The 266,196-nt window shown below is 39.6% G+C and overlaps 3 protein-coding genes across 4 annotated transcripts; 1 reads left to right on the top strand and 2 right to left on the bottom strand.

The window, feature by feature from the left end:
- Positions 1–32,611: 32,611 nt before the first annotated feature.
- Positions 32,612–207,510, bottom strand: ARMH3 (armadillo like helical domain containing 3). Its single transcript, XM_083364355.1, has 26 exons — positions 207,492–207,510; positions 199,092–199,203; positions 198,816–198,872; positions 198,551–198,697; positions 197,873–197,980; positions 196,977–197,069; positions 195,796–195,870; positions 194,992–195,078; positions 192,277–192,333; positions 191,199–191,242; positions 190,068–190,128; positions 189,788–189,834; positions 185,640–185,715; positions 183,377–183,470; positions 177,749–177,850; positions 174,652–174,710; positions 164,435–164,500; positions 162,895–162,964; positions 158,257–158,317; positions 153,877–153,965; positions 139,790–139,872; positions 137,237–137,363; positions 133,426–133,501; positions 85,483–85,561; positions 37,830–37,946; positions 32,612–34,028 (listed from the first exon to the last, which is right to left on the bottom strand). Exons 2-26 carry the CDS (start codon positions 199,191–199,193, stop codon positions 33,936–33,938), a joined length of 2,070 nt encoding a protein of 689 aa, XP_083220481.1. The 5' UTR covers positions 199,194–199,203; positions 207,492–207,510; the 3' UTR covers positions 32,612–33,935.
- A 3,150-nt stretch (positions 207,511–210,660) lies between these two features.
- HPS6 (HPS6 biogenesis of lysosomal organelles complex 2 subunit 3) lies at positions 210,661–216,264 on the top strand. Its single transcript, XM_083363207.1, has one exon. It carries the CDS (start codon positions 211,260–211,262, stop codon positions 213,705–213,707), a length of 2,448 nt encoding a protein of 815 aa, XP_083219333.1. The 5' UTR covers positions 210,661–211,259; the 3' UTR covers positions 213,708–216,264.
- Positions 216,265–216,497: 233 nt separating this feature from the next.
- LOC310640721 (prominin-1-A-like) lies at positions 216,498–264,988 on the bottom strand. Of its 2 annotated transcripts, XM_083363209.1 has the most exons (26): positions 264,969–264,988; positions 264,748–264,786; positions 261,941–262,235; positions 249,784–249,845; positions 243,814–244,019; positions 242,279–242,399; positions 239,018–239,081; positions 238,406–238,495; positions 237,206–237,396; positions 236,647–236,721; positions 236,218–236,281; positions 233,138–233,297; positions 232,349–232,507; positions 231,813–231,936; positions 231,352–231,443; positions 229,722–229,806; positions 229,344–229,493; positions 228,367–228,435; positions 226,788–226,880; positions 226,647–226,700; positions 226,039–226,119; positions 221,298–221,366; positions 220,724–220,813; positions 219,657–219,769; positions 219,269–219,295; positions 216,498–218,640 (listed from the first exon to the last, which is right to left on the bottom strand). In XM_083363209.1, the coding sequence occupies exons 3-26, from the start codon at positions 262,068–262,070 to the stop codon at positions 218,592–218,594; spliced, it is 2,418 nt and encodes an 805-aa protein (XP_083219335.1). In that variant the 5' UTR covers positions 262,071–262,235; positions 264,748–264,786; positions 264,969–264,988; the 3' UTR covers positions 216,498–218,591. The 2 variants fall into 2 exon arrangements, with proteins under 2 accessions (XP_083219335.1, XP_083219334.1); XM_083363208.1 differs by lacking the exons at positions 264,748–264,786; positions 264,969–264,988 and adding an exon at positions 263,978–264,251.
- Between the last annotated feature and the right edge of the window lie 1,208 nt (positions 264,989–266,196).

Below are 266,196 nucleotides of genomic sequence, written 5' to 3'. Positions count from 1 at the left end.
CAGGAAAAGAGAGTTTCCCTCAGACACGTGTCTTCAGGGCCTGGGAGACACGTGCACCTGTACACAAACGCGCACGCCGGCGTCGTTGGGAAATTGGCGCAAGAATAGACGTCCTCCCACACTTCTGGCGGAGCCAGAGGCTCGCGGGGGCAGGAGCCACCCCAGAGCTACCCACTCGGCCTGTCGCGGAGACCCCCGAGGACAAGATGGGGGAGGGAGGTGAGCGCTTCACCCGGGACTGAGCGAATCACGCCAACAAGTGCTCGCGCTTTCTTACACACCTCTCACGCTTCTGAAGGATCCGTGCCGGCCAACTGACACGCTCCGCCAAATCTTACTCTACCTTCAGAAGAGCAGGTTAGCACCAGCACCCCACCCCCACCCCCTGTGAACCAGGTCTTAGTTAAATAAAATGACAAACAGTCTCTTCTATCTGGCTACAACGGAGATACTGAGATGGAAACACTTCATCTGTTGAATTTCTGTCTCTCCAGCTACTAAAAACACAGGAAGTCTGTCAAGAGGGGGGGGGAAGGCAAGTCCTGGGTCCAGCTGAAAGGGGGAGGGGCGAGAGGGAAGAGAACTGTTGCTGTACTGGAAGAGGAGAATCTGACAAAGCCAGAAGGCAGGCAGAATTGGCCAGTGGCTACTAGAGCCTGTGGGTGTACAGGATAAGTACATCTCTGAAATCAGCTCCTTAGAATACAAACTAATCTGGCTGGGAATTAGTTCTACTCCAATGTATTTGGAGGGCAGCTGATCTGAGAGAGCTTTTTCTCAAGATGTTCTTCAGATGTCAGAGACCCAACCTCTAGAATGGGTTTTGTACTTATTGGACACATGAGCAGGATAAGGAATTAAGGAATTTACTGTGCAGAGGTCTCCTTGTGCTACCAAAGAGTTGCACAGACAAGGAAGGGTACTGAGAGTAGTAAAAGTCACACAAGAATACACTGAGTTATAAAAACAAAAAGTAGTTTACTTTTGAGGTGGTGTAAGAACAAAAAATGCACAGTCAAAAATAAACAGTCCAGGTCATAAACAATAGCAACAGTCCAGAGAGTAATCCAAATACAAAGTCTTCTTACCGGTCCAGAGGTCAATACACAGTTCAGGTTACAACAGTAGTAAACCAACAGCAGAGCAAAAAACAGTAACAGTAGAGATCAGTGAATTCAGAGAGAGAGAGAGAGAGAGAAGCTACGTTCCTAGCTTCCTCTTATGGCCATGAGAACACTTACACACCCATTGGCCAATTAACATCTTAAAGCCATAGCATTATGGTTAATATATTTTTCAACCCAACATTGTAGGCTAACACCATATGCCTAACATTCTCCCCTTTGGGTAGAATAATATATAACTCTTACAATCTTATGCACATTCTTTCACAATTAGCATTGTGTTTCACAGCACTTTGTACCTTTGTAAAGTGATCTGCAATATTTACATCAGATGAACAATACTCTAGCTGTATTAATTTATCTTTGACACATTGTCTGACATTTAAATAACGAAGATCAGTATGTTTAGATCTTGTTCTTACTGCAGCATTATTAGCCATCTTTATTGCAGCTTGATTGTCCTCATACACAATGAATGGATCATTTACATTTAAACCCATATCTAACAATAATTGTTTGTACACTAGCAGTTCTGTACATAACACTGATAGACATGAAAATTCAGCCTCCATTGTAGATAAGCTTATGTGCTTTTGCCTAATGGACTTCCATCCAATCAAAGAATCACCCAACATTATAGCCAACCCTGAAGTAGATTTACGAGTGTTTGTATCAGAGGCAAAACTTGCATCTGCATATGCTGTGAGGATTAACTCACGATTTGGCTCTAAATATAACGAGTAGTGAATAGTTTGCTTCAAATACCTTAATACTCGTTTAGCTGATTGCCAGTGTCTAACAGTTGGATTATTGTTGTACCTAGCTAATTGATTTACACAGTAAGAAATATCAGGTCTAGACCAATTACTCAGATACATAAGACTTCCTATCAAAGATTGGTACATAGTCTTATCAAATATAGGACTCTCAACATTAGTGTCCTTAAAATCCATAGCCATCGGAGTTTTTGCTGGTTTACACATTTTCATATTGTATCTCTTTAATAACTGAGATATTTTACTGGCTTGCGAAATCTTAAAACCCCTATTTGTTTTCACAATATCTAACCCCAAATAGTGGCTTATTTGCCCAAGATTTCTAATTGTGAATTTATTTTCCAATCTTGAAATGATAGTTTGTGCTTCTAACTCAGTTTTTGTTATTATTGCAATATCATCTGTGAATAATAAAAGAAAAGATAATGCTCCGTTGTGTTCTCTTCTAAACAAACAAGCATCAGCATTACTGGCTACAAAACCTATTGCAATCAACTCATTAACTATACATTTGTTCCACTCATAGCCTGATTGTTTCAATCCATAGAGGCTTTTCTTTAATTCCCAACAATCATGGTTTCTATCATTGGTCAATCCTGGTGGTAGTCTTAAATAAATAGTATGTTGCAATGAAGCATGTAAATATGCAGTTTCAACATCTACATGGTTAACCATATATTGGTTTTTAGCCACCCATACTAAAGCTGCTCTTAAAGTAGTTGCCCTTAGACTGGGTGCAAACACATAATCCTCAGTAGTTTGGGCAAAACCTTGTGCAACCAAACGTGCCTTATGGGTTATAGTTCCATCTACACCCTTCTTTATCTTATATATCCATTTGCAACCTATAGCTTGCTCACCAGGTGGCAGTTTTGCTTTCACATAAACTTTAAGATCCTGCAAAGACTTCAACTCCCTGTTCATTGCAGCTTTCCATGATGCCTGTTCCTTTTCAGGATACATCCTGATCTCATCATAGTTAGAAGGCACTGAACTAACTTGACATATTATACTAGCTTCATAGCGATCAGGTGGACGTCTGATGCGCGTTGAACGCCAAGGAATTACAGGGCTTTGAATTTCTGACTCCTTTCCTTCCTCTGATTCATTTTTAATCTCCCCTATCTCCTCTTCATCTTTTATATTTACAGGAGATGTATTATCATTACTACTTACATTATCAGAGGAGTCCTCAAACACTAGAGGATCAGTATTAACGGTTTCTTGCTCTAACCTATCCCAACCAACGTGCTCCAGGAATTTTGCATACGCACTGTTATATACATTAGTTGTGCCTCGTTCCCAGAAACGATAGGATCTATGGTTAGCTTCATAACCTACAAAGTATAATTGCCTAGCCCTATGTTGGCCTTTACTCCTGAGTTGTGCAGGAATGTGTACCCAAGCTGGGGTGCCAAACGTGTGCAGGTAATCAAGGTTTGGTCTTCTACCATGCCATATTGTATATGGTATTTTACCAGTAGAAGTATTAACAACTAAATTCAGAACATGGTTTGCACATTTTGCTGCCTCCCCCCACAGTCTATCTGTTAAGCCAGAATCTCTTAACATGGTTCTCATCATGGCTTGTAACGTTTGCCCACGTCTCTCAACAAAAGCATTATGTTGAGGCCTATAGGGGGCTGAACGTTTATGCTCAATGCCAGCTGATTGTAACATATCAACAAAATGCTTATTTGTAAATTCAGTACCATTATCAGTAATTATGCACTGAACCTTTCTCTTTGTTTTTCTCTCTACGAACTTCAGCCAGTTTGCAAATTGTTGGAAAGTGTCTGCCTTTGACTTAAGCAGATAACAAAAACCATAACGAGAGTAGTGGTCCAATGTACTTAAAATATAACATGACCCTCCTAAACTTGGCTTCATGGGTCCAATTAAATCAGTAAACACAACTTCCAAAGGAACAGTTGTTTTGAAGCCGTTTATCCTGTTTGCAGGAGTTGCCTTACTCTTTTCCTGATTACAGGCATTGCAATTCAAATACTTACTACATGGCTTCAGTTTAATTCCTTCTACTAACTGAACTGTTTCACGTAGTGAGTTAAAGTTTACATGCCCTAACCGCCTATGCAATAAATGTATACATTCATCATGTGGCTTCTTGTTCTCACATATTGAGTTAGCTTTAACTGTACTAACCTGGTTACTTGTGAGAACGAATAAACCATTTTTCAAATTAGCAGTTACACAGGTTCCATTCCTCTCAATAGTGCATTGCTCCCCTCTGAATGTTACCACAAACCCAACCTTAACCAATTCCTTTACAGATAACAGGTTGAATCTTAGCTTAGGTATATATAACATAGGTAACTGTTCATCAATGCATGGACAATAGGAATTACCTTCACCAGAGGCCTTCATCCTCCAACCGTTGGCTAGTGAAACTTATTGGTTGCTGTTTTTCATATTAACAAACCTATCCTTCACTTTAGTAATGCATTGTGAAGCCCCACTATCAACAACCCACAATTCATTATTTCTGGATGTTGATTCATCAGAAATAGCCAAACCAATGCCCTTCTTAGCCTTCCCACTGCTATTCACATTCTGTTTTCTACCCTTCCTACAGAATTTGGCTATATGCCCTCTAGCCACACAAGAAAAACATTTCTTGAGATTGTAAGCAGTGGTGAATGGCTGCTCCTCTTGTGACTGTGTCTCTCTCAGCTGGTCTCTGTCACGCCTCCTTCTGGACTCTTCCAGCAGTCTCCCAGTAATGTTAGTCAATGTCAGTTCCTCTCTGGTCAGGACTTCCAAAGAAGAAACATACTCATCATAACTCTCATCCAAAGATGACAGAATAACGTAGACCTGATGCAACTCTGAAAAAATCAGCTCCTTTTCATGAAGCTCTTGAAAAGTTGCCTTCATGTAATTTAAATGGGTCAGCATATCTCCATTCTTCTGCAGACGAGCCCTAAACAGCTTACGTGTAAGGTGTATATGTGCACCCACACTGTCACGAACATAAAGCCTTCGCAAAACATCCCAACACCTAGCAGCAGACTCCTCACCACGAATATGGACAAGCTGCTGGTCATTCAGTGTTAGTCCAATAATGCAAAGAGCTTTCTCATTTCTACGTTTAAAGTTGTCTAACTTCTTTGCATCCTCTTCATCATCTGGATCCCAAGCAGTAGTATCTGGTGGGTTATTTACAACAGTCCATAGTCCTTCCTTGCGCAAAAGCAAGCAGCATTTCGTGGACCAGGAAACATAGTTTGTCCCATCCAACCGGGTTATCCAGGAGATGCCTGACAACAGTTCTTGTGCCATTTTACACCAACTTGGCTAACACAAACTCAGCTAGGAATACTGTGTGTACTAACTCTCAGTACAGGCCTGGGCCCATAACCAGTGTTAAGGAATTTACTGTGCAGAGGTCTCCTTGTGCTACCAAAGAGTTGCACAGACAAGGAAGGGTACTGAGAGTAGTAAAAGTCACACAAGAATACACTGAGTTATAAAAACAAAAAGTAGTTTACTTTTGAAGTGGTGTAAGAACAAAAAATGCACAGTCAAAAATAAACAGTCCAGGTCATAAACAATAGCAACAGTCCAGAGAGTAATCCAAATACAAAGTCTTCTTACCGGTCCAGAGGTCAATACACAGTTCAGGTTACAACAGTAGTAAACCAACAGCAGAGCAAAAAACAGTAACAGTAGAGATCAGTGAATTCAGAGAGAGAGAGAAGCTACGTTCCTAGCTTCCTCTTATGGCCATGAGAACACTTACACACCCATTGGCCAATTAACATCTTAAAGCCATAGCATTATGGTTAATATATTTTTCAACCCAACATTGTAGGCTAACACCATATGCCTAACAACTACTTCCTCTGAGCTCATGCCCGCTACCTCCAATAATGAAGACTAATTGGTGCTGTTATCCTCTGCAGAATTCTTACCAAAAAGAGCATGTTTGGATAGGATTCCTACAAGAAGTATCCCAAAGGCCCATTAATAGCTTGTTGACACCCCCCCCCTTCCATAATTAGAAAAAGAGGTGGAGGTGACTTGCCTGCTATATCACAGAACCAATCTACTTTTTTCTTCTTTATCATTCTGGCAATTTTACTTTTTTTAAATCACCAAAGCATGGCTTGAAAATGCAGCCATAGCACCTTACTTTCCCTTAATTCAAATGATGAATCTCAGTGCATAAATACTGTTTGTTCTCTGGTCTTCGCTGTTCCATTTAAAATTTCAGCCCATTGATTTGCAGCACTAAGCCACTATGTGACATTATCGTGGGTAAAAGTGCTGAGATATTTTTTCCTAGCAGTGGAAAACTAGCAAAAGGATGGTAGATATGGTAGAAAGCCACATCTTCTGTGGCTGAATAAATGCCAGAGTAGCAGTATATTCCCTGGCCAAACTCCAGTGCTTTTGCATTGACCTTTGTTTGCTCCAACCATGTCTTCATTATGATCATATTCAGCATTGATAAATCTAGATGAGATTGACAGGGACTGCCTTGAACAATATGTCCTTGTTTAGCAATTGCCTCAGTTAGCAATCATTCAGAGTTAGAATGGTGATAAAAAAGAATTTTGTGGCCAAACCTTGCCTTTATGACTTTCATAAAGCAAAAGAAAGCTGAAGTAGGAACATAAGCAGAGTCACAGTTTTGCTTAGCAGACACTTCACTTAAGAACTGAATTGTTAGTACCAATTATGGTAACTAAATGAGGATTACCTATATCTGTTTTCTTGATAGTGGAAAATAATTGTACAAACTTCTAAACAGAACTTGGGTGAAAACTACAAACCATTTCACAAATATCTGGCAAATAAACATTTCTCAGATACCAAGCGACACTCATCGGAGGAAATCACACTTCACATTATTGAGCATTTGTTTGTGAAATGCTGTAATAGAGATAATTCATATAATTAATTTTGTTCCCACTCTTTCCTAAGGTGACCAACACCATAGTTCAATGTATGAATATAAAGAGGAGACAGTAAGCTTTAAGGGTCTTATTCCACATAAGTGGGACTAAATGACCTCAACTAATGACATTTTTCAACTGCTTTGACACTGAAATGGCCTCTAATGTAAAGGGAAGGGAAGGGAAGGGAGATTCAGCTGCTTGAGGCATATCTGAAATCCACTCAGTATAGAATTATAAGAGCCATGGTGGCGCAGTGGTTAGAATGCAGTATTGCATATGGCCAGGAGTTCAATCCTGACCAGCTCAAGTTCGACTCAGCCTCGATCCTTCTGAGGTCGCTAAAATAAGGACCCAGTACTTGAGGGCAATATGCTGACTCTGTGAATTGCTTAGAGATTGCTGTAAAAGTATAAAGCACTATGAAGCAGTATAGAAGTAAAAATAGTGCATAGAAAAAGGGATGGCTCAAGACTTGCTGACTGCTGCTTATAGATAATTCAGAAACCATGACAATTAATATTTTATTCAGTTATAAACTTTGTTTTTATGTTTGGATAAGCACTCGAGGTGTCTTATATTAATTAAAATACAATAAAATCTAAATTTAAATCACTAGCTATAGTTCAGTCATTAACTATAATTTGGTTGTTTTTATCCAGTTTTTAATTGTTAGCTGCCCAGAGTAACATACTAGAGATGACCAGCCAAAGAAAATAAATAAATGCTAAATATTGCCTGCATATGATCTGAGAACATGATTTTAATATCATTCTTATCCTGGTAGCCACTTTGCCTTAATTTCCCCTGGCCATTCAGCAAGCTGTCTTTTTGCAAATGCTTTGCCATTGAGTGGATAGATACTAAACAGCTGATGCATTCAACCCTAAAGAGAAAGATAACTGCATTTAGGCAAAGAAAGAAGCCTTTTTCCTGGGGCAAATTTAAGGGTATGATTTATGAGCAAGAAATCATCAATTATGTTTTATTATACATTTTTATCATCCTGGTTCAGAGAATAAGTCTAATGGTATCCTTCCTTTGGGATTAAATTGTTTCTGGAGAGAAAGGAAACGGGCAGCAATTCTGCTCAGACCTTTGGGACAGAGTACCAGCTGCTAAGAGCTAAGGTTTCATCAGTTCTCCATAAACTCTTAAGCAAATTTAATAGAACAGGAAAAAAGGAAACTTAGTGTGAGTATATGTGTTACCCTGTACCATTCTCCTACTATTACAAAGAAACTTAGAGAGAAGAGATTTAATAGAATCTTATAAATAGCAATGAGAAATATTTTTTTCCCAGAAAGAAAGCTGTATTCCCTCTGAAAAGTGAAAATGCAAGTAGCTGCTAAGTACTGCTAAGCTTTTGAAATGTCACTCTTAATTTCATTTGATGGACTGAGTGTCACAGAGGGAGTTACAGCTATCAGACTGACAGCTGTCTGTCTGAAGGGCACATACATTAGAGGCTGTAAAGAGTGATATTTATCAGATCCACTGTTTGATTGAGATTATGGCATTTATTTCCTCTAATGAATTCAGTAGTTGAATGACAATTCATTCCACTTGAGAGATTCAGTCTATATCAGTTCATCAATTCAGCTAATCTGTGATTATAATTGAATGTGACAGATTCTACTTTATATAATCCACAGCCTGCCAACTTACAAACAAGTTACTGACTACCTGACAAAGACATTCACATGCCTTCTGGGGTCAAAAGCAGGAAATTACTATCATCGCAAAGCTACAATGTACTCTAAATCGTTTACTGAAAAATGCAAGTCCAAAGGAAAAGCTAAATTTAGATTTTTTGGTGGGGGGGAAAACCCTCCAGCCTATCCTGAATGCATAGGAGGAAACCAAGCTAGAAAGATCAGCAACATTGAACAAGACTTCCCTACTAATATTAAATGTTCCCATCCTTGTCGTGTTTATTGTAGATACCAATGGCAAGCCCAAGGGTTTCGGGCTGCCTTGGCGATCCTGAATCTCCAGTAAAAGGGAAATTAATAATTTGGGGTGGGGAGCAAGGAAGGATAAAGACTTCTAAGATGTGCACTGAATTGGCCTTAGCAAATATCAGTCTCCTACCCACCCAGTCAACAACCTTTCTGTACTTTCCGTGTTCAAGAGAAGGAAGAAGTAAACTTGTAATTTTCATCCTCACATCTCACCATCTAAATAGATCAGATGTCTCTTCCACATTTCCTTGTTCAGAAAGCCAGGATGGAAAGGACTCCTTCTTCAGATCCATGCATGTTAGAAGAGGTTGGGAAATCAGGCCCCCAAGCCAGAATGCAGTCCCTGCTTCTTTAGCTCTACTTGTTTTTCTTCTGGCTTTCTGTTCTCTTTCTCAGATTCTTGCATTTCTTATAGAAACTTATTTCTGATCTTGCATGAAAACGATTACGCTGAGGTTTTCCCTGCTTGCATTTTAAATCCTGAGCAAGGAATTCAGCAGTTTCGCTACGCATTTGACACTTTGCTCCCCTCCTTTCAGAAGGGGTCTGATACTGAACTCGTGCAGTGGACAGAGGTCTATGAAATAACGTGCCAGTAGCCTTTAAAAGGGAGCAAAGGATCACAGGAGCAAAACCGCAAAGGCAGGAGAAAGATGGGTCAGCTGGATTCAGCTGAGATATTTGGGAGGCAAAGCAAGACTAGAGAAGAAAATGTCAGGAAAAGAAATGAATTTTCAATCAATCAATCGATTTTTATTACGGTCACAAACCAGCATTAAAAATGAATCTTACATATTTGATGAGAGGGAATGGAGATGGTGGGCTAGAAAACCAAATCATTTATCAGGAAAGGCTGAAACTGAGGACCGTGAATGCAGATAGAGCCAGCTTACTGGGTGTAGGTTTAGGGACCTACACCCAAGAAGTTCCTCAAACTGCCAAAATCAGCAGAAATGCTGCTGTCTAATATGCAGGGAGGGAATAAGAAAAAGTGCATCAGGAGGAGGAGAAGAGCAGGAGCTGTTGGAGTTCTTGTAAGTTTTTTTTTTAAATCCCATTTATATCCCGCCCTTCTCATTATTATTATTAAGTTCATTACTGCAGGTTTGCAGAACTCAGACTAATCATTTGGGGGGGGGGGGAACCAGCTCTTAAAAATTAAATTTATGGTAAAACAATTGAACACCTTGTTAAGGACAAAATAAGGAAGAAATGCAAATTCTAGCTAATGAAGTACATTGTATTGTACCCCCAAACTTCCTTTTCTACGAACAAATCTATCTCAGCTATCTCTATTTGTAACAGGGTGGAATAACCTCATGTTAAACTAATTAGCAATTAATAAGTATTTTTTTCTTAGAATAAATGTTTCTATAGATTTACACTTCATGTTTTTATTAATGCAAGAATGGGCAGATTTCAATTTGTGTAATATTTGTTTTGTACTAAATGTCCAAGATCCACTAACCAGAAACAGAGACAGAGTTGTACTAATAAGAATGAAAGTGACTCTGAGCATTTGCTAAGTTCAAGAAAACATGATAAATACCATTACCAAGCATATCACCCTGGAAAATTGACATATTACTGGATTTTCTCCAAGCATTCTTTTAGAGCAAGGTAAGTTCAGAGGAAAACAGTTTTAATTATTATTCTTAAGTGATTGAAAATCAACAACACTGACTATATATTCAAAATCATCTAGATAACTGAAAATGTTAATTATTTATATTACACATTATTATCTCAAGATACTATATATTCCAGATCTTGGAATTTATGCAAATCAAATCAAGTCAAATTTATTATTCCTAAATGCACATTAGATAAAATTTTAATGATACTGAGTAATAATAATAATAATAATAATAATAATAATAATAATAATAATAATAATAATAATAATAATAATAATAATAATTTTATTTGTATACCGCCCTTCTCCCGAAGGACTCAGGGCGGTGACCAGGGCAAATGTATAAAATACAAAAATACAAAAGTTAAAAGGAATTAAACATAATGCCCAAGGTAAAAACAATAAATACAAATATTAAGAACAATAAAAAACCCAACCCATCCCCCATCAGGCCAAGCCGGCTTGTTCGAATAAAAATGTTTTCAGATCGCGTCAGAAGGAGCGGAGGTCGGGCGCCATCCGGAGCTCGACCGGCAACCGATTCCATAATTCCGGGGCGCCCACAGAGAAGGACCTCCCCCTGGGGGCCACCAAACGACATTCTCTGATCAGTGGCACCCTGAGGAGGCCCTCTCTGTGGGAATGCACAGGGTGGAGGGAAGTTGATGCCGGCAGCAGGTGCTCCCTAAGGTACTCTGGACCCATCCATGCTTTGTATGGACTTGAACATCAAATAATAGAAAACCATGTTGGGTGGTTATCAGGCCAAACAAGTCAGCTGATCTATTTTCTCCATTCAGTACATACACATGGGGCTCTATACATCTCACTTAGAGTAGGCATGTTCAAGGTTTGCCCCCCCCAAATAATCTAGTTCTGTTCTAAGCATGGTTACAATATTCTTTTCCCATCCTTCTTCACAAATTAGTTGGATGGGGTATGGCTCTCTTAGGAATGTCAGAAAAATAAAACCAGATGTTGGTGGGAACTATTCATCACTACCTTCAAATTTCTTTCCTTTTCAGGTTCTGGCATCCACAGTTTCACCTTATATATTGAATGCATTTACACAACAGACTAGGCAAGAGTACACTGGGCTGGGTAGTTTGTGGTTCACTATGTTTTGGGAACACAACCATTGTCTTATGCAAAGTAGCCATCAAATTTTGAAAGATGGTTAACTTTTTGACCTTTGCAAGTTACATGAACATGGCATTAACCCAATTGTGTTTAGCATAAGCTTTAAAAGGAGGTTGCTTTAGTGCACATCACTTTATTAACAGGCTATCCTGGATGTGGAATTGAAACTGCATATTTCTGCTTTCAGACACCTTTTTTTATTTTAATTCCATTTATATCCCACCCTTCTCCGAAGACTCAGGGCGGCTTACAAGCTTAGCAGTAGCCTTCATTCTATGTATATGCCTGCTTATTAGGGCTTTCACACACACCCAAGCGGCATTATTACAAAGTCAGCTTAATTGCCCCCAACAATCTGGGTCCTCATTGCCATACAAATAGGTTCTGTTGAAATAAGAATATGGATAGAACTGAAATATCTCAATAGTAGCAACTGTGAGAGGGATCTTGGAGTCCTAGTGGGATAGAATCCCCTAGAGGGATAGAATCAAGATCATGTGAAGTATTAATACCACTTTACAGTGCCTTGGTAAGGCCACACTTGGAATACTGCATCCAGTTTTGGTCACCACAATGTAAAAAAGATGTTGAGACTCTAGAAAGAATACAGAGAAGAGCAACAAAGATGATCAGGGGACTGGAGGCTAAAACATATTAGGAACGGTTGCTGGAATTGGGAATGTCTAGTCTAATGAAGAGAAGGACGAGGGTGACATGATAGCAGTGTTCCAATATCTCAGGGGCTGCCACAAAGATGAGAGAGTCAAGCTATTCTCCAAAGCACCAAAGCAGGACAAGAAGCAACGGATGGAAACTAACCAAAGAGAGAAGCAACCTAGAACTGAGAAATTTCTTGACAATTAGAACAATTAATCAGTGGAACAGCCTGCCTCTAAAAGCTGTGAATGCTCCAACACTGGAAGTTTTTGAGAAGAGACTGGACAACCATTTGTCTGAAATGGTATAGGCCTTCCTGCCTCAGCAGGGGGTTGGACTAGATGACCTCCAAGGTCCCTTCCAATATTATTATTATTGTTGTTGTTATCTCTAGCCATAGCAGTTGGTAAAAAATTCTGTCATGCTGTATCACTTAAAACAACCATACGGTCATTATGTTTGCTATGGACATGATTTCTTTTTTATTTTCATCTGGGATGTTTATGGACTTCAATCTTGTCTACAGCCCTGGATTTCCTAGTAGTCTCTTATCCAATTCTAAACAGGTCAGATCCTGCTTAGCCCTATCAAGATCAACCCAGGTTGGCAACATATTGTCAACTGCCTTGAGTCAGTGCAAATATAAACAGTATAATTTATTATGCTGCTGACACTTGTGTTAAGATATTTTTTCACACTTTTCTACTTCAATACCACTTGCCATGACTAACTAATTAAAAATAGGAATAAACTGGAATTTAAGACATGAATACCAAATCCAGCACCATGTTTGCTGATTGGTCTTTTGCCCTTCATTGCCTGTTCTGTTTTTCCTGGCAATAAGAGATGCATGTACCCATTTAAAGCCACCTTCCATCTGGTTTGCTGGAGAAGCTAATTTTATTTTCCTGGTGATGACATGACCAGCATCCCCCTGCATTTTCTTCTATGAGTTCCAGTGCCGGAAATTTGGCAAACCACTAACGGGGTGTTATAACTCATGTTTCTTTTTAAATTCCAAGACAATTTCTAGAAGCCAAAGTAATTTCTGTCCAGGGACTTGGAGGACAGAAACTTGTTTTGAGTCATACTTTAATATCCAAAATAACTTTTCACATAATAAATCTCCAATGGCTTCTTGATTTACCCTCAGGTGGAGAATTTTATAAAGATTAATTATATGTTAATCTGATAAAGCCAAACAAGTGTACAGTTATGTGCATTTTGGATCCATGGGATATCAGAGAAAGATTTGGAACATTATTAACAGAACAATGCTGGGAATAACTGCTGTGCCCCTTAACTGTTCCTTGCACTAGGAACACTCAATCTAATGAATGAGCTGGCTCTTTGGCTTTGAAACGGAGATGAGCACTGGCCCCTAGAGTCGGAAACGACTAGCATGCATGTGCAGGGGAACCTTTACCTTTAATTTTAAAATAGTGAGCAAGGAAAAAGTCCAGCAGATACTGTACATATCAGAAAAGAGTCAGTCTCTCAACAGAGAATAAAACCACATGCTTACAAAAACATTATGCTCAGAGTTTGCTTCTGAAAGTCTAAAGCTGTGATTTTCAAATGTGACAGCTTTAAGATATGTGGACTTCAACTCGTAAAATTCCTCAGCCAGCATGCTAGCTGAGGATTTCTGGGAGTTAAATATATATTTTAACTTGATAGGTTTGAAAATTACTGGTCTAAAGCAACCCAAGGTGGAAATGAATGGGATTCTTTATTACAAATTACAAAATCTATGATTTGAGTATAAAAAATTGGGGTGACGGGGCAGCAGAAATTATGGTGCACCAACTATTGAGTCTCATCTGTATAAGTTTCATGTTCAAGTTGCAGTAACTTTGTAAAGTAAAAGTCAACCAAAGAATAACAATATGGATACTGTATTGACTGATTAATTGACTAATTGATTTATCACATATAATAATATTGGTCATAACTAAAGCAAAACATGCCAATTTAGCACTATAAAATTTCTCTTTCCAGCCACAATATAGCGTTGGAGGGATACAAATTAGCAGCTCATTAGGCAAATACAGATCACTGATCTCTTTTATTGTTGATTAATTGCATATTCCCATGGTTATGACTGAATTCTATTGGACAAGTCATTCTAAATGTCAGCACTGAAATTTAATTCTACATCCCCTCAAGATTTGTGCTAACTGCAGATTTGATAATTATATTTTCTAACCCCTCATTCAAATCATTTATGAAGAGGATCTAGAAATCAGCCTAATCTTACGCCACTCCATACCTAACTTCCAGTCTGTCATGGACTCACTGATCTATGCTTATTGAGTATGACTGCTCTATCAACTCTGTATCCTCTGTATAATTGAGCCTGCATTTTGCTGTCTCCCATAGTAGGACCTCTTGGGAAGCTTTGTCATTTCCTTTACTGGCCATATGCCCATTGCGTTTCTGAGGACGGGAAGCAGAAATGAACACCAAATAAAGAGATCAGGTTGGTTTGGACATACAGCCAGGTCATGATGAATCTATGTTGCTTGCTGCCAAACAATGTATTTTCTAAATTTTCTTAATAATTGGTTCCAAAGTTTTGCCTGGATGTCAGGATGACTGATCTATAATAATAGATGCTCCCCCACCCCAGCCTTTTTTGTGATAGGAACATCATTTGCTTTTCTCCAGTTATCTGTCACATCTACGTAAGTTCTCAAAGGCCACAGAAAGGAGCCATTTACAAGCTTCTTCAAACTCAGGAGTAATTGATCTGGTTCTGCTGATTTACTCCTTCATGGTAGTGGGACCCTTCCTGACTACAGCATCTCTTCACTTACCTTGTGTTACCATTTCCTTGTTTCAATTCTGCTTAGGTCCAGTTGAATTTCCTTTAGGGGAAAACACTGGAAAAAAAGTAGGAGTAAAGGAATTGAGGAGCTCCACTCTCTCTCTCCATTACTTATTATTGTCTTTGAGCAATGGAAGCTTTTTCTGTACTACTGATATAGTCTCCAAACCCCTTTTTGTTTTTTGTTTTTTTATTGAAAATTTTTACAATACATTTTATCTTTAACAATCCCTCCCCCCTCCCTTCCCCCAACCCTTCCCAACCCTCCCTAACCCTCCCCCCACCCCTTCCCCCCTCCCCCCTCCCCGACTTCCCAGAGCTAAATACAAGGTATAAAGGTAAAAACAATCATAAACAACCATATGTTAACAACAATAAACTATTAAGTCTATCGCACTCTAGCTCATATAAAATGACTACAAGCAGTACTAATATCACATAAAACTTATACAAATGCTAAATGAAACTTTTTAGTCCCATATTTATTCTGGATATAATCAATCCACTTTTTCCACTCCATAATATAACGTTGTTGCGAATGGTCTTTCAAATAAGCCGAAATCTTTGCCATTTCCGCCAGGTCAGAAACTTTTAAAGTCCATTCTTCTATAGTCGGCAGTTCCTCCTTCTTCCAATATTGACCTACTAAAAGTCTTGCTGCCGTAATTAAGTTCAACATCAACTTAGTGTCCACAACAGTGATATCCGTAGTTATGCCCAATAAAAACAATTGTGGACAAAACTTTATCCTTTGCTTGAATATCTTCTGCATATTCCACCAGATTTTAATCCAAAAAGCTTTAACCTTTTTACAGGTCCACCATATATGAAAATACGTTGCGTCTTCGCCACCACATCTCCAGCATTTAGGTTGATAGTTCGGATACATACTTGCAAGCTTTTTAGGATCTAAATGCCACCTATAAAACATTTTGTAAAAGTTCTCTCTTAAGTTTTGAGCTTGCGTAAATTTTACGTTCCTCACCCAAATCTTTTCCCAATTGTCCATTGTGATAACTTCTTGAATATTCTGAGCCCACTTTATCATACAATCTTTAACAAGTTCTGTTTCTGAATCAATTCCTATCAATGCAAGATATATCCGTTTGAAATGTGCTGGACCCTGATTTCTAATTTGCTAAACCCCTTTTTGTTGTGTTTAGCTTTTCTTGTAAGCTGAAATTCCTTTTGCACTTAAATATTTCTGACTTGACAACATCCCTCTTTCATTATATATATATATGCTCCTTTTAACTCTTGGCTCAGTCAAAAGCACCCTAGGCAGCAGTAATGATTTCTTAACTGGTCCTCATTTTTCTTCATATTGGAATAATGTGCAATTGTATTTCCAGATTTATTTATTTATTAGAAAATTTCAAGTCTCCAGCACTCACATCAGACTGAGGATTTCTGCCTACCTTAGTCCATCTATTATTTATTTAAACTTATTAAAATTGGGTCTTCTGAAATCTAATGTATAGAACCATTCTCCTTTTCTCTTTCTGCAGTATCTTAAAAACCAATTTGATGATTCCTCCATTCTTCCCAAAGTCATTGCTGCTTTTCTCTTTTTAACTAGCAATTTCCTATGGTAAGAATCAGTTGTAGGATAATCAAAACTCTGGTTTCATTTCCAATTCTCTGGAAAATGAAACAGCCAGCAAGACCACTAGGTTTTTGGAACCTGCAGTCTGGACGAACTGGTTTTCATGAACACCATTTCACCTTTGAGTATGTTTGTGAATAAAAAATACACACTTTTTGGAATATATTGTAACCTATCGAGTACTGGATAAGATAACAAGCTTAGCTGGGTAGTTTAGTCCTGCACGTGTAGTTTTGAGACAAATCTTTGAAGGAAGATTTAAGATTTCAGTACTATTTCTTTAAGAGTTAACATCAACTGGATGGCACTACACACAGAGAGGGAGAGAAGAACTGATCCACATGACTATGTGTAGCAGCCATATGGATCATGAGGTTAGAAAGCTCTCCACTAAGTCAGAAAGTGGTTTGCTTGGTTTTTTTTGTGTATCTTGCCATTGCAGTTCATTAAGCATTATTTATGACTAAGTATAATGTGTGAATGCAATCAGTTGTGGCTTATTTAATCATTACTATCACAATTTAACCACTCGATACATTTCCCCACTCTTTTTTAAAACATGAGTATTGAGGCTGATTGCCTCACTGCTGAGCAAATTAAGTTTGTCTTGTACTAGAATTACCACATCTGAGCTGCAAAGTCTTCCACAACTCTTTGCGGTTGTCTAGAGATTATCCAGATCATCTAGAGTTCAGAAATCTGTTTGTAGCAGATGAGACAGTTAGGCATTCCCTAAAGCTGTTGTAATGGAGAAGGAACCATACCGGGAATAACAGCATAGGAGAGAAGGGTAGGTTACAAGCTGCTGAATCCAAGGATAATGGTTATAGCAAAGTAACTACTTCTTATGAATGCAACCTAAAACACCACTGGTTGAAATCTTCAAGTCCCAAGTGCAGTTAAGAGTTTCAGTGCCATGGTGCTTGCAGTTGATGCTGCAGAGATTTAATGTAAGAGGTGACTTGGCTGCCCCAAGGTTTCAGTTCATTACAAATTCAGAAAACTGAAGCACAGTACAAAAATGAGCTTTTGGCTCACAAGGGGTGCATCCTTTGGGGTAGCAGGGTCGTAGTCCCCAGTTCACTCAGGCCCAGAGTTCTCCTGTCTCTGCACGAAGGCAATTCGGGCATTGTCCGGATGGAGGCACTGGCAAGGAGCTACCTCTGGTGGCTAGAGCTAGATAAAGCTATCGAGGCAAGTACACGGGTGTTACACATGTCAACAGTCCAGACCAGAGATGCCACAGGCCCCTGTCCACCAATGGAAGGAAAGGCACACACCGTGGTCAAGGATCCATGTAGATTTTGCCGGGCCCTTTCAGGGATAATTGTTTTTAATAGTGGCTGATAGCCATTCTAAATGGTTGGAGGTGGTTCCAATTCCCAATATGACTACTGCAAGGACCATCCAAGTGTTGTGGTCACTATTTGCAACACATGGGCTTCTGGACATCTTAGTCTACGACAACGCAGCCCAGTTCACCACATCACAATTCCAAGCCTTCCTCAGGGCTAATCTCATTAGGCATGCCACATCAGCTCTCTTTCACCCGTCGTCAAACGGGCAAGCAGAATGGATGATTCCTACGGGAGCACCTTCTGCCAATGTCAACACCCCACCGTCCTGTGCGCTCCCACAGAGAGGGCCTCCTCAGGGTGCCACCGCTCAAGGAATGTCGGCTGGTGGCCCCCAGGGGGAGGGCATTCTCAGTGGGTGCGCCAGCCCTCTGGAACTGCTTACCAACTGAAATCCGGATGGCCCCCGACCTCCGCACCTTCCGGCGCGACTTAAAAACTTACCTGTTCCAGCAGTCCGGACTGGCCTGATAGCTCTAATTGGGGTCCCAGTTTGTTTTGACTATTGTTTTTCAGTATTGTTTCATCATGTTTACCTACCTTACTCTGTACACCGCCCCGAGTCCCTCAGGAGAAGGGCGGTTTATAAAAACAAACAAACAAATAAATAAATAAATAAATGATTCGCACAACCAAAGAGTCCCTCAAACGCATTACTACAGGCTTCTTGTTATGCCAGCATACAATGCCTTGTACGGCTACTGGCAAGAGCCCCACAGAGCTGCGCTGGGGCAAGAGACTAACAACAAAACTGGACAGACTGCACCCAGATAGAGTAGCCTCCGACACAGCATGCCCAAAGGCACCTAGGCATTTACAGGTGGGGCCCGGGTTTGGACTTGGAACTATGGGCAGTTGTGGTTACCAGCGAAAGTTGTTAAAGTGTCAGGACCACTCTCCTACGAGGTGGTCCTGGAAGATGGGCGAGTCATTCACCGACATGTTGATCAGTTGTGCCAGCGACTAGCGGAACAGTCATTGGCTCAGGACTTCCAAGGGGAACACACTGGGAGCCCACAACCTCACACTTCAGCAGAGCAGTTTGGACGCTCTGAGACATTTTGCGTGACAGAGAACGGGACGGGGCTGTAAAAGCGCTTCCCCTGACCAGACTGCAGGGGTTGGGCAGTCACCAAACACCCAGCAGCAGCCATGCCGATTTAGCGGCACCGTTAGACTTTGGGCTAGGCCAACTGGGACAGGCCAGCCAAAGGGACTTGAGTTGTTTTGACTCCACCAAACCACAGAGCCCGGGTCTACCAAGCACGGCAGACGAATCGGTAGACCAGGAGATTCCGGCAACCCCTCAATGCTCTGAACGAGCCTGAAGACACCCAAAATATCTTCAAGATTTTGTAACCAAATAATTGTGTGTTCCACCCAGGGGGAAAGGGTGTAATGTATTGGCATTTTGTATATGTTGTAAGTGGTTAGACTTGCACAACACACTGAGCCCCAATCAACCAACTGTATTTCAACCTAGTGAGTTGTGCAAACTCAACCACGTAAATCATGGTTAATATCTTAGTATGTTGTACAAACTGATAAACTTACAAATTTACAAACTATAGTTCAATGAACAATGGTTTAATTGTATGTATTAACAGACCACAGCATAGTTTGATTTGGTGCTGACATTTTCTCATTCTAAATGATGTTGCTGACCACAGTATGAAAGATGCTTACTGGGAATCTACTGGTTAAACAAATGATGCCAATTACCCAAAGTCCAACATTTAAAGGCAATATAACAGTTTTGAGCCAAGTTCAGAAACTCTGTTTCTGTGCCAATAGAATGAAATATGTTATGCCACATGGTGGCTTACAATTAGACAAGAAAAAAATGAGAATAAACATTTGCCAAGCTGATCTCAAATAGATAGCAATGTGCTGTATTATTGGTCCATCACTAAGTATTACCGTATATACTTGAGTATAAGCCGAATTTTTCAGCCCACTTTTCGGGCTGAAAAACTCCACTTCGGCTTATACTCCAGTCAACAAAAAAAAAGAACTGTCCCTTCGTTCGGAACAGGCTGCTGAGAGAAGGGAGCGGCAGAACCTTGCAGAGCTGGCGGCAGTCCAGCGTTGTTTCTCCCCCTCGTGCGTGCGTGTGTGTGTCAGACCCATGGGAATGGCTGGTAGGGAAGCGGCATTCCGGCATTCCCCCCCTTCCTGTGTGTCGAGCCCACGGGGCTTGACACACAGAGAAACGCAAATGCCGGACTGCCGCCACCTTTACTAGCCACACACACACACACACACACAAACACACACACACACGCACGAGGGGGAGCACGAGGGGGAGAAACAACGCTGGACTGCCGCCAGCCCTGCAAGCCTCTGCCGCCCCGGCGTTGGTGGTCGAGCTCTTCGGAGCCGGCAGAGAATCTCCCGCAGGAGGAGGTCGCGGCTTTCTCTCTTGCTTTGGACTGCAAGGATTTAAACTCCAGGAACAAATCCCGATGGAAGTTTTTTTTAAAAAAAATACTCCTCCGGGTCGGACAGGGGACCGAGGCTGAGGTCTAGGGGTAGTGGGGGGGGGGGTCGCGGACATAGATGGGCTCAAGTGGAAGCCAAGCAGCCCTCCCGAATCTGGGCTTCTGGACGGAGCAGCCGGTGGTGCGTTTCAAAAAGCAGAAAAGTTGGATTTTGAACATTTCAGAGGCCGTGGGTCAAGCAGGCTACGCTTCCCCGGGCGCTGCAACGGCACCCGTTTTCCCCGGCGAGTTTTCCCTACCTGGCCCCTGCAGAATCGCGGCGGCGCCCCTGGAGAAGCCTACCCCGAGGCTGCGGCCGATTTTTCCTTCTCCAGGCCTCTGCCGCCTGTTTCTGTCTGACACACACACACACACGCACGCACGAGGGGGAGAAACAACGCTCTGGGCGGCAGAGGCCTGGAGAAGGAAAAATCAGATTACCCCTTCCACACGTAAAACTTCCAGTTTAATTACAAAGGAAGAAGAGAGAAACTTAGATCAACAGCTCACCTTCCTTTTCCTCTAGGTTGCAAGGGGAAAAATAAAAATCAAAGATCCTTGGAAGTAATGGTTGGAAAAGTTTGCAAGTCTTTGGGAAAGTTCAAGAAGTGAAAGGAATACCCTCCTCTTGAAAGACCAGATAAGACAGACAGGGAGATGAAGAGTTCAACCGAGTTTCCTCTTTTGTTCAGGCTCCCCGATCAGACAAAGAACTAGCCAGCGGCAGGTTTCTCCCCTTTCCCTCCCATCTCTCTTCCCCCAACCCTTGGGTCCCACAGCAACTCACGAACTCCAGCCGCCCCTTCTCCTTCGAAAGGTCTAGATCCCGAGATAAGATATATACAGAAATATACATAAAGAGAGAGACGGACGCAGGCTGTTGCTTTTTCGCCTCATCCCTGGCTTCCAGTTCAAAACTTCCCTCTAAGTGAGCCTCCCAGAAAAACAAATCTTCATGGAGGCGGAGGAGGCAAGGAGAATCCCTCCGATCGTTGTTTCCGGCAAATGCACCTCTTTGTTTGGGTCCCCTTTGACAGGCGCGGAGAACGATCTCCCCTCGCAATTCGGCCGGGTGGGCGCCGGGAGTCCTCTTCCCGTACCCAAGGACGAAAACCGGGGCTTTCAAGAACCCGGGATGGGAGCCGGGGAGTGGAAGGGCTACTACTCAAAGCGCCGCGCTGGGAGGAGGGAGAAAGGGAAAAGGGGGGAGGGGGAGGAAAACGGGAAGCAAGTTTTGGGTGAAGCCTCTTTCCTTTCACTTTTGGAAGCGCATCCAGGCGAGGAGAACAAAAGCGTCGCCTTGGCCGGGACTCGGCGCGCTGCTTTAGACAGAGAGGAAGGAGGGAGGGAGGGAGGGCGCACGCAGGCAGAGAGGGTTTGGTCAGGGTGGCGGCGGCGGCGGCGGTGGACACGGGGAGCTGAGGCGCCATCCGGTAGGTAGAGGCCGTTATGGGAAGGAGGCGGGAGAAGGGATGTGTGGGGGAAGTACAGGGGCCATGTAAACGGAGTACGTGCGGCGCCGCGCGGGTCTGATAGAACTGGGCCGGCAACGGGTGCTTGTGAAGCGGCTGAGGGCTGGCTAGGAAGGGGGCGGCGGCGGCGGCGCTGGCGTTTTGCGGGTGGGACAAGGCTCTCGAGAGAGAACATGGTGGAGGCGGAACCGACCCCGCCGCTCCCTGCAGGGGAGAGAAGCCGGGCAAGCGCTGCTCCAGTCCTCGCTCTTCTTCCCTCTCCCGATTTTGCCTTCCTCTCCAAGATAAGTTCGAGCGGTAGGGGAAAGTTAGAGCCCCTTTCTGAGGCCGCCCCTTACTTGGGATTGTTGGGCGAGAAGGCGACGTGGGCATGGAGGAGGAAGTAAGTCGCGCTTTACTCGTCACTGCGGGGCGGGGAGAAAAAAAGTTCTTGCCGGCCGGACTTGGATGGCGGCAGCGGCATCAGCTGGGAGCCGCAGCCCCGCCTAGTCCGGCTGAGCTGAACCAGCTCAACACAAAGCGATCGGGCCTTTCCTCCCCCCCCTTTCCCTCCCCCCTCCCACTCTAGGGCAGAGATCCCCTTCCTATCGCTTGGGGCCTTTCGTCTCTTTGGCTCGCCAGGGCTGGAGCGGCGAGAGCGAGCGGCAGAGGAGAGATGGTGGCCTTTCCTTTCCTTTCCTTTCCTTTCCTTTCCTTTCCTTTAATTTCCTTCCCTTCCCTTTCCTTTCCTTTCCTTTCCTTTCCTTTCCTTTCCTTCCCTTCCCTTCCCTTCCCTTTCCTTTCCGTTAGAGAGCTACCTTCGTGATTACAATGTGGAGTGGCCGACTGAGGCTGAAAGCACATTAGGTAGCACTTGAGACATGCAGGCAAATCCTGCTAAAGGGCTTTCCCCCCCCCACTGGATCCGTGCTCCGCAAGCCTCTGCCGGCGGCAGGGCGCGGATCCAGCCGGCGGCAGAGGCTTTTGGAGCACGGATCCAGCCTCCGCCGGCATGCAGGCAAATCCTGGTAAAGGGCTTTTTCCCCCCCACTGGATCCGCGCTCCGCAAGCCTCTGCCGGCGGCAGGGCGCGGATCCAGCCGGCGGCAGAGGCTTTTGGAGCACGGATCCAGCCTCCGCCGGCATGCAGGCAAATCCTGGTAAAGGGCTTTTCCCCCCCCCACTGGATCCGCGCTCCGCAAGCCTCTGCCGGCGGCAGGGCGCGGATCCAGCCGGCGGCAGAGGCTTTTGGAGCACGGATCCAGCCTCCGCCGGCATGCAGGCAAATCCTGGTAAAGGGCTTTTTCCCCCCCACACTGGATCCGCGCTCCGCAAGCCTCTGCCGGCGGCAGGGTGCGGATCCAGCTGGCGGCAGAGGCTTTTGGAGCACGGATCCAGCCTCCGCCGACATGCAGGCAAATCCTGGTAAAGGGCTTTCCCCCCCCCACTGGATCCGCGCTCCGCAAGGCTCTGCCGGCGGCAGGGCGCGGATCCAGCCGGCGGCAGAGGCTTTTGGAGCACGGATCCAGCCTCCGCCGGCATGCAGGCAAATCCTGGTAAAGGGCTTTTTCCCCCCCCACTGGATCCGCGCTCCGCAAGCCTCTGCCGGCGGCAGGGCGCGGATCCAGCCGGCGGCAGAGGCTTTTGGAGCACGGATCCAGCCTCCGCCGGCATGCAGGCAAATCCTGGTAAAGGGCTTTTTCCCCCCCACTGGATCCGCGCTCCGCAAGCCTCTGCCGGCAGCAAGGCGCGGATCCAGCCGGCGGCAGAGGCTTGTGGAGCACGGATCCAGCCTCCGCCGGCATGCAGGCAAATCCTGCTAAAGGGCTTTTCCCCCCCACTGGATCCGCGCTCCGCAAGCCTCTGCTGGCGGCAGGGCGCGGATCCAGCCGGCGGCAGAGGCTTGTGGAGCACGGATCCAACCGCCGGCGACAGATGCTCGATCCGCCATTCTGCAAGCCTCCGCCGCCGGTTAATACCCTGTATTCAGCTCTGGGAAGTGGGGGGAAGGGGGAGAGAGGGGGAGTTTGAGAGGAGGGGGAGGGGGAGCTCCACGGTGCAAAAATAAAGCCCTGCCGCTCTTCGCGTTGCTTGCCCCGTTGCTTGCCCGACTGGCTGTCACGGGACCGCACGGATCGCCTCGCTCCCACCGGCAGCTGATTCCTTCGAGTTTGGTCTCGAGCGATTTTGCATTTTCTCCAGTGCTGAAAGCCACTCGGCGGATCCCACCCTCGGCTTATACTTGAGTCAAGAACTTTTCCCAGTTTTTGGGGGTAAAATTAGGGGTCTCGGCTTATACTCGAGTCGGCTTATACTCAAGTATATACGGGTAAGCTTATCCACTAATTATTGTTCTATCGAGGATATACAGCATACTTTCCTACAGCCAAACAAGAACCGTAAGTTCTTTTATGTAAAGCAGAAACAATATTCTCCAGGTTTTTTTATAATAGCGTTTGAATCACTATTTAGTTGATCACCCTCTTCAAAGCTTGTTAGGTTCATAAGGCAGAACAAGAGCAAAAACAAGAAAGCAGCAAAAACAGATTAAGTTCTGTGGAAGACAGGCCAAAAACTGCTCAAAAGTCCCAGCTTATCCTGAAAAAAAAAATTCCAAGTACTGTTTTTGTTGTTTTTTTTGTATATCTCAGCAATCAAGGAACACACATTTTTGGAAACTGATTGGCTCACATCATTCTAGGTCAGCACTTATGTAACACTGAGCAAAAAGTAAACTTCCATTGTTAGGGGTATAACAAATACAAGGTTGAATCAAAAGTATTTCATCCAAATACGATCTAACTGTAGTTCTCACCACAGGTAGACCTCAATGTCCGACTGGTTTTAGCAACTGTTCAAAATTATGATAGCTCTGAAAAAAATGATTTACAACTGATCCTCATACTTACGACTGTTGCAGTGTCCCTGCAGCCATGTGATCCAAAATTTTGGCACTTGGGAATTGATAGGGTCACATGAAAATTTTCAGTCTTCCCAGTCAGTTTCCAACAAGCAAAGCGAGGGAGAAGCTTGATTTGATTAACAACCACATGATTTAGTTATTGACTGCAAAGGTTTATCTTCTGTTACATGTAACATCTATAAAAAAAATCTGCCTTTAAAGGTTTGAAATAGGTTAAAATCACATATTGTTTCCTTGATCTTTCAACTCTTTGACATTAAGACTAACTTAATTATTTTAGTCTACGAATATACAGTATATCACTCAAATATCAATATTTTATGGGACTAAAACACATGTTTGTGTGTATACATATAAAGTATTCTTAAAGTATAAAAATAAATCTTGCTTTCAAAGTTGTGCATTAACAGCTGAAATTCACCTGAATACAAAGTAGGCATACAATATGTATATATGTATATACACACATACACACACATACAGAGCAATATACATTATTATTACAATAGAACATTATTACAATAATATTCTAGGACAAAATGTTATTTCTTCCTTTAACTGGAGTGGCCTGTTTTGCCATATCTAATTAAACTAGTAGCCATTTGTCACATTGTGTAACTAAAATCAGATGTGTCTTTAATGGAATTCTCTTTCTTGGCATGTCATATGGATTGATGATAAATTTGTACAAACCTGTCATAATGTCAGTCATGTGTCCAGTAGGCATATAAAGTAGCACTTCTTCAAGAACAAAGTGTTGAGATCCGCAACCAACAAACATAAAAGAAGCAACACACAGTGCAAATTATGGCAATCCCCTATATATGTAGTTTGCTCCATGTTTTCTTCATCCCGCCCCCATCCCCAAACTATGAAGGAGGAACCCTAGCTTCAATCTTGTACTATACTGCAAATATTTTGTAGAGTAGGACCAACTTAGAGTTGTGTTTAATAAATTGCTAATTATTTAATGCATTCACTTTTATTTGAACAACTCTTGACTTTACACTGTTCACACTAGGCACTAGCAAGAGCTGCTATTTAATTGGCTATTATGGTCTGCTTTTCCCTTCTTTGGGCTCAAAAGGATGATGGAAAACAAGAAGCCTCCTCCTTAGTAGTATGATTCCATGGGAGCCAAGGAATAAGAGTGTACAGTGGTGGCCTCTATTTACATATCCAAATCCCAAACTGCAGTGTGTGACAGCAGCTCTTGGACTCAATTGCTATCACCATTTGTGCCCAATGAAAATGAAGAAGTAACGCAGAATAATATAGGGCAGGATTACACCAAAATTGCTATAATATAGCAATGCCATGTACAAGTTGTAGCAAAATTTAGATTGGCGAGGTCCAGGAAGAGAGCCTTCTCTGTCATCACTCCTACCCTTTGAATATTCTCCCCCCCTCCCCAAGGTGAGGCGGGCCCCACTCTCCTGGCCTTTGGCAGGTATCTGAAGAACTGGCTCTACTGACTTGCTTGAGGTTCACAAAGGAGCATGCAAGCTTGGGGTTGATAGCACATTGAAAACCCTCTGCCCACCTTTTTAATTTAAATTATTCTATTCTTGTTTTAACTACTTCCTATTGATATATATTTATATGTTTTTTATGTTTTAATCAAGATGAGATGGGTGACACGCAAATCCAATAAATAAGCAAGCAAGCAAGCAAGCAAGCTTCTTGGATGAGAAGCAAAACATCTACAAGGAAAAACAAAGTCCCGTTGCCTTTTGAAAAAGCACCTTTGGGATGTACACTGCAAAAGTAGCTCTATGAGTGAGATGGGTGATTTCTAAGTTTGATAAATAAATAATAGCAAAATGCATCCTTTCTCGCACCCCAAATGTTAATGTGGTATAGGTAAAGGTAAAGGTTCCCCCGCACATGCGTGCCAGTCGTTTCCATCTCTAGGGGCCGGTGCTCATCTCCGTTTCAAAGCCAAAGAGCCAGCGCTTGTCCGAGGACGTCTCCGTGGTCATATGGCCGGCATGACTAGACACCAAAGGCGCACAGAACGCTGTTACCTTCCCACCGTAGTGGTCCCTATTTTTCTACTTGCATTTTTACGTGCTTTCGAACTGCTAGGTTGGCAGAAGCTGGGACGAGTAACAGGCGCTTACTCTGTTACGCAGCACTTGGGATTCGACCCGCCAAACTGCCGACCTTCTGATCGACAAGCTCAGCGTCCTAACCCACTGAGCCACCGCGTCCCTAATGTGATATATTTGTCTGCAAATGTTCATATTTGCTTAAAAGGAGTACCAAGCCTATATGTGTCACCTTTATGCATGGGCAAAGGGCCATTTGAAATAATGGCAGCTAAGCAAGCAGATCAAAACATGGCCACAACCACCCATCTTATACTGAGCACAACATCTGCAAAATCAGAGATGATGCATTTCTCCTTAAAGCAGTGATTTCCAAATCTGGGTAAATTATCCAAAACTGGGCAAAAGTGGTTTTCGTAACAACATACAAACCCATTACCCAATGACAACAGGGACATCAAAATTGACTAAAGGGTTTGACCTATATTGGATAAAAAGCATTTTCTGATAAGCAGTTTTGGGTAATGGGAGGAAAATCTTTGGGAAGTGCTGCCTTAAAGTATGGATAGTAAATAATATTTTGGGCTAGCTGGTATATTTTACTACCAGATCCAGTATTTGTAGAAGTGCTACTGCACAGCAAAGAGGATGAAACTTTGATTTTTATCCAACCTTTATTACTTTATTGTCAAGGCGGCAGGCATACCTAATATTCTTCCCCCTTATTTTCCCTACAACAACCCTGTGAGCCGAGTTTGGGCTAAGAGTGATTGGCCAAAAGTCACTTTCAAACCCAAGGCTTTGGGAGTAGAGTATCTAGGCCAGGGGTCTGCAACCTTGACAACTTTAAGACTTGTGGACTTCAGCATAGCTGGCTGAGGAATTCTGGGAGCTGAAGTCCACAAGTCTTAAAGTTGTCAAGGTTGTAGAACCCTGATCTAGGCCAACACTTTCACTATTACACCAAACTGGCTCTTCTTCATTCTTATTCTTCACTGTGAAACATGCTCTCCTCTCCAGTGTGAATCATGTACCAAATTTGTGTTTCGTAATAAGTTTAGGGAGGTGTAGTGAGTATTGCAACAGTGGTACTGTGTTAGGCAAGTTTCCATCAGAGGAAACAGTGTTTAAATTCTGCTCTTGAGGGAAAGTTATTGAGCAGATAAATATGCAGAAGACTATAAGCAAAATGCTAATCGCTATCATAAAGGCAGCCAAGAAAAGCACATTCAGGCTTATAATGAGAATTGGTCTAACGCCTTACGGTTCACAGAGACAGCTTATTTTCTGAGTACTTAAGTGGAAATTCTGTCCAGTTTTGCAGGGAAATTTGGCCACATTCACATTCTACAAAAGTTGAAGACAAGACAGCGTTTTACATTTCTTGTCACTTCCTCACCTGGAGACTTACAATATGAAAGGAACCCATCATACTGAAAGAAAGAGGAAAGAAAAAAAGAATGCAGACCCAGAAAATATGCTAATCAATTTGGCTCCACCACCTTCACTCTAAGCAGTTACATGGATGCTTCAACTGGATTATCAAACTAATTGTTGTAGGTTAAGAAAATGATGAAGCCTATTGGATTCCTGCTCCCAAATGCTTCTGACTTTAGCTAGACTTGAATATCCTTCAATATACTACCAGGTTACAGGATTGCAAGTAACCCATTGACTGAAAAATCTCCTGATAAATATACTGTATGTAGGAAGGCATGAATCCTGGTAATCACTATGCTGAGAGTTATGCGGCCTCCAAAACTGCCTTACCTAATGGATTTTATATCCAACAAAAAGGTTTTAAAAAAAAGTTAGAAAAAGAAGCATACACACAGATTTGTACATCATCATATAGGTACACCAACTATAGAAGAGTGATTCTTGCAAGCAGCGTAGATTCTTTTTTTCTTTGGGTCACCTCTATAGTTTGGACTCCAATTAATACTTTTGTAGTTTACTAGAATACTCCAAACCTCAAATTTTGCTCTAGAAATTTCTAGAACTATAGATGAATAACCCAATTTTAGCAGTTAAAAAACATTTTTCATCTGCTTCTATTTTTTGGAAGGTAAAATTAGATAACAAAATAATCTAGTTTCTATGTTAACATCTCTGCAATGAAATCAATAAAGGTAACAGGAAAGAAATGAGAAACATTTTTCTCAATGTAATATGTCTAATTTAGCTGATACTAGGAAAAAAATAGTATCTTTTGTACATACTCTTGAAAACTATTTTGAATCTAACCATTTATTACAATTTAAACAATTCTTAAGAATGAAATATTCTTAATTTGGATTTTACTTTTACTGTTTGGACTGTTGTGTGTTTTGAAAAATAGATTATTAAGAATCTAGTTATGTTTTACTTCAGTCTTTAAATAATTAACTTTGTCTATACATAACAATATATGATGTTTTCCATGGTGAGCTTAACATCGATAACAACATTTATTAAAAAGGCTAAAATAATTTCTGGTGATTATTATCTGTACATTAAAATTTTGTTTAGTCACAATCTTTCACTTTTCACATTCTGGAAAAGCAGTGGTCATGTATCCTAGCAAAAGATGTTACATATGTGCATAAGCGTAGTCAGTAGCATATGCCTTTTTTAAAAATATCAAACATGCAAAGGAACAAAAATGTCCAAAATATCTGTATTACATCCAGAAATGCCAACTTAGCAACCAATATTTCTCATCCATAACTATGGCCCCTAGGGATACCTGCATACATGCAAATGCTTCTCTAGGATCAGTAATGCAGCAGGGATTGCTTTTTCCTTCCAGTAACAGATTGCTTGGAAATACCAAACATGGCATTGAGAATTCTAATGTTTGTTACAAATTTTTCTGGATGTGGTTGGAAAGAGGCCTAGAAATGCCAGCACAAATACATCACACTTGCTGTATGTGCACACACAACTAATTACAATCTTCAATTATATGTGATATATCCAGGGCTTTTTTTCCCCCATAGAACGCTCAGAACGGCATTCTGGCACCTTTTTTTGCGCACACACACACACACACACAAAAACCCTGAAGGAAACTGTTCCGGAGAGCCAAATTCTCCTCAGGCAGCCAGGTTGCAGAGCAGCAGAATGCATTGCAGCGACAGGCCTTCAGATGGCTCAAATCGAAGGAAATGCAATCCGTACAGGCTAATTTAAAAGTGGGAGGGTAAGAAGGGCCGAGTGTGAACAGGTTGCTTAGCAACCTGCTTAAACAGTCTCTGTAACTTTCAGCTCCCGGTGCCTTGCCTTTTTTAAGCTGGGAAGTTGAAAAAAAGGCTAAAAAGAAGGCAATAGAGTGCTATCAAGGAAAATGTATAGATATAGCCAGCACACGTTTAGGTAACCTTTATTTTTCATACACTGTTCAAATTCTGTTTTAATGCCATGGTGATATACAATCAAATGTAGTCAGTCTTTTTTTTTTAATCCCAAAGCATCTGTTCGTTAAATACAGTATAACGAAGTTTTGGATGATGGAATTATTTTTTATCTAAGGATAACTAATGATAATAGCTCTTAAATCTGTTATTTTGTTTTATTTTTGCAGAAAAAAAATGTAAAATTTGCATTTGCATTCATTTACAAATAGAATATGTTGTTAAAATGTATTGGTGTTGAAATAATTAGTGCACACATATACCTAAAACCAGTTTATTGCATTTGGCAATTGTACTAAAAAAATCTCATTGTCAACCAATATAATTCATTTAATTTGAAATCAAGTGAAAAATTGATTTAAATTATATTATTAAAACAAATTAATGGCAATTCTTTTATAAGAAGTTGCCTCAAACAAAATGAGTTTGACATGCCTGCTCTAGATAGTTGAATGCTCCAAAATAAATTCTAGACCAGGCCTGTACAGGCAGCCTACCAAGCACCCTTGGACAGAGCACAGACTTTTTTTTTAAAAAAAGTAATAAAATCACCACCACTGCCCTGAAAGTCATGTTGCCTAGTGCTTCCATGGCTTACCATGACCACGAACTCCAACACTGTAGATGCTCCTCTAGTCACCAAATCATTGATTAGCCCACCAGCGTTCCTTTGCAGACAACAAAGATTTTTAATTTATCAGTGTGGACCTTTCCCTTCTACAAGTTGCACAGACTTCTTCTAGATTTTCCTCTTGCCTTTCCGAGTTAACTCCTTGGTCTGTCATTGAGCAAGAACTGACTTTGTAGGGAAGCATATTATCATTTGATGTATAGTTAACATATGGTCTACCTTTATTTACCGATTATATAATATATGTATGCAATCCACATGGCAAGGTTTGAGGCAATTTACAATATTTTTAAAATCATAAGATTAAAACATAGAAGCAGGGCTTTTTTTCTCATAGAATGCTTAGAATGGCGTTCCGGCACCCTTTTTTTCACACACAGAAAAAAAGCTTTTGCACAAGCTATGCTATTCCCTTTATTGGCTTTCAAAAGCCTATTGGCTTTCAAAAGCCAATAGGAATTGCTGCTGAGCAAGTCAAAAGACCTGGCCGGCAAACGTTGCACCGGCAAGTTGTCTGCAGCGAAGGTGAGTTGGCAGGAACTTTGCATCCCTCCCTGCTCCCCAACTACACCATCTCAACTAGGTAAGTAAGAGAGGACAAGGAGTGGGAGGTGGGTTCTGCAAAGTCCATGTGCACTCCTTCCTTGTGCTCACCCGTGTCAGCCAGGCTGGTGGCCTACCTGGTGCTGGACCTGTGCCACCGTCACCTCGCCCTGCATGCCTAAGTGGCCGCCCTGCACCACCTGCCCCACGCAGCCCCGCCATATAAAGCAGGCCCCGCTGCTCCCACAGCACCAGCCGTGCCGGCTCTGGTCCCTGGGGGGCAGCCTGCCACCAATACCCCTCACACCCGTGACCACAGCAGCACCGCCCCCACCCCCGCCTCCTGCACCCGCAGAGTTCCGGCACCTTTTTTTTTTTTTTTTTTAGAAAAAAAGCACTGGTGGTAGACATACCCTGTTAAAGTCAGAGGATACTGGTATTACTCTTCCAAGCCAGCTAAGGCCCAGTCCAAGTCACCTGGGAGAAAATGGATGCAATAGCAATTTATACAGAAATCTTGAATTAAATGAAAAATTGCCACATTTTCAACTCCATTTTCTCTCCAACACAAATGTTCAAGTCTAGGCTTTAATTAGATATTAAGGATCCTAAAATAAAGATCTGTGTACTTTTATCAACTATGATATACCAGATATACCAGCTATGTACCAAGGAAATACAACTAGTAGTGGTAATAATATTACTCCCCAAATGATTCACAAAAAATACATTGTCTGCAAAAAGCCATGGACATTGTAATCCCTTCCAACCCTTTATTGAGTTCTAATGATAGCTTCTTGAAGGTGCTGTTGGGCAGCACAACTTGTCCCTTGCATCTCTAAACTCATAGTTCAGTACTAGGAGTAGGTGAGTAGGTGAGTTCATCCGTAGGTAAGAGAAGAGCCCAGGGTTTTCTCCAATCTGTTCAAAATAGCAAGAATTTACCCCAAATTACAGTCATCTCTGAATTGAAATCTCTCTGGTTATCATTGTGTTAGTAAGAATGCCCAAAGTGGTTTGGGAAGAAAAAAAATAATATGAATTCGGGGAATACTGAATACATCTTGAATCAAAAATTAAGATTACCGTAAGTTATAGATTCAAGAACACACCTATATAAGGAGCACAGAATGCCAGAATCACAACTTTTAATTTTCCAACAAAGTGCAGTTGTGTGAATTCTTTACATACAATGCAAAAAATTGTGTCTTAGTTATCATTTTCATTAAAAATGCCTGGAAAATAAATCCTGCAAATGATGAGAAAAAAATTGACAGAATTAATTGTACAACGCTAGTTCACATGAGTTATTTCATTTGATGGGACAGGAGTAAAGAATTAATACAAATATATTTCCCCTCCCAAATAAATATTTCTTTTTAAAAAAGTAAGACCTGATAAAGTAGACAAATTATTATTTTAATTCTGAATTTCCAATGAAGTACTTTATTGGAATGCATAAATTGTGAACTGACTTAAACATCTGCAATCACTGTGGAATTCACAGAGGTTATTTTTGATAGAAAGGACAGTGACAAGCCTGATGGGAGCACTTGATTACCCTACCAGTATGTAGAGAACCTAAGGCTACAAGGCCAGAAAAAAGTTAAGGACTCTAGGGCAAGCCCTCAGTCATTCTTCTGGGTACAGGAAGAACTAGCTTCTTTTGATGCACAACAATGGTAGAAGTAAAACCATACAATGTTTTTCCTTATTGCTCCTTTGGGGAGAAAAATCACTGATCCATCTTAATATCTTCATTCCCAAGGTTTTAAAGCATGGCACAGTGGAATAGTAAGAATATACTCATAGAGGTAATCTCTCAACTAAGAAACTCCAAACAGCGAGAACTTTAGGTTGGGCACCAAGACCATCCTGAGGTGGAGTTCTGTCAAGACCATTAGAATAGTAGGAGGCCTTGTGCAGAATGAAGACAGAGCCCGTAGCTGTTAATTTCAGCACCAACTAAAATGGACCTAACAATATACATGAAGTACAGATTCAAAGCATCCAAGTACAAATTTACATAAAATAAGTGTCCAACCAGACTGTTCCATATTATCAAGATCTTGGTTCCTGTTTCCCTTTCTTGCTTCAGGCTTCAGCAGTCTTCAGAGAACCATTAACTATGCACTCTCTAAGCAACACCCTTCTGCTCTATTCTTGCTCACTCAGTAAACAATTCTTATCTCTACACAACAGTTGTCACAAAGAAATTAAAAAAGAGAAATAACCCCGTGCCCCTTCTTTCCCACTCCCAATGCAGTCTATATTGTTAATTCTCTATGCTCAAGAGCATGGGGTAAGTCTAGGCCTTCCCTTCATCTTCTCTGTAAAAACAAAAGAAAACAAAAACAAAACCACACAGTAGAGTTAGACTGTTCCACATCCAGGAGCTATTCTGCAGGAAGTGATACGGTAATACCAGGACTAGTTATGAAGCAAGTAGATAACTTCAGGAGATAGTTGAAAATTCTTTTAGCAGGGCTTCCTGGCTAAGAGTGTTGAATGCCAGATTTCGCCGTACATTGATGCTGATGGACCGAACCTGTAGGAGACAGAACATTCATTATAATATTCCTTTCATCATACATTTGGCCCAGTACTCCAGCATTAAGGAGGCCTTGAATAGGCCAGTGTTCAATGCAGTAGACTGTTTTGCGTGGAAGTCCATATTTGTTAGATGCAGTTTGCATTACTACTAGATGAGAAAAATGAGCTTTTGTGATTATACTGTAGCGTTAGCTGCATAAAAATATCTATATGAAAAAAAGAAACATAACCCAGTGTCAAGGCTTAGTCTACAAGCCCAGACATGATAAGAAGGCATTCCTATCCTGAGCAACGATGAATTTATCAAATTTTTCCTATACTTTATTTAAGAACAGACACGTATTTTCATTCCTTCCACCAGGTACTTTCCATATAGAGATATTAATTTTTTTCTTCAATCAATTAGTTCCACATGCCTGCCCCTAAATAAAGACATAGATACTGTATGTACCTACAAAGCTATCTAAGAGCAAGCATATTATGGTTCCATTAACAAGGAAAATTCTTATTTGATAGGGATCCTGGAACAAGCAGTGCATACCAATCAAACAACCAGTTTGAATATCTAATAAGTCACTTCATTTGTTAACTCTAAACCATGTCTATCAGTGGTTCATTCATTCAAGAAGTTAATAGACCCTTCAAGAGAAAATAGACTAGAACATAAGTTTTTTTTAAGTGGTCAAATTCTTAAAAGTTTTGTAAGTTACAGGGTCTGACCTACTTTAAAAGTTAGTTTTGTACAAATGTTTGTATCAATCTTAGTCGTCTCCCAATTTTCATGACTGCAGGACTTTTACAAGCTGTGGGTCAGACTCTTAGTATATGATTATTTCCTGAATTTACCTCCATGTGATTCTGCTCATTTCCCCAAAACTCTGCTTCATCATGCTTAAATGAGAGAATAGAAGGGGAACTCATCAAATTTGCAGATGACACTAAAGTGGCAGGAATAGCCAACACCCCTGAAGACAAGCTCAGGATCCAAAAAAATCTCGACAAACATGAACAATGGGCTCTATCCAACAAAATGAATTTTAATGTGGAGAAAAGCAAAGTTTTACATTTAGGCAGGAAAAATCAAAGATACAAGTACAGATTGGGCGAGACCTGGCTCAAAAACAGTAACTCTGAAAGGGACCTTGGAGTTCTAGTGGACAATCACTTAACCATGAGCCAGCAGTGTGCAGCAGCAGTCAAAACAGCTAATACAATCCTGGGTTGTATAAACAGAGGCATAGAATCAAGATCACACAAAGTATTAGTACTGCTTCATAAAACCCTAGTAAGACCATACCTGGAATATTGAAACCAATTTTGGTCACCATACTACAAAAAAGATGTTGAGACCTTGGAAAAAGTTCAGAGAAGAGCAACTAAAATGATCAATGGGCTGGAGACTAAAACATACGAAGAACTGCTGCAGGACTTGGGTTTGGCTAGTCTAAAGAAAAGAAAAAACAGGCAACATGATAGCAGTATTCCAGTATTTGAGGAGCTGCCACAAAGAAGGGGGGGGGTGTCAAACTATTCTCCAAAGCACCAGAGGGCAAGACAAGAAACAATGGTTGGAAACTGACCAAAGAGAGAAGCAACCTGGAATTAAGAAGAAACTTTCTAACAGTGAGGACAATTAACCAGTGGAACAGCTTGCCTTCAGAAATCGTGGGCACTCCATCACTGAAGGTTTTTAAGAAGAGACTAGACAGTCACTTGTCTGAAATGGTATATGTTCTTCTGCTTGAGCAGGGGGCTGGACTAGAAGACTTCCAAGGTTCTGTTCTGTTCTGTTCCTATTCCCATTCATACTGTAGGTTCCCTGAAATGTGTGACCAAGCAGAGTTTTGGGGAAATGAGCAGAATCACATGGAGGTAAATTCAGGATGAAACCATATACCAAGAGTCTGGCCCACAGCTTGGAAAAGTCCTGCAATCATGGAAATTGGGAGATGACTACGATTGATACAAACATCTGTAAATTGTAAGGAAGAGTGAGGAGGCAGCTTTTGCATTTGTCTATTAGGCTGTCATTCTGCACAGTTTTTATTTATGCTGTTTCTACATTGGTTTTCCTCCTGGGGAGCTCAGAGTGCTTCACGAGAGAACAATTAAAAACAATCTTAAATAAAATCATCACAATAAATGAATAAATTACAAAAGTACACTTTGTACAAAAAGGTAAACAGCTTTGACCTTATACAGCAACCTATGTGACAAAATCTCACAGAAATATATATTCTGGAGATTGTGAACTTAAAAGGAAAAAAAACACTGTAATGGTAAAAAGAGAAGTAAGGTATTTTGTCAGCAGAGGATTACACCGGATCAGCTTGATTCCTTTCTTCTACTCTGAAATTGAACTCAGGAAATGCAATATCAGGAGGTTGTAGCTTTCAGTAAAGGGTTGGCTTGGATGAGGCTAAATTAGTCTCTAGGTAAATAGAGATAAATATTCCTCTATAAATAAATTAAACTGGTTGATGTTTAATCACCAACTGAAAAATAATGAAAAAGGCTTCCCGGTCCCTCATTTGGGCATACCACACATTGAGAACGAGAGAGAAACATTTGTTGGCAGTGACATGAATTATTCTCAGTGATAAAGAATTGAACTCTTAAGTGTTTATCAGAATAGTTTATTCAAAGAAACAAAATTTCCATGAATTAGGAAAAACAATGTCCTCATTTTAATCAAAACAAAGGTAAAGCTCTTCATCTAATGAATAAAAGGATATTTAAAAAGTGACAGTGGCCAAAGGGGAAAAAAAGAGAACAGAAGCAGCATATTTGCTCCCTCCTATCCTCAAACACAGCACTTGAGGATAAGAGATGCTTCCCCCCACCTTCTCTTCAGCTTCTTGGATGACAAGTGAAACATCTTCAAAGAAAAACAAGGAAGTCCAATTGCTTCTTGAAAAAAAACACCTTTGGGACAACCATGACCTGGATGACTGAGAATCTCCATAATTTAGGAACAGGTTACTATCATGATACAGTATTTTACAAATGAAAAGCATTAATGGTAGCTAGCAGCCACTGTTTTATATTTGCAATGAGGAATATAGGAATAACCTGGGAAGGAATGCCCAATAAAGCACAGGAATAAGTTTGAGTGGAAAAAACATTTTGAAGCGGTGGGGGAATAGGAAACTAAGCTGTGCCTATCAATGAAGGTTTAGTGACGTATCCCCTTGAAGCTGTTTCCCAAAGCAGCACAATTCCTCCTGACTAAAGTGGCTTTTGCAAATGTCAAAAGATATAAGGGCATCATGCCCAGGCAATTCCTATTGCCACTTCATCTCAGTGAGGTAAATGGCCTCATTTTCATAGTGCAAAGCATCTCGTCAAAATGAATCAAGGCTGCTTGCACAAGTCCAATAAGCAGTCAGTTCTTGGTATGCACAACTTGTGAGAATTGGATATCCTAACAGAGCATTTCAAATTACAGCATAAAGTCTGCTTGGGGAGAAAACATTTTTATTTTTCCTTCATCAATAGATCTATTGTAAAATGCTGATCTAGTAAGCACGGGATATCTCTGCTTTGGAGAAAAGTCTTCATGAGGGCTCTCCAAGACTTATCTCCAACTTTCTTCAAGACTTCAAACCAAGCAGAGATAAAACATGTATTTAAATATACTTGCCCACCATCCAACTGAAATCAATAAGGCCTCTACAGTGATATAATTCATACATTTTGTGAATATACACGACAGTTTTTGTTGCATTATTGCTGTAACTGTAAGCTGGATCATGAGCCAATTATATGACCCTTTTATGACAAAATTAAAACTCACCAGCTCTTTAAAGAAAGAGGCTTCTTTGTGTTGCTCTGAGTAGCGCTCATATTGGTCAAGCCCATCCTGTAATTTTAAGGTAAGTGTATCATAGTTGGAGCGTACCACTTCCAAAACCTGCAACCCAAAAACACAATGGAAATTAAATGTCAACATGCTAAATACCATTATATCTGAAATACATAACCCCAACATCATACAGTTCTCTACAGGGAACTCAACTCCAAGATTACAAAAGTCTCAAATCTGCTGGGAAAAAGATTTTTTATTTAATTATTAATGAATTAATTAAATTATTTTAGTTCAAATAAATAATTCAATTAGATATACAGTCTGTGTAAAAGATGCATTATGTTTTTTATTTCCAATTTGATTTGTGGTCCATGGCATTAGAAATGCCCCCATCCTCATCAATAAGTCTATTGGACACTAAATTGAGAGGTTAAGGACTCCCAAATTCAGTTTAGTAGATTAAAAGACTGAAATCCTATGAAGCATCCAACACAACAGAACAAGAATATTTAGAAAAGACAGATCGGAAGATGGAAACTTGGTAAAATGTACTTTTATATTGTCTTTCAAAGGTATGTGGAGATATCCCTACAACTGTTCTTTCTCGTTTATGTTCTCCAAGTGCATAATTTCACAAAGGTCTTCTCCAGATGAACCTTTTATCAGAGGCATTGTGAAAGAAAAGCTCAATTGCAGGAGAAAGAGCATTTTAGCACGGTTTCTTGGCATCTATGCTACAATCTTTCAATGCCAGACTGAGAATTGTTTTTAATTGCATTTTTAAAATTGTTCTTTTACTTAATTTTAAGCATATTTTCTGTTTTGTCTGTGTTAATTGCATATTGCTTTGAAATGTCAAAAAACCTGATGCATAAATATATAATTAACCCCATTTCTAAAATTGCAGAAGTAATTATTTTGCAAAATAATAACCTATCAGTACTCTGATTCAAACATAGTTTGCAAATACCCAGCCCTCTGGCAAAGGCTCTGATCCTGGGAAAGGAGGGGAAAAAAGGATGTTCAAGCGGCAAGGTGGATGGACTCAGTTACAATGGCAATAAGCACAGAAATGGAACAGCTGAAGGTCCAGGTTCAGGACAGATTATCATGGAGAAAATCTATCTATATGGACACTAAGATTTGGCACTACACTGACAGCATATATGCAATCAATTAATCTCATGAAGAGCAACATACAGTAACAGCAGATAGCACCACTATATCTCAGAATGATAGAAATTTATATCTGCTTTCCCTAAGAGATAAGCACAAGAGAAAATGAGACTTCTCAAATTTGGTCACGTAACCTTAAAGCCTGCTCAAGTGAATGCAAATGTCTGCCTCTATTCCATGTATTCATGTAGAAAGAAATATTTTTTATAATTTAGGAACCAGCATACTTTAATTATTTTGAAAGAGCTGCTAAATGTCAGCTCCTCCAGGCCCGTAGGTCCTTATTTGCTGACATGAATGCCAAGGAAGTACACGCCTGACCTGAAAAAGAAAGTTTAGCCATTTAAGCATCTTCCAGTTTCCTACCATGCCATTCTCTGTCGAGCAGCAGTTACTGATAAAAGGAATACATTTACAAATATATTTATTATTTGGATTTATTATTTGGAAATATATCCAGACTCCTCTACTCTTGCCATAGAATTCAACAGGATATTGCCAAATAGAATTTGCTGCCTAATCCCCACACAGCACACCATTTCCAAAACAATGCACAGACACAAAGAAATGAATAAAAGTTGATACACTGCAAGATTACTTTTGAATAGTTTGTCAACAATCCTGCTGCAGGAGAATGTGCTGCCCGCTTTGCAAGCAGGCTCATTTAATTCGGTTGTCAGTTTTATTGGCAATGAAAAAATTACCCAGCAAAAACCACTATGCCTAAATTCAATTGACCATTTTCTTGCATATCTGCTGAGACTGTGATAGGAATAGGAATAGTAACTTACAGTGAAATGCAACTACCCATGAGAGACTAAGCATAATAAATAACAATTCTCCACCAAACAATAAAATAGCAGGCTATCACCAGAAGTTCCATGAATCACATCTCTGTCCATTTGTCAAAGAGAGGGCTTTGGATAATAAGCAATAAGCCAGAGAGCAGAGGGAAAATAGATCTAAAAGGTCAGGGAAACTCTGGCAGAACTCTTCTGGAGTTATCCTTTAAGGCTACAAACTGGCATGGCATGGCAGGCATATGGATGGTACCGTATTTTCTGGCATATAAGACGACTGGGCGTATAAGACGACCCCCCAACTTTTGAGATGATTTTCAAGATTTTTCGTCTTATACGCCGGAAAATCAGCAAGCCCAGGAAGGCACAGCCTCCCCTCTCACTGTGGAGGAAGCAGGGCAGGCTGGCGTCTGGCGGGAGCCGGCAGGGCAGTCCTGCGCACGCGCGTGCTCCCCGGCTGTTAAGGAGCGTGTGCAGGACTGTCCTGCCGGCTCCCGCCAGACGCTCTTCCCTCTTGAGGCAGCATCGCTCCCCGGCTCCTAAGGAGTCCTCGGGGCTGCTGCCTCAAGAGGGAAGAGCGTCGGGCGGGAGCCAGCAGGGCAGTCCTGCACACGCACGCACTCCCCAGCTGCTAAGGAGTGCTACAAACTGGCATGGCATGGCAGGCATATGGATGGTACCGTATTTTCCGGTGTATAAGACAACTGGTCGTATAAGACGACCCCCCAACTTTTGAGGTGATTTTCATGGGTTAAAAAGTCATCTTATACGCCGGAAAATACGGTACATAAGGTTAAAGTTTAATGTTGATTTTAGAAACCACTTTATTAGGTCAGCCATTTTGAGAATTTGGAATACTGTAAACATGAGACTATGCCCAAAAATGCCTTTTGGGTTTTCCCTCCACAAAACATATTATAGAAAAGGGTCAGACAAAAATAGTTACGGTACGCAGATTTATTGGAATACTCCACAGATGATACTAAATTAAAACCCAGAGAATACCCAGAACTAGGTTTCAATGGCCAATGGTTTTCGTATTTGCAACTCACAGAGAGGTGTAAAGTTGGTAAGAAATTGTACAATTTCAAACATGATAAAACTATCTTTGACTTGAAAACGTGTACAAATGATGACCACCTTATCACTAAAATATATAAACTTTTGTTAAAATCAGAAACAGAAGATGAATTATTTAAAAACTGTATGACAAGCTGGGCAAAAAAAATTCAATATAACATACCAATTGATCAATGGGAAAATATGTAGATAAAGTAACTGAAATTTACCTTATGCTTTAACCTCAAAGAGAATTGCTATAAAATGATATATAGATGGTATTTATCCCCAGATACAATGGCTAAAATGTACCCCCAAATTAGTTGCTGGAAATGTCAGAAAATGTTGGTGGAATCTTTCATCACCTTTGGTGGATTTGTAAAAGTGCTAAACAATTTTGGATGGAAATTAGTAAGGTAATTTTAAAAAAAGAACATTAATATACAATTTAGATTACAAACCTTTTTGTTAGGGTTTATGGAGAAAACAGGAAAAAAATTGCATGTGATTGGTGTTTTATTGTTATATATGATAACAGCAGCATAACTTTTATATGCTTAGGGATAAGCATATAAAAGGATCCTACGACACCCACAACAGGGGAATAGTTAATAAAGGTGACAGAACTGGCAATGGAGGCCAAGTTAATAGCCCTTGTGAGAGAAAAGTCACTGAAGAAATTCATCTAAAATTAGAAGCCCTCAGTGGACATTTTGCAGGAGACGGAAAAACATAAAACTGACATATGGATTTGATGATTCTTAAATTTAAAAAAGAGAAAAGAGGTTTTTTAATTTCCCTTTTCTTTTTTGTGGAAAATAGACATTTTAGTATAGTCTTAAACTAAGAATTGAATGTAAGTGTTCCTTTATATTCTTGAAGGAAGACATCAGTAGTCATTCTTTGTGTTTACATTTGTGTTATCTTTTTCTCTATACCTTTTTCTTTTTCTCTATACCTTGTCACACTTCTCTCCATATTCTCCTTTTACCACTTCTCTGGTTTATATTGTTTTTAGATGTATTCTTTGTAAAATGGAAATGACTGGTCATACAGGAAAGCAGCAAATGACTAAATGTTATAATAAATGCCATAACAAAAGACTATAAAGTGTTCCTAAGCGCTAAGCTCCTTCTCACCTGGTCAAACTGAAAATATTCCGATCATCTGGTTTTAAAGTTTGAACCTAAGAGATGGTAAGAATTAAATTTGAATGCAGAGTTTTCTAGTTACATTTTAATTGCTTTCTCACGCTGTTCTAGTTTAAAGTTCCTGATATCATCCTCAGCAGAAGTACACGCTAGCCACCTCTACCAGCTTGGAATGAGTCTTGGAAAATGGGGGAGGGAAATAGAGAGACTGAACAATACAAAGATGAAGAGACTAAACTTGTTTCTTTCTTTTATAAACTGATTTTCAAGGTGAAAAATGTCTCAATTCGTAGGTAGCATTTTAAAAAAACATAGAATTTTGGCAACAAGATAGAGCAGGTTGGAGAATAGCGAATCATTTTTTAGACAACAATTTTACAAGGAATACTTCTTTATTTATTTAAAATCCCCATTCTCAGCTGAAGATCATCATTTGAACCAGTATTATTAAAACTGTTATTTTCCATGGTTTTGCTGCACTCTGCCTAAATGAGCATCACTTTAACTCAACAAGAGTCCCAACAAGCAAAACAAGTAACATCTGAAGCATTATACATCCCTTGCCCAATGAAGTTCTATAGCTTTCATGTCCTATAGCCGATTTTCCCTTATTTAACAAGACTTGCACTACCTGAATACCTGTGAATAGGTGGTCTCTAATTAGAAGAGTATGGCATATGAAGAGAATAATTGAATTGGTTTTGTGATAAATTCTTGCCCTAAGAAGGAATTTACTCCTTAGCTTTCACCATGATACCACTGAACAGACCTTAATTCCTTGATCTCTTTATAGATTTAGTTGAAGAAAAAAATTAATGCACCTCACTGCAAGAAAATAATTGTAACTCTAGGGACTGTGAAACAGCATATATAGAAATACAAGCTATTACACTTTAGTTGCTATGTTGGAAATAAAAACATTATTTCATTCCAATTTTGCTTTTCCTAATATCTCCCAGTTTGTGCATGCATAGAAAGTCACATGAACTAGCAATTATCCTTCCAGATAATTTTAGTTATCTTGCTTTACCTCTTGTCATAACTGTTATGATGTTATTCCCTATTATCTGCAAAGAGGAGAGGAAATTAACATTAATTAATTATGAGCTGCCCAGAGTTATTTCTGGACAAGATGGACAAAATGAATGAATGAATGAATTAATTAATTTTGCCCATCTTGTCCAGAGACAACTCAGGGCAGCTTACAAATTAATTAGTTTAGTTTCTTCTGAAACTGACAATATATTGCTAAGCACATTGGTTTGTGCTTAAATTGTAAGCCGCCCTGAGTCTTCGGAGAAGGGCGGGATATAAATGGGATTAAAAATATATATATATATATATATATATATATACAAGCTTCCACAAAAGCAAGTGTCGTGGTGTGGAATGTTTGGTCTCACTAGTACTGAGATTTGGCTCCAGGTGCTAAGCTTCTGATTCAGATCTCCAGTAGGTGGATGAGTCAGTTCTGAACAGCATTCACACATTTGCTAATTTCAACTGTTCTACTGAAGGAGATAGTTGTGATAAATAAAGACATCTCTGACATGCAGAGAAATCTGGAAGAAAAAAGGAATTTTGATCAGGTGACCATCGGGATACTGCAATGGTCATAAGTGTGAAAAACAGTCATAAGTCACTTTTTTCAATGCTGTTGTAACTTTGAATAGCCATTAAACTGTTGTAAGTCGAGGACTACCTGTAAGTAGTGTCTATGGTAGACCATTATATAAGCAAAAATGCAAAATAATAATAATAATAATAATAATAATAATAATCCCATTACAGTTTATTTGAATCACATCAAGAAACCCCATATTTACCATGTCAATCTATTGTTCACAAAGATATCCTTTGTGGATAATATTAGCTGCTTATGGAATTACTTTTATCTGAAAGACTTATTCATTTTTTTAATATAAAGAAAAAACTAATTAAGAGACTATCATAATATATGTTACCATTAAAATGGAAAAGGGTAAAAATTGCACCAGGGTCTGCAAATCACTTCTTGAGGTTTTGCTGATGTAGCTGGAACACTTATTTGAATCAATTCCCAGTAGCAGCAAGGACAAAGTAGGTGTCAAGGTAATTGGTTGTTAAATAAAAACAAAATACTGGGCACATTTTAGTAACCTTTATTAGAATTCTGGCCAAAATATTCCTTATTGTTTGATATCCTCAGCATATTTCCATTCATTCCATTCCATTTGTATTTAAATCCCATTTTTAAACAAAAAACAAAAGATATATTTGTGTATTTCTTGTCTACTTGAAGTATTTACTATTCACTTATATAAAGGTAAAGGTTCCCCCGCATATGCGTGCTAGTCATTTCCAACTCTAGGGGCCGGTGCTCATCTCCGTTTCAAAGCCGAAGAGCCAGCGCTTGTCCAAAGACGTCTCCATGGTCATGTGGCCGGCATGACTAGACGTCAAAAGAGCACAGAACGCTGTTACCTTCCCACCGTAGTGGTCCCTATTTTTCTACTTGCATTTTTACGTGCTTTTGAACTGCTAGGTTGGCAGAAGCTGGGACGAGTAACAGACGCTCACTCTGCTACGCGGCACTCGGGATTCGACCCGCCAAACTGCCGACCTTCTGATCGACAAGCTCAGCGTCCTAACCCACTGAGCCACCGCGTCCCCATTCACTTATATACAAAGTATTTAAATAAATCTGACAAAAGGAAGAAAGCAAGGCTGGACATGAAGAATGAATAACAGTGGTTGTACAAAGTTTACAATTCTACAAAGAAAAAGAAAATATATAGCACAGAATCATAGGATTTGAAGGGACTTGGGAGGTCTTTTAGTCCAACTCCTGCCCAAGACAGGAGACCTTATACCACCCCAAACAATTCTCCAACCTTTGTCTAATCAATTCTATAAAGAAGTGACTTCTCCATTCATCACAGCTGTTCACATAGTCCTTGATTTATGACCATAATGGAGCCTGTCCATTAAGGTTGTAAGTCATGATGGTCATAAAGCGGGTCATCATGTGACCAACCCTATTTTACTGCCTTTTTTTGCAGCAGTCAAGCAAATCATCATAGTCATTAAGTGAATCCATGGTTAAGCGAATATCACAGTCATTAAGCAAACTCATTGTTTGGTATGCGGTGCTTTTGTCAAAACTGGAAATAAAAGCTGGTTTTCACCAGAACATTATAAATTGCAGTCATGTGACTACAGTTGCCAAGAGCCAAAAATAATGTGATCAAATGACAATGGAGGGGGGGGGTTGTGTGGCCTTTGGAATCAGATTGCAAGTACATTTGAGGACAAATGTCAAAATGTCAAACAATCTGATCGTAAGTGGAGGATTTTCTGTAAACAATTTTAGTAAGATAGCACCTTCTCTTGCAGTACAACACAAGGTCTCTTATTTCCATATCCTATCTATTATGTATAAACAAATCCACAAAAACCTCATCATTTCAGTCCTGATATCAGCAAAAGTCCATTAGGGGTTACTGGAGGAGATAAAAACTATTTAGAATCCTGACCAATAAACCAACTTTATATTCTTTCCTTTTACTTCTAATGATATCGATGTTTAATCTCTTTAAATAATGTTCTGAAATTTGATTTTTGAAATCATTTTTTTCTTTGTCCTTTCTCACAAAATTCTTCAAAGCTTTATCAGGCCTTTTTTGTAAATCTAATATTTAAAAAATCATCCAGATGCACTCTCTTCGTTTCAGAAAGTGATTACAAAAGGAAGTGTGCAAACCCAGTGTAGTTTTAAAGGTGCTAAGTACAGTTTCCCCTTCATGGATTACTGCCTTGTTGTGGCGAAGGGGCTTGCGTAATTCAATGAAGCTATGAACTATGCCGTGCAGGGCCACCCAAGACGGAAAGTTCATAGCAGAGAGTTCTGACAAAACTGACAAAACTGGAGAAGGAAATGGCAACCCACTCCAGTATCTTTGCCATGAAAACCCTATGGACAGTACCAAAAGGCAAAACGATATGACGCTGGAAGATGAGCCCCTCAGGTCGGAAGGTGTCCAATATGCTACTGGGGAAGAGCAGAGGGCTAGTACTAGTAGCACCAGAAAGATTGAAGTGACTGGGCCAAAGCCGAAAGGACGCTCAGCTGTGGACGTGTCTGGTGGTGAAAGGGAAGTCCGATGATGTAAAGATTTTCTCTCCATAGGAACCTGGAATGTAAGATCCATGAATCAAGGAAAGCTAGACGTGGTCAAACAAGAGATGACAAGACTGAACATCGACATCTTAGGTATCAGCAAACTAAAATGGACAGGAATGGGTGAATTTAATTCAGATGACCATCAGGTATACTACTGCGGGCAAGAATCCCTCAGAAGAAATGGAGTAGCCTTCATAGTCAATAAAAGAGTAGGAAGAGCAATACTGGGATACAATCCGCAAAATGACAGAATGATCTCAGTTCGAATCCAAGGCAAACCATTCAATATCACAGTAGTTCAAGTCTATGCCCCAACCACCAGTGCTGAAGAGGATGAAATTGACCGGTTCTATGAAGCCCTACAGCACCTTATAGAACTAACACCAAAAAATGATGTTCTTATCATCATGGGGGATTGGAATGCTAAAGTAGGAAGCCAAAAGATAACCGGAATAACAGGCAAGTTTGGCCTTGGAGTACAAAATGAAGCAGGGCACAGACTGATAGAATTTTGTCAAGAGAATACGATGGTCATAGCAAACACTCTTTTCCAACAACCCAAGAGACCGCTCTACACATGGGTATCACCAGACGGTCAACACAGAAATCAGATTGATTATGTGCTCTGCAGCCAAAGATGGAGAAGCGCTATACAGTCAGTAAAAACAAGACCAGGAGCTGACTGTGGCTCAGATCATGAGCTTCTAGTTGCAAAGTTTAGGCTTAAACTGAAGAAAGTAGGAGAAAGCGCTAGGCCACTCAGGTATGAATTGAATTATATCCCTGTTGAATTTACAGTAGAGGTGACAAATAGATTTAAGGAATTAGATCTGATAGACAGAGTGCCTGAAGAACTATGGACAGAGGTTCGCAACATTGTTACAACAGGTAGCAACCAAAACCATCCCAAAGAAAAAGAAATGCAAGAAAGCAAAATGGCTGTCTGAGGAAGCTTTGCAAATAGCTGAGGAAAGGAGGGAAGCGAAAGGCAAGGGAGAAAAAGAAAGATACACCCAATTGAATACAGAATTCCAGAGAATAGCTAGAAGAGATAAGAATGCCTTCTTAAATAAACAGTGCAAAGAAATAGAAGAAAACAATAGAATAGGGAGGACCAGAGATCTCTTCAAGAAAATTGGAGAGATGAAGGGAACGTTTTATGCAAAAATGGGCATGATAAAGGACCAAAATGGCAGGGACCTAACAGAGGCAGAAGAGATTAAGAAGAGGTGGCAAAATTACACAGAAGAACTATACAAGAATGAGCTTAACATCCCTGATAACCACGATGAGGTGGTCACTGACCTCGAGCCAGACATCCTAGAATGTGAAGTGAAGTGGGCCTTAGAAAAGCTGAGCAACAACAAAGCTAGTGGAGGTGACAGTATTCCAGCTGAGCTATTCAAAATCTTAAAAGACAATGCAGTAAAAGTACTACACTCAATTTGCCAGCAAATTTGGAAAACTCAACAGTGGCCACAGGATTGGAAAAGATCAGTTTATATTCCAATTCCAAAGAAAGGCAGTGCCAAAGAATGTTCAAACTATCGCACCATTGCACTCATTTCTCATGCTAGTAAAGTTATGCTTAAAATCCTACAAGCTAGACTCCAGCAGTATGTGGATCGAGAACTACCAGAAGTACAGGCAGGATATCGAAGAGGCAGAGGAACTAGAGATCAAATTGCCAACATACGCTGGAGAAAGCTAGGGAGTTCCAGAAAAACATCTACTTCTGCTTCATTGACTATGCCAAAGCCTTTGATTGTGTGGATCATAATAAACTGTGGCAAGTTCTTAAAGAGATGGGCGTACCAGACCATCTTATTTGTCTCTTGAGAAACCTATATGTGGGCCAAGAAGCAACCGTGAGAACTGGACACGGAACCACTGATTGGTTCAAAATTGGGAAAAGAGTCTGGCAAGGCTGTATACTGTCGCCCTGCCTATTTAACTTATATGCAGAGCACATCATGAGAAAGGCAGGGCTAGATGAATCAAAAGTTGGAATTAAGATTGCCGGAAGAAATATCAACAACCTAAGATATGCAGATGATACCACTCTAATGGCAGAAAGTGAAGAAGAACTAAAGAGCCTCTTGTTGCGGGTGAAGAAGGAGAGTGCAAAAGTTGGGTTGAAATTTAACATTAAGAAAACCAAGATCATGGCATCTGGCCCTCTCAATTCCTGGCAAATAGATGGAGAAGAAATGGAGGTAGTGACAGATTTTATTTTCCTGGGCTCCAAGATCACTGCAGATGGGGCCTGTAGCCAAGAAATTAAAAGACGCTTGCTCCTGGGGAGGAAAGCAATGGCGAATTTAGACAGAACACTAAAAAGCAGAGACATCACCCTGTCAACAAAAGTGTGTATAGTCAAGGCTATGGTCTTCCCAGTTGCAATGTATGGCAGTGAAAGCTGGACCATAAAAAAGGCTGAGCGCCAAAGAATTGAGGCCTTTGAACTGTGGTGCTGGAGAAGACTCCTGCGAGTCCCTTGGACTGCCAGGCAATCAAACCGGTCAGTCCTAGCGGAGATCAACACTGACTGCTCTTTAGAAGGTCAGATCCTGAAGCTAAAACTCAAATACTTTGGCCACCTAATGAGAAGGAAGGACTCACTGGAGAAGAGCCTAATGCTGGGAAAGATTGAGGGCAATAGAAGAAGGGGACGACAGAGAATGAGGTGGCTGGATGGAGTCACTGAAGCAGTAGGCGTGAGCTTAAATGGACTCCAGAAGATGGTAGAGGACAGGAAGGCCTGGAGGAACGTTGTCCATAGGGTCGTGATGGGTCGGACACGACTTCGCAGCTAACAACAACAAAGTACAGTTTGAGCAAGATGGGTGTTTTCTTGTGACCAAGAGCTCTGAACCTGCGAAAGATCACTTGCCTTGCTTGTAGGTTGCTTATAAAGTGCAATGGTCTGGAGCACTTGTGAGCAATCTGAAGTCCTCTCCTTGTCTCGAGAGGAATTATGAAGAGCAGGTCTACTCACCAGCTTTTCATTCCACTAAATTGTCAGTTCACCATTTCTTCCCCAGAAGTTCAGGCTATGCAAACTGTTCAGAAGGCCATTTTGAATTGCTACTTATACAGCCTGATGCCCTTTCTCAGTTTTTAGAGCATGCATTCCATGCATAAAAGACATTTCTGTAGGAGATATGCCAAGAAGCACACCAATTCCCATGCTCCAAGTCATGCCCCTCTGATGGCTTACACAGCTCTAGTAAATATGAATATTGGACAGGAAAAGTGTGTGTGTGTGTGTGTGTGTACACACGCATGCATGCATTTGTGTGTCTGTATGTGTGTTTCTTTTTACGATCCTATAATCCCTTTTATCAGGGTGGAGTCTGGGTGACTGAATGAAGCTGAGCATTTATTGGCCAGATGTCCTTTCTGAGGCCTACACAGAGATTGCAGCAGACAATTACTGATTGTACTCAGACAGAGAAACATCTGCCGCTGTCTAGGATTGAACTCTCAACCTCCTGAGTATGAGGGGAGCATCTGCATCTCTAGGCCACCATGCCATGTATGTGTGTCTGTGTATAATATCTATATTTAGATATTCAGCCTTTCTGTTCAGATTATTTTAATTTCCAAATCTTTAATTTGTTCCAATTTTCTTCAGTTTGGTCAATTTAGTTTTTATTGTTATTGTATTTAATTTAAATTGCCAGCCACATTGCTCTTCTAGTGAATGACATTGGGCAGTATATCAATTAGGAGCAATAAAAAAGTACAAACAGAGAAAGAATGGCACCAAGAATAATCTATCAGTAATAAACTATCAATCCTTCATGGGCTCATCTAACTTCCTGACCCTCACAAGTGGAAGAACAACCCAGTCTTAAGTGTTTTTTGAAAGGCCAGCAGGACCTGATGACAAACGCACACATACTACAAAATCCTCATTCCTATAACCTTTAACTGGGTGAAATATTTGAACCAAAGTATTTGAACTGGCAACAATATTTGAACCAAAGTATCTCAGACAGGCCAACTTATAAAAACACACCCGAAGTTCTGAACCCAAGTTTCCCATGAGGTTGAAATTTGGCAAATTTTAAAAAATATTTTATGACATCAGAATTATCATAAAACAGTTTAGAAAACATTTGTGCTGATGTTGAACTATGCTGTACAGTTTAACATGAATATGATATATCTCTGAATATCTCCCTGAATTTTTAAGTACTTCTGAAGCATAACAGAAGTTTGGTTTTTTATAGGCATTGGGGAATCTGGTAAGGAAATATCTCTGAAACAATGACCCAGAAGGTCACTGGTTGTCTAGTAAATTCCTATAATCTAATTACCCAAAGTAAAATCTATCAAATATCATCAATCCAATCTTCTGTCATGCACTATTCATTGCAGAATGCAATTTCAAGAATAGGTCTGCATGCTTGAACTTTGCACAATTCCTTGAGGTCAGATCTGGACATTTCTTTTAAAATACTGTTAACACATGTCATTTAAAGTCAGAATAGAGGTGGAAGGGACCTTAGAGGTCTTCTAGTCCAACCCCCTGCTCAAGCAAGAGACCCTACACCATTTCAGACAGGTGGCTGTCTAGTCTTTTCTTAAAAGTCTGAGGCTGTGCAGCCATAAAACATATTATTCAAAGATGAAGTGCAGTCTTTGGCTTGAAAAAGGTACTACACTTCTTTCCTTATGGGAGGTAGTAATGATACAGGCCAATTACTAAACATCCTTTAAAATAAGTATCTGTAAATTGATCTCTTTTTTAAATTGATTACTACTTTATTCTCTGTTTTTACTATGTACACTATTGCATGATTCAAATATATTGTTTAGCTTTATATTGCATACAAAGAGAGGATATACATTTTAAAAAGAAGAGTACCATAGTGATCCCAACTGGACTAAATTCAATGTGCACAGTAGTTGCTTAGTTACAACCTGATCACTCAGACATGATGTACTGAAGAGAGACTCTGAGCTGCAATTTTCATCAGAGTACATGTTTTAAGACCAGGATCTCAACTGGGAGATCCCTTCTCCATACTCAGAGGAACCCAACCAAGAACTATACACAACTTCATTAAATGTGCTGTGGTTCATTAATAAGCCTCCCTTTATTTGTATAGCAATGCCACTTCTAACAAATAACAAATCGGTTGTTATTTCAAGATAAACCTCAAAATCAAACCAGATAGGATCATTGAAACATATGGTGCTCTCTTTTGGGACAGTCATCACATTTAAAGCTCTTCAAATACAGATTCTCATGCGGAATTGAAACTAGGCTCAATTAATACAGCCCCCCCCACCAAAAAAGCTGGAGAAATCAGTAAAACGACAACAGTTATAAAACAGGATGGCATAACCTGAGTAAATATCAATTCATGTAGCTCCCTTTAGCTGGAATGAGGGCAATACCTATATTAAAATTTCATGATGACCGTGGCACATGGAAGATTGCATAAATAAAGAAATAATTTAAAAAATTAACTAATAGAATTAATGAAAGCAAATAGGTATCTTCTGTTTCTATGAAATTAAGAGGAAGAATGTGATAAAGCTAAATCCTGTATCATATACAAGTAGTTGTCAACTTATGAGAACAATTGGGATCATAATTTCCAACACTAAGCAATAGGGTTCTAAAGTGCAACCTCATCCCTTAGCAATAGCAATCTCTGTAGTCCTGCTTGTCATTGTTAACCAAATCCCAGTCTTTAGATCCCACAGTCCTCAGGTCGGGCAGCTTCCTGCTGGCTACTCACAGTTGTAGTCACTGGGCAAGCCAGCAGAACATAATTGGCTTCTGTCAGATGGGGGAGGGAGGAAGGGGTATTTGAGAGTAAGAACAGGCATAGCAAATGTCTGAGGGAATGCACGAGAGGTACAGTGAGAGTTGGGGAAGGGGTACAAAGAATGCATGAGAGATGTGATGCTGTGATTGAATGTTGTCTGATTTTCAAGAGGGGAGGGGCTACATTTCAAAGGGCAAAGAGGCAGCAAAGCTTAGATAATTTGGTACAGAGTACAGAGTACAGAGGAGAGCAACAAAGATGATTAGGGAACTGGAGGCTAAAACATATAAAGAACGGTTTCTAGAATTTGGTATGTCTAGTTTAATGAAGAGAAGGACTAGGCGTGACAAGATAGCAGTGTTCCAATATCTCAGGGGTTGCCACAAAGAAGAGGGAGTCAAGCTATTCTCCAAAGCACCTGAAGACAGGACAAGAAGCAACAGATGGAAACTAATCAAAGAGAGAAGCAACCTAGAATTAAGGAGAAATTTCCTGACAATTAGAACAATTAACCAGTGGAACAACCTGCCTCCAGAAGTTGTGAATGCTCCAACACTTGAAATTTTTAAGAAGAGACTGGACAGCCATTTGTCTGAAATGGTAGGGTTTCCTGCCTGAGAAGGGGGTTGGACTAGAAGACCTCAAATGTCTCTTCCAACTCTACTATTGTTATTGTTATTGGCTGGAAAAAAGACAATTAAAAAGGCTCCTCCCTAGCAATTATTTAAGTTATTTGGAAAAATAATAAAGGTAGGACACAAACAAACAAATAATCTGAATTTGCTTGCAGTCTGGCATGCAATCTACAGTGATAATAACAGGTAATTCTGCTTTTATTCTATTGATTGAAATAAACTCACTGACCTAAAAAATTAATGATGTGAAGTGGAAATGTTTTTTCTTTTCTAATTTGTACATTTTTGCAGACATCTATTTTTAGCAATATATTGCTGCATGCAATTTGTTATAACACAATGCATAAAATGTAAATAAAGCCAAGCAAGTGGGACAGACAAAATACTTGTCAAATATAAAATTTTGATTGCAATTATTTTTTTCCGATTGACCATTCCCAATTCCTCTTCATGGGGTATTACTTGTAATGATAAAGAGATTACGCACCCTATACTGTATACTATAAGAAAGTGCACACTCTAAAAACATCACCCATGAAGGCAGATTACAGTTTAGGGGTCGTACAAAATAAAACCTACTGGTAAAGAAAATGGCATTCCACTGAAGTATTGTGCTAAAAAACACAAAACAAATAGAAATTAATAATAGGATAATGAAAACATTATACAGTACTGAAATAGAATCCTCTAAGTTGGAAGATATTGGAACTGGACAACAGCAAATGGCAAAAGAAAGGTTTGATAATGCAAAGATTGCAATATGGAATGTAAAAATCATGAATCAAGACAAACTTAATAATGTCAGAACAGAAATATCAAGATCGAATATTAATATTCTGCAAATCAGTAAACTCAAATGGCTTGTGATGAGTCACTTCACATTAGAAGAGCATCAGATCTTCTAGCATAGACACATAACTATCATTAACAGAATGTTGTCAAAGTCACCCCTTCGAGACAACTCAGGCAACAACAGAATGGTCTCAATTTGAGTCCAAGGCAAGCCATAAAATTACAGCTCTCTAACCACAGGAGATAAAGCAGAAGTTATTATGGCAACCTGAAGTATCTTATCAAGACACAAAAAACAGTGATACAGTAATTATAGGATAATGGAATGAATGCTAAAGTAGCATTCATCTGGACTAATCAGAATATTTGGCCTCAGTATATAAAATGAAGCAGGACACAGATGAACAGTCCCACCAAAAATATCAACGTTTATAAGAAATATGTCCTTCCAATAACATAAAGGACAATTCTACATATGGAAAATGATCAAATCAATTGGCTATGCACTCTGCAAGCAAAGACACAGAAACTGTTATAGTCAGCAAAAAAAAACAGCCTTGGTGCTAATTGTACCTCAGGTCAAATTCCTCCTTGCAAAATTACAACTAAAGAAAATTAAAGAAAACTTCATGATATATCATTAAAGCTGAAGCAAACAAAATATGCCAAAATGAAAAAAAGAAAACAAAAAATGGAATGGCTGTCTGCTAAAATAGTAAAAATAGCAGGAGAGAAGTAGAAATAAAAAAAACAATAGATACACAGAAGATTTCCCTAGTTAAGCAATAAATTCCAGAGTAGAGTACAAACTGACAAAGAGTTATATCTAAATAAGCAATGCAAAGAATAACAATTGAACAGGAAGATAAAGACAAGAAATTCTGCAAGTTACAGAAACAAAAAGGGGCAAAAGACAAGGCAAAGATCTAATGAAGAAAGACGTAAGGAACAGATACTAGGAATATAGGGAAGAGCTGCATCAAATATTTGTTTGTTTAATCAATTTATATAGCTGCCCATCTCAGTACATGATTCTGGGCAGCTCACAACATTTTAAAAAATCGAAAGATAATGAAGGTTTGATTGTTGAATTAGAGTGGGACATCATTGTGCAAAGTGAAGGGGGCCCTATCAGCACTGCTATTTAAAATTTTACAAAGTGATGCAATTAAAGTACTATTTAATGTTTCTTAGCAGATATGCAAAATAAAAGAGCCAAAGCAAAGAAAAATGTCATTTTATATTTCAATACCAAAAAAGATAATGCCATGGAATGCTCAAACCACCGAACAATGTACCTACCTCACACACTATAAGTTAATGCTTACGTTTATCAACAACTGGAAGGAGAACTAACAAATATACAAACTAGATTCAGAAGAGGAAATGGCTTCCAAGATCACATTGCTGATTTCTAGTGACTAATGGAGAAAGCAAGGAAGCTCTAGAAAAATATCTATTTTTGTTTTATTATATACTTTTCCACTTAATCCACAATCGGTTAAAAACATGAACATATTAGGTCACCATCTATGCTTACCGAAGATGTTTATGATGATACTAAGCAACGGTTAGAATAGAATTTGGAACAATGAAATGGTTCAAAATTGGGAAAGGAGTGTGCCAAGATTATGTAACATCTTCTTTATTTAATTTATATGCAGAATATTTCACAAAAAGTGCTGGATTGGAAGAAATGCAAATCTGACTTCTACTTGCTAAGAGAAACATTGACCACCTCAAATATGCTGATGGCTGTGATGACTGAAGATGAGAATGACTTCAAGTACTATGACCCTGCAAAGGGATGTCTTCAGATGAAGAAGAAATGGAGCCAGCAATACCAGTAGCAGCAGCAGCCTTGTCACTGAAGATTTCATGAGTCTTGCAGCCAGTAACTCCACTCTGACTCTGACAGGCCCTACTGAGGATAACTCAGACTCAGAAGTTCAGATATTTGAGCCTAGGTAGAAGTATTGAATGAAGATCCCGGATCATCATTTCAACTCCGTCTCTTGCTTCTCCCTTTGGGTTTGTCACCTGATTGATAGTTTCCCAGTCTCAATCTGTAACTTGCTTATGGAACCATGAATGCAGTCTGTCCTCAAAGATATTGTGAAAGGACGTCTGAAAGACTGCTTTACTTCTGCTAGTTCTGATGGAGCCTGAGCTTGCTTACCTCTGGCTTGCAGAAATTTACTGCCTTCTTATTTACTCTTTGGCAGGCAGCCAAACATGGAATCTCTTGTTGAGGATAAAGACGCAAGTGCTAAAGTCAGTCTGCTGCTCCATTTAAAAAAAGAAAGAAAGAAAATAAACCCTAAGAATATATCAACAGGCGATCCTAATCTAACATAAATAGAGAGAGATGAACCTGAAGCAGTAAGAGACTTTTATCTTCCTAAGATCAAAAATTAATATGGATGATTAATGTAGATATCTACTGGCTGGGAAAAAGACTGTTGCATATCTAGACAAAATATCAAAGTGCAGAGACATCAGACTGACAATAAAAATATGTACTCTATTGATTTCCCAAAAACTAGACTGCTCACTGGAAGCACCAATAATGAATCTAATGCCTAATTATCCTATATACACAATGTAAAGCAATAGTCACTGGAGAAGACATGATGCTTGGAAAAATGTAAGATTACTTGGAGGTTTACAAGGAATCAAATATATAATTACTGACATACTCAAAGAAATGGTGTCTGTTGCGTTGAAAAAGACTGGCAAATCACAATGAACAACGGAGAAGCAAAAATCCCTTAAAATAAATATATTTATGTACATGTTTCAGGACTTTTAAAAATAAGATTAACAGTTTTCAGTATTATAATGTAGAAACTTTGCTTTGAATTGTGGTATTACAACTAAAGCTACACTGATCAATTATTTTTGTTTCTAAAAAGCTTCTAATATGATGTTTGCGTGTTGGTTTTGTTTAATGCTAAGAATGATTTTGAAAATCTGGAGGAAACTGAAGGCTGCAGAAAGGCAGTAGAAGGCTGGGACCCTCGATATCAGCCCATAGCCTGTGGAGGGGGAGGAAATCAAATCCTTCATTTTAAGAAAAATGAGCCTTGGTGGAGCAGTGGGCTAATGCCTCCTTAAGTAACACCAGCTGCCTGCAATTAGTGCAGGTTCGCATCCCACCAGGCTCAAGGTCGACTCAGCCTTCCATCCTTCCCAGGTAGGTAAAATGAGGACCCAGATTGTTGGGGCAATTAAGCTGACTTTGTAATAATGCCGCTTGGGGTGTGTGTGAAAGCCCTAACAAGCAGGCATATACATAGAATGAAGGCTACTGCTAAGCTTGTAAGCCGCCCTGAGTCTTCGGAGAAGGGCGGGATATAAATGGAATTAAAATAAAATAAATAAATAAATAAGAGATTTCAGGAAAGCATGAGTGAGGTTGTCCCTCTAACCTAGGGCCTTTCAACTTCAATAAAAAGCAAAAGCTATTGACTGACTGACTGATGAAAATTTATTATGGCTGCCCACCTCACTCTCACTGATTCTGGGCAGCTTGCTATATAAAAACAATTTTAAAAAAACAACTCCTCCCACCAAATAAGCCATTTGATGGGTTCCATCCCAGTCTGGAGTCCCCGGGCCTGTTAGCATCCAATATTGACCTCCTCTATCAGTCCATAAATAGTCTTGTAGTCCCTGGATGAAATGTTGTCATCATCCTGGTCTCACCAAAGTGCACCACCACCACCAAAAGATGACTTTGGGTAGTTTATCTACAGATTTAGTTGGATGCCTCTCTTAGAAAGTCAGCCCACATCTTTCATAAGTATTAGTGATGGAGATGCTGCTGTCTACTTTATTCTTAGTACTTGCTCTTCCATTGGGCACACTGACCAAGTAAAACATTGTAAGTCTCAGTTGGCAGTATGGAGCTATGAGTGAGTGAAAGTGGGTTATAAGATTTAGATAAAATTGTAAATTTCTATTTTTAAAAAAAGATTGTAGTTTTTTAAAGTCAGCACACAAATAACTGATTATGGTGTAATTTTGTAGAATAACTCTCAAACAAAATTGGCTCTTTGTTGTTTGAATATGCTTTTTACTACTTACTAAACATGCATTAATTAGTTCAGCCGGACAGAATATATATGAATAGAAAATTTGTAACTTTTAAAAAATATGCCTCAGGCAAGAGAAGAATTTGCACTAGGATGAACACTTTAAAATACAGGTAGCCCTTGACTTACAACCATTCTTTTAGTGACTGTTGGAAGTTACAACAGCACTGCAAAAAGTGACTTATGACCATTTTTCACATTTATGACCATTGCAGTATCCCGTCATGTGATCAAAATTCAAATGCTTGGTAACTGCATGCATTTATGATTGTAGTGTCCCAGGATCTGACAAGCAAAGTCAATGGGGAAGCCATATTCACTTAACAACCATGTTAGCAACCTAACTACAATGATTTACTTAACAACTGTGACAAAAAAGTTTGTATAATGGAGCAAAACTCAATAACTGACTTGCTTAGCAACAGAAATTTTGGGCTCAATTGTGGTCATAAATTGAGGACTACCTGTAAATGAATTCTACCCTATTTCATTAAGACAGAACAGCACTGACATATGGGAATAGTATGTATTTTTAATATAGCAGTAAAGGAATTAAGCAGAAAAGAAATTTCATACCCTTTTCTAGTTTTCCAAGTCTACCTATAGCTGTCAAGTGCTTTCTATAGGTACAAAGAAACATAGCACCAAAGAGACTGGCATGTCTCCTCTCATCAGATGAACTGTGTTAAGACTATAATTTTTTTATTAATATTGTAATAGACTAGTTTACTGCAACCTATAACTTTTTTCTTTGTTTACTCATTGTTTACCATTTAATTATAGAACATTTTCACTTTCTGTATGGAAGTTGGCAGCAAGAGTTGTAAGATATTATTGTTGCAATATATTTGTCAGTGCTCAACTAGGGGGGATAATATGTGTTTCTATTTTTTGTCTTTTTAATTCACGTTTTTAATGTCTTTATTTAGCTTCTTTTGTTCTTGTAAAATCTCCATTTCCCTCCCCTCTTGGAATTTGTGTTTTAATTTTCTGTATTAAAATGAAAAAATTAAAAATATAATAGAAATTAAATATTTGAAGAGTTTGGTTTGGAAAATGTTCTGGAACACTGATTTTGTAGTAAATTAAGGGAAAAATCTAAGGTGATTGTCAGAACCCACTGAATCCTGAGGGGAAAAAAGGAGCTGCAAGTAGAACACAGGACAAGTAGTAATATGAGCTTTCCCTGAGGAAGACGGCAAATAGAATAGTACTAAAATGGTGAACTTGAACAGCCAATCCAGGACCCTGCAGACACATAGTTGTCAACGACTTGGGCAGTTATCTTCTATCAGTAGACACTACTTCATACAACTGTTGTAGAGATAGGTTTAGGGAAACTTCCATATATATCACCTACAGCTTTCATAGAAGAACTGAAATATAAATACAGTCAATCAGACATTACTGAATTGTTCAACAAAATAGTATGAACTCACCATTAAATAAATGGGAATTTAGTAGTTCAAGAGTAGGAGGATTTCTGGTCACTAGCTAGGACCCCACTTTCCAAATGTACTCAGCTATATACTTCTACTAATGTTAATTTTCTAAATAACAAGAAATAAGCTAATACTGTATATAAATCCAAAATAGCTATCATTTTTCTTTTTCTGTGTGATATACTTTAAAAACCAGAGATGCAGACACTGATTTTTACTTTTATTTTTTATTTTTTGTTAATCACATCCAGGACTACTCTTCAGTCCAATTCTGGTCAATTTCCATCACAATAATTGATGTCAAATTCCTAAAGTGTTCCCTGCAGATTCAATCAGGGGAGCAATTTGTTACTATTTCTACGAATTTCTACTATTTCTCGTATTTTGATATCATTGCCATACCAATATAGAACATCTGCAATACTCCACTCAAGAGGCTGCTGAAGGCCACACATGCAGATGATATTCACCAATAAATTTTATTGAAGAAATTTATCATTTTTTTAAAAAAAAATAAATCAGTATAAACCTTAGTTCTAAATAGTACAATAAAAAACAAGTATTTGGCTGTTTGAGATCCGGGAGCTGCTGATTCACTTCTAACTGGTGCTATTTTTTAATGTTTGTACTCAGAACTAGATACATAGTAGCACTGGCAATCCTGCTTGATAGTAATGAAAAAGCACACAGTTCAAACTATTAGGGATTATTTTATTTTATTTTATTTTATTTAAAATAACTGTTTCCTATTTGCAATCAAGGATAAAGTATAGGTAGTCCTCAAGTTACAACTATAATGGAGCCTGCCCATTTCGGTTATAACCAGTGGTTTGATTCAAATATGTGAGCAACCGTTTCTCCGTGTAGATGCCGCTTCCAGAAGTCCATTCTGGGCCTGGGCAACAAAAAATTAGCTACCAGTTCTGCCGAAGTAGTGCGAACCAACTGAATCCCATCACTGGTTGTAACGTTAAATGAATGAGTCCCTATTCCTGCTCTCCCCAATGTATTCGTTAATTGGATGTGCTGGTTGTTAAATGTGCACAGGGTATCTCAGGCATGGGGAAGATTAGGGGGCGGGCCCTAGTGCAGGAAGACCACCTGTCGCCAGCCACCCAAGGCCTCCCCCCACTCACTGATATATTTCATGCTTGGGGTCCCCACAGCTGCTTGGGATTTCTCTGCACCAACCCCCTGCATCATTGATCACTCATTTACATTTCAAAGCTCTCTAGAGTTCAAGATGTCGGAGTAGGAAAGGAGAACAGGCTGGGCCGCATGGCAAAAAAGCTGCCATTTTTTTCCTCAGACATTGGTGAAACTGCTTTCCTTTCGTGGTCACTAGTTCTGCTAATCTTACACTAGCAGAGTTAATGGTGGAGGAAGGAAGGGGATGCAGCCAACAGCAAACCTCTCCTTCCTACAGGTTTGTGTGTGTGTATCCTTACATATGCTTGCCCCTTTTGCAAAAATGCTTTTCTGGAGAGGGGAAGCGTGCATGCACAATGATGCATACACACACACACATTTCCCCTTATTGTGGGTTGGCACTGTAAGTGCAGGAATAGATCATTATTTTGTTAAAGAAGACATGGTCCACAGAGGATATTGAGCTTGATAACTCTGTAGTACATTGTCTCAAGTCCATTTAATTAAGGAAAATGGGGAGGCCAAGTGGTGGTCTATGCACTGGTGTCTCAGATAAGATCCACCCTGTTGTGCCCAATGAAACTCTGTAGTTCAGTAGCTATAACACTTTGGGTTGGCCACCTCAACCTTGTTATAAACACCTATGTCCCCCCAAAAATATACAAAAACAAGTGAAAGAAAACATGTTACAATTATATTAACAGAATACATTCAAAGGAGACTCCTCAACATGCCTGCTGAGAACTCCTCTCTGACATGGCTGCTGAAGGGTAAGGAATTTTTCTGCTCTCTTGCTGCTGATCTGCTATTTTTGCTGCCAAAGTTGGCTGTCTAGCAGTACTGCTCCCTGGATTTAAATGGTAACACTTAGAAATGACCCAAGATGACTTTCAAATGGCCATGGATCCACCTGGGCAGTCTTGAAGATTCGAGTTCCCTGTGGGAGTGGTTGGAGTCACTGGTCATCCATCTTCCTCTCAACAGTTTTTTTTCTTAAGCCTGCCTGGGTTTTAACTTCACTTTTTGAATGTTCTGTTTTACTCTGCTTTTTATCTTTAAAAGTTGACTGGTTAGTTAAATGCTGACGTATTTTAACCCACTGCTGGACTCTAGTTGTTCTTTTTTCCTTTTTCCCATTATTTTGGAAAACTGTTGCCATTCCGTAAGAAAACAGCATGCTCTTGGATTCTGAAAATGCTTTACAATAATACTGGACTCTCATCACAGAGCAATGTAATGTAACAGATTATACACAAGCAAGGGTGGTTGATATCTGGAAAAAAATTGTTTGGTAATATACAATTTTTAGCTGAAAGTATTTTTAAAAAGTTTGATGAAATGATAATGGCTGTGGAAAATATTCAGATGCATGTAGCTCTGGATAAATTAGATTCACAAAAGGAATGTGATTTGAAAGTTGCAGGCTCGTTAGAAAGATTTAGAACTAACATGAGTTGACTATATAGGCTTCTTTGAAGTTCAAGCCTGCATTCTTTTACAACAGCAGAAGCCTGATTGAATGGAGGTGATAAATTGGCTTTCACTTGGAGGACTGAAGATTGGGGAATGGATTTATCACAATCAGAAACCATTTTCATATGGACTTTATTGGGAAGACGGACCATTTGTGGAGACTGAATTTATTATATTTAACCAGACAACAACTGATGAGATGATATTTGGAAACAAACATGGATATTTGATCCAGGATAAATTACTCTTAATTCTTGTAATGATTTGGGATAGATAAAATCCCTTGGTAAATTTTCTATGAGATGATTACAATAATATTTTGTTAACAGAGGTTTTGAAATTTTAACCTTGCCTTTCTTTTATTATTGTTGTTCTTATTTTATCACACACACACATACACATATGAGAGATGAATAATCTGCAAATAGACTTAATAGTTTAATTTTTTTTTTTGCAAGGATGGGAAACTAATATTGTAGTAATGTATTCATCAGTATTCAATTGGGGGGATAATATGTATATATGTATTGGGGGTTTTTTAATGCACTTTTTTGTTTCAATGTCTTGTTTGCTTTTGATTTTTTTCCTTCTTTTAAAAAATTTTTTGGAGTTTCATATTTCAACATTTTTTAAATAAAATAAAAATAGATTACAAAAAGAATATAGACAAAAGGACTTAGTACTACTAGCTGGATACTTTCATGCCAGGATTAGCAAAAATGATTATATTTTTAATGAGCAATATTGCGTCCTTCTTGATCCAATCCAGAAGCCAGTTTTCCCATTAATGAGCAACTCTAGAGACAGAATAAATTTTGCAGGATGTTGTCTCTTCAACATGGTTAATAATTTAGATCTGCTAATCTTAAATGTTAGTTGAGAGCAATGCCTCTGGAGATCTCACTTATTTGGTTCCCCTTGGAGCAAACGTAATTGAGTACTTCATAGTCTTCCATTGGATGATAAATGTGATCTATAATTTTAGAGAATAATGGGAATATCCTTGAGCATGATCACTTTCTTCTAAACCTGTGTTTAGCTTTAAAAGAAAAATATAAATACAAAAAAGTTACTAGCCATAATTTCCCTCAAACTACAAATTATATTCATGTAAAATGGGCAGAAGAGATGGATAGAATACAGTTTATACATAAATCTGGTAAAGTTCATAGTTTATATATTTCCTTAGCTAATGAAACATCCCCAGAAAGGATCTATAATTTGTATCATAGCCTAATCTAAATATAAAGATCAAAAGTGGAAAAGGGGTATATAACTAAGGTAGAATATCAGCAAATAGCCCAAACCTGCAAAGATGAGGTCAGGAAAACTAAGACTTAAAATGAACTGAAGCTCGCAACAAATGTTAAAAATAAGAATGAAAAAAAAAAACCAAGAAAAAATGTCAAGGAAGCAATTGGTCCATTAATAGAAGAAAATGGCAAGAAGATACAGTAACTAGCAGCAGGGAGAAAGCGGAACTGCTTAACTCATTTTTTGCATCTGTCTTTACACAAAAGGGAAAAAAACCAGTCCAGCCTATAAAAAAAACGCCATCAAATGCAGATTACGAATGCAAGTCAAAATAAGTAAGAAAATGATAACAGAACACCTATCTACTCTAGACAAGTTCAAATCACCAGTACCAGATGGATTACACCTCAAGGTTCAGAAGCAGCTGGCAGATGTGATCTCAAAATCACTGAACTATATCTTTCAAACATCCTGGAGCACTGGGGAACTAGCAGATGACTGGAAAATGGTTGCTATGGTTCCCATCTTCAAAAGAGGAAAAGGATCCAGGAAACTATAGACCTATCATCAACACCTAGGAAGATTGGGAAAGATAATCAAGCAACGAATCTGCGAACACCTAGAGGCAAGCAAAAGAATACCCAGAAGCCAACATGTGTTTGTGACAAACAGATCATGCCAGACAAATCTTATTGCATTCTTTGACAATGTGACAAAATTAGTCGATCAGTGAAATACTGTGGACCTAATTTATTTGGATTTCAGTAAGGCATTTGATAAAGTAGATCACAGTCTATTACTTGATAACATAGAAAAATGTGGCTTGGACAGCATCACCACCAGATAGATTCATAGCTGGTTGACCAGCTGCACTTAGCGTGTAGTCCTTGATGGAACTGCATCTACATGGAAGGAAGTATGCAGTGGGGTATCTCAGCCTCTGCCTTAGGCTCAGTACTCTTCAATATCTTCATAGACAATTTTAGATGGTGGGATAGAAGGGGAACTCATCAAATTTGCAGATGACTCCAAGCTGGCAGGAATAGCAGGAATAGCTTATGATACAGAAGGATCTCGGCAGACTTGAATACTGGGCCATATCTAACAAATTAAACTCAAAGGTAAAAAAAGTAAGGTTCTACATTTAGGCAAGAAAAACCAAATGCACACATAGGTGGTATTTGGCTCAACAGTAGTAATGTCGGCTGGCGACCACCAGGGGGAGGGCCTTCTCTGTTGGGGCACCTGCTTGGTGGAATCAACTTCCCCGGGAGCTCCAGATGGCCCCAGACCTTCGGTCCTTTCCCCGTGACCTTAAGACATATCTTTTTCAACAGGCCGACCTGGACTGATGATAATGGGGTTTTTAATTATGATTTTAAATGTTTTATTGGTTTTAGTGGGACTTTGACACAATTTAATTCTTTTTTAATATTTGTATTTATTTGTATTTTATTGTTGTTAGCCGCCCTGAATCCTTCGGGAGATAGGGCAGCATATAAGTCTCATTATAAATAAATAAATAAACTGTGAGAGGGATCTTGGAGTCCTACTGGACAATCACTTAAATATGAGCCAGGGGTGTGTCGCAGCAGCCAAAAAAGCCAACACAGTGCTAGGCTGCAATAACAGAGGGACAGAATCAAGATCACGTAAAGTGTTAACATCATTTTATAATGCCTTGGTAAGACCACACTTGGAATGCTGTATCCAGTTTTGGTTGCATAGATATAAGAGAGATTTTGAGACTCTAGAAAGAGTGCAGAGAAGATGAATAGGGGACTCGAAGCTAAAACATAAGAACAATGGTTGCAGGAATTGGGTATGTCTAGTTTAATGAAAAGAAGGACTGGGGTGATATGATAACAGTGTTCCAATATATAAGAGGCTGCTAGAAAGAAGAGGTGGTCAACTCCCTTAATTCACTAAAACACCTAAAGCAGACATGTCAAACTCATGCTGTCACATGACATCGTGCAACATATCGGGATGGTTTTGCCATTGCCGGCAATGGGGTGGGCGCAGCTTACGAATGACGCATCCGGCCCGCAGGCCAGCAGTTTGACACCCCTGACCTAAAGGGAGAACAAGAAGCAATGGATGGAAACTAATCAAGGAGAAAACCAATCAAGAAAAAATTTCCTGACAGAACAATTAATTAGTAGAATAGCTTGCCTTCAGAAGTTATGACTGCTCCATCACTGGAGGTTTTTAAGAGGAGATCTAGTTTTTTAAAATGGTATAGGGTCATCTGATCGAGTGGGGGGGGGGTTGGACTAGAAGACCTTCAAGGTTCCTTCCGACTCTGTTATTCTGCTATCTACTAGTCAGTAAAACTAAACAAGGAATAAGTAAAAGAATTTCCCTGCGCCGGTGCGATGAAGAATATATAAAAGCTAAGAGCTTCCTAGCTGAATGTTTTAAATTATATAAGAGTAAAGGTTTTTTGTAATTCCTGAAATCTCTTCAGAAGCAAAAAAGGGAGTATAAAACTCTATGGAAAAAAAAGAGATATGCAGAAAGCTATTTGGGAAAAATTTATTCAGGTCACCAACATCAGGGATAAGACATTTTGGTATATCATCTCTGACCATGTGAGTGAAACCAGCCCTAAATTGGAGGGTTCAATTACAGTTTCCACATGGGAGGTTTAATACTGATCATTTTAAGGTTTTTAAAGTTGTAACCCTATAATCACAAGGTTCAGGAGAAGCTAAAATATTAGGCTCCTGTCACTCCAAATAAAATCTCCAAACTAGTTACACAACTGAAAAATGGCAAACCCCTTTGGAGAGACATCATCTCTGCAGACCTGATTGAACTGAGCATTGACTGGTAGGCATGAATTCTAAAAGTTCAGTTTAAAGCTGTAACTTCTACATTAAAAGTGTCCCTGAATGGAATACCTCTATTGTCCCTATATTTAAAAGTCAAAGACATTGGGTCCATTCAATTAGCCTACTCAGCATTGCCAGAAAAGTCTATACCAGATATCTTTATTGAAATAAATGAACTGGTTGTAAGAAACTATTCTTGTGGAGGAGCACACTGGGTTCAGGATAGGGAACAAAATTAGAACATCATCCTCCAAACCTGGCTGATTAACCTATTGCATGTTTCATGTATGCAGATAATACAGTCATCATTTCTACTTCATCCACAAATTTGAAGAGGACGCTAAAATAAAATTGCCTTCTATTGCACAGAGAATGATTTTATTAATTATGAAAAAAAGAAAAATTATGGTCTTTTTAAAAAAAGCTTTCTAGACTCAATCATTAGTGACAAATACCTGTGAATGATATTGCATAGGTTCAATTTTTCAAATACCTCAGAATTGTTTTTCATATTATCAACTTCAAACAGTTGCTAAGTCAAGGTCATAAGTCAAGGATGAGCTGTAAATAAATTCTCATGCAGGAGTTGAGATTACAGGAATACCTCATTTTATTGCATTTTGCTGTATTCTGCTTAACAAATACTACTACTTTTTTTTTAACAAATTGAAGATTTCTGGTAATCTCAAGCAAGTCTTTTTTCCAGCAGCATTTGCTCACTTTGTATCTCTGTGTCACATTCTGGTAACTCTTGCAGTATTTCATTTTTTCATTATTATTAAGATGATGATTAGCAATTTTAGCAATAAAGTATTTTTAATAAAAACTGTGTACATTTTTAAAAGAAATAATGCTATTGCACACTTGCTAGGCTATTGGATAGCGTAAACATAACTTTTATAGGCACTGAGAAACCCCAAAATTCATATGACTCACTGTGATATTTGTTTTATTGCAGTAACCTGGAACCACGCCTTCAATATATCTGAGGTATGCCTGTATAGAATTTCAGCATTTATATGAGAAGCCATTCATTTTTAAAAAAACATCTTAGAGAGATGGCCAAGGATTCAGAACTGATTAATAAATGAAAAGGTGGATCTGACCTGGCAGTGTGTGAAAACAGTTAATGGAAAGGCAATGAGAAAAGCCTACTTTTCACACACTAGGAAATTAGATATGATCCATTATGTGACATTGACGTTCGTTCAGTTTCCATTATGAATTTCCTCTACATAAATTCAACTCAGAAGCAAAAAGTCTCCGTTAAAATGTATCTAGAGCAATGAACAATGATATATATGTACAGTGATGTATGCATAGGGTTAGCATACAGTACAATATTTCAGTGTATGCAGTTAGCTCCCACTCCTCAAACAGAAGTCAGACAAATACAATCAGATATACTGTACAGCATGCTCAGTCTTAATCAGTTATTTATTCATGACAAGTTCTCTGGGCTGTCTGGTTAATTTCTACTGATTACAGAGCAATGTACACTGCAGCAAATCTGTACACTACAGTAAAGCTGTTCTCTAGTTTCTTGAGAAAGAACAGCTCAATTCCTCTACGTATACCAATGAGGGTTTCCTGTGTAGGGGACCCCACATTATGCAACTTGCTTCTTCTGAAGGGTGCAAGTGGTCTCTACCTTTCTTGCATCCAGGAAACTCCTTGAGATCATTTTAGTTCAGTGAGCTTTGGGCTTTCTGACTTACACTACACATGTTTATTATTATTTTCTTCTACTGTTATACTGAATACAATTTTGATTTAAATTATTTAAATATTCTGTAGTTGGTTTGCCAGGTATACGCCCAGGAGTTGGCCAAATGGTTGTGCTTTAGTTATTTATTGTCAAATAAAGAAATAGGGCACTAGTGCATAGCTTCAAGCAATAAGCAGCATCTAGCCAATCAACATCTTGGCTGATCTTCGAAACTAAGCAGAGTTGGCTGTAGTTGGTACTTGGTTATAGGGCCAGCTGGGAATTCCACATTTGTTAGCTATGCTATGATGTTTTAAAAAATCCTGAAAGATGGCAATGATGAAGTACTTTCCCAATGCTGCCAAGAAAACAGTGTGCATGCTGCTAATCATCAAGAGTCAAACTTGAGGATGTCCTTATTGTTTTATCTTATTGGCATGTAGCAATAGCATGATGCAGCTGAAAGCATCGAACAAGCCAAAGGAAGAGCTGCTTACAAAGACAGTACTGATGGTTTCTACATGAGTGACAAAGCGAGAAGTGAACACAATTTTTTTTGAGCTGTCCTAACATCCTTCTCCAAATCTGTTGCAATGGTGGTTGGGCGGAGGAAAAAAAAATATCACAGGGAAAAACTTCACAGAAATAACAAATGAAGAGACTCTGTGTGCAACAGTTCATTTATATGATCAAAAATAGGGAGGGAACAAGCTATTTTCACCTTTTACATAGGAAATGGTATAGCATGCAGGTAGAGGGGAGAGACAGCAATCAACTTTACAGAAGGCCCCATCTGCAGAAAGCACATTTCTATATCTCATGTTTGTGTATCCCCCAATAAAGCAGGATGATCTATATAATTTTAAAATCATGCATTATTTAATTGTTTTATTGCAGATACTGTTTGATATTGTATATAATGTTTGATTTACCTGTGGTGTCCTTAGTTAATAAAATTATTACTCCTACATCTATCATTTTCATATACGATTTTGCTCAACATACATATAAGTATAGCAATTGTAACAGCAAAAGCAGTATGATTTTTTTCATTTTCAGGGAAGAAATATCAGACTGTCTCCTCTATACCACTTTACACTAATATCTTATGTATGGATTTGAAAAAGGCAAAGGCAGAGATGAAGGTTGGATTTCCAGATCTCATTGAATTACAGCTCCTAATACTGGTTTCTTTCCATTACCAACACTAGTAGGGATAACTGGTAGTTGTAGTTTAGCAACACTTGGAGAACATAAGCTCCCCAATCTTGCTTTTTGGAAAAACAATCTGACTAGCAACTTAATCAACTGCCAGTCATAGTACACAATGGATAGTTCAAGGCAGTTCAATAATTAAATGAAGTAATTAATGATAAGATCCAGTATGTACAACATGGAGGTACTCTGTATGAAATTACAGCTGTTTACGATAAAACCATTAAATGTATGTTGAATTACAGATGCTAAAAATATATGCATCCAGCAGTTTTATGTTGTTTGCAACTGAACTATAATAAAAGCAAAATATTGGGAAGTTCTCATACAGGAATGTTTTTAATAAACCTGTTTTGGCACATAGGTTCGTGTGGTTCCTGTTTTTTATTCTAAATGCTATGCCCCTTCAGTAACATCAGCTTCTTAACACCATCAATTTAAGTTTACAGTAAATTTTGTCCCATTAAGCCCTATAAGTATAGATCTGAGGAATACAGAAAATTGATAGTGGAGGTTCTCTTTAGAAAAATTAATTAATCTTTATTCTGCCTTCCAGCCCAGGGTTAGAATGATTCTATGCCTAAAGGTTGCACTAAACCACGGGTCGGCAACCCGCGGCTCCGGAGCCGCATGCGGCTCTTTGAGCCGTCTCCTGCGGCTCCCAGTCGCCTGGTGCGCGCGCACCTCTCCGAACGGGTGGAGGTGCGCGCGCAGCTCTCCAAACCTTCAAGGCGGCGCTTGGCCCAAAGAAGCGGGAACTGGAGGGGCCACGATTTCCCCTCCAGAGGAAGAAGGCGCTGGATGCGGCCGGCTCCGCGGGGAAGGGGGAGCGGCGGCGGGGGCGACGGAAAAGCTGCAGAAACGGTAGGAGAGATGCTGACTGGCGGCGGCCTCGGAGGAGGCGGAGGGGGAGGAGGGAAGGGTGACCCGGCGGGGGGGGTGATCCAGAAGGAAAAGGGAAACTCATCCCGCAGAGCGGTTGCGAAAAGAGGGAGGAGATAAGCCAGCCCGGTACCTGGATCCGCTTCCTGTGTCTCCTCCGCTCTGCCATGATGTCCCCGTTTTGGTCTCCTTGTGAAGTGGGGCTGAGCCGGAAAAGGGGGATGGGGAGACCGAGGGAGGGAGGAAGGAAGAGAGAGAGAGAGACGGAGCCAGCGGGCTCACGAGGGGCAGCAACCTTGCGAGAGGCCGCGCGCAAGCCATTAGGACGCGCACGAGCCCTTGGGGAGGCAGGGCGGGAGCGCGGTCCAGCCGCTGGGCTTCCTTTCCCTCTTGTCCGCATCGCTGCAAGGAATTGCGTTGTTTGGGGAATTTGTTGAATTGGAGCCATGGGCTAGTCGTGGTTAAGGCACTTGTAGGTGAAGCAAATCACAAAAGCCCCCAAATCCTTCTAAATGCAGCCCACGGGCGAGCTTCCCAAGTTGTTTTAATTTAGTTTGCACGTGGCAATAGAAATAAGCTTTTTTCCTCCTCAGCGGATCGGTGCGGTGAAGAGGCTGGGCTTCCTTCGGGGGGCCTTTCATTCCTGTACAAGGGGAAGGGGAACTCTCTGTGCTTTTGTGTGTGTGTGTGTGTGTGTGTGTGTGTGTGGCCCATCTGCAAAGCTGCCGAGGAAGGAGAAGCGGGATACTGGTTGGGTGGGGGAGCGGCAAAAGCGGGGGGGGAGAGAGAGAAACGGCTCCGCCTTTGGTTCCCCCTCCTAAAGCACAGGGGCGCTAGAGAAAGTTTGGAGTTGGGTAAGGAAGCGCAAAATTCAGGAAGGAAAGCGGGGCGGCGGGCGAACGGGAGACCTGCCAACGTTTGGGGAGGTTTGGGGAGGTGCACGCCGGGGAAAAGGCTGGGAGAGGAGGGGGTCCGGGCTGGGGGGGAGGGATGGGGTGGGGGAGAAGGAGGCTTCCCGGGCTGGGGGGGAAGCAGAAGCGAGGGATAAGGACTCCTCCCGCTTGGCTGCTGCCGCCGCCGCCACCACTCCTACGGCCGCCGCCACCTGCTCTCTCGGCTGGTTGCTTTCTGCTTCTCTCACCTGCCCTGCCCCCCCCGCCTGCCCTCCTTCCTGCCTTCCTTCCCTCCGCCTCGCCTTCCCTGCTCCCGCGTTTTCCCTCTCCCCGCCTCGGATTCGGGGTGATTCCCCGGGAGAGGGCGATGGGATTCCAGCAAGCTTTCAAGCCTTCTCGGCGGTCTCCGGCACGGCTCAGGAAGCGTTTCTGTGCCGCCCGGCCGGAGCCTTTGCCTCCTTCCCTCCCCCAAGCGAGGCGTCCTTTTTCAAGTTGCAAAACCAAGCGGGGTGAAGCGGGCTGTCGGGAAAGACATTGCCGCCTCCTCCTCCTCCAGCGGCGACACCTCCGGTCGGGCCCTGGTGGCGGAGGAGGCAGTGGCAGAGGCGGCCGCAGCACCGGCAGCCTTCCTAGCAGCGGCAGAGACAGAGGCGGCGGAGGAGGAGGAGGAGGAGGAGGAGGAGGAGGCGGCTGCAGAGGCAGCTTCCTGGCGGTCTTCTTCCTCTTGGCTTCCTGCCTCTCCGCCCGCGGTGCAAGCTCGGATGTTATGGGGCTGGCCGGCCCGGACTGGGTCGGGCGAGTCGATCACCTCCTCCTCCTCCTTCTCCCGCTCCCTCTCCTCTCCAGGATGACCCTCCTGAATGTCTTTCCCGACAGCCCGCTTCACCCCGCTTGGTTTTGCAACTTGAAAAAGGACGCCTCGCTTGGGGGAGGGAAGGAGGCAAAGGCTCCGGCCGGGCGGCACAGAAACGCTTCCTGAGCCGTGCCGGAGACCGCCGAGAAGGCTTGAAAGCTTGCTGGAATCCCATCGCCCTCTCCCGGGGAATCACCCCGAATCCGAGGCGGGGAGAGGGAAAACGCGGGAGCGGGGAAGGCGAGGCGGAGGGAAGGAAGGCAGGAAGGAGGGCAGGCGGGGGGGCAGAGCAGGTGAGAGAAGCAGAAAGCAACCAGCCGAGAGAGCAGGTGGCGGCGGCCGTAGGAGTGGTGGCGGCGGCGGCAGCAGCCAAGCGGGAGGAGTCCTGATCCCTCGCTTCTGCCTCCCCCCCAGCCCGGACCCCCTCCTCTCCCAGCCTTTTCCCCGGCGTGCACCTCCCCAAACCTCCCCAAACGTCGGCAGGTCTCCCGTTCGCCCGCCGCCCCGCTTTCCTTCCTGAATTTTGCGCTTCCTTACCCAACTCCAAACTCCGCCGGCAGAGGCTCGATCTGCCGTTCTGCAAGCCTCCGCCGCCGGTTAATACCCTGTATTCAGCTCTGGGAAGTGGGAGGGAGGGGGAGTTTGGGGGAGGGGGAGCTCCACGGTGCAAAAATAAAGCCCTGCCGCTCTTCGCGTTGCTTGCCCGACTGGCTGTCACGGGACCAGCCCTGCCCCCATCCACCTCCAGTATGGATGGCTCTGCCAAAAGAAAAGCAGCCGAAGCAAGTCTCCCATTGAGAGAATGGGGCGGCGGCGGCTTGCAAAACGGCGGATCCAACCTCTGCCGGCGGCAGAGGCTGGATCCGCGCTCTGCAAGCCTCTGCCGCCAGCAGAGGCTCGATCCGCCATTCTGCAAGCTGCAAGCGTGTCTGCCGGCAGAGGCTGGATCCGCCTTTTGCAAGCCTCCGCCGCCCCATTCTCTCAATGGGAGGCTTGCTTCGGCTGCTTTTCTTTTGGCAGAGCCATCCATACTGGAGGTGGATGGGGGCAGGGCTGGTGCACGTTTTGCCTTGTTTTGCGCATGCGCGTGCGTGCATGCACGCGCGTGCACATTTTGCGGCTCCCACTTTTTTGTGTTTGTGACGGAACCGGTTCTGAGTGGCTCTTTGCCTTTTTCCGGTTGCCGACCCCTGCACTAAACGAAAGAGGGATAAAAAATTATCTTGAGTGCTGCCTACAGACAACAAATGTGAAGCTAACTTTATGGAGACTACAACAGGGAAGGGAAGAAATTAGTCCCAGATGCTATACCTAGGTACTTTAAGGGTGCTCCTGTGTCCTTAAAGGAACCTTTCTAAAATTGAATCTGAAAGCCCTACTATTTGTAACTTTATATAAAGAAACAAAATTGTTTACATTTGTTCATTAAACACTTATGGAATGGTGGAGGCAAAAAGCTTTTGCTCAGGCAATGTAGAGTGTTAAACAAAAGTACTATAGAAGTAGAAAAGCAATTACATTTGTTGGATTTCCCTAAAGATTTTTTTAAAAAATAGCCCAGGTTCTTTGTTTAGATCAGCAGTACATTTAACCTGAATAGGGCACTAACTCTAACATTTTAAAAAAAATCAAAGAGCTATTCTTGGGGGGGGGGGGAATCACGAAAACCCTTCATTCTTTGAGACTCTCTCCTTCTAGCAAAAAAGCTGTTGAAAATACAATTCATGTACAGTTGCATTAACTATTTTATATAAAAAAACACAGCTAAATTTTATATTCTCCTTATTAAGTAAATTTCTAGGTTTTTCAGATTTATTTTATTTACAGTTGTTATTAGATGGTCAGTATGACTGAGTTGTTGAAATACTGAGATTCTAGAAAGACTGAAGAACAGCAACAAGATGATTAAGGGGAGTGGAAGCTAAAACATATGAAAAATGGTTGCAGGAACTCGGTATGTCTCGTCTAATGAAGAGAAGGATTAGGGATGATATGATAGCAGTCTTCCAATAAATAAGGGGCTGCCACAAAGAAGAGGGGGTATATCTATTCTCCAAAGCATCTGAAAGCAGGAAAAAAACAATGGATGGGGGACTTCTGGTTTTGCGTCATGGTGAGACGGATGCAGGAAGGCAAGGCTCTGCCTTCTGCGCCCAATTTCAGCCTGATGGGGGCCCTGAAAAGGGCCTAAAGTCGCCCTGAAGAGGCAATGAAGAAGGAAGGGTGCCTTGTCGATCACGGAGAGACGGTGGTCTTTCCATCTGATCCAAGGAAAGCCCTCCAAACCAGCAGGGGAAAGACTGGCTACATCTCTGTGGCCGACCATTAGCTGCTGACAACTGAAGAACAAAAGCACCAATTAGCACATCATAAACAGCAAGTTTGGAACTGGGTGAGAACATCGATCCTTTCTTTACTATTTTACAACTGAATTTCCTGGGAAACGCTCCCAAGAAGCTAAAAATCTCTGGATGTGAAAGGAAGTGGTGTTTCAAATTTTTTATGGGGGACAGAAATACACAATACTGAAGTGGAAGTAATACAAAGCTACAGTATTGATGAATTTGAGATAATTGTTAAGATTTTTCTCTTTGGAAAAACAAACAAACCATTGAGGTAAAATATAAGAAATCAACCCTTTGATTTAAGAATGGAAAATGGATTTTGAATATCCATGGATACTGTCAGGCTCTTGAACGGGAAATAACTTTATGTATGACTGACTTGCAAGGCCGGTGTGTTGTGTGCAATTAGCTCACATGGTGTAATAAGATGGTGGATTTGTTGCCACTGTGAGTTTTGATGGGGGCACGAAGGGAGGCTCAGCCAATCTCAATGTATACATGGTTGTACTTTGACAATAAAGGTTCATTTGTTCGTTAATTTGAGTATAGCACTACAACTAGCTCCTTGGCTGCTTGGTGATTTTTGGCTTAAGGGAGAACAGGTAGCAATAAAGGAAAATATTTTGGCATACTTATCATCTTGACCTTCTTGGACTATAAATACCTACTGAGTTTGGACTCAGTAGTGGGAGAGAAAGAAAAAAAATGACTTTTGAATATGTCTGGCTGGGAGAGACTTTTGAGCTGTTTTCAGGGAGGCTGAACTTTTTGAACACTTTGAACATTGTGGATTACAATCTTGCCTGACTGACAATTTTCAGGATACTTGAGACAAAGGATTAATACTATAAAATATTGCCATTAGGACTGGATCATAAAGGTTACATATAAAGACCAGAAAACTAGAGGAAACTTTGTTCCACTCTTACTGAGACTGGTGATACTAGAGGATTTCTAGGAATGATGCCTCAAGAAAAAACAAACACCCTTCAGAAGGAAATATACTCGATGCTACAGCTAATTCATCAAACAATTGTTGCACACAAAGAGAACATAAAAAGAAAACATGAGACTAAAAATAACCTAGATGATAAAAATGACGAAATCTCCAAATTAAAGCTACAAGTGGAAAGTCCCCAGACAACGACTACAAAGTATGAACAAATAAACCAGAAATCAGAGGATGAAGCAGAAGAAATGGACCTAGAGATGGAGGAGATAGGAGAAGAGAAATATGGACTGCCATATGCAAATAAAATACTGCAAGACCTACCTATATTAATGAAAATGCAAAAGACCCTTTACTTCTTAGGTCTTCAAAATACACCTGATGACAAAGAAGAAAATTTTAAAAAATGGAATATAGAGTTGTCAGGGGAAAGGTTAGAACTTGGGAGACAAAAAATAAAAAGAGAAATTGAGGGAGAAGGAAAGTGGGAGTTGCTTAGGGAATGTGGATGGGCGGAGTTCCCCTCCCAAAAATATCCTATCTAAATTGTCTTCCTCATGCCAAGCAGCTTTCACAAAAGTAGAAAGAAAAATCCTGGGTGATTTAATTGCCTTGGCTTGGAAAGCTACTTGGCAAAGAAAGAGTTAGATTTTAAAAAACAGAGGATCTGATCTATTAGAAGGGGCATTATTTGTTTAAATACCTGTTTGATATGAGTAAAAGAATGGATGACCCTTAGATATAACTAGATTTTTTAATGAAAGATATGATTTAGAATTAAAATAGCATTTTTTCTCTTTTTTGATATGGGAAATATGAAAATAAGAGGATTGATATGAATAAAACCTTTAGCTATATAAATGTAATTAATATTGAGAAAATCATAACTGACAAGGATACTTCAAATATTGATGGGAAATCAATAAAAGCACGAAAAACAAGATACTGATATATGAATTGACATTATTTGTATAATATTAGTAAAATATGATGAAGATGTTTAACTATGTATACATCAATGTACTAAGAATTATAACTGTGTAATGAGAGGAAAAGGGAAAAAATTGGGGGAAGGAAGGAGAGCCAGAGAAAAATACTGGATTGTGCAATACTGAACAGATTTATATTGAAAAAGCTAATGTTAAATATGTGAACCCAGACAACATGCTGTTTACTAAGCACTAAAGGTTGTAATGTTTAAAAAATCAATAAAACTTAAAAAAAGAAAGAAAGAAAGAAACAATGGATGGAAACTTATCAAACAGAGATTCAACCCAAAACTAAGGAGAAAACTTCCTGGCAGTGGGAACAATTAACCAGAGGAATGGCTTGTCTTCAGAAGTCGTGGGTGCTCCATCTTTGGAGGTTTTAAGGAAGACATTGGCAGCCATATGTCTTACATGGCATATGGTCACCTGCTTGAGCAGGCTGTTGGACTAGAACAGGGGTGTCAAACTCAATTTCATTGAGGGCCGCATCAGCATTGCGGTTGCCCTCAGGGGGCCGGGTGGGTATGGCAAGGGTGGGCGTGGCCTACTGGGTGGGCGTGGCTAGAGTGCGTATGGCCTACTGGGTGGGCGTGGCCAGCTCTACATCGTTCGCATCAAGGGTGCCTATGGGGGCCTGGGCAGGAGTGGGACAGATCTGAGGGTCTCTGGCAGAAGGAGGGTCTCTGGGCCAGGGCCAAGGCAGTGGGGGCCGTTCCCTCACTGTTTCCAGGATGGCTTCGCGGGCCACATGAAACCACTTTGCGGGCCGGATCCGGCCCCCGGGCCTTGTGTTTGACATGTCTGGACTAGAAGATCTCCAAGGTCCTTTCCAACTCTGTTATTCTGTTATTCTGAGTTTCTTTAAAGGTGGCCAAATTTTGTTTTATTGTCTGTCAAAATCATTATATTGTTGTTATTTTATCTTTTACTTTGTAAGTTTTAATTTTTATCTTATTTTAAGTGGAATTTTGTTATTGAGCATAATAAAGGACTGACTGACAGAAGGAATTAATGGTGGAAACAGAAAAGCGTCTTGCTCATTTCAGTGCAACCATAGTCCATCCTAATTTATACACTCAAATAAAAAAAACAAATAATACATTCATAATCAGATCTAGTAATCCTTCATGACTTTGAAAAATCATACTTTGCAAGTCGAAGTATATTTAAATATATTTTAGGCTATTTTCAAGAGTCCAATTCTCAAAATATCGTATATGTAGTTAAACAGAAAAAGAAAACAACCACCACCTTTTTTTAAAAAAAGAAAATAAATGCTTCAAAGCACAATATTTATTTATTCATTTATTTGGCATTCACATAAAACAGATTATGATTAATGTTCACAAACAAGAAAGGATTCTGAACTTCAGTTTTATTAGCCCGAGGATAAAAATAATTACCAAGCCACTTTTTAATAATATAACTGATACTTTACCATTAAGTTTTTAATTCCTAGCTATTTCAGTTAGAGAACAGCACTGTATTACAAGATTCAAGACTGGGGCTTTTAATTCTTATTGGGCACATAACCATTGCTTCTGAGAACTAAAGTAAGAGATTCAAATAATTGAATCTGGCAAAGCTTTGTCTGCTCATATCCTCTACAGTAAGTTTATTTCTATCAACCAGTGGACCAAAGTAGCAAGCCACTTTAGAGTAATAGAAACCAGGAGAACAGGAGTTCTTTGGCACAAAGCCAGCTAGGTGACCTTGGGCCAGTCACTCTTTCTCAGCCCTAGGCAGCAGGCAATGGCAAGCCACTAAAATCTTCCCAAGAAAACATGTCACCAGGAGTCAATGCTGACTTGAAGGCATAGGGAAAAAAGTGAGCTGACATGCCCACTTCAACATGTTATTTCTGGATTCTAACCCATCTACTTCTAATAGAAATTTAAATCTTCCCTTTTCAATATAGAATTATTACACCAGTTCTTGTTTGCTAACTGCAAAAAGTTTTATTGTGTATTCAAATTGCTGAACCTGCCAGTGATAATTGTCAGGTCTTGAAATGAAAACTTCCATGGAAAAGAGAGCCCATCAAAATGGTCTCTGCCTTTTTCTCTCTCTTGGGCCTGTTAGGCTTTGCTGATAACACCTTACACTTCAATTTGTAGCATTGGAAAATCAGAGGGAAATTAACCTCAAGGGCAGCACTCATAGTTTAGCTTTCATGCAATTTTACTACAGACAGTGCACCTTTTTGAAAGACAACTAGATGACACGTTGATGGATTTGCTAAATTACCATTTTACAGAGAACGGGGGGGGGGGGAATAACAGATGCCCTAGTTTATCACTTCAGAAAAAGATTGTCACCCACGCAGGCTGAATAATCTAGGACAAAGCAATGAGGCAAAGAACCAGTCTCTATTGAAATGTCCCAAATGTAGTCAAAAAAATATTATAATCACAATGTATTTAAGCCTTGGTAATGAAGGCTTATCTCCAAACATGGAGCTTGGAAGCATCTGGTATCTACTGCTGCCTTAACTTCAGGGAACATTTAAAAGAGTAAAAATACACTGAAAAGGCAAATAATTAAAGGTTTTAATCTTAAATCTAATAAATTGTAAAATAATCTCTCTTAAATGTAGATTATTTTGATCTTATTTCACTAATCCACAGAGGCACAATAGCTCAGTGCATGAGACAGTTAATGGCAAGGTTGACCAACAGCATGCTTTCGAACTTGAGAATATTCTGTTTTAAGAAGAAGTCTCAATATATACCACAAATTCCACAATATTAACTTACGATACTAGGGAAGTTAATTTCTCATGAAGAAATGAAGTTTAGGAGATTATTAGGATTTTTTTTAATGAGCAGTCACTGACCATCTCAAAAAACAATAACAACTCAACTTGGTGTGTGGGAACCACTGGCCCACAACCTAGTGCTTCTTTTACTTAAAACCGCTAAGGAATTCTTAACTTTCTATTTTGGCAATAGCAATTTTATTGGTGCTGGATCTTCCCTCAGAAATTACCAAATGTATTCTTTAGATATAAATATTAAAAGTAATATTTAGCAAGGGAAATGAAGAAGTAGCTAGTACTTGGATCTATGCTCTACTTCTCTGATTATCAGTACTTTTTAAAAAATTAGTACACTAACATTGTTACTATTCTAAAAGAGCCAGACTGGTCTAGTGACTAGGAAGGCTAGAAATCAGAAGTCTGTGAGTCCCGTCTTAGGTGTGAAAGCTGGCTGGGTGATATTGGCCAGGTTCTCTCTCTCTCAACCCAATTCACTTCGTAGGGTTGTTGTTGTGGGGCAAACAGGAAGAGAAAGGATGTTTCCTGCCTTGAGTAAATTTATAAAAATAATAAAGGTGGGATTAAAAAAGCTTCTATATGCTTTCTAATTAGCAAAAATAAGTCCTATCCTTTTTTCTTATATATATGTAAATCACCCTGATAAATTTTTTTTAAAAAATGTTACCATAAATAGCCACAATGTTTTTATGTAGTTAATACACAGCTGAAACAATTAAGAGAGCAGTGGCATGGTTGGGATTATTTCTTCATAGCAAATAAAAATGAAATTCCTCTTGGTACACCATAAACAATCTTAGCTCAGGAAAGGTTCTTTTGTCCATTTCATTCTGTTTCGCTGACATTTGTTTTAATGCATATGGCACATTAAATTTAATGGAAATCACTAAAATGCACTAAAACAATTATCCTGAGGCTTAATTCTCCCTCTCCTGTTAAAGAAGTATATTTTCTGGATACAATTAGTGCTGTCATAAGGATGCTCTAAAGCAATCAAAAGATATTATTGAATTTGAATGTGTAACCACCGCTGTAAATGAGCACTATGCATACTAAAAATAAATATATATGCAAAACTGCTACTTCAGCAGTTCAACACAATCAGTTTGTCTGGTATTTAAACCCTGATGACAAAGGTTAAGATTCTAATAATGTTTTCATACTTCATGAAAGCCATGAAATTTTGATAGATGTAAGTATAGGATATTGTTAATGAGGGCCAGCTTACTTCCTGCATCTGTTTTTGAGTACAGTACTGAATATATCTGAATAATACAATTTATTAATGGATTCAATACATATTTTTATAAAGAGACATAGATACATACATACATACATACATACATACATACATACATACATAGTGTACCTAGAGATTCAATCAAAATACTATTAAACACATCAGATCTATAAGTGTACCAAAAGAAATTAAAAATTGCTATTAGATAGCCTGGGAAGGAAAAATCTTATGATGCAAAGTTAACCATTTCTGGACATCTTTCAATTACTTTATCTTCAGTTACTTTAGTTGTACTGCTGTAAAAATGGTATACGGACAAATATGCTTTGTATGCATATTTAAAAGCTATCAGAATATCTAGTACTCTGGTATTATACAATTACATGATTTCACCATCCTCTGAGAAAGGAAAACTGATCAACAAACTCAGCAAGCCATTCTTAGAATCAAACTCAATTACTCTGCCATGAGCATTCTTGCCAGAATGCAGAAGGTAGGAAGAGGCAACCAAAGATACACAAAGATACACCCATATATTATGTAAGTGAAAAAGTCTGCAATGGGTCAGAAGCAATTCTTCCTGCTTAATATGAAGTTCAGAAGCTTAATATAATTTAGGACAAATTTCCTAGCCAGAGAAAATAGACTATTTCAGTGATGAGTAACTGTATGGAATATGAAAAAAGGCTGTTTAACTGTTCCCACAATGGCACATCTGTGGTAAATCAAATAGAACTACAAATGATTACCTAGGCTTAACTGAATAGACAGCATGCAATAACTGCAAACAAATAAATAAATATTGATGTAGATTTCACTTGCAGGAAGTAGATAGATCAGTGTGTAAACGCAAGGGTTCTCGCAGCATGCATGAAGTGTTGAAGTTGACTTTTTATCTGAACCTTTCCTTTTAAGCCTCAAGGTCAAAGTTTATCTACAGGGAGTGCAGAATTATTAGGCAAATGAGTATTTTGACCACATCATCCTCTTTATGCATGTTGTCTTACTCCAAGCTGTATAGGCTCGAAAGCCTACTACCAATTAAGCATATTAGGTGATGTGCATCTCTGTAATGAGAAGGGGTGTGGTCTAATGACATCAACACCCTGTATCAGGTGTGCATAATTATTAGGCAACTTCCTTTCCTTTGGCAAAATGGGTCAAAAGAAGGACTTGACAGGCTCAGAAAAGTCAAAAATAGTGAGATATCTTGCAGAGGGATGCAGCACTCTTAAAATTGCAAAGCTTCTGAAGCGTGATCATCGAACAATCAAGCGTTTCATTCAAAATAGTCAACAGGGTCGCAAGAAGCGTGTGGAGAAACCAAGGCGCAAAATAACTGCCCATGAACTGAGAAAAGTCAAGCGTGCAGCTGCCAAGATGCCACTTGCCACCAGTTTGGCCATATTTCAGAGCTGCAACATCACTGGAGTGCCCAAAAGCACAAGGTGTGCAATACTCAGAGACATGGCCAAGGTAAGAAAGGCTGAAAGACGACCACCACTGAACAAGACACACAAGCTGAAACATCAAGACTGGGCCAAGAAATATCTCAAGACTGATTTTTCTAAGGTTTTATGGACTGATGAAATGAGAGTGAGTCTTGATGGGCCAGATGGATGGGCCCGTGGCTGGATTGGTAAAGGGCAGAGAGCTCCAGTCCGACTCAGACGCCAGCAAGGTGGAGGTGGAGTACTGGTTTGGGCTGGTATCATCAAAGATGAGCTTGTGGGGCCTTTTCGGGTTGAGGATGGAGTCAAGCTCAATTCCCAGTCCTACTGCCAGTTTCTGGAAGACACCTTCTTCAAGCAGTGGTACAGGAAGAAGTCTGCATCCTTCAAGAAAAACATGATTTTCATGCAGGACAATGCTCCATCACACGCGTCCAAGTACTCCACAGCGTGGCTGGCAAGAAAGGGTATAAAAGCAGGAAATCTAATGACATGGCCTCCTTGTTCACCTGATCTGAACCCCATTGAGAACCTGTGGTCCATCATCAAATGTGAGATTTACAAGGAGGGAAAACAGTACACCTCTCTGAACAGTGTCTGGGAGGCTGTGGTTGCTGCTGCACGCAATGTTGATGGTGAACAGATCAAAACACTGACAAAATCCATGGATGGCAGGCTTTTGAGTGTCCTTGCAAAGAAAGGTGGCTATATTGGTCACTGATTTGTTTTTGTTATGTTTTTGAATGTCAGAAATGTATATTTGTGAATGTTGAGATGTTATATTGGTTTCACTGGTAAAAATAAATAATTGAAATGGGTATATATTTGTTTTTTGTTAAGTTGCCTAATAATTATGCACAGTAATAGTCACCTGCACACACAGATATCCCCCTAAAATAGCTATAACTAAAAACAAACTAAAAACTACTTCCAAAAATATTCAGCTTTGATATTAATGAGTTTTTTGGGTTCATTGAGAACATGGTTGTTGTTCAATAATAAAATTAATCCTCAAAAATACAACTTGCCTAATAATTCTGCACTCCCTGTAGAACAAGCTAGTTCCTTGTAAAAGTTTTGGTTTTGTAACCAACAAACAGGATGCTAAAGGGGAGTAGGAAGGATAAAACAAAGAACAGCTCAAGTATAAGGCTTCAAAATCTTTTTATAACAGAATTCTGCAGGTTGTCTTCTAACTGATAAACGTGATACACTGATCCCAACTAGGAAGCTTCAATGTCCAACTGAAGGTCAGTATTTGATAATTTTATAACACAAAATAGGAAAATCCTGGAGGAGTTTGACGAAAGGCAGATTAGAATTCTTTTTTTTTTCTACACTGAATACAGGCGGAGGATTTTTCAACTACTGCATAGTGTCAAGTTCTTTCTGTGAAATCTGATTTCTCTATGCCTGTCCTTCCTTCTTAATTAGATGCTCTATCAAGTACCAAAATCCACTTTCTCTTTGATGGTTTACAGTATTATTATCAATTTGTTTCCAAATTGCCCAAAGTATGCTAAAACCTGTATGAAACAGGTTAAAGAGAATCCACACCTCATGAGTAAAGTGGTGCTTTACTTCATCACAATTAACTATTTTGTTAGAACTGATGCAGTAACATAAATTACAAACTGTTCACTTAGTCAACCTATAGCTCAAAATACCATGATATATATTTTAATGCAATTTAAATCAAGTGGCTGGTTAAAGTTTAATCATTACTCAAAATACAGATTGGTCCTATATCCAGCATTATAGTGCCAAATACAGATCTCAGGCTATTGTAAGATGTTTATCTAGATTAGAGTTAGGGGTGGGTGGGAGAGGTTAGGTCTCTCAAAACTATCCAATAACTGCAAAATATAGCCATTCTTCTTTCAGTGATTTTTGTGATGACTCTGGAAAGGAGCTTCAAAATTTAAGTACGTAGTATCTTCCAACGAATCTTCCAGGTAGTTTGGCTAACTCAGCACCAGGGTTAAATTCCTTCTTTCTTCATCCGAGTTTGCTGAGCAAGGAATATAGTTGAATAAATCTATCCTAACATCCATATCATCTATATACAATTAAAATTCTTGTGTCTTTTTGTAATTTTCACTCGGGCAAAACAATGCATCATAGGAAATCAGTTATTGAGCTACGGTGCCTCAAATGGGTTAACTTACAGAATGTGTCCGAAATGAGAGACCCATCACTTTGAAATTGGAAATTGAAATTTGGCAAAGTTGCAATTGTTCAACACCGCTGTGCCTTTCAACTACGCTTCCTATAAACCTGTAGACTGAATGATGCAAGGTTACATGGGACGGGAGTGTCCCTGCCCTGTTTCTTGCCTCCCTTTGTCTCCTGTTGGTGATGGAGGCTGATGGGTGAACAGTTGGCTGCTTTGGAACTGTGGCCCAAATCTGAAACCTCTTAACAGTGGTGGGCAGTAAGGGAAGGGTAAGACAACGATTTGGATGTCTGCCAGAGCAAACCCTCTTCCTCCTGGGAGGGAGGGGTCCTTGGGGGACACACCAGAATGGGGACAGTGGGTTCAGTTTCCCTTGCAGTACACAATTCCCTTTGTTCTCCTCCACCCAGCAAAGTTGCAGGCAGTTGCTTGGCATAGCCATGGAGGCAGATGAGTGATTTTCACACTCCCTACCACCTTCCCAGAAGTAACATCAATAGGGAGGCCGGCAGGAAAATGGAAGTCATTCCCATTCCCACTACTTCTTTGCTTGTCTGGGGTCATTCCGTTTCTCTGTTTAGGTAAGGATTTCTGAAAGGATGACCCAATGGGTCACAGGTTATCTAGTTTATTCTGTAACAGTCTGCTTGCCAGTTTTTAGAAAGGTAGTTCAAAACAAATACGTTCCAAGTCAGGAGTCAAATTACGCAACACATAAAATGGAAGATAACTTAAGAAAAGTAGACATTTCTACATTTGGTTAAAATGTGGCACCTAAGCCAAAGCTTTAATTTGGAAAACCAAAGCTGGCTACCACTTAACGCTGCTCTAGCTTAATTCCTCTCTTCCTTGGTTATTGTTTTATGGATTTTTTTACTTCTTTGGGCATTTCTGCCAATTTACGATAATACTTCTCTTTGAAATAGGAAGCCAAACTGTTTCTCTGCTTCCTAATATTCTCCTCCTCAAACTGTTCTATGTAGCAAAGCCGATTTCGTTACCTGCCACCTGCTGCTGTTGCTACTGCTGATGGTTTTATTTAAAGCACAGGCATATGGTGAAGAAAGAACTCATCATGACCCCCCGAACTACTGCAGATGAATGCTGTACTGTAGTGACAGAGAGAAGCTGCTGATGCTGCTTGCTCTTTCTTATGACTCGGTGTCAAAACCAAATAATGGGAAGGAACCTCCCACGTTCAGTCCTTGCCACCCTTCCTCTCAGCCATTTTTAAATACTATAAATGATTAAAGGATTTTTTTTTCAAGGCTTCTCTAATCAGGAGTAAACAGATACAATATAGGAGGAGGTTCTGCAAAACATAACATCATTGAAAACAGTAGTATGACCAGCAAATTTTGACCAGGAAAATTGAGTTGGCAAATTAAATATCTTAAATGTTCATGAAAAAGCACGCTGGAGGCTAACCTACAAAGTTGGGGAAAAAAATCCAGAAGATGACAATCATGCTCATATTATTACAAAAAACCTCTATGTGTACTTTTCCACAAAGCCAGGAGGAGTAAAGTTTGGCTCAAAAAAGATCTTCCCTTTTTATTCTTTCTGAATATCAGCCCCATAAACCGAACCCATCAAGAATGAGAATCTGCCATCAGCTGCCTTTTACTTTACTCACTTCTTGTAGAACATCTCAATCATTAACTACAGTAGAGAAAAATGGATCCAGGCTATGACAAGTAGCTGCCTTAGTCTGAAATTCACAAAACCCCATTTCTTTTCTACAGATGGTATTTCAACACAGTTGACAATTTTTTCTTCCCTCAACTTATTACTTTCTTCCATTGGGCAGGGAGAAACCAGGCCAAATTATGGGGGAAAAAATCCAATTATTCTTATGAAAAATATTTTTATCCAGAGATGTACTTAAAATAGATATTTAAGATTTACTGAATCATTAATCATGAAAACACTACATTTACTACTATATATGTCTTAACTTTGTTTACCACAATAAAGCAGCATCCCATCTCTATTGCTCTAATAGTACCTGTCAATACCTTATTACATATTTCCAAATCCATTAGTAATGAGGAGTGCACTTTTAAAAAGGAGAACATTTTGATTCCGTTGCCACCCTTATGCAATTCTAAATCATTCTTGAGGAAGTCTTTCTTACTTGTCATGCTGCTTTCCAGGATTATAATTGTCTAAGATCTGAAGTTCCATTTCCTGCTATAGGAACTGCTATAATAAAAGTTTGGTTAAGTATGTGCTTTGCTACAAAACTCCTTTTGTCTTAGCTAAATGGGAGAATAATTCTTTCCAGACTACAGTGTATAATCAAGAATGATCTAGGTATCACTAGCAAAAAGAAGTATGCAACTTACCTGTTCTTCAGAGAGCTGTGAGATGTGATTAACAGCAGCATAGGACTCTATCTTTGGATTGAAGTGGTTGATGATAGCTCTGAAAGGGAGAAGAATATTATGCTATACGTGAAGGTTAGAAAGGGGCAATAGAAATATTTTAATCCACAGTAGCATATTAGCAGATAAAACTTAAAGTGAACAGTTGTAAGAATATATGGCTCTAAATAGAAAAATGGGAACAAAATTGAATCATTCATTTGTCACCAAGCTTTCTTTTCATTTTATATTTAAAACTGGTCCATTTTTGGACTTTGCCTAGAATTGAAACTATGATGTTTGTTTAGAAACTACATAGGCATGAGCATGTACATACTATTTCTTTGCTGATATGCAATTACTGAGATGTTTACATTTGAGAGAACTTTTCCTCTTTCACAGCCAAAAATGACGTCTTTACAATGAAAACATAATATAAAACACTTTCATCCTTGATTTAAAAAGAGTCAAAAGACATTCATTACTTTTCATAACCAAAGTAACTGCCCTGTCAGCAACTTCATAGTTATTTAAGTTAAAGACTAAGGGCAATCCATGGCCAAATTGTGATATACATCGTAGGCTTTATATGCAATGTACTAACCGATGGGTCATGGCAGATGGGATAATCTAAATACAGATGTCTCCATAATATTTAATCTGTCAATTAAATATTATACACAATGCAATGCAATTATAATTTGGGAAGTGAAGATAATGTATAATAGGAAGTTAAAATTATGAAGATAATGAAATACTGCTAAAAAGATTTCATAAAGTTCTTATGTTTTAAAAAATCAGGATCTATGGCTATAGAAACCATCCAACTATGGTATTATCTTTTTCAAAATTTGTTTTTGTAGTAAATGTGATAATAGTTCTTACTATAGAGATAAAAAAAGAGAAAATAAGGGCACAATTTCATATAGTGCAAGAACTTCCCCACTGGGAAAAAAAATTAAACAGTAGCACTTTCTAAAATAAATAGGCTTTCTCATTTGTAGGAGGTTAACAGCTAAACAAAAGTATTTCAGAAAATATGCAAATATATTTTATGTAATATAAGTCCAAAGATATAGGGTATGTTCTTTATATGCAAAGGAATTATTTTATTTCTATTTTATTTGAGCTGAAGGAATTAAAGTTTCAAGGCTAATAATGGTCTCATTTATTCTCTCTATGCTCTATCATTAGCTTAAGGGATAAATACATGAAATGAGTATATCCAGCAGATTAGAAAATGAATCTTATCTAAGATCCTTTGTCACACAAGAACCTCTTTTTTGTTGTCCGTCTGTAACTGCATGTGGAAAAGACCTTGGGAAAGTGGGCAAAGAGACACTAGCAAGGGAACAGTCAAAGAAGAGACAGCATAGCCCACAACTGGATAGTGGGTAGGGCAAAAGGATCAGAATAGACTCTCCCTAGTTTTTTGGACTGTAAAAGAGCCTGGGTTGGGGGTGAGTGGGAAGAATTGTATTTTCAGACTTGCAAGATTGATGTTTATGAGGTAAACCAGAAAGGAAAGACAACCAGATGAGCTAATTCTATTTTACTGTAAAGCTACATTAATAGAATCTTGCAAGACTAAAATTAAAAAAAAATCCTCTACTCTCTTCTTTATATCATCAATTTACAACTACTGTGCACACTTACATCCATATTCCTGTACCTAACAACAAGGCATACCAGAATGAGAGTTAACACTGGGGTTGCTGCACAAGCGAATTTTATCTAAATGAGGCAGAAGCAACCAGTGACCCTTATAGTCTGTCTGCCTGTCTCTCTCTCTCTCTCTCTCTCTCTCTCTCTCTCTCTCTCTCTCTCTCACACACACACACACACACACACACACACAGAGTCACTTAGTGATCATGCACTTGACAAACATTTCACCAGACTGTATTGCAATTTTCTATTGTTTCAAGTTACCTTCCCTGTAAGCTTCCTCCAAATTGAATCTTTAAAATTAATTGTATTCTTTAGCTTCTAGAGAATGTTGCAGAAGTTATTTACTTTTCATTTGAAGGATTTCATTTTATCAAACAGTTATACAGTACAATTCAATATTCCATAATGAGAAAAAAGGACAAGCAAAACCAATTTTAAATAGACAATTCTGCTTATCTGCAAAAAGTAACTCTCAATTATTCTTTATAACAAGGAAAATGTCTGACTATAAAGTCTTATCTGTGATAATAAACTTTGGATTAAAACTCCACTTAATTCTATAGAAAAGATGAGAACATGAATTTATTTTTTCCTTATGAGCTAAGACTGTGGCCTTGTAAAGAAGGATCCATTGAATTAACCGGCTATTTTGTGCCATAGTGCAACTTCTATAAGGAAGCAAGGATCTCTTCCATATCTCTCAGACTATCCTGATTCATTTTATATAAAGCTGCTTCTGTCAGATTAGTATGATTTTGTTTGCTTGGATACGGCAATTATTTAATTACAATTTTATGTTTCTGTTTTATTTTACTTGAAATAGAAAGTGTTTAATCGTTTTGTTAACTTTTGGAACTATGGTCAGTGAAAGAGAGAGGGAGAGGGGGAGGGGGAGGGAGAGAGAGGGAGAGAGGGAGAGAGAGAGGGAGGGAGGGAGGAGAGAGAGAGAGAGAGAGAGAGAGAGAGAGAGAGAGAGAGAGAGAGAGAGAGAGAGAGAGAGAGAGAGAGAATATCACTCCCCCACTTAAGTCTTATATCAAAACTACATTCCACATGAAACAGCAGGAAAAACAACTGAATCCAAAAATATACTGTTTTCCTCCACCTACTGAGGAGGTTAGATTTCACTATGCCGGCATCATAATGCAGTGCTAATGTAGTGTAGGAGCAGAAAAATAATTAACTTTTCTGAGGCTTGGTACTTATAAAAGTTACTGATTCGCTATAATTTACATCAAGTATGACCTTTCTTCTTACTGTGCTAGCATTTGGAGAAGGAATATTTGTTATTCATAAACTGCTGGTAAGGAACTCCTTCACTAACAATAACATGGGATTGAAAGAACATTTCAATCATCCTTGCCACACATTCTCATTTCACCTAAGCTATTTGTTGGAGAACAGGGCATTTGTTGTACACTATACTCTTCCTATCTATTCAAGAGTTTGCAAATTGTTATTTTTGAAATAGGAGTTCAGTAGGAAGATTTGGTGATTTCAGTCTTCTCTATCAACAGCACTATCAATATGTCTGAATAGTTGGAAAGGATTAGCAAGCATTCAAGAAAGAGAAGGCAAAGATGTAGTATTCTGTCACTTCTAATCTCATTTTCAGCCTATGTCACACTAAAGTGTCATAATCCCATATATATTGGAGATATTAGAGACCAAGTTGTGAAAAAGGCAACTAATCAGCCAGAAATACTGCCAACCTCTCGGAGAGTGTCTCTGGATAATGTACACAATCTAACTTACCAACAGAAAACATTCAGTATCAGTAGATCAGAAAACAAGCCAGGGAAATAGAAGCTTACCATATCTGATAAACCAGGGAATAACGTAACAGGTTTTTTGTTTTTTAAGTGGGAACTTCTGAGAAGACAACGAGAACAGGGTTCCTTGTTGCTTGTTAATTCCTCAGTATAAATTACCAACTAGGATGGTCAGACTGGTTCCTTTCTCAAAGTCCACCTTGGATCCAGACAGAAATGCATCTAAACAATTTGTATCATTCAAGACTGTTTTGATGGTGGAACCACTACCCATTCTGGAATCTTATTCAGAAGATCTGATATTAGTGGACTATGTCTAAAGGAAAGTCTTAATTCCTCTCTCTTTTAAAGCAAATGTCTCAAAGAACTATATGAAGTACTGCACCTAATAACATGGTGAAATCTAGAACAAGATTTCCCTCTCTCACACATACACTTTTTATCCATTGAATTTTTTTTAAGCATAAATTCAAACATTTGGATTTTTTCAATTATTTCCCCAAAAAAGATATGATAACAAATCATTCTTACCACTGATTTACCCAAAGAAGGCAGCTGAACCTCTAAATCTCATAAATCAATGATTTTGGCCAACATTCATACGATACCAGGTCTACCTATGACTACTTAGAATTTTGGAAGAGTGTTAGTATATTTCATTATTGCTGTCTGAAATTTCCTGATGATTTCATTATTGCTGTCTAAAATTTCCTGATGATTCTGCTACAGTGTAGCTTAAAGATTCTTGTTAGCTTTAGGCCAGAGGTCCCCAACCTTTCTCGGTTGGCGGACCAAAGGGAAAGGGAGAGGGAAGCATTTTAAGCGTACACACGGGCAAAGGGGGTCACGAGCATGCAGCGATGCAAACAGAGCAGCGCTAACGCCTACGTGATGCAAACGGGGCGACACTAGCACCCACGTGACACTCGCTAGCCCTGCCACGCCCCATTTAGGCCGTGGGGGCATTAGGGCACCCCATTTTGCCACACGGCAGCCTGTTTTTGCCACATGGCTGTAGCCTCTCCCATGGCCCACCTGTCCAGCGGCCCAGGAGCCAGCAGGCCATGGCCCGGTAGTGGGCCATGGCCCATAGGTTGGAGACCCCTGCTTAGGCAACACAGATTATTTTCTGAGTGTATTAAACTTGTTTCACAAACAATATGTATCTGGACCAATTTGATTCCACTGGATTAAGCACTTTAGCTCAGATTCAATTCCCCACAACTTCAAGGGAAATTATGGGAAAGAGCTGTTTAACTTTCTGGGAAAATGTAGTAAGTTTAACAATGCTTATATGACCTAAATCAGCACATAGTGGTACTTTATACAGTAGTACACAATACTGTGATTGTGGTGCTGATATGCAAACTATTAAACATATTGTGCAAGACTGCCCACAACGTACATTCTCTGGTTCCCTAGAAGATCTGCACCAAGTGATGGCAAAGGTGATTGCCTGGATAGCTAAATTGGACATCCAGTTATGAGGCCACTGCCATATCCCCACAGAAGTTTTGTATATAATTATGTGTGTATATGTTTACTTCCATTCTGTCATGTTCTCATCATATCCTAAAAAAGTACACAGTAGCTTCCTATAATTTATTTATTCATTCATTTTCAAGGCTGACTTCACAGTGACTCTGGACAGCTTGCAATTAAAATTCTAAAAGAAATGTAAAAGAAAACAATATATACCAGAGAAAAAGAATACAGCTGGCTGAAAGATAGGAATAGCAATAGCACTTAAGACTTATATACTGCTTCACAGTGCTTTACAGCCCTTCCTAAATGGTTTACAGACTTAGCATGTTGCCCCCAACAATCTGGGTCCTCATTTTACCAACCTTGGAAGGATGGAAGGCTGAGTTAATCTCGAGCCAGCAAGAATCGAACTGCTGGCAGTTGGCAGAATTAGCCTGCAATATTGCATTCTAACCTCTGTGCCACCACGGCTCTGATAGTACCAAAGAACCCAAAGACATTCAACCATTATCCTAACCCAGGTGGGGGGGGAGGTATAATTCCACAGACCAAGAGCTGTTACTAGGAAGGCAAACGTCTTGCATCCTGCAAGGTGGCACTGCTTAATCCATGAGACCCAGAGCATGCCCACTTTAACTAATTTCACCAGATGGGAAGAAACGTATCGAGACTGGGAGTCCTTCAATCATGCTATTGTACTATTTTAAATGTACGGCCTTGTACAGAATTAGAGACCTAATTTATAATTTTTGAAATATAATTTGCCTCTGAGCAGATGTAATAAATCATTTATTGATCCTGCTCATACAAATTCTATGTACTCTACAAGTGCACAACCTGTGGCCCTATAGCAATATGCAGCTCCCATTGCTTTTAGCTTTCAAGAGAGTCCCAACACAAGACAGAAGAACAAAAAGAAAACTCTTTTGCAACTGCTTTGTATTATTCTCTCTAGTTTTTTTTTAAAAGAAGACAATTTGTTTTTAATTTGCTCTTAATTTTAGTCTCAGCAAACTGCAGTACCAGTTTGAATCCTAACAGGTATTTTCTTTTAACTGTTGAGAAATGTTGGGGGAAGAGGATGTTAGCTTTAAAAAGATAACTTGTACTTGATAACTAAAGTATTAAATCTGCCTGCCTACCCTTTATGATCAGTTACTTTAGAGCTGCACAATGTGCCTGTCCTCTGACCCTCAAGATTTCATATTCATTAAGATGTCCCTTTAGACAAAATTTGTCTAAAGCAACATGCTTTCCAAAATCTTCCTTGGAAAAATTCAGACTAGAAAATATTTAACCATGTTGTTTATTTTGGAATGTATTCCAGAGATATGAGAATTAAAAAATAAAACATTTTTTTTATTTTTATTTTTTTAAAATAAAAGGGTCTGGAAACTAGAATCAAAAATATGTAAGTAGCTGTTCCAGGGGAAAGAAGAACTCCATTTGCTGGCAGTCACCAGTTGATAACCTTGTCCTGGGTACTGGGTGGTCAAATTTCTGGCACCAATGGCCTCAAGGTCCTGGTAGTAAATGCCAGATCTGTTTGCCATAAGTCCATCATCATCATCATCCATGATTATGTATCACCTTTTCAATCAGAGTTCAAGCCCTATCTTGGGATGGAGACGGTATTAGTCACTGTCCTGAATTTTGTCATGACCTGAATAGAGGAAGTACACCCTATTTGTTCTTATTAGTTCTTTGGGCAACTTTTGATACTGGTGACCATGGTGTTTGTGACCATTTGCTGTTTGTGAGGGCTGGGGGCTGGGGCCATTGTCTTCCTCTCGTTCCTAAATGAGCTGTTGCAATCTGTGTTAGTAGGGGAGGATAGGTAAGCTCTAATTCAAGAAACTTGGAATGTTTAGCCTTGAAAAGCTAACTAAGGAGGAATAAGATACAAAATCCAACCTACCATGGTTGTCCGACAAGTCCATTTACACTAAAAGCCTCAACAGAAACAATAACATTTCCCAAGAAAAATTTCATCTAACCAAAAAAGAGGGCATTATCCATATCTTAGTAGAATAAGGAACAGAGCATGTACTGAAAAAATGTACTCATGCCCAACAGTGTCACACTGAGGGACTATAAATATCCCAGCCTGAAAATAATGTACCAGATGCAATGAATTTACATGTAGGTGATAACTCCATACAGTACACACCCAAATACCAAGTCATAACGGGCTTTATAACTTAAAACTATCACTATCTGACACTGAAAGCCAAAGGAGTTCTTATAGTTCCAGTGAAATATAGCACTACAGCAGCTGGGGACCAGTTTCGTGGTAAACTGGGGACTGGGGGGAGATGGTTTTTCTTCTGCTTGCTTGCCCACCACTCATCTCCATCTCTGCAGCCCAGCTCCTAACAGATTGGTATTAGTCCATGACCTGGAGGTTGGGGGGTTGCACTAGAGGTTCTCAGCAATAAGCATGTGAGCCACCACATTTTGCACTAAATGCAGCTTCTGAGTAACCTTCTAAGGCAGCCCCATGTAGACCTGTTATTTCTCATTCCAGAATGCAAAACAAGATATAATGGACTTAAGGTACAAGAAAGGATAATCTTGATTGAAATTTAGAAGAAAAAAAAACAAACCACTTTCCAGCAACAAGAACAGCACTACAGTGATTAGTTAAAGTGATGGTAGATCCCCTTCACTGGATGCATGTAATGGCTAAGCAATAACCTGTCTGGATGCTCCTGCATAAGCAGGAGGTTGGACTCAACAACGTAAATGGCTTTTTCCCTAGTCAGTAATTTTATAATTCTACCTATTCCCCTCCCCCATGCGTTTCTGCTATTGCACGTGCAATCCCATGAATCTGTGTCAAGCAAAGAGGCAGAAAGGTTTCTCCTTCTAGCCAAGCTTTAATCTCTTACTATGAACAAAGTTTTCTCTCTCTCTCTCTCTCTCTCAAGTAATAAATATAAAGTGGTTGGGTCATGGGTTAAAAGAGAACTCTAGTAGGCACACAAATAAACTGAATGGGCAAAGCTAAACAAAGAGATAGTTTAATCTGAGAGCAAAAGTGCATTCATTTTTCAGCCTGCAGGAAAAGATAGGAGTCAAAAGCATTGTGAGATGATAACAGAAAACGTCTTTCATACCTGTTCATTTCCATCAAATAGGGATGTATCCTTTGTGTAGCTGTTGTAGACAGATGAAGGAGGAGGAAATGTCAGCCTGCTTGGGCAGGCTGAAACTTCAATAGCTTTTCAAAGCTTTTTTTCCTTTTATCTGGTCCTGGCTTGCTTGCAAGAGGGAACACACTGAATGCTTTTGATTTCTTCCCTGGCATGTAATTTTCTCTATCTCATCACATTCTAGATATCAAGCAAATGGGCCTATCTCCTTGGTTTGAAGAATGAGCTAATTTTCTGCCACATCTCACAGCTGTAGATTTAAGACAGTGAGGAGTCAGAGTACTCTTCCTCCAACTCTGCTAAATCACTGCTCTTTGACTTCTTTGCTATGGCAAAAAGCAGAGGGGAAGAGATTAAATATCTCAGTATGACCATTTTTCATTTATCACTAATACTGCATACAATCAGTGGCTCTAAAACATTTTACAGAGCACACAACAGCAAGAGCTTTCTTAGGAAGATGAAAAGATGGACAATTATCTGTGGATTACAGTACTGATTACTTAGCTAGGCAGAAACATAAAGACTGTAATTGGAAGTTTTTACAATGCAATTGTTAATTATTGCTGTTGCTGTTAATAATAGAGAATTAATCTAATAAACAGTACAACAGTCTCATTCAATCAACTATTCCCAGATTCATTGTACTCTGAAATATAAAATTCAAAATTGCTTTTTAAGTGAATAAATGGAGTTGCCTTTATATCAAATATCCTCTGTTCACTCTGAACTAGTGTAGCTGTTCAAGGACTCAGAGACATGTATCTTAAATAATCCCTATCATCTTTTTTTTAAATCAAATTTTCTGTGGTCCTTATCCAGAGTGCAGCACTGGATTTTAAATTTCTTTTAAAACCTGTTTCTAAAGCCTGATAATCAAATATTCAAAATTCTCAGAAATGTGAATAATGTGTATCTCTCCTATAATGAAGTTTTCATGAGCTGTATGATCACTGATTATTATGTATCATGGATAATATAAAATATGCATATAAATACAAGTCTCAAAGATTAGATTAGATATTTTGTATCTCTTTTAGCCCTTTATGATGGTGCTGAGTTTGCCTGCCTTCTTGAAATTTTATTTATTTCATTAAAATAAAAAATATTTTCACATTTTTGAATCATCCATTTGCTTTGAAGAGGGAAATAAGTAAGTGAAGGTCTAATTACTTTAATATGTAGATATATCTTTAATGTTACATTTAGTTCAGCTTTCAAATAATATTGGATCACTAATAAAGAGATACACTACAGTATGGAATGACTTATTTTTTTTAAAAAAATAAGTTTTTATAAAATCAGATGCCATATTATAATTTCCTAGCCATGATTTTTAGCAAGTATTGATTTATCTTCTATAGCTGAGATTATACCTGGGCTTATAATTCTACTTAATACTTCAAAATAGTTGATAATAGATTTTGATTGCAGTCCTCCAACACTTAAAAACGTTTCAAGGTCTTGCAAAGGCAAAAAGTGAAAATATTTTAATTATACTTAGTAATCTAATTAGCCATTTCATTACATGCTTTTTCCATTTAAAAAGCATGATGCATCTGTGGTTCCTGTTACAGAGACATGTTTTGTGAATCATACCTAGTTTCCAAAAGTATAGAAATATGTGTTTATCCTTTATATCAGAGATGCCCTTTCTAGATCAATTTAAAGGATTGTATCTTCAGTCTTCAAGAAGAATATAAAGGGATCCAGAAAGTAAAGAATTGCCTAGATGGCTAAAAATGGAAATACTATACTGTTATTAGAAATCAGGATAGGCAGATTTGGGAAAACAATATATTCTTGAATAAAAAGCTTATTTTAGCAATTGACTCGACCCCTACAGTAACCACGGAAGGGATTAATGTCATCCTGATTTTCCTTAAAGAACCGCAGTTTATTATGCATGTGAATAAAACGGTATGGAATCTTTTCAATTTTTCAGAATAAAAAATGAGTGTATTATTGTTGGGAATAAAATTATCAATCTTTTATGCAGGTTTACATTTGGCTCATACCTCTGGTTTATTTCTCCTTTTAAATGAAACTTTCAAATCACATCATGCTATTTGTTTACTGTCACATAATATGACTAACAAAATAAAGGAAAAACAATGTACAGATTCATTCATGATAATGGGAGAATGTCTTCCAGTTACATAAATACAAAATGTTACAGAAAGGTTGCTGAGGCACTTCAACCCCCTTCCTCCCCCCCGATAGTTAACCCTTTCTAATAATTAGCTTAGGGGTTAAAGACGCTGAGCTTGTCAGCTGGAAAGCTAACAACCCGGGTTTGAGACCTGAGCAATGCGCAAGAGGATGAGCTTCCATTTCTGCCCAAGCTCTTGCCCACCTAGCAATTCGAAAGCATGCAAATATGAGTAGATTAATAGGTACCACTTCACTGGGAAGGTAAACTGGAAGGGAAAGTAGTATTCTTGCTATTCCTTCCAGCAAACGTTCATAGCATAAGAGAGAAAAAGATCCTGGAAGTGAACAACTGGCAACATAGATCAGGGGTGTCAAGCTCAATTTCATTGAGGCCCACATCAGCATTGCAATTGCCGTCAGGGGGCCGGGTGGATATGGCCCGGGTGGGCGTGGCTAGAGTGCGTATGGCCTACTGGATGGGCATGGCTAGCTCTACATCGTTTGCATCAAGGGTGCCTGGGCAGGAGTGGGACAGATCTGAGGGTCTCTGGCAGAAGGAGGGTCTCTGGGCCAGGGCCAAGGCAGTGGAGGCCGTTCCCTCACTGTTTCCAGGATGGCTTCGCGGGCCACATGAAACCACTTCGCGGGCCGCATCCGGCCCCCGGCCTTGTGTTTGACATGTCTGACATAGATGGTTCTACCAAGTGTCTGGTTTCCTTGATTACAGACTATGCAACCTAACTGAAGACTTTGGTAAGACAGTCCACCAAAGACACCTTTCCAAACTAACAAAGTTTGGAAAGGTACGTTTGATGAGCTCCTTGCCAATTTCTTAATTTGCTAAATTAAGAAAAAAGGAAGGCAATGAGAAAAGCCCTGAATTGACTATTCTGTCAAGGACAACACCAAAGAGAAGGGAAAAGCAAAAGAATAAAGGAAGGACTTAAGAGTCTTGTAGGAAACTACAACAACGAAACCAGTAAGGGTGCCATTTACAGCTTCAAAAATGTCTACATTGGGGCAGAAAGTATAGGAAACAATTATGGGCAACTTGAAGTCCTATTGCAGGGGGATAAATAGGATCAGCATCAGTGAAATTTGATGGGATGACCAAATGATTTGAATATAGCTGTGGATGCTACGTCTTACTCAGAAGAAAAAGACTTAACAGAAAGGAAAAAGGTATTTTGAAGTATATCACTGTAGAGAGGAAGAGAGATATCTTTGATTAAAAATATGGAAGAACTGTTACATGAGGAAAGAAGGCAGACACATCATGCCTTCCCATAATTAGACTTTAGAATTCTTTTCCAGCTATATGTGCAAACATATATTATCTGCCATTTAGTGTATGGAAAGTCACTATCCGATTTCTTCTAAACAATAAACTTGATACCGAACTAACACTGCTTATTTGCAAAATGGTTCTTCTATGTGTCTCTATAAATCAGTTTCAGTTATACTTCCAGTTCATAAAATAATAATAAGAAACAGTGATATGCTTGCATAAAATCTAGGACAGAAAGTATAATCATAGCAAACTGATATTTTTTTAAACTATGAAAGATGGTGAATAAATAGTCAAACCCCAAAGTCACAGAAGAAGCAGTCTTACAAATGGATTCAAGGATATTTCTATGTTCTGCATCAACAGAGGACTCTTCTGATGTTATGATATCCATAATTTTAACATGTACACTCAATTCATACTCTGCATCAAGCCAGTGTTTGTTTATTCATAGAATTCTGAACAAGCATAATTTGGATATAACACTAAATTGTATGCCACAATTTACAAACAATAATACGGTAGTTGGATTCCCACTTCTCATAAAGTCAAACCAAACCACCCTATGGCTTAATATGATGATTAAGCTAAAACATAGATAACCATAGACAGCACAGGGTCAGATACCCCAAATTCCATATACATCTACTGTTCAAACTAGAGAAAGCTGAGACATGTACAAGTAATTGCATGTACATATACAAATATAATAAATAAATAAATAAATAAAAAAAAGTAGTGTATCTTTCAGTAAGACATTTAGAAAATAATTATCACAAGCTATGTAAGTCTGTAGATATATTTTAATACTTTCCATAATGGTTAGAACTTAAATGTTATCTCATAAACATGTTAACTAGTCATTAATTGTCTTGAGAAGAAAAAGCTTATCAGTATTTTTAAACAATTATTTAGCAACCAGGATCTTCTAATAGAAATATTATTGATAGTAAAGTTACAAGGAATTATTGGTTGCATTCTTACTGCATTTTGTACAGTAATTTCCCCTCTTTGCTAACCATATCATTAAGTTTAAAAAGAAAAGAAAGGGACCAGAGATTTTAAAGGAGTAGCAACAAATCTAAAACCAAAACATGCTGTGCAAGAATTAATAATCATTAAAAGTACAGAATAAAGTAGTGTAATTAACATACAAAACTGTGGACTGGTCTAACTAATCATGCCATGAAGAAATTGATTTTTTTTTTAAAAAAGTATGCAGTTTTATGAAGCAATTTAGTGTGGCAAGCAATTAATCCTCAAAGTACTACCGTATTTTCCGGTGTATAAGACGACTTTTTAACCCATGAAAATCATCTCAAAAGGTGGGGGGTCGTCTTATACGCCCAGTCGTCTTATACGCCAGAAAATCAGCGAGCCCGGGAAGGCACGCCCTCCCCTCTCACTGTGGAGGAAGCAGGGCAGGCTGGCGTCTGGCAGGAGCCGGCAGGGCAGTCCTGCGCATGCGCGCGCTCCCCAGCTGTTAAGGAGCACTCCTTAGCAGCCGGGGAGTGCGCGCGTGTGCAGGACTGCCCTGCCGGCTCCCGCCCGACGCTCTTCCCTCTTGAGGCAGCATCCCCGAGGACTCCTTAGGAGCCGGGGAGCGATGCTGCCTCAAGAGGGAAGAGCGTCGGGCGGGAGCCGGCAGGGGAGTCCTGCACACGCGCAGCCGGAGTATGCGTGTGTGCAGGACTGTCCTGCTGGCTCCCGCCCGACGCTCTTCCCTCTTGAGGCAGCATCCCCGAGGACTCCTTAGGAGCCGGGGAGCGATGCTGCCTCAAGAGGGAAGAGCGTCGGGTGGGAGCCGGAAGGGCAGTCCTGCACACGCGCGCACTCCCCGGCTGCTAAGGAGTGCTCCTTAACAGCTGGGGAGTGCGCGTGTGCATAGGACTGCCCTGCCGGCTCCCGCCAGACGCCAGCCTGCCCTGCTTCCTCCACAGCGAGAGGGGAGGGCGTGCCTTCCCGGGCTCGCTGATTTTCCGGCGTATAAGACAAAAAATCTTGAAAATCATCTCAAAAGTTGGGGGGTCGTCTTATACACCCAGTCGTCTTATACGCCAGAAAATACGGTAAATCAAATGAAAAGATTTCTCTTTAAGAAGATCACATTTATCATCACTAATGTATTCTAAGCAATTTATCAGATATAACAGAATTTTACAAGAGGAACCTTCTTCTCAAAACACAACTTTTTGACCACCACCAACAAAGGCAATAGGCAGAGCTGTCCACAGGGTACGGTCAAAAAAGTCAAGGTGAGAATCATGATAGAGGGATTGAAGTTCTGTCTGACAATAACAAATATTTATGTGCAACATCAATAAAAAAATAGAACTTTGATTGCACCGTCACAGCCACCATTTTGACTTCTTAAATCATATACTGTAAAATTAATTATGGTACAGATCACCCTCACACTGTTTATTAAACAGAAAAGGAATAGAATAATTGTCAACACTGCAAACATCTTGGCTGAAGCCATTTTTGCTTCGTTTTTGGTTGCCACAGTACTGGGAGCGGGGATGGGGTGTTTTTAATGTTAGACTAAATTATATTGTGTCCCGTAGAAACCAAGGCCATTGCTGCCTGACTTTTGGCGGGCTGAGCCTTCCATTAGAAAGTCCACTAAAGTATTCTATTGGGGAACGTAGTTGATTACATCGTGCTGGGGGTGGGAAGTTCAACTTTGTAACATGGTAACACTTTGGAGGGAACTCCAGACTTGGTTTCACTTTTGACTGTGCTGATACTTTGTAGCCCATAAACATGTTCTTTAAGGAAACCTCTTGCCTAGGAGTTCTGCTTTTATTTGTCTCATCTATCGGAACCTTGACATTAAACCAAGTCTGCTTAAAATTTTAAAACTTGGGGTCTTGGGCCCCAGTCACCTACTAACCCTTTTAGGAGGATGACAAAGACTCAGGGAAGAGATCCAGATGGAGAAGAAGGGAGGATTGGCCACTGGCCTCAGCGCGACATAGGGTGACAGGACGCAGGCTACAGCCCAAGCAGAGAGTACAGCCCCTGCAGCTGGAGCGAGGCCAAAAGCCTGGGCAATCCCATCGCAGATGCTGAGGCAGCAAGAAGGAATACTGACTCTCAGAGAGAATTGGCGATTGGGTATTGCCCTGCACGGGGGAGTACCTTTAAGGCTGCCGAGGCTGAGGAAGGCAAAGCGGCCGGCTGGGTGGGATGAATCCGTCAAGCGGCTGAGGGAGAAGTTTGACCGACTTGAGATGGGGAAAGTGGAGCCGATTGCCCGCCAGGTGATTTCCAGTGGATAAGGCAACAGACACTCCTGAACTCTTTCACCTCCTCGGTGAAGCCCAAGTCCCATAGTGATGGCTCGTGCTGCATCCCCACTGCCTAGACCAGCCTTAACATTGATTCCAGTGCGCTGGTAAAGCCCTGACCAGATCGACACTCTGCAAGCCCAGGAGCCCAGCCGAGGGATTTCCAGGGATGGGCCCTTCTGCGACCCCAGCGCCAGCGACCAGGTATACAGCCATCTTACTGGGGGCAATGGCCTGTGGATCCACCTCTTATCAAACCCACGTTTGATGGAGACCCCGAGAAACTGTCTTTCTTCCTGTATCAGGTGTGGCTCACCTGAATCGTTATGCAAATTCTTACCCGTATGGGGGCCAGAACGGCTGATGCTGTAGCAGCAAACCTGGAAGGGGAAGCTGCCGAATGGGTGACTGGCCTACACGATGAACAGGCACCAGAATTGTGGGACATCAATCTGTTTATAAGCGAACTGAGAGCCACATTCAAAGAGGAATCTCAAGCCCTGCAAGCTGAAAAGGGCATCCATAATTTGAAGCAGAGGGGCCAGCCAGCAAAAGAATATGTAAGAGAATTCCGGAAAGTGGCTGGACGGATCAGGCAGTGGCCTGAGCAATCACTAATTCACCACTTCAAGGCAGGCTTAGACCGTGAATTATTCCATGCGTGTACCTACAGGGGGATCCCTGACCAGGTCCACGAATGGTACCGCCTGGCTATAAATTTAGACATCGAGCTGGACCGTTATCAGAGACCCACAACATCGGAGTCCAGACCAAGGCAAACCCAAGAAAGATGCCCGGTGGCCTGACACCCCCCACCTACCACAGCCTCTGATTTTCCTTGAGTACCTTCTGGACCCCCAATCAAGTGTTTCAGGTGTGGATAGCTTGGATATCGAGCAGCTGATTGTCCAGTCCCATTTCCTCCAGCTAAGAGCATGCCTACTGCCTCCACAAAGCTCAAGAGGAAATATTGTGCAGTGCGAGAGAAGTCAAACAGGGCTAGCCAGGAGCAAGCTGCGTGGGTCACTTCTCCTTCCCAGGGAAAACATGAGACCCTGGCAGAGCGCTTGCCTATACCAGTCTCTTATGACAGTGACGAGGGAGAAGACAACCTGATGGGGAGTCAACTCGTCCAGACTTTTGCCCTCTCTGCAAAGCTCTTAGTCCCTAAGACAGGTGCCCAAATGGACTTGCATGTTTTAATGGACTCAGGCTGCACCAGATGCCTAATCTACTTCCCCATAGTACTTAAGCCAGCGATTTGTGCAAAATTATTGCCCATAGCTATGAGGTTTGAACAAGCTCTTAAAGGGGGAGTTCCTGCCCTTCACCTAACCGAACCAGTGCAACTGGAAATGGGGGAGCATTGGGAACTCATCCATTTCGTAGTGGTCCCCAAAATGATTGAAACTGTAATTTTGGGATTAGCCTGGCTTGATAAGTGACACCCTATGATCTGATGGGAAAATGGAGTGAGGACATTAAGATTGGCGATGGGACTCTTGCCTCCTACTCTGGCCAGTGATACATGAGGGGCTATTTCAAATGAGGACCAAGGGCAATCCCTTGAGATTCTGAAATCCATTGTGGTTCCCCCCGCCTGGGACTCAGCTCATCCCAAGTGAATACTGAGACTTAGCTGATGCATTCAGAGAGAAGGAATGTGACATCCTCCCACCCCACCGAACGACTGACTGAGATTTTGCTGGGCACCAAACTTCCCAAGCCCAAAATGTACTCTATGACCTCCCAAGAGTAAAAAGAGCTGAGATAGTATATTGATAAGAACTTAGCCAGGGGATTCATTCAGCCAGCTAAATCCCGTGTAGCTGCCCCTATGCGTTGACTTCTTAAATCACATAGTGTAAAATTAATTATGGTACAGATCACCCTCACACTGTTTATTAAACAGAAAAGAAAAGGAATAGAATAATTGTCAACACTGCAACGATCTTGGCTGAAGCCGTTTTTGCTTCGTTTTCAGTTGCCACAGTACTGGGAGTGGGGATGGGGTGGTTTTAAAGTTAGACTAAATTATATTGTGTCCCATGAGAACCAAGGTCATTGCTGCCTGACTTTTGGCAGGCTGAGCCTTCTGTTAGAAAGTCCACTAAAGTATTCTATTAGGGAACGTAGTTGATTACATTGTGCTGGGGTGGGAAGTTCAACTTTGGAACATGGTAACACTTTGGAGGGAACTCCAGACTTGGTTTCATTTTTGACTGTGCCAATACTTTGTAGCCAATAAACATGTTCTTTTAAGGAAACCTCTTGCCTAGGAGTTCTGCTTTTACTGGTCTCATTTATTGGAACCTTGACATTAATAATGAATTTGCAAATCAGTTGTTTTTTTTTTATTGAAAAGTTTTAAAAATACAGTTTTCCTTTAAAAAACCCCCTTCCCCCTCCCTCCTCCCCTCCCTACCTCCCCCCTTCCCCCCCCTCCCCCCTCCCTCCTCCCCCCCCACCTCCCCCCAACCCCCCCCGGACTTCCCAGAGCTAAATACAAGGTATATATATATAAAAAAGCAATCATAAACAACCATATACTAACAACTATAAATTCTAAAATCCATCACTCTCTAACTTATATAGGATCAAACAAAACTTAGCATTATTAAATATATATAGAAGACAAAAGAAAAAAAGAAAAAAGAAAACGAAAGAAGACTTATTCAAATGCTAGATAAAACTCCTTGACCCTATACTTATTCTGGATAAACTCAATCCATTTTCTCCATTCCATAATATAATGTTCTTGCGAGTAATCTTTCAAATAGGCCGAAATCTTCGCCATCTCTGCCAAGTCGGAAACCTTTAAAATCCATTCTTGTATAGTCGGCAGTTCCTCTTTCTTCCAATATTGACCTATCAAAAGTCTTGCTGCCGTAACTAAATTCAACATCAACTTAGAGTCCACAACTGTAGCGTCAACAATTATTCCCAACAAAAAAAATTGCGGACAAAACTTTATCCTCCGTTTAAAAATCTTCTGCATATTCCACCAGACTTTTATCCAAAAAGCCTTGACCTTTTTACATGTCCACCATATGTGAAAATATGTTGCCTCTTCATCACCACACCTCCAACATTTAGGCTGATAATTCGGATACATACTTGCAAGCTTTTTAGGATCTAGATGCCATCTATAAAACATTTTGTAAAAGTTCTCTCTTAGACTTTGAGCTTGAGTGAATTTTACATTCCTCACCCAGATCTTTTCCCACGTGTCCATTGTAATAACTTCCTGAATGTTTTGGGCCCATTTTATCATACAATCCTTAACAAGCTCTGTTTCTGAATCGATCTCTATCAATGCAAGATATATCCGTTTAATATGTGCTGGTCCTTGATTTCTAATTTGCTTTATCAAATTTTCATCAGTCGTTGCAAATCCATTTTTTTTGGTCTTCTTTCCACCTGGCCTGTAACTGAATATATTGAAACCAAGTCTGAACAACCTTCTCTTCTCGCAAGAAACTATATGATTTCAAGCACCAAATATTCCTTTCCAAACTTAAAATTTCCTTGTAAGTAGTCTCATCATGTTTGAAACCAGCATGTATATTTTCTATTGCGTGTTTTGGGATTGCCCACAATGGTATCTTGCTGCTTAACTTATGTCTATACTTCTTCCAAACTCTCAGCAATGCCTGTCTTAAAATATGCATCCTAAACACAGTATCTACCTTCTTATCATACAACAAATATGCATGCCAGCCAAACAACAGATCATGGCCCTCAAGATTTAATAACCTCGATTGTGTCAAATTAATCCAATCACTTATTCCTACTAGTGCAGCAGCTTCATAATATAATTTAAAATTAGGCATTTTAAGGCCACCTCTCTCACGAGTATCCTGCATAATCTTAAGTTTAACTCGTGGCTTTTTCCCTGCCCACACAAATTTATTGATACCACGCTGCCATTCCTCCAAGTTAGAGTCTTTCTTAAGAATCGGTATCATTTGAAATAAGAATAAAAATTTGGGCAGGACATTCATTTTCACTGCTGCAATCCGTCCCAACAAAGACAATTGCAATTTTTCCCAACTCTCCAGTTCTTTTTGAATTTTCCCCCATAACTTTTCATAATTATTTTTATATAGCTTTGTATTAGAGGGCGACAAAATCACCCCCAAATATTTAACCCTTTTAACAATCTCAAATCCAGTTAATCCTTCTAGGAGAGATATTTCTAGCCAAAATTTTAGTTTTCTGTATATTTACTTTAAATCCAGAAACCTTCCCATATTGTGTTATTATCTCCATCAGGTCCACAACAGAGTTCTCTGGCTGGGTCACTGTAACAACCAGATCATCTGCAAATGCTCTCAATCTGTAATCCTGATCTCCAACTTGTATCCCCTTAATTTTTTCCGAATTCCGAATCTTAACCAATAATATCTCTAATGTTAATATAAATAACAAGGGCGATAGCGGACACCCTTGCCTTGTGCCCTTCTCAATATTACATACTGTTGTCAAACTATTGTTAACTATAATTCGGGCAGTTTGTTTTTGGTATAATGCCCTAATCGGTTGTAAAAAATTTTCCCAAAAATCCATTTTGTCTAAAACTTTCAACAAAAATTGCCAGTTCAATTGATCAAAAGCCTTTTCAGCATCTAAAAAGATTAGCGCAGCAGAGATCTGGTTGTGCCTTTCCAAAAACTCTAACACATCAACTATATGTCTCACATTAGTTTTCATTTGTCTTCCACTAATAAACCCCGTTTGGTCCCCATGAATCACCTGTTGCAGAACCCTCATCAGTCTATTAGCCAAAACCTTAGCAAATATCTTATAATCTGTATTTAAAAGCGATATCGGTCTGTAATTTTTAACTAAAGTAGCATCCTGGTCTTCCTTCGGAATCAAAGAGATAAAAGCTGTTCTCCAAGACGGGGGCACCTTTCCCCCCCTCTGGATTGTCTGGAACAGTTCCTTTAACGGTTTTATCATCTCTAATTGTAAGTTTTTATAATAGGCCGCAGTCAAGCCATCAGTGCCTGGTGCTTTATCCACCTTCAGTTCCTTAATAGCTGTAAAAATTTCTTCTTCTGTAATCAGTTGGTTAATCCCCTCTTTTTGTACTTGCGTAAGAACCGGGATGCTAGCCTTCTCCAAATACGTATCAATATCTTTTGCATTAATGTCCTCTTTAGTATATAATTTCGAATAAAAATCCACAAAGGCATCCTTAATAAGATTCTGTTGATACACAACCCTTCCTTTATACTCAATCTTATCTATATTAGATGCCCTTTTATTTTCTTTGCTCGTTTTAAAGCAGCACGCGTCACTCTTTGCTCTCTAGGATCATCCAAAGAGATTGTAGCTTGATCTCCTCCAGCACCATTTTCCTCTGTTTCCTCCTCTTGTTGTTCTTCTTCTCCAGATCCCTTTCCAGCTTCCAGGAGCGTTAATGGGGTTGCTTTTAAGACATTATTGTAGAAATCACGTGCTTGTTTCACAGTAATCAGCCTATACCTTTTACCTTCATACATCACCATCAGCCCCTCTGGAATCTCCCATCTGAACCTTATATCTCTTTGCTTGAGCTCTTGCACAAGAAATGTATAGTCCTTTCTTCCCCTTAAAATCCTTGGAGGAATTTCTTTTAAAACCAAGACTTCTTGTTCAGCAATCACAACCTTAGCATCATAGGCAGCTTGTATAACTTGATCTCTAATTTCTCTTTTTGCAAAATAAACCACCACATCTCTAGGCAACTTTCTCTGTCTGGCAATCCATGAATTCACCCGAAACACTTTATCCATAGCTGCTCTTATTTCAGATGCTGGCTGGTTCAATACCCCTTTGAGAGCCTCAGAGATCAGCTGCTTTAAATCTTCTTTAACATTCTCTTTTAAGCCTCTAATTCTGACAGCAAACTGCATCTGGTAATATTGGGCATGGCTTAACTCCCTTTCCAACTTGCCTCTTTCAATTTCATTCTCCCGTGCTTTTACTTCTAGTATAGCATTCCTTTGAGCCAAATCATCCACTTTTTCATCTAAATCTTCCACACATTCCGCCACTTTATGCACTGAAGTCAAAATGTCTACCTTCATCACGCTGTACTTCTGTTCCATCCTCTCTTCCATTCTTTCCTCAAATTTCTCCAATTTCTCCTCCATCTGTGCAAATTTATCAGCAATTGATTGATTAATTGATTCCAAAAGTACCTGGGCATGTTTATCCAAGGCATCTCGCAAATCCTTCGATGTCAGCACTTCAGGAGGGTGCAATGCCTGTAGTGATGATTGTTGCACCGGCGAGGATCCTCCACTCCGAAGAGTTTTAGAGGGAGGTTTAGCCGCCATCTTTTAATCCTCAATTATGACGCACTTTCAATTAAAGTTTAAAAAGTCCAACAAGTTAGAGAGTACAGTAAAATAGTCCTCTTCACCTTTTCCTCTTGTACCGCTCTGCCTGCTCCTTTAAATCATAGTCCTTTCTTCAGGCAGGGATGGTTCGCAGACGCCTGGCTCTGCTCCAGGAAGTTCGGAGCAGAGACGATGGCCAGCTGGGAGCAACCCAGGCTTCGGGGGAGTTCGATCCTTCAGCCACCCAAGCTCGAAGCTCAGGCGGCCTCGGAGAACTCTACCCCTACCTGGGGCCTCACCCCCTCCTCTTCTCCCGAGGAGGGGGCTTCAATTTCGCCCGAACAGCTGATCAGCGCTGTTTCGGGCGAAAAAACAAACAGCTGAGCCGCGGGCAGCCAGGGGAGGCTGTCTTCGGCGCCGCGCCGCCAGCGGAAGTCCCCCTTTGCAAATCAGTTGTTGACTGAAAAATATATTAACTGAAAAACATTTTATGTCTACTGATGATAATCAGATTTTTAGCATCAGAAGATAACTGACCAACTTAGCAATGGACAGACATCCATTTTCTCGAAAATATAGCTCACTTTTAAAACTGTCAGTTTTTTCCCATATAAATTCTAAGAAACATTAACAAATTTATAATGTAGTTTATACAATTTTATATATTTTACAGACAAAACTATCAGTTATTTTCTATTATGACAAGAATTTTGTATCTCTCCACAACATACACATTCTGTCCCTTTCCATGCATCTAGAGTTTTAGCAGTTCAATGGCAAGTTAAGGAGGCTTAAAATTCACCCAGTGCACATCAGAAGCGAGAAAGCTACTGACTTTAGAAGTATTGGAAAACTGACCACATCTTGCCAAGGAACCTGAAGATAAAACAACAAAACATCAGCCTAAGTAGTGTCATTTGGACTTGATTTCATCATCTCTAGTATTTGCCACCTATAGCATAGCTAACAATTTACTTACTGTGCATACTGACTCTTCAAATAAGGTATAGGTAGTCCTTGACTTATGACCACAATTGACCCCAAAATTTCTGTTGCTAAATGAGACTGTTGTTAAGTGAGTTTTGCCCCATTTATAACCTTTCTTGCCCCAGCTGTTAAGTGAATCACTGCAGTTGTTAAGTTAACAGTATGGTTAAGTGAATCTTGGCTTCCCCATTGACTCTGCTTGTCAGAAGGTCACAAAAGGTGATGACATGACTCCAGGGCACTGCAACCGTCATAAATATGAACCAGTTGCTAATCATCCAAATTTTGATTATGAGGCCATGTCAGTGCTGCAATGGTCGTGTGAAAAACTGTTACAAGTAACTTTTTTGAGTGTTGTTGCAACTTCGAATGGTTACTCAACGAATGGTTGTAAGCCAAGGTCTACCTGTACTGACTTCTCTAAGGTAGCAATGGATCACAGAGTGTTCTACAATGCAGGCATACTATTCCTTTTGAGCACATACCATCCTAAGAGTTAGCCACTAATCATTATTAGAGAAGCAGGTGATGGAACAGATTGCAAGGATCATAAGAATGGTACTTTCTTCTAGTATGGAATTTGATTGTTAATAGTAAAATAGCAAAATTTGAAAAGCTTGATATTTCCATCTGCCACCTACTATACCAAACAGAATCTAGATGCAAGTATTTTGAGATTTTTTTCTCACACCTTCCCCTTTCCCAGGACAGTTGTCTATTTTTCCCCCCTCTTTAATGGCTCCTGCATACTTTTGCCAAAGTTATCTCTGCACTGTATATATTTTGCCAAAGACCAAGTTTCTGTCCCAATTGTGTTCACAATTGGTGGACTATCTTTGTTAGTGAACCCTTATTGAACTCTTGTAAGAAACTGTAATTTTCCATTTCTTGGTGTTCTTGTTGACCAAACCAACCATGCTTCCATTAAAATAATCCGTTCTGCTATGACAGTAATATTTGTGTTATTGTCAGCTTACATTGTATTATCTCTATGATCTCTACTTTGTTTTAGAGTTAAATCAACTTAAATGTGATCTCACACTGGTAGGACAATCCTTCATCTACACCACAAACCTAATCCTCTCTTGCCATCCATACTACAATACTGCAATACATCTTGTTATAACGGATTAACCTGAATACGGTTTGATGAATTCATCTGAGAGATACCAAATATGAAGAAAACTGCAAAAAAAAATTATAGAACTTCCATCTCTTCCTCTGTGGCCCATAATCACTCTAAATTGTTTCAAAATGTAATTTTTTGAATCTCAAACTAGGTCACTGGACAAAGAAAAATGACAATAAACAGAAATAAATTATTTGTGGGGTAGTCAGGTCAGAGGGGGTGCAGGAAAAATTCAACATGATAGAAGGACAGAGAGGAAACCTGGATATCATCTACTTCAAATCCCTGCTCAATTCAAGAACAGCCACAGATGATTCTGTTACATTATCCCCAATAGATAATTGTCCAATATTTCCATAGGCCTGCCTATCCTCCCTATGGCAGACTGAACAGCTCTTACAATTAAGAAATTTCTACTAACAGTTACCCAAAAATCTGTTTTCTTACAATTGCTATCCACTGATTCTACATCGACTTTCTAGTGTAACAGAGAACAATCCTGCTCCTTTTTATTCATTACAGTACTACCAACATTTCAAGATCGTGATTCATCACTGCTTAATCTCCTCAACTTAGGTTAAACATATCCAGCTGTTTCAATTTCTCCTTCTATGGCTTATTTCTAAACCCAATTGCCACAGTGCTAGTTCCTCTCTGGACAAACAAGATGCAAATCCAGTCAAGAGCGCATTTTCAAATTGCTATTTCTAATAGAGAATTTACCTTGCCCGTCTAGAAGAGGTTAATTTAATTTATTTGGCCATTAATCCACAGTGCATTTTTATGGAACATTAACTGGAAATTTTAACACATTCCGTTTCAGACAGACAGCAATGAGTCTTTCCCAGATACACAGTGGAAATACAATATTCTGTTTGCAAGTGAACTGGCAGCTCCAGTTCAGAGCACTAATCATACTCAAGCTCATTTTCCCACACAAGTGACTACTTTCAAAAATGGAATTCATTTGCAAGAGACAGTATACTGACAATTGATAACAAGTAGAACTAGGGCAGCTACTCAAGCTTCTCTTCCGAGCTTTTTTCCCCCCAGAAATTATTTGAAAAATGCTATATTAGCCAATTTAAATTCAGTTTACTAGATCTGAACTTATGGCAGCCTGGCAGAATTTCATACTAATATTGTTAAATCTCTCCCAGTGCAAAACAGATACCTCCCTCCTTTAGACTTTTCACAGTAATACTACTTCTCAAAGACCAGACAAGTCAGGCTAACTTACAGTTCTGAAACAGCCCAATTCATTTTTACCCTTTATCACCTCTCTCAAAAATCATACGGTTCATCCTTAAGGTTGTGAACTATTTTATAGATAAGCAATTAACTTGAAATGGTGCAATATCCCAAATCTACAAATGGGTTTGTTTTTCAAAGGGACATAATGTACATAATCCCACAAATCAAAAATAACAACCTTAGATCTCTTCATAGTGGCATGAATTAATTTTCAATCTATAAGAATAGCAGCAGTGTATCAGAGAACACTGTGGCAAAGTACCCTATGCTGTGCAACGTGTATGCGTAATGTTTCAGGCTATTCTCATATAGAAAAAAATATTACTTTTATCAAAAGAATTAAAATAAATAAAATAAACACTATGATCTCCTGGCTCATCCTTCTTGTATGCCTTCAATTGAACCCAATGTGCAAGACTTTTGTACTTGCAATTATCCTGATGTGTTCTCAAAAGCATCAAGAGTTTTTCAACATTAAACAATCACAACAATAACAACTAGCATATGATAGACATGCCCAGAAAAAGATGGAACACTTGCATCATACCAGCTTGCCTCAGACAACGATGAAAAGCGAATGCAAAAAAATCAGAATTTGAAGAAGGCACTAAGCAAAAAGCAAGGTCTTAAATAATTAATTAGAGGAAGAAAGTGTATATAATAAAAATATCTCTGCTTTGCTGATACACTATCTGTGTCCCTAGAGAGTCAGCAAAATAGGTAACACAGAGATAAATCATGGGAATTATGACACCAGCCTATTTTTACACAAATAAAAATTACATTGATTTGAAAAACAAAAACTCTACGGTACAGCTTAGTAGCATTTCCCCTTTATTCCAAATCAGAGGCTTGTGGTTATTATAGTATTTGTATGTCAAAATTATTGTTCCTAGCAGTCTGTACCACCTACTCCATTTCCTATAAATAATAACAGGATTTCAGAATTAACCTAGGCAATTATTTCTCTCCAAGTTCAAGAGCTGGATTATATTCTCTTCTGACAAACGTAGCAAGTTCTAAAAATATTACTGTAGAAGCTTCATAATTCAAGTGAAGGGGGGAAAGAATTATAATAATTAATGCATGAAATGATGGCTGTTGATTAATTAATCATTAATCAACAGTGAGAAAAGTATATTCCTTGGACAAGGTCTTATGAAAATAAATAACCAGACTCTTCTAATAGACCACCAAGTATAAAATCATATAAAAATGTAATTTTTATACCAAGCTTCAATCTGTTAAAGAAATCATAACAGTCCCTAATCGTAGGCTACATAGAACACTTGAAATATGTTAAGGAAAACAACATATATTCCAATATTTGGGACATGCACTTATTTCGACAACTAGAGGCTGCTTTAATATTGTGCCGCTGCCACAAACTACTCCAAAAGCCTCTCTCCCTTCCTCTGGGCCTGCCGACAGCCTCATCCAGTTCCTTCGCTCCATTAAGCCCCGGGACCTCTCCTCCTCTGCCTCCTTTGGAAACAGCCCTGATTTACAATAGAATCCGTTGCTAGGCCAGCAATCAGATCTTGCTTCGAGAGCCAATGCAGCTGCAGCCGATCCAGGCGCCGCCATCTTAGAACAATTTCAGTAATTTAACACCTTCTCTAATATTTCAATTAAAAATATCTTTTTCTCATAGCTCATTCCTTATCAATAATCAAATTATAAAAGCTCAGCATTCAATCCTAACTGCAAAAGTCTATTAAAATCTCCCAGAAACAGTAATGCATATATTTTAAGCTTGATGAAATAAATCCACATTGTATTCCAACTTACCACTTTTCTAAGAAACAAAGCAAAAAATATATATCTCCCCATTTATAAATAGGCCTTTGCATCCAGTTCTGGTCGTACATAAACACAAAAAATCCATTAATAGTGACAAGAAGCAACAATACATGTATTTTAACTCTGGTAAAATAAGCTCACTTTATACTTCTGTTTACTTTTAAAAAGCTTGATCTTTAATCTCATCAAATAATGTCCCACAAGTTGATTCCTTATCATTTTCTCTTTGTCTCCTTTCAGGAACAATTTTAGTAGTATAACATGCCCCCTTTATAAGTCTAAGATAAGAAGGCTTTCCACAACATTGTTATGATTTATTATTTGTATGTCCTCTTTAGTTATTAAGATATCAGCCAGTTTCAAATGTAAATCCACTGTGGCATGTTTTCTCATATTACTCTTGCAGATTAGCATTTCTAAATGCTTTTCAACTCAACAGTATCTTTTTCCATATAACTTGCATCTAGCATTTTTTGCCCCAATCCATTTTCAAATCCACATTCAGCTTCATTTTTTGTTTTATTTAGTAAAATCTGTTCTTCTTTTTCTTCTATATCTTGTTAATTCCATTTTCATAGCAAACGATTTTGTAAGTAAGCCAACCCAGTATGGGGCAAACGTATAGGTGATATGGAAACCATATGCCTTTATAGATTTAACAGCCAAACTGGCTGATGTCTTAATGATTAAAGGAAATTATAAATAATGTATTAGAAGAGTGACTTGGAAAGCCTTCTTATTAGAGATATACAAAAGAGACATGTTAAACTACTGAAGTTGTTCATGACAGAGGACAAAAAGAAAATGATTAGAAATCAACTTGGGAGACATTATTTGAAGGGATTAAAGATCAAGCTTTTAAAAGTAAATGGAAGGAATATAAAGTGAATTTATTCAACCACAGTTAAAATATATATGATGTGGTTTCTGGGAAGTATTAGTGGATTTTTTTTTTTACCAGAACCGGATGATGCTTTAAAGATTTGTGTATGAATGGGGGAAGATTTTACTGCTTTATATTGCAAAGAAAATTATAACTTGGAATACAAAATGGATTTATTTGATAAATATTAAAATATATAGTTACTATTTTTAGTTGGTCTCTTGCTGATTAAGACTGAATAATGAGACTTTATGTATTGTTTATTGATGAGATGAGTGATCACATGGGTGAAGTTTGATTTTTTTAAAAAACATTTCTCCATCTCCACTTCCTTTGAAATTTAGCATTGGCAAAGAAGGCAAGATGGGATGTGTAATAGAAATAGCAAGGCAATTGCTATACATTAAGAAAAAAAGTCAAATGAGAATCAAAATGATATATTATATAAGGAACAAAAAGAGAGATTTAAGAAAAAAAAGAAGCAAATTGTAAGTAAATATAATTACCCTGTTGAAAAGCAACAAAAGCATTAAGGGCATCAATTATATTATGGATACTTCAAATATACAACATAGGAAAAAAGGAGAACTTAAACTAGGGAGATGGGTTTCTCCATAGACATAAGTTACATTGCAGAAAAAAATTTAAAAACTTGGCAAGAAACAAAATAAACTAGAGGCAAGGGGGAAAATAGAACTTGCTAAACAGTTATCCCAGAAAGTCTGAAAACTGATTAAACAGTGGTGTATGAATTAAGCTTTAGCTAACCCTAACCCTCAAAATGCTTTAAATTCTTTGCTAGATCACCAACCGCCATTTGCCTTAAAACAAGAAACCTATCGCCATAAAGCAGACATGTCAAACACAAGGCCCGGGGGCCAGATCCGGCCCGCGAAGTGGTTTCATGCGGCCCGTGAAGCCATCCTGGAAACAGTGAGGGAACGGCCCCCACTGCCTTGGCCCTGGCCCAGAGATCCTCCTTCTGCCAGAGACCCTCAGATCTGTCCCACTCCTGCCCAGGTCCCCATAGGCACCCTTGATGCGAATGATGTAGAGCTGGCCACGCCCACCCAGTAGGCCATACGTACTCTAGCCACGCCCACCCAGTAGGCCATGCCCACCCTGGCCACACCCACCCGGCCCCCTGAGGGCAACCGCAATGCTGATGCGGCCCTCAATGAAATTGAGTTTGACACCCCTGCATCAACAAATAGCAATAGCACTTAGACTTATATACCGCTTCACAGTGCTTTACAGCCCTCTCTAAGCGGTTTACAGAATCAGCCTATTGCCCCCAACAATCTGGCTCCTCATTTTACCCACCTTGGAAGGATGGAAGGCTGAGTCAACCTAAAAGCAGGGAGCTTAGACGTTTAGCTACAACATATTTGGAGGCAGAATGTCAACGGTATGCACAAGACAAACATCTCTCCAGACAAAAACAACAGTTTAAGAAAAAGAGGGAGAGTTCTCTGGTTTAGACATTACATAGAGTAAAGGCAACACTAGAAAAGATCACCTTATGAGCTAATGGGGTTCAAGCAAACTCTGGGTTAATGTAACTGAGCTCATAAATGTCATTTGCTATGTATTCAAACAAAACGAAAGAGTAACCGACACACTCAAAGGTAAGTTATAAACTTCCCAAAAATATATGGTCCTGGAAAATAGAGGGGCTTTGCAGATTATCTGATTGAATTCAAACTGATTGACTTTACAGTATAATAAATACTACACAAACCACACTGTCACTAGTAAACACAATAAAATTTATGAATACTCCGACTACACGTAATTTATGGCAATAAGAATGTTTTAGGACTGAGCCATTCTTCCCACTAGAGTTCCAGCTTGTTTTGTTCATCTTGCTATTATGCCAGTTGGACAGCACCTTGGATTAATAACATTTACTGTACACATATCTGCAACTTTGAAGTTTAATCAACAAAAAATGCAAAGAGAAATATATTGTGAGATCTTTACAGCCATTTATAAGCAAACTCTCATTCTGCTGTCCCAAAGGTGCTTTTTCCAAAGGCAATTGGACTTTGTTTTTGGAAAAACAAAGTCCAGTTGCCTTTGGAAAAAGCACCTTTGGGACAACCATGACCTGGACGGCTGAGAATCACCACAGACACTCTCATTCTGCTGCTTTTCCCAGAAAATAATGGATTTCTGAGGCAAAGTGTCAAAATAATGTCAAGGGAGGGAGGGAGCTAAGCATATCTACCCATAACTAGAGGACCATTCTGTGCACTGTGTATTTTTGCAACAATACACTTGCTCCTATTACAAAACACTAAATGGAAATCTCAGAAATGGGCCACTGACTCCAATTGACCTAGAACTGGCTCAGACGGAATCTTTTCTTCGTACAACAGCATTTGTAGACAGACAGATGGGAACATGACTTAAGTGGTACCTTCTGTGATGGAAAAGAAAATATTGACTCATTTAATTTGCATTTCAATCTCTGTCCATCAGTGTTTTGGTGACAACATATTCCCTGTTGTATCATTTTCTGAATGACATTGCATTCACTATCCAGTTCTAACCAATAAGCCATATCTTTGCACTGCACAGTGTCCCTGAGTATATGAATGGTAATCTTTACTTTTAGCTCAGGATTGTTTTCTTGTTATATTCTTAACCTCTCAGGAATTGGAGCTCTGCCAGTCTCTATAATCACTGTTTTAGCTGGCAATAAAGGTAGGCACTGTGTTACCTTAATGAGCAGATGTACTTAATGAGCTGATGCTTTATTAATTCAGTGCTAAAGGGAAAAAATTCAAAAATAAGAATTTGTTTCCTCAGTAAAACAACTCTCACCTCAATTTTATTACCTATTAATTAAAATATTAATGGATTTTGGAGTATCTCTTATTCAATAAATTCAAGTCTTAAAGTACCAAGAGTAAAATAATTATACTTCCCACATCAGGGATAAATCACTTTGTTGTCCAACCGACATCAAGAGGGATACAATACATTTTTTAAGCTTATATGCAAAGCATTCAAACTGTTGGATGAGGAACATAGGCCTTCCTTCAGTCATCCTAGATCAGACATGTCAAACTCGCAATGTCACATGACATCGCATGATGTATCAGAGCTTTTTCTCCATTGCCGGCAATGGGGTGGGCATGGTTTCCTTGTGACACGTCCGGCCTGCGGGCCGGCACTTTGACACTCCTGTCCTAGATACTTGCTATGAATCTGCCTACCTACTGGACATTCACAATTCATTTAATATAGTACCCAGAGAGAAAGATCCTCTTTGTTATATACAATCCTAGTCTCTTCCCTTAAACATTGCCATCTTATGAGATGCAGAAAGTGTGCCTTTTTTATGGCATCCATTTCTCTATGGAACACCACCGCTTTTGCCTCTGTCCTCCTAGCCTTCCAAAAAAAAAAAAGGACTTAACACTTGGATTTTCTGCAAAGTGGCGTGTCAGAGTAAGGTGAATGAGAGGTTTTAACAAGGATGTTGGAAGCCTAACTTTTAATGTTTATGGTTTTAATAGGTATATGTATTATGCTCTTTTTGACTGACATTGTCTTAATCAGTGCTTTTTTTTTGTAAAAGAAAAAGGTGCCGGAACTCACACGTCATACAACCCGCCTTGCCTACCCTACAAGGTTCCATCCAAAAAAGGTGCCGGAACTCCATTCTGAGCGTTCTATGAGAAAAAAAGCCCTGGTCTTACTTGATTGGGAACCACTCAATAAACTAAGCAGCTGTATAATTCAACAGAAGAATATTTATAGCTATATTTATATAGCATATGTTTTAAATAAACAAAGAATTGAGATAGCTCCTTGCCTCTCTTGATGAAAGACAAATCGTGATTTTGGTTATTTCCAAATTAGGACAGAATTACAGAGAAGTTAAGGAAAATAGCTGGGTGAAGAATAAGAGTTTCCATTTCCCAACAGCCAAGGAAAAGGTAGAACCAGGAAGCTGGAGTAATCCTGGAAACTTGTAGCAAAGTATGATTTTGTTTCAAGAAAATCTCTGCTTCTGTTGAAACAGGTACGCTGTTTGCATTTGATTCTGTATTTGATGTTAAATCTAGCCTCCAGTTCATAGTTTTATGCAAACTGGTGAATTCTGTGTGATTTCATGTTATGGCAGAGATCCTTGTACGGAGTGGGTGGGAAGCTGATCAGAAATAATGGAAAAGAAATGCTGCAGTCTCCAAAGATGTAAAGAACTTGATAAGATTGATTCTCCTCAGTTTCTTGAGCACCGGGGATACAATCTGGAAACAGAAATAGACTCTTTGGAGCCTCAGATGTCCAGATCTGAAAGTAGTGATCAAAATAAAAAGCCATTCTGGCAACAGCAGTTTGAGGCTTTTCTTCTGCTCTCTCACCAATTGGCCCTCCAGCTTCAGCTGTACATGTGTAGGCAGTGCACTGCTTGCATGGTCTCTGTTTTAACTTTTCTTCCTCCTGACATTTTAGCTTGAGGAAACAGCTTTATTCTCAGGATAATCAGTAGGTTGTTTCAAGGCCACGCAGCATAGAAATATGGGGAAAGTTGTTAGTGCAAGTCTGAAAAGGGTAGTGCAACAAAGTTTTCCTGTTTTTAGTTTTTTTTTTCTGCTGATCAATGGCATCTGCCATCACCATTTCATCCTCCTTCTCCAGCCTCCCACCCTATCCCGGTTCTCCTAAGATTTAAGGTAGTCTGGGGATACTGGAAAATATCCTGAAAGATGGCAATGATAATCTATTCTGCTCTGTTGCCTTGCAAGCTACAAGGCTATATTCACATAGTCACCAGAAATCAAGTGTGTCATTGTCTTCAAGGAATTCAAATGAAACAAAAACAGGCGTTCATGTAATATGGGCTTGAAATGCCTTCCTTTAGAAAAAGAGACCATTGTCTCATTAATAAATAATAAATAAATAATAAATTATTCTAATCCTCCTGAACCACAGTTCACCTTCATTAATAACTTGACTATCAAGATATTCTATGAGATTTTCCAAGAGAAACGATCACAGAATTATTACATTTATTAACAGCATTCAGGCAGGGGGTTTTAGGTAGTTCCCTGAAAAACTCAACTAAGCAAATCGCAAACAAAATTCAAGGCTTGTTCTTCACAGACATCTGAAGAAAGGAAAGCATTCTTCTGAGTAATTAGTGAATCTGATGAATTGCAATAACTTCAGCTTAGTCATCCTGCAGTGGCTGCTGCGACTTTTTCACATCATGTTCATCAACAATGTATCCCCATGGAAAAGGGTATGCCAGGATAAGCTATAATTCTGGCTACACCACAGCAGAGACAGGCAAAATTGGCCAGCATTTAGTGTAGCTCTGGGAAGCTTCCATTAAATGCCTAATCTGTCAGCAGCTCCATTAAGTATTAGTTATACTGTTTACTGTCATGGCTGGAGTTCCCAGCACTCAAGGCAAGACCTTGCAGACTGAGAAAAATAAGTTGCAAAAAGCCATACAAATCTCCAACGTGAGGATTAGGACCTCTCACAGGGATCCCTATTCAATACTATGAAACAGAAAATAATGTTTTTCCTTTAGACTCTAAGATACTAACAAACAGTTAGCACCTATGAAGCAAAAGACCGCAGGAGCCCTTTGAATTAGCAGTATCTTTTCTCCTGAAAGGGAAGATACTTTCTTTGGCTGGAGTCAGGAAGAAAAGCATCTGTTCATTCGATCACTTCCAATTCTGAAATTATTTGTTAGTCTACTGATTAATTCTTGAGCTCAAATTGTTTTCTTAGGACTGACAAACTTATTTTCCTTCTGTCCCCAGTACTGTTGCTCTGCCCTCTGATTGTAAACTTTGCAATATAGTCTCATTTTCTTGTCACTGTCTTCCTGGATTCGGATTCTGAATGGTTCAGTTTTGCTTTATATGCTCCAGACCAGGGATGAATAAACTTCACGCAGCTAGAGGTCTCACATTTAATACTTTATTCAGTTGCTGAGGACCCCAAAGAATGCAATGGTGAAATGGTGGGACACAATTGGAATTGATTGTGCTTTTTGGTTTTTTATTACTTTTGGGGTGATAAGGGATTAAGCTGTAAAACAGTTATACTAAGCCTTATAGTAAAGTTCAATACCTTTTGGGAACTACAACTGACCATGTTTTCCCACTAAAAAGGAGCAGTTTTGTTACTGAATCTTGCCACTATGTTGTTCTGGCATGCAAAAATGAGACTGGGAGGTGAGTACAACCAATGGATTTCCCAGTCATACACTACCTGCCTCATTTCAATCAATCACTTGGTGCTAAATTGACAGCTTTTGAAAAAAAAAGAATGGACTAAAGACTTGTAAAGATGAAAGACAAGATGAAAGAAGAAGTCAAGATGGAAAACTGTGTAAAGCAAGTTATCTGGAGATGTAAAACAAATGGAGAAAGTGGATGTTTTGAACAGTTGAAGCCAATCTGGTGTAATTCCTTTCTTTGCAAATTGCTCAAGCAATCCTCTCCACCCTTCCATTTTTGGCCCCTCTTCTGTTGTTTGCCATTATGATATTATAAATGAAATAAATAAATGAGATTGACAAATAAAGATAGATAGATAATGGATGGATAGAAAGATAATGGATAGACAGACAAACAGATATATAGATGTAATGCAAAAATGAAAGTTTTTCAAACAAGATAAAAAGGCAACTTTCCCACTTCCAATTTTTCTCTTATTTTCCTGTGCTTTCATCTGTTTTAATACTTTCATCTCTAATAGCACAATCTAGATCGCAGTCCATATTTCCACAGTTATGGTCAGCATCACAATCTAGCTCATATTGCCCTGATCTTTTGGTTTGTAAAATCCATCAATTTTTTACATTGTTTAATAATAAAAATTATTCCACAAAAATCCAATTCATTTGTCTAATTTAATTTCAATTTGTTCAAATGCTCCTTCATCAATCAATCAATAAACAATGATAATCTTTCAAAATAACTGTCCCTTTCTCTGTTTTAAAATTTCTTACTCAACTTCTTCAGCTTTTTGGCAAAATTTCTTAAGTCTTTAAAACTTTTAAAAATTCCTTTATAATCCATAAAAAATAATAGCTCACCATGTGGAATATTAATCTACTGCTTAGAAAAACCTAACTATAAATTAATTAAAGGCAGTGCCAAAGAATGTTCAAACTATCGCACCATTGCACTCATTTCACATGCTAGTAAAATTATGCTTAAAATCCTACAAGCTAGACTCCAGCAGTATGTGGATCGAAAACTACCAGAAGTACAGGCAGGATTTCGAAGAGGCAGAGGAACTAGAGATCAAATTGCCAACATACGCTGGATCATGGAGAAAGCTAGGGAGTTCCAGAAAAACATCTACTTCTGCTTCATTGACTATGCTAAAGCATTTGATTGTGTGGATCACAACAAACTGTGGCAAGTTCTTAAAGAGATGAGAGTACCAGACCATCTTATTTGTCTCTTGAGAAACCTATACTGTATGCGAGTCAAGAAGCAACAGTGAGAACTGGACACAGAACCACTGACTGGTTCAAAATTGGGAAAGGAGTCCGGCAAGGCTGTACTGTCACCCTGCCTGTATAACTTATATGCAGAGCACATCATGAGAAAGGCAGGGCTACATGAATCAAAAGTTGGAATTAAGATTGCCTGGAGAAATATCAACAACCTAAGATATGCAGATGATACCACTCTAATGGCAGAAAGTGAAGAGGAACTAAAGAGCCTCTTGTTGCGAGTGAAGGAGAGTGCAAAAGTTGGGTTGAAACTGAACATTAAGAAAACCAAGATCATGACATCAGGTCCTCTCAATTCCTGGCAAATAGATGGGGAAGAAATGGAGGTTGTGACAGATTTTATTTTCCTGGGCTCCAAGATCACTGCAGATGGGGACTGCAGCCAAGAAATTAAAAGATGCTTGCTCCTGGGGAGGAAAGCCATGGCAAACCTAGACAGCACACTAAAAAGCAGAGATATCACCCTGCCAACAAAAGTCCGTATAGTCAAGGCTATGATCTTCCCAGTTGCAATGTACTGTATGGCTGTGAAAGTTGGACCATAAGAAAGGCTGAGCGCCAAAGAATTGAAGCCTTTGAACTATGGTGCTGGAGAAGACTCCTGCAAGTCCCTTGGACTGCAAGGTGGTCAAACCGGTCAGTCCTAGAGGAGATCAACCCTGACTGCTCTTTAGAAGGCCAGATCCTGAAGTTGAAACTCAAATACTTTGGCCACCTTATGAGAAGGAAGGACTCACTGGAGAAGAGCCTAATGCTGGGAAATGTTGAGGGCAAGAGAAGAACGGGACGACAGAGAATGAGGTGGCTGGATGGAGTCACTGAAGCAGCAGGCATGAGCTTAAATGGACTCCAGAAGATGGTAGAGCACAGGAAGGCCTGGAGGAACATTGTCCATGGAGTTGCGATGTGTCGGACATGACTTCGCAACTAACAACAACAACAAGGTTACAATCCATATAGGTTACAATATGACTGTGAGCTTGATTGTACCCTTCAAATTATTCTGTCTGATCAGCATATCATGGTAAATGACTGGCAATACCCAGAGCTCTTACTATTGAAAAATATTATGCAGCATTTCTATGTAGCTTTAATTATAATCCTGTTTCTGAGAATCTTTCTCAATATATTTAGATCAGTATCATTTCCTTTAAAGCTTATACTTCACAGCATTCTTTTTAATGTACAAACATTTGTCAGAACCATAATCTAGCTGCCTACAGAATCCAGTAAAACAGATGTGATATCATTGAACAGAGTGAGGAGAGAGAGAGATGTCACACATAATCTATGAGAATAGATTTAATCTACTTTATACTCCTGGGTGAATATCGCACTGCTTCAGCAGGAAAAACAGGCTGACTGTCTGGCAAACACTGTAACAGAAAGACCCTCAAGGCAAGATATGAATTTTTATATTTAAGTTGATATTGGCAAAGATAAGGATATAAATATGCAAGTAAAGGAGTCCCCTGTGGATTTTACTCTGCTATTGCTGATAATGGGGTGGTACTCATCTCTCTTTCATGGTCATTGAGCCAACGCTGTCCAAAGACATTTCTGTGGTCATGTGGCCAGCATGACATCATGGAGAGCTTTTACCTTCCAATCGGAGTGGTACCTATTTATCTGCTTCTGAACTGTTAGGTTAGCAGGAGCTGGGATGAGGACAAGAATTCTCCCCGCAGCACGGCACCTAGGTCTCAAAACCTGGGCTGCCAGCTTTGCAGCCATCAAGCCCAGCATCTTAATCACTAAGCTACCACGCCACCCCAAACATATGAGTAGAGATGTAATATAATCAAAGTACCACCACTGCAATTTAAAAAGCTACTTTAGATAAGAAAAGCATCCTACATATTTTCTGGCTCCTATTGATCAGCGGAGTCCTATACCCCCACGTCACAAAAGTTTACTTAAGTAAGTTTATCAGAAAGGCTGTTCTTCATATATTGCATTAGACAAATGGAAAAATGGTACATTCCTTGGATCTAGCATATACTATCCTGGTGAGCAAGACTGTTGAAAGCTTACTGCTTGTGCCTTCACTTCATCAACTTCCTTTTAACTAGTTATGCTGATTGGATTAAAAGCAAAAATGCTATTCCTTTGGAGTCTATATATTCCCATTGCTTAAGTCTTCAGCCAAAGGCAAAATCCTTAGTTCAGCCAAAACCAGCTGCATTAAATGAAACTAAAGTACCATACTTGCTCTCTTTCTTCAAACCTTTTGGTGCATGAATTCCTGTTGCCTATCTTAGGAATCATAAATCTTATAACTGTGATTATAAATTAAGATGTCTGCTTAATCGAGATTTGGGGGAAAAATAGTTCTAGTCTATTGTTAACCTGAATTTAGATTCTGAGCAGAACTAAGAATGTCTATTTATTATAGGAGCATTTGAATTTGAGAAGATGCCAAGAGCCTGCAATTCCGCAAAGGCAATATAGGTAGTCCTCTATTTATGACAATTGAACCCAAAATTTCTGTTACTGAGACATTTGTTAAGTGAATTTTGCCCCATTTTTATGACCTTTCTTGCCTCAGTTGTTAAGTGAATCACTGCAGTTGATAAGTTAGTAACCCGGTTGTTAAGTGAATCTGGCTTCCCCACTGACTTTGCTGGTCAGAAGGTCGCAAAAGGTGATCTTGGGGCACTGCAACTGTCACAAATATGAACCAGTGGGGATGTTGGAAAAGTCTTAACTGAAAAACGGTCATAAGTCACTTTGTTCAGTGCTTTTGTAACTTTGAACAGTCACTAAGTGAACTGTTGTAAGTCAAAGACTACCTGTATGTAAATATTGTGTTCCACACTGAAGATATGTAGAGGGAAATGGCTGAACAAAAATATTTTTTCAGATCCTTTGCTCCTATTGGGAAGTGGTCATTATAAGCAATTTATCTGCTACTCTCATTCCTCTCAGGAAAAGGATGATGATGATGATGATGATGATTTTCTCTTCCCTTTTCCTGAAAAATAATACATACTCTGAGGTGTTGATATTCCCTATAGGTTTGTTTTGTATACAGCCAAAACAAGAAAATTACATCTGTAAGTTTTCTAATAGAAAACACCTTCCCTTTCAGAAAAAAGCAAATGTACATTTAATAGCATTTCAGAACCTGTTCTGGACATAATCTCAACAATAATTTTGAGAAGGTTAAAAGCAATACTAACCATAACAGCATTTTAGCTTTTTGGTTGTTCTTTGTTACTCTACAATTTGAGTTCTGCCTGAATTGATTAGCAGTGACAGTATGCCAGAGGTCATTACTGTTAAAGTATACCTCAATGAACAATTTAAAAGGAGTTATTACATTACTACTAAATGAAGTTGATTAAGGGATATAATTATCAACCCTGATCAAACAAAAAAACAAACATAAAACAAGGCCTCAGAAAATGGCCATTCATACTTGTGCTGATGGACTTGTGCTCATTTCTGAAGCGACTGTATAGGACACTGGGCTAGCTAAGAAAAAGGAAAGTGATACTGTATATTTAATTTTTTTCAGAACAACACTAACAATTGTATATACAGAAATAATTTCCCCAACAGAAAAATTTCAGATATCTGACAATTTAGACTTCTAAGATGTCTAATAGGTACAGCTTTTAAGATACAGGTGAAACTCAAAAAATTAGAATATCGTACAAAAGTTCATTTATTTCAGTAATGCAACTTAAAAGGGGAAACTAATATATGACATAGACTCATTACATGCAAAGCAAGATAGTTCAAGCCGTGATTTGTCATAATTGTGATGATTATAGCGTACAGCTCATGAAAAGCCCAAATCCACAATCTCAGAAAATTAGAATATTACATGCAATCAATAAAACAAGGAGTGTACATAGAACAATATCGGACCTCTGAAAAGTATAAGCATGCATATGTACTCAGAACTTGGTTTGGGCCCCTTTTGCAGCAATTACTGCCTCAATGCGGCCTGGCATGGAAGCTATCAGCCTGTGGCACTGCTGAGGTGGTATGGAAGACCAGGATGCTTCAATAGCGGCCTTCAGCTCTTCTGCATTGTTCGGTCTCATGTCTCTCATCTTTCTCTTGGCAATGCCCCATAGATTCTCTATGGGGTTCAGGTCAGGCGAGTTTGCTGGCCAATCAAGCACAGTAATCCCACAGTCATTGAACCAGGTTTTGGTGCTTTTGGCAGTGTGGGCAGGTGCCAAGTCCTGCTGGAAAATGAAGTCAGCATCCCCATAAAGCTTGTCTGCGGAAGGAAGCATGAAGTGCTCCAAAATCTCCTGGTAGACGGCTGCGTTGACCCTGGACTTAATGAAGCACAGTGGACTAACACCAGCAAATGACATGGCTCCCCAAATCAACACAGACTGTGGAAACTTCACACTGGACTTCAAGCATCTTGCAGTGTGTGCCTCTCCATTCTTCCTCCAGACTCTGGGTCCTTGGTTTCCAAATGAGATGCAAAAGTTGCTCTCATCAGAAAAGAGGACTTTGGACCACTGAGCAACAGACCAGGTCTGTTTCTCTTTACCCCAGGTAAGACGCTTCTGACGTTGTTTGTTGTTCAGGAGTGGCTTGACAAGAGGAATACGACATTTGAAGCCCACGTCCAGGATCCGTCTGTGTGTGGTGGCTCTTGATACACTGACTCCAGCCTCAGTCCACTCCTTGTGAAAGTCCCCAACACTTTTGAATGGCCTTTTCCTGACAATCTTCTCCAGGCTGCGGTCATCCCTGCTGCTTGTGCACCTTTTTCTTCCACACTAACTTCTTCCACATAACTTTCTATTAATGTGCTTTGATACAGCACTTTGGGAACATCCAACTTCTTTTGCAATTACCTTTTGAGGCTTTCCCTCCTTATGGAGGGTGTGAATGATGGTTTTCTGCCCAACTGTCAGGTCAGCAGTCTTCCCCATGATTGTGATTCCTACTGAACCAGACTGAGAGACCATTTAAAGGCTCAGGAACCCTTTGCAGGTGTTATGGCTTAATTAGCTGATTAGAGTGGGACACTTTGAGCCTAGAATATTGCACCTTTTCACAATATTCTAATTTTCTGAGATTGTGGATTTGGGGTTTTCATGAGCTGTAAGCCATAATCATCACAATTATGACAAATCACAGCTTGAACTACCTTGCTTTGCATGTAATGAGTCTATCTCATATATTAGTTTCCCCTTTTAAGTTGCATTACTGAAATAAATGAACTTTTGCACGATATTCTAATTTTTTGAGTTTCACCTGTATGTGTATCTTAATATATGATCTTTTTTTGCCCCACTATAATTTGGTAAACTCATGTTCTTCAGGATAAATTACTTAAAAATTAATTTAAATGTCAGAGAATCATAACCCTACTGTCAACATAACTTGACAACTGAAGATCTATTATATAAATGCAGAAGTGCTCAAAGAACAGTCTCTCTCTCTTTTATAACAGCAGTCCCTTCTGTATAAAAGAGCAACCAGAACAGAGTGAATCTGAGTTTGAGATGAAAAATCAAACAGAACTGACTATTACTCCAGGTTGACTGATAAAGACTTTATTAGCCAATTTCATGTTCTATAACAAAATATAAAATAAAATGGCGCAAAAATGATGTGACTGCCCTATAGTAATAATGTAGCAATTCTATCTCTTAATCATAGGGTTTATTAAGTTAATCACCTTCAAAAAAATTACTGATTAGAAGAAAGTCCACGAAAGAATTAAATGTTTCAGATGCCACTTCCTTCATTTAGCAAGTAATCAGAGAATGCCTCTTCAAATTTTGCATTAATAAAGATCTCGTTAAATGCAAACCTGCAAGAATTAATGTAAAAATCTTATTAACCTGGAAAACTTTCAACTACATCTGTTATTCACTTTCCTCCCATAGTTCCAGTAAGTAGAAAAAACGTGTTCGGGAACCAACATTTAAGTCCTATTCTATTTCAGAACTTCTCTCAAATGAAAATTTTGGATTTGACTAATAGAAGTAAGTACATGTAACGTGTGGCTAAATAAGGGGATCAGTTAACTGTTCCTTCTGTTCTCTAATCAAAGCACAGAAAGAATACATTTCTATTTCAACCTCTTAGGAACTGAAATATTAGAAACCTGTCATTATCCTTTGGACAAGAAAATGAAATATAGGAAAAATGAAAAGATTTTGCCTTTTTTCTGACAAACTATATTAAGTTTCATGTCTACAAGCTAACATGAAAATACCTATTTATCAATGCTCTGATTCATTCCCAGTGCCAGGACACAAAGTGGTTTGTTTAACGTATTGCATTAATTTTGCATTTACGGCACAGCAGATTGTTATAATTTACACAACAAAGACTGATTTTAAAATTCCTAGTTTAGGGTTATATGCAATACCTCTTGAGAAATGCACCTTGTATTTTTAGCAAATGAGAAAAACAACAATGTAAAGTAGTTCAAAAACAAGACAAACTGAATAAGCTTGTATTGCTTTATTAACCTCTTGCAATATTCATTTAAACATGTTCAGCTTTGTCACTAAGCATACGAGAACCAGCAGTGATGCCTATTGGATACTATGTCCATTATAGCGCTCACTAGTATGCAGACAACTTAAATTGGGAATTCACTGTAACTCCAATAAAACTTCACTGATCTTTACCACACTGTACAGTATGTGAAGGTGTTTGTTGGATCATCATTTTTAAAACAAGATTTCTGGTTAGATTAAATTATGCAGTAAAGGCTACACATTAAAGCAGAGTTCCCCAATCTTTTGGGCACCAGGGACCAGTTCCGCAGAGAGAGGTTTTTCTGCGGACTAGGGGATGCATGGTATTGTGCGCTGCCTTTGTTTGTTTGTGCGGACCGGTTGCTGGCATGCCGTGGACCAGTACTGGTCCATGGACCGGGGGTTGGGGCCCCCTGTATTAAAGGTTTTTGTTTTCTATTTTTAAGAATAGCATTAAAGCATATATTGAGGAAACTAAATGGATGCAAAAGATATATTTAGATTTTTAAAGTTTTTTTTAAAAAGAAAACTATATCATAATGGCAAAGTTTTACACTTTGGTTTTAGCATTAACAAAAGTAAAGAATTTAATTTTTAATTAAAGAATAGTATTGACACAGAATGTATCAAGTAAAAAAAAATGAGAATTGTGAAGCAATAAGCAACAAGAACCAATTTTCAGTTAATTTTACCATTATACTTAAAATTTATAGATGTGTAAATATTTTCTTGTATCCAACAGATATTTAGAATAAAATGACTTTCTATATTAGTAGAAAAATAGTAGAAATAATTCATGTTATTTTAAAAAAGAACTCAAATAATAGATTATTAAACATGAAATAATACCCAGTGACCAAAGATATTTAAACTATTTTTTTAAATAGTATATTTTTATTACTTATAACACTGGGGATATATTCACCTAAAACAAGCAAGCCAAAAAACAAAAGTTATCTCTGTCTGCAGAAGCAATATGGAATCTATAGCTCAGTTTTCCAAAACCATCCAGGGAAGTTGATTGTTAGGGAAATCTAATATAATTTAAAGAGCATTGAAATAAAGAATTTGACCCCTTTGTTAGTAAGACAGGAAAGATAAAGTAGGTCACAATAAATTCTGCCCTAATGGCAGAAGCCAGGATATGAGAGCAAAACATTTCAGTTGCATTTAGGGAAAAAGTTGCTTCTGTTCATCTTATCTGGGGGAAAAAAACACATACCTCAAATCCTTTACGTTACAGACTACTGTGAATCTCCATAGTACCTCCAGAATAGTCATAATTGTTTTGGGAAAAGGAGAAGATATGGATAAAAAAAGCTTAACCAGTTGAAAATCAGCAATGCTTTGCTATGCAGGTGATATTACATTATTTTGCTGCTTTAAATTTATTTCAGAGTAATGAATGAATACAACCTCACCACTCACAATTTTTTTAAGTGAGGGGACAATAATAAGGAAGACCTCATCACCAAAACGCAATTTCTATATCCATTTTAATATTAGAAACAATTAAGTCAATATTATTTTCTACTGAGTTCCTCAGCAGGCATTGGTACTTAGCTCTGCTTATTTCTTCTATGTTAATTTGGAATGGTTGATCTGAGACTTCTATATGTTAACACCTTAGGCGGACTGTTTTCCTGAGATCTTCTCATAGTGATGTATTTTAAGTCAGGTATCCAGGGTCTAGGACAACTTACCGCTGCTGGTTGCCACCACTGGCTCACCCCAGCCGATTCGACACAGGACAACTCACCGTGAGAGAATGCCAGAGATGAGGGGAATATCCTCCTCCTCCTCCTTTGTAGCTCAGACTGGGGGGGGAATCAGGGAGCACAAAGTGAGGAGGGGAAGAGGGACTTCCTCTCCGAACAGAAAAACGATCACTTTGGAGAGAGTCACACACTTTTTGGTGCACAGGAGTTTCTGCACAAAGTTCAAAGGATATTGGGGGGCGGGAGCTGGATCAGGAAGGGAGGGAGGGAGGAAGAGAGAGAAGGAGGAGGTCACCTCTTGTATTCCCCTGTGCTGAGTTGTCTTGAGGCAAGTTGCACATGGCAAGTTGTTCTGAGGTGAACTGGCCAGGGTGAGCCAACAATGGCGACCCGGCTATGGAAAGTTGTCCCATTCCGTGATATTCACCCAGAATTCTTGCTATATGCTGGGAAACATGCAATAACATGGCTATCACAGTTTTACTCTTCTATCTTACAGATAGGATTCATCCCTCGGTTTATGAAATGGATAAAGAACACTGCTGTCCAAGCCAGATAAACCTAGCCAGAAACCTCAGAGTTACTGACCAATCATTCTTCCAAGTATGGTATTTAAATTACTGGAAAGACTACTAAGTAAAATTAGTCCAGTCATCCTTGAAAATGTGCCCATTGAGCAAAGAGGCTTCTGTGCCAACCGTAGTAGTACAGACCAGGATTCTCTGGTTAACTACATACATCAGACATGTCACATGATGTCGCACAATGTATCGGGACAGTTTTGCCACTGCCGGCAATGGGGTGGGCGCAGCTTCCACAGTTTGACACCCCTGACATACATAGAAGCTGGATTTCAAAAACAACTTAAAACTTTTGTTGCTTTTGTGGACCCAACTACAGCATATGACACTGTTTGGAGACCAGGTGCCATCTATAAACTGTTTTGAGTAATACCCTGCAAGAAAATCACCTGGCTCATTGATGGAATGCTCACCAATAGGAAGTTCTGTGTAATCAAGGGAAACAATATTAGTAATGAGAATATGCTCAACAACAGCCTTCCCCAAGGATCAGTATTAGTTAGCACTGCTCTTGTTCAACCTATATACAGTATGGCCAACTTACCTGAAACTAGTTCCAGAAAATTTGAGTATGCAAATGATGGGGCATTAGCCATATGGGGAAATTCCATGGAATATACTGAAGAAACACTTGATTTAGCTATCTTAGGACAATATTTTCACAAATGGAAACTTCAGCCAAACCCAAGTACTGTAAGACTGAAGTAAAATGCTTCCATCTTAACAACAAGATGGCCCACTGTGAACTAAATGTGCAGTTTGAGAATATTCCTCTTATTCATAACAAATACCAGAAATACCTAGGGGTTATTCTTGATAGAACATTGTCCTTCAGAGAGCATCTCAATAAGACCACAGCCAAACTACGACCAATGTGTGGCTCTACCTGGGTTTTCTCAGATTCTACCTTGCGATATTCAACTGTAGGCCTTGTCTTTTCAACAGGGTCTGCATAAATAGTAGCCATATCGGACTGATCAACACACAGCTGAATCACACTGTGTGCATTATATTGGGCACAAGAAGATCCAACCCCACTTTCTGATTACCAGTTTTGAACCATATTTCTCTGCCACATCTACGAATGCTCTACTGTGAGAGTGTAAGAAAATAATTAGCAATATTCACCTGCCAATCAATACAGTTATCATTGATGCCATAAGCCAGTTGTTCTCAATCTGTGGTTTGCAGACCCCGGGGGGGGGGGGGGCTGGAATGTCTTCATAGGGGATCCGCAAAAGTTTGAAGAAATGTTATGATTTAAATCTGGAGTTAAATTTTGGGGGCTTGTGGCCATGGCTACAAAAGGTATTTAAAAGGGGTATGTGGTGAAGAAAAGGTTGAGAACCACTGATATAAGCAACAGACTTTGCTCCAGATATCCACACATTAGAACAGCCAGAAAGTTGCTGGATAACAACTTCAATCTGCTTCAGGTTTTGATACAAGAATGGTTCTCTATTTCTCCTCCAGAGAGTCATAACATTCTCTGCTTTACAGCTGAACCAAAAGGATTCAATCTCCTTAATAAGATTAGGACTCAGCATGGCAGGTGCGCTAGTCTCCTCCATCAATGGGGAAAGCTCTCCTTTTCCGAATGTAACTCTGGTGCTCCAAAGTAGACAGTAAAACATATTGGGGAACAGGGCCCTCTGAGCACATATCAGGGAAACTCCAGAGACTTTCTGTTTGCAACTCCATCATGTAATGTATCGACTATATAAATAGTCTACCTTTAAATTTGTAAATGGAGTAAATAATGCATATTCACTCATTAAGAATATAATTGTGATGTGCTTTTTAACATTTAACTATAGTAACTGGAGAATTTAAATGCATTAGCAACTGCCTTATTCAAAAGAACTGAGAATCAAATCTAAAATGCACAAAGAATGTCTACTTATTCTGTCTTCTTTGTTTGCAACATGAAAAATACACAATCAGAATCTGTTACTTCACAAAAATCATAGATGAAAATCAATTTCTCATTCAAATAACATTAAGGAGTTAATTGTTACGGTGGTGGTGGTAGCAATTAGATTCCAGATGTAGAATGAAAAGAATTGGACATCATGCTCAAATTAGCATTTTATACTGTTAAAAAAATCTATCCTTTACTATTGAATTGTCCAAAAAAAGTTGCTTTATTTCTTTAATGTGTTTCCCCACTGCAGAGAGATAATCAATTATTGTAAATAAATGTCAGTGAAAGTACTGTAGAGAGGAAGTAGCAGCTAGACTGTTTTTTGAACATTCCTCCGGCAAACATCCTCCACTTTGCTTTGACTCCCTATTCTAGGAACATTTCCATGGAAAGGTTCTGTTCCCTGGCTTGATCTTGGCATACGCTAATGAAAAGTTTACAGACACTCAGCACCTTTTATTGTATACAAGAACAAATCCACTTTAAACAGTTGATTGCCCTCTGCCAACATGAACACTGGTCTTACACCCACAACAGTTAACTATTGTGCTTCTTTTTTATGCCTTTTATATAGCTTGACTACTATAGTACATTTTTTCTTACAATTCAATCAAGTCCAATTATCAAAAATTGTCCAGACAGGTCCCTGCAGTTTTCTTGGCAATGTGTCCTCAGAAATGGTTTGCCATTGCCTCCTTCCTAAGGCTGAGAGAAAGTGACTGGCCCAAGGTCAGTGGCCAAGGTGAAACTGGCCCAAGGTCGGTGGCCAAGGTGAGACAAGAATTCAAGGTCTCCTGATTTCTAGCCTGATACCTTAACCATTACCCCAAACTGACTTTCACTGTGATACTTAGCCTTGTGTTTTTAAATTTTGGAGCTAGGTTAAGCTAAGCAATTACAGTAGTAGTTGTTGACATAATTAATATTTCTGCTCTAAGAAACTCTAGTTCTATATCCTCCTCCCCTCAATTCTCCACCTTCTGTATGTCTGGAAGAAATAAAGATCTACCTCCTCTTTCTCTGGTGTCAAAGAGGCAGATAAGGGAGAAAATCTTCCCCTCTTCATCTCTGTGGAGATTGGCTCTTCTTCCCAAAAGCAACAATTGTTGGCAACTTTCCCTCCCCTTCAGGTAGGTGCTTGATGGTGGAGTTTCTTTCAATCTCTCTCTGTCACTCTCTTCTTGACCATCTACCTGTCTTACTTACTCCACCTCAATAAATCCCCAACCTTCCCAGGGTCAGAATCATTGGCAGTTGTAACAATATCATTGTGTGACCAGACGGCTTTGGATTGCAAAGGCACTGTAACTAGAAATGGTGAAGATGGAAAGCTTGCATGCATATCATTCACTGCCCCCCAGGAACATTTAGTATCCAGGGAGTCTTTTCCAATAAATCAGCTTTTTAAGCCCAGTTATCCTGTGCTGAGTCCAAAAAGCATTTTATCTCAAGTTCTTCCTTGCCATGTCTCAGGATGAGAAATGGTGGCAGAGATAAGATGTGTTAAGGGGAATGAAACAGTGTAAAAGCAATTGTACTTTCAGCATAACCAAAAGCTGCAATCAAACGCTGCTTGCGTTGCCGTGGGGAATCCAATACCCTTGACATCTAGCCTGACATGGTATATAAACACACAAATATAAAAATGATAGTATAAACAGATGAAAGCCACGTGTGATCCCCTGGGGAAAAGAGGAGTTTACAGATAGTGATGGTTAGCAGAGTACTTTCAGGTAGATTTGCTAGATCTAGCTGCTCTTTCAGGATGTGTTTGAGCCATAAATTTATCTTTTCAATGTTTATCACCATAACAAATATCTATTTGATTTGATTAGCTCTCCAATGTGAAAGGACTGAGAGTGACAGAGTGACACTATTAGCCATTATTGGCCTAAAAGAATGACAGCTGATTTCATTCATAAGCAAATGCTGTCACAGGAAAAAAAGTTCTAGCCAATTGTCTTGCGGGTTACTATAGCAACAAAGATATTGCTCTGAGGTGTCCTTCCTTCTTGAATACGTACATGTGTGGCTCAACACCTCCTTAAAAAGCAGCTAGATTACTCAGGGGCCACCTACAAAGTTTGCTAAGCATCACCGTCTGAAAAGTTTCATATATTCCTCAGGAATGAGTTTGATTTGAGGATGTCTTTACAGTATAACATAGTAACATATGACCATTATAAAAAAGTCACGTGGATTATTATGTTCCAATTTGTTCCAAGCAAATTGGCAATGCTGGTTACTGTTGTTGTTTTTTTTTAAAATAAAACCTCAGCTCTCAAACTACTGGCCAAGATACTTGCTAATAAGGAAAAATAAGTAGCCATTTATTCACATTAAAAATTACAGAAAATAAACATGATGTTACATGCTTACAATGTTATCTTTCATTTATCTCAACCTGAGTTGAGAAATCTAAAATGTGAATTGGTGTGTTTTTTTTAAAAAAAGGGAAAATGAAAAAGCATAGAGTTAAAGAAAAAAATCTGCAATTTTTTCCTTTTTCTTACCGTACGTTGACCAATGCATGAGTCACCTTACTGGCTGGCTCCTTCCACTGGCCAGCATTAGTAGAAAGCCTTAGAACTGAAAGAAAGAAAAAAATATTCTATGATACCTATTTGACTGCACTCAAAGAGTTTCCAATTTTTTGTGGCTTGGGACCGCATTTCCTCCCACACCGTTTTTTAAAAACTGTCTCAGCATTCACAGGGACGGGCAATACGATACGTTATTATTGGAGGAGGTGGGGACAGGACGTTCAATCTTTTATATTTTCTGGGGCATTGGATGGGGAGAGACCTGGCATTTAAAAGCAACTAAGACAAACCGCCCCCTGTTGGGTCATCATTTCAGAGATATTTCTTAACTTAAACAGAGAAACAGAATCACCAGAGTAGGTCATTGGGATTAGGAGTGAGTTCCTGCCAGCTTCCCCGTTTTCCCTGTGGGAATCTGGCAACCAGAATCATAAATCTTTCCTTCCTTCCTTCCTTCCTTCCTTCCTTCCTTCCTTCCTTCCTTCCTTCCTTCCTTCCTTCCTTCCTTCCTTCTTTCCTTCCTTCCCTCCCCTTCCCTTCCTCTGGTGCTGGGTGGCAGAGAGACAGGGGTTAGAAACTGTCACAGAATGTTGAAAATGATCATCACTCAGTAGCCACCACTTTCCCAAATTTCATTCCTTCAGGACTCACGGGTTGCAGATTGTGGACACATTCTGTAAGTTAGTCTATTTGAGTACCTTGGTTCAACAATTGTTGCCCTCTGATGCACCGTTTTGCTCAGTTAAAGGTTATGACAAGAGTTTTAATAGAAGATGTTATCTTAAGCCTACTGAAATCTTAATATACTATTTTCTTCAGTTTCTTGTTCAAACAGAACATAAAATTGTGACATTCTGTTTGATGGCTTTGCTGGCAAATTTCAGAAACACTCTTGGAAAACTTCAGGAACAGTAAAAAAAAAAAAGTAATGTTCAGGTACATGTTTATTGTGTGTATTGTCCATCCCCAATATGAATACATACATTCACAGTAAAACACTTAATATACAGATCTCATCCCTTTCCAAATATGACTAGATACATAAAACACAAGGCATGCTTTCTATGCTACATGAAGACAAGCTTGCTGAAAACGTAAATTATTAAATTAATTATTAAGCTACTACGCTGATGATACCCAACTTTTTTTCTCCACCCCAAACCAACCCAGCGATGCCCTCGCCGTGATGTCCCGTTGCCTGGAAGCGGTCCGGGTCTGGATGGGGAGAAACAGGCTTCGTCTCAATCCTGCCAAGACTGCGTGGCTGTGCATACCGGCATCTCGGGTCAACCAGACTATTCCATCTCTAACGATGGGGAGGTGAGGTGTTACCCCCCGTTGACAGGGCTCGCAACTTGGTCGTCCTCCTGGATTCACAGCTCACTTTTGAAGACCATATAGGAGCCTTCACCAGGGGGGCTTTTGCCCAAGTTCGCCTGGTGCGCCAGTTGCGACCCTACCTGGACCGAGATGCCCTATGCACAGTCACTCATGCGCTCGTGACCTCCCGTTTAGACTACTGCAACGCTCTCTACATGGGGCTGCCCTTGAGGACCACCCGGAGGCTTCAGCTGGTGCAGAATGCAGCCACGCGAGTCGTGATGGGGGTCTCCTGATACTCCCATGTAACACCTCTACTCTGCGAGCTGCATTGGCTTCCGGTTGCCCTTCGGGTGAGATTCAAGGTGCTGGTGATGACCTATAAAGCCCTAAATGGCGAGGGTCCGGGATATTTGAGGGAACACCTGCTGCCAGCATCAACCTCCCTTCGTCCAGTGCGCTCCCACAGGGAGGGTCTTCTCAGGGTGCCGCCGGTTAAAGATTGCCAGCGGGTAACACCCAGGGGTAGGGCCTTCTCAGTGGGTGCACCTGCCCTGTGGAACCAGCTGCCTGCAGAGCTTAGGACTGCCCCCAACCTCCGTTCATTCCGCCGGGACCTGAAGACCTGGCTCTTTGAGCTCTCTGGCCCAGGCTGAGAATTTTTTAAATTTTAATTTTAACTGGGTTTTTATTTTTCTCAGGGTTTTATTTAATCTTTTTTAATTTGTTTAACGTTTGTATTGACTTTCTTTTAAATGCCCTGTAAACCGCACTGAGTCCTTCGGGAAAGGGCGGTATATAAATCTAAATAAACAAATAAATAAATAAATAAATAAATAAATACTATCTCCTTAATAATCAAACTTAGAAGAACCATATTTCTTCTTTAAACTGGCATGCAGTTTCCTTGGCAGCCAGGAAATGGGAAGCTGGCTAAAGAGTCCTTAACTTCCACTGTGCACTACCGTACTGTTTCAACATCCCAATAAAACTACTTCTAAGCTAACTTAGAATTCTCAGTGAATTGAAGGAGGTACAATGTAATTATAAAGATAGTGGTGTATATAGAACATAGAAGCATAGGGCTGGAAGGGACCTTGGAGGTCTTCTAGTCTAACCTTTTCAAGGCAGGAGACCTTATACCATCTCAGTCAAATGGCTGTCCAGCCTATTTTTGAAAACTTTCACAACTCCCACAGCTTTGGGAGGCAAACTATTCCATTAATTAATTGTACAAACATTTATCTTTATTTCTAGGTTGGATTTCTCTTTAATAAGTTTCCATCCATTACTTCTTGTCTTGCCTTTTGATGCTTTGGAGAATATGTTAATCCTTTCTCTATGACAGTCCTTCAAGTACAGTTATCATATCCCTCCTAATCTTTCTCCTTGATAGGCTAGACATACCTAGCTCTCTCAACTGTTCATCATACGATTTAGCTGGACCTTTATCATCTTTGTCGCTCTTCTCTGCACATTTTATAGGGTCTCAGCATCTTTTTTCTATCATGAGGATAAGAATTGGACATGGTGGCATTATCACTTCTCGTGATCTTGATATTTACTAAAGGGTGGATGGATGTGATGATTGTTATATGCATGAATGCAAATGGAGAATAGGTTTGTACATCAGAGAATTACATGTCATAAACAGGGGAAAGAGAAAAGGATTTATCACACGTTTATAGCTTTGGCCCTCCATTAAGGAATCCAGTTTTCCAATTACAGAAAAACTGCCCCCTGCTCCCCTATAGCAATAGTAAATACATTACTCTACCACTTCCACTCCCTCACCCAAAAATATTATTTCTGGATGGCATTATTTTTCTGCCTTTCCAGCTTACACAAGCTGTTTTCTGACTGAATTTCTTTGAAGCACTGACCTGGTTCCATGATGTGCTCTATGTCTTTGGAGACAACATCTTACTGTGCTTTCATCAGAATAAGATGAAAGTACAACTTCCTGTTTCACTTCCTGTTTACAATGATGCTTCCCTGCAGCTAAATGGTTCTGGGAGCTTGGCATACACTGTGATCTGAGACTAAGGTGCAGTTTCCCAACTGGGAGCATTCTACACATGCCAAATAGGATCATCCTAAATGGACATGGTGTGTTTTTGCTACTATTTATTATATGCCAGGAAACAGCAGCAACCATACTTTCACATGCAGCAGCCATATCAGTGTGCCAGGTGATCCTCTGTTCCCTTGACTATATTATTTATACATTACCATATCATTTATTATTATTTATATCAGCTTAAGAAAGAGCCATTCTAAAATATCTCTTTAGCCTGGAATGTCTTTTACACTGGATTATTTCAACTCATGTATTAAAGGTTAATTAAAATTATATGACAAGCATATGTATTGAAGAGCAATCATACATTATTATTTGCTCTTAGCGACACTTATACAAATGTTACATTAACATAAAGTCAAGTCACCTAACACTACTTACCCATGGAATACAGGTTATCAAAACTCTGGTGCATCCTGATTATTTCATAATAAAGCTCATCGTAGCTGCTAGGAGTTGGAAGAAAGGTATCTCCATAAGTGATGAACATATTAAACAGGTTTATCACCTTAAAAAAAAGATTATAGGCATTACTGAATAAAAATATATTAACTTTATTATTTAATCAAACAGAAACAGGAATTCTCTGGGCAAAATAAAAGGTTATTAAATAAATAAAAATGCTAACTATGTAAACCAACATACTCTAACATTAACAGCATTGAAGTGGTCATTTAGCTTTCATACATAAAAAGTATATTTTCTTTACCTGACAAATTCATCAGGACCTACAGTCACCCATGACAACAGTGAGAGCAAATACTATTCACCAAAAAGGCAAATTTGCATGGTCGAATGTGTACCAGCTTAGAAGTAAAATGAAGTCACAAAAAAAAACAGGCAAGCTGTTTCTATGTATTCAAGAGTTTCTTAAGGAACTTATAATTATGTAAAAGCATAAACCAAAAGCCAAAATTAAAGAAATTAAAGAAATTTCAAAATGTCAAGGGAAACATCTAAGAACAGTTGTACCCGTATTGTCAACTGTGTGGGAAACAAATGGAAAGAAAGAGAATGAATTTATTCAATTCTCTAATTTTCTCTGGATCTTCTGGACTACACGTGGCCCCTAAGCTTCTGAAACTCCGTCACTGCAGAATTGCTGTACATGAGTGGATATTTTCCACCATTTTAATCCTAGTAAGCACTTTAGAAGAGGAAAACCTGGAGCTTAAGCATATCTGCTGTGAAGTTAAAAATAAGAAGTACCTCCACTGTCAGCAATAAATAGAAATATTTCATGGAAAAAAACAATAAAATGACACTCTCCAATTTACTGCTATTCAAAGCGTACTTTCTTGGCTGCCCAGCTATGAAACATTTGGATTTTCAGGTTAGCAATCAACATTTTAAAGACAGATCACTGCAATAAGCTCTTTCCTCATTTACAAGCCGCAAACAGAATTCCAAAGTTTCATTTCCAGCCACAAAGATCATTGATATTAGAACATGAAGAAGCACTGGAAGATTTATTATTTTTTTTGGTGGGTTCCAATTGTGACACATAAAAAACACACCTCTCCATAATATGGCACTCAACTGAGTACATATTAAAACATTTCTTCTTCTATATACATTCCAAAAAATATCTAGAAGGAATATTCCTATCCTGGATCCAATTCTGTCTCCAGGCCTTTGGCAGCAATGACTGATATCTTTTTCTTCTTTCCCCTTTGGTTTGGTTTGCTTGTCATTGCTTTGCGTTTCCTAATGTTCTTTGTTTTAAAATGTTTTAATAATTGTAAACTGCCCAGACTTGCTGGGAATTGGGGGCATATAAATTTAATGAAGCGTTATTCATTGTCTTTAAACTATCTACATGGGACACATGTAAGTATTATAATAGAGGGTACAAGTTCCTAAACTGAACTAAAATAACATAAAATATAAAGTAATATTCTTAACCTGGTTTAGCACAGGATTTGTATATATCTATGTATGTGATTTATTAACCTCCTCACTCCAGAGCCTCTACCAAGTGCACAATGTAATAAAAATAAAACTGCAAGCAACAACAAGCAAAAATGCCATGGTTCTTCCTCTAGCAGCTACTCAACTAGCCTTCCAGAAATCCAGGTTTCAGCTATTTTGAGATAAGCCATTCTTTCCACTGGAGTAAACTGTTCTAAAGGAACACCTTTGTGCCCCATTCTGTAAAACTTCCTGATAGGAGGGGACTTTTAGCAGGCCCTCCCTATTCATACAGGAACAATTTACTTGGGATAGATGATTTCTAGAATATCCAGATCCCAAGCCATAGACAGCTTTTTCATAATAAAGCTCCTTGAGAAACTTGGAAACAGATCAGTAACCAATGGAGCTCCATCAGTAGTGGAATAAAATGAAAGTATATTGGGATTGCCCAGTAAGCGCACGGCCATTGCATATTGCATCATTTGAAATTTTCAGATAGTCTTCAAGGATGGTCCCATTCGAATTTTCATATGTATTTTCATTAGCTTATGAAAGACAGCCCCATTAGAATGAGTTGCAATAATTCAGGTACAAGGAGATAAGGGTGTACATAACCTTGTCCTGTTCTGGCTGAGACATTACACCAGCTGCACCTGGCAAATGCTAGCAAAAGCCATATATTCAGGAAGATCCCCAGATTGTGAGTCTGGTCTTTAAGGGTGGAGCAGAAACCCATCAAGTGCCAAAGTTGATATCACTCCAGAATCAGTTGGCTGCTGAACCAGCAACCATTCTATCATCACTGAGCCCATTCCCCCCCCGAGCCATGGAAGCTTCCATACTTTCCCCCCATTTTCCATGTAGCCTGTGGCAGCATAGTAGGGTATCATAAACATAATGATAATACCTCAGTTGGTGCCAGCAGCTTCATGTAGATGTTTAAAGGTTCCCTTAAAAATAAATTAAAAATCAAGGGTTCTTTATCCCTGGTAGGGCTCATTTCTTTCCATAGATACTCACCATCAGAGCCAAGGTAAAGATGTTATGTTTTGCCAGCAAAACTGTTTCATTAGACATGAGGAACTTCAACAGATTAATCAGAGCTGAAGGAAGAATTTAAAAAATAAATACAGTTTTATTCTCATAAGCCAATACTTATAATCAAACTGAACTTCATTAGTTAAAAGCCTATACTTCACAGGCAAGAAAACTTCTGTTTTAGCCCTAGATTTATCCTACTTGCACATTTTTATGTTAAATTAACTTGTCAGTCATCAATAACAACAGGGATTTTCCCCTTACTGATCACTTTAAGTAGAAACAAGACTATGAAAAATGAATTGTTTTCAGCACAAAAACCAACAAATCAATATCAGATGTCACTTTTGTTGATGGTACACAAAGCAGAACCACATATGGTACAATTCTGCAAGAGCTTGACTAGGTTCACTTAGTATATTGTATTTATTTGAATACAATACATGTTATATCAAGTTATTTAGGACAGGGAAGATCGCTTTGGATTCAAGAGTTCAGAAGCACTGTCTTGATTACGTATTTTCTTTTAAATTTATTTTCAGCTAAACAGAGTAACCAAGGTAGTAAAAGATGAGAACACAAGTATGAGGCAAAAATATGTATCTGACAGCACTATTACAATCCCAAAATAACAATAGAAAATAATTACCAAAAAAGGCATTTATGTTTTACTTGAAGTTTCTGAATATGTGAACTTTAGACTGAACTTTTTCAGTTCTTAATAAGGAAATTCGGGTCCAAAGCACACATTTCACAGCAGGAAGTTAAAACTGTCCAGTTTAAGTCCATTTATAAATTGTTATGGAGCAATATTAACACATGAGATACACTGCAGGGTATGTGGAATTATCATAAACTATAGGATGAACACAATGACTGTCTACTACCTACTGATCACCTTGATTAAAAAGTTATGCTAGAATGAGCAGCTTATATGAAGATGTGACTAATGAAAAGAGCCATGCCAGATTGACCAGGAAGAATCTTATTTCAGATCAGCACTTCTGTATCAAGGATGGGCACACACTGGCTAGGAGGACATGAAAAATGAGACCAAGGAACTGCAAAACAAACTAACAGAAAACAACAGCTTAACCAAGGAATCACCAAGACCAGTCCCACCAACACTGTTAGAGCAAGCCACTAATAAATGAAACGAGAGCAAAGCCCACTTCCTATTAGCACTGATATTACCTAGTTTGTTAATGAAACATCTGCAAGAATACAACAAATCTCAGAAAGCATCAAAACCCCCACAAATGACACCTACCCAAAACACATTCCAGACATAATTTTCTGGAGATTGGGAAAAAAAACACCAAGTTGGAACATCAGGGAGAGATTTATTATTTAAAATTGTAATAATGATTGGATTTGGCTAAATTGGAAATTGCCAATCAGAGTCCAACTTGCTATTCTTCTGAGAAGAGGAATAAGGTCTCATTAATTCATCTCCTTACTTGATTTTCTCTTGAATAATTTTCTCTTTAACTACTAATACCTTTCCAGCAATTTTAATTCCAATGGGAGGAAGTTTGTCTGTCTATCAACCCTTCTTAAACTTGTACTTAAACTTGTGTTCTTGTGGTTCATTCCTCCAATGGCAAAGGATGTTTGCCCAAGTACTATGGGAGAAGAAATACTTTGTTGTGGCGGGACTGAATGGAATGATAAGTTGAAATATTCCCTTTGTCTTTCTGAGCGTTTATCTTTTCTTGTATTAATTTACATCAACCTAAGCATGACCCCTTCCTAGCATAGAAATACAGTAGAGCACATTATTACCATTTCAACCAATTAGGACATGGTTACCTCCCCATCTGCTTCTCTGGGAAAGTTATGTATCAGCTATAATGATCTCTAGACAGTTTGTACCAGACTTGAGAGGCATACTAAAGGGAAAATTTGTAGAGACATTTGAATCAATAAACTTCTGCAACTGGTTTTAAAACATATTCCATTCTGCCCACAGGGAGCAAAAAGCCGAAACTGTCTTAAAATTAGCCAGCTCAACTCATATAATTAAATTGTTAATTATTTTAACCAGGGGCAAAGGATTGGTTATTTAACAGCATGGCTGCCATATATTGTTTCTTTGAAAGAATTTCAAATAATCTTAATTTAGCAAACGTGAGACTATAAATTAACTTCTGACCTGTTAAGGAGTTCATTTGTGGATCACAGTTTTTGTTTGTTCTGGGGTTTTTTAGCTTGTTTTTTATTGCTCTTTGTTTAAGAATAAATGCTTTCTCTCTGGAAGATTTGAATATGTCGTGACCAATTTTGTGTTGTTGGGCAGAATCATCACAATAGCTAGACAGAAAACTAAGTGTGTATGGCTCGCAGAAAAATTTATTCATTATACATGCATATTTACCTATTCAGAATGGTTTCAGTCTCTGATCATTAATAACTGGCAGAATGAAAGAAGACAAAGGGAAGAAGAACCATAGTCACAATAGTGACAGTAGTGCTGGTATTCTCTAAACTTTTAAAAGCATCTAATACTAAGTGATTGAAAGTGATCTGAAAAGGCAGTGGGAGGGTAAGAAGGATCCAATGTTCAAATAAACATGTAGCTGTTGCTATAAAATTAAGTAATACAAAAAAAAAACACTTCAAAACACCAGAGTAAACATAACCAAGGAGAGAGATACAAATGTGATAAGAGACAAGATTGTGACTGGAAAATCACAAGCAAATATCACATTTCATCCTCACATGTACAGAACAGAGTATCGCCCTCTGAGCACTTGCACAAATGGATACAGGACATTAATGTGCCACACAGAGCATTATGCTCTTCTCACCAATATATCCAGTTTGATTTAAATGCCTAATACCATATTGATTCAGGTCAAAGTAGACTTTTGCTCATGTTGTGCTTAAAGACATCAGGCTTCAAAGCAAAATAGTGGTTCTAAACAGGCTCTCCATATAGCAAAGATGCAGTTAAACAGGTTTCCAAGGTAACTAAGCTTCCATGGCAAACGTTGCCATTCAAGGCAATCGCTACTTGGGACTAAGACAGCTGCCCTGAGTCTCTGTGATAGCAGTTTATTGGGAACTTCTCCATGTAGTAGTAGGCATTAGGTATGTGTTTTATTCAATGGTTCAGCTTACAAAATTAATTGTAAAATCATTCAGCCAAAGACTCTGAATGCTTCATATTCTACACTCAATAGAAACTTTCCTTCCTTCCATTCATATTTTTATCAATTTGGCTCCAGCAATTCTCCAACAAGACAGAAATCACAGGCTAGTAACAATTTGTTCCAATCCAGCATTGGAGAAATTCTGTCAGATGAAACTTCTAGATCACAAGGTAATAAATATCTAAGGAACACTCTCATCTGTGCTCAGTTTGGTTCACTCTTCCATTTTCCTCCAGCAACATTTTAGGCATTTCATCCCCTGAAGCAAATCTGATAACCAACTGACCCTCTGGGGAACCAAGCAGGATACAATCCAAGGCCACTGTTGCCATCTCATTCCAAATGGTGATTATGGCCTCAGTTGAGCTATGTACGGGAGCCTGAGGGAAAATCCCAAGCTCTCTCTGAAATCCTACTTGCTCTATCAGGGACCTGGACTAAACTCGTCAGTTCAGAGAACACTAAGGAAAAGGATATACCTTCAAACTTTTATTAAAAAAACAGTCCCAACATACTTAAGATCTGAAGACACCAGTCTTGAAGAAGAGAGAAAAAAATCTTTTGAGATGAAGAAATATCTTTCAGTTTAATGTAATCCAGACTAATTGTCCGGTGGCTGTAGAAACACACTTCTATTCCTTATGTTTTTTTTCCCCAGTGCCTCTACCTCCTGAATTCATGGAAGAGAATTTTAGCATGAGAAACCTACTCTTCGTACCTTTCCTCCTTTGAAAGGCATAATTGCAAAAGGAAACAGCAATGCAGAAGAAAGCAACGACCTTGCATCCCTTCGTTACAATGTCCTTTCATAATAAGGATTATAAAATAAGGGCAGCAACAATATTTTTCTATCCAAAGTATGTTTTAAGAGGTTTAAGGTGACCTGGTCATTCCAGCTAGATAGGGCCCAGGGGAAGATTTACAGGGCTGCTCTGTGGGCTATTTTGGCATCTGTCAAATAAAGTGACTCAGATTTATTCTGAGTTGTAGTTTAGCTGTTCACATCGTATGGAGGTACCTGTGGTGCAGTTTTTTCAGTTATCTGTGACTCCATTAGTCCTGATGAAATGGACTGAGTCCTTCATGCTGTGAGTTCAACTACTTGTGGTATAGATACATGTCTCTTCTGGATAGTTAAAGCTTCCCAGGAGTGACACGTAATTGGAGCCATGAAATATTTAATGCCTCCTTGTGGGAGGGTGAGATGTCTATAGGAAGCAATCATCCTCCACCTGAGGCCATTGGAACTTGATACTTTTCATCCAGTGTCCAACCTTACAGTCATAGGAAATGCTGTTGAAAAGCTGGCTGGTTTGCAGTTTTAGAAGATCCCGAAGGAAACAAATTATATGGACTCCTTTCTGTCAGGATTCAGATTTGGTTATAATACTGAGATGACACTGGTAGTCCTTCTCAATATCAAGATGATCTAGTACTTTTCCTCCTAGTCTCCCAGCAATGGCCTTCATAGGTAATCATACTGCTATCAAGGCTAATAACCACTGAGTCTCATGACTTCCATGAATTCACCCAACCTTATTTGAGGCCAACTAAGCTGGAAGCTAGTATCATATCTCATGGTAAAGCAAGACAAAATTATAGAAGGTAATGGCCCCACACAGGAAGCAGTGGCATTTAGTTTAATTGAATCAATTACATCTCTTACCCAATTTCCTTTTGCTGTGATAACTCCAGAGGATAAAATATAAAGTAGCTAGTTTTTCACTTATCTATAGATTTTTATTTTTAATAAATTGAGATTGCTACAAACCTTGGACTAATTAATTACAGATGGGCACTTCCCCTGTTTAGCACAGAGGAACTTTTCCATTTATAAGTATGAACTATCTCTCAGCACCAACCATTCAGGAAAGCAATGCTGAAGTCTTGTCTCTTTCAATAAAAACGACCTAGGAAAACAATTTTTTTTGCCAACTGCTACTCTTTCTAATTTTGCAACACTATCCTAAACTGAAATAAATCAATATCACATTTCTTTGCACCATGAAGTTATTATTTTGTTACATTACATAATAAATGGCCAATACAAAAGAAACATAAATGTTATACATCATCTGTACGCAGGACAGATTATATACAGCAGAATGTAGAGGATATATCATGCTTCTTTCTTCTAACCATCAAATTAAAATTTTGCTATAGTCAAATGCAGGTCAAACAGAAAACTCTGCTGAAAATATTTAGTGTAGAAACGTGCTAAAAATTTTAACTGCAGTGAACCCTGGGGATAAAGCAAGCTAACATTAAGTATTAGGGTACTGGATACTGTGTCTCTTAATGCAACTTGCTCATAAAGTCTTGGGGAAGGTTTTTCTGCTTGCTGCTTGAAAATCACACTTCACAGTTCTTACCCATATAGATGCCCTACATCTTGAAGTATGAAAATACAAGTTGGCAAAAGCAGAAAGCAAGACTCTGGAAAGTTTTTACCTAGTCTATGCCTCAAAACTTACATCACGTCAGCTGTTGCCTTAGGCCACGCTCACCTATTAGGGGAAAAAAAAAGAAATCTTCTTCAATGTATTCTGCCCATGATTTATTAATAAACACTTCAGCTGAGAAGAGGCTGAGGGAAGAAACACCACAGTAATTGACTGTGCAGTTTTCTTTAAAAAAATATTCAGGAAAAAATATCCAAACGTAAGGCTATTTGCCACCTTATTCAAAAAGGCACAAGACACTGACTAATAAAGCAGTTATAAAAAGACAGGTTCTGGCTGAATATTAAGAAAAACAGCAAGAGCAGATCACAAATCCCCAAGGGAAGATTCCTGCACTGAACATAGGAACTTGGAAGATCTAAAATGGCTGCCTAAAACCCTATGATGCCACCAAAACGTAGAAGTCATTGAAAGGCCCATGGAATACAATGGGAGAAAGGTTAGACCTGATATGTGTCACTAAGATTAATTGCTTGAAATGGCAGCATTTGTTTTGATATCTTGCCAAGTCAAGAAAAGGAAGCTAAAGCATAAGAAGCCAGCCGCTATGGATGCCAGCTAGGTTACTCCAGCAGAAGGACCACTTGACCGTTACCTTCAGGCGTTTAAAGAGATATTCGGAAAGCATCAAGTTTAAATACTGCTAAAAAAAAGTACTACATTTTCTCTCTTATGACAATAATTACTAAAAAAAATTGTGTGGTGTTGTTTTTAGCAAATCTAAGGCAAGAAACACAAGAAAACTGAAAGTCCTTATATAGGTTTAAAACAGCTGTCAAGTAGGGAAAGCAAAAATAAAGAGAGAACTCCCCAAAATCCAAAGAAAGAAATACAAAAATCTAAGACCTATTCCTGAAATTCTTAAGCTTTGCCTAAACATGAAATGCTGCTTCTAAAAATTGGCCCACTTCTTTCTAAACAGGGTAAGATCTCACAGATAATGTGGTAATCACATTAAACTGGATGACTCAGATCATAGGCCATATATCACCTAGAAATGTTCACTGAATTAACAAGCAGTAATCAAGGCTAATAATTCTGAAAACTAAAAAAGGTTAATTATTAAATTAAGTTAACTCTCAGCAGCTTTCGATACCATCGACCATGGTATCCTGCTGCGGCGTCTCAGGGGATTGGGAGTGGGAGGCACGGTTCTTCGGTGGTTCTCCTATCTCCTGGGACGTTCGCAGTCGGTGTTGGCAGGGGGGCAGAGATCGGCCCCTAGGTCTCTCGTTTGTGGAGTTCCTCAGGGGTCGGTTCTCTCGCCTCTCCTGTTCAACTTCTACATGAAACCGCTGGGTGAGATCATTCGTGGTTTTGGAGTTGGGTATCATCAATATGCTGATGATACCCAACTTTTTATTTCGACCCCAAACCACTCCAGTGATGCCCTCGCTGTGATGTCCCGTTGCCTGGAGGCGGTTCGGGTCTGGATGGGGAGGAACAGACTTCAACTCAACCCTGACAAGACTGAGTGGCTGTACATTCCGGCATCCCGGGACATTCAAAATGTTCCATCTCTTTTTATGGGGGGTGAGTCTTTACCCCCCGTGGATAGGGCGCGCAACTTGGGAGTCCTCCTAGATTCACGGCTTACCTTAGAAGATTATATAGTAGCCGTGACTAGGGGGGCTTTCGCTCAGGTTCGCCTGGTGCGTCAGTTGCGGCCCTATCTAGACCGGGAGGCCTTGTGTACGGTCACTCATGCGCTCGTGACCTCTCGTCTTGACTACTGCAATGCTCTCTACATGGGGCTTCCCTTGAAGACCACTCGGAGGCTCCAACTGGTACAGAATGCGGCCGCGAGAGTTGTCTTGGGAGTTTCCCGGTACTCCCATGTTACACCTTTGCGCCGCGAGCTGCATTGGTTACCAGTTGTCTTCCGGGTGAGGTTCAAGGTCTTAGTGATGGTCTTTAAGTCCCTACATGGCATGGGTCCGGAATACCTCAGGGACCACCTGCTGCCGGCGTCAACTCCCCTCCGCCCTGTGCGTTCCCACAGAGAGGGCCTCCTCAGGGTGCCTCCGGTCAGAGAATGTCGCCTGGTGGCCCCCAGGGGGAGGGCCTTCTCTGTGGGCGCCCCGGCTCTGTGGAATCAACTGCCGATTGAGCTCCGGATGGCACCGGATCTCCGCTCCTTCCGGCGCGGGTTAAAGACCCACCTATTTGAACAAGCTGGCCTGGCCTGATGGGGAGTTAACTTAGGGTTTTAAATTTTTGTATATTTTATTGTTTTATTGGGCATTAATTTAATTCTATTTTAACTTTTGTATTTTTGTATTTTTATTATATGCCCTGTTCACCGCCCTGAGTCCTTCGGGAGAAGGGCGGTATAAAAATTTAATAAAACTAAAACTAAACTAAACTAATTATAATGAACAACCTTTTAGCATCGTCTACCAGCAGGTTTCTCATGCAATATATAAATTTTTATATATGTGTGTGTGTGTGTATGTATACACACATATACATACACGTGTGTGTGTGTGTGTGTGTATAAAACAATAAAATCAACTCAATCAAATAAGAATAATCATAAGTATTCATTTTTCTCTAATAAGAGAATTCTAAATGTCCTTAAAGCCCCAATGATGGCAGAGTATTCCTGTTTTCTTAATCATAATCATAATAATAGTAATGTTGGAAGGGACCTTGGAGGTCATCTAGTCCAACCCCCTACTCAGGCAAGAAACCCTATACCATTTCAGACAAATGGCTGTCCAGTCTCTTCTTAAATACTTCCAATTTTGGAGCATTCACAGCTTCTGGAGGCAGGTTGTTCCAATGGTTAATTGTTCTGTCAGGAAGTTTCTCCTTAGTTCTAGGTTGCTTCTCTCCTTGATTCGTTTCCATCCGTTGCTTCTTGTCCTGCCTTCAGACGCTTTGGAGAATAGCTTGACTCCCTCTTCTTTGTGGCAGCCCCTGAGATATTGGAACACTGCTATCATGTCACCCCCTAGTCCTTCTCTTCATTAAACTACACATACCCAATTCCAGCAGCTGTTCCTTATTTGTTTTAGCCTCCAGTCCCCTAATCATCTTTGTTCCTCTTCTCTGTATTCTTTCCAGAGTCTCGACATCTTTTTTACATCGTAGTGACCAAAACTGGATGCAGTATTCCAAGTGTGGCCTTACCAAGGCACTGTAAAGTGGTATTAATACATCACGTGATCTTGATTCTATCCCTCTGTTAATGCAGCCTAGCACTGTGTTGGCTTTTTTGGCAGCTGCAGCACACTGCTGGATCATATTGAACAAGGTACCACCTATACTATACCTGTGCATTTCATTTTTCCTGCCTAAATGCAGAACCTTACTTTTTTCACCATTGAATTTCATTTTGTTAGATAGCGGCGCCTAGTGTTCAAGTCTGTCCAGATCCTCCTGTATCTTAAGCCTATCTTCTGGAGTATTGGCTATTCCTGCCAGCTTGGTGTCATCTGCAATTTTGATCAGTTCCCCATCTATCCCTTCGTCCAAATTGATGAAGATGTTGAAGAGCACTGGGCCCAGAACGGAGCCCTTGGGCACCCCACTACACACTTCCCTCCATGTAGATGCGGTTCCATTGAGGACCACACGCTGAGTACGACCAGTCAGCCAGCTACGAATCCATCTGGTGGTGATGCTGTCTTTTTCCAAAGTTAATATTTCAATGCTTGCATGCTACATTTGTTAAGACAACCACTACTAAAAGGTAAAAATTAGAAGGTGCAGAAATAAATAATAATAAAGTTCCTAAGGGAATAGCAGGCATTTGTTGGCTAACCAGGATACAAGAACTAGCTACACTGAACCCCAAATTGCCACATAAGTGTTCAAAAACACCGGCTGAGAGGGAATTATTTACAAATTGGGCCAAGCATCAGCCACATCCTCCAGGGAGTAAATCAGAGGATCAGCTTCTTTCTTATGAATAAGGGTATCAAACCTTCCCAAAGAACAACTTACTACAGATCCAGAGAGAGGGAAGGCAATTAGGACAGGATACTGTTTACACTGGCAGGCTGATTGTCAATGATCAAGCAAGCAAAGACATTTTGCCAAAAGTGACTTGAGAACTAATTTTAAAACAACACATCCAAACATATCTTATAAACAAAAGCTGAGACGCACTTAGCATATAACTTAGGCAGGAAAAAGGTACCTTTGTTATGAGTCACCATATAAGTGTAAGAAAATGACATACATGAATGTGAAACTTGACTGCTGCATGTAAAATGCAACTGAACCAGCAACTCCATGGATAATCTAGTATACTGGGCTTCCATGAAAGCAATAAAACTAATTGAAGGCCTGCCTTAACTGTAGCTTTTATTACATGAAACGTGATAGATATCATGCTCTAGAATGCTTCAAACTACAGATAGTCCTCAACTTACAACTGGTTGCATAACAACCACTCAAAATTATGATGGACTTCAAAAATAACTTACAACCTGTTCTTGAAATTGTAACTACAACAGACAGCCCTACAGTCATGTGATCACATTTGGGGGCTTGACAACTGGCTTACAAGACCAGCTGCAGTCATGTGACTGCGATTTCAACATTTTTAAAATCCTTTTGATAGAAAATGCCAAAACATTACTCCTTGCTATACTGGATTTTCTTAATGACTGCAGTGATTTGCTTTATGACTGTCATATAAATGATCACAATATTGAGACCAGTCATGTGGCCTCTTGATTTATGAATGCAATAACTGACAACCAAAATTCAGAATTCCACTGTGCTCGTACATTGAGAACTACAGTAGTTGTATGCTGTCTACACCCTTTTTTGCTTTTTCTTGTTTCTATAAATCTTACCCTTGCAAGGCACCCACCATAAAATCATAGAAGTATATGTTCCTGACAGTGGGAATATTAGAACAGATTGGAAATTCTGCTGATACAGAAACCAGCAGAAAATATCAGAATCAACACTGAGGCTAGCCAAAACAGTTTCTATGATGACACATTGCTTATTTATTCCAATTTGTTAAATGTTGCTTTCTGATTAGAATAAAATATCTAAAGCAATTCACAATCAAACAATGGACTAGTTCCACAATTATGTGAATAAACTTCTACCTGATAAATTTTTCAAGGATCTGGGGGGTTTTCTAATGGAGGAGATTATAAAGCACCTCGATTTGTTTTATACCTAACCGTCAGTCTCCTGATTCCTCTTCTCTCCTGATCTTAGCCCAGAACTCTATTCTCATGTCTTGGTACAAAGCAAGGCCTGTATTGAGCCCCATTTGAGTCATACCAAATTACTGGTCCTTGTATTTCAAGGCCTCCGCCAATCACAATCACCCACAAATATCTGTCTGCCTTTATTTCTCCCTAGGATTCTCTCTTTAAGTTGCTCTAAACAGGGCCTTCCTGCTATTCCCTCTAGGCTAGGGTGATGGTTTCCAGATTCCAGTCTTTTATGAATTTTAGCCCCATAGTTCCTAAAGGACCCCCCTGTAAGAGGGATTTAAAAATCTTTATTACCGGTATATTAGTGTTCTGATATCTTTGGGGAGACTATTCCAAGTGTATTGAAAAGTTGCACTTCTAGCATTCCAACCCTTCACTTCCCAGCAGGCATTCTCTACAACTAACAGAGCTTCAAAAAGATGCCAAAGATCCTGGTGAAGATGATGAACGATCTACTTCCATATATTAATAGAGGACAGACAAATTAGGGCCATTTCTAAAGGACAACTGAAAGCTCTTATTATACAGAATAAAAAGTACCTATTTAAATATTGGGTTCTTAGCAGTTTAAAGCTAGTATTTGGAATTAAGCTAGAAAGAAAATATTGACAGTAGATTAAGCTAAGGTTAACAGTCTGAGACCATGTTTTGAATTAGGGTTTCAAAAGTATCTCCAAAACTAAATTTCATTAAGTTAGGAAACAAACAAGTAGAATGAGTTTACACAAGATATTTAATCAAACAAGTAAAAGATCCACCTGCTGATGCACACAATATCTTACATTCAGTTAGTTCTAACTTAAGGGGTAGTGATGGTTATACAATCTGCAGTTATTTAGTAGAGGCATGCAGGTCTTAATTAAACTTTACAAGAAATCACACTCACACAAACACACACACATATGCACCCGTGCACACAAACAATTTGAATAAAAACATATACAATAAAATGAAAAATAAAAACACTACATAAACCTTTAAGTGCAATTAAAGCACAATTAAAAGCCATCTAAAAGCCTGGAAAAATAAAATGGTTTTCCACCTGTAATTATTTATTGTGTAAAGTAAACATTCACTTAGCTTTAACTTAGAACTAGATTCTGCAAAAACTACTTTAGGTAGCATTAAATACAGCAGATATAAGATATATTTATCTTATATCTTACACATCTTATACTTTTTATCTCTAATACTTAGAGATGTGAACTATGTGATGCAACATTCTCTCGTTAGTTATATCATTATCCTAAGGCAAGGAGGCAACAATTATAAAGTTCTCAGAAAATCCAGTTCAAACATCAATTGTATCAACTAGCTTGCCAATAATATGCACAGAATACATTTAGAAATCTGTTAAAAGAAATATTCACAAAAAGAAATATTAATTAACTTATGTGGGATCAGAAAATAGCAGCAGTTTCATCTATTTGTACAGAGTTCCCATAAGGGAGACTGCTACCCAGCTATCCACAGTATTTTTAAGAACACAGCTTTCCAACAGCACTACCAGGAAGAAATTCATTGAAAACCTAAATTTCAAGTATAATGTACAGTTCCTTAAACACAAGAGGAATGTCTGAGCTTTTTGAGAAAAACTTAATTAAGTCATGGAAGATTTTGTAAAGACAGAACAGTTAGCTGTACTCAAAATCTTGTTCCATAGCAAGGAACATGACTAGGTAGGTCTACTGGTGCAATCTAGCTCATTTCCAAAGTACATGCTAATCTCTGAGAATTAAGTTTTAATATCCCCTATCTCACTTGCAAAACATCCCTTCTGAGCATAGTGTATGGCAGAATTGCTATGCAAAGACCTGCTTGCTATCCCTCTGTAGTTTTCCATATCTCTGAATATGCTGCCAACAATAAGAAAACAGGAAACATGTCATCTTAACATGTCAGAATACAAAATTAGAAAAAGTCAGATAGCACGTTTTCCAACTAATCTATTTTAAGAAACAGCATAAACTTTCATGAACTTCAACTCACTTCATCCAATACCTGCACAGCTCATAAAACCTTATGCTTTTTTCATAAAATTGATTAGTTAGAGAATGTGCTACCAGGCTCCTTCTGATTTGGTTAACGTGGCTCTCCTCCTGCCATGTCAGAATACAGATTCAGTACGCTGAAAACACACACAGAAAAAGAGCCTAACAGAATTGCCACCAAAATGGGGACTCTATGTTGAGGTGAACATCTACAGCATCTCGATTCTAAAAATATGAAATTTATCACAGTGGATCCCATACAAAAGATTCTCTACATGGAAAACAGTCTCAGCACCAACAAAAAACAAAACTAGAACTTAACAATATTAATTTATTTATTTATTTTATTTATTTATTTATTTATTTATTAGTTTTTATAAACCGCCCTTCTCCCGAGGGACTCGGGGCGGTGTACAGAGGAAGGACGAAGAATACAGACCGAACAATAAAATAATAAGAAACACTAATGAACACAAACTGGGACCCCAATTAACGCTATCATGCCAGGCCAGCCTGCTGGAACAAAAAAGTTTTTAAGTCGCGACGGAAGGTACGGAGGTCAGGGGCCATCCGGATTTCGGTAGGTAAGGTGTTCCAGAGGGCTGGCGCACCCACTGAGAATGCCCTCCCCCTGGGGGCCACCAGCCGACATTCCTTGAGCGGTGGCACCCTGAGGAGGCCCTCTCTGTGGGAGCGCACAGGACGGTGGGGTGCTGACATCGGCAGAAGGTGCTCCCGTAGGTAGTCCGGACCCATGCCATGTAGGGCTTTGAATGTCATTGTTAGCACCTTGAACTTCACACGGAAGGCAACCGGAAGCCAGTGCAGCGCACGGAGGAGAGGTGTGATATGGGAGTATCGGGAGGCTCCCAAGAGTGTCCGTGCCGCCGCACTTTGCACCAGTTGAAGCTTCCGAGTGGATCTCAAGGGCAGCCCCATGTAGAGAGCGTTACAATAGTCTAGGCGAGATGTCACAAGGGCATGGGTGACTGTACGTAAGGAATCCAGGTCTAGATAAGGCCGTAGTTGGCGAACTAGTCGAACCCGGGAGAAGGCCCCCTTGGTCACAGCTCCAATGTGGTCTTCCAGGGAGAGCTGCGACGCTCCAAATTGCGTTTTCAGGTGAAATTACCTACAATCAAGTACTGGAATGTAGCATGCAGTACATTAGCACTGCATTTTAGTTATTTAACATTTATTTTAAAACTATGAGCACTGACCCTATGAAGAAATATGTCAGGCCTTATGATGGTAAGACTAAAAATGTACCTGACCAGAGTTCCCTCCAAGTGTAATGAAGTCTCACTCTGCACTTTTTCTGGTAGCAAAGCAGCTTGTGTACTATCTGAATACAGCATCTGCAGCAAGAAGAGAGGAACCCCCAACATAATTAGCAGCAAAGAATTGGGAGTGGTGTATACTTTCAATAAATAGTTCTATAAAGGATGTGTCATATAGAACTGCGACTAGTGAGATCAAGGCTGAAAATGATGAAACACATTAATATGCCCAACTATTTGTAAAACAGTAACGCAAATTATCAGTATTCAGTATATCAGTATACCACTGGTACATGTGAAAGAAAAAAAGGAGGTAGATGTGGAGTTATTAAATTTGGGGGTATTTAGTTTGAAATCGGAAATCTGAAGGTGGATTAAATACTTGGCTAATATTCCACATAAATAATCTAGGTTCCAAGAAAAAGGAAAATGAAACATATTTACCAGCTTTTTTTAAATTTGGAATTCAAATCAGTCAAACCAAGAATAGTGCTTCCAACTAAACTGGATATAATATTAATTGGGTTCACACCAAATGCAAAATGTAGCCTTGGTGGAGCAGTGGGCTAATGCCTCCTTAAGTAACACCAGCTGCCTGCAATTAGTGCAGGTTCGCATCCCACCAGGCTCAAGGTTGACTCAGCCTTCCATCCTTCCGAGGTAGGTAAAATGAGGACCCAGATTGTTGGGGGCAATTAAGCTGACTTTGTAATAATGCCGCTTGGGGGGTGTGTGAAAGCCCTAATAAGCAGGCATATACATAGAATGAAGGCTACTGCTAAGCTTGTAAGCCGCCCTGAGTCTTCGGAGAACGGCGGGATATAAATGGAATTAAAATAAAATAAAATAAATAAAATATGATTTGTATTATTTTGGGCTATATGTATTGCATGAACCCAACCATTAATACTTGCAAATCATGATTTATGGCTTAACACGTCCCCTGAACATAATCAATAATTGTTTATTCAATAAATCATAATTAACAAACAGGCTTAGCACATTAACCAGATCATTTAGATTAACAAAAGCTATGACCACTAATAGAAGTTTGAAAGCTACAGCACTCTAACCCATCACAATATCATATACTCAGAGTTACTAGAAGCTCACCCTGGTTCACACATAATACTAAACTGTGGCTTGTTTATTTAGGCTTAATATTATATAGAATCGCTCGTTATGGTTTAAAATTATGTTATATGAAAATCATTGAATATCTGTAGGGAATAGGTAGAGTGGGGAAAAAGTTCCAAAAGCAAAAATAAAAAAAGTTTTAGCTAGCCGTAGTACTGGAAATACTTGGAAGCTATTATTTCTGCCAAGGTTGGTATTAAAAAAATACTGAATGTAAGGCTGTCAAAACTTCTGCACCTGCCATATTCATTTTGCCTTCTTTTGAATAATCTGTACACAAATAGTAAGCCTGCATTCCATTTTCCAGAAAGGTGTCATGTTTAATTTTATACAATTGAGAGGATACATCAGCTTCTGTTCACTTAGGTATGCATTGAAACATAAAATTTGACCAGAGGGGCCTTTTTACATGCAACTGTGTGTAACCCTTTTGGTACTGTCCATAGGGTTTTCATAGCAAAGATACTGGAGCGGGTTGCCACTTCCTTCTCCAGTGGATAACTGGAATGACAGGCAAGTTTGGCCTTGGAGTACAAAATGAAGCAGGGCAACAGGCTGATAGAATTTTGTCAAGAGAATACGATGGTCATAGCAAACACTCTTTTCCAACAACCCAAGAGACGGCTCTACACATGGACATCACCAGATGGTCAACACAGAAATCAGATTGACTATGTGCTCTGCAGCCAAAGATGGAGAAGCTCTATACAGTCAGTAAAAACAAGACCAGGAGCTGACTGTGGCTCAGACCATGAGCTTCTCATTGCAAAGTTTAGGCTTAAACTGAAGAAAATAGGGAAAAGCACTAGGCCACTCAGATATGAATTAAATCATATCCCTGTTGAATATACAATAGAGGTGACAAATAGATTTAAGGAATTAGATCTGATAGACGGAGTGCCTGAAAACTATGGACAGAAGTTCGCAACATTGTACAAGAGGTAGCAACTAAAACCATCCCAAAGAAAAAGAAATGCAAGAAAGCAAAATGACTCTCTGAGGAAGCTTTGAAAATAGCTGAGGGAAGGAGGGAAGCGAAAGGCAAGGGAAAAAAAGAAAGATATGCCCAATTGAATGCAGAATTCCCGAGAATAGCTAGAAGAGATAAGAATGCCTTCTTAAATGAACAGTGCAAAGAAATAGAAGAAAACAATAGAATAGGGAGGACCAGAGATCTCTTGAAGAAAATTGGAGAGATGAAGGGAACGTTTCATGCAAAAATGGGCATGATAAAGGACAAAAATGGCAGGGACCTAACAGAGGCAGAAGAGATTAAGAAGAGGTGGCAAAATTACACAGAAGAACTATACAAGAATGAGCTTAACATCCTTGATAACCACAATGAGGTGGTCACTGACCTCGAGCCAGACATCCTAGAATGTGAAGTGAAGTGGGCCTTAGAAAAGCTGTGCAACAACAAAGCTAGTGGAGGTGACAGTATTCTAGCTGAGCTATTCAAAATCTTAAAAGACAATGCAATAAAAGTGCTACATTCAATTTGCCAGCAAATTTGGAAAACTCAACAGTGGCCACAGGATTGGAAAAGGTCAGTTTACATTCCAATTCCAAAGAAAGGCAGTGCCAAAGATGTTCAAACTATCGCACCATTGCACTCATTTCACGCTAGTAAAGTTATGCTTAAAATCCTACAAGCTAGACTCCAGCAGTATGTGGATCGAGAACTAACAGAAGTACAGGCAGGATTTTGAAGAGGCAGAGGAACTAGAGATCAAATTGCCAACATACGCTGGATCATGGAGAAAGCTAGGGAGTTCCAGAAAAACATCTACTTCTGCTTCATTGACTATACTAAAGCATTTGATTGTGTGGATCACAACAAACTGTGGCAAGTTCTTAAAGAGATGCAAGTACCAGACTATCTTATTTGTCTCTTGAGAAACCTATATGCGAGTCAAGAAGCAACAGTGAGAACTGGACACGGAACCACTGATTGGTTCAAAATTGGGAAAGGAGTCCGGCAAGGCTGTACTGTCACCCTGCCTGTTTAACTTATATGCAGAGCACATCATGAGAAAGGCAGGGCTAGATGAATCAAAAGTTGGAATTAAGATTGCCTGGAGAAATATCAACAACCTAAGATATGCAGATGATACCAGTCTAATGTCAGAAATTGAAGAAGAACTAAAGAGCCTCTTGTTGCGGGTGAAGAAGGAGAGTGCAAAAGTTGGGTTGAAACTGAACATTAAGAAAACCAAGATCATGGCATCCGGCCTCTCAATTCCTGGCAAATAGATGGGGAAGAAATGGAGGTAGTGACAGATTTCATTTTCCTGGGCTCCAAGATCACTGCAGATGGGGACTGTAGCCAAGAAATTAAAAGATGCTTGCTCCTGGGGAGGAAAGCAATGGCAAATCTAGACAGCACACTAAAAAGCAGAGACATCACCCTGTCAACAAAAGTGCGTATAGTCAAGGCTATGGCCTTCCCAGTTGCAATGTATGGCAATGAAAGTTGGACCATAAGAAAGGCTGAGCGCCAAAGAATTGAAGCCTTTGAACTATGGTGCTGGAGAAGACTCCTGCAAGTCCCTTGGACTGCAAGGCGATCAAACCGGTCAGTCCTAGAGGAGATCAACCCTGACTGCTCTTTAGAAGGTCAGATCCTGAAGTTGAAACTCAAATACTTTGGCCACCTAATGAGAAGGAAGGACTCACTGGAGAAGTGCCTAATATTGGGAAAGATTGAGGGCAATAGAAGAAGGGGACGAAGATGGAGTCACTGAAGCAGTAGGCGTGACCCTAAATGGACTCCAGAAGATAGTAGAGGACAGGAAGGCCTGAAGGAATGTTGTCCATGGGGTCGCGATGGGTCAGACACAACTTCGCAGCTAACAACAACGTACGTAACCCACCATTTTATTTATTTTTATTTATTTTTATTCCATTTATATCCCGCCCTTCTCCGAAGACTCAGGGCGGCTTACAAACTTAGCAGTAGCCTTCATTCTATGTATATGCCTGCTTATTAGGGCTTTCACACACACCCAAGTGGCATTATTACAAAGTCAGCTTAATTGCCCCCAACAATCTGGGTCCTCATGATTTTCCCTTTGGAGATATGCAACTACCATATTATGTTAAATAATTTAGGAAAGTAAAATGGAGATTCAAATCATTTTTCTTAATTTTTTGATGGACTGAACAGAAATATCATTGTTTGGAATTTTGAAGAGCTCTTAAAATTGGCTAGTTTCATGTAGTTGTTACTCACACATAGAGATCCATGGGAAATTCTTTCATCATGTGTGTTATTATGAATTCCACCATCAGATCTGCAAAAAAAGTCATACAAATATTTAAAGATACAGGATTTATAATGAGTTAACATTCTAACTGAAAAGTCTATCGTTCTTGGCTAGTGTTATCCACTGTTAACCCTAACCCTAGACATAACATTATTATGTACAACGATTCCAAGCTATACTTGTTGAGAAGAGAAAAATCCTATAGCTTGTGCAATAAGTAACTAAGGGACAGGAAATATAACTGTAATTTGGAAGAGAGGAGGGACTCCATTCAGTATTTCAGGGAATGTGAAGTAGCTGTTACAGAAATGAGTATATTATAAAAAAGCTGAAGCTTGCTCAAAAGTCATAAGCAAGGGCACAGAAGAAGGGAGAAATGAACCCCTGCTCTTTCACATCAGACTGTCATTGCCTCACAATTTCTAAGACACTGCTTCAACTGGATTATCTTCCTAGTGCAACAAGTGCCACAAAACTGAGAAAAAATCAAAGAGAGCTAAAAATGCACAAAAGTAAAGAAAAAAGAAAAATAGAAAAGAAAAAAGTTGCAAAAAAGAAGCTTTCAATCTTTACAGAAGTAAAGTTATAAATTTACTCTTATTTAATTTTTAGATTTTTTATCCCATCTTTATTAATTTATAATTAATAAAGGAACAAACATAATGCTCCATCCTTTTCTATTTTCCAACAACAACCCTATGAAGTTGAGAGATTTCCAGCCAGCAATAAATGTAGATATTGTCTTTCCTCTAAACCAATATGTGTATTTGAATCATTTTTTAAAAAAATAAAATTTATTAAAATGCTGATGTAAAACTTGATCCCTTGTCTTCTTCCTGACAAAATGCACCAACACACCCCTTGGAATATTTCTTTTTCTCACAAATCTTGTTTTTGTTTATACAATTCGTTGATTTTTGCCTCTGTGTCCTCCTTATCCCAATCCCTAAAAAAATTGCTGAAGATTTAATAATCTTTTCTCTAACATATTAAGCAGAATCCTCTGGGATCTCCATAAATCTCAAACAAAAATCCTTTTCTCTCATTTACAATAGAACCAGATTATCTACTGTAGTTCTCTTTCCAACTCTTTGTCTAGAACATCTTTTTAAAATTTCCACTTTGTCATTATTTTTTTTTTACATCTGCCAACATTTGTTTGATTTCTTTCATCTCCTCTTTTATCTTTATAAGTCATATAATGCCAATTGCTCAAACAAATTTCTGAAACAAATCTGGCATAATTCCCCTCTCTGTAAGTTGCTCTGGCGATCCTGTCTTTTCCTTCATTTTTGCCATTTTTCTATTGGTTGATATTATAATCCAAAACTGAAAATGTCTCAAGAAAAGAAAATAATAAAAGCAAGATTCCTTCTTTTTTCTATTTTGTCTTCTTGCACACTTAATACTTTTGCCTCACGTGGTATTCCATAGTTACAGAACAGCATCACAATCAGCATCTCCGTAATTACAGGCAACATCCCTGTCAAACGTATAGTTTTAACTTTTGTTTCGTAAAATCCAATTGTTTGCACTCTTTAATAGTAAACAAAAAGCATCCCATAAAGGTCCAGTTCACACTTTCACCCAAAAATGATATTTCAAAATAAATTTCCTTTGTCTATTTTCAATTTTATTGCATCCACTTATTAAGCTTTTTGCCAAAAGTTTTTAAATCTTTAAAACTCTTCTATTTGTAACCCAGAAAAAAATATGATTCACCAAGTGAATTTTTTTTTATCCTGCTGCTCAGAAAATCTCTTTAGCAGTAAATTAATTACATCTGAAATTGTTCAGAAAATGAGGCTCATACAAACCTTATGTCCATATAGGCTCCATTAAAGCTATGAGCTTGGTTGAAAACTCTTGACTATCAGCAACTGATTTCACGAGCCAACAACAAAGACCTCAGTTCCTGCAGATTACTGATAAAGGGTGCAACTAGGCAATCTCATGATCTTTCCTTTTTTCAGACTATGCCAGCCAGAATTTATTGTTTGATCACAAATCTCTGCTGTAATGCCCTTTTTTCTCCTTCAGAAAGGACCTTGCTCCTAGTATATTATTAATCCTCACAGCTCCCAGGAATTCCATTTCCACGATAGGGAGACATCACAGAAATGGTATCTGTGATGTCTCCCTATCTAGTTAGTTGCTTATCTGCCTGAAAAAGATAGATATTTTGTCTATGAACTAGGACAGTGGTGGCGAACCTATGGCACGCATGTCAGAGGCGGCACTCAGAGCCCTCTCTGTTGGCACGCGCACTGTCACCACCACCAGCAGGTCCATCAGGCCTCCACCGCTGCCCGGAGCAGGAGCCCCGCCCAGCACAAAGGAGGTGAAGCGGCCGACTAGCAAGCTCGAGTAGAGATGGTAGAGCAGAGGTCAGCAACCATTGTCGATTGGTGGACTGGAAGAAAAGGGAGGGGGAAGCATTTTACATGCGTGCGCGTGCGCACAAGGCCGCGAGCATGCACACACTGCAAATGGGGCGGGCCTATTGCCTGGGTGATACTCACTAGCCCTGCCCAGTTCTTGCGGGGTGCAGTGCCTTGCAGCACAGTGGCCTATTTTTGCTCCCCTGGTTTTTGTGTGCTAGAGGTGGCACTTGCCCCCCCCCCGAGGGCACCATAATGCTGATGCGCCCCTGGCACTTTGCAATAAATAAGTGGGTTTTGGGTTGCGGTTTGGGCACTCGGTCTCTAAAAGGTTCGTCATCAGTGAACTAGGAGTATGCATGAACTACAAAATGGTCCATCACAGAACTTTCATACCGTACTCCAACCCTCAAATGTTCCATAAAGAGAGCCATTAAAAGAAGCCGTTTAGTCAAGTGCTTCAGGCACTGGGCTAGAAAGCAAGAGACAGTTCAAATACTGCCTTGCCATGAAAGCCAACTGGGTGACTTTGGACCAGTCAAATCTCTCTCAGCCCAGCTCACCTCACAGGGTTACTCTTGTGGAGAAAATAAGAGGAAGAAGGTGTTAGATATGTTCATCGCTTTGAATTATTTGTAAAAACAATAAAGGAAGCACTTGGAACATTCAGCTTAGCATATTCCAAGGTCAGAATGTTTTTGAATGAAATATTTTGCAAAGCACTATTGTTAGCCTCTTACTCTTACATTAAAACTAAAATAATGGAATTACTTCTACTCCAATGGCAAACTAAGGGTTGATCTCTTCTTTTTGGCATAATAAATCAGAGATCTAACATGAAAGAAATTTTCCTTCAGCTGCTGTTTCATTGCATTTCCTGCCTTTTCTCCAAGAGCCCAAAGAGGTTTACATGTAGATCTCACTTCCTTTTATCCCATATCAACTCTGTGAGATAAACTGGGACAGTAAAGAATGTCTGGAACAAAGTTACGCAGTGAGTATCATGGATAAAAATGGACATGAACTCCAGCTTCTTATGATACTAATGACTCATAATTTGACTATCATCTAAAATTAATTTAGCAGCTAGATGTCTCTCTTAAGGTATTAATTCCAAGGAATAAACTTGTGAGAATTCCAAGCATCCCATCTTCCAATTGTTATTTATCTTTTCCACTGTTACTTATATAAAAAAAAACTGTAATTGCTACAACTGTCATTATATCAAATTGGCAAATTCCTATAGGAAACAAGTATCAAAAAGTTGTTTCTCCAATGTATAAAAATATCTGACAAAAATCTTAATAGCAGTTAAAATTGTTCACGAACTCCAAGTCTTACAGCACCTACACTCAGAAATATTTTACTCCAATACATAAACACAATATATTTATTCTAAGTTAACAAAATAACCCAAACAGCTTTGCTAGTTTTCCTCTATCAGTATTCAAAAACCTGTAAAACAGAGGTCCTAAAGGATCCTTGCATTCAGTCCTCTATAAAAACATTCTATACTTAATTGTATTTATATACAGCACTCACCCTATATAGGTAGTCCTCGACATACAACAGTTCATTTGGCAACTGTCCAAAATTACAAGGACAGTGAAAAAAGTGACTTATGACCATTTTTCAATTACAACCTTTGCAGTATTCTCATAAGCATGTGAGGTTCAGATGCTTGGCAATTGGTTCATATTTATGACCATTTTTGTGTCCCAAGGTCATGTGATCAACTTTTATGACCTCCTGACAAGCAAAGTCAATGGGGAAACCAGATTCACTTAACTACCTGGTTACTAACATATCAACTGCAGTGATTCACTTAACAACTGTGGCAAGAAAGGTCACAAAATGGGGCAAAATTCACTTAACAAATGCCTCACTTAACAACAAAAAATTGGGCTCCACTGTGGTCATATGTCAAGGACTACCTGTACAAAGGAATTTAACCACATAGTCCATTATGATCTAAAAGTATTTTAAAATAAATATATTCCCTCACTCTCCAATTAGTTTGTGATGGATTTGTCTAAAATGTTTTTTTACTTCTTGCCAAAAGAAGGAAGCGGTAGGTGGGAAGCATAGAACTGTATTATATTGGTAAATGAAATGCACTTCGGAATTAGGTTATAAATATCTCCCCTCTTGCACCAACCCTTTATCCCCCCACACCATCTGTGAAGAAGCTGTTGACAAAATCTGGCCAGTACACTTACTTACCCAGCACTGCACAAACTAGAGGTCGACAGGGAAGATTCTTATCAGCAGCTTTCTTTCTGTGTCTCATAGGCTTCAAACAAGTGAATATGAATTAGTCAGAAGGTATAAAGCAAGGATCACACAAACCACTATTTTCCATATAAATCAAACTGCTCAGAAAAGGAATGTTTTCATCCTCTCATATAGGTATCCACAGTTGGCCACAATAGTGGAAAAATCATGATGTTCACATGATGACATCATCATGCAAATCCAGCCTTTATCTGCTACCATTCTGATGTCAGATGCAAGTATGTAATTTTGGGAGTTTCTGTGAACTGCGTATTACTTCTCTTCCTGTCCCTGCAGAAACCACTATCCACTTCTATCCTACAGCAGTTATTTTATTAATTAGGCTTGAGCAAAAAGGTAGCTTAGGCAACTGCAATACCAACCAGAGCAGAGAGAAAATACTGAGATAGCTGAATAGATTTTCATGTTATGATTGTTCATTGCATCTTTATCTATCAACTGGAAAAAGAGAAGCAGCAGCTATTCACACAAGATGCTTACAGGCTGCCTTTGCCCAATGTACTTTGATTAGTTGACTTAGGGAGGGTTTAACATAACCCAGTCAGTGCATGAGTTAGAATACAGCAGATTTAGTTCAAAACAGGCCAGGGTTGTTTGTGGTTAAACTCACTTTCCTTTGACAGTTATGTTGTAAGAACACCAGAGAGAGTGTTAACAAAGGTTTAACTTTGTCTGCTGCTGAAACAAAATTAAATCCTACAGTTACTCTAAAAATGAGTGCTTTAGGAATTTCCACTCTTTCTCCATTCTATTTTTAACCTTTTCCTCCTGTAGTCACATAGTATAGGAAGAAACAGAAAGAAATTAATAGGGTTAGTAAATGTCCTGATTGCTTCTAAAAATGTTAAAAACAACAGGAAGTGATACATTTTAGCAACCACTGAAATAGCTGGGAACCCATGAAAAAATCCCATGGGATAGCAGATTGTCATATCATCTTAACGCTGCCTTGTCCACATATAAAATATGCATACATATATATTATTCCTTAAGATCTCCCTAGATCTAGTTGTCTCTCATTGCCTCAATGGAAATTGCTCTCCATTGTGTTCTACAAGCTCACCCCACTCAAGAAATTAAGATGAGGCTGCTTGCCCCTGACTATGAACCAGTCTTGCATTATGCAATGAACTACTGGAATAGGGGTGAGAAGATTAAGAAAAATAAGCCCAGATCACCAAGTACATTTACATTCACCAGAAACTTTGAGATGTTTACCAACATCACCATGCAAATGCTTAATACCAAAACATCCATTTTATTTATTGTGGTTAAACATCAACAACTGACTGTGTGGCAAACAGAATTAAATTAAAATAAAATTAAAAATACAAACTTACAAATGTTAAAATACAAATCAGCTGAAAAACATCAAACCCAAATCACTAATACAACCAAGAAGTGAAAGAGAAAAAAAAATTCTAAGGCTGACTTTGCCCTAGCAGAGTTCCTGATCAAGACAACTTACCATTCTGTGGAGATTTACACGAAAATTCATATTGTCATCATGCAGAAAAGCATTAGCATACTGGTCCTATGGAAAAAGAAAAATAACCAAAGTAAGCAAAATCACACATAACATCAATGTAGTACTGAAAGACAACATTTATGAATGTAACAATAAGTAAATATTACAAGGCTTCCGGTTTGCGTGTGCAGCGCTTGCAGGAAAAGTCCACTCCCTACCGTCCGATTTTTCTTCCTTGGAGGACCCTGAAAAGGGTCGAAAGTCGCCCTGGAGGGGCGACCACCGTGAGGAGGCCCTCCCTGTGGTCGTGGAGGGGCAGGAGCCCTCCGCTTGAATCTGGAGCAGCTCCTTTGGCCCAAAGAAGAAGAGACTGGCCATTAAGATGGCCAATCATTAAGCCGCTCCCTGCCGAAAGCCAAAAGCACTACCTAGCACTAAGACGCAATCTGGAGGACTTGGGTGAGATTTTACCTTTCTTATTCCCCTAACCACCTTCCTGTGGGACTCTTCTGAAAATCTCCTTCCCTTTTTTTTGAAAGAATGGCAATTATATACTTGGGGAATAAATTTGAAGCCTTTAAAAAAATCAAGTAACTCAGCAAAGAAATTAAGCAATTTTATTTGTACTTACTAAAAAGCTTCTATTTTTTGTGGTGATCTACAACCCTATTTTCTGTTCAAGCTGTGAATTAAGGGGAAAAAAGAATGGACTAATGCTACAAAAGTTTTATATTAATTTGGGGGGGAAAATTCTGTATCGCATTCTATATGCTATTGATGACATCTTGTGGCGAAACTTGGTACAGCAAGTAAATCTTTTTCCTATTGTGAGAGCTGACTGAGTAACAGAGCTGTCCTTGACATTAGTTTCAAAGATAAGTGTGGGAACACCTGGCATCGAAAACAATTCTTTTGGAGGTGGATAAGCATTGTCTCTTATTAAAATAGCCTCCATGGAAGATTTAGCTGTAAACAACAACAAAATGGATGAATACATCCCACCACTTAATTACAAACTAATACTGGACACAATTTTGGCAATGACAGAGCATATTAAAGCCAAACTGCAAGATAAATCTGACAACTTAAAGCCATCAAATCAAACTCTGCTCTTAAATGAAGAACTGACAATCCAAAAGCAAACAGAAGTGGAAAGTAACACTAAAATAGGAGACTTCAAAGAACAACAAATGCAACCTACAGAGAACCTTAAAGTCCAAATTTCAACATCAACTACAAAACTTACAACTCAAAAAGCAATAGTACCCAAAGAAAGCAACATTAAGAGTGAAGATATTAAAGGCCTTCAAGTACACAATGTTGAGGATTCAGCTAATCTAATGACAACCATAACACCAGCTACTGCTTTCTACCTAACCCAGATGGAATTGGAAGAAGAAAAAGACCAGACTGATCTAATGACAACTATATTACATCAGAAACTGAGCTATTAAAAGGAAAATTTTAATGGTTACAAAGGGGACACTTTCTTTGCAAAACTGATATTTGGATGGTCTCCCTGGATTCAAATAAGGAGTGTAGGAAGAAAGGGAGATACATTTGAGAATTTAAAGACACCAAAAGGGAAGCCTGATTGGCACAAAAGGAAGGTGAGAGTTAGATTTAAAAAAAATGAACTTGTCTCGTTTTTGGGATTTCTAAGGATAGAGTTCAAAAATATCTTTTAATGGATTAAGGGGAATCTAAAAAATATAACTGATTTTACATTTAGGTTTTAGATCTGTAAGGGAAAACAAAGTTAAGCTTCTAGAATATAACTCTGAACTATATTATAGAATTTGGAATGATATAACAAAAAAGATAGTATTTTGACTTCCGGTGGCGTCGCGGCGCCGAAGACAGCCTTCCCGGGCTGCCCGCGGCTCAGCTGTTTGTTTTTTTGCCCGTAACAGCGCCGAACAGCTGTTCGGGCGAAATTGAAGCCCCCTCCTCGGGAGAAGAGGAGGGGGTGAGGCCCCAGGTAGGGGTAGAGCTCTCCGAGGCCGCCTGAGCTTGGAGCTTGGGCGGCTGAAGGATTGAACTCCCCCGTAGCCTGGGTTGCTCCCAGCTGGCCGGCGTGTCTGCTCTGAACTTTCTGGAGCGGAGCCAGGCGTCTGCGAACCATCCCTGCCTGAAGAAAGGACTATGATTTAAAGGAGCAGGCAGAGCGGTACAAGAGATAAAGGTGAAGAGGCTTATTTTAATATACTCTCTAACTACTTGAACTTTTTAAACTCTAAGTGAAAGTGCGTCATATTTGAGGATTAAAAGATGGCGGCGAAACCTCCCCCTAAAACTCTTCGGAGTGGTGGATCCTCGCCAGTGCAACAATCATCTTTACAGGCGTTGCACCCTTCTGAAGCGCTGACAGCGAAGGAGTTTCGAGATGCTGTGGATAAACTTTTGGACTCAATTAATCAATCAATGGCTGATAAATTTGCGCAGATGGAGGAGAAATTGGAGAAACTGGAGGAGAGAATGGAAGAGAGGATGGAACAGAAGCTCAGCGTGATGAAGGTAGACATTTTGTCTTCAGTGCATAAAGTGGCGGAATGTGTGGAAGAATTAGATGAAAAGATGGATGATTTGGATCAAAGGAATGCTATATTAGAAGTCAAAGTAAGAGAGAATGAAAATGTAAGAGATAAACTGGAGAAGGACTTAAGTTTAGCCCAATTTTACCAGATGCAGTTTGCTGTCAGAATCAGAGGTTTAAAAGAGGATACTAAAGAAGACTTGAAGCAGCTGATCTCTGAGGCTTTTGAAGAAGTATTAAACCTGCCAGCATCTGAAATAAGAGCAGCTATGGATAAAGTGTTTCGGGTGAATTCATGGATTGCCAGACAGAGGAAGTTGCCTAGAGATGTGGTGGTTTATTTTGCAAAAAGAGAGATCAGAGATCAAATTATACAAGCTGCCTATGATGTTAAAGTGGTGATTGCTGAACAAGAAGTTTTGGTTTTAAAAGAAATTCCTCCAAGGATTTTAAGGGGAAGGAAGGATTATACATTCCTCGTGCATGAGCTCAAGCAAAGAGATATAAGGTTCAGATGGGAGATTCCTCAGGGGCTGATGGTGATGCATGAAGGTAAAAGGTACCGGTTGATTACTGTGAAGCAAGCGCGTGATTTTTACAACAATGTCTTAAAAGCAACTCCATTAACGCTCCTGGAAGCTGGGAAAGGATCTGGAGAAGAAGAACAACAAGAGGAGGAAACGGAGGAAAGTGGAGCGGGAGGAGATCAAGTTACAACTTCTTTGGATGATCCTAGAGAGCAAAGAGTGACGCGTGCTGCTTTAAAACGAGCAAAGAAAATAATAGAACAAGATCAACAAAAGTCTTCAGTTTCTTCGCAACGTACATACAGTCAAGCTGTGGGAGGAGCACGGCCTAAAGAAGTTAGTCCTATCAAGGCTGTGGTCCATGGGCTTCTGGAGAATATTCATGGCAACTAAATTCTTAACTTGGAATGTTAATGGACTGAATTCACCGCAGAAGAGGAAGAAAGTTTTTCAATATTTAAAGCAATTTAAGATAGACGTTATATGTTTGCAAGAAACGCATATTAGAGTTTTGGATCAAAAGTATTTATTGAACGCGAGACTGGGTACGCATTTTGTTGCCTCTGCAGAGAATAAGAAAAATGGAGTAGTTGTTTATGTTAAAAGTGCTCTAACAGCAGATTTAATTGAAGCAGATAAGCATGGAAGATATGTTATGATTGAGCTGCTGTTAGAAGGTAAAAAGATGCTTCTAGTTGGACTATATGCACCTAACCAACAACAAGCTGATTTTTTTAGCTTACTTCATACAAAGCTTACCCAGTTGGATTATAAATCTTTTATTTTTATGGGAGATTGGAATGGTGTTCTGGATGTACACTTGGATAAAGCTGGAGCTTTTAAGCGTGTTCCAAGCCACGCCAGATTGCCTAAAACTTTTTTTGAATTGAAGGATGATTTGGAATTGCGAGATATCTGGCGTGAGAGGCACCTGCAGGAGAAGGATTATACTTTTTACTCTGACAGACACCAATCTTTCTCAAGGATTGATTTTATTTTGTTGACTAATGACTTCTTTTTGAGAACTAAAAAAGTGAAGATATGTGCAAGAACTATTTCAGACCACAGTCCAGTTTGGTTGGAGATTGATAAGGAGAAAAGAGATAGGCGCTCGTGGCGCCTAAATGAGAACTTGTTTAGAGATCAGAGAAATGTGGAAGAATGTAAACAGCGGATGAAGGATTTTTTCGAGATTAATATGAATAAGGGTACCTCGATGGATATGGTTTGGGATGCTAGTAAGGCCTATATGAGAGGGGTGTTGATATATATGAATAATAGACGTAGACGTGTAATGGAAACTAGAAGGAAAGAACTGGAGAATGAAATAAAGGAAAAAGAAAGGGTTTTGATTTTGAATCCAGGGGACGTGAAGATTAAAGAGGCTATTAGGCTGTTAAGAGGACAATTTGATAAATTAATGGCAGACCAAGTGGCAACCAATCTGCGGTTTGCTAGGCATAATACTTTTTGCAACGCTAATAAACCAGGCAGATGGTTAGCCTATAGACTGAGGAAGAAACAAAGGGCCTCTAACATAGACAAGATTGAATATAAAGGAAGGGTTGTGTTTCAACAGAATCTAATTAAGGATGCTTTTGTGGATTTTTATTCGAAATTATATACCAAAGAGGAAATTGAGGTAAAAGACATTGATAAATATTTGGAGAATGCTAATATTCCGGTCCTTACGCAAGCACAAAGAGAGGGGATTAACCAACTGATCACAGAAGAAGAAATCCTTACAGCAATTAAGGATTTGAAGGTTGATAAGGCGCCCGGTACGGATGGCTTGTCTGCGGCCTTTTATAAAAATTTACAATTTGAGATGATAAAACCGTTAAAGGAACTGTTCCAGACAATCCAGAGGGGGGGAAAGGTGCCACCGTCTTGGAGAACAGCTTTTATCTCATTGATTCCGAAGGAAGATCAGGATGCTACTCAAGTTAAAAATTACAGACCGATTTCGCTTTTAAATACAGATTACAAGATATTTGCTAAGGTTTTGGCTAATAGACTGATGAGGGTTCTGCAACAGGTGATTCATGGGGATCAAACGGGGTTTATTAGTGGTAGGCAAATGAAAAATAATGTTAGACATATAGTTGATGTGTTAGAGTTTTTGGAAAGACACAACCAGATCTCTGCAGCGCTAATCTTTTTAGATGCTGAAAAGGCTTTTGATCAATTGAATTGGCAATTTCTGTTGAGAATGTTAGATAAAATGGATTTTGGGGAAAATTTCTTGCAGCCGATTAGGGCATTATATCAAAAGCAAACTGCCCGAATCATAGTTAACAATAGCTTGACGGCAGTATGTAATATTGAGAAGGGTACAAGGCAAGGATGTCCGTTATCGCCCTTGCTATTTGTATTAACTTTAGAGATATTATTGAACAAGATTCGGAATTCGGAAAAAATTAAGGGGATACAAGTTGGAGATCAAGACTATAGATTGAGAGCATTTGCAGATGATCTGGTTGTTACAGTGACCCAGCCAGAGAATTCTGTTGTGGACCTGATAGAGATAATAACACAATATGGGAAGGTTTCTGGATTTAAAGTAAATATACAGAAAACTAAAATTTTGGCTAGAAACATGACAGTTTCACAGAAGGCCTTCTTGGAAGGATTAACTGGATTTGAGATTGTTAAAAGGGTTAAATATTTGGGGGTAATTTTGTCGCCCTCGAATACAAAGCTATATAAAAATAATTACGAAAAATTGTGGGGGAAAATTCAAAAAGAATTGGAGAGTTGGCAAAAATTGCAATTGACTTTGTTGGGACGGATTGCAGCAGTGAAAATGAATGTCCTGCCCAAATTTTTATTTTTATTTCAAATGATACCGATTCTTAAGAAAGATTCTAACTTGGAGGAATGGCAGCGTGGTATCAATAAATTTGTGTGGGCAGGGAAAAAGCCACGAGTTAAACTTAAGATTATGCAGGATATCCGTGAGAGAGGTGGCCTTAAATTGCCTAATTTTAAATTATATTATGAAGCTGCTGCATTAGTAGGAATAAGTGATTGGATTAATTTGACGCAATCGAGGTTATTAAATCTTGAGGGCCATGATTTGTTGTTTGGCTGGCATGCATATTTGTTGTATGATAAGAAGGTAGGTACCGTGTTTAGGACGCATATTCTAAGACAGGCATTGCTGAGAGTTTGGAAGAAGTATAGACATAAGCTAAGTTGTAAGATACCATTGTGGGCAATTCCAAAACACGCAATAGAAAATATACATGCTGGTTTCAAACACGATGAGACTACCTACAAGGAAATTTTAAGTTTAGAAAGGAATGTTTGGTGTTTGAAATCATATAGCTTCTTGCGAGAAGAGAAGGTTGTACAAACATGGTTTCAATATACTCAGCTACGGGCCAGGTGGAAAGAAGACCAGAAAATTGGATTTGCAACGATTGATGAAAATTTGATAAAGCAAATTAGAAATCAGGGACCTGCACACATTAAACGGATATATCTTGCATTGATTGAGATTGATTCAGAAACAGAGCTTGTTAAGGACTGTATGATAAAATGGGCCCAAAATATCCAGGAAGTTATTACTATGGACATGTGGGAGAAGATTTGGGTGAGGAATGTGAAATTTACTCAAGCTCAAAATTTAAGAGAGAATTTTTATAAGATGTTTTATAGATGGCATTTAGATCCTAAAAAACTTGCAAGTATGTACCCGAATTATCAGCCTAAGTGTTGGAGGTGCGGGGCTGAAGATGCAACATATTTTCACATATGGTGGACATGTAAAAAGGTTAAGGCCTTTTGGATTAAAATCTGGTGGAATATACAGAAGATTTTTAAAAGGAGGATAAAGTTTTGTCCGCAATTTTTTTTGTTGGGAATAATTGTTGATGCTACAGTGGTGGACTCTAAGTTGATGCTGAATTTAATTACGGCAGCAAGACTTTTGATAGGACAATATTGGAAGAAAGAGGAGCTGCCGACCATAGAAGAATGGACTTTAAAGGTTTCCGACCTGGCAGAGATGGCGAAGATATCGGCTTATTTGAAAGATCACTCGCAAGAACGTTATATTATGGAATGGAGAAAGTGGATTGAGTTTATCCAGAATAAGTATAGGGTTAAGAAGTTTTATCTAGCATTTGAATAAGTCTTCTTTCGTGTTTTTTCTTTTCTTTTCCAATTTTCTTTTTTATATATATTTAATAATGTTAAGTTTTGTTTGTTCTTATACAAGTTAGAGGGTGATGGATTTTAGAATTTATGGTTGTTAGTATATGGTTGCTTATGTTTGTTTTTATATATATATACCTTGTATTTAGCTCTGGGAAGTCCGGGGGGGGGAGGAGGGTGGGGGGGAGGTACGGGGAGGGAAGAGGGAGGGGGGAAGGGGGGAGGCAAGGGAGGGAAGAGGGAGGGGGGAGCTGGGGAGGGGAGGGTCGGGGGGGATGGGGGTTTTTAATGGAAAATTGTATTGTAAAACTTTTCAATAAAAAAAAAAAAAAAGATAGTATTTTAACAATGAACGGTTAAGACGACATATAGAATATATTAGTTGTAATGGTGTAGACAGAAACTTATCTTGTATTTAACTTTTAAAGGAAAGTTGGTTATTAGAATTGATATATATTATAGAATTTGGAAAGGTATAATGTAAGATATTTTGCTATAATTGGTGCATTGTTAAGATGATAAATAGACGTTATTGGTAAAAAAATAAGAATGTTTTGAAATGAACAATGTAAGTTTTGTAGACAGGATAATTATTCTTTATTGAAATAGGGAAATGTGGGTTACCCAAAAAGTAAGCTTTCTTCCATTTATCACAGGCTACTCTAGAGTATTTTATTGTAATTAGGTAAAACCTAAAAGCAGGATATTGATATGTATTAGTGAAAATATATTGAAAATTATTTTAATTGACTAGGTCACAATTAGAAATGTATTAATTTGATTAATTTGACTATGTTATAACTAAGGGAATTCTTGTTGATGTAACCTGAGCTATTTACAAATAACTTATTATTTGATAGTTTACTTTTGATTACCCAACCACCGTATAGCTTCACAAATATTTGAATGTAGATATTAAAAAATAAAACTTGTATAAAAAAATAAGTAAATATTACTCTACGCAGATGATTCAAATGTATCTCTCATCCAGCTGACTAATTGTGATTATTCAAGTTGGTGCGAGTCTTAACGACCACACAGATCTTCTCCAGAATTTCTGCCCCAACCTGGTCCTTCAGGCTTTCCTGCAATACATCGATCTCCATTGCAATTGAATGTACACACCTTGCTGCTAGTTATCCTCTTCCTCTATTCCTTCTACCTTTCCCACCTTTTCAAGACAGCTAAATGTTTGCATATGTTAAAGTATAAATTAAGCCTGGTTCTCTGTAGCTCTAGCTCAAGTGAGAACCCTGAATTGATTTTTCAATCAATTATGTTTGTTGTCTTACTGATCCATGGAATTCTCAGGAGTCCTCTCCAATACCAAAGTGTCAATATTCTTTTCTGCTTCTTCAATTTTAAAATTTTGCTTTCATAAACCATAATGGGGAAAACCATTGCCTTTACAATTTTGATATTTGTTGGAATAGACATATCACACATCCACTACTTCAGTATATCTTTATTGTTAGTTCTAAGACAGGTTGCAGTACTTGTCATTAGTTTGGTCTTCTTTAATATATAATCTTAGTCACTTTTTTTTACTGTACTTGCCATTCATTACTAAAGTTTCCAGATTATTTGCATCTTCAGCTACTACATTAATGTCTTCAGCATAATGCAGGTCATTGATATTTCTTTCTCCAATTTTAAAACCACAATCATCTTCCAACCCAGCCTCCCCCAAATTTATAGTCTATCTACTTCAGTATCTCAGCTCAAAATATAGATAACTACAAGTACGGCACTAACATATACTTTGTCATTAGTTTCTTTTGCCCTTTATCATTGACGTGCATCAGGAACCTGAAGAGGTTTTACAAAATTCACACAGAAATGTATTTACTATACTTGTTTACTAAATAATGTTTACCATTTTAAAGGAAGCTCTGTTGCTGAAGTCGCAACATTAATTCTGAAGCAATTTCATTCCAGAATCAACCCTAAATACACTGTACTATGTATGATCCTCCCATTCAATTTCAAGATTAAATAATCCATAATTACATGATCAATGCATTTTTTCAAATTACTGCTTCAAGAAACTCAGAAGACAATTGCAGCAGTTAATGATGAACATCTGAATAAATTCAGTGGTTGTTTTATGGCAGCTTGAGCTACCATTTCAAACATCCAAGACCTGGCAGCTTCCATGGACTTAATATTATTAAAAACCAAAACTGATGGAGGCTAAGAATCATGGCATGTTTAGTCTAACAAGTTATCGAATTGTTAGGCCAATACAGAGTGAATCAGAAAAGGTAATTCCATCTATGAAATATGAACAAATACTTTCTCTGATAAAAATGGAAAGAGGAAAGCACTATTACATTTCAAAAGTTTCCCATTTTTGACTGTAAGTTCCCTTTCTCAAGTTTCCTTGTTTTCTAAGGCAAAAAGAGGACCTCCTTTTATATATGAAAAACAAACAAGTGGTGTTCAATATTTACAGTCTTAAGATTTTTTTTATCCTAATAAAAATAGTAGCTCAATGAGAAATATTTTTCAGTTAGCCAAATCTCACTAAGTGATTACTTCTCAAAACTGCAGTGATTAGTAAGAGCCTTGGTGGAGCAGTGGGCTAATGCCTCCTTAAGTAACACCAGCTGCCTGCAATTAGTGCAGGTTCGCGTCCCACCAGGCTCAAGGTTGACTCAGCCTTCCATCCTTCCGAGGTAGGTAAAATGAGGACCCAGATTGTTGGGGGCAATTAAGCTGACTTTGTAATAATGCCGTTTGGGGTGTGTGTGTATGAAAGCCCTAATAAGCAGGCATATACATAGAATGAAGGCTACTGCTAAGCTTGTAAGCTGCCCTGAGTCTTCAGAGAAGGGCGGGATATAAATGGAATTAAAATAAAAAATAAATAAAATAAATAAAATTATCGTTCAGTTTCAGAGAGGAAGGAAGGTAAAGGAATGCATAGATCCTAAGGCACTGATTTTTAAATATGTTACTGAGATGGAGGATATGGACCGGGGAAAACTTACCTCTGCTATGCAGGTTAAGATAATCAGACAGAGCTTTCCACTATGGAGTCGGTGTTCATCTGCAAATGAATATCATGAGGTCATATATATATATATACAACCATTCCTTAGCATGTGAAAAAGTCAATACACAAATCAGAAATCCGTAAGCACAACAGAGCAAGTGGTGATACAACATGGTACTTCAACTGTACTTCAAAGATATTACCTAGGAGCCCACAATAATAACGATTTTGTTGATTTTTGTTTTTAACCCTGAAGCTATCTTCTTTTTAGTCTTCGGCATTAGCATTTTCCATTGTTAAAGAGATGATGATTCTCTTGACTATCAAACAGCAGCCAGCATTGCTGCTTGCCATGAGGTAGCAGGTTCTCAATGACCCACCCAAATGAATCCTGGTTTAATAAACTTGGAATTGCATGATTTTCATACACTTCCACACTGCTCTTTTGCTCTAGTCTTCCTGCTGAGAAAGCAGTCTACCAATCTACATTAATCATAACTTCTGTAGTCAACCTTAATTTGTTCCAATATATGAATCATTTTATATGAGTACATGTGACTGTATACCTGTATAGAGGTACCTTTAAATACCAGTAACACACCTGGCATCCACTGACAATTGAAAAACAAGCTGAAATGCTCTTTTTCCAGGAACAGCAGCTCTAGAGACCAATAATACTTTATAGAGTCTTGTTATCTTTTCACTGCAAAATCCAGAGATTTACTGCTCAGGTGTCACAGTTAAGTCTCATCCTTGGGGATTACACCGCACGCACTATTCCTTCATGCCAATTTAGCTCTAGATTCCTGCAGTTACATACTAGTGATATGTTTATTTACCAGCATTTTCTTAGCTACATAATTGCTTTAAGCAGTGCCATGCTTTGTGCTTTAGCACTGAAACAGCTTTCCAAATCTTAAATGCATTATACAATAGCACAGGTTCCCTGAGAACAATGCCAATTTTGACCCTCTGTTACGGGTGAGAAGAAACACAGAGTGAAGACTATTCCATGTAGTTACATATTGCTTGTTCTCATTGTCAAAGTAGAGACTATTAATAAAAAGAAAACACCAACATGATAATAGTAATTAGAGGATTCATTATAAAGTACTGCCATACTAAATATTTTAAGAATTGAACTAAGCATCAATTGTGAAAACTCCAACCATTGTGGCAGATAATTAGTCACTTCCACTAACTATAGCAAGCAGCATTCCATACTGAACTATTATCATATTCCTAATTAACAGAAAAAAGCACAAATAGAATTTATAAGCATTTTACATTTAAACATGGGGCAAATGAAAACTTTCATATTGAAAATGAAATTTAAATCAACCCATGACTTGCAGAAATTTCCCTTAATGCTTAATGTCGATATACATAATGATTCAAACTGCAATGCAAATATAAAAGGAACTGCATAATGCTACCTTGGTAAGTTTGGGGGCTCATCATATCTATTTCCATCATTTAATTCAATGGCATAGCCTGGACACAATACAAATCAGGACTGGTTTAACCAAAGTGTGGTAAATCAGAATGTCCAAAAACACTACAAGCAGTAACTCATAATTAACTTTCTAGAAATAAACCAGTTTGAATTTATGATTTCAGATGGTTTATAATTCCCATTTTAATGATACAGTATCACACATCCCAAATTCTTGGAGTGGTTTTACAACTAGATCACCAATGCATGTTGCTGTAAAGCGAAAACACAAACAGTTAAAGAAACATGCTTCAAGCTTATCCACCCCTCATTTGCTTTCTCCTTCCATCTCATCCTTTTTGGCAATATTTTTTCCCATAACTGTTAATGGTCATTAACTTCAACTCAAAGTGCAAGACACAGGATAAGACTTGACCTCACATGCAAAAAAACCCACAACACTTTCATAGCTATTTCATAGAAAAGCAGATAATAATTCTCTAAAAGAAAATCCCCAAGAAGAACATACACTACTTGTTTAGCAAGTATCACAGTGATTGCCCGCAAATCTAACTTTAATGAACAGTAGTAAAAAAAATATTTTTGACCAATATGCACACTTACAACCAAATTTTTGCATCTGAACAATACATGCGAGTGAAAATAATGCCATTGTTGCTGCATGAGAGAACTTTGTCTAAGTGAGATAGTAGCAACCAGATGTCTCTTTCGCTGTCTGTCTGTCTCTCTCTCTCCCTCTCTCTGTCTTTCACATGGTTTACTTAGTGACCATTTTGCTTAACACCAAAGTTGCTGGTATAGAGTGGCTGAATTCTACATAAAAATTCATCATTTATCTTTACATAAAAATGTAGATTCAATAAGAAAACAGACACATATCTGACACAAAATCCAAAGATATAGCTCCAAGGGAGGGGGGGGGGAACACTTGAACAGACATTCCCCAAAAGACATAAAAGGCAAAATGTATTTCATAGTTCTATGCATATATGTGCATAGGCAAATACATACGTTAACACAATACACAGTATAACACAAACGCAAACACATACATATAGAAATACTGGGTTGAAAGGGTGAAGCAAAAACAACTATGAATACAGAGTTATCCATGTGTGAACCATCATCTTCCAATACTTTTTGTAGAAAGCCAAAACTTTTAAATTCAAGCTAAATCCTATCACCTTGTTGCAACTTTTACCAGCTCACAAGCCAGCTTTGCTAGCTATGAAGCATCACATGTGTTTTGAAGAGTGCATAATGTTTATTCTCAACACAGACTTCTGTCTCACGCAGTATTCCCTTTGGGGTATTCTCAGAAATGCAGTGCTATATACCCTCTCTATCCTTTGCTAACTTAGATATAATTGTCAACTATTTTATTTACTTGGAAGAACATGCCAAATCTCTTTTACACATTTTCTTCTATATATGGTTTTTCTCTCCTCCAGCATCAAAGCTCCTTGATCTTTTATAATTGTCATCTGGCAATAAGAAAGCAGCTCGTTCTGTCAGTCTGAAGAACTTTACTATCCATGAGGAATTAGCTGGAATTTTTTATGCAGTCAAGTTAGTAACAAGCTTTTCACCTCGGTTGATTTCAGAAATACAAAGCTGTTTTGATACAACTGCCTACCTTTGGTATCCTGCATGACAATAGAACTGTACTTTAAGAAGGTTATCAGCAGGTTGCTTGTCTGCACGTCAGCATCCAAGGGCAGCTCTACAGTGTTTATGACTGGGAAAAATCAAGAGAAGGTTTGCTCATCAGTAGAACTCAACCATCCAGAAATCCCTCCAAATGAAGATAAAGCAACATGTTTCTATTATTAAATATTACAAACATTTCTCTTTACTTTAACAGTTGTTTATGACAGGGGTCCTCAACCTTGGCAGCTTTAAGACTTTGTGGACTTCAACTCCCAGAATTCCTCAGCCAGCTGGCTGAGGAATTCTGGGAGTTGAAGTCCACAAGTCTTAAAGCTGCCAAGGTTGAGGACCCCTGGTTTATGACATCCGGCAGAATCATTGTAGATTATCAATTTGGAGATAAGAAAAATCAAGCAACATTGCCATCGCAACCGCACACAATGAAACGGGATCACTCCCAAATGAAGCACATCGAGTTTCTCTTGGACAGGAATTTTGTTATGGTTGTTCCTTGGCATTTGTGAATTTATTTATTATTTTGTAATGCTTATGTTGTTAGTTTTACAGTTATTACTGCTCTGGAGGTTGCTCAAAAATCAGATTTCATTAGAACAACATATAGAAAAAATAGGAAAAAAACAAATGTTAATATTTTTTTCAAGGTGTGGCCTAAACTTAGAGAAAACAAGACATTCAGCATCACTTTCCAGTTGCTTGTTTCTTTGACAATAAGAAAGTTTATATGCAAGTAATGAAAACAAATAACTAGACTCTATTCTCCCAAATTAGCATACTTGATATACCAAAATATTCCATTACTCCTCAAGGACTATTAAAAATTTAATTGTCCTACTTGCTTCTTCAGTCTTAACCAACATGGATCTTATAAGGTTCGTACAAACACCAGCCACAAAATCCAATTATTTATTTCCATCTAATGATCAGAACAGAAATATTTTGTTTTTGTTTTTTTCAGAATCCTCTTGAGCAGAAGAATTGTTTTTAAGACTTTAAGATAAAATGGCTTTATATTATTGCAAGTCGAGTGTGTTCTCTGCTTTCATGTCAGAAATACCAAGGGATAATTGTAAGCATAATTAAGTATTTGAGATAGATACATTCAATAACAAATCTTTTCCATCACATAAAAACAGGAAAGAAAGATATTCTCATCAATGTCAGAAAAGTCTGAAACTCAGCAACACTGCCCAGAATCGCTTTTCAGAGTAAGATGGGCAGCATATAATTTTAATAAAGAAATGCAATTTCAGAAGCACTCAATCTTCCAATAGTAGCCTTGCTATACTGAGACTAGTTAATATTCAGCCAATAGCTAAAATAGGCCTTGAATGGTAATCTATGATGTATACGATGAATGAATATAACAAAAAGAGGCAAATTCCACATTAAAGATACCATGGTGATAGGTACTTTATACAGCTTTTGCAACAACAGAAAAAGGTAGGTCTTCTATCCTTAATCACTATGCAGAAACTTGCTACCTACTTATCTTTAAACCTGTGTCAAAAATAGATACTATTTGTGGGACTGCCTACCCCTGAGGCAAAGTCATTTGATGGGGCCTAGGAGGTGTGGTTTTCCTGTGACAGCACCGGCCCCTTTGAATAATTCCATCCCCCCCACCAAAAAAAAAACTACCTAGGACAGGGGTGTCAAACTCAATTTCATTGAGGGCCACATCAGCATTGTGGTTGCCCTCGGGGGGCCGGGTGGGTATGGCCAAGGTGGGCGTGGCCTACTGGGTGGGCACAGCTGGAGTGCGTATGGCCTACTGGGTGGGCATGGCCAGCTCTACATCATTGGCATCAAGGGTGCCTATGGGGGCCTGGACAGGAGTGGGACAAATCTGGGGGTCTCTGGCAGAAGGAGGGTCTCTGGGCCAGGGCCAAGGCAATGCGGGCCGTTCTCTCACTGTTTCCAGGATGGCTTCGGGGGCCACATGAAACCACTTCACGGGCCGGATCTGGCCCCCGGGCCTTGTGTTTGACATGTCTGACCTAGGATGACACAAAGCTTCCAGAAAGCTTTAAAAACCTGGTCTCTCCCCCAGGCAGTGGGAGAGGATTACGTATGAACCCATCTTCTGGGAGATGGTATGCATGTTAGATAACCCAGGCTGTGTGTGGTGGTCTAATATATTGGTTATGGATTTTGTTTTTAAATTTTAATTATTATTATTATTTTACTTGATGTGTGCCATCTGAAATTGTAATTACACATATTTGGAGGGCATAATAAATGTTCTAAATAAATATTAATTTGAAACATTACAACAGTTTTTAATGTGTGGTACAAGTCAAAAACAACACAACTAATCCGAGACTCGAGACTTATTTTGCAAAATCCGGCAGCAGTTACAGTACTCAGGATCGTATCTTCAAGATATAAACTGCCTTTTGACTTTGAAAATGGCCACATCTAATATAAACTGTAAAGCAAAATATTGCTTTATTCATCTGCATTTTTTGTGGCACAGTATGAGTGGGAGTCATCCTGGCCTGCTTTTTTTTTTAAGGGAAGTAAGAAATACTGGGGAATAAGAAAATGTGGACACATTCCTTGGGTCCAGAAAGTACAGAAAAAGTATGAGAACCATAAATAAACTCAGGTCTGTATTGATGTAGGCCAAATAAGAATTCCTTTTATAACATTAATCTCCAGGAAATAGGAAAGTAGCACTCTCTGTGCATATTTGGATTTGTCTATGTAAATTAGAAAATGAGAGGCAAAAAGAATTAAAGATAAGCACAAAAATTTTGCCTGCTGCATTAAAAAATGTGTGTAGGCAGATATATTTGCAGTGAATAATATGAAAGAAGCTTAAGCAGCTCTCAACCCTTAGCATCATATAGAATACATACACAGAGAGGTAGAAGACAGAATTATTTTTCAAAAAAAACCTTAGGCTTTTGATATCCATGGCAACGAAGAATTTATCTTCTCAGAGAAGAATACTCTTCTACCAGGATACCTGAGTGACCTTAATAGCAGCTATTATAGGATAAGACTCTGTTCTCACCTAAATGCCTATAGGGTTTTATGAAATATATCTTATTTTTCCATTAAGATATCTGCAACACATAAAGTAGTCAACATACACAGGGCAACTATACAATAGGATACGGACAACTGATCCTATTATCTAGAATGGCCACCCACATGTGCTACCAGCCTAAGGGAAATGTCTCATCACAGTGATGGCGAACCTTTTAGAGACCGAGTGCCCAAACTGCAACCCAAAACCCACTTATGTGGTCACAGCCGACTGGGTGGGCATGGCCAGGGTGGGCGTGGCCACCTCGATGTTGCTCCTGGGGATGCATGAGGGGGCCAGGCAGGGTTGGAGGAGATCCAGGAGGTCTCTGGTGGGTGGGGCGTGGGTAGGAAGCTCGTCCTGCAGGGTGAGGCGAGGGAGGGGGCAGGGCAGGGGTGCCACTGCCGCGGGGCAAGGCAAGGCAGGGGCCGGTTGCAGACAAAGGGGGGTTCCGGTGAGGAGGAGGAGGAGGAGGAAGAGGGTTTAAGCAAGCTTAGCAACCAGAGTGGGGATCCCTCCCCAAAACCAAACATGCTTTGCGGGTAACCTCGCAGCACAACAGAAGAGACCAAAACCTGCTGCAACCACGCAGCAGATGGGAGCAGAATAAAAACCAAACAGCTCCCCCACCAATCCTCAAAAGAAATGTTCATGACAACGAAAGCCTCGGACAGGGGGAAGAGTGTGGGCAGGCTGGCGTCTTGCTTAGCTGATGGCTTGGGAGGGGGAAGGGGGCAGCTACACCCCCTCCCAAACACTACCCTCTCACGAAAGGAGAATGAAAATTCCAAAAAGTGACAAAGAAAAAAAAGTAAAACAGAGGAGTGTCTCAGAACACCTGTATTAGCATATGCAACTTATATAAAATCTGGATGAAGAACGGTCAATAAAGCATTCTTGGTTGTCTATTTTATCTTTCCTAATAAGCTGTAACAACTTCCTCTCTTCACTTTGCAAAACCTGTGGGTCCCATGCCATTCCACATTCCTGCAACAAAGCAGCTGCAATCAGAGTACTCTAACTATGAAATGTGGCACCACTGATTTAACTGCTGTCACACTGCAAGCACAGTTGTTTACAGTACTGGTTTATCCAGCATGTGTTATTTATTTTATCTTTCTTCTCCTTATACAAAACTACACCTTCTATACAGAGAATGGAGAGTTATTGTTGGTTTCTTGTCCAGTTTTAGTTTCCCTCTGCATCTGATTGGCCACTGGAGTAAAATAATGCCAAAATTTGCTTTTATTAAGTATTCTTATCCCAGTGTTTTTTTTTGGGGGGGGGAGAGAAATGCTTTCTGCTATCCAAGGGTGTGTTTCAATACCATTTCCAAAGTCAAATTCCTCAACATATAGATTATTCCTTTACACTGGTTAAACCTCCCCCCCTCCGCCTGTTCCCCCAATTTAGGGACCTCCACTCACAAAAGAATAAAAGAATAGCCCACCCTTTTCCAATCCACACTCCAGATATTGCACATTTCCATGTGATTCTGGAATTGAGGTCGTTCATTCACTTCTTAGCAACGTCCACCAAACTTTCCACGCCGCCTTCCCCCCCTCCACCGCCCCCCCTAAAATCTTAAGAAGGGCTTTCGATCATCTTGCACGTTTTACTCACTGCCTAAACTCTGCAATTCTCACCCCTGCAGAGTTTTGCTGTGGGAGGGGGGAGTCGCTCCGTGCAGAAATGAAGGAGCTCCTCTCCCAAGCTGGAGGGTTAACTTTGGCTGCCCCCGACTCAGAGGTTCCCCTTCCAATGTGCGCTTAATTCGGCCACCTGAGAGAAGCTGGGCCTCCCCTTCCCTAGCTGTCCATGCCAAAGTGCCCCTTAACTAAGGGGAGACGGGAAGGTGGAGGGGAGCAGCCATTCTCGCGAAGGCACCACAAACCCACGCGAAGTGAACTCAGCGCTTTGCTGAGTTTTGTCCCGTTGCTGCACTAAAACCTGGGGAGCGCCGAAACTCACTTGCAAGTCTGGGGCACTGGAGTTTCCTAGTGCAGCTGCGCCAAGCTGTGCTGCCAGGCTTCCCAGTGGCGAGCAGAAGGGAGATCATGGCAAGAGCGATCTTTTTCCCCATTCCCTCCCCAGCCCTTGAGCTCGTCTCGACACCTCTTTCTCTGCGCTGCTTCTGGCTTCTCCCCTCTCCATGCCCAGCTCTTGCAGCTGCTCCCTGACTCCCGGTGCAGAGAAAGAGTGAGAGCGCTGGCGCAAGTGAAGAAGGGAAGGGGAGCAGCCCGGCCCCGCATCCCTCTGGGGTGATGGTGCGCATGCCCACAGGGAACGGCTCTGCATGCTGCCTGTGGCACACGTGCCATAGGTTCGCCACCACAGTCTTATCACATAAAAATAACATTCATAAAGAGATTCACATTTGGGAACAATTCATGTTTAAGCCAAGTAATACCATGGTTCTATACTTTCTTCCTGGCAAGGGTTTCTGCTAGGGTTCCAGGATGTATAGACCCTTATGCTTTTCTGCATAAAAAGGCCACTTGTTCTCTTGCCTAGAGTACAGAAATGCAACAAGCATGTATAGAAAATAGAACGGCTCACCATCAGAAGAAGGTGGTGTGGTTCCAAGTGGAGTAACGGGTGTAGTCGGAACTGGGCTTACCGGCATTGTCACTAAACCAATTTCAGGATGACTCTAGGCATTAAAACATATATCTAAATAAATTTACATTCAGTGACACCTGAAGTACCTTAAGTATCCTTTAGTGCAATTTCAACCTATTCCTGATATTACAACTATCTTACCACACCTACAATCCTTCCTACAATCTGTCATTATTTTCACGTGTATTAAGAAATTACTGAGAAGCTTCTTAAAAGTTAAGTCTCTTAAAATTAATCTCCTTAGAAAAGTTGCTTTGAAAGCAATATCTTCTTCCATTCCCTCTCTTAATTTATTCCTGATTATTCAGCAAGTCCATGCATCATGTTGCTACCCTGCTGCTTAACCCAGGTGCTTCAGGAGAACACAAGGCTATACAAATATTATTACTGTTACCTGTTCTGCCTGCCTGCTACTAGTTCTTTCTCCATTTCATCTCAGCCAGAAGCTCCCCATCTAATTGCTGATTTAACTATAGGGTTCCATTTGCAATGCTGTCGTCCATAAAAACAGGCAAGACTTTAAATCAGCATAGTATTCTATTTTATGCTCAACTGTGAAATAAGGAAGCCTGTTTTACACAGTACCTTTCATATCAACATATTTCCAAATGTTCTCTCAGCAGCAAGCAGATTTGAAGTGAATTTTGGAATTACCAATCTGTTTTTAATTGTACAATATTTCATGCAAGTTCACAGGGGAGCCTGCTGTGGATTCTTCACTATCTTATAAGGATTGACTAACATTTTATCAATTTTTGAAATTAACCTCCGAGGCCAACTTTGAAATAAACTGTCCACTGAAAATAATGCATACAAACAACTCCATTTCCATAGTCGAATGACTTGGGTTCTCCTATAATCAGGTTTTATAACTTATCTTCCAGCTAAGTGTAACAGCACCGCCTAGCAGCAAGATGCTGTACTACTGCAGTAATTCCTATACTGTTCCAACTGTTTAACCCACATGTATCCATCCTCCTCAGCATTGCTCTAAAACATACAGGTCATACAAAAGTGATTAAACTGAACAAAGCAACTCTCATACATAAATTATTATCTTCATCATAGCTATGGTCCCAACATCAAACAAAACATGTACCGTATGTAAACTACTCACATCTTTATTCTAGATTTATTATTTATGATACAGAGTTTCTTTTTAAAATGACAAGTACACCTTGAAATATTTATTTGGAGCAACTTAAATACACTAGCAGCATGATTAAATTTTGATTTTATTCAGACTCATTTAAACCAGATTTGAACCAGTATTCACCACATATAAACATCAGTTAAAAGCACCCTAGAACAAAACTCAGAATGGCAGAGATAAAATTAAAAAAACCCTATTTTTGCAAGCTTCTACAAACTCTGCCTAAATAAAAGAAAAATAGTGGAGATTGATCCCTGCCAGAATTTTCAAAAAACTTTAAGTGAAGGGAAAGATATTGTATAGTTTAGGATTCTAATCAGCTGAGAGATGTCTAGATGATCACATCTATGTATGATATTCTTGGCCCAATTTAGGGAGAATTTTATATGCTCCAGGTCTACTTATCTTCCCTTACCTTTACAAACAATCTGACCTGAAGAATTCAGAAGGGGATGAAGCACCATTCTGTTCAACACTGGCTTGTTCTATATTATAGCATACATGCTGGCCAAATGAATTCAAACCAAACTTCTATCTTGATTCAGTAATTGATCATGATGTTTATTTGTTGAATTTAAATTCCATCTTTTGTACTGAAATTCAAAGCAATACTGTATACTGAATGTGCCTTTTTCCTATTTATCCACACAACAGAATCCTGTGAGACAGTTTCAACTGAGACAAAGTGACTGGCCAAAATCACTCCTTGACTTTCCATAGCTGAAGTGGGACTAGAACCTAAATCTCATGGGGCTACTCCAACACTACAATCTTTAGACTGAACTGATTGACCCACCCCATTTTGGGGTGGTTGACCACTGTAGTCTCCTATCTTTTTGGGGCGTGGGAGAACAAACAGGAATGTTTTAATATTCAATTAAAGGAACATATGTTCCATCTTTCAAATCCATACATTAGCAAGTTACTGAGATCAAACAGAGCACTTAACAAAAGATGAGTTTAAATCTCTGTTAGAGCAAAGGTCTAAGCTATTTTTCAATTTGGATTCTAGATTCCTCAGATGTACAAAAGTGAATTGTACTACACCTGTGCCAATACAGTGATAAAGTTTCGATTCAAGTGAACAGCTTCATAAAGAGCCAAAAGGATAGCTTCATTAGTTCTACAAAAAAGAGCAGAAGAGAAACACATTTATTGCAGTAATGAAATTTCTTGGAACACTTTGCCAGGTTACACTAATGGGAAGTGGTAATTTTGGACACTCAGACTAACAAAACAAAAGAAGCCACAGGACACTGCAGCCATCCTAAATATGAATCAGTTGTCAAGTGCCCGAATTTTGATCCCATGGCCGTGGGAATGCTGCAACAGTCGAAAGTGTGAAAAATGGTCCTAAGTCACTTTTTTCAGTGCTGTTGTAACTTTGAACAGTCCCTAGAGCCTTGGTGGAGCAGTGGGCTAATGCCTCCTTAAGTAACACCAGCTGCCTGCAATTAGTGCAGGTTCGCATCCCACCAGGCTCAAGGTTGACTCAGCCTTCCATCCTTCCGAGGTAGGTAAAATGAGGACCCAGATTGTTGGGGGCAATAAGCTGACTTTGTAATAATGCCGCTTGGAGGGGGTGTGAAAGCCCTAATAAGCAAGCATATACATAGAATGAAGGCTACTGCTAAGCTTGTAAGCCGCCCTGAGTCTTCGGAGAAGGGCGGGATATAAATGGAATTAAAAAATAAATAAAAATGAATGGCTGTATTTTGAGAACTACCGATGTATCAGATTACTGGAAAATCTTCAGAGCCAGCAACCAAACAGAATGCATTACCACAGTCTAAACTCAATATTCCAGAAATGTAGATACAGGTAGTCCTCTACTTCCAACCATTCATTTAGTGACCATTTGAAGTTAAAAATGTACTGGAAAAAGTGACTTAGGACCATTTTTCACACTTACAACCGTTGCACATCACACTAGTCACATGATCAAACTTTGGAGACTTGTCAACTGGCATGTATTCATGATAGTTCCAGTGTCCTGGGATCATGTGATCAATTTTTGTGATCTTCTGAAAAGTCAATGGGGAAGCCAGATTCAATTAGCAACCATGTTACCAACTTAACAACTGCAGTGATTCACTTAACAATTGCAGCAAGAACACAAAATGGGGCGAAACTCACTTAACAACTGTCTTGCTCGGCAATGGAAATTTTGAGCTCAATTGTGGTCGGAAGTCGAGGATTACCTGTATTTAGATGTGAAAATGAAACTGAAAGATTTTTCATCCAAGAGGCAGATCAGGCCTTAACAGATCAGGTTCAAATTCCAATGTACTTAGTTATATTTGGGGTACTGGATTAGGGTAGCTGCCTCTTTTTTTCATGCATTCAGCAACAACTATACAGCACATTGATACACCTCTCCAAGCTGGAAGTTTGTAGCGGGGCTGGCTGAAAGGCTTTGCAGGAGCCTGCCTGGGGAAAGGGAAGCTCGGACAGCGTGGTGGGTGTGGATCAGGGGGAAGGAAAGAAAAAGGAGGAAAGAAAGAGGGTGGGGGTGGTTGCTGTTGCTGTTGTCAGAGAGAGACCAGGTGAAGTCAAAGAGGGATTTGAGGTTTTAGCAGATCCCTTTCTGTGAAGGAGAGGGAAGGAGAGAGTGAGAAAGAGTGGAATTTTACTGCTTTCTTTCGCAACAGGCAAGAGAGAGATTGAGGAGAGAGAAAGTTGCTGGGGTTGCTAAATTCAGATTTTAACAATAAAGGAAAGGGGAGAGGGGTTTTGACACAGACGAGACCTGAGACTGCGAGCGACGACAGAAGAGAAGGAGAGGCTGGAGACTAGCGGCCATCCAAACTTTGATTATTGTTACTTGTGCAAGTTATAGACATTGTGGGAGTTGCCCTTGCGGGGCAAACTGTTACTGCAGAACGCTGACTATCTTTCTTAGTGTTCCTATCGCTGCCTATCGGAGCCAGGGTTTTCCCCACCCCACTTGTTTCCAGTCGTTGTGAAATCATTGACTATTGCTGCTATGACTTTCTGGGGCTGTTAAAACACTGTCACACGTTGACTATCGGGGCTAGGGGCTGGTCATCTTTGTTCCTGAAAGCCTCCCCTTTGACAATGAGTCTGCCACCTCCTCACTTCATGTGAGCTGCACCTTGAGAGCGCGACGGAGGAGAGCGGGGCTGGGAGGGCCTGGGCTTTGGCGGCCTCTGAGGGGGTAATGCTACATGTTGATGAAGAAGATGTTATCCATTCAGTCATGTTCAACTCTTGGTGATTCTATGGGCCAGCTCTCTTCACTTCTTTGTATCTTGCACTACTTCTTTGAGTTGTTCTATGCTCTGGCTGGTGGTGTCCAACCACCGTGTTCTTGGGTGACCTGGTTTCCTTTTACCACTAATTCTTCCAAACATAATTGCTTTCTCCAGTGAATTGACATGGCCAAAATACCTGAAATACAGTTTTGAGATTAAGACAAAAATAAGTGCATGTAATGAATTTAGGTAGCCTGGGGGGGAGAAGGATTCTGTTGTTGACTTACCAAAATTCATACATTTCTTCATAACAGGAAAGTAAAAGACATCCAATTTTAAAAGACATCAAAAGAACACTAACATTTATGTGTGCCTGTGACTAAAACAGAATGAGTAGTAGATCTGATTCAAGAATTGACTCACTCCTCATATCGTTGGTGGTAAGGGTAAGCTGGGAAGGGTGGTAAGCCTGCATCATCCAAACAATTTATATATACTCCGACTGCATAAGCAGGTAAGTATCTGTATTAGAGCACAGGATGGTGCTCTCACTGACTTTTCCAAACCATAACATCTGACATTTCAAATTCATTGGTTTTTATCTATAAAATTTAAGACTACCGCAACAAGATGTTCTAGGCCTTTACAAGACTTTTAACATTTAATTACTTTAAATAGCTCCACCAGTCTATATTGCCAAGATGCAAGGGTAGCAAGGGACAGTAAAGCAAGCCTTCTTTCTCATTGCCACAGAATATGTTGGTAAATCAGGTATTATCTGGCTTTTATCATCCTCACTGTGAGCTTTCATTAACCCTCATTTTTTATGGTCTTCAGCTCAAAATAGCAAAAAAATTACTTATTTCTATACTGGTAGTCCTCAGCTTACAATCACACTTGAGCCCAAAATTTATGTTGCTAAGTGAGAAACTGGTTGAGTTGTGACCCATTTTACAACTTTTCTTACCACACTTGTTAAGTGAATCACTGCAATTTCTTTTTAGGAGGTCGCAAAAGGGGATCACATGACCCCAGGACACTGCAACTGTCATAAATGTGAGTTAGTTGTCACGTATCCAAATGTAAATACACATGACCATGGGGATGCTGCAACTGTCACGTGTGAAAAATGGTCATAAGTTACTTTTTTCAGTGCCGTTGAAACTTCAGTCACTATTGTAAGTCAAGGACTACCTGTAGTATCCTGCTTAGCTTCTGAGGTATTTTAGATACAGAATATTATGGGCTGAATGATGCTCCTGCTCCAAAATAATGCCACATTAGTCTCCTCTGTATTGCAATTTGCTTAAACAAATTTAAAATGCAAATGCAGCATCTGCTAGTTTGCCTGTATTCCAGAACAGGGGTGTCAAACTGGCGGCCTGCGGGCCCCATGTGTCAGGCATAGGCCACGCCCACCCGTTCCACAAAGGCAAAAAAGTCACGATACGTCACGTGGCGTGATTGAGTTTGACACCCGTATTCTAAAAGGTACTTATGCTATTATCTCCAGTACTGATTGTTAAGCTAGAACAGAGATGTCAAACACAAGGCCCGGGGGCCAGATCCGGCCCGCAAAGTGGTTTCATGCAGCCCGCGAACCCATCCTGGAAACAGTGAGGAAACAGCCCCCACTGCCTTGGCCCTGGCCCAGAGACCCTCCTTCTGCCAGAGACCCTCAGATCTGTCCCACTCCTGCCCAGGCCCCCATAGGCACCCTTGATGCGAACGATGTAGAGCTGGCCATGCCCACCCAGTAGGCCATACGCACTCTAGCCACGCCCACCCAGTAGGCCACACCCACCCAGGCCATACGCACCTGGCCCCCTGAGGGCAACCGCAATGCTGATGCGGCCCTCAATGAAATTGAATTTGACACCCCTGAGCTAGAAGATTCGGTGCCAGTTCTACTAAGCAATAGGTTATATTTTATACTTCAAAATGAAAGAATTAAATTAGTTATCTGATGGATGTACTTACTGGACTGAGATTTTTTCATCAGCATCAGCAATGAACATATTGCCCACCTATGGAAAAAAGCAGTATTGCATAGCTTTAGGATATGCTGAAGTCTTCCACTAACTTATCTGGTCCACAGGGCTAAAAGTAATAGAGAAGCCTTGTATTTTATATAGAACTTAAGCCCATTATAACATCTACAGAAACAGTCTACATTCTACGTCCTTCTCCTGCAAATCTTTTAAGCCAGGCTCCTTTGCATGACAAGCACTGACTGACAACACAGTCACTGATTTCTTACCATGTTAGTCAAGGCTGAGAAAAATCCACTCTGATGTTCTTCTTCTTTGTCTCTGAACTGTCTGAACAAGAATAGCAGTGGGAGATAGAACAATAGAAGTTGCCAAGAGCATCGTTACAGAGCAAGAAAAATCTGTTCTTTTAATTATGACATAAACATTTTTTTAAAAATACAGGTCCTCCAAGTGATATCTGAATGTATTTGAAAGGAAAGAAATAACATCAGATGCCAATGGGAAATACAAAAACCTACCTAACAAACATGATAATGAAAGATATTTAAGAAGATGATATATAAAAGCCTTTTGAATGCAATGTTCTATCCATTCCAATGCTGCCTATTATACAAAATATGCTTCGAACTCTTTGTTTATTTCTATATTGATTTGTCTTCTTTTTCTCATGCAGAAACATAACCTTTTTCTATTTCTCAGCAGCACTGGTCCACAAGATGCTTCAACAGACAAATTTCAAGGATACAATTGGGAACTTCCCATGTAACCTGGCTGTCTTATAGCCCCTTGTCAGGTGTTTTAAAAAGTCTAAGCTAGCTTTCTTTACTCTTCTTTCTTGTGCACTCTTTTTCTCTCTCTACTGAGACACCAAACCAAATGGAGTTGCAATTTGCAAAAAGTGCATTTAAATTTCTGGGCAGCTCTCTTACACCATTGAATTATTGCTAACATAGTGATGAAAAAGCAGAGTGTCATTGTACATCAGCCTAAAGAAAGTCCTGTCATCTTCAAAAAAGTGAGTCTGGAAACCAACTAGTGTTTACAACATGGTCTTTCCTGCTGGAATACTATCCTTCAAGCAATTCACACTAATTGACTTCAGGATATCTGAACTTTAAATGAAGGGGACCAAGATTTAGCTGGTCTATAGTACCAGTTTCTAATTTAAACTGCTTTCACCAAAACTGATTTTTTTACATATATTGGGGATCAACACCTGCTAATAAATCTGTTCTATGAAGCCTAGCCTATGTGTAAAAAGAAGAAGGCCATAAATAAGAATGTCAAAAATCCATTTATTTCACAACTTTGCTCATACGTATTGCCAGTAGGAATATGAATACATTTTCTCAGGAAGATATTCATTTAATCCACAAACATTCCTTAATGTTACTTACCGATTGTATTCTGATAATGCCTGGGCAACTACAAGACCCATTCCCTGCAAGAAGAGAAAAAGAGAAAGGTCCATATAAATAAAAGGCAGAGGTGCAACTCTCTGCTCCCAAAATTTTTTAGATCGTGCACAGTAACACTTTAACACTTGCTAGTGAACTAAAGGCCTCATTTTATGCAAGATTCTGACTATTTTTCAAGTTGTATAATGCTTTCCAAGAAGCCTCATTTCAACTGGACCCAGGCTGGTGTATTGACTAGATCAGGGGTGTCAAACTCAATTTCATTGAGGGCCGCATCAGCATTGCGGTTGCCCTCAAGGGGCCGGGTAGGTATGGCCAGGGTGGGCGTGGCCTACTGGGTGGGCGTGGCTAGAGTGCGTATGGCCTACTGGGTGGGTGTGGCCAGCTCTACATCGTTCGCATCAAGGGTGCCTATGAGGGCCTGGGCAGGAGTGGGACAGATCTGAGGGTCTCTGGTGGAAGGAGGGTCTCTGGGCCAGGGCCAAGGCAGTGGGGGCCGTTCCCTCACTGTTTCCAGGATGGCTTCGCGGGCCGCATGAAACCACTTCGTGGGCCGGATCCGGCCCCCGGGCCTTGTGTTTGACATGTCTGGACTAGATTATGAAAGTAATTCTATGAAAATAATCACACTAAGTCAACGTTTTTAATTAAGTTCCCTAAGTGACCTTGGCAGTTTAACCTCACTCACAACTTTGTTATGGGGATTCAATGTACAGTATTGTGCCTTGAATTGGGGGGAAAGGGGGGCAAAATGCAGGATATAAAATGTCAGAAAAATGAGATAAACATTTTTAAATATTAGCAATTTTCCTGCAAGAGCCAAAATAATTTAACCACAGGCTTGCATATTTTTTTTAAAAAGTCATGGGATCCTCAAAACCCAGAGAGTTAGGAATTAATAGAAATTAGCACAATATGTAGCATGCATATGCACTGCAATATTATTCAGCTGTGATATGGAAGCTAAACCATCTTTGCGCACTCTTTTTAATTCACTTTTCATTTCTCATTTTATTCCTAACATTATATCACACAAAATTTACAACATCATACTCACATTCAGTGTAGCTTCATCATCTATAATAGATAGTTTTACTATATAAGGATTCACAGACTGCAAGAAGGAAAAGAAAGTCATGGGCTCATTTAATTATCAGCAAAGTTAACACAACCTCATTCAAACTTTGCTCGTTTTTTAATCACAATAAATTCATACAATTTCTATTAGAACAGTTTTTTTTGTTTTCTGCATATAACTCAAGAGTTCACCCTTGGCATGAAAGTATTTTCTGAAGGAATTATTTCTATCACATGTATGTTTTGTTAAGACAACAGGCAGAGGTCAGAGACAGAAAAGATGCCTGGCATGCAGAAGGTCTCAATCTTGATCCCTGCCAGAATTTTCTTAAATAATAAAGCCGATAAACATCAGCACACTAAATTGACTGTTAATTTTTTAATACAGTCTTCTGAGACAAAAAAATAGTAACAAGGAATATCCATCACCTTTGATGTTGCCACTTTATGGTCAATAAAGTCACATAGTTATAAAGAAGATCCCTGGTGGTAGCAGCAAAGCTCTCACTCTGACAAGAAACTGAAATTCTGTACTAGTTTGGGCAATTTCTATAAATCAGAATAATTTTGTAGCAAAAATTACAAGGACCAGCTGCATCACTAATAAACACTAGAACAGCTGTTTCATTAAATATGGAATATGTCTAAAAACTTATAGAAAATAAAGTACTAACATTATAAAACATAAATTATATTCAATGAAATTACTTTTTAACCTAATGAAACAACTTAACCATCTTTAAGATTCTGAAGAAAATAGTATGATTAGCAACAGTAGCAACAAAATTAAAAGGATCAAAGAAAGCAAATAAAAGCACATACACACAAAACACACAGAGACATATTTACATATATGAGCAGCAAGAAAAGTTTTTATTCTTGCAGACAGGATGCACATAACACCAACAGAATTCTAGACATTTTAAGAATGTTTCCCATGCCTGATTAGAAGAAAGAAATATCTATTTTTAAAAAACATATCTTTATCTAACATTATATATACTATATGAAAATTCTTTCAGCTTCAAAGCAAAGCAATAATAAATACTTAGGAAAAAGTAAATCTTATGCAAAGGCTTTCAAAAGATTTTTTCTATTGGATAAGGTAATTAAAGATGCCAAATTTGCCAGCAGTACAGTAATATTTTAATGCTTATTTCCCATTTATGTATTTTGTGCTGACTAGAGATAGCATTATTATCCCAAAGGAACTATATAAATGAAAAAAGTTTGATAGACTTTGCTTCTCCAGTCAGAAAATTATAGAATTCAGCAACTTTTAGAAAACAATAAACTCATGCCCTAGATTAGAAATTCATCAAAAGCTAAAAATTATCAAAATATTATGTACACCTGCAAACTAGAGAGAAGGGGGGGGGAAGAATGGTTTAAGAATAGCAGAATCTCAAATAAACCTTTCCTTGTTTCCAGATTAGTATTTGTTTCTAAAGGAAAAAGAAACTTATTTCTGCTTAATAAAATAATTATTTTCATAAGAAAGCTTCATACGTTCATATTTAATCCCATACTGCTCACTTTCAAAATTCAAGATGGTTTGCTAAAAAGTATATAGCCTCATATGAACAAACAGCCAAACCGAGTCACATAAACCAAAATCAATGAAAGTCAGTTTAGCATCCCGTCACCTATCAAAGGCCAGCTGAAAAAGGAGTCTTTGCTGCTAATAGGTTGGGGGCTTTAAACTTGTTGTTGCTGTTGGAGTATGTTGTTCCACAGAGTGGTGGGGCTTCCCTCAGGACCCTATCTTTCTAATTTCCCCATCTGCTCTCAGTCAAAACACATTATTTCAGAGAAAGATTACTTTGTACAGAGACTCAGCAATGTAGAATTTTCTAGATTAAAACCATCACTTTGTGCTGGGCTTGGAAACAAATATGGAAACCAGGGCGCTGGAGTTATACTGCCACACCCGTTTGTTTCACTGGCATACCGGTCATTGCATTTTGAGCCAACTACAGTTTGAGTGTTATTTTCAAAGGCTGCCCCACGCAATGTATGTAACAGCATAAAATATTTTTGAAACCTATAGAAAATAAAGTAGCTGATATCTTTAACGTGATACCACAATCACTTTGTTATTAAACATCAGGATATAGATTCTCATTTCTCCTTGGGACTATATTTTATTACCATCAATTGAATGAAGCAATCTACACCTGGTTTGCCAACTTTTAATCTACTGAAAGGAGCAGATTCATTTCCCATTGTAATTTGTATGATTGCTCATATTTGTGAAACATAACCCAATAATGGGAATGATCCTTCCCTCCAGTTGTTTTTTCTGAACAATGTTGTGACTGTAGTTCTGAAACACACCCAAAGCAAGCAAATAGGTATTCCAGCAAGGAAAGAGACCACTCTGCAGTAGCAACATATTTCCAAGAAACAAGGAAATGTATTGATGCCCAATCCAGTGTCAGCTCCAGTCTGGAAAGAAGAGCTTGGGCTATTTTTCACACTAAGCTTCAAAGAAATTTACTATGCCTCTAATAGGCAAAACTATTGCTGGAACAAGATGTAGAAATAGTCCTCACATGAACATTTACCACCAAGGAACAGTGTGCTACTAAGAACAAGAGTCTTTTCCATCGAGGGAAAGATGGAATATTTGTCCAGTTTTTTAGTTTTACAGCTTCACCAGATTAATACCTCACACTCTGTGTCAAGCACTCACCTCATACTTTCTATAGTTCACTAATAATGCAAGCAGGACCACAGCCTCATAACCGTGTTCCCTGCGACTGGGAAGATTGGAAAGGATCTGAAAATAACACAAGACAAAGCTTCGATTAATCAAAACAATGAATTATAAGGAGTCATAGATGGGAGATTTCAAAAATATGTAGCGTGATGAGCTGAAAATTTCCAGCATCCAACATGAGTCTTGTAAGCTTAGTGTAGAGTGAAATTATCTTCTTTCATGTAGAAATAACAAACTGAAATGAAATTCTTGCATGAAAAATAATGAGCATTTTTGAGGAAATAAAAAAATAGGTTAGTCCTAGAAGTCCCATCCAACTCTAGGAAATTAGATTCAATATCCTGTGTGGTTCCTCTTGCATAAAGTTACTAAATTATCTGGATGAAGAACTCTTAAAACCTACCAATATGAAAATTGCTTTTACCACATTGCTTTCAATTATCCCACATTTGTATTTAAGCAACATGAAGGTAAAATCTATGATTACAGCAAGTGTGTTGGCAACCATTTCAGTTCTAAGCTTTACGTCTGTTGCCAAATTAGAGTCAATGGAAACATAGCCACATAGTCACATGTATTATAGGGGTACTGCAAAAGGGAAGCCTTGCCCTTCTCACTCCTAAGAATCCTATTCTAGTTTCCTACTATGCCTATCCAGATGAAGGCAGAACAAAGCATGTAGCAAAAATGCATGTAGTCCCTGGGTTACTCACAATGTATACAAATGCTTCATCAAAGATTAGCAGCCCAGAGATAGAGGGGAATAAGGAGATTTACCTGTAAGATAGCTTCAAAAATGCTATTAATCATCACATATTCCAGAATTGTGTTCTGACTGATATTATCTGTCACCTGAATAGAATCAAAGAAATAGGAATTTTTAGTGTTTTCCAGTTCCAAAGTAACTCACACATGCTCTTATCACTTGCTAGCAATGAATCTGCATTTGTTATAATCCAATAGTTTGGGGGGGGGAAGTCTCTCAATTTTATCTTTTATTGAACTCTCCTGTAAAGAGTTCTTTAAATTATGTGTTTCATACATATGTATTGTTATCCCAAGATTGTGGATTTTGGGTACATTAAACACCATATAGATAAACATGTTGTTAGTGGAAGACTTACTTTGTTTTCATGGTATAATTTTCCTTAATGATTTCTTTCAGGCTTTATAGTCTTAAGAATGTTTTCTAAACAGCAAACTCTAAAACATTTTTTTGATAATAGTAAGATCAATACTTAATATTGGAAATAAAACCAGCAGTTTTTAACCTCTGTTTAACTATTGAACAATGAGTAAAGGAAATGCTAAACGTTATTAAATTGAGTTGAAACCATATTAATGCTAATACCGAAGCTGAAGTTCCCAAATTTCCATTAGTTTTAGTCGCTTTAGTTATCACCCACTTCTTTTTCTTTATGATTTCCACTTTCTTTTTTTCTGTTTGGTTCGGATGACTAAAATTGGGTGTTTTAATTCAAATTTTATGCATTGATTTAAAAACATTAAAGCAGGGCCTATATATGGAAGCACCTTCATAACTGAAGCAAAAAAGGGACCTTCTCATTAATATATCTAATTCCAGAGTTAGATAAAAAAAAAACACCTTGATATAGAAGGCTGTAATATATCAGTCACTAAGAGGATGCCAGTTAAAGATATTATTTAATTTATTTGTAAAATATGTTACACTGGTTACCACAGTATCTCAATGGCTTATAATAGTTTAAAGCAGGCATGTCAAACTGCTGGCTCACGAGCCAGATGCGTCACGCCAAAACCGTGCCCACCCCATTGCCGGCAATGGGGAAAAAGTCGCAATACGTCATCTGACGTCATCATACGTCGTGCAACATCACATGATGTCATGGGTTTGACACGCCTGGTCTACAGGTACATTTTCCATATTTTCATAATAAATACTTTCTATAGTTAACCCATCGTTATATATTACTTACAGTCACCAAACAAAGCAAAAGCTTCAGGCACAAACTTTTGAGACTTTCAGAGCCTTCTGCACAAAGTAAAGCATCCAAACTCTCCATCAGATTCTGGAAAAGAGAAAAGTTATTATAAATTGTTGCAAGCTCAAGTTGCTTTTAATCTTCACTACTGCTGTAAATATCTAAGTCATGCTAATTAATGTTCTTATTTCATTATTTATTTTGTGTTTAATTTCATTATTTATTTTGTGTTTAAAAAACCAAACTATGTGTTAATCAAGATATAACTTTAAAGACGCTACTTATTATCATGCTGTGATTTTCTGTTATTTCCTTGAGAAATAGACCAAATACATTTTGTCAGTTTCTAGACTAGGAGCTATCAGGACGCTAGGAAGAGAAAGGAGAAGCATGTTATTCTATCCACGGGCTACTCTGCCAACTGAACACATGTCTATTTTTGAACTTTAATGGCACACCACAACTTAAGTTAGGGATGAGGAAAATCTAGTCCGCAAATCACATAAAGCCAAATTTCTTCTCCAAGTGGGACTGTTTTTCTCTCTCTTGGGGCTGAGAAACTTTCATCTCTGAGAACTGGGGATAAAAATAAAAAAAAACTTCTGAGCTCTGGGTGACAGGAAAGGAATTCTTTTCTCTCTGTGCAGGAGCATACAAGAAACACTGCCTCTCTTCCATCCCACTCCTGCTTCTGCAGTAGGAGAAATGCAGCATTGAAGAGTGGAGGAAGAACAGCCTGAGGCCACAGTGGGCTTTTCAAGATGAGTGGGGTTCTCCTTCCCCAAAATCCATGTCTCCCTGACATCCTCTGACTAATTCAGAAATCAACATAACATACGTGTTATTAGAATGAAAACAAAATCCGTTATTTCAATATAGCAAGCTCTTACCTTCATGCACAATTCAGCCTTGTCAAAGCCCATTAGCATATTGATGATGTCAAAACCAGATGTGGATTTGTTCTTCTGATGAACCCCACGGATCAGCGCACATAGAGTCTAAAGCAGAAAACACAAACTCACATACGCAGGAATTGTGAGATAAAGCCTCCTGGGCAATGAAAACTGCCATCACAGAGGCAGAAATTTAAATTTATGGTATTTTGGTTTTTAAAAATATGATACCCTAGATCACTTAGTCTTAGAGTGAATTTCAATACCGTAAATCCAATAGGATGTGAGCAGAAATTTGTTTGTATTTTTTCTTTTCCACCAACAAGCAAACAAAAAAACAGACCTCCAAAGGCAGATAGGAAATATCTCGCTAATGGAAACAGTGACATCAGAAGAAGAATTTCACAGGCTTCCCCTATAGTTTCTTTCTGATATTCTATTAAAGTTTACAACATGTCAGGCTCTCCTGAATCATCTAGCAATAAAAAAAGGAAAAGATATCATTGCCTCAGATATTAAAGTAATTAAGGATACCTGATTCAGCATATTGAACCAACAGATATTTTAGTGATCTCAATAATGCAAACTAATTCCTTCATTAGCACTAACATAACTGATTATTAGATGTCAGTTTGTAAGTTTTGCTTAATGAAAGCCAAAGGAAATTCATAGCACCTGTAATGCATTGACCACTCTGATTGGATGCTCTTCTCCTAAAGCCCAAATGCAACGCTGGAACAAGCAATTAATGTTGTCTTTTATCTTCACTAGCTCTTCACCATCCAGAGATTCCAGCTTTCCTTCCAGATATTCCAAATTCACCTGACAGATAAGAGGTAAAGCTTAAGCTGACGGTGGAATTACTGAGGGCAAGCAAAACTAGAAATTGATATTTGTAAGAATGAACATAAAGAAATGGTTTCAATCTTTAGCATATTACCTTCATGAGGAAGAGCTCCTCCCAAAACCGAGGGTTGTATTTACTAGGATCTTCTGTCTGAAAAGGAATGGGATCACTATTACAGTGACGACTATAAACTTAAGATAACAAGTTTAGTTTTACATTATACCTTTAACAGTCTGTCCATGAAAGTAAAAACATGCAAAGAGGTGTTTCATTAAGGACTATTAGTCTTCCTTCTCATTCATACGGCAAGAGGCTATACGAGAATACAGGACTCTGTTATGATAAAAGAAAAATAAATCCAGTGCTTACTGTGAAGATCTCATCATACATTAACACAACCTTCTCTTTCAGGGGTTTCTTACTAGATGAAGATTTCCGAAGTAAGCCACCTTTTTTCTCAGATTGTGCCATGACTTACAACCTGTGGATTAAAAGAAATGGTAGACATCAAAGAAATTGATCCTAAGAAAATTTCCACATCTTTCTAAATTTCTCCTAATTGTTTTTACAATTTCTCAGAAGCAACCCATACCGGGAGGGATCTTTGGTGCTCTCTGAGCTTGGTTGTTTTCTTGCTGATGTTCCATTACTCAAACTAGGTAACATCAGCAGTGCAGTGCTAAGTGTTAGCTACTGATAGTAACAGAATATAGCTAGCATCACTAGCACGGAAGATGTTACCTAGTTTAGGTAATGAAATGTCTGCAAGAAAACAACCAAGCTTAGAAAGCCCCAACAAATAAGCTACAAATATCCTCCATTATCCAAACCCATACTAAACGTACTATATAATACAGTAATGACCAGTGCTTTTTTTGTAAAAGAAAAAGGTGCCGGAACTCACACGTGTCATACAACCTGCCTTGCCTACCCTACAAGGTTCTATCCAAAAAAGATGTCGGAACTCTGTTCTGAGCGTTCTATAAGAAAAAAAGCCCTGGTAATGACTATCATGACAATCAGTTTGGTGTAGTGGTTAAGGCATCAAGCTCGACACTGGGAAGTCATGAGTTCCAGTTCTACCTTAAATACAAAGCCACCTGGGTGACCCCTGAGCCTGTCACTTTTTCTCAGGAAGGAGACAGCCACAAACCACTTCTGAAAAAAAAACTTTCCAAGAAAACGGCAGAGACTTGTCCAGGCAGTCTCCAAGAATTGGACATGATTAAACAGAAGGAAAAAAAGAAAATACTTCAGCCATACGTTTCCCACTGTGCAAGGTGCACAGAAAAAAAAGCTTACATATGCTTCACATACCCCAAAAGTTAGACATTACTTAATGTTTATACTTGTTCTATGTTTTTATATGGTGTAGGAGTTATTTCACTTGTAATGAAGAATCACGAGAGAAGCGTGTGCATTTTTCCCCCAGCAAACCAGTTTGTACGAAGCATTTGCATGACTAAAAAAAAATCGAATGTAGGCTCAACCACCCATCCATGTAGCTCAGAGAACAACTGTAGCTCATTTAAGTATACATTTTATTTTTCATTTCACAAATGAAATTGTGAAATATATGTAAGAACCATCCCACTGTCTGTAAATAAGGCTGGGTCCTAATGGGTTAATCACTCATCAGCCTAAGTAAAAAAAAACATTTTATTTTAATTTTATCTTGTTTTATTTAACTGGGTTTATATGCTGCTCAAATCAATACCATCGGTATGGAGCCATCATGTTTAAAGTGAAAACAACAGAGTAACAATTGCAATTATAGCTTTGTGACACGCCAAGGAGCAATAAAATGCTATTAAACAGACACCTCAGTGGAAAAGGGAAGAGCCTCATAACAGCCTCATCTGTCCCTAAGAAAAAGCCAAGCTTAACACCTTTCCCAAATCACAGCAGGTAGAGGTTATTTGGATGGCAGGTGACCTTGTTTAAAACAAAACAAAAAGAGTGATTCAAGGTCTCTGGTGATAAAATCTTTGAGAAAGGGGACCTTAGGGAGCCCATCCTTCCTAAGCTTAGTAGATGGGCAGACAAAACTAGAAGATGGCAGTCCCAAAGGTACCTAGGTCCTGTAGAACTTCAAAGGTGACATAGCAATAGCACTTAAGACTTATATACACTTCACGGTGCTTTACAGCCCTCTCTAAGCGGGTTACAGAGTCAGCATATTGCCCCTAACAATCTGGGTCCTCATTTTACTGACCTCGGAAGGATGGAAGGCTAAGTCAACCTTGAGCCCTGTAAGGATCGAACTGCTGGAGTGAGCAGTGAGTTAGCCTGCAGTACTGCATTCTAACCACTGCTCCACCACAGTTAAATAAAAAAATAAGTGTATTTAATTTCACAGAAGCTAGTTAGTAACCCATGCAGCTTTGGAAGTGATTTTATAGATAAACTGAGACATATCCATAACTACTCAAATTGCTACATTCTGGCCTACTTATATGTCCAACCTACAGAGAAAATTAATTTAATCCATATTTGGGTAGACGGAACTCTTCCTTCCATATCAGTTATCCAATTTCTAAAATTTAATAGAAGGCTCTGTGACTTTTCTGTGGTAGTGACCTAATAGGGTAGAATAAGAAGAAAGTCTATTCTAACTGATCAGAACCAAACTGTAGAACTGTCTACCCAATGAAATTCAGGTAGTCTCTCTTTTGCCATCTTGTACTAATCAAGGAAGAATTTTTAAACATTTTATTTACTGATAAATATTTTTCACAATAAAAAATATTTCATATATTGTTTCATCATTATGAATTTATGGTTGTAAATATTCTATAGGATTCCTAGTAATGCACATGTATTTGAAAGGTTGTTCTATATAAATAAAACTTTGCATTGTATCTTCATTTCAATTCCAGTACATACAAATATTGTAAATAAGCCAGCACATAGATATATCTTGGATAGTATAAAGTGCATGCATGCATACAGCCAATTTTATCCACTTTTCCAGGTATACACATTGTGACAAACTAGTTAACATGTAACATGTAAAGCTTCATTCAGAACTATTCAAGTGTTTCTAGTGAAAAGATTAAATGTGTTGTAGTGCATAAAAATAATAAAGCAAGTGACTCAATATGCCCCAATTCACTGAATACTGATTCCTTTTCCTTGGATTTTCTATAATACCTCCCATTCAATCACCTGTGTTCATGTAGTAATAAAGCAGAAGGGAAAGTGGTATTTCTAGATACAATATATAATATATTGAACAGCCTAGATATTGCAAAGTATGTTAAAAGGTAAAGGTAAAGGTTGCCCCGCACATGCGTGCTAGTCGTTTCCAACTCTAGGGGCCAGTGCTCATCTCCGTTTCAAAGCCGAAGAGCCAGCACTTGTCCGAGGACGTCTCCGTGGTCATGTGGCCGGCATGACTAGACGCCAAAGGCGCACAGAACGCTGTTACCTTCCCACCGTAGTGGTCCCTACTTTTCTACTTGCATTTTTACGTGCTTTCGAACTGCTAGGTTGGCAGAAGCTGGGACGAGTAACAGGCGCTTACTCTGTTACGCGGCACTCGGGATTGTAACTAAAGATACAACAGTTACTTTTTAAAAAGAATAAATAACACAACAATCATGTTTGGTAGAATTCTCAGTGGCTAACATCCGTTTCAAACCATCGCACAGAATTTATTTTCTGCAAAACTCAGAAACAGGATATGCAGTAAAGAGCTAGCTATTATGTCATTACATTGTCTGTTTTATGAGAAATATAATATCATCAATCAGAAAAATAAAAGGGAAGAAAAAGGTTTTAACGGGGTAAAATAGCAATAACAATAGCACTTAGACTTATATATCGCTTCATAGTGCTTTATAGCCCTCTCTAAGCGGTTTAGATTATTGGGGACAATATTTTACCAACCTTGGAAGGATGGAAGGCTTAGTCAACCTTGAGCCAGTCAGGATCCAACTGCCAAACTGCTGGCAGTCAACAATGAGCAGAATTAGACTGCAATACTGCATTCTAACCACTGCATCACCACGACTCTTCAAAAGATCTTGAAATTGGGCATAAGATAAAATCTAGACAGGCTCTCTCCCCTTCACTATCAGAATCAAGTCTTTTGAGCAGCAGCAGCATCAACACAAAACTGGGTACATGCACGTAGAATATTCTGATTGGATTATTTATATCATAGATGATAAAATACAGTAATATGCTTCTGGTGTGGTGGTGCCTCTTCTTGAGGCTTGTCATGCCCCTCCTGGGAACCTTCCCAAGTTTTCTCTCCATTCAGTTTTCCAAAACCAATGCCTTCCAAATGTTTTGGACTGAAATACCCACAAGTAATAGCAAATCTTACCCTGGTTTGGGATCGTGGACACCAGAATGAGAAAACTGTTTTTGTTAGGGTTAATGCAAGAAAATTGTCAGATCTGACTTCAGGCTATATAACCAAATAACTATTCTAAAAATCACATTTGTCCCATTAAAACTACTGAAGCAAAAGTGAAATAATTCCATCAGGTATTAATGGAAATGCTAATGCTGGCATATTAAGTGAAAAGGAAGAATCTGTCTAGACACTGGATTTTCTTATCATCTTTCCTGCCCCCTCCCCTACCACAGCAGCCTTGATCTTAACTTCAAAATCAGAGGCATATTTAGACAACAATGCTCCAGCATATAGAAGGTGTCACTTTTAGATATTATGAAGAGGTCTCCCAAATACAGTTTATTGTACCACACTAGAGGATCAACAATTTTCTAAATAAGATGGGGAAGGAGCTAAACCATTACCATGTAGGGAAGAACAGAAAAATTTGTCTGCACTTTCATGATCTGGATATATTATTTTACAATCATACTTACAATCTCATCCAATGGTAGGAACTCATGCTATGCTAAATTAAACTGTAAATGAATAAAATTAAGTCCATTATTATCTGTATCACCAAAATAGTCTGTGTCCCTAAATAAAGCCAAATGTGTCCTCATGTGTAGAAGTATAGGTAGTCCTCAACTTACGTCCATAATGGAATTTATCCAAATTGTGATGGTCATTAAGCAAGAAGCCCATATAATCACATTAACGACCCCCATTCCTGCCCCCCCATGCAGTCGTTAAGCCACCATGTGGCTCATTAAACAGAGCACTGGGTGCCTCAGGGGTGGGAAAGGCACTGGGAGACCTAATGTGGGCCCAGCCCCACACTGCAGCACTCATGAGCTCACACATGGCCTCCCAAAGTCTCCCCCACCCTGAGGCACTCCATGCTCCACTTCCCACCCCTCAAGGTCCATAAAGACCTTGGGTCTGTTTTCCCACTCCACTGGGTCTCATACACTCCTCCTCACTCTCCCCCATCCATGATTGGTCACTTGCCTTTTATTCTAGATCTCCTTCCGGAAGCAGCTGCTACACCGTGGAGGCTCCATGATTCTGCCTCAGAAGAGGACACCAAGTTGCAAGCAGCCACAATAAACTGCAGCTGCTCCAAAATGGCACCCATTTCCAGGATGGGAGTTATATGGCTTGCAGGGAAGTCAAGGGACATCTTTCTCAATATAATCTCCAGAGACCCAGCAGAGCAGGAAGGGTGGGGGTAGATAGGCAGATTGCCAAACAGGCAGATAGGCAGATTGCCAAACAGGCAGATTGCCAAACACTTGAATTTTGTTCATGCAACTGTGGACACACTGCAGCTAACTTCAAAACCTGGCCATAAATAGTTATTTGGGGGGGAGGACTTCTGTCATAACTTCAAACGGTCACTAAGCAACTGATCATATGTGATAAGACTACTTTTTCCCCATTGCCGGCAATGGGGTGGGCACGGTTTCAGTATGATGCATCCGGCCCGCCTGTCATAAAGCCACTGCCCAGTAATAAAAGGGAGCAAAGAGCATTTATATCCCATCCTGAAATCTACAAGAATGAGTGTATCTACAGAAACAGTACGAAATTATTTTCTTCTGAGGGAAGTTATTACTGTATTAAGTAACCCTTGATCATCCCACTCTAAAAACATCGTGTCTGGTGTGGTTTTCAACCATACAAGTTCCAACTGTAATCTTCACTAAAATAAATCTTTGATTCTTTGATTATCATAGGTCATGATAAAAGCTTATGACACCATGACTCTCTATGAAGCATGTTACATAAGCAGGAAATAAAAGGAACAATCACTTATAAAACTGTTGCTTTCTTGCAATTCAGTTTGCCTTAAGGTTTGAGTTGAAAAACTCAACTCTTAAATTATCAATATTTAAAACTTAACTATCCACCATTCTAATGCTTCAGTAGCTCATATTCTCAGATTTCTCCATCTGGAATTCCAACAGCCTGTCCTTATTAGTTCTTCAAAAATAGAAGTGTGTGTGTGTATATCTATGTGTATATAGAAATGTAAAGGTAAAGGTAAAGGTTCCCCCGCACATGTGTGCTAGTCGTTTCCGACTCTAGGGGCCGGTGCTCATCTCCGTTTCATAGCCGAAGAGCCAGCACTTGTCCGAGGACATCTCCGTGGTCATGTGGCCGGCATGACTAGACGCCAAAGGCGCACGGAACGCTGTTACCTTCCCACCGTAGTGGTCCCTATTTTTCTACTTGCATTTTTACATGCTTTCGAACTGCTAGGTGGGCAGAAGCTGGGACGAGTAACAGGCGCTCACTCTGCTACGCGGCACTCGGGATTCGACCCGCCAAACTGCCGACCTTCCGATCGACAAGATCGATATAGAAATGTAGTGAAGAGTTAATGGAAAAAACTAGCATGATTAAGCAAAAATATGTTTGAAGAATGGTAGACATTGATAGCAACCCAACAGTGACTCACATTCAAAAACATGCAAACAAATCTTATTTATGATATTTACAAGTTTTACAAAAATGGCTGCTGTTCCTCAGTTGTTCAGAATGGCTTCTAAAAAATTTTCAAGCATCATCTAGTCTAGGCATTTTACATTACCAATCCTGCAGTAAAATTGTTTTGTGTCTTTAGAATATTCTATTGACTGATTTCCATTATATTAAAGTGTAGGACTTTATGTCACACTAAGTCCTGGTTTGCCTAACCACATTTTTTAAAAAAATAATTAGCTAAAAAGTAAGTCACTGTTTATAAGCCATGTGGCTGATTTTATGCAATATACTAAATTAATAGTTTAAAACATGGTATATGAACCAGACCCCCATCAAAACAGAAAACCAAATTTCAGGCAAGTTTGCAATCAATGTAAGGTGATTCAGTGAACAATGTCATTTTCAAATGCAATATAACTGCATTTAAATGTCTATTTATTACGAATTCTGGCTGATCTTATCCTCTTATTCCGAACTTTCAAAAGGGAATATTAATGATTATATTCATGTAACACACTTCTCCTTAGTTAGCTGAACCATGTTTTTAGCCAACCAGATTTCATGGATTTGTAGGTTGAAATATGGTCTAGTCCATACCCTCTTAAAAAATTAATAATTAGGGAAATGCAGTGATTAGGAATCACAAACATTAAATGTTTTATTTTGATAACTGCTTTTTTTCTTCTGAAGAACAAGCAAAAAGCCTTTGATTCCTCATTAAGTGACTTGTACTGTACACTCCATTCCAAATTATACTAGGAGAGAAAAATTCTGCATTATGTTTAAAGGTGTTTAAAGAAAGAAGTAAAATTATTCAGAGTTCTGTGAATATAAGAGCCATGTGAGTAGAAAACCGTTTGGACAATAGTTTGCATTCCTCCAAGTTTACATCCCTTAAAAAGATATTACATCTTTTATAACAGGGTGGGCAGTTTTTGTACTTATATTTTGATGAGAACCTTGCACTCTATCAACAGCAGCACTGTAGGAAAGGCATGGGCTTAATGAAGAGAGTTCAGGTCCAAGCATTTATTTTATTACTGTATCAGAACTTAGCAGAGTCCTTTTAGATTCTCAAGTTATATCCAGTAAACCTTCATTGCAAGCGAAATTCAGAGGGGGGGAGAATTATTTTGCTACTGTTATTCTGAAATAATTAGGAATGTGATGATAACTGACTGCCAGTTACCCAGGGATCCGTCAACAAATCCATCTTTACCGTATACAGCAGGGGTCTTCAAACTTGGCCCTTTTATGGCTTGTGGACTTCAACTCCCAGAATTCCTCAGCCAGCAAAGCTGGCTGAGGAATTCTGGGAGTTGAAGTCCACAAGTCATAAAAGGGCCAAGTTTGAAGACCCCTGGTATACAGCAAAGGGGGCAGAAAACTGAAAGCCCTCAAAGGGGAAGGCATATTAAGTATCCTGATGTCCATGCATACGCTTGGACTTCAACTCCCATAATTTCTGATCAGTTACCATCCTGGCTAACGCTCATGGGTTCAAGACAGCTGGGAAGAAACACACGACAGCGTTTGGGAACAGAGGTTAAAACTGCCTGACCAACGGCACCAAAATATTCCACCTCTTAAGACCATCAGGTTTTTCCTCTGTCCGCCCCAGAAAAAGTTCCTTAGCAATTAAGCATACAGAAATGGAGAAAGAAAAACAGGCCGTCTTCCCCGCGAAGCACCCACGTTTTCCCGAAATAAATTCCGAGGGGCACTCCAACGCTCCCCCCCCTCTCCTCCCCCCTCATTACACTATGAGCCCTGATCCTCATCGATCCCATCAGCGCCTCTAAGCTAGACCCGGGCTTTTCCCTCCTCCCCGCCCCCCCCCCCCCGACTCTCATCAGCAAGGGCGGCCGGAGCACCGATCAGGGGCCACAAGGAAGGCCAGATTTTGAGGGGTGGGAAAGGAACGTTTCTATTACCTGCGCGGGGCGATGCCTGCCAAAGCGCATGCGCCGACGAGACATCCTTCGCTCCACCTTCTTCGGATCACGCAGGCGCGTCGTTCTTGGATCGGCTCGGTTCAGCCTTTTATCGGCTCGCGAAATCCCTCTCGCCTGCGAGTTCCCAATGAGAGCCGGCCCGGGAGGGGGGCGGGGGGCTGACTTTTGGAAGATACGTTACGGCGGAGGTCTTCAAACTCGGCCCTTTTATGACTCACGGACTTCAACTCCCAGGATTCCTCAGCCAGGCACACTGGCTGAGGAATTCTGGGAATTGAAGTCCGTGAGTCATAAAAGGGCCGAGTTTGAAGCCCCCTGCGTTACGGGATTGTAAATGAAAATGAGTAATTAGGCCGTAATACTATTAGCCTTTTGGATTGCATAGAACAGGGGTCTTCAAACTTGGCCCTTTTATGACTTGTGGACTTCAACTCCCACAGTTCCTCAGCCAGCTCCCACAATTCCTCAGCCAACTCCCAGGATTCTGGGAGTTGAAGTCCACAAGTCATAAAAGGGCCAAGTTTGAAGACCCCTGGCATAGAAGATGGTGCACACTTTTTCCTTGGCATTGAAATAGTCTCAGTGCAATGGTGTTCATTCCAGAGGGGCGGGGGAGATCGATTCAGCAGGACTTCGCTGTAGGAATTTTAAGGCGTTCTACGATCTAGATTTCATTAGCTGTCCCTTTATCCTCTTAAGAAGCAAATTGGCCTGATTCCACGGATCTCATTACTGAATAATAGTGGTAAAGAGCTCGTTTTCAGTGGTAGGTTTACAAAATGCATAATTCTTAACATGGTCAAACTCATTAAGACACCAAAGCTGCCAAGCAGTATGTTGTCAATGGTGTACACAACATGCATTTTTTGAGGGGCACAAATTGATAGCATGCGGTTTCCTGCTGGTTGTAAATGCTACTGATTTACAGGAATGCCCCAGTTCATCTGTTAAAGCTCTGTTCTGAATTCCCAGAGTTATGGGTAAAGCTGGAGGAGAGGGAAACTCCAAGTAAGTCAAAGACTTTATTATGATGTTGAAAGAAAAATCATCAGGGTCCAGTCCAAGCTGGGAATAAACAAAATGGAGACTGCTTTAGGAAAGAAAGTTGGAGTTTATTGAAGAGCAAAGCCAGAGAGAAGCATGGCTCTGGGAAAGCTGACCACATGTTGCTGGGAGTGGTGGGTTTTTATACCTTATTGGGCTTTTGAGGTTGTTTCTTGTTCCTGTTTGAGGCTTTGTATTTCCTGTGTCATGTACTTTGACCTGAATGTGCCCTCTTGGTATTGGTGGGTTAATTCTATTATGTCCCCAAAGGTCATGTCTTTTAGAGTTTGGGTGGGGTATGTAGATTTTAGAGGTCTTTGTCTTCCTAATTTCATAGCTTCTAGCTTCCTGGCCCCAACCTTCCTGAATGGATTATTGAATTCGCATTTCTAAAAGCTGGCCTCTGCCTAGTTTCTGTTTGGGGCTATTAAGAAAACTGGGCTTGCTTTTCTGCCTTTAAGATCTTCTCCATTATTCCTTTGGGTCAGGGGTGTCAAACTACTGGCCTACAGGCCAGATGCGTCACGCCAAAACCGCACCCACCCCATTGCCAGCAATGGGGAAAAAGTCACGATACGTCATGACACGTCACGTGATGTTGTGAGTTTGACACCCGTGCTTTGGATAAATGCATTCTGCCTTTTTAATATTTCCTAAAATATTTCTTTCTCTGGATTCTTCCCACAATGACTAATCAAAAATGTTACAGGAGAGTGAGGTTTTCGGTTTCCTCAGAACTCTCCTTCAGGCCAGTGATTGCAAATGCATCAAATGGAGAGAAATAGGACAGTCCAAAAGTTGAGCCACATATTTCAGCCATGGTCTATTGGTCAGAAGTTACCCCGAAATAGATTGTGGCCTGAATGCATTCTTCACTGCTGGGTGTGGATATTTTTCTGGTGTAAGCCCAGTAACTATCCATGGGTCAAAGTGCTTATGTATTTTGTTTGCAACTCCATATACACTTCAAAATATGGGACTATTATGTTACTGCTATAATCTCTGAAAGCCAAATTTTATAATGGCTTATGTCACCCACAACTCACTGGGTCATCAGAAAACATTGTCAACCTAAAAGTGATTTCAAGGATTGAAAATTCAGTTTTAATAGATTTTTATTTGCAGTTAAATATTATTTCCAACATAGGATTAAAACATATAAAGATTATAAAATACCTAATTGTGCTGGACCTAAATTTTTTAAAAGTGAGGAAGCAGGGAAAAGTTCTTATTTTCCATTTACCGGTATTTGACAAGAAAAATGGTGGTATGGATGCCAACTAATGACCAGAAGGGATTGGACCACAACTTTGAGTAGACCTATAACCATGACAATATGCTAAAGCAGATCTCCTAGTGACCTAATTGTCTTGAAGAGAGGCTACAGTCTTGAAGAGAGGCTACATGCTGCAATTGTTATGAGGAAAAAATGTTAATCTTGAATGTAATTAAAACAGCAATGCTATGCGTACTTTTGAAGAAAAATGTCATTAACCAGCATTTTCTCAGCTTTCCATCCTTCCGAGGTAGGTAAAATGAGGACCCAGATTGTTGGGGGCAATAAGCTGACTTTGTAATAATGCCGCTTGGGGGGGAGCGAAAGCCCTCATAAGCAGGCATATACATAGAATGAAGGCTATTGCTAAGCACATTGGTTTGTGCTTTAAATTGTAAGCCGCCCTGAGTCTTCGGAGAAGGGCAGGATATAAATGGGATTAAATGGGATTTTCAAGATGCAAGTAAAAAAAATTGTCAACGGATTCCAAAATTTGCACATAATCCAAATCTTCCTTCTTAGTCATTTGTTTCTTCATCAGGGATGGGCAGAAGGTATTACCGGTACTAGTTTTCTGAGTGATTCCTTTTTGTCTAAATACTTTTCTTGATTTAACAATAAAGTTCCACTCAACCTTAACCCTAACAGCAAAATATAGGCTGAACTGCTTCCCCGCCCACCGGACGCATCGTCCCTTTAAGAGTTCTCGTTTTCCTCCGGGCCTTGCGCGCTACCGAAAAGCAGCTGAATTGGGGCGGCCAGGTTTTAACCTCATCGGGCAGAGACGGAAGTAGAAGAATTTGTAGGGAGTTCGGATTTGGTGCCGAAGTAAGTACCGGAGGGGAGTGCCTCAGTCCGGAAACGAAAGACCTCGTGATTGCAATAAGCAGGAATTCGGCGCTGGCTATTTCTGAACTGCGGAGGGGCTGGTGGATTTCCTAGCGGGCTGCTTTGCGGAAGAAACGGCTGGAGCGAGCCGGGGTCTGGCGTTTGGCCTGTTCCGGAGAGAGCTAAGGCGCCTAGAAGCAACTACGCCGTCTGAGCGCCGGCAGCTCGAGCGGAATTCCGCGCTCGGGTGAGCGACAGAGAGGGCAACGCAGACTTTCGGAGTAGGCAATGCCGAGAGCGTTGGAGTCCGAAACCGTAAGAGGCAGTGAGAATAGCGAGCGGGGCGCGGCAGCTCGAATGGAGCGAGGTTTGAAAGCTTCAGCTAAGGTTCCTGTAAATAAAGGGGGCGCGCAGATCCAGGAGCGCTAGAATCGGCGGGAAGAGTTGCGAGGACCCCCGTTTCTCTCTCCGCTGCAAGAAGCCGGAATAAAATAACGCCTCGTTTGCCTCCGGGATCGGTGAAGCTTGGCCTAGTATCGCTCGTCAGCCTTTTTTTTTTCCGGCCCTATGTGGTCGGCCGCCGCTCCGGACATCCCAAAATGAAGGGAGCGGTGGAGCTTCGGCAGGTCTCGGACTGGAGTGACTATGTTCGAGGCCGCTGGCTGCGGGAGCTGCTGGATCAGCGTCGTTCCGGGGAGCCTCCCAGCCGCATCCTAACCAGCCCCGACAAGCACCATCTGCTGCTCCTGTGGAATCAGCCGGCCTGCCAGCCTCGAGTAGTGGCTTTTCAGCGCCTGGGGCTCGATGGAGGGGAGCTGGAGAGGACCTGGAAGCCACTTCAACCCGCAGTGGTGGAGCTGCTTTTCTTGGAAAGTCCTGCCACAACTGTCTCCTGGGTGTTGGCTATCATTTGGGAGCAAGGCAGGACCGAAGTCTGGCGCTTTGTGCCCACCGCTGGATGGCACTTGCTGCAGAGTCTGGAACTGTGCCATGGAGCCCGTGCTCGGATTGTCTCCGTTTGCAGCTTAGGGGAACAGCTTGTGTGGTGTGAAGAGAGGCCTCCTTTGGATGCTCAACCGACACCGGAGAAAAGAGCCTTCCAGTATTGTATTTGTGTTCGAGGCCTTCAGATTGGAGAGCAGGGTGTCCAGCTGAGCCCTCTCAGGGTTATCTTGCACAATAGCCCTGTTTACCAAGTCTTGGCCAAACCCTCTGGAGTCTTCCTTGTCCCCACCCCAGCCACCTTCCCAAGAATAGCCAAGTTTGTCCTCATCTGGCGACCTGAAATGTCTGATATTGTTATTGCTGCACCACATGGTCCGTGCGTTTCCATAAAAGCCTCACATGCAGGCAGCGATGTAGACTTCAAAAAGCTAATGCTGAGTTATGTGGGATTCTTGGAAACCATGAAAAATTTGGCTGTACACAGCTGTGCCCTATCCAATTGCGGAGAGCTGCTCTTGATCATGCAAACAGGCACAATACAGGGAGTCCAACCTAATGGCCTGTGGCGACCTGTCTTTGACTTTTCAGGAGGCATTTTGTCTTCAGGAGAGCAGGTCCAACTAAAGGTTTTTGGGCACATCCTGGCTTGCTTGCTGAAGGAGACTCTTTATCTTGTGGATTTGAACAGTAGAGAGTTGATAGAAAACAAAGTCCTGAGCACTGAGAGAGTACACTTTTTGGACACTCCTACCATAGAAAACGAAATCCAGCTCCTTGCTCAGGATGGCATTTATACTCTTGACTTCTCAGACTCTGATCAAGGCTGTCAGTCAGAATCCAACCTCGTGCAGATGGTATTTGAAGAAGCCTGCAAATACTATCAAAGACGGAGTCTCAGCAGTTCCCAACTCACTGTGGAGAAACTGAAAAGGGGGGGCATGTTTCAGGCTCCTGTGGCACTCTCTTCCATCCTGTGCTATAGTCTTGATCCCAAAGGAAAAAAGCTCCGGGTCCTCCCGGAATCTTATACCAAGCTCCTGGGCACGATGCAATTAGAACTGCAGAATTATCAAGATCTGGAGTTCCTCAAGTTGCGTGTGGTTCAATCTTCAGAAAGTGAGGTAAAGACCTATGGCGAAGCACTGGTGGAACAAGAACTTGGCCGCCTTCTTCACTTGGACTTGAACAGAGAGAACTTGGCATACCTGAATGTCGTGTTCACAGCTTTCCCTGGAGCTTTCTGGAAAGCTATCCAGAACCATCTCCAGCTACAAGAGAATGGGGATGGCATTCTGGTAGCTAGAGCCACTCCAGATGTGTGGAAAAAAATTCTGGGGGGAGCTGCTCTTAGCCCAAGTAAGCAAGAAGAAAGCCCTCTAAATGGAGTATTCCCCTTCTTTGAACTTGTCTGTCTTTCTCTTCTTGAGTTCAGGCCTAAATGGTTGCCTCACTTTGTAGAGCTATCCCAGCAGTATTTGGGTGCCTCCTGGACTTACAAAAGCAAAGAAGGGCCCGAGGGTGGTGTGCCCCTTTATAAGAGAGCACTAGCTGTACTGCCAAGGTGTGCCAGATGTCCAGTAGCAGATGGAGAAATGGAAATTGAGCTCTTGCTCTGTAGCCAGAGGCCCAAAGCAATCCTCCAAGCCATGGATCTCCTTATCCAATATGGGAGATGGCAGCATGTGATGGAGACAGCAGAGAAATTCTCCTTGTTGAGCCCTTTGCTAAACAAAGAGATGTTTATTAATCTCCTGGGGGAGTTTTCCCGGCACCGGGCCCTGGACCCCTATTTGGACAAGTTGTGGGAGCTCTGCCCTGCAGATATGAGTGCCCCTGATGTCCTGAGCATTATTCAGCAAAATCTAGCATCAGCTGAGCTCAGTCCATTTCCTTTTGCACAAGATGGGTCATCCCAACTTACTATTGCCCTGCTCAAACCACTGTTGTACAGACTGGCACAAAATCAAACATCCCAGAATGAAGTTTTTGGACATGTCTTACAGGTCCCATCCTTTCCACCACCAACACCACCCAGGAACCAGCAGTCTCTTCCGAAAGCAGATTACCAGGAAGAGCTAACCTTCTTTCAAAACCAAACGTAGTTTTTATCGTGTCACAATTAGAACAAGCAAAATGGTATTTAAAAATGGTTCTGCAAAATCAGGAGCTGCAGTCTTTATATTCCAAGCTCATCCAGTTAAAGTGGGAAGTTAAATCACAGAATCATCTATTGTCAATGACTTTGTCTGGAAGAGTGCAGAGCTTCTAGGAAGGATTGGAGACCTTTTATATCTTTAAACTAGGGCAAATAAAGGCATCTCTTCCTTAACCTTTCAGATATATTGGGATTATAATTCTCAAAATGAGAATTCTGGATTGTACAGTATTTCTAGCACATCTGGAGGGCATCAGTTGGGGACAGCTGTGTATCAATAATTGTTTCAGTAAAATTTGAAATATTACTGATGTACTCCCACCCCTTAATGAATGATATTATGGGAGTGGTTGATATTCTGATAACATGCCCATCTTTATTCATCAACTATATTTGTATAGGAGTGTCACTGAGGAGTAGCAGTGTTTGTGCTCAGAAATAGTCTTCCTCCAATACTTTATGTGGCTTTATGTGGATTAGGGTTTATAATTATTATAGTCTAAGGCATCTGAAGATATCTGGTTGGAGAAGGTTTCTCTGTGAGGAAAGAGGAGGTTTTTGATAATAACCCTAAAAGTTTCATTTGCCAGCGTTACTTCCTCCTAAATTAATGCTTTTGAAACTCCCTATATGTAATCATCGGTTGTTGCTTCTCTGAAAATAATTACTCCTCAGGTTTATCGCAGATTTAAGCAATATTTATTTCAAGCAGGGGAAGTCCTGCTGTTTTGACTGCATTTATCTAAGCACACCTTTGTCCCCTGTATAGCCTTTATCTTTTGCTTTTTAGAAAAGTGGAAAAGATTCACTATAATAATTTGTGCCATATTTCTTTGTAAGACAGTATTATTCTCCCTAGTGCTGCATTTCATATTTAAGCAAATTCTTCTTTGCTTTAAAATGGCAAGACTTGAAAAGAGGTGCTATTGTAATGCAACTTCTGACAATGTTCTTAGTACACTTCTGCTTAAGACTAATTACCCTTTTAAGTAAAACTAGCCCTCTCCATGAGGGATTGAGAATTTACGCCTTCCAAACGTTGCTGTGCTGCAATTTCTGGCATCCTCATGTCCTACACGCATGGGCCTTTTTCTATATAGATTTAACAGAAAGAGAGGAATCCTTAAGTGGTCTAACCATGAATATTTTTTCCTATGTGTAGGTAGTTCGTGATACAGCATCATTTTAATTCTCATGAAACTGACAGGATTGTTTTTAAAAATGCATATTTTCCCTGATATAATTCAAAAAGGAGGTAGCTTGTTGAATGTAACAAGAGCTAGGCTACTTCAGTTCTCCATATCAAAGTGAGTTTTAACAGCTGCTTTGCTGCCAACTTCTGATTTGAAAGGGAATGGGATCCACGTGAAAAGTGTCAGAGATGGAGAATCTGAAGCCCTCCCAAAATTGCTGAAGCATTTGGAATCCCAAGCAGTTTCATTAAGGCTCAGAAATGCTAGAAATTAAGGATGGTCACAGGTTTCCCACCCATTTTGAAAAGATGGTTGTGAGCAGATACTTTGTCTACCGTTTATGCTGTAATTCTGTTGCCCTGTCCTACAGTTTGGAAAGTTTTCTAAGTGATCGTATAGCAGGGAAAGGCTCTGTGGTTATAGAGGACCCTGCCCTGATATCTGAGAAATGTGAATGAAAGTTAACGTATCCATTGACTAGGCTTGAGTGGCCTTCACTGCCTTGGCAATCTGGGGGTTTTAGTGTAAAGGAAACATTTTTCTTTCCAGCTGTGAACTTCCCCTTTCTAGACAGACATGTAGGAAAAGTCAAGAGCTATTCTAAGTGTCCCTTTTAACTCTCTCAGAAGCAAACAAGGGAGGCACGGGTGATGAAGGAACACAAAACACTTGGCTCATACCAAACTGCCCATCCCAAATCTACAATATCTGCTACTTTTTACAGGTGCATATTCTTCAAAAACCTCAAGCTTCCTCATTCCAGAGCCATTTTGAAGTTATTTTAAGAGTTGGAAATTACTGTAAAATGCCCCTCGATTATAAAGAGGCAAGCTTCTTTGTCCTCTCTAGAGATTAATGGGATTCTTTGTTAGTGCTGGACTTCAAACTGGGGTTGGCTCTTTGTTCTCATGAAGTAGGGGTGAAAGGATGATAAGCAACCTTAAGATTTGTCTGGATGCTTTATACCATGCCTATCTCGAGTACCTTGGCAGAGAAATAGTAGGCTTTTAAGGCTCCTTTTTAATGAATAATTTTAATGAATAAGCATTATATACTCCCAGCTGTATCTTCTGTAGTATTTTTGTTAATTCAGTCTCTTGTTAATGGGGACCAACACTAGTAGATAATTCATACTCTGACCTGGAAGAATGTCAGCCAAGAGAACAAATCACGTCTGGGAAGAAAAAATACAGCAAGCAAACTGCTAGCAGGGTCTCTGTCTCTTGAGCCATAACATAAGAGCTGTAACCTTAACTTCCCAGCTTCTTCTATAAAACTGGGAATGTCCCTGCCTTTAGATTATCTAACTGGACTGTTCAGGGAAGAGTTGATTAAGTGTCTCTTAACATAATTGATCAGATATTAGCTTTCATAATATGATGGGAAGGGAGTTGGAAGTGAGTGCAAAACATCAAGAAAACAATTGTTACAATTATTAATTTAATGAAACAGCTATCTTAGTGAATGTTCTGGCTTGGTCAATCATTGAATTTTGAGACAGATAAATTCCTGTTGAATAAGCATTTGTCACACCATTGCAAAAATACACCAAAGTTATATTTAATAGCAGCATTAAGAAATTATGGTTTCTTTTATTAATTAAAATACTTTGAGTCCAACAAAACATAGCTTCCTGACCATTTGGGATTCCCTTCTTATACTGTGGCAGCCAGGGGCAGCCAGATAATTTTTAAATAAGGTCCAAAACTGATATCCTGATTATTTCTTCTTGTTTTATGTTAATATTTAACACTGCAATTCCAGCAACAGCAAGATGTCATTCTTGGGGAACAACAATTTATAAATTCTAAGTATCCAAGGCCTACCTCAAATCCTATAAAAGCTATGAAAAATATAATTTCCTTGAATTTACAAATGGAAAATACATTAATAAAAATAATTATATTCATTCAAATGAGAAGCAAAAGCATTTGTACAGATTCAAGTATCTTTCTTGGCAAAGTAGTTAGGGAGGAGGGGAGTGGTTTAATTTTCACTCTAGATTAGACTTTTTCACTCCTGGTCTTCCATAGAATCAAATAAAATTTATTATATAATAGAAATCATATAATTCAGGCAACTGAAAATATCTTTATCAAACTTAGTGGAAATAAGACATAATTTAAGTAAGACAGAAACTGCTAGGAACAATTACTATCCTAGGCTAAGTGATAGCATGCTATCTTGAATTGCTTCCCATATATTGTAGGTTTTCACAAACCCCTTAGGAAAAAAAGAAATGGAGTTGTAGATAATTTGCTAAGACAAGGTCAGTCTTAATGATGTCGTAGCAGTGAGTGAATAAAGGTGAGAATGTGTATATTAAAATCTGATTGTTTGCATGTTGCTCAAAAAATCTGAAATATGAGCCACTCCCCCACCCTCAATATCTGGATGAGATAAGAAAATGTTACATTTTATATAATGTTTTCATTTTTCCTTGATTAATGAGATTTCATTTGTTACTATTGCTTTAGGTAATCCTTCACAAATTCTTCTAAAAGCTATTTGGTCAGAAGGTTGCACATGGTGATCATATGACTCCAGCCCACTGCAACTGACATAAATATGACTCTCTTGCCAAGTGTCTGAATTTTGATCAGATGACCACGGAGATGCTGAATTGGTCGTCAGTGAAAAATAGTCATAAGGTCACTTTTTTCAGTGCCATTGTAACTTTCAAATATCATTAAGTGAACTGTTGTAAGTTGAGGACTACCTGTATTATCTGCTACTAGTCCAGTCTTGCCCTAAACTTCAAATTTCCAATACTGACTAGGAATTATGTCACACATTTGGAGCGCCACAGATCAGGCAAGACTAATCTAAAAGGAATACAATTCTTGTGTTGTTCCTCTTCCAAATGGTTATCGTATCCTCTTTTCATTATTCATTTTGCATATTAAATAAATATTACTAATTCTATTCACCTGATGAGAGAATTTCCCCCATTCTCATGAGAGAATCACACTTCTGACAAATTCATGGTTCAGTATTATTGGGGAGGAGATAAATGCCCAAAATATGCAAATCAAGTATTGGAGAATGTGAGGAAGGAGAAAAGAGAGAAACATACATCTGTAGATTGCAATGATGTACTGAAGCACAAGACAAACTCTTCAAAGTGCTCTAGATAAAATTTAAGGCAATTCACTCTTCCTGATGCAGAATTGTCAGTAGTATTTCATTATGGCTCATATTTGCTTTCTCTTCCAGAGTATTAACCTTTAGAGTAGGTATGGAGTAGGTATCCAGCAAGGCATTATTTGCAATTCAGCTTAATTCAACAAAGATTTCTAAATCTGTTGAGGGTCAAAGAATTACTGTAAAGATGTTTTGCTATATATTGGGTCTGTATAGTAATTCAGTAGAATGCAGCCTCTTGAGTATGGACAGCATTAAGACTGCAAGCCTAATGTCTATAATAGAGCACAACCCTGTTGATACCCTGGGCATACAGCCGTACTACACTTCTCTGTGACAGGGCTTATGACACAGGTCTCTTGCAGGGAAAAGGTTGTTGCCATCTTACAAACTTGTTCAGGGAAAATTTTTGGCAATGTCAAGAGAAACCCAAGAATTCTCTAGACCATTGTTGTCTTCATAGCAGTTCAGAGATGGAATGCTGAAAAAAAAAGTTATTTCTTCAGCTCAACCCGGGGCATTTTGAATGTGTTTGGCCTTGACCTATAATGGGAAAAGAAGAAGAAATTAAGAAAATTGAATCTTGATGGTTGGTAAGCAACAATAAGAGTAAGGATGAAATGGGAGTAAGAAACTTTGATTTTGTTGTTGTTTGGCAGTTCTCAATCCCTTACTATAGGTTCATTCTACGATAGGGCTTTAAAAATCCTCTCTACCCTGATAAATATACTACCACAGTACTATTTAGCATCCCAAACATTATTTGTTTGCAAATGAAACTTACAGCATGCAAAACTTACAGTATTGTAATTATGGCTGTTTCCCACTCCACAGAAAGTTATGTTCATTTTCTTTTTTAAGTATTAACACCAGAACAGTGAGCTGCCTACACTATTTGGTATTCTCTACACCCCAAATGGCTTTCATGCTCTAGTGCAGGAGTGTCAAATTTGCAACGTCACATGACGTGTCATGACGTATCATGACTTTGCCATTGCTGGCAATGGGGTGGGCGCAGTTTTGCTATGATGCATCCTGCCTGCAGGCCAGCAATTTGACACCCCTGCCCTAGTGGCTAATTAAATGGCTCTTCTTTAGCTTAATACTGACATTTGCTTGAACTACAATGCTGCCTAGCAAAGATTGATCACAGCTATGGAAAGATACTCACAGTTCAAAGTTTTCCATAATCTCATCCCTAATAGAAAAAAGGGACAGTGTCAATGACATATATAAATATAAATATAAATAATATAAATATAAAATCACTCCCACATGATAGTTCTCACAAAAACCAGACTAGGAACCACAAAAAAGTAGTGATTGAACTGGACATCATCACAAAGAGAGGCAGGGAAAATAGTCTCCAGTTATATTATGGCAAGATCACATTTCTGAAGCAGTTCTCCTAGGAAATGTAGCCCCAGGAAGTTGGGGGTATTTGCACAGATGATTCTAAAGAAATTTTCAAGCTAGTTCATAAGACAATATTGGGAAAATGAAAGACTGAAGCCCACAGCCATGGCAGCATCCCGTATTAGATAATAAATCATCCTTACTGATATATGTCATCGACGCTCATTTGACGATAAAACTTGGCAAGCCGCACAGCCAAGATGATACTTGGCAACAGAAAGATTGTGCACCAGGCCAGACTGAACCAGAAGGCATTCTAGGAGGGGGAAAGAGAAGAGATGGAGAGTTGGAGGCAATGCTTCAAGTGTTTCAGTTCAGATTTAGTTGGTTGAGACTGCCAAGAGAAATACAGTATCTCTAATAATGGACATATCCTCATACAGTAAGTATTTGCACATTCCGGTCCTAACACGCACTAGACTAGAGCCTTCTTTATGTACCTCCCATTCCCATTTCTGTTCAGAAGGCATAGCTTTCATTTGTGCATATGCACCTCTAACGTTTCCCTACGTTTTTTTTCAAAATTAAGACATTACAACAAACTGACCCCCAAGACAACTATAGTGATATGCTCCTCTTATTGTTGTGATTCAGGGTCAGCCTGTGGGTTCGGCAGTTGGGTCGGACGACTCAGAGGAGGAGGGGGGTGTTGAAGACCTTGCTGAGGGGATTGGACAGCTTGATGAGAGCCCCCAGCCAGGCCCCTCTCATCTGGTCACAACGCAGACCCAGCTGTGAGCCTGACAGCGTGGATGAAGATGACCCACAGCTGGCCCTGTTCAAGGACGCCTGATGCAGGAGGCAGTCAATCAGGAGTAAACAGAGGAAGGCAATGGGGCACCTCGGAAGGAGGCAGAGAGAGGCCACGCCCTGAACTGTATTTAAGGGGAATGTGTGGGAGGGCTGGTTTGCTGAAGGCAACCGCTTGGATAGTTCCTGTTTCTTAAAGCTCCTGTTTCTTGGTTCGTGCCTTGTTCCGTTTGTTTTTGTAGCAATAAATTTGGCAGGCATAATTCCAGCCTCTTGCCTTCTTGTAAAAGGGGTTGTCCCTGCCTTTTCTGCAGGGCCGGTAGCAGGCTGGTACAGAACACTTATTTACAATTTAGTGTTACACCCTTTGTAACACTATCTCTTGCCTTAAATCCATGTTGACACAATTAGCAATCCCACATCTCAATTAATGCTCTCTGATTAGTATTGATTTCCTCACCAAAGAATCAACAAGGTAATTGCAGACAACGGTATTCATGCTGTCCAGTGCCCAGGCTACAGGGCCACAACGACCCAATTGTCCCATGATCTGTCAATGAAGATTTAAAAGCAAAACAAAACATTTCATTAGAGAAGTTTCATCAGAGAAAACCAAGCCCTGGTGTTCTGGGCAACAATTTTCATTATTTGATCACCATATTTGAAATCTACAATTTCTTTTCCAACCCAGAAAAAAAGGTTCAATCCCTCAATAATTGTATTCCGTATTTTCATTTTAAAAAATAAGGAAAAAATTTAATGGTTGCCCTCATACAACATGCTTAAATTCAGATTTAACAAAGCACAATTGGTATGTTGAAACAAATAGATAAGTTTTTTCTGGCTTGTCAAACAATTCTAATGATCTTCGTACAACATACCAAGGGAATGGAAAGGTTCTTGAATCATGCCTCTGAATTTACATGTTGTTTGGTAAGGGTTTGAACAAGTACAGATAACTGTACTTGGCAAGATAAAAGTATAAATCCAGCAAGTCCATCCTTATTCCACTAGAAATAATTGATAGTACTTACAACATGCTGAGCCCAGCTCACATAAGAGGAAAAATAATTCAATATCTGCCATATAAAAGTCTTGATCTCCTAGATGGAAATAGAGAAGGAAACTCAGGAAATGGTTTGGTTTTGGTGCAAATATCCTGTATAACAGACATGTCAAACACGAGGCCCGGGGGCCAGATCTGGCCTGCGAAGTGGTTTCATGCGGCCCGTGAAGCCATCCTGGAAACAGTGAGGGAACGGCCCCCACTGCCTTGGCCCTGGCCCAGAGACCCTCCTTCTGCCAGAGACCCTCAGATTTGTCCCACTCCTGCCCAGGCCCCCATAGGCACCCTTGATGCGAATGATGTAGAGCTGGCCACGCCCACCCAGTAGGCACTCTAGCCATGCCCACCCAGTAGGCCATGGCCACTCAGGACATACCTACCCGCCCCCTGAAGCCAACTGCAACGCTGATGCGGCCCTCAATGAAATTGAGTTTGACACCCCTGCTGTATAAATTGCATTGCAGATCTGTGAATTTTGGAGCATAAATTTCCTATATGTCCATGAATGGAAATGAAGTTCTAGAAAACTTGGGGGGCAGGGAGAGAAGGAGAAAGCAAGCAGAGTTCTTTCATGCAAGATCTGCTAGAGGTACTAAGGTTCTCCATACTTAATCAGAATAACTTTCAGATTTCAGGCAAGCATAAGAAGCAGGACCATACTGCTACAGGTAGTCCTTTACTTACGACTATTTGTTTAATGACTGAAGTTCCAACAGCCTAGAAAAAGTGCCTTATGACCAATTCTCAAAGCTAAGACCTTGACACAACTCTTACGTATCAAGGTTCTGGTTGAAGAATCCAATAAAGCACACTGGAGACATTACGATCTCTAATGCAAAACTTTATTGGGCAAAGCATACTGGCACTAAAGAATGGAAAACCAGCTCTGGCAATATGACGGGAAAAAGATAATTAAAAGAGTACAATTTTCTCTCTCCTCTCTGACAGTTCAGGTCACATTGTCCAATTAGTCTTCAAGCATTTATTATGAGAAGACAGTCTCCATTCGCCACATTTCTCTGGTGACCTTGTTTCCCATACTGATAGAACCACCTGTATGCATTCCAAACCTTCCACTCCCCATAAGTGTAGGTAAGCTAGAAGCAGCATGGCAGTCCTAATGCAAGAAATCTTCATAGTTTGACACTATGGCCACATGAATGCAATTTGTGCACTTGGCAACTCGCTCCCATTTACAACTGGTTGCAGTATCTTGTAGTCATGTGATTTGAGATTTGTGATCTGCCCAGCCATTTTCCTACAAGCAAAGTCAGTTAGGGAAGCCAGACTCACTTAAAGACTATGTGATCCTCTTAATGACACATGATTTGCTTAATGACTGCAGTAAACATGATCATAACTTTGGATCCAATCATGTGATGACTTCCTTAATGACAATATTGTTTATCAACCAACATTCTGGTCCCAAGTGTGACATAAGTCAAGAACTACCTAGGACTTCTGGTTTTTGCTCCCACAACGCATGGCTGCGGAAGAGTGGACTCTGCTCCCCACAGCTATTTTCTTCCTGCTTGGGGGACCCTAGATGGGTCTGAAGTTGCCCTGGAGAGGTGACTGTGAAGGAGGGGTGCCCCGTCGATCACAAAGCGGCAGCAATCACTCCGTTTGATCCGGGGAAAGCCCTCCGAACCCGACAAGAGAAAGGCTAGCATGAGATCAGCATCTAGCTCAAGAGCACAAACTTAAACATCAGTGAACAGTGTGCTTGGAATTGGTGAGAGTACTGATCTTCTTTCTTCTATCTACTATTTAAATCCTTGAAAAGGTCCCCAAAGTAAGAAAACCTCCAGAAGTGAAGGGAGGGGATTATATCCCCATTCCCCTATAGACAGAAGCGGCGAATTAACATAAAAGGTTGAAAGAGATATACTAAAATTTGATTTAAAATATATCAGTCTGGACAAATCTAGGAACTAAAAAACTGTCAAGATTATACCCTAAAAATTTCTGATGGAATTATGAAAATATATAACAAACATAACTTTTTGATGGAAAGAAAAACTGAAAAAAGAAATAACTGCTGACACCTAGTGGAGAATCAAAGAATAGAACACTAACAATAAGGACTCAGAAATTGGCAGAATGCACAGAAACAAAGAAAAAGTTGTTCCTTTGAATTGCAAATAATCTTGAAGACATCTGGGAACAAAGGAAGAGCCAGCTATAAGATTAAAAAGTGTTTGAAAGAAGAAAAAGACACCTGGAATGTTGCTTAAATCTAAGAACTATTTATGAAAAAAAACTTTGGCTTTTTGGCTAATCTTTTAGAGGAGAATTTGCAGGATTTAAAGTGGCTTAATATACTGAATTAATTTTGACTGACTGATAAATTGACTTTTGAATTAAAACATTGATGAAAGATTATTTAAAGGGGGCGAGACAACATGGATATCACATGCGTATGAAAAAATGACAAGATGCCACATTCAATATTTTCTCCTGAAGGACTTAGCCTGGAAAATCAAGGGCCTCCAGGAGCAATACTTCAAGGGAAGATAAATACTTTCCCAGAGGAAATATAAGTAATGTTAGGACAAATACAAATGACAATAGATTCAAACCACGATGGAATTTGAAACTTTGAAAATATGCTTATTTAAATCCTCAGTCTAAATCTACAATTAAAAAATACCCAGGAAATAACAACAAAGGAACCAACAAATCAGACAGCAGATTACAAACTAGAAGAGTAGGATCAAACTGATGAAATAATAAAGGAAAATAATTACAATTTGACACAGACAGGAAAAAATCTACAAGGTTCTGATACAACAAGAAAAATGGAATTATTAGAACTATTAAAGTTTGGGGGGTAAAAAGAATGTATCTTACTTAATTCATCTTTTGTATTCCCAACATTTGTAAAAATACAGGAACTGTTGGGTAAGCGGATTGCATCAACTTGGAAAATTACTTGGCGAAAGAAGAAGATCAGAGACAGATTGTGCTGCCACCACGTGGCTGTTTTGGAGTAATTACAATGTGGGCAGTCAGACCCTCCTACCCTATGATGTATTTCCTCTTCCCTCCCCTTTCTGAGATGGACTTCCTCCTCCTTTGTCTCTGGAGAGAATCCCATCCTCCATTGTCTAGCTAACATGTGACAACAGCAGATGTGCAGTCGCTGGGAATATTTCCATTTTCTGACCTTGGAGATACCTTGGAAATATCTTGGAAATGCTGTACAAACGTCATCTTAATCTACATGCAATAAAGGTATTTCTATATGATAAAGGGTGTTTCCACAAGTTCAAACTATCTGGAGAGAACTGTTAATGGTAATGGCCTGCTTATATAGACCATAGAAGTCTTATCAAGGGGTTAATTACAGTACAACGGCTTTGGATCCAGAATAGTCAGAAAATGGTAATATTCCCAGCGACTGCACATCTGGTGTTGTCACATGTTAGCTAGACAGTGGAGGATGGGATTCTCTCCAGAGACAAAGGAGGAGGAAGTCCATCCCAGAAAGGGGAGGGAAGAGGAAATACACCATAGGGTAGGAGGGTCTGACTGCCCAGACTGTAATTACTCCAAAACAGCCACGTGGTGGCAGCACACAGATACAAGAGATTTGACTTGCCCTACCAGATGGACTATTACATGAATAAACATTTGTTTGAATATGGCTAAAAGAACATAAATGGGCCTTATAACAAGAAGGATAATGAGATTTAAGTAATATAGTATGTTTTATAATATATTAAATGTTAAAATAGGTTGATGTAACTTTTATTAATATATAAGTAAAATATAAACTGATTAAAAAGGATGTTATATCTAGATACTATAAGATAGATAAAAAGTATAGTATTTTTATAATGCATGACATAACATATTGGGAAGATGTACCTAAATGGGAAAATTTAGACAGTGAGATGACTAATATGAAGAAATTATGACTGATAAGAATTGGATTGAATATAAGGGAATCTAAGCAAACAAAAATTATAAAAATAGGATGTATGCTGAATTAATGAGATGGTTATGAGAATAATATAAGCTGAAAAAATGTTATATAGAAAGATTATCATTTGTATAAATATAAAAAATGCCTATACCTAATTATTTATATATTGAAAATATTAAGAATTATATTTTGGCTAAGGTTGAAGAAGCAAAATACAAATAGGCGAAGGGAAGATCAAAGTAATGTATTAATTAATTTATTAATTATGTAATTATCAAATTTAATCATTATTGACTGTTAATTATTAGTCCTTTTTTTCTTGTTAAAATATAAACCAAGACAATACGCTGTATACCATGCACTGGAGATTGTTATAGTTAAAAACCATATCTATAAAATATCTATAAAAAAAAGAACTACCTATATTCATGAAAGTAGCACAATGTTTTTCAGGATTTGAAGCTAGCCTAAGGAATCTACCATGAGTGGATTCCTTAAAGTAGCAGCATTTTCCTTCAGGCCACTTAATGATCAAGAGCACTCCCGCAATGTCTGAAGCTCTTTTTCTAAATCCTTTTTTTAAGCATGTACAGCCCTAGGAAGTAACATATTGTATTCTGGCACTTCTGCTCATCCCCTCCTCTGTTTTTGTGTCCCCCTTCTCACTTTAGATTGCTGATGTCAGTTCTGACCAAAGTACTGGGGCCAACTGTCACAGTTTACTCACACAGTAAATAAATAAACAAATAAACATACTAAGGTACGGATGAAGACTTACCCTGTTTATAATTTCATCTGTTTGGTGCTGTATAAATGAACTGGTCTCATTTATTTCCGACAGCGTGAAGTTTACCTTATTCTGGTGGGATACATTGGTGTTAGGTTCTTTCAAAAGCTTCTATTCAAGTATACCTGAGCTGTCTGCCCAGGAAAAACAGCTTACACACCTAGCATCACATATCCCACAGCATATTGAAAGCTGGGACAAGTCCTTTGATATATTTTATTAAATTAAACATGAAGGGAATGATGTCAATAAGCATTTTAAATCAAAGATATTCAGCTTCACACAAATAGCTCTTCTAATGCTATAGATGGACTTTCCACACCTATTCTCTCCTTTGTGTGATGTCTACTAACCTCTTAACTGTTTTCAGTCTTTTAATAAATTTAAAACCTTTTTATGCCAAGAAAAATTTCTGAACTCCCCAACTGGCACTTAGTAATATGAAGTGACAAATTTATATTTCTATCTCAAGGCCCGAACAGATTGGCCTCTAGCAGAACATCTGAAATATCTCAAGGAAGGTCCCTTACAGAAATATTTAGGAACCCTAGAATCAAATGCCTCTTTTCCAATTTTTCACTTCCACCCAGCCTGCTTACTGGAATTTGAGGTGCAGATTTCTGCAACTTCTCGATGCTCCTCTTCAAGTCTTTCTGAGGGAGAGAAAAAATAAATTCCTCATTCAGTGATACCAGGTTTGGTCAAAGAAGATAAAGAGAGACAAGGGAAACTACACTCACAATTTCTGAAGGAAATTTGAGGTTAATCCAATCTTGGATCTTCTTCAGCTCATCAGCTTGATGTTGCAGTTTGCTACTTGTGCTACCAGTTGTCTGAAAATAAATGAATGAAAGTGTGTGTGTGCTCATTAAACTTGACATGGAGTCATATCCAATTAGCATTTGTGCTCTGTAATTTCAGTGCCCCATTTCATTCCACTCACCCTCAACAATTACCTTCTAGTTCAAAACAGGTCCTACTCCAATTGTTTCAGTGAAGTTTCAGGCCAGGATTTAGTACTGAGACAGCCTTGGTCATGCTTATTGATTGAGCATGTGGTTGAGCCAAGATGGAGATCATGTGCTCCTTAATCTCTTAGCAGCTTTCAGTATCACTGACCAGGGTATCCTTCAGAGATAACTCCATGGCTTAGGGATTGCGGGAGGAATTTTAGAGGTGTTCTTTTCCTTTCTCTAAGCCCAGAATATTCCATTTTTGACCATGGAAGAGGTAACATTCCTCTTCAAATTTGGTGTGCGATCTCGGAATCTTCCTGGACTTGCAGCTCCTGCTTGATGACCAGGTGTTAGCTGCAACCAGGAGGGTAATTGCACAATTTCATCTGGTGTACAAGTTTTGACCTTTCCTAAATTGGGAGTCCCTTGCTCATGCCCTAGTCACCTTATGGTTTGACTACTGCAATGCGCTCTACACTGACAGCCCTTTAAACATCTAGGAGACTTTCCAGAAGCTTCAACTGGTCCGAATGCAATGGCAGGAGCAGTGATGTGCATCCCTTGGCATGCCCATGTAACATATCTGCTTCACAAGATGCACTGGTTGCTAGTTTGCTTCTGGGTATGATTTAAGGTGCAATTCAAGGCTACCACCCATGCCTTTGGTGAGGGAGAGCGAGACCCATTCCATCTGGTCTGTTATGTTTGTCATATTTTTTCTTAAACTTTTGATTTTATTATAATGTATTTATTTCTGAGCTCTCCAGAGTTGTAGGGAGTTACATAGGATACTTTTTTATTATTAATATCCAGAACTTCCTGATCTCTTATTATTTTTGTGCAGTTCACTGCCAAAGGTACTTGAAGGCCACATTCCAAGACACAATAAGAGCCTTGGTGGAGCAGTGGGCTAATGCCTCCTTAAGTAACACCAGCTGCCTGCAATTAGTGCAGGTTCGCATCCCACCAGGCTCAAGGTTGACTCAGCCTTCCATCCTTCCGAGGTAGGTAAAATGAGGACCCAGATTGTTGGGGGCAATAAGCTGACTTTGTAATAATGCTGCTTGGGGTGTGTGAAAGCCCTAATAAGCAGGCATATACATAGAATGAAGGCTACTGCTAAGTTTGTAAAGCCGCCCTGAGTCTTCGGAGAAGGGCGGGATATAAATGGAATTAAAATTAAATAAAAATTTTTAAAACACAATCACTTTACATCTTCCAGTGTCAGCTGGGAGAATAGCTGCATCTACAAAATTCTGTGTCTACTCAAAAGGATTTCCCATAACATCTGCTGTATATCTTAGAAGTTGAGGAAGACAGTTATATAGGACCATGTGGGTATCCTTGCCCAAGGACTACTCACGGTATTTGCCAGTTCTTCCAATTTATTAGCCAAGACATTCAGGTCTTGTTTGGTCAGATTCTGGTTAAGCTATAGAAAAAGGAGAAAAAGAGAACACAGAATTCAAGCAAGCAAAATACACTTGAATGAATTAAATACAGAATTGAAGGCAGATTTACTTAAGTATTTCTGCATACTATATTTAACTAGTCAATACTCATGTTTTAATATATGTTGTTGTTTTTCCTCATCCCATCACTAGGAGGAGTGAGTTCACTTTATCCCTCTTTTCTGCTGAACTGCTAGCAGAGATTTTTCAAATGTCCACTAGCAACTATTAGATTTGCTTTTGGATACATAGGCATTTTTATGACTGTTTTCTGACAGGAGAGCAATCCGTCAGGTTTTCTGATTATCCTTTAAGGACTAGATAAAGTCTCTCCTCTTTATAACAGCATTAGCAGACAAATTGATCAATCAAGTTGGCCTGTCTGATCACTGCTGAATTACTCATTGTGGTTACTATTATATATAAAGAATGACATGTTTTCATTGCATTTTTATTTTATTATACTATTTATTTATACTATACTATATATTTATTATTGAGATGTTAACCTATACCAGATTCCAAAAAGAAACATACATGTTAAAGAAATGAACAGTTTAAAAAACCCACACAAAACTTTAGAAGTACATATTTTAAATATTCTCTCAACTACTGTTTGGCTATAGATGCGAACTTCAGGGCTTCACCAAACACAGTTACAACTGGAGGAGTTGCCAATAAATTACTGTGACATCAACTCAGAATCTTTCTGTGACAGACTCTTAGCTCCTGTTGCCAGGAAACACCAATGTGTTCCCCAACAAATGTGAACATCACCCATTCTCCAACAAATACAGAAGAATGTCTGGTGAGCTCCTGTTCTGGGAAGGAAATTATATCAACATTCTTCCTTTCTTTCATAAGCCTTTTCCTTAATTTTCCATCTTACTTCTTCAAGAGTACTGTTAAAATCCACATTCAGAGGCCCATCTTTTGAACTCAGTTTCATCAAGTTGCGTTTTTGTTCATCCTTCAGAAGTTCAATAGAGCCAATATCGATTTTTGTTTTACTCAGGGTTGAATCAATGTCTTGAGTGTACTAGAGGAAAAACAGAAATGCCAGATGAGTATATGCAGAGCACAGCATCATTTGTTCTGCAGTACATTCTCCAGAACTGTCCACGAGGGCTGTAACTGTGCCCTATACCCAAATGCTTAAAATATTCCTGGTGACAACCCTAAGCTGATGTCTGGGAGCAAAAGATTAACTGATGATGGCATTTCTCTATCACTGGATTGATTCATTATATAGGCAGCCATCATTTACCTTGCTGATGTTAAAGGTGTCATTCAAAGAAATGACCTCATTGAGATGAAAGGTACTCCACAAGGGTGCATTGTCTTCACAATTCCTTTAGAAGAGGAAAACAGGATGCATAATATTATATCAAGGATAAATTGGATAAGAACATTACCCCACAGAACAAGCTCTCCAGTCCTGCACATTAGGTCTCCCCACCCCTCTGGCCCATAGCTAGAAAGCTCTTCAGGGTGGCTCAAATATGTGTTTTCCAAAGAAAAAAACCCAACCCAACTGGGCTTTCTTAGTACTTTCTTTGAGCTGAAGAAGCTTCTTTAATGAGAAGTAAATGTTGTCAAAGAAAACATTAACAAACTGCAGTTGCTTCTTGGAAAAAACACATTTGGGACAACCATGACCTAGATCAGGGGTAGGCAACCTCGGCTCTTTTATGACTCATGGACTTCAACTCCCAGAATTCCTGAGTCAGCTATGCTGACTCAGGAATTCTGGGAGTTGAAGTCCATGAGTCATAAAAGAGCCGAGGTTGCCTACCCCTGATCTAGATGATTGAAAATCTCCACAGATATCTTCAGAATGGCCTTACTGTAGAAGCAGGCACATTACAGGTAGTCCTTGACTTACAACAGTTCACTTAATGACCATTTAAAATTATAATGGCACTGAAAAAAGTAATTTATGACTGTTTTTCACACAACCATTGCAGCATCCCCATGATCATGTGATCAAAATTCAGATGCTGGGTAACCGATTCATATTTATGACGGTTGCAGTTTCCCGGGGTCATGTGATCACCTTTTGCAACCTTCTGACAAGCAAAGTCAGTGGGGAAGGCAGATTCCCTTAACAACCATGTTACTAACTTAACAATTGCAGCGATTTGGTTGTGGCAAGAAAGATTGTAAAATGGGGCAAAACTCACTTAACAAATATCTCTCTTAGCAACAGAAATTGCACTTGCACACACAAACAAGACTTCCTCTTCCTTGCAAGGAGTAGGTGAGAAAAAATTCAGTTTTTGCTCTCACTGACAGCAAAAATATATACATTATTTTCAGCTGCTTCAACTTGGTCCTATCATTTAGGTTAAGGGTGTCAAACTGCCAGCCCAGGGGCCGGATGCGTCATGGCAAAACCGCGCCCACCCCATTGCCAGCAACAGAAAAAAAGTTGCAATATGTTGTGACATGTCACATGACGTTGGGAGTTTGACACCCCTGACTTAGATGATCTCTACTATCCTGGACCAATGGAGGTGGAGGGTTGGGATGGGGTAAGAGGAGCTCATCCACTGGGGAGGGGAAACTGAAGGGACTTGCTTAGGAGAATGCTTTCAAAGTAGGACTTAAAGCATATGATTTGTGCAGAGACCACATTCTGGGAATATGGTTCATATGCTATTCTAGCAAGCTTTAACTCATTTATCAATACTTTAACCTGTGTAGTGCTTCCATGTATTTCATTACAGATTGATAAGCAGCTATTTCTCTCTTCTGAACAAGGTTTCCCTCTGTACGCCCCCCCAAATTCTATTTCACTAAGCCTGCAACATTTATGTTCTCTCCAGATTCTCCTTCCTCGCAAGGAAATTGAGGACAAACATAATGGCAGTTCACCCAAGCATCTTGGCACTCACTTGTATATGCTGGTCAGGTTTACATCAGAACCATTCATATTCACGAGCTTTTTCACATTTAATTCAGGGAACAATCCAGGTGTGTCCAGATACTGGAAAAAAGATAAGTAGCAGCTGATGAAATCTTTTCTAAATTTTCTTAAACTCTTTACTGATCCCTCTAGCTGTATTTTCTCCTCTCCCAAAGCTGAAACAGCTGCAGCTAGAGACTAAAATAACGATGACTTATGAAAGTTGGAAGAGGTAACTGCAAAGAAAGGTTGCAAATTAATAAACCATTATTAATTCTATAACCATGAACTAACCTTTTTCTCTCTGTCACAATACTTATGCATTTATTTTATTAGGCTTATGTGCCACTTCAGTTATCAACCAACTCTAAGCAGCCCCTTGTCTTCTCATTCCTAACCATGAGGGGACACTAAGTAGTTATGAGTACAACAGCAACCTAGGTGGCTTACCTGAAGGAGAATTCCATTAGACCAAGGCTGGCACACCAACGTGTATGAATTGCCCCCAACTAAAAATAGCAGTAGAACCAGCAACATCAGCAACCATGAAAATATAAAGCTGAATCCAACACTCCTGTCATGAAAGATGAGAATTAATCAGAGGTCTACATTGCAACTATTGATTTGGATGTGAACAACCCATAGGACCTTCTACAGTTGGGTCTTATATTCTCATGGTACCACTTTAGTGTGAAGATCCGTAGAGCAAGGCAGGAAAACAATGTGCTGAGGCAAGTAGAGGACATTATCAACTTAGTAGTGTACCTTGGCATCAACAGTGACATTTGTGTACAGTAGCAATCTATGTTTTCCTGATAGGAATCTATGCTAAGTGTAAAATTAGAAAAGTTTCTATAAAGTATTTTCTCCAAAGCAACTAACATTACATAAAAATATCAGCAGTGGTTTTGGTTATGATCTGGAAGGATATAAAGAAGTTATTGTCAGTTATTTCCCTATACTGAACAGGAGATAACATTTCTTACGCCATAAAGAAGTTTCCACCGGTGTTGGAGAGGCAGCCCCGTTTGGTAGGCCATTGCATTCCATGTGGATCTAGCCCAAGACTACCAAGGAAAAGACCCAACACATTGAATGCAATTATTACAAGCAGCAGGCAGCAAAGGCAGACGCCAACACCCCACCTGTAGTGAAAGAAATCAACTAGTTAACACTCAGATCTCAAACAACAATGAAGGAAGGAAAGAGGTGAAAGTACACTCAGTTGAGTCAAATCAGTTCAATTCAGTTGAAATCAGAATAAGGAAGACTGTGCTGTGCTAGCATCTGCAAAAGACTAATTTTGTTCAAACAGGATGTTTACCAACCAGGATTATAATTTCCTCAAGTAACCAAATTTTCTCAGGTACTGTACATAACACATTAAACCACAAAGTACCTGCATGAGCTGGGTTTGCATCCTGCATGCTAAAATGTGCTTGGATCATTTGTAGTTCAGTGCATTATGAACATAGGCACTAGAAGATAAAGGAAGTAATGAAAATAATAAGACCTAATTCAAGGTCAGAGAATAAGAACTGGTATTAAATTCTGATTAAATGATTAAATAGATCCTTAAACTTTTGCAAATTACAGGTGCTGGTCATTCAAACAACATGATTGAAACAGTACCTCAGATTTCTAGAAGCCTCATTTTTCTTCTGAGCTACACCATATTTTCTATAACTTGACTTTCTGCCTACTAAAATGGAATGTAGATATCATCCCAAGTAATTCTGCAACGTATGAAAAATTGAGAAAAGTTTCATTCCTACCTGTAGCCATCATATTGGATCACAAGTGGCTTGTAGTCATTTGCCTTCTTTACAAGATTTTCCATGAATGCATTGACATTCTTCAGTGAGACCATCTTGTGAAATTTATCACTGATTGCATTCATTCCCTTCTTGACATCGTAAAGTATGCCCTGTATATCTTTAATAATTGGAGTCAACACAGGTAAATCATTATACTATGTGTATTATCATGGATCACCTAAACAATAGCAGCAATTATCCAAGGACAATGGATATGTTAAGCTCTCCAACCTGTACTCTGTACAGATGCAACTTACACTGCATCTTAATCTAAGTGGGCAATTCCACTTTTTAATTACTTAAGAGGCATCTTTAACAAAGCAATAAACAACAAAGTTGACTGCAAATTTTGGGAGTGAAGATTACATTCTTTTTGAGGGAACAGTTCCCATTAAGTGAAACTAAAGTCAGGGTGTATTAGGGGCAGGAAAATAGCTACACATGGGAAGAATAAGTAGCATAATCCAGGAAACTAGATATGTTTGACCAAAGAAGCTGAAAAACAATAAATCATGAAAAACATAGGAATCTACCTAATACTGCATTAGATCTTCATCTTACACATATTATCTGCACTGTCTAATGTTCATATAAAATCCCAGAATTTTTAACTATGGTTAATTAAGCAAGCCATTATGGGCTGATTCAAATATAGGTAGGTTGAATGGGTACATCTACACAAGTATGAAAAAAAGCAAACTGGTTAGACTGTGCAAGTCCTCAGAGGGGTACTTCACTTTGATGAAACTTCAAGTGAAATACTCTCTAAGGTGTGGCTAAAGAGAATAATTTGCTTCACATTGCTCTGCTTCTCCACCTTTCAACATCCTCTGGGAGTTACAAAAGCCAAAAGACCACCTGCATAGAAGTCTATCCTACCTTCTCAATGGCTGAGAGTTTCTTTGCAGCCTTCTTCTACTACGTGATTGGTGGAGTCTCCTCTACCTCTAACCAAAGTTGGAAAAGGCTTCTACACAAGTACAGTGCTTCACTGAAGCCATTCTCAACTTGCACAGATGTTAGAAACAGGAAACTTGAAGATGACATTGGTTTGGGCTAATTTTGTTGCACTCTTGATTCAGTGAGGGGGGGAAAACTGCATCTACAATGTGAATATCTTCAGAGTGGCAAATAATTACATAGGACAATAAATCACCCCATAAGTTAATACAGTAAGCAAGCAGGCTACTTAATGGGCAGCAGTTCTTCAGACTTTCGGCTAGGGATCTCTCCAGTCCTACCTGAAGAAGCCAGAGACTGAACCTGGGCTTTTTGCATGCAAAAAGTGTGCCTTACTAGTAGGTTTGGTATCTATGTGTACTGATTACTTAAAAGTCTACACAGTAGACCCTGTACTCATGCCAAGAGGGGAAACATCACTAGGCAAAAAATACTAACACTGGCATTAGTGTATTTAGGAAGCCAGCAAGACTGTGGCTTGGAAGGAACTGAAATAGTGGCATCCTAGCAGAGTAAAGCATCTAAATTTCTGACTACAATTCAAAATGCTCTTATGGTTTATAAAGGGGTACACAGTTTGGGCCAAGGCCTTTTGAAATGCCATCAATGCTTGCCAAAATCCTTTGGAGACATCCTACCCTTTGAGGTACATTTGACGGAAATATATATATTCAGACAGGCTTTGGGCTATACCACAGACCTTTGTATTACAGAGAGATACATACAGAGAAATAGAGATACATGTATTTTTAACTCTGTTTTAATTATGAGTAAAACTTTAGTCTGTATTGTTATTAATAACTAGTTATTTGTAGCATCTTTCAACATTGTCATTAATTGTTTTGAATAAACAGTTGGCAGAAATGCTTATCAAATAGTAAGATGACATAAAAGTGGGTAGATAGCTAATACTACAGGATAGTGTTGCCCAACCTGGGCTAATACTTGGAACATGTTTCCAGATGTATGATTTTCAACTCCCAGAATTTCACAGTCAGTATGGCTATTCCTGAAAATGCCAGAAGTTAAGTCTGTATATCTAGAAGTTTTCAGGTTGGAAAATATTAAAATTTAGGATTAAAACCCAATACAAAATTATATTAATAGATTTGAGAAAAATCACAAAAGCAAATCTACTAATGAAACAAAGGAAGATCTTAGAAAAACATAAAGCAAATGCACAGGTAGAGAGCATGGAAGGATATCTGGCCTGATAATACTAAATCTGAAAAAAAATCTTAGAACTGAAGAGGAATTGGCAACTCAAAATAAGGCTACTCAGACGTCAAATGCAGTTTTAGTCTGTGTGAACAGAATTTCATTTATCTAATCAGGAGAAGTTATAATTATATTCTACTTTGAGTACTTTGTCCAGTTCTGGGCACCATGCTTTAAAAGAGCATCAGTTAAAAACTTGCAGAAAAGAGCAACAGGGGGATTAAAACGTAACTTATTTTTAAAAACAAAGTCAAAGAAAATTAGTATGTTTAGACCTGAGCAAAGATTTTGGAAGGGGAATATAAAAGCACTTTTCAAGGAAATGAGGTGGTGTCATACAGAAGTTAAGAACTGTCCTCTATCATTGAGAGATTCCAGCTGAATGTTAGAAAATACTTCCAATAGTCATAGTTTGATTGTGGAGCTAAGTATGTGGAAGATGGTGAGCTGTGCTTCAGGGGATGTAATCTGGCATTATTTTACTTATTAATTCTGCATTAAGGAAGGGATTCAATTAATGTACCTAAAGGTTCCCTTTGAATTCTATGACTCTAGTGGAAATATGAGATATAAACATGATACATACATTATAAATTAATTAATTACATAATTTATGTGGAGAAAAATAATTTTTTTGGAAGGATGGGACTATTGGAAAATTGTATTTAGCTGAAGTGGGGATGCTTGTAAGGTATCCATAAATGAGGGAGAGGCATGTCAGACCTTTTCTTATAAATGCACCTCCTCCCCATATACTGTATAATGCCAGTCATATGAATAATTTCTTACACCTACATGCCTTTAGAAACCACAGCATAATGTTTGAAATGAAGAACAAATTCTATAACCGGGTTACTGACCAGACACCTCCTCTTTGGTCTGATTAGAGACTTTCTCTGGTATCTCTTTCACGAAATTTCTTGCCTACAAGCAAAAGACATCCAGACAGACATAGATGAAGACACATACAAACAAAGCTCAGATCTCAGAATGTAAGTCAAGTAAAACATGAGCCCAAGCTGTTGAAGAAAAGACAAAGCCCCCAAGATGATACATTTGCCATTTCCCCAGATTAACAGATTTAATCCCTTTCGAGGACATAGTACAAATAGGTCTCATCAGTCCATGAACAAAATGGCTGCAAATAAAATGGCTCCAAACAATGACCAATGATTGTTGAAGTGACAATTTTGTCCTGTTCCTCAGCCTCTCATGGGCACCCATCTTATTGCACTGGCACTTGGAGTAGATACTTGGAAAGAGTATTATAGAGAAAAGGAGGGTGTTACCTTTATTAGAGTACTGTTGAGATCTAAACGTGTCAGATCAGATATCAAATTAAGCGGTTCGCTGACATCAGGAATCTGCAGAAAGAAATAATGAGGAAACCTATCTTTTTATTGTTTGATCAACTCCAATTAAGCAATGGGGGATGTACTATGTTTCTAGTGGGATGAAGTGAAAACACACAAAGCAAGAGCTGCCACATAGAAATGTGTGTATACATATGGATGATTAGGAGTTAATGAACACAGAACTAGACAACTTGAAAACATACTCCTACATTGTAACCTATTCTGTATGGTGTTACAATTGGAATACATTTGGTTCTATGGCTTCTGATTTCAGCCTCTCGTGGGTCAATTATCTCAGCAATCTTATCCCAATTACATTATTCTTCCTTAGCCAGACTTTTAAGATGTATCATGAATTGCATTTCTATCCCCCCACCACAAAAAACACTTAAAAGTTCACTGTACCCCTGGCCCAATCAGATCTTTTCCTATGCTGTCCAATAGTCCACCCTGCCCATTCATATATTTCTCTCTCTTCCAAACCCCATTCTACCGTATCAAAATTGGCCTCAGGCATCAGGTTCTCTACGGACACTTCCCCACAGGGGCTGCCACATTCTTTCAGAGTGGCATTGATCTCGGTTCTCAGGTCAGTCAGATTTTTGTTCAGCTGTTTTTGTATTTCCTGCAAGCGAGCACCAGTCTGGTTGACTTTCTGGAGTTCCTGGTCTATGCTCTGAATGTCTATAAAAAAAAAGTAGGAAGGACAGAGGAAAGACTGAGGAAGAATTCCACAACCTGAAGTGTCCACTTAGTTCCTGATTGTAAAAGAACTTAGAGATGATCTTGTGCAAGATATAAAAGACTATTAAGTAAGTAAAGAGTTGGACATGATTTTGCACTGTGAAGCGGTATATAAAGTCTAAGTGCTATTGCTATAATTCATGGTCCAGAAATAGAAAGAAGCATGAGAAAGAAATTCAAAATAATACCACCTTGATTTTGTTTGGATAGGATGAGACAGAGAGAAACTTGAGCAGGCTTTCAAGACTCTGTTATTTTTTTTTTTATTAAAAAGTTTTAACATACAATTTTCCTTTAAAACCCCTCTCCCCTTCCCTTCACCCCCCCTACCTCTCCCCCCTCCCCCCTCCCCCTCCCTTCACCCCCCAACCTCCCCCACCTCCCCCCTCCCCCCCGACTTCCCAGAGCTAAATACAAGGTATATATATAAAAGAAAAACAATCATAAACAACCATATACTAAGAACCATAAACTCTAAAATCCATCACTCTCTAGCTTATATAGGATAAATATATATATCTATTAAATATATAGAAAAACAAAAATAGAAGAAAAGACTCTGTTATTATATCCTATAACAATAAATGACATTCCTAGAATCCCTTTGATGTCTGTTTCTTGACCTAGTATACCGCAAAAAGCTGACACTGATTTTGTCCACAGGGAATTACCCCTCAAACATATAAAACATAATGAAATCAATCAATATGTATCCAGCAGTTTCCTAGTCTTTGGGTTCCCATGGTTTTGCTCTGGAGAGAAAAACAAGATATTTTTTTTCTTCTCATGGCATCTTTTATGATAAAGTTAGCAAATCACTTGTTTCTAGAACTATAACTGTAAAAGTTCCTTCAACTTCTGGGTTGCCCTCTATTACCAAATGTATATGGGCTTCCATTCTACTATTATATCTCAATATCATTTTTTAATCCAGTCTCTCTTGCGATACCTTGAAGAAGCTGCTCAGTTGTGTCTAATACTTTGTTTGTTGGTCTACGTAATGTTTCCATGATCTCGCTCCCCAAGGTACCATCAATATCTGCAAAGAAGGAAAGCACCAACACAAAGTTACTAACAGAAATATTTTTCCCACTGCCATTTGCCTGTAAAACCCCATGGCCATTTAAAATTTTTAGGATGGATGGACAGAAATGTGCAAATGTAAATATCTTTTTGCATATATTTTTTGATCTGACCATACCCATTTTTCCTTCACTTTACACATGGAACCCCCCCCCCAAAAAAGATGATATGATTCACATCACTCGGCCTAAAAAAGCTTGTGCACACATGCACTCAAAAATAACAATAAAAATTTATATCCCACCTTTATTTTGTACAACTCAAGGTAGTGTACACAACGCTTTGTCTATTTCTCTAGAATGCTCTGAAAATTCAGAGGTATCATCCTAATCTGGTTCTCTGTAATCATAGGATGCAGTGCAAAAATGATATTTCACAATTTGAGACATTTCTAATGTCATCATGAATCTTTTTCTTTCTTTCACTAGAGATTGCATACGTCTATTCCCCCAGAATTGTAGCCAAGGCATAAACTTACTCCACAAGCTCTCATTGACCTGATCCACCGGCACGTTACTAGACCTGATGATGTCATTAATCTCCTGTGGGAGAGATAAAATAAAATCCCATATGAACAAAACTAAAATCCTGAACTCGGGATTCATGGAAATTATGAGGAAAAATATAGGATGTCATATACAATTTGAACACAAGATTGTTAAAATATGTTTATTGTACCAAAAGGCCCTCCTATATATTTGTCAGATATAAAGTCATATATTGACTATCTGTATACAGAGTGAAGAAGAACTAAAGAGCCTCTTGTTGCGGGTGAAGAAGGAGAGTGCAAAACTTGGGTTGAAACTTAACATTAAGAAAACCAAGATCATGGCATCTGGCCCTCTCAATTCCTGGCAAATAGATGGGGAAGAAATGGAGGTAGTGACAGATTTTATTTTCCTGGGCTCTAAGATCACTGCAGATGGGGACTGTAGCCAAGAAATTAAAAGACGCTTGCTCCTGGGGAGGAAAGCCATGGCAAATCTAGACAGCACACTAAAAAACAGAGACATCACCCTGTCAACAAAAGTGCGTATAGTCAAGGCTATGGTCTTCCCAGTTGCAATGTATGGCAGTGAAAGTTGGACCATAAGAAAGGCTGAGCGCCAAAGAATTGAGGCCTTTGAACTCTGGTGCTGGAGAAGACTCCTGCGAGTCCCTTGGACTGCAAGGCGATCAAACAGGTCAGTCCTAGAGGAGATCAATCCTGACTGCTCTTTAGAAGGCCAGATCCTGAAGCTAAAACTCAAATACTTTGGCCACCTAATGAGAAGGAAGGACTCACTGGAGAAGAGCCTAATGCTGGGAAAGATCGAGGGCAATAGAAGAAGGGGACGACAGAGAATGAGGTGGCTGGATGGAGTCACTGAAGCAGTAGGCGTGAGCTTAAATGGACTCCAGATGATGGTAGAGGACAGGAAGGCCTGGAGGAATGTTGTCCATAGGGTCGCGATGGGTCGGACAGGACTTTGCAGCTAACAACAACAACAACATATAGATTCAGTTGGCAAAGTTGCTGGAACCATCAGAATTGTTGAACCAAAGAATCATTATATATAAACATCAAAGACTGAAATACAGTCACATACAAATAGGTCCTATATTGCCCTGTTGAAGATCTTAGTGGATTACTTCTAAGGAACTGTCTTATGTGCTTTTTGTCACAGAAAAAAATAGGATACACAAAATAAATGCAATAATTGGTTTCTAGAGGTAAATAAATGAGGGAGGGAGAGAGGGAGAGAGAGAGAAAGAGATGGAGCTAATTTGGAAAATAGTGTAGAAATATCCATTAGTATAGGATACAGCAGCTACATAAATAATTGGAATGGGCGTTATGATCATATGTTTCCTGTGCTGGCTCATTTCAAGTAAAAAGAGTTGATACCAACCAATAAAGTCCTTCACAACTTGGGGGCACAACTTCTGAAATGATGTACCTTTCTGTGAACTGCTAATTGTGCATTACAGTCATCTTTAGGAGTCCTGCTCTAAATGCCCTCCTATCCTAAAGTATGGAGCACAACCATCTGAGTGACAGCTCATTCAGGGCTTTTTTTCTCATAGAACGCTCAGAACGGAGTTCCGGCACCTTTTTTGGATGGAACCTTGTAGGGTAGGCAAGGTGGGTTGTATGACATGTGTGAGTTCCGGCACCTTTTTCTTTTACAAAAAAAGCACTGGTCTCATTGGAGCTAAAGCTTGACAACCACTTTTTTGATACTAAAAACCAAGACTTTTTTTTAAAAAAAAATAATTCTAAGGCCTTTTTTTGTTTTTGCCATAAAGTGGTCATGTTAATTGATTCTTAAGATGATCTAACTGTTACTTTTTATAAGTCATTTTCACTAGATGTTTTATGCTGCTTTTTATATATTCAGATATTATTGACATTTTTAGGATATTTGGATTTATATTGTCTTATAAAAACCATTATGAAAGAAAGCATATAAATCAACCACAGTGACAAACTGGCTACCCAAAAGTAATTTTAGTTCCAGTGAAAAGGAACCAGAGCACAGATATTCCAAGATTCTATTCTACAATCCTTTCTTGCCAAATCCCCTTTTTGCTAATCTTGCCATGTCCTTGGTTGCTAATGGTTAAAAAACATTCGTGGATTTAGACACGTTTCTGATTTTTGCAAAGATTTCTTGGAACCATTGTTCTACAAAAGCAATTCTCAGAAGTACAGGTAGTCCTTGACTTACAACCACAACTGAGCCCAAAATTTATATTGCTAAGTGACAAATTTGTTAAGTGATTTTTGCCCCGTTTTTCTTGCCACATTTGTTAAATGAATCGCTGCAGTTGTTAAGTTAGTAACACGGTAGTTAAGTGAATCTGGCTTCCCCATTGATTCTGCTTGTCAGAAGGTCGCAAAAAGGATCATGTGACCTTGGGACACTGCAACCGTCATAAATCTGAGTCAGTTGTCAAGCATCTGAATTTTGCTCGTGACAGTGAGGATGCTGCAATGGTCGTGAGTGTGAAAAATGGTCATAAGTCACATTTTTCAGTGCCATTGTAACTTTGAATAGTTACTAAACAAACTATTGTAAGTCGAGAACTACCTGTATACAGTATGACATGATACAGCGGTCCAAGCAGAGCTGCCTTTGAAGGGAACTGCTACGGAAACAATGTTGTCGGTAAAAATCTAAATCAAAATCATTTTAAACATTTTTCTGTTAACAGCAATTATTGCTTGCTCCTTCTGCTATTCTGAAAATCATTACATTTTACTGCTTCTACTTTAACTTTAATTGGTTATGGGCCATAATAGAAGGCACAGATAGATTGGATGAAAATGCAATGTCATCAGCAACAATTATGAACATTGACATATCTCTTTGATTTACTTAAGAGTTCTACTTTATGTTCTAGCCTTTTGCTAGGATATGGAAAAGCTTTAGACTGTTACCCTGTTTCTTTGGTGCGATCTTCCCCAGTATTAACAGGATCTAATGTTTATTTGCCAGCAGGCAATGGATAAGTAATTTAGTACAGGCACTGAAGTACTAAAACTATAGATAGAAAATAGTAACGTGCTGGTGGGTTAAAAGGAGCCAGCCAATTTTCTCAAGAGAAGTAGAAGAAATGCTACAGAAAGGAAGCAATGGAATGGGATGGAAGCAAAGATATTTTGGTGGAACACAGAGCGAGCCCCATGGCAACTGGGACTGGTACAGAGTAGGGTATAAAAAAAAATAGGATAAGATAGAGGGGTCACATTTACCTCAGGTATAGAATTCAGATAAACATTCAGGTTGCTCACTGTATTGTTGAAAATGACAAAACCTCTCTCTAGACCCTGGGATATACGTTGATTGCTGACATAGGCACATATATCTCCAGCCCTTTAGCAGAAGAAGTAAAAATAAAAGAACAAAGTTGTGAAGGGCAACTAAGTAACATCATTCAGTAGGCTGCAAACATAGCAATATGTTGAGGTCTCATCCAACTGATGTAAGATATAAATGCAATACATAAATAAAATTTATTTGGACATTGATGTTGTGTTAAGTATTTTGAAAAGCTATGGGGATACAGATCATGTAAAATATTTAGATTAAAATGAGTTGAATTTTTCTAGCTTTGCATGATGTACTGTATGAAGCCACCAATTCTGCCCTAACATTATCTATGAAGTAGTTTATTATGTTCAACAATATATGGTTTAAAAAGATACCTAAGCATTATGTGTGAAGCTAAACATAATATAAGGGGGGGGGAAGTATGGCTCAGAGCCAGCACTTAATGCCTTTTGTTATTTCTAACATTACAGAATCATAGTGTGATTTCAGCTGGTTATCCCTAGTTATGTGATTTGTCAACCTAATTTTATATTCTGTAGCACCTTTTCCCTCTAACCCCATCAACACACTTGTGGTTAATTATGCCACGCACAATATCTTTGTAATCCTGCCTGCATTAACAAAAATACATTATGGCTAACTTTGATCTTTGTGTCCTTCTGGGAATAGTATAGAAACAAATTATATAGTAAGGGTTCTCCAATGCGTGGGAATTTCTGTAAGGAAAAATAAGGGGGGGTGTGCAATCCACACATGCTCAAGGGCATATTCAGACTTTAACAATGTGCTTGCTTCTGGAAAAAAAATGCTGAGGGGAGTTTTGGCAAAATAAAGCATGACCAGGAATATTCCAGGCTATCACATGTTTGCACTCTTTGGCCATAGAGCAACCTCCTAACTGTTTAGTCCCACCCAGTGGAATCTACTCCCCCACCATGGCCATTTCCTTTACAACTTCCCTTCTTGGCCCATCCCATCCTAGGCCCAACTTTCAGGAAACCATTCCCCAAGTACAAACAATCCTGACAGACTTGCCAAGGAGACAAAAGAACTGGCTCACATCTCAGTTAACTCTGTCCTTCAGCCACTGTGCATATTATATTAGGAACATCTGCTGTGCTAGTACAGTACCTATCCATAAAAATCAAGAAATCTGATTTCAGTGTGTTTCCAGAGGACTGATCACATTAGCCTCTTGCTGCCAAATCAACAAGAAGCATCTTAAAAACGTAATCAATTTATTACAACTTCATCTTTCATGGATCACTGTCCACATCAGGACATACAACTATAAACTTTAAGGTGCTACCCAATTTTCTGTCAATGTAAACCAATCTAATGTAGAGGTGCAGGAGTAGCAACTTTAAACCAGAGGCTTATAAAGATAAGCAAAAGCCCACAGAATGGTCACATTCCCTCATGCTTGTTCTGTTATTTTTCATAGGATAAAACTTACAGAAGAACAGCAGTGATGCCCAGCAGAAAGCAAAAAAGAGTCCGTCTCTTGCAGGCAGTGTGCCTATTCTGCTTCTGGTACATGAAACCTCCACAATGTCCACAGCAGCGGCAGCAACAGAAATACAAGCCCACTAGAGGCACAAGGACGATGAACAGAAGACCAATGACAGTACAAACCAGGAAGCCCGTCTCATACCTGAGCATCTAGAGATGGAGAGAAGCAAGAGAGAGTTAACAGACTTAGCAATCTGTGGATGCTTGCAACCAGCATCAACTTCCCTCCGCCCAGTGCACTCCCACAGAGAGGGCCTCCTCAGGTGCCGCCGTTCAGAGAATGCCGTCTGGTGACCCCCAGGGGGAGGGCGTTCTCTGTGGGTGCGCCTGACCTGTGGAACTGTTTACCAGTTGAGCTCCGGATGGCTCCCGACCTTCGCTCCTTCCAACGCGACCTAAAAACCTATCTGTTTGAACAATCCGGCCTGGTCTGATGGGTTTTGTTTTAATTATTGTTTTAATGTAATTTATCTTCTGCATTTGGGCACTAGGGTTTAACTTGTTTTCAATTTCTGTATTTGGGCATTTTGATATTTATGTCCCTGTTCACCGCCCTGAGTCCTTCGGGAGAAGGGCGGTATACAAATCTAATCAAATAAATAAATAAATAAATAAATAATGCAGAGAGAAGGACAGAAAGCTAAACAGGAGGTTGCCTTCAGGAGTGGGCATATTCTACTGGATTTATCTCAGATACCATTTTTACTGTCTCAAAAATAAAAATCACTAAACAGCAAGTGAAGTAGCCGAAGGACCACTTTGGACGACAGGCTAGTAACAACAGGTTTATTTAAGAGCAAGGCAAACTTAGAATAACTTGTCCGGCTTTTATAGCCGGCAGCTGGTAGCGAGGACCAATCAGCGTTGTTCATTTTGGCGCCCTGTCAGGCAGGGACCAATCCGCGTCGTCTTTTGTTGACAGCTCCGGCTTCCGCGTGTCTTGGTGTTTTGACAGCCGCGAGCTGTCAGTGGTTGCGCCTGCGCTGTACGGTGGACGCTTTGACAGCTCAGGCTTCTTCGTAGTCCGGCGTTTGACAGCCGCGAGCTGTCAGTGGTGGCGCCTGCGCGGTGCGAGGAACTTTGACAGCTGTCAAAGTTCCCGCGTGTTTTCCTGTCAGGCTGCTTTTAGTTTCTACCCTTTGTTGCTGCCGTATTATTAGAACTGTTAACATCTATACCTATCTATTACAGAATTGTTTACATATATAACACACCCCTTACCCCTCCCCTGGTGCGTTTCCGTCCTCTTGGATGTTTGAACCTGCCCACTGATAGTCTTTTAGGTAGGTGGGTGGTCTCCGATTCCTGGTCGAGCGGCGAAGGGGTGGAGGTTGGTCTGGTTCCGGATCTTCGTTTTGGTGTTCTTCTTCCTGGTTTGGGATAGGCAGCATTTCCGGTGGGGGCTGTATGCTGGCGTTGGTTGGTTGCTCAGAATGGTGTGGTGGTTGTCTGGGTCTTAGCTGATCAATATGGCGGCGAATGTTGCCCTGTGCTTGCGTAGCTATAAGGTATGATATGGGCCCTGTTTGTTTTATTACTGTCCCTTGGACCCACTTGTTTTTATCTGTGTATGATCGTGCCCAAATCAATTGACCTGGGGTGAGTGTGCGGCCGGGGTGGGGGTGTTGTTTTTCTTCTGGATACGTGTCCGGGTGCAGTCTGTCCAGACGTGTTATTAGCCTTCTCCCCCATCTTAATTCCGCCGGTGATTTGCCGGTCGTGGAGCATGGTGTTGTGTGTTGTGCTAAGAGGAACTGGCTGAGGCGCCTCTGCCAGTTTCCTTTAACGAATTTTTTTAATGCTTCTTTTGTGGATCGTACCATAATTTCAGCCATTCCGTTTGACGATGGGTGGAACGGCGCCGACGTGACCAGCCTAATACAATTCTTCATAGCGAAGATCTGAAATTCACGAGAAGTGAATTGAGGTCCGTTGTCAGAAACTATGGTGTCAGGTAGGCCGTGGGTAGCGAATATTTTTCGTAAAGCTTGGATAGTGGCTTGGGACGTTGTTTTTCTAAGGGGTGTGACTTCCAGCCATTTTGAGTGGCTGTCTACTACAATTAAGAAACTTTGGCCTTGGATGGGTCCAGCAAAATCTATATGTATACGTGACCAAGGGTTTCTGGTAGTCTCCCATTTATGGATTGGAGCCTGGGGTGGTTCATTCCTGGTCTCTTGACAGGCATAACACCCCCCCACATACTTTTCTATTTGTTTATCTATGCCCGGCCACCACACATAACTTCTAGCCATCGCCTTCATTTTTACAATTCCAGGGTGTCCTTCGTGTAAAATTTGTAATGTTTGGTCTATGTTTTTCTCTGGTATGATAACCCTATTTCCCCACAGCAGGCATCCTCTATGTGTTGAGATCTCATTTTTTCTGTTAAAATAAGGTTGGAATTGAGGTTGTGGATTTTGAGCTGGCCATCCTGTTGTGGCCCATTTGAGGATTCTGGCAAGTACTTTATCTTTGGCAGAATTATTAGCTATGATGTTTGCAGTCAGGGGGCATTCTGGAAGTTGGGAGATTGCTAAAATCTGGCTGGCTGGGGCTGGGTCTGAGTCCCTGGTTTGTATGGGTAGTCTGCTGAGGCAGTCAGCATGTCCCAATTCTTTACCTGGTTTATGTATTAGTTGATAGGAATAGGCTGCTAAGAAGGTTGACCATCTTAGCATTCTCGGGGAGAGTATTTGTGGGGTAGTTTTATTCCACGTGAATATGCCTAGCAGGGGTTTGTGATCTGTAATTATGGTAAATGGTCTTCCATATAGGTAATCGTGAAATTTTTTGACCCCTGCTACTATTGCTAGGGCTTCCCTGTCAATTTGGGCATAGTTTCTTTCAGCTTTGGTTAGAGTGCGTGAATAGAAGGCTATGGGTCTTTGTGTGCCGTCCTTGAATATGTGACTTAAGACAGCCCCGATCCCATAGGGAGAGGCATCGCAAGCGATGCATATTGGGGTGTCCTCCCTGAAAAGAGTGATAGTTGAACTGTGACAGATAATCTTTTTTAACGATTGGAAGCTACTCTCATGCTCTTTGGTCCAGGACCAAGTTGTACCCTTGTCTAGGAGTCTATGCAGAGGCTCCGCAATAGTGGCCTTATGGGGGATGAAGGCATGGTAAAAGTTTAACAATCCTAAAAAGGATTGCAGCTCTTGTTTGTTCCTAGGACTGGGTGCGGTCTGAATAGCCTGCAGTTTTTCTGAGGTGGGGTGAATGCCCTGGCTATCTATTTTGTACCCTAGGAATTCAGTGGATGTAACTCCAATAGAGCACTTTTCCCGCTTAAGTTTGAGGCCGGCTTCTCTGAGCCGGCTCAGCACAGCTGACAGCCTGTCAGCTAAGTTTGCTTCGTTTTCTCCGGCGATGAGAACATCGTCGAAATAGGGGCAGACCCCGGGTATTCCCTTCAGGGTCTTCTCCATGATTCCCTGAAATATACCCGGGGCCGCCGATATGCCAAATTGGAGCCTCTTTACCTTAAAGGCACCGCGGTGGGTGACGATTGTCTGGGCCTCCGCAGTGTCTTCAGTGACAGGCAGCTGTAAATACGCCTGTGTGAGATCAAGCTTGGCGAAAAGGGCGCCAGAGCGGATGGAAGCAAATACGTCCCTTACCGCTGGCACCGGGTAGGCATGGGGGCTGAGGGCTAAGTTGACTGTCGCTTTATAATCAGCGCACAGTCTTACTTCCCCGTTAGGTTTGATTGGAGTGACGATAGGGGTCTCCCAGGTTCCCCCTTCTGTTGGCTCCAGTACCCCTAGTCCTACGAGGCGATCAAGTTCGTTTTCGATTTTTTCCTTAAGGGCAAAAGGTACCCTCCTGGCTCTTATCTTAACTGGTTGGATTGCAGGGTTTAGCTGTAAGGAGATGGGGGGGCCCGTGTATTTCCCTAAAGTGCCGTCGAAAACGTCGGCGAACTTATCGCAAACGGCTTCTAGGCTGGGCGTTAGGATGGTGTTAACCCCCGTTAAAGCGATACCTAGTGGGCTGAACCAGTTTAGTCCTATCAAATTGGTACGGTTCCCTGGTGTAACTAAAACCTCCAGGGGACCCCTGAACCCCTTGTACTGCACTACGACCTTGGCTTTTCCTTCCAACGGAATGGGGGTTTTCTGGAAGTCAGCTAGGTGTACCTGAGTTTGTTTCAGGGGAATTTGTCCCCGGCCCTTCTGACAGATCTCCTGATAGGTTGTCAGAGAAATTAAGGAAACTGCCGACCCAGAATCTACTTCCATGTGGCAGGGCACCCCCTGAATTCTGACCCAGACCTTAACCTTGGAGCTTATGCTGTTTACTCTGTCCACTGTCTCTACCAGGGGCCCTGGGTGGGGTTCTCTGCTGGCCTGGTCTGCTGGCCTACCTGGGGGGTTTGCCTCCACCTCATTGATGTTGTCCCGGCCCTTGCTGCGGCACACCGGCTTGATGTGGCCAGTCTTCCCACAATTGTGGCATTTCGCGTTCCTAAAGCGGCAGCTTCCTCGGGCATGATTGCCCCCGCAGCTGGCACAGGCGGCTCGTTGCTCGTAACGCGGCGGCGGCGGTGGAGGGTTCCTGGGTCCCCGGCGGTCCGACGTTTTTCCCCTTCTTGGCTGTCGGTGCTCCATTCGGCGCTGCAGGGCTTCTCCGTCGGTGAAATCCACCGATTCTCCGCTGTCACTGAAGGCTGCGCTTTCCTGGTAGACGGTCGCGGGGGTCTCCGGGGTCGTGTTGGTCGGTTTCTTCTTGTGGCTGTGTTCGTATGCCATGATTTCCCTGGTCAGCTCGGCCAGGTTCATGTCGGGTTTGGACGTCAGTTTTTTCTGTAGCTTCTCGTCCCTCAGACCGATCACCACCTGGTCTCTGATGCGGTCTTCCAGGTCGGGAAAACAGCAGTTCCTAGCGGCGTGTCTGACCCCGGCGATGAATTCGTTGGCGGGCTCGTCCTGCCGTTGTTTCTTTTGTGCGAATTGCACCCGCCAGTACAGTTCTGATCGAGCCGGCATGTAGTATTTGCTCAGCTGGTCCACCAAGTCCGCGTAGGAGACTTCAGTGATGGGCACTGGGCTGAACAACCCAACGGCTGCATCGTACACCGGGGGCCCGCTGATGTACAGCAGAGCGGCGGCCTTTGCTCGGTCGTCAGTGATCTTACTGACGAGGAGGAATCCCTCGACTTGGCCGAGGTGTGATTGCCATCTCTCGGGATGGCGGGTATCAAACTCCCTCACACGGCCGAAGTTTGCCATGTCGTCCGGTCCTGGGTTGCTCCGATGGAAGTTAAAACTTCCGTGACAGCTCTTGCCGGGAACTCCTTTCCTCGGCCGTGACTTCAGCTCCGGAGCGATCCCACCTTCGTCGCCAGTGAAGTAGCCGAAGGACCACTCGGGACGACAGGCTAGTAACAACAGGTTTATTTAAGAGCAAGGCAAACTTAGAATAACTTGTCCGGCTTTTATAGCCGGCAGCTGGTAGCGAGGACCAATCAGCGTTGTTCATTTTGGCGCCCTGTCAGGCAGGGACCAATCCGCGTCGTCTTTTGTTGACAGCTCCGGCTTCCGCGTGTCTTGGTGTTTTGACAGCCGCGAGCTGTCAGTGGTTGCGCCTGCGCTGTACGGTGGACGCTTTGACAGCTCAGGCTTCTTCGTAGTCCGGCGTTTGACAGCCGCGAGCTGTCAGTGGTGGCGCCTGCGCGGTGCGAGGAACTTTGACAGCTGTCAAAGTTCCCGCGTGTTTTCCTGTCAGGCTGCTTTTAGTTTCTACCCTTTGTTGCTGCCGTATTATTAGAACTGTTAACATCTATACCTATCTATTACAGAATTGTTTACATATATAACACAGCAAGAATGTTACTTCAAAGTCTCAATAGCAAAGGACAATGAGGCCTCAGCATATCGAGTCTTAGACATCTTCACACTCTATTTACCTCTTTATACACTGTCTGGTTTTGAAGGAAATCTGGATGCATGATCACGTACGTCAGGAGATCTAGGGAAAAGCACAGAGAGGTTGACAGAAAATGCTATCGTTTATTTATTAACATCTATAGATAATCCGTAGGGACGCGGTGGCTCAGTGGGTTAGGACGCTGAGCTTGTCGATCAGAAGGTCGGCAGTTTGGTGGGTCGAATCCCGAGTGCTGCGTAGCAGAGTGAGCGCCTGTTACTAGTCCCAGCTTCTGCCAACCTAGCAGTTCGAAAGCACATAAAAAATGCAAGTACAAAAATAGGGACCACTACGGTGGGAAGGTAACAGCGTTCTGTGTGCCTTTGGCGTCTAGTCATGCCAGCCACATGACCACAGAGACGTCCTCAGACAAACGCTGGCTCTTCGGCTTTGAAACGGAGATGAGCACTGGCCCCTAGAGTCAGAAACGACTAGCATGCATGTGCAGAGGAACCTTTACCTTTATAGATAATCCAAAATCTGTAAAAAATTCCTATCTGGACTCTGGTTACCAGGCTGAAAATGTCATTTCTCCAGCTCCCTTTCTCCAAAGCCATTTTTACTGTTGCATATATGTATGGCAAATATAGTATTTTTAAAAGAGTGAAGACATTTTTCCTTCAAGACAATTAAGTGAAAATAATGTCTAGAAGGATTTCAATATTTTGACTTTTCCCACATATTTCTGTGGGAAATTACTAACTTAAATGGCCAGAAAAGAAAAGCTTACAGTGGCACTGGATGTAGGAAGAATTCATGAACCTTTTTACCCATGGGCTTCTGGAAACTTTAGGGAGATACCAGCCTTCAAAATGCATAAAACCTTCCTCTTTAGTTCCAGGAACAGGAAATTTCAGGTAGCTGGATTTAATCCTATCACCCAAAGATTCCATACTGCTCTGCAAGCAGTATTCCCTCTCTGCCTCTAGGTGGTGTAATGCTACATGCTTTGCAAACATTCTCCATTTCAGAGGTTATCAGCTTGGAACCATAAGGAACAGACAGACAATGCAATGGAAAATAGCCATAACAAATATTCTACCAAGCTACTAAGCAAAGCAGTGCAAGTGAACACTATATGGGGATTGGATACAGCTACAAGGAAGTCAGCTGAAAATTAAAAGATTATAATATATCTGGGTCAGTAGAGGATCCAAATTCCATATAGCAATGAATGAACTGTTACACTGCACCAGTGAAGATCCAACCCATCTGCAGATCTGAAAGTTCCCATTATTCTATCTAATCATGAGAAACTGGTAAAAAATGGCTCCATGACCAAACATTCTTTTTTTTTCACCTTTTTTTCCTACCCACATGGCTGATAAATAACTCTTTAACATCAATCATCTTGTAACAATTTTGTACAACTTCAATAAAGGTGCCTTTATGAATTCTCATATTGGTTTTCCTAATGGTCGACACGTCTATAGCTTTTTAAACTAGAACAGTGATGAACAACTTTTTGATGGCTGAGGACCATATTTAAACTTGGGAAGAGATTAATAGATGTTAACAATGCAAATCATCAGTATTGAGCTGTTTAGCTTGTGGACTGCTGTCAGGACCCACCCCAATCCACATCTTAGGAAAATAAAGAACTCTTGGAGCCAGGGCTTGTCCAAAAGGAGGTTTTACTAGGATGTGATCGGTTCTGGAAATACAAGACAGGATCTGGCATTGTGTTACAACTTGATACTTTATAAAGAGTTCCCGGTTCAGCCCCCTCCCCTCAAAACCCATTTGGTCAGACCCACATCAATTAAACTTTGGTGGGAAAGAGGGAACTTCCCATGTCTTTATGATTATTGCCTCCTTCCTTTTCAGGTTCAAATGGAGATACAAACCAGATCCCCCGTCCCTTCCCTTCCTTTGTTGTCCTAAGATCAAAAGGGTTTTCCCTGGTCTTTGAATGCAGTCTCCGGCCAGGCTGAATAAACACCTTCTCCTCTCCCCCTCGGAGAAATGGCAGAATCCAGGGAAGGCACAGTATTTTAAACATACATTTATGAATGCGATATAAATTGATTCTGACAGCTGCTCTAAGAGTTTTGCAGTAGACCTTTATTTTTTTAAAGCTATATTAAGGCAGTTTTATGACCTACACCAGAGGGGTAGGCAACCTTGGCTCTTTTATGTTGACTCAGGAATTCTGGGAGTTGAAGTCCATGAGTCATAAAACAGCCAAGGTTGCCTACACCTGACCTACACTATAGAGTTCATATGTTTTATGACCAAAATGGCAGCTGGCCCCAGTACTAATTTTCAAATATTATCTGAATGGCCTTGGGAAAAGGATGTAATTCACCCTTAAGTTAAAAGAAAAGTGCTTATCGTAAGTATGGTTTTTGCTTGTTAAAATATATGATTTAATCTGAAGTAAACATTTAACACAAAAATACCCAGGATTCAGGAAGAATATTCAAGAGAATATAATAATAATAATAAGTTGGAAGGGACCTTGGAGGTCATCTAGTCCAACCCCCTGCTAAGGCAGGAAACCGTATACCATTTCAGACAAATGGCTGTCCAGTCTCTTCTTAAAAACTTCCAGTGTTGGATCATTCACCACTTCTGGAGGCAGGTTGTTCCACTGATTAATTGTTCTAACTGTCAGGAAATTTCTCCTTAGTTCTAGGTTGCTTCTCTCCTTGACTAGTTTCCATCCATTGCTTCTTGTCCTGCTCTCAGGTGCTCTGGAGAACAGCCTGGCTCCCTCTTCTTTGTGGCAGCCCCTGAGATATTGGAACACTGCTATCATGTCACCTCTCACCCTTCTCTTCATTAAACTACACATACCCAGTTCCAGCAACCGTTCCCTATATGTTTTAGCCTCCAGTCCCCCAATCATCTTTGTTGCTCTTCTCTGTACTCTTTCTAGAGTCTCAACATCTTTTTTACATCGTGGTGACCAAAACTGGATGCAGTATTCCAGGTGTGGCCTTACCAAGGCATTGTAAAGTGGTATTAGTACTTCACGTGATCTTGATTCTATTCCTCTGTTAATGCAGCCTAGCACTATGTTGGCTTTTTTGGCAGCTGCAGCACACTGCTGGCTCATATTTAAGTGATTGTCCACTAGGACTCCGAGATCCCTCTCACAGTTACTACTATCAAGCAAGATACCACCTATACTGAGGACCCAGATTGTTGGGGGCAATTAAGCTGACTTTGTAATAATGCTGCTTGGGTGTGTGTGAAAGCACTAATAAACAGGCATATACATAGAATGAAGGCTACTGCTAAGCTTGTAAGCCGCCCTGAGTCTTCGGAGAAGGGCGGGATATAAATGGAATTAAAATAAAAATAAATAAATACTATACCTGTACATTTGATTTTTCCTGCCTAAATGCAGAACCTTTCTTTTTTCACAATTGAATTTCATTTTGTTAAGATAGTGCCCAGTGTTTGAGTCTGTCCAGATCCTCCTGTATCTTAAGCCTATCTTCTGGAGTATTGGCTATTGAATATGGGAGTGGCGCCATGGCCTAGAGGTGAAAATGCTTGCTTCCCACTTGAAAAGTTGTGAGTTCAATTCTAGGCAGTGGCAAATGTTTCTCTATCAAGGTGAAAAGGGGAAATATATGCTGTGAACTCCGCATCAGGAAGGGCATCCGGCCGTAAATGCTCAGCTCCATTAGTCACTCCGACTCCACCCCAAAGCAAGGGATTAAACGGTTGTAAAAAGAAAAAAAAGATGTAGCAATAGAATTAAATGGTTTTCAGGTTTGAAAACATATCTATCAGGCAGACTGATGCCTCAGCACATTTTATTTTCATAATTGTACACTGTGGCAGAATTGATGCTGCCATACTCCATCAAGAGACCTCATCTTGAAATATACCTTCTAAGCATCAAAATCTTTTTGAAGCTTTTGAACCCTCTTTCAGCTGTTTGCACTTCCAGTAAAACTCACTTTATTTGCATAAATATCTCCCTTGTTTACCCATAACAAACATTTTTGGTTTTGTTTCCTTTTAATGCATTATCTCGACTTCCCCTTGTGATCTTGATTTTCTTAATGCTACCTTGGGAACTGATCTCCTCTGAAAGACACTTCATATAACATATAAATAAATTTAACTGAATTAATTAGATTTAATTTAAATGACTTAGATTCAATATAAATTTAAATGACTTAGATTTACTAAGATCTCCTGTGGCAAGTAAAAAAAGGCACTGAAGAAAGCACATAAGGTGTTTTACAGAGAATGAGAAATACCTTTTTTATAAAAAGAAAAGCAGGCTTCTCATTTGCAAGAGTACAGTATGAATTTGGCAGACAACATTTTTGCTGGGACTGAAGCTCGTGTAGACTTTCCACAAGAGAGTTTGAGCACTGGGTCCTAAGCACTTAAGACAAATCAATAAAATAACGTTAAAAAGATAACTCTGCTTGAATGCAGGCTATATCCTACAGATGAAATCCAATGGTGGAGTGTAGTCTGGATTCCCGGGAGGGAGAGGCTGCATTCCAGATGACCAAGAAACAGTGAAGTTGAGATAGTTTGGTTGGGGGAAAGAGGATCAAGACATCTGCCTCCAAATAATTTCTACAGGGATATAGCTCTGCCAGTCTTTTGAAAATTAAAATGCGATTAGGCACTCTGTAGTTTCTCCTCTAGTCTAGAGGGTATCTTAGAGACTTCTAATTTTCTCCATATTTCTGTCAAAGTATAAAATCAAAAGCCACCTTTAGATTTATCTAGGCAACGTAGAGGATTCCATTTGGGAGATTATTGTTATTTTTCTGTTAAATGATACAGAATTATATGCTGTACTATATGCTAGCACTGTCCGGGCTGTACGTTCCTTATCATAACAGGGTTTGGATCTCGTAGCAGTTTGGATGAGGTTGGATAAGATTGGATAAGATGAGGTTGGAAAAGATTAAATATATTTTTGAGCAAAACTAATGAAACTTTGAAAAATTGAGATTATTTCAAGATGGTCATTTGAAGCAAGTAGTAACTGATTCAGTTGGGTAACTTGTGGAACTTCAAAAAATTGATTTGTGGCCAATGTCAACTTATATACCCACATTGATCTAAGATACCTGCCATTGGAGGGTAAATTCTTAATAAATTTCTGGTGGTTTTACTCACTTCTTATGGAAGTGAAAAGTCCCAGTAATGGTAGCTGATCATTCTCAAAATGAAAAGTTACTGTGCAATTTTTGCAATGAGGTATATAGCCACTAGAGTTAGATGTAGAGAATAATGAGGGTGGCCCTGAGGAAAAGAGGGAAGTAACATTACCAGAGATGAGAATGAAAATACAGTTAAAGTCCCGAACATGTAGAAAGTATGTGCAATGTCTCAGACATTTCCCTAATTCACACAGTTATAAAAGAAAAAAATACAGGGAGCACAATTAAAAATGTTTATTTACTTTCATTTTATGAATAGACTGGACTAGACTAGACTAAACTAGACTAGACTAGACTAGACTAGACTAGACTAGACTAGACTAGACTAGACTAGAATAGAATAGAATAGAATAGAATAGAATAGAATAGAATAGAATAGAATAGAATAGAATAGAATAGAATAGAATAGAATTTCTTTATTGGCCAAGTGTAATTGGGCACACAAAGAATTTGTCTCCGGTGCATAAGCTCTCAGTGTACATACAAACAACAAAGTGATAAGTCATATACAGTGCTTTTTTTTGTAAAGAAAAAAGAAAAAAAAAGGAAAAAGGTGCCAGAACTCACACACACCATACAACCTGCCTTGCCTACCCTACAAGGTTCCATCCAAAAAAGGTGCCAGAACTCCGTTCTGGGTGTTCTATGACAAATAAAGCCCTGGTCATATATCATATTTACAATCATTAAAAGATACAAGAAGTGATAAATCATAGAAACCAATAGGAAAAGGTAGTAGGAGAGATGAGAAAGATGAGAAGATGAGAAGGATAATATCAATACAGCCTACTACATAGGTAAATATCTTTAGGCCTAAAACAGTGCGCTGTGGGAATTAGGTGTTCAGCAGAGCAATGGCATGGCCATTTTTGACTATTTTTGTCTCTCATTGTTTTGTTCAGTTAACAAAGCTGTCTTGAGTTACTTATCAAAACAATAAAGAGGGAAGACTTTATTGTTAGTCCTAGTACAGTATGTACAATATCATGGGAAGTTATAGTATGCTGGTAGCTCTGACCAGACTATCACTCAGGGGATATTCTACTCAAAGAGATCACAACATTTAAAAAGCCAAAGGATTCCCCTCCTAAATTCTAGAAACAAAGGTAATAATAGAATATTGTAGTCTAATGGAAGATACAATGTTCAGGTGACAGCATATAAGATAAAGATATGGCTCCTGTGCATGAAGAAGAAACAGGATGTATGGATCATGACAATAAAAACCAGAAAATGTTAGGGAAGAAACCTTGCCTCTCTTCATTCAGAATCTAGCTGAAGCAGCTTCTTCCTGCTGTGCTCTGTATTGGGAGAGTTCATCTGATAACTGAATTTCTGTTTCTGATACATAGGATACTGAACTGATGTAGGCTTTGGTTCACTTAATAGAATTAGTAGGAACAAGTCAAGGACTGATCATTCCTGGTCAGTAGTAGAATATGGACAAACTTCTCATCAATTAAAATGCTTTCTTTTATAGGCCATCCAGGGAATGGATGCAGAAAAGAAACTGCCTTTAAGCTTATTCAAAATGTATTTGGCTAAGGAGGATTACTGGCTTAGCAGTATAGCAGGGATAACTTAGCAGAGATAGTTTAGCAGGATAACAGGGATAAATTAGCAGGATAATTAATCCTGGCTTAACTCTAGATAACCGTCTTCACTGTTTGATTTATATTTAAGGAAATGAATTCACATAAGGGTTGACATATTTTCATTGGTCCATGTCATGCTATCCTGTAACTGTTATAGAGATTGTAGAGATTCTCAGAGAGAATCATTATTTAAGACATTACTTGATTATCTGGATGCATTTTATGTTTAATATCTCTTATTAAAGTCTAAAATAACATATTCTGTGGTTAAATTTGCATTATTGCAATTCAAAACTTGCAAGCGATTAGTCGAGCTGCAGATTAGGTAGATAGACAAATTTTACAGACACAGTAATAATTTATTTCTAGTCCTTATTTGTTATTTATTTTGTATCCTACCTTTATTATTTTTAAAAATAATTCAAGGCAGCGAACATATCCAACACAGCAATTACCATTAAAAATCGGTATTTCCTTAAGTGAAAGCAGGATGAATTACTTATCTTAGTAAAAAAGTGAACAGACCTCTAAACTGACCTTCATTAAACGTTCAAATCTTCAAGACATTATATTCCATATCCCATCCCAACAGTGGAAAATTTGGAATAAATTAAGCAAAGTTTAGATATGGCACAATGGCATAATTTAAAACTAGATGCACTGTTACATTAGTCTATAATCTACAGAATTACATTTAAGAAAGGAAAACAAAAAATCCAAATGTACAAGCTAGAGAAACTGGTTAAACTTCAGTATTATCAAACTTGTGTCTTACTGGAATGTGATCCATATATGAGTCAACTGAGTGACCTTACAAAAAAGGAGATGTAGGAGGAAACAGTAAATTAAAATATTGAGCTATAATTCACACTCATTTTTCATAAGGCAGAATTTTCAAAGAAAAAGAAACACTCCAAAGGGTTAAATTTAAGCCGTAGGAGAAAAACCTGCTGGGTTTGATTTAATTCATAGGCCTAAACAATGGCAACTAGAAAAACAACAGAAAGCTTTAAAAACTCACATTCTAAAAGATAATGAAAAGCCATGTACAGTATGTGTACAAATTATCCAAACATACATTGAGCACTAATAGGTCAGGGGACATAATTCTAAAATGAATTGGAAAGTTTTATAACATAGAATGTTGATAATTGGAGACCCTGTTAAGAGTCCTCTGAAAAGACACCACTCTTTCTTTGTCGTGTCACTTTTGTATCTCTTTTCCCATCTTAATATGCTGCTTTCCCTCCACCTACTCCTGCATTTAGAAACAAGCTGCCTGGAGATTAAACAAAAAAAATTAATCATTGACTGAAACTGGAACAGCTCCTTTACAATAAATAGAAATGTTGGTACTCAAGCCTTTAATGGAAAACACAGCAGCTGCCAAAGTGTAAAATGGACTTCAAAACAATCTTCATATCACCCTCAGCTCTCCACAGCCTATAAAACTACCTCCCTTTCCAAGGATGGTGAGGGGAAAACCCTCACATTTCCTTATGGCAAAACAGCTAAGAAAGGGCTGGATTCTGTCAATTATGTGGCCTTGTCGATTAGAATGTCTAGGTCCAGTGCTTCACAACAAATCTGCCCATGGAATCATTTTAGGATTATGTAAAAATGTCAATAGAAACAACAGAAACAGGAAAAGCTACCATACATATATTTTACTTGACACCTGATACCCGAGAAAACCTAGCATTCTTAAGAAAAAAAGAACTGGTGCCTTCATGGAAAGATAACTGCTAAATACAAGAAATACACAGTTCCTCAATACACCTGTTGAACTTAGATTCATTTTTTTAACGGATAATATAAACTAACAGTATATACTTCTTAAATAGCTGTTTGCTATTTAGTAGTTAAAGAGAAGTAATAAAACAGAGAGTCTACCAAGTAAGAGGGGAATAGATGGATATTCTTCAAAGCAAAATATTGCACCAAGTGGATATTTAATGTTACTTATATCTAACTAATTTGTAGTTTCATATTCAATGACTGAAGGTCCAGAAAAACAGCAATTAGAAGACTCTCAACTTTCATTAGCTATTATTCTCAACCCCTTTAAGCTGCAACAGACCAAACACATGAGTTTAAAGAACTATCACTAGTCTTAAAAAGAGAAAGAACCAATAACTTTCAGGAAGGCCACAAGGATTAGATTATCCAGTTGTATACAATCTGAATACGACTCAACATGCAACACTATTGTCAAAAGGATCTTAACATTTTGAGTTGCATCACAAGAAGCATTATATTCAAGATAAGAAATCGCAGCCTCAGAGCTTGCCTCGTTATTCTAAAGAAAGAAGCAGTGTCCTTGGGGTCAAACTGATACAGCCACTAGCATACTATTTAATCATGTTTCTGTCCTATGCTTGTATACAGCGGAGGGTGTATATGCTTCAACTGAGCTTCAGTTCAATCTGGATAGAAAACAACTTGACTGTAGTTAAGTGTGCTGTAGTTACTAGTAGATTTCAGGTTAAGAATCTGAATGAATACCATCCTGGCTGCCTTAGAACTCAGGGCTAGTTCAAAGCACAGACTTTGGGCTATTATGTGGAAGGAGACACTGCAAACCCATCTATCCAAGTTTTGAAGAGATATATATCAAGTTTCTAATTTATTTTGAAACACTGTTCAAAGAGTGGCGCTTGTTATTTAAACCTTGTGCAGACACAATTTGTAAAAAAAAATCTTATCCCATGTTAATCTTTTCAGGGACCTGAAATATCTGATCCAAGAGAGAGGATAGGCTACAGGTATTTCCTGCTTTGGGCCTTGCTAGGAACTCTCCAGTGTATCAGATACACTGTTATTTCTTTCAGGTGTTTAACCCTGGAATATTTTTAGTAGATATATTTAATAGATATATATTCATTCTGCTTTCTATTAAAATATCCTATTAAAATGTTGAAAGTACCACAGAAATATTTTTTAAGGAAAGAAACAAGACACAACTTCCTCCAGCTTATTCAGTAGTGATCAATCTCTTGGTCTTCACTTCTGAAATCAAAGCCATGAGGAGGAAAAACGGGCTGGGAAGCCAACCCTGATAAAATAGCCCAGGAAAGGCTGTAGCTCCTTCTCTCCACCCCCACCCTATTTTTCCCTATTAAAACACAATCCTGCTGCATGTCAGCAGTGGCAGAATTAAATGAACAGAGCTTTGCTCTTGCACTTACATTCAGCCATAATATTGGAGATTTCAGAAGACTGCTCTAAGATAGTTCATATACTTATTGCTCTTTTAATTGACTCGAGTAATGAAAAGGAGAATTTTCTGATTCCGATTCTAGATTTTTTTTAATCCCATTTTATTATTTTTATAAACATCTCGAGACAGCAAATGTTCTCCTTTCTTCTCCTATTTTCTGCACAATAACAGTCCTATGAGGTGAGTCGAGCTGAGAAAGGGACTGACTGGCCCAAAGTCACCCAGCTGGCTTTCATGCCTAAGGCAGGGCTTATTTTAAATTACCGTAAGTGTTGTGCAATTAAATGACAAATTGTGTACATTTCTGGATAACTGCACCATTTAACACTTTTGAAGTCTTCCACAGAAGTTTCATCTGAAGTTTTGACACAATTTATTGGAAAACAGCATTAATCATATAACCAAAATTGCATGAAGACAAATGGAAGGTTTCCTGGACTGCCTATGGACAGAAAGTTCTTGGAAACAAGAAAAAAACTTGTGGGTTTTTTCGTTCTACTCCACAGAGAGCCTATTGCCTAGGTGTTTCGTCCTTCACATTCAGACTATGAATTCAGTGTGTAGCTAGCATCTGCCCATAATTCAAGCAGATCTTTTGCTTCTGTTCTGTTCTCTTTTTCAAGTGACTGCACAATTGTCAGATCAAATGCTTTACACAAGATTCTTTGCACTTTAAAAAATCTGAGAAGAGTTGATTGACACTGGAGCTAGACCAGAAAGAGAAAGCATTTTCTAACTGGCATAAAGAAAAATCTATTTGTAAATAGCCTATTTTTACCGTAAACTGGAAAAACAGGTTACCCCAAGTTCTGATCAAGGAGGAAGACATATATGTAAAATGCCACAGGCAGTTCTACTATATAGTTGTCCATTTCTCAGGGGGATTGGAAAGCTAAATTTATGTGTGGAGTCATGTTACAGTTTCAATGCTTTAATATGCATTAGAAATATTTGACTCCCCAAACTCAGGTTTCATAGCTATCAGAAACTGGAATTGTGGTGGCAAAACACCAGAAGACAACAGTGAATTTTTTTTCAGGTGTTTTTAATTGAGAAAAAGGAAAATGAATACACATCTTTCACATTTAAAAATATATTACAAAATATTCTAAAAATGAATGTTTCTTGGGAGAACCAATCTCATCCATTCAGACTATTGCCACCCACTGAAGGCTGCAGCTGTATTTTATTTCTAATGAAAAACAGGTTTGGCCCAGAACTGTTTTTCATTAATAATGTTCATTAAAATCTTCTCTTCAAAAGAAAAATATTAAAATTGTATAGCAAATTACTGAAGAACATGAACCTTACTGATGACAAGGGGATGAATTAAAACTTTTTGAAAATTAATGCTATTTTTTCTGAACAAAATTGTAGCATTCAATGATTTTTCAATTAATATGGGCATTTTCCAAAGGTTAGCTCATCTTTTTCAATATATGAAGAAAGAAATATTGTGAAGTAAATAAATGTACCATAGAAAAATAGTAGATGGTATTTACCTATCAGGCTCAAGTATACAGATCGACAAACCCCTCCCAACACCCTTATTATTATACTGTTCAGAATTTCAATGCCAGGTAAACCTGGTGCAATAAATGAACACCTTTCTCATTTCAGAATGATAGGTAAAGGTAAAGGTTCCCCCGCACATGTGTGCTAGTCGTTTCCAACTCTAGGGGCTGGTGCTCATCTCCGTTTCAAAGCCGAAGAGCCAGCACTTGTCCGAGGATGTCTCCGTGGTCATGTGGCCGGCATAACTAGACGCCAAAGGCGCACAGAACGCTGTTACCTTCCCGCCGTAGTGGTCACTATTTTTCTACTTGCATTTTTACATGCTTTCGAACTGCTAGGTTGATCAGAATGATAGCACTGAGTATTTTTTTTCCAGTACTGCTTTATTAAGACGGTTAAACTGGCTCTCTGCAGAGTGCCATAGCAAACGCACTGCCATTTGCCTATTAGCCAGCGTCAACCTTGATATTCAAATAGTTAACACTTTCCTAAGAATTCTCAAATTAAATGTGTGTCCTTCACAACATTTAATCTGAGAAGTCCACAAAATGAGAAAAATAAGGGCTGAACAAGTTTTATGAAAAGCCCAATGGCATTCTGTACTAAAGTGGATGTTGATGATATGAAAAGTACTTCTTGAATCATTATGATTCTTACCTTTTGGGAAACTGTTGGGTTGCACGAGTCCCAGGTAACCATGCACCATACTGAACAGGCCTTGTAAGTTATCTTGTGAGTTACTGGGTGGTTGGTAATAGGTGGGTTGTGTGAGGTTTTGAAGAGGCATCTTCAGAGAGTGAATAGGCAGCACAGTTCCAAATCCTAGACAAGTTGGAAAGACTTTGCGGATCTTCAGGAATTTGTTTCCTTCACAGGAATCTCTATCCAATGTTGCTCTGCAAGCACTTTCCCACGATAGTCTTTGAAGCTTCCTCTGACAAGCCCTGGAAACCTAGTTGATGATAAAACAGGAGTGTGCTATAAAGTATGTATAGCCCAGCAACCAACCATAAAAAGTCAGATGAAATATCAAATATCATCTGCTTCCTTATGAGGAAAAAAAAATAGGATAAGGGAAGTGGTTAATGTGGATTTTTTGGCCAGGGGACATTCAACTTCCAGTGCTCAGATAATAGAAGGGAGGGTTGAAAGCTCAAAAGCCCCTCACCCAATTCTCCCCAAATCAAGTCATAAATATATAAGAACAGTCTGGAAAAATCAGACAAAAACCTTGTATTGTTTCTCACAATGGCCATTCAGACATCTCTTGGGGGCTAGAAGGAAAACATAGAGACATGTTTCTTCTGCTCCCTAGGAGGTAAGTTATCCTAGGGAGCAGGAGAAACCAGAGTAACACTGACAGGTTTTGACAGATCTGTCCTCATTAAATTTACCAAGTCACTTTTCAAGACAATCCAAGTTAGTGGCCATCACCATGAACTCCATATTATAGCTATACATTACATGAAGAAGTACTGAGGTGAGGTGGAGTACTGTTCTAAATCTTCTTTGAATTAGTTTTATTGGATGATCACCGGTCCTAGTGTTTGAAGAGATGGTTTAAAAACCCTTCTCCCTGATGTATAATTTTTTATGGCTCAGTCATGTTCCCAATCAATGCCTTCTTTTTTTTCTCAAACCTAAAGAATTTTTAGCCTTTTCTCAGAAGGAAAATATTGCCTAAATATAGCAGCTCCACAAAACATTAGGGAGCAGGAGTTCCTTTGCACTCCCCTTTATTTGAATACTTCCCATTATTTTTCCTTCTGCAGATCTGAGTCATCAACAGGACAGAGACATAAAGTATAAAAAAGGTAAAGGTTCCCCCGCACATGCGTGCTAGTCGTTTCCGACTCTAGGGGCCGGTGCTCGTCTCCGTTTCAAAGCCGAACAGCCAGCACTTGTCCGAGGACGTCTCCGTGGTCATGTGGCCAGCATGACTAGACACCAAAGGCGCACGGAAAGCTGTTACCTTCCCACCGTAGTGGTCCCTATTTTTCTACTTGCATTTTTACATGCTTTCGAACTGCTAAGTTGGCAGAAGCTGGGACGAGTAACAGGTGCTCACTCTGTTACGCGGCACTCGGGATTCGACCCGCCAAACTGCCGACCTTCTGATCGACAAGCTCCGCGTCCTAACCCACTGAGCCACCGCGTCCCTGCGACATAAAGTATAGTGGTTACTCAAATGCCTGTATAAAATATGGCAGAGAAGGGCCCTTATTAGTAGGTTCATATTAGCAGATGGCAGACCTATTATTTAGTTGCTATGTTACAGTTAGAATGCAAAGATTATCCCATAATTCAACAAATATTGGGTCTTTGAAACACCTGTGTCATCTAGTAAAAGATCATCAGATTTATGAGACATGATCTTATAAACCCTATCCTTTAATACCTGCTTAACACAAGTACTCCAAGAGAGTACTTTCCTACTTTCACCTTTGGAAGGAGAGAACACCATGTATTCCAGTGCTACTTTCAGAGATTAATGGGGGTTGGACATGAACCACGTCGCTCCGACTGAACATTCCATGCCCAGCCAGCCATCCTTAGCTCATGCTAAGGGGGAAGGCTGGGGGGGGATACATCCTGTTCAATATTTGTCTGCCTTCCCGCCTTCTTCCCAAGTAAGACCCAGAGGAGAGTGCAGCCCCTGGCTACCTCAGCTTCCCACGCACCGTGTCCACGCACCTTTTAAAAAATAATTCCCACCTTTATATCCAGACGCTTTTTCCTGCCTCTCCCTTCCCGGAGAAGAAATTAAGATGCCCCGGATGGGACGTGGGTCCAACTTTGCTGCCACGCGCCCAATTTTTTTCCCCCAAAAGTTGCAGAGAAAAAGAAAAAAGACTCGCCACCTGGGAGGAGGTTGGCAGATGAGAAGGACCGGAAGGGGACCGCGGGCGCCGGAGGAGCCAGGGAGGAAAACAAAAAAAAAAGGGGGGGGGGCTTGGCGAGCCCTAGGCGTGCGCCTTTCCCGGGGTTTCTCCGCTTTGTGGCAGCGCCATAGAACTATTGTACTCAAGTCATTATTGAACTGCCCCACAGCTGCAAGTCTTCCCTGGATTAAGCAAACCGGGCTAGATGAAACGGCACTCCTGACCTCTCCACACAGAGATACGATAGATAGATAGATGATAGATAGATGAGAGAGAGAGGGGTAGCGGCGAATCGCGCGGGTTCAATCCAGAGCAAGGCGCGCTTGTTGCTCAGCTCCGATTTAGCCAGGCTACGAGAGGTTCCCGCCCCGCGATTCCCACCCTCGGTTTCCCCGGCCCTTGAGAGCAAGCGATCGCGCGCGCGACCGGTTAGTAAAATCTCAAGTTCCCGTCCCTCCATCAGTTCCTAGATCTCACTTCTTTCTGCGGAAAATTCACAAGTCGGAGTAAGTGGGGAGGATGGACACCCACCCACCCCCCCGCCGCTTCCCTCCCCGTCGGAATAAACGAGGTTTAGCTCACTTGGCGCTGCAGCTCCGCGAACACTGGGGGGCGCCGCGCCTGCGAAAGGAGACCCAAATCTGTTAAGGAGGGTCGACGCGAATTCCCATCGCGGATTTGCCCCGTACAAGGTGGAGCTGGACACGCGAGATTAGTTTCGCTACCCTTGGGATTTTATCCAATCCCCGCCCGGCCCTTCCTTCTGCGCCCTCTCTTTCTGGGCGGCCTGGCCGTTCTCTGACCTCCAAAATGTGACTGGTCGACTCCACCTCAGCCCGGAGCCAACTGGAGAGAGAGACGCTTAATGGTTGGTTTCCTTAACGACGTGAGCGTGGAGTCCGAAGCAACCACGACTCTTAGACCAGCGTTTCCCAACCTTAGGAACTTGAAGATGCGTGGACTTCAACTCCCAGAATTCCCCAGCCAGCATAGCTGGCTGGGGAATTCTGGGAGTTGAAGTCCACGCATCTTCAAGTTCCTAAGGTTGGGAAACGCTGTCTTAGACTTTCCAAAGCCGGGAGTTTGGAAGCTCCCGAGAACTATTCGCTCCCATTTTCTCCGCAGCCCCCTGCACAGAAGAGTTCTCGTTGACTTGTTTTTCATGAGAGGTGCCTCTCGGGTTCCAAGGAAACAAATCTTAGAAAACTTTTTTTTTAAAACGTTTTCATGGCGAGAGGGGTACGGTCGCCAAGGGCCCGTCTAACGCAACATCCTCCTTCAGCAAACGGGACTTCAAAGGTTTCTCAACAAAAGTTGCTTCGCGCTTCCTCTGTTGAAAATGCGCCCTGAAATTGCAAAGATAGCCTGTAGTTGGTATTTTTCGGTGTTAAATGTCTCCAGTTGTTTTGTTGTTGTTGTTGTTGTTTTAAAAAAAAAACCTAAAAGCAATCCAATTTTAAGCAGTATCTTTAAAATTCCTCAGAAAGATAAGACGTGGTGTTAAAAGCAGTGCTTTTTTTGTAAAAGAAAAAGGTGCCGGAACTCACACATGTCATACAACCCGCCTTGCCTACCCTACAAGGTTCCATCCAAAAAAAGGTGCCGGAACTCCGTTCTGAGCGTTCTATGACAAAAAAGCCCTGGTTAAAAGCATGGAATTCGTGGACCTGGAGGAAGAAACCAAAAGTGAGATAATTCTGAGAATATGAAATCCACCTAGTTACAATTTCCTTGAATTGGGAATAGAGAAATGACATTGAAACTGGACACCCAGATAAGGTGATAGGATGTTTGAAGTTGTGTCCTGGGTTGAATCTAGAGCAGCTGAAATGAGGAAAATATATTGCTAGCCTCATGTTTGTTTGTTCTTCCTATTTCTTAACTGCCCATCTCCCTCAGAGGTGTTGCCCTGAGATATTTTCCTAAAATGGACTTAAAATTTTTCTTACAGCCAACATATCTTATTTTGGTTCTTCTGTGATTTGGAGAGCTTCTTGGAGCTGTCTCATAGTGGTTAACTTCCACATAGGA

This window comes from Vipera ursinii, assembly GCF_947247035.1.
Source record: "Vipera ursinii genome assembly, chromosome: 5".
Classification (NCBI taxonomy): domain Eukaryota; kingdom Metazoa; phylum Chordata; class Lepidosauria; order Squamata; family Viperidae; genus Vipera; species Vipera ursinii.
The sequence above is the reverse complement of the archived record's forward strand: the minus strand, read 5'-3'. Positions and strand labels throughout refer to the sequence as shown.

Bases quoted from the DNA above. Each gene is read 5' to 3' on its own strand.
- LOC310640721 (XM_083363209.1), bottom strand. From the start codon at position 262,070: ATGCCTCTTCAAAACCTCACACAACCCACCTATTACCAACCACCCAGT. The intron at 242,400-243,813 runs GTAAGTTTTATC...CTTCTGCTAAAG, and splicing joins GGCATCACTGCTGTTCTTCT to GGCTGGAGATATATGTGCCT. The intron at 226,120-226,646 runs GTAAGCAGGCTG...GTATCCCACCAG, and splicing joins AATCTGCACCTCAAATTCCA to AATAAGGTAAACTTCACGCT.
- HPS6 (XM_083363207.1), top strand. From the start codon at position 211,260: ATGAAGGGAGCGGTGGAGCTTCGGCAGGTCTCGGACTGGAGTGACTAT.
- ARMH3 (XM_083364355.1), bottom strand. From the start codon at position 199,193: ATGGCACAATCTGAGAAAAAAGGTGGCTTACTTCGGAAATCTTCATCT. The intron at 162,965-164,434 runs GTAAGTTGTCTT...ACTTGTTTGAAG, and splicing joins GTGTAAATCTCCACAGAATG to CCTATGAGACACAGAAAGAA. The intron at 158,318-162,894 runs GTAAGTAAGTGT...CTTTTTTTGCAG, and splicing joins TCTAGTTTGTGCAGTGCTGG to ATCTGATGGTGGAATTCATA.